Source organism: Nycticebus coucang, chromosome 4, assembly GCF_027406575.1.
Source record: "Nycticebus coucang isolate mNycCou1 chromosome 4, mNycCou1.pri, whole genome shotgun sequence".
Classification (NCBI taxonomy): domain Eukaryota; kingdom Metazoa; phylum Chordata; class Mammalia; order Primates; family Lorisidae; genus Nycticebus; species Nycticebus coucang.
The window spans coordinates 72,104,254-72,335,166 of NC_069783.1; the positions used below are offsets into that span (position 1 = coordinate 72,104,254).

Consider the following 230,913-nt stretch of genomic DNA (forward strand, 5'->3'; position numbering starts at 1 on the left):
ACTTCCAAAGGGGTTGCATCAACTTAAATTCCCACCAGCGTTGCTCTATATTCTCTCCAACTATATATTGCCAGTCATTTTAATTTTACTCTTGCTGGTAGATGTGAAGCAATATCTCATTGTTTTATTTTGCGTGAGGTTGGGAACAACTCTTTTGTGAACTTCACATTCAGGTCAAGCTCATTCAAGTCTCTTGATAATTTTTCCATTAAGTTGTTATCTTTTTTTTTTTTTTTTTTGTAGAGACAGAGTCTCACTTTATGGCCCTCAGCAGAGTGCTGTGGCCTCACGCAGCTCACAGCAACCTCCAACTCCTGGGCTTAAGCGATTCTCCTGCCTCAGCCTCCTGAGCAGCTGGGACCACAGGCGCCCGCCACAACGCCCGGCTATTTTTTGGTTGCAGTCTGGCCGGGGCGGGTTTGAACCCGCCACCCTCGGCATATGGGGCCGGCGCCTTACCGACTGAGCCACAGGCGCCGCCCAAGTTGTTATCTTTTTAATTCTAAGAGTTCTTTTTTTTTTTTTTTAATTTCAGCTTAATATGAGGGTACAAATTATTAGGTTACACTGTTTGCGTTTGTTAGCTACAGTCCAAGATGTAGGTGTGCCCCTCACCCAGGAAGTGTACCACACCCCCTACGTTGTGCCTGTTAGTTGACAGCACACCTGTCCTTCTAGGAGTTCTTTCCATAAACTGAATACAAGTCCTTCATCAGTTTTGTCCATTACGAATACTTTGCCAGGATGTGACTTATACTATTGCACTCTTTATGGTAACCTTAATAAAATCGAATTTATTAATCTTTTCCTTTTTTTTGAGACAGAGTCTCACTCTGTTGCCCAGGCTCAAGTGCTATGGCATCATCCTAGCTCACAGCAACCTCAGACTACTGGGTTCAAATGATCCTCCTGCCTCAGACTCCTGAGTAGCTGGGACTACAGGTGCATCCACAGCCTCTGGCTAATTTTTTTTCTATTTTTAGTAGAGATGGGGTAGCGCTTTTGCTCAAGCTGGTCTCAAACTCTTTTTTGTTGTTGTTGTTGTTGCAGTTTGGCCTGTGCCGGGTTCAAACCTGCCACCCTCGGTATATGGGGCCAGTACCCTACTCACTAAGCCACAGGCACTGCCCTGGTCTCAAACTCTTGAGCTCAATGGATACTCCTGCCTCAGCCTCCCAGAGTGCTAGGATTACAAGCATGATCCATGGCACCTGGCCATCTTTTCTTTTTTAACTGGGTACTTTTTGTGTCCTGTTTAAGAAAATTTTGCCTACCTCAGGATTATGAAGATGTTCTCTCATGTTTTCTTCTAAATCTATTGTTTCACTTTTCTCAGTTAGATCTACAATCCACCTAGAATTGACTCTTATGTGTGAGATGGAGTCAGGTTTCACTTTTTATTTTTATTTTTTATTTTATTTATTATTATTTTTTAGAGACAGAGTCTCACTTTATTGCCCTAAATAGAGTGCTGTAGCGTCACAGCTTACAGCAACCTCCGACTCCTGGGCTCAGGCGACTCTCCTGCCTCAGGCTCCCGAGCAGCTGGGACTACAGGCACCTGCCACAATGCCTGGCCATTTTTTGTTGCAGTTTGGCTGGGGCTGGGTTTGAACCCACCACCCTTAGTACATGGGGCCGGTGCCCTATCCTCTGAGCCACAGGTGCTGCCCAGGTTTTACTTTTTAGATAAGTGTATTTAATTGGTGCAATACCATTGACTAAACAGAATGTCTGTTTTCTACTGCTCAGCAATGACGTTGGTCACTGAGTGTCCATATATGCGTGGGGCTATTTCTGGACTCTCCATTCTTCTCTGCTAGCTGATTTGTCTATCCCTTCACCAGACTACACTGACTCAGTTTTATAATGAATGTCAATGTCCGATTGTGAAGGTCCTCCCCCCTTGTTTTTCTTCTTCTTTCTTTTTTCTTCTTAGCACTGATAAGACTAAGGAGGAAGAGGAATTTAGGATATTATTATATATTATAATACTGTTAGTGAGAATGTAAATTGGTACATACACTATGAAAAACAGTTTGTCAGTACATGCTGAAGATTCATATATGCTATGACCCAGAAATTCTATTCCTACGTATATACAGAAATATTCTTGTACACCAACAGGCATGTACGAGAATATTCTTGGCAACATTATTTTTAAGAACAAAAATATGACAATAACCCAATTGCCCATCAACAATAAAATAGTTTAATGCATTGTGATATATTCATGTACACAGGCACTCAAATAAAGGGACCCAGTGTGAAAGGCTGTGTCCCTGCACAACTAAAATGCCTGCCGGGTGGCTCCTCCTGCTTTAGTTCTCACCGGGCTTCAATAACATATTTCCTTCTCTCCCTTTTTAAACTTAGGAGTGGTAACAACTTATCACTGTTCAAGTCTGTGAATACAGCAATCCTGCCCACACTTCTGTGTACAGCTCCTTCATTAAATCTCTTCATTGAAACAAATGGTAAATTCTCCTTCATGCCATGACCCTGAACGACACACGTGCACACACAAACCCTCCATGTGGATGTATATGGGTGATTATATGCAATTGTCAAAAAGTTGTATACAATTAAAGTATTCCAATACAATTCTATTTCTTTTTAGTTATTTTATTTTATTTTTTGTTTTGAGACAGAGTCTCACTATGTCACCCTCAGTAGAGTGCAGAGGCATCACAGCTCACACCAACCTTAAACTCTTTGGCCTTAAGCAATTCTTGTGCCTCAGCCTCCCAAATAGCTGGGACTACAGCTGCCCACCACAATGCCCGTTTATTTTTTTGCTGTTGTCATTGCAGTTGTCATTGTTGTTTAGCAGGCCCAGGCTGGGTTTGAACCTGCCTACCCTGGCGTACGTGGCCAGTGCCCTAGCCATTGAGCTATGGGCGCCGAGCCTCTATTGCTTTTTACTTAGATTACCAGGTTCTGAAACACAGAACGCCTTCAAAAATCAACCTGTCCATTTTCAAGTTTGGATAGATAAATTGTTTTCACCATGTAACCGGTGGGCCACTATGGGCCACTTATTCCAGGGCACACAGATGGACTGGCAGCTTTGTAACAAGTAGAACCGAGGACCCTGATACTGAACATAGTGAACTTCCATTCCTCTTACACACTGGCTCTCAAACTTGGCTACACTTTAGAAGCACTTTAGAAGGGAAATTTAATGAATACTGATATCTGGGTCCTACCTCCAGAGAACTTGATTTCATATTAAAATATTTTCAAACATTTTTATTATAAAATAAAGCACCATTGCAAAACATCATACCAATCAAATGCATAGCTTAATGAATTATTTCAAAGTAAGCACCACCCAGATCAAAAACATAGAAATTTGCCAGCTACAGTGAATAATAGATACAGGCACTATGGAAGTTCCTGCCTTATAACCCATCCCAGTCACAGTCTCCCCTCCACTCCTGTGTAACCACCATCTTAAGTTTTATAGTTATCACTTCCTTACATTTTTCTTATTATAGTTTTACCATCTAAATGTGTATCCATAGACAATATAGTTTGATCTTTCCTATTAAACAGTATATACTTCTAAGCATCTTTAATCTGTAGGTTCTGAATCTGTCTTTTCTTTTGCTTATAAGCTTTGTCATCCAGCCAGTCTCCTACAGGCTGGATTTTGTGACTTGAATACTCTTGGTGCAGTTCAGTGTGTTTTTTCTGTTCCTGGCAAGTAGACAGTGGATCTGGGGGTTATATTCGTCCTGTTGCCTCATTTCTGAGTTTTACTAACTATGAATTATGTTGTTTTTTCTTAATGTCTTTTATCTCATATTGAAATAGTATACTACAAATTGTATCTCTTTTGTGGGCACATCTTTTTGGCACACTTTTGTTGTCCTCCTCATTCTTTTTCCTTATGATAATTCGTCCTGTGATTTGATCTTCATACTACCATGTTTCTTATTTTTGTGTGAAATTAGTTTTCCTATACTTTAAGGAAATAAGATGGAGTTCAGGAAAGCTTTTCCAATTTCACAGAGCTCCCTCTTCTGTTGCTTTTGTATAGTGTTCTAAATACGGTGGTTTGCTTTCTGGGATTTTTTGGTGCTGTTCTCTTCATTTAGGTCTAGCCTTTCTATTTCCATCTAACATTTGGGTCATACTTATACTAGGAAAAACTATTTACTGGTTATCCGAAATTCACATTTAACGGGGCATAACGTATTTTTATTTGCTAAATCTGGCAACTCCAGTTGTAAATTTTTTTTATGTCCTTTGGTTTTGCTATTTAGTTGTTCTGCTGTTTTTATGTGAAGATTATTTTGAAAATAAAAACTATGCTATTTCTGCCATTGACACTTTCCTAGAATTCATCACATAATTTTCAAATATGATCCTCTTTCTTTTCTTTTCCCTCCTTGGTACAATTCTCCCTTCCTTCATCCAGTTCCCTATAGCTCCTTTGACAACCCATGTTCTTAAGCTGGAGGCTTCGAACCTGCCACCCTCTGTATGTGGGGCCGGTGCCCTACTCACTGAGCCACAGGTGCCACCAGTGGAGACTATTTTTCTATAGTTTTTCTTATATTTATATAATTGCATACACATATATGGTTTTCCATTCCTTTAAACAAAAACAAGACAACATCATATATACTTTTCATTTTGCTTTTGTTTTATTGTTGAAATAGGGTCTTATTCTGTCACTAGGGCTAGAGTGCAGTGGTATCTTCATAGCTCACTAACCTCAAAGTCCTAGTCTCAAGCAATCCTCCTGCCTCAGCCTCATTAGTAGCTGGGATACACACGTATGCACCATCATGCCTGGCTAATTTTTTTTCCCATTTTTAATAGAGATGATGGTCTTGTTGTTGCTCAGGCTGGTCTCGAACTCCTGGCCTCAAGTAATCCTCCCACCTCTGCCTGCCAAAGAGCTAGGATTACAGGCATGAGCTACTGTGCCTGGCCCTCCCTTCTTACTTTTCTCAAACAACATCCTGAAGAAATCCCTCCAAGTCACTTCATAGAATTCTATTTCCTTCTCTTTGGTAATATCATTCAAAGATATGCATGGTCTACAGTTTATTAGATCTTGGTGTTGACCTTTGCTTTGTTTACAGATTTTTTTTCTAGTACAAAAGCATCTGTAATGATCATTCCTACCTAGATCCTTATATATGAGTGCTTTTGTTTCCATGAGATAGATTCCTAGGAGTATATATACTGGGAAAAAGGTGTTTCTGATTGTTGTGGGAACGAAGATTGGGTCATTTAACACCTGCCACCTCTCCCTTCTAGTGTGCTTTCCCGTATAAGAGAGAGTAGAAAGCCAAATAAGGAACAGACCGAGCAAAGCAAATGCACCTGTGCCGAAGTGCGATGCTAGACATGAACTATGTGAGAAGTGGCTGTATATATCATGTAGACAAAGCATTTGACTCCTTTGGGGGAAGCTGTGCTGCAGTTTCTTCCTACTGTCTCATCCCTAACCTTATCCACACCTATAAAAAGTAGTGGAGGCAATGGAGTTTCCATTGGGTAGAAATTAGGTCAAAATTCTTAACATTCTAGAATATAACGGATCTCTTCTTCAAAATATGCTAGAGTCGGCTCGGTACCTGTGGCTCAAGCGGCTAAGGCGCCAGCCACATACACCTGAGCTGGCACAAATCCAGCCTGGCCCGCCAAACAACACTGACAGCTACAACCAAAAAAAATAGCTGGGCGCTGTGGTGGGCGCCTGTAATCCCAGCTACTTGGGAGGAAGAGGCAGGAGAATCGCTTGAGCCCAGGAGTTGGAGGTTGCTGTGAGCTGTGATGCCTTGGCGCTCTACCCAGGGTGACAGCTTGAGGCTCTGTCTCAAAAAACAATAAATAAATAAATAAATAGATAAATAAAATATGCTAGCGTAGATTCTGTTGGCTAAAACTAATACGCTTGACCAACACCAACTGTGATTGCAGGCAATATTACCTCAGTGAAATGGGGAGGTGGGGTTGGTTATCCACCCTGGTTGCGGTTGAAAGCTGTGATAAACTGAGAACAATAACATTAACTAGTATCTCTGTTACCTGGAGTGAAGCACATGTTGAAGATCACGCCTTGGTGATCAAAGTGGCGTGATCTTGTACTGTTGTACTGTTGTACTCCTCATGCACAGGACTAACAGGTCAAAAAGAGGATTACTATTTGGCTGGGGTAATAGGTACTCATCATCAAATGGATATAGGAATACTGCTACAAAACCGAGTAAGGGAAGAATATATCTGGAATACAGGTGATTCTTTGGGTCGCTTTTTAAAGAATGGCATATTTTATACGGTAATACAATTTAATGGAAGACTATAGCAACCCTATGGTTTGGGTCACCCGTTGGTGAAAAGGTCCAACTGGGTGAGATGGAGGCAGGAGAGAAGGAACAGGACATAGACAGAACAGCATTGCCGTAATGTACTGTAAGTTGTGTGCCCCATTACAGAGAGTAGGACTCTGAGGTCCGTCTTAATTGTTACTCACATTGTGCATATGCATAGATAGCTACTTATATGTAATTAAATATCTATTTTAAGTTATACATTTTCTTTCTTTTTTTTTTTTGTTTTTGAGACAGAGTCTCACCATGTTGCCCTCGGTAGAGTGCCGTGACATCACAGCTCACAGCAACCTCCAACTCAGGCTTAAGCGATTCCCTTGCCTCAGCCTCCCAAGTAGCTAGGCCTACAGGTGCCCACCACAATGCCCAGCTATTTTTTTGCTGTAGTTGTCATTGTTGTTTAGCAGGCCCGGGCCAGGTTCAAACCCGCCAGCCCCAGTGTATGTGGTTGGTGCCCGAATCACTGAGCTATGGGCTTAAGCTTATGTTATACGTTATCATTTTCCTCATACCTTTCTTCTACTATTTTATATAAGGCAGATATTTTGGTTATCTGATACTGTGTAACAAAAACCACCTCAAAATTTAAAGTCTTAAAACAATTTATTAGCTTTCAGTTGACTGGGTAGTATGTAAGCTAGTGTACATCTTTCCAATAAAATTTTCTTTTTAATTAAGTTAATCAGAGGAGTCATTGCTTATGACCAAAGAACACTAATTGGAACAAAAATTGGTATCTAGAAGCATGCTCCAAGCAAAAGACCCTCAAAGAAATACGGAGTATTTGGAATTGATCATCAGGCCAAGATAAAACAAGGGGCAGTGAGACTCCAATTTATTATTGGAAGAGAGGAAATTGATAGCTTATGGAACCCAGAGAAATAGCAAAGTTCTAGAGAACAGAGGAGCGGGTGTCTAGAATACACTCCAGAGCATGCTTAAATGGGCACCTTAACAAAGTAATCCTGGTGGCAGAGATGGATACTATATACAAACTCAAAAATATCGACTTCCTTTCACTAAATGTGATCTGCCTACCAACCCTGTTATGTACTCAGTTGCTGACAACAGCAGCCAGCTGTGAATCAGTGCTATGGTGGCAACTATCAAGGGGATTAGTGAGTTGAGAATATTGGATCCCCTTACATCATGAGTGAGACAATAATTTGTAGTCACAAGAATAGGAACTTATTTGCACATTCCATGTGGAATCACTAGTTTAACATATACTAAATTTATAATATCTATCTGCATACACACAAATATATCAACATATACATATATAAAATAAGATCTCTCCCTATATATGCCATATTTTAACTTTTATATTTTTCTGATTATAGAAGCATTAGTAAAATGAAATATTAATAGATCAACTTAGCCATCAGTAGAAATGACTCATCCTAAGGGAGAGTTGCCACCAGGAGTCAACTGCAGGTTATAATCAGCTTCCCCTCCTCTGCCCACTGAAGCACCTGGAGATGCTGCCCACCTAATGTCCCCAGGAGCCCCCTGGAAGAGGAAATTAAAAGTTTTCCAATAGGCAGATATCTATATCAGCTCCAGTGAAACCAAATTTATTCCAGTGTTCTATTCAGAATTACTTGATCAGCCAATTCAACTCAATCTCTCCATTTTGTTCAACAATGTTAACTAAGCACCTCCTTATAGGCCACAGACTATTTGGGGGACTAGACATGCAGTAATATGCAAAAGAGATAAAATCTCTTCTTTTTTGGAGCTTGCATTCTTGTGGTGGGGAGGGAGACAGACAATAAGCAAATAAATAAATGTGTGGGTGTATTATGTTATTAAAGAAGGCCTCTCTGATAAAGGGATGTGCAAGGGCCCTGAGGTGTATGTGTGCTTTACGTGTGGAAGAAGGGTGAGGAGGCCAGCATGGCTAGAGTGGGGTAAGTCAGGGGCATGTGCAGGAGTTTAGATCTGGAGGCATCCAAGTGGAAACTAGATCTTGCAAACATTTGTAGCCCATAGTTATAATTTTGGATTTTATTCCAATTGTGGTTGAAAGGATTTTGCAGGATCTTGAATAAAGTCATGAAATGCTCCAATTAGTGACTTAACTTGATCATTCTTGTCCCTCTATAGAGAATGGCCTATGATGAAAATCAGTTCCATGCATCCATGCTTTCTCATCCTCAGCTCACAATCCAAAAATTCGAGTTCCTTCCATGTCCTGTTGTTACAAGGCTTTCATCTCCCTATTTCTGCAAGTCTTCCTCTTTGGCTGATCTTCCATTGCTGACCTTCCTCCTCCAAACCTGTCCTGCAATTGCAAATGAACTTCCCTGACTACATAGCCTCTCACTTCATCCCATCCTTAAATAAGACCTCTGCCATTCCTGAGGGCATGGTTGTCCTCTGCAGAGGAAGTTGACAGGTTCCCATGTTTTACTTAAAGCAAGACCAGGACTTAGGCCTGATTAACAACTGACAGCTTCCTAATTTTTGTACTTGTTTCCAACTTAGGACCAATGGGAGAAAGCCAAATGTGCCTCCCTAACCAATCTCATAGGATGCCTCATTTCTAGATAGCCTCCCTTAGCTTCCCCATGCCAGGCGTTTCCAATCAAGGCACATCTGAATCTTTTCCTTTTTTCTACTATAAAGCTTTCCCACTCTTCTGCTTGCTTTTGAGACTCTACCAAACACAAGTGATGGTGGCTGATTCCCTTGCTATAGAAAGTTTGTTGGTTTGTTTATTCATTTATTTAGAGACAGTCTCACTCTGTCATCCTGGGTAGAGTGCTGTGGCTTCATCATAGCTCATAGCAAACTCAAAGTCAAGGGCTCAAGCGATGCTCTTGCCTCAGGCTCCCAAGTAGCTAGCTGGGACTACAGGCACCCACTATAACACCTGGTTAGTTTCTTCTGTTTTTAATAAAGAAGGGGTTTTGTTCTTGCTCAGGCTGGGCTTGAACTCCTGAGTTCAAGTGCTCCACAGTGGTAGGATTACAGGTGTGATCCTCTGTGCCTGGCCTCTTTTCACATTTTAAAATAAAAACCTTCAAGGCACAGGTTTGAAGAGAATCTTTGTTTTTTTTTTGTAGAGACAGAGTCTCACTTTATGGCCCTCGGTAGAGTGCCGTGGCCTCACACAGCTCACAGCAACCTCCAACTCCTGGGCTTAAGCGATTCTCTTGCCTCAGCCTCCCGAGTAGCTGGGACTACAGGCGCCCACCACAACACCCGGCTATTTTCTGGTTGCAGTTTGGCCGGGGCCGGGTTTGAACCCACCACCCTCGGCATATGGGGCCGGCGCCCTACCGACTGAGCCACAGGCGCCACCCTCTTTTTTTTTTTTTTGAGACAGAGTCTCACTTTGTCACCCTCAGTAGAGTGCTATGGCATCATAACTCACAGCAACCTCAAACTCTTGGGCTCAAGTGATTCTTTCACCTCAGCCGCTCAAGTAGCTGGGGGGACTACTGGTGTCCACCACAACACCTCAGCTCACAAGCTCACACCTCATCCTCAGCTCCCAATCCAAAAATTCAAGTTCCTTCCATTTCTATTTTTAGAGACGAGGTCTTGCTCTGGCTCAGGCTGGTCTCAAACCTATGAGCTCAGGCAATTCACCCACCTTAGCCTCCCAGAGTGCTAGGATTATAGGCATGAGCCACAGCACTGAGCCTGAAAGAGAATCTTTTGATGGAAGAGTACCAGCTAACCCTGTAAGTCCCAGTGGGCCCCCTGAGTTTCATATTTCACAGGCAGTAGGCTCAGTTTGATGACGTCTGTCACTGCCACACTGGTATACATGCTTAGAATGTTCTAGTTCAAAGGTCTTCAGGGACTCTTTCCCTGGGTTGCCCTTAGATTGGGTGGTTTGTTTAAACAGACACTTATTTATCACAGCTCTGGAGGCTGGGAAGTCCAAAGTCAAGGAGTTACTAGACTCAGTGTCTGATGAGAGCCCTCTTCTAGCACGTAGACATCCGCCTTCTGCCGTATCTTCACATGATTGAAAGAGAGCATTCTTGGGTGGTACCTGTGACTCAGTGAGTAGGGCACCAGCCCCATATACTGAGGGCGGCAGGTTCAAACCTGGCCCCTGCCAAACTGCAACAAAAAATAGCCGGGCGTTGTGGCGGGTACCTGCAGTCCCAGCTACTCGGGAGGCTGAGGCAAGAGATTTGCCTAAGCCCAAGAGCTGGAGGTTGCTGTGAGCTGTGATGCCACAGCACTCTACTGAGGGCAACAAAGTGAAACTTTGTCTCTAAAAAGAAAGAAAGAAAGCAAGCGAGCGAGCATTCTTTACTCCTCCTCCTCCTTTTTTCTTCTTTATTCTTCTCCTTCTTCTTTTTTTGGAGATGGGATCTTGGTGTGTTGCCTGGGCCAAGTACAGTGGTGTCATCATAGCTCACTGTAACCTTAAACTCCTGGGGTCAAGTGACCTTCCTGTCTCAGCCTCTTAAGTAGCTAGGACTATAGGTGCATGCCACCATGCCTGGCCAAATTTTCTAATTTTGTAGAGGTGGAGTCTCATTATGTTGCTCAGCCTGGTCATGAATCTTTCTCTTCCTCATCCTTGGCATTCTACTCTCATGATCTCACCTAAATCTAATTATCTTTCTAAGGCCCTACCTCTTAATGCCATCACACTGATGGTTAGGGCTTCAACATATGAATTTTGGAGGGGACACATTCAGTTCTTAACATTGTATATGGTCTGTCATATACAATGTTCTCAAGCAACCTGGCCAGCTGTCATGTGATGGATGCTGGGCACTGCTGCCACTCCAGCAGTGGACAGCCTCTTCGGCGGGTATACTGGCCTCAGCTGCACATGGCTGCAGTTTTTCATGGGCTGTTTCCTCTCTGGAGCACTAATTTCTGCATTGGTCTCTACAGTTGTTTCTTCCCTTGCCTGAAAGGCCCTGTGCTCTGATGTGGATATCCAGGCTGCCTTAGGCATCTGTGGGAACCTCCACCATAGTCTTGGAGCTCTCAAAGTGCCCTCGTTTTCCAGACATCTATGGTAAAATGGGGAAAAAACATGCCTCTTTTTCTCTTTTGTGAGAGGAAAACCAAAATAGCGTTTATATATTTATTCACTGGACAAATATTGAGGGCAACTATATAGTAGGCATAATCTCAGGTGTTAGAGCTAAAGTTGTGAAGAAGAGAGACTGCCTGCTTTCATGGAAGCTTACATTCTAATGTCTGGAGACAGAATATAGACAAATAACCATATTTATTGTCAGCTAGGCATATAAGCAAAAATAAAGCAGAGTAATAGGCTGGAGAATGATGGAGGATGTGGGGTAGGCATGCTATCTTATATCTCATCCTGGGTGATCAGAGAAGACCTCTGACATTTGATCAGAAACCTTCATGAAGCAGGAGGGAGCCACGGGGATAGCTGGGAAAATAGCAAATGCAGATTCTGTAGTAGTGTGCATGTGCTCCAGTGTTCCATGGCCTTAATGAACCACCAGCTCCTTCACTTTCTCCTGAAGTCTGCTCTTTGCCTTACGTTTAACCTCCAAACCCCCAATTAAGACTTTTCTCTCTGTAACAGATCTTTTTCTTTCATCACCTCTGTTTTCCTAGAAACAAAGAAGGAGAAGAAAGAGAAGGAAAATGATGATGATGAGGAGGACAAAGTGAAAAAGGAGACAGCAACAACAATGGATATAGGAGGAAGAAGTGAGGGCATAATGCCCTTGCTCTTTCTTCCACCCCTGCCCCTCAATGAAGAAAGGGCTGCACATGAATGGGACAGGTCCAGTCTGAGAAGTTCCTTGGGCCTTGGGGCATGTTAGACATGTGGCAAAGGGAATCTGCTCCATTTTGGGTTGCTGACTTCAACTTTTTATGCACTCATTTGGCTATAGTCCTCCAATGGGGATTGATAGCCAGGAACCTGAACCATGAATCCCAGGTGTAGGACCCTTTGTTCAAAGTGTATGAGTAAGTCCTGTCTTCCTATAGATCTCCACCTACATTTTTCCATCCTCTGGTGCCCTGCCTTAACATATGGCTATTACAGATAATATTAACTTTTCCTGCTCAAATCCCTGATTTATGCTTAACATATTTAATTAAACCATTTGTCATAATCTTAGGAGGTATAGCAAGGTAAACTTATTATCTCTGCATATATCTACATATTTTTCTGTACACAATATTTGCATAGCACTCTTGAGCCACAGCTGGAAATCATTATAGTGTGTTAGGAATATAAAAGTGTATGTGTGTTGGGGTGGGTTCTGATGTCTCTAAAATATCACTCTACCAAACCTTTTCCCCCCTTAACACTCCAACATGTGTTTAAGGTGGTGTATTAGTCAGGGCTCTCCACAGGGACAACAATCAATAGGATATATCTATGTGTGTGTGTGACAGAGAAATTGTTAGGGAGAACTGACTCACAGTTTATAAAGGAGAAGTCCCACCACAGGCCATCTGTAAGCTAGGGGATGAGCTGGCAGCATGGCTCAGTCTAAGTTCAAAAGCCTTGAAACCAAGGAAGCCAACAAGTCCCAGAGCCCAAGGAAGTGGGGATGCTGCCTGCTGGCACCAACCTGACTTTGGCCAGGCAAGTTCTTGGAGGTACTGTGCTTCAGAGCAGAAACCAGAATTCTGGTAACAGGGAATGCATCCTATTAATAGTAATTTTAAGACTGGCACATAACTTCCATAGCTACTTGCTTTAATTTAATGTGTCAGTGTTCTCTAGTCAAAAATCATCAGGAACACAAAGTTGGGTTATCACTCATTGTGACAACGGAGAATACATACCATGTGGGATCATGGGGTATCTCTGTAATCGGAAGTTATCAGGAGTTATAGGAGTTGGGCTTGTGTTAAGTGATTTGGAGAAAATGTTAAAAGAACCAGGGACTTGCTCTAAATTGGATGCTGTCAAGATCAGGAGGTAATTCTATGATTGGGCATCTTAATAAATCTTATAGAAGAAAAGAGAAATATGGTGACCCTGGAGCTTTAATTGGTCAAAGAAGCAGCAATCAAATTAGAAGACCTGATTTTTTTTTTTTTTTTTGTAGAGACAGTCTCACTTTATGGCCTTCAGTAGCGTGCCGTGGCCTCACACAGCTCACAGCAACCTCCAACTCCTGGGCTTAAGCGATTCTCTTGCCGCAGCCTCCCGAGTAGCTGAGACTACAGGCGCCCGCCACAACGCCCCGGCTATTTTTTGGTTGCAGTTTGGCTGGGGCTGGGTTTGAACCCACCACCCTCGGTATATGGGGCCGGCACCTTACCGACTGAGCCACAGGCGCCGCCCAGAAGACCTGAATGTTTTATATGTCTGTTGTTTGAATAGTAATGTTTTTGTTTGTGTTAGACAAAGTTAGGAAGTGGTCTTTTTTTTTGTCTTGCTTCGTCACAGTCACAGAAAGACTTTGTGTGAGCCCGGGTGCCGTGGCTCACGCCTGTAATTCCAGCACTTTGGAAGGCTGAGGCAAGTGGATTTTCTGAACTCACAGGTTGGAGACCAGCCTGAGCCAAAGTGAGACCTGGCCTCTAAAAATAGTCAGGTGTTGTGGTGGGTCCCTGTAGTCCCATCTACTTCGGAGGCTAAGATAAGAGAATCACTTGAGCCCAAGAATTAGAGGTTGCTGTGAGCTGTGACGCCATAACACTCTACCAAGGGTGACAAAGTGAGACTCAAAAAAAAGGAAGACTTTGTGTGATATGGTGAGATTGCTTATGCTCAAGAGGAGACTATCATAGCATAGTCAGGCTGTTGCCACTCAACCAGGTTTATCTGCCCACTGCCCAAAAGAAAGCCAATACCCAGAGACAGCAGGGTTTATAGCAGAGAAAGAGTTTATTCGGCATAGTTCTAAGTGTGGAGATAGGACGAATTTCTAAAATTGGGGAGACAGGGTTTTTAAGGATAGTTTGACAGGCAGAAGATTAGGTAATTAGGTTTGCTAATTGGCAAAATTACAGGTGTCTGGAGATCATCTTCTCGTTTTGCTTCAGCTCCAGGGGTCATGATTCCAGTCAAGTTGGTTTCTTTTTTTTTTTTTTTGTAGAGACAGAGTGTCACTTTATGCCCTTCGGGTAGAGTGCCATGGCATCACACAGCTCACAGCAACCTCCAACTCCTAGGCCTAAGCGATTCTCTTGCCTCAGCCTCCCGAGTAGCTGGGACGACAGGAGCCCGCCACCATGCCCAGCTATTTTTGGTTGCAGTTCAGCCGGGGCCGGGTTTGAACCCGCCACCCTCGGTATGTGGGGCCGGCGCCCTACGACTGAGCCACAGGCGCCGCCCCTCAAGTTGGTTTCTTAGTAAAGGTGGCTCAGTCAATCCACTGGAATGCAGAACCTGGAAAATATGTCAAAAACTACCCTTAGGTTCTGAATAGGTGATGTTATATCTATGGAGAAAAGTTAAGAATCCTTACAACTACCAGTTGTGCCCTCTGGAGTAACAACTGAACTGTAGAGAAACTAAGAAGGGGATTTTTATTGCAAATGTAGAGACACTACAGGGCACAACGACTATTACCAAGCAAACTGAGGGGACAGAGGCTGATTATTATTATTTTAGCTAGGCCTGTTCCTTCACTGAATTTTGGGGCCCTTACTCTAGTTCTTGCCTTACACTCCTTCACCAATTTGCAGGGGCAGTTGCAAGACCAGCTCCTAACAACACTGAGGCTTAGATTTTAGTGTCATATTAAATTCCAGATGCCCTAGATTTATTTTCTCAATCCCCACTTTGGTCAAAGGCAGACAGAGTCAGGACATTAACCTATGATATTCAAATTTTCACAAATGCTACGTTTATGATGATCTAGAGAATGTACTCTGTAGTTGGATTAGGGTTAATTTCTCCTTCCCTCCTTCTCCTGTTAAAGGATGAGTTGTTGAATCACATGATATGATAATGGCTGTGCAGAAACGTTTAAGACTCTGGACAGGATGCATTGACCAAGTGCAAAAAAAAGCAATTACCAGAAATAAAATGACTATTTCCCTTTGTAGTAAGTCTTGAACTAGGGGCCCAGATAATAAAATCCTGGCAATGAAACATGGCCTGAAACCATTGGGGTCTGTTTTATAGAGCCAGGTGGCTTTTCTTTTTCATTTTTAACCTAGTCATGTTCTACTAGTTTCGTAGATTGCAAGTGCAACACTGAGTATTGTTAAACATAAATTCCTCCTTGGCTGGGTAAGAGGTAATAAAGGGTTATATGCTTGTCCATGAAAACTCTGGCTAATGAATTTAAATTTAACTGGTTTGTTGAGCTTCTATAGCAGAAGTTGTGCCATTTATGAGATCTGCTAGAGTAAGAGACATGTTTTGGATCTCCTTTTTGAGTTGTATTATTTTTGTCATGGAAATTTCATTCACAGCATATACATGAAGAGTGAGTTCTCCAACAGCCTAGCATTGAGGTGGACGCCTGTAGGGCCATATAGTGAGACTCTGTCTCAAAAAAAAAAAAAAAAAAAAAAGAGTGAGTTCTCCCAGGTGGCCTGTGACTGTGCTTGCCTCGTTTTGTTGGTTTCTAGAGATTCCTCCTAGAGAAACACAATCCACTAAGGGGGGGAGGGGAATATGAAACACTGGAGGTTCTCTAATAATTAGCTTCAACACACAAGGTAAGTTAGTGTGTAGTATGGGTGTGGAAACCTGATGTTCATTTAAAGAAGTAATTAGTACTTCAATGGGGTACAGACTATGTTGGGAGTAAAGAATCGTTTGGCACACCGGGAATGAACCTAATTTCTTTCTCTTAGGATACATAGATTTCTTGAATAGAGTTAACAGATTTCTGTAAAGCAGGTTGAAATGTTTCTTTTATTTATTTGTTTTTGAGACAGAGTCTCACTATGTTGCCCTTGGTAGAGTGCTGTGGTGTCACAACTGACAGCAACCTCCAACTCTTGGGCTTAAGTGATTCTCTTGTCTCAGCCTCCCAAGTAGCTGGGACTACAGGTGCCCGTCACAACACCTGATTATTATTTTTTTGTAATTGTCATTGTTGTTTGGCAGGCCCGGGCTGGGTTCGACCCTGCCAACTCCAGTGTACGTGGCTGGCGTCCTAGCTGCTGAGCTACAGGCACCGAGCCACGAATGTTTATTTATTTGAAACAGAGTCTCACTTTGTCACCCTCAGTAGAGTGCTGTGGCATCAAACTCTTGGGCTCAAGTGATTCTCTTGCCTCAGCCGCCTAAGCAGCTGGGACTATTAGTGCCTGCCACAACACCTATCTATCTTTTGTTTTTAGGAATGGGGGTCTCTAAAAAAACTTGGCACAGGTTGGTCTTTTTTTTTTTTTTTTTTTGAGACAGAGCCTCAAACTGTCACCCTGGGTAGAGTGCCATGGCATCACAGCTTACAGCAACCTCCAACTCCTGGGCTCAAGCAATTCTTCTGCCTCTGCCTCCCAACTAGCTAGGACCACAGGCGCCTGCCACAAGCCCAGCTATTTTTTGGTTGCAGCTGTCATTGTTGTTTGGTGGGCTGGAATCACTGTACCGGCCCTCGGGTAGAGTGCCGTGGTATCACACGGCTCACAGCAACCTCTAACTCTTGGGCTTACGCGATTCTCTTGCCTCAGCCTCCCAAGCAGCTGGGACTACAGGCGCCTGCCACAACGCCCAGCTATTTTTTTTGTTGCAGTTTGGCTGGGGCTGGGTTTGAACCCGCCACCCTCGGTATATGGGGCCGATGCCGTACTCACTGAGCCACAGGTGCCGCCCTCTTTTTTTTTTTTGAGACAGAGTCTAACTTTGTTGCTGCCCTGGCTCAAGTGATTCTCTTGCCTCAGCCTCCTGAGTAGCTGGGACTACAGTTGCCCATCACAACACTTGGCTATTTTTGGAGGCAGGGTCTCACTCTAGCTCAGGCTGGTCTCCAACTCATGAGCTCAGGCGATCTGCCCACCTTGGTCTCCCAGAGTACTATGATTACAGGTGTAAGTCACTGTGTCCAGTCAATGGAATGTTTCTTAAGAGACCCAACTGACTACTGTAGCAAGAATACTCCAGCATTACTTTTCATTCCTGAAGGACAAGATTTTTCTAATAGGGTTGTAATGACTTCAGGAAAACACTTTGTTGAAGTGTGGGTCAAGGTCCAATTCTTTTTTTTTTTTTTTTGGCCGGGGCTGGGTTTGAACCCGCCACCTCCGGCATATGGGACCGGCGCCCTACCCGCTGAGCCACAGGTGCCGCCCCCAAGGTCCAATTCTTATAAGACTGAAATTTGGGATTCATTATGTCAGGAAAGCTTAAGTACCAGAAATGATCTACAGAGGGAAATCAGTTTTATGAAGTCTATAAAAGTGCAATTAATTTTTGTTAACAATCAGTTAAATTAAGAGCAATATCTATGGCTTAGGAAAAACACCCCACAGAGTGTTGTTTCTCTTTAGTAGCAGAAGAGCATTAAGAAATCAAAAGTAAAAAGATGAAGAGAAGGGAGATAATATTTAGAAAACAATTTTTTAGTTAGCAGAGGGCATTGAAATACAATAACAAGATTTGTAGTAGTGCAAAAGATGCTGAAGAATCACAAAATTAACCTTGTTCTCATCTTGAGTATAAATTGCCTACTTCTGTAGACAGCAATCTTCCAATAGATTGCATGTCCAGTAGCCAGGAGAAAATGATGCATGTCTTTTCAGTTGGTAACATGAATCCAAGGATCAATGTCTTAGAATTTTAATGCTGATCCACTTGTTAATAGTGCCTGGTAAGTTCTTTTCTATTGAGGTGCAAGGGAAATTTCTGTCTGATGCTTTTTCAGAAGACCAATTCTCCTGATTTCAGATCATACAGAGGATGGATGCTTAGGTAGGTGTCTTGGAAATGCAGACCACCTAACCAACATTTAACCCTAAAACACTTGGGAGAATGCACTCTTTTCTTTCCTTTCTTTTTTTTAGAGACAGGATCTCACTTTGTTGCCCCCAATAGAGTGCTGTGGCACCATAGCTCACAGCAACCTCCAGCTCCTGGGCCTAGCCGATTTTCCAGCTTTAGTATCCTGAGCAGCTGGGGCCAAAGGTGCCCGCCACAACGCCTGGCCATTTTTTTTGTTATTGTTGCAGTTTGGCCGGGGCCAGGCTTGAACTTGCCACCCTCGGTATATGGGGCTGCACCCTATTCACTGAGCTACAGGTGCCACCCCGGAGAACTCACTCTTTTTTTTTTTTTTTTTTTTGTAGAGACAGAGTTTCACTTTATTGCCCTCGGTAGAGTGCCGTGGCATCACACAGCTCACAGCAACCTCCAACTCCTGGGCTTAGGCGATTCTCCTGCCTCAGCCTCCCGAGTAGCTGGGACTACAGGCACCTGCCACAATGCCTGGCTATTTTTTTGTTGCAGTTTGACCGGGGCTGGGTTTGAACCCGCCACCCTCGGTACATGGGGCCGGTGCCCTGTTCACTGAGCCACAGGCGCCGCCTGAGAACTCACTCTTCATGTACATTCTGTGGATGAAACTTCCACAATAAATACAACTTGAAAGGAGGTCTCTGGACTTTAGCAGACCTCACAAATGGCACAAGTTTTACTATAGAAGCTCAACAAACCAGTTAAATTTGAATTCATGAGCCAGAGTTTTCATGGACAATCATATAGCTCTTTACTTCCTGTTGTTGTTAAAGCAGGAATTACTCTACGAGTCCCCTGAGGCCATGAGTGATAACAGCTTATATTTAGGTATTATCTATTATTGGAAATAATTCCCCATAGTTGAATTAACAAAAAAAAGGAAATAATTTCCCAAACTGAGGCAGCCCATTATTAACTCAGAACATAACTTGTGGTTCTTAGAATGGATTGATGTTATTGCCATCAAGGCAGATGAAAGTACTTTGGGCTTTGGAAGTAGGAGGGTTTCTGAAAGCTTTGATAACTATTTTTGGAATTCTCTTTATTTTTTCTGAAATGTGTAGATAATTATTTAATAATAATATTAATGAAATGTGTGTTCCTGTTACTGAAGATATACATTGGGATTTCCTATTCAGAAATATAAAAATCAAGAATTTTTTCCTTACTATTACAGTCAAAGCTGTCCAGCAAGGAGAAGCCTCAACCTGCCCTAAGAATAAACAATAACCTTAACCATAGTCCATTTAGAGATGTTCAACAGAGCTCCAAGACTTTGGGCTCCTGTCCACATTCTACCTTTATAGTTTTGCCAGGATTTGGTCATTGCCATACAGGATATACATCCTTGGCAATACCCCTAAAATTGTCCTACCCATGTTGGTTCAATATAATTGTTTGTGTATCTCTGGTATTGTGGGTAATGCCATGAAGAATTTTTGCTAGACTCCTTTCATTATGGCTATTTCCTTAGGTAACAGAAAGCATGTCAAAATTCTTTCATTTGCCATTCATTTTATAGGGGTTCCTGAAGTGTTCAGGAAATCTTTAAAGTATTTCAAAACCATTAATCCGAAATCGTATGTACTATCAATATAAATACTTTTTTCTTCTGGACCAATTACAGAAGACTTGGATGGCATATTGAGTCATCCACTTACTCTGTAAGAGTGTTTGGAAAATTATTTTTTTCGAGCTTCAGATTCGTCAAACATGAAACAGTACTGTGAGTATTTAATGAATTATTGTACAATAATCAACGAATAATACCTGTCACAAGTCCTTCACACTGGCTATTTCCTGTAATTATCACGTTCACTCTAAGCAATAGGCTATCCTCATTTTATGGATAATCGGTGATGCCAGGATTCAAACTCAGATCCTTCTGATGCTAGTGCCCAGTCTCAAACCCTCTCCTACCCCCTGACACTTTTCTAGGGTTAGATTCAAGCACCCACCATTAGTCTGTCACGTAGTAGACACTCCACCTTTAAAACTTTATAATTTCCAAGTTTGATTATCACAGGTTTGTCCTAGAGTTTGATCTTCCCTTGGTGAAGGCACAAAACTCCAGCTGAGGGCTAGATGCCCCTCCCACCGGGCCCTCTGCGTCCCAAGAGGCACCTAGGCCGAGTTTATTGTGAGCTTACAGTAGTGTGAGCAAGGCCCCAAGGCGTGACGCGGGCCAGGCTGTGGCGTCGCTAGTCTCCAAATCTCACTTGCGGGTTTCCCGCCCGCCCCCGCGGGGCGTCCATAGCAACGCGCGCGCTCACTCCTAGCCCCGCCCCTCCGGGCGGCTCGGCGCCTGCGCTCAGCCGCAACCGCCAGTCAGCTCCGGTCCTTTCCCCGCCCGCCCCCCTCCCCTCCCCCTCCTCCCCTGCCGCCCAGCGCAAGACACCAACATGGAGCCTGAGGATCTACCGTGGCCGGGCGAGCTGGAGGAGGAGGAGGAGGAGGCGGCGGAGGCGGTGGCGGCGGCGTCGGCGTCTGCGAAGCTGGACGAAATCGTGGTGGAGGAGGTGGAGGAGGCAGAGGAGAGGGCGGGAAGGCAGTTGGACTCAGACATTAACTATGGGTACCAGCTTCTGGAGAGTTCGGACGAGGACGAGGACGAGGAGGCCAAAGCCTGGCTGCAGGCGCATCCCGGCGGGACTTTGCCTACGCCGGCGCCCCTCACGAGGCACCGCAGCTCGGAGGGCGAGCGGTCCTGCCGGGAGGTGAGCCGGGCCGGAGAGGTGAGGGGTCTCGGGGGGCAAGGCCAGCTGGTGAGCCCTGAGCCCTGAGCTCTCTGCTGGGCTCTCCGCCTGCCAAATAAAGAGCGCGCCTTTAAAGGCGAGCAGGGGGCCTGACTCCCGACTCCCGCCCAGGTGCAAACAGATTACTCCATGTCACCTGTTCTTTCTGGCCGAGACTTCTCTTTTCCTTTCCTTCGGTAGGTCCTCGGTCTTTTGAATTACAGCAGATGTTAAGAGGTGCCAGTGGTTCCTTGCGTGTGTAGTTAAATGCTCGCGGGAGGCGGAGGGCTGTATTTGTGCCTTGAGGAGGGAAAAGGGCGGTGTAGGTTTGGGGAGAGTAGTTGCCTCGGGAGTATCTTGTTCAGGAGACATTTAACAGATTAACTTGACTGAAGTGTAGGACTCTCCTCCAGGGAGTAAGGTGGATTATGTACGCTGCGCGATCAGTTAGTCTTGAGAAGCATCTGGCAGATTGCGCTTCTCTGGACCTTTGTTTGTAGCAATTAAAGGGGTCCCTAGCCGATAGGAGGGCCTTGGAATGTAAGGGGCTTCTGATGCAGCTCCAAACAGTTTGAAAACTAGAAAGCATAAGGTAATACACAGTGGAGAAAGAGCCAGTTTCGTGGTCGACCTGCTAAGATCAAATGACTCTGTTTAATTTTATACTAAAAAAATTCTGCTTTTCCATGAGCAAGACCTGTGCTATTCAGTACGCTAGCCACTGAATATGTGTGGCTCTATCTTAATTAGTTACAAATAAAATAAAAAATTCACTGCTTTTGTTCTTCTATAATCACTTTTCAAGTGCTCAGTAGCCACACTTAGCTAGTGGCCACGATATTGGACAGTGTAGATACAGAACAGGTCTATCATCACGGACAGTGATGCTGTAGACTGTTGATCACTGAAGAGGAGTAGTTGTTGTTTTGCCTGGTTAATATTCCAGTGGGTATTTAATTCATTGAGCATATTTATTAAGCATTCACCATTTGCTACACATTATGCAGGGTGCTAAGGAAATGTTGGTAAAGTCAAACATTTTTGGTCTCTGCCTTCCTAGGATTCATGGTCTAGACAGGGAGGTAGTCAAAATTCAGATGATCACAAAAGTAAATGCAAAACTGTTAAGTGCTACCAGCTATGAAAGTGAAGTAAGGTGATCTGGGGAAGTCAGGGAAGCTGGGGAAAGCTTTCTTGAGATTATGATAGAGCCAATATTTGAAAACAGATTAAGGTTAATCAGGCAAAAAGCCTTCTAGTTGAGGAGAAAGCACAGAAGGGTACTGTTGATTAGAGAAAATATGGCATTTTTAAAGGTCCAAAGGCAAGTGTGTTTAGAGCACAGTCTACATTGCTTTGTGTGCTATGCAAGGAGTTAACGCTTTTATCTCTGGAGATTGGGCAAGACAGTGAAAATGTTTTAAACAAGGGATGTCTGATAAGATTTGTGTTTCAGAAAGATCATTTTCTAGCAGGGAAGAGAAGAGCTGTGACAGCAGTGTGGGATGGGGGACAGCAGTCATGGGTCAGGGATACTAGTCAGTAGGCCAGTGCCTACTGATTAGTCATGGGTCAGAGATACTAATCAGCATTGCTGGCAAAAGATGATAATGTTTCAGAATAGGGATATGTTGGTGGATACAGGGAAAAGTAGATAAAGAGATATTTAAGAGAAAAGAGATATTTAAGAGGCAAAATAATCATTTAATAATGGTTTGACTGTGGAAGTTGAGGTGTTCAATGATTAGAGGAGAGGTCTGGGCTGGAGATCTCAAGTTGTAAGTCATCTGTATAGAGATGATAATTAAAACTACACTTGTGGACTAGGGCTTCTTTTATTTTGTTCTGTGACTTGTTTGAATAACTATTAAGGTTTAAATTTATATGTTTAAACCTGGAGGAGGAATTTTTGAACTGATCTTCTTTAACACTTGCCACAACAAAGGTGAGGAAATGATCCTATTTAACAGTGACTTATCTATGTGCAATAGAAAGTCTTGCTTTTTCAGCTCAGCTTATTTTCCCCTCCAGAATTTTTTTTTTTTTTTTTTTTGTAGAGGCAGAGTCTCACTGTACCGCCCTTGGTAGAGTGCTGTGGCGTCACACAGCTCACAGCAACCTCCAGTTCCTGGGCCCAGGCAATTCTCTTGTCTCAGCCTCCCAAGTAGCTGGGACTATAGGTGCCTGTCACAACACCCGGCTATCCCCTCCAGAATTTTTTTGAGAGAAATCAGAAAATATATGAAGGTGTAGATGGTATTATGTATTAAAGATAGTTTTAAGGTGATTAATAAGAATTAGGATAATTTTTCCTTTAGTTCACTGACACATTAGAACTTACTGGCATAGGTCAAAAGTGCTTAAAGGAGAAAATGTTTAATATGTTTCTTACTAGAAATGTATGAACCATGAAATTCTTAGAAGATGTGTCTGTTGTGTAGCATTTAATGTAGTGTATTCAGAGGAGGTCATCAAATGATAGGAAACATAAATTTCATCCAGTTTACTCTCCAGTTAAATTACAGAGTTGAAGTATTCAATTTATTCTCTCATTTCTCATTAAATAATAAGGATATTCTAGCGTGCTGTATGAGGCAGTGATTAAGTTTGTAGTCCTGTTATTAGGACTGGGGTAAAGTATGGACCTGTTTAAATTTGAAGCAAAATGACTAGCCTTATAACCAAGTCTTTTTTTTTTTTTTTTTTTTTAATAGAGTCTCACTTTGTCGCCCTTGGTAGAGTGCTATGGCATCACAGCTCACAGCAACCTCCAGCTCTTGTGCTTAGGCGATTCTCTTGCCTCAGCTTCCTGAGTAGCTGGGACTATAGGTGCCTGCCAGAACACCAGCTTTTTTTTTTGTTGTTGTTGTTGTTGTTGCAGTTTGGCCGGGGACGGGTTCGAACCTGCCACCCTTGGTACATGGGTCCGGCACCCCACTTACTGAGCGATAGGTGCTCCCCCATAACCAAGTTTTTTTTTTTTTTTTTTTGTAGAGACAGAGTCTCACTCTATGGCCTTCGGTAGAGCGCCGTGGCCTCAACACAGCTCACAGCAACCTCCAACTCCTGGGCTTAAGCGATTCTCTTGCCTCAGCCTCCCGAGCAGCTGGGACTACAGGTGCCTGCCACAACGCCTGGCTATTTTTTGGTTGCAGTTTGGCCAGGGCCGGGTTTGAACCCGTCACCCTCCGTATATGGGGCCAGCGCCTTACCAACTGAGCCACAGGCGCCGCCCATAACCAAGTTTTTAAAAGAGTTCTGAGAAGTGGGTGATACAGAGCCTTTGTTGTTTATGCTGGTTCTACAGATCATTTGAACTCCTCTACTTATAATTCCTCAATGTAAATTTCTTTTTCTTTTCTTTTTTTTTTCACTTTGTTGCCTTTGGTAGAATGCCATGGCATCATATCTCACAGCAACCTCAAACTCCTGGGCTCAAGCAGTTCTCTTGCCTCAGTCTCCTGAGTAGCTGGGACTATAGGCGCCTGCCACAATGCCCTACTATTTTTAGAGACGAGGTCTTCCTCTGGCTCAGGCTGGTCTTGAACCCATGAACTCAGGTAAACCACCCACCTTGGCCTAAGTGCTAGGATTACAGGCGTGAGCCACTGTGCCTAGCCTCCTCAATGTAAATTTCTGAGCTATGCTGGGGTAGATGATTCAGTTCTGTGGTTTGGTATCACTAGAAAATATTGGTCTTTTTTTTTTTTTTTAAGACACGGTCTCACTCTGTGCCCTGGGCTAGAATGTGCCATGGTGTCAGCCTCATTACAGCAACCTCAAACTCCTGGGCTCAAGCTATCCTCATGGCTCAGCCTCCCAAGTAGCTGGGACTATAGTCACTTGCCACAATGCCAGGCTAATTTTTACTATTTTTAGTAGAAATTAGGTCTCACTCTTACTCAGGTTGGTCTTCAACTTCTGAGCTCAAGGAATCTTCCTGCTTTGGCCTCCCAGACCCATTGAGGTTGTGAAGACCACCTACTTTTATGTTTTTTCTGACAGTTGTATAGCTTTTACCCTTACATTTAGGTCTTGATCCACTTTGAGTTAATTTTTATATATGGTATGAAGAAAGGGTTCAAGCTTCATTCTTTTGTATGTGATTACCCAGCACCATTTGTTAAAGAGGCTTTTTTCTCCCCTATTGATTATCAAAAATCAGTTGACCATAGCTAACTGTATAGGGGTTTATTTCTGGATTCTCAATTCTGTTCCATTGATCTGTATGCCTGGCCTTATGCTACATTACACTTTTTTGATTACTGTTGCTTTGTTATAAGTTTTGAAATGGAGTTCTTCTACTTTGTTTTTCTTTTTTAAGACTTTTTGGCTATTCTGGAGCCCTGGCAATTTTATATGAGTTTTAGGATCAGCTTGTTAGTTTCTACATAGAAACCAGCCATTATTATTATTATTATTCTTAGTAGTAGTATTTTTGAGACAGAGTCTCAAGCCATTGCCCTGAGTAGAGTGCCATGGTGTAATAGCTTACAGCAACCTCCAACTTGGGTTCAAGCGATCCTCTTGCCTCAGTTTTTCTATTTTTAGTAGAGAGGGGATCTTGCTTTTGCTCAGGCTGGTCTTGAACTCATGAGGTCAAGCAATCTACCTGCCTTGGCCTCCCAGAGTGCTAGGCTTACAGGCATGAGCCACTGTGCCTGGCCATCTAGCCAGTATTTTGTAAGAAATTTTGATAAATCCATAGATCAATTTGGAAATATTGTCATTTTATATTAAATCATCTGATCCACAAACAAAGCATATCTTTCATTTATAGTCAAGTGTCACTGACAGGGATATCTTCTGAGAAATATGTTCTGAGAAATGTGTAGTAGGCATTCATTGTGTGAACATCACAGAGTGTACTTATGGGAGTCTAGATGAAATGGCCTACCAAACACTTAGGCTATATAGTCTAGGCCAGGTGTCCTCAAACTTTTTAAACAGGGGGCCAATTCACTGTCCCTCAGACCGTTGGAGGGCCGGACTATAGTTTAAAAAAAAAAAACTATGAACAAATTCCTATGCACACTGCACATATCTTATTTTGAAGTAAAAAACAAAATGGGAACAAATACAATTCACACCGCTTCATGTGGCCTGCGGGCCGCAGTTTGGGGACGCCTGGCTCTAGACTATATCATGTTACGATACTGAATACTGTAGGCAGGTGTAACACGATGGTTAGAAGTCAGGAGGATTGCTTGAACCCAGGAATTTGGGGTTGCAGTGAGCTGTTATGGCACCATTGTATTCCAGCTTAGGGTGAAAGACTGAGATCCTTTTTCAAAAAATAAAAAAATGTGTTGTTCGGGCTCCACGTATTTTGGGATTTTGCATGTATTTTGATATCTTGTTTATTTTTTCCTTTAAAAGTATACAAGTAACATGATGTCATGATAAATATGTATATACTTAGTGAAATGGTCTCTACAGTCAAGCACATTAACCTATCCATTGTCTCACCAAGTTATTCCCTTTTAGTGGTGAGAACATCTAAAATCTATTTTTTTTTTTTTCAAACGTTCTTTTTTTTTTTTTTTTGTGGTTTTTGGCTGGGCCTGGGTTTGAACCCACGACCTCCGGCATATGGGACCGGCGCCCTACTCCTTGAGCTACAGGCGCCGCCCAACATCTAAAATCATTTTAGCAAAAATCCCGATTGCAGTATATTATTAACTGTAGTCCTCATGTTATACATTAAATATGTAGACTCGTTCAGCCTTAATATCTGCTACCTTGTATCGTTTGACCTCATTTCCCATTTCCTCCTCCACCTTCTGCCCCTGATATCTACTTTTTTATTCTCTTTGTGTATTTGATAGTTAAAAAGGCGGCGCCTGTGGCTCAGTCGGTAAGGCGCCGGCCCCATATACCGAGGGTGGCGGGTTCAAACCCGGCCCCGGCCAAACTGCAACCAAAAAATAGCCGGGCGTTGTGGCGAGCGCCTGTAGTCCCAGCTACTCGGGAGGCTGAGGCAAGAGAATTGCTTAAGCCCAGGATTTGGAGCTCAGCTGTGAGCTGTGTGATGCCATGGCACTCTACCGAGGGCGATAAAGTGAGACTCTGTCTCTACAAAAAAAAAAAAAAAAAAAAAGATTCCACATAAAAGTGAGATCATGCAGGGTATTTCTCTCTGTGCCTAGCTTATTTTGCTTAGCCCTACATCTTCTAGGTTATCCATATTGTGACAAATGGCAGATCACCTTCTTTATAAGATTGAACAATATTTGTGTGTGTGTTTATATCTCGTTTCTTTATCTATTTGTCTATCAATGGATACTTTAGTTGTTTCCATATCTTGTCTATTATGAATAATGCTTCAGGGAACATGGGAGTTTGGATACCTTTACAGGGTGGTAATTTCATTTTCTTCAGGTATTTATTAAAAAAAATGAGATTGCTGGATTATATGGTGGTTCTATTTTTAATTTCTTTAGAAAACTCTATTCTGTTTTCCATAATTGCTATACCAGTCTACATTTCTACAAACAGTATACAAGAGTTCCCTTTTCTCCACATCCTCTCTAGCACTGATAATAACCATCCTAGCATGTATGAAATGAGATCTCATTGTGGTTTTGATTTGTATTTCCCTGATGATTAGTGATGTTGAGCAACTTTCATATATTGGTTGGCCATTTTTCTTTTTTTTCTTCTTTGGAGAAATATCTATTCAGGTCCCTTGCCATTTTATTTATTTATTTATTTATTTATTTACAGAGTCTCACTTTGTCACCGTTGGTAGAATGCCATGGCCTCATAGCTCACAGCAACCTCACTCACATAAGCAACCTTTTGGGCTTATGTGATCCTCTTGCTTCAGTCTCCCAAGCAGCTGGGACTGTGGGCACCATCCACAACTCCCGGCTATTTTTAGAGACAGGGTCTTGTTCTTGCTTAGGCTGGTCTGGAACTCCTGAGCTCAAGCAATTCACCTGCCTTGGCCTCTCAGAGTGTTAGGATTATAGGCATGAGCCATTGCTCCCAGCATTTGCCCATTTTTTAAAATTAGCATATTCATTTTTCTGCTGTTGAGTTGTATGTTTTTTTTTAAACATATTTTTGATATTAACTCCTTATCAGGTATATGATTCACAAATATTTTCCCCCTGTGCATAGGCTGCATTTTCATTTTGTTGATGTTTTCTTTGTTGTACAAAAACTCTTTGCAGACATAACCCAGGGTACAGACAAGCCAGCTTAATGGCATTCCATACTTAGGAATGTGAATAGGCTCCCAAGGTGCCCCATAAGGATAATTTACAATTAAATAATTAAATTAATAATTTGGGGCTGGGTGCAGTGGTTCACACGTGTAATCCTATAAATAGAAAAACTAGCTGGGCATTGTGGGGGCCACCTGTAGTCCCAGCTACTTGGGAGGCTGGGTGAGGCTGAGGAGGAGGATCGCCAGAGCCTAAGAGTTTGAGGTTGCTGTGAGCTGTGACCTGGGGGCCCTCTACCCAGAGACCGTGGCTTTGTTTGCCTTTGTGTAGGCAATGCTGGACTCATAGAATGATTTGGAAGTGTTAAGGCAGATTAGTGTTAGTTCTTTTTTAAATGTTTGGTAGAATTCTTCAGTCTTCTGGTTCTGGACTTTTTCTTTGTTTTCTTTTTTTTTTTGTCTGTGTGTGTTTTTTTTTTTTTTTAAGAGACCTAGTCTCACTTTGTCTCCCTCAGTAGAGTGCTGTGGCCCATCACAGTTCACAGCAACCTCCAGCTCTTGGGCTTAGGCGATTCTCTTGCCTCAGCCTCCTGAGTAACTGGGACTACAGGTGCCCACCACAATGCTGACTGGTTTTTGTTGTAGTTGTCGTTGTTCAGCAGGCCCGGGCTGGGTTTGAACCTGCAGTCCCAATGTATGTGGCTGGCACCATAGCCACTGTGCTATGGGCCCTGAGCCAGCTTCTTAAATATTTAACCCATTGATTTTCAAGTTTTATTCCGTTTCTAATAAATTCAAGGAAAATGTGTTTCTTTCTAAGTGCCATTTTAGTTGTATCCTGTGAATTTTCTTATGTATTACTCAAAATTTTGTTCTAAATATTTTATTTCCTATTTTTTATTTTCTATTGTGATTTTTTTTTTCTTAGACAGAATCTCACTATTTTGCCCTTGGTAGAGTGCTGTGGCATCACAGCTCACAGCAACCTCAAACTCTTGGACTTAAACAATTTACTTGCCTTAGCCTCCCAGGTAGCTGGGACAACAGGCGCCCGCCACAACGCCCTGCTATTTTTTTTTTTTTTTTGTAGCGACAAGAGTCTCACTTTATCGAGACTCACACAGGTCACAACAACCTCCAACTCTTGGGCTTAGGTGATTCTCTTGACTTGGCCTTCCGAGTAGCTGGGACTACAGGCGCCTGCCACAACTCCCAGTATTTTTTTGTTGCAATTGTTGTTGTTTAGCAGACCTGGGCTGGGCTCAAACCCGCCAGCTGGCCGGTGTCCTACTCACTGAGCTATGGATGCTGAGCCTCCATTGTGATTTTTTTAAGCACCTAGTTTACATAAGAGGTATAGCGTTCCTTGTAACAGTTTTTATTTATTTTAAAATTCTCACTACATTTTATTTTTCAATTTCCATTGCTATTTTAGTTTAGAGATACAGAGGTAGAAAATAGAGTTTAATTTGTTTTTTCTTTCTATAGTTGTTTTCTAACTTAAAACAACTAAAGGTTGCTTTGCATTTATTTAGTAATAAAAAAGTACATGTCAAAAAAAAGAAAAGCAATACAAAATATAAAATAAAATGAAAGAAATATATCTACAATTTTAAGTGTAAATATAGTAACAGTTGTCAAATCAAATTTTCAAAGCTATATGCAATTTGTAAGCTACATGTTATTTATAACAAATATACCTAAGTCATAAAGACAAGAGAATGTTTAAAAATAAAAATACAGAAAATAACATGCCAGAAAATAATAACATTCAGGGTGTCCTGGAAGTTACCCCTTAAGTTACCGGTATTTGGGGAAAATGGGAAACTGTAGCTAAATGCTTACAAAATATTCATTATGAAATTTTACAAAATAGTTATAAAATATTCTCTATGTGTTGGCTACCTCTTTGAAAATTTTGAAATAGAAGAATTAGCCAGGCATTGTGGCGGCTGCCTGTAGTACCAGCTGCTCAGGAGCCTGAGGCAGGAGGTTTATTTGAGCCCAGGAGTTTAAAGTTGCTATGAACTAGGCTGATGCGATGGTACTCTAGTCTAGAGAACAGAGTAAGACTGTGTCTTGGAAAAAAAAAGTACTGAGAAGAAAAAAAAGTATTGGGTATCAAAGATGATAACATAATGACAAAATTGTTAATTCATTTAGAAGATATAATAATTCTTAATTTGTATACATCTAACAGAATGTTTTAAGGCTGTCTTAAAACTATAGGAAGAAGTGGTGGGATATTTTAATGTATCTTTGTTAACAATTAATAGGTCAAAGGAACAAAAAAATAACCAAGGAAAATGAAAACAACTTGATCTGATAACCTTATTTAGAACTTAGTATCCAATAATTAGAGGTAAAATTCCTCCCAAATACACAGGGACATTTATGAAAACAAAACTTGTGCTGACCTGTGATGTAAATTTTAACTAATTTTTTATGCAAAGCAGTCTTAAGTTGGTTGTTTTAAGTTAGGAAACTATAACCATAAAAAGAAAAAAACAAATTATTGTGTATTGTGAGAGCTATATATCCTGTTTCATTCTTTTTTTTTTTTTAGGGACAGAGTCTCACTTTATCGGCCTCAGTAGAGTGCTGTGGCGTCACACAGCTCACAGCAACCTCCAGCTTCTGGGCTTAGGTGATTCTCTTCCCTTGGCCTCCTGAGTAGCTGGGACTACAGGCGCCCGCCACAACACTGGGCTATTTTTTGTTGCAGTTTGGCCGGGGTTGGGTTTGAACCTACTACCCTCGGTATATGGGGCCAGCGCCCTGCTCACTGAGCCACAGGCGCCGCCCTCCAGTTTCATTCTTTTGCATGAGGCTATCCAATTTTCCCAGCACAATTTATTGAATAGTGTGTCCTTTCTTCAGAGTCTCTTTTTGTCTGCTTTGTCAAAGATTAGTTGGTTGTAGATAATGTGGTTTTTTATTTCTGGGCGCTCTATTCTGTTCCATGGACCTATGCAGACACAGAAATTGATACAGCTGATCTCTTGCCTTTCAAGTGTTAAAAAAAAAAGATGATGCAACTGGTAAGGATTATTCTTGGGTTCTCTTTTCTTCTGGCTGGGGTAGATCCATTGGCTGGGGTAGATCCATTGGCTGGGGTAGATGCATTAGCAGTTTTAGGTTATTACTTCCTTACTATTCATGCTGTAGTTTGCTTGAAAACTTCTAAAATGCCTATGTTGTAGCCCTTCCATGTACTCCGATGTCTCTTCAGGTTTCTTTCATAGATTTCTTGTATTTAACCCATTGTGTGCTATTATTAGGCAGTAACTTATAGTAACTTACAACTCACTTATTTTGCTTTTAATTGTGTTCTGTTTAGTATTTCACCTTTATAATGACTTTTACATTTGGAATTTTTAATTTTTTGTTAACATTTCTCTTTTTTAATAGTCAGGGTTGTTCTGTGTTGCTCACGTTGGATGGAGTGCAGTGGCACAATTATAGGTCCTTGCAGCTGCGAATTCCTGGGCTCAAACGATCCTCCTGCCTCAGCCTGTTGAATATCTGGGATTATAGGCATGTGTCACCACACCTGGCTAATTAAAAAAATTTTACTTTTCTATTTTAGAGATGAGGTTTTAGTATATTCCCTAGGTTGATCTCAAACTCCTGGCCTCAAGTGATCCTTCTGGTTTATCCCCCACAGTGTTGGGATTGCTGGACTCAGTGGCTCATGTGGTGGTGGCACATGGCCTCAAGAGGCCGTGAGAAAATGTGCCCTGTTTTTTTCATTTTTAAGTGAGGATAATAGCTTGATGGTGGTTGTGAAGTGGAACTGTTGTATGTGGTATATGTGAAAGTGCTTTATAAACTGAGAAATATGATATAAATATTGGATTATTTTTATTGTATAATTGTGGTGATTGTATTATATCTCTACTTAGGTAAGTTTTTGATTTTCAGTTTGTTCCATTAAATCGTCTTGTATGGGAACAGTCATTTAATCAAAGCAATAGTAGAACACGAATATGTGATACAAATGTGGTCTCTTTGGAAACAACAGCTCAGTGCAGTTCTGGGGATGATCAGGTATGTTTTTTGTAACTGGCAATTTTTTTTCATCATCCTAATTCCTGTGAAAGGAAATATTTTGTTTTGATAAGCAGCACAAGAAATTCCGATTTAGCTATGAAGAATAGGAGGAAGTAAATAAATCTTTTTTTTTTTTTTTTTTTAAGGCAAGCAAGCATGAAATAAAGTTTATTGAGGAAGAGACAGATAGGCTTATAGAGTAAGAAAGCTAACAGCAGGATACATTTGCCATAGGCAGTGAATGGGCTTGGATTGCTAGGACAAGTAGGCAAAAATGCCTTCTGTTTTTTGTTTTTAAGGCAAAGTCTCATTCTGTCCCTTAGGCTGGAGTAAAATGGCACAATCCTAACTCCCTGTAACGTCAAACTCATGGGCTCAAGCAGTCCTCTTGGCTCAGCCTCCTTCCTGAGTTGCTAGCACTACAAGCAGGCACCACCACACCCCGTTTAATTTTTTAAATTTTTTGTAGAGATGGGATCTCACTGTATTTGTTGCCCAGGCTAGTCTCTTGAACTCCTGAACTCGTGACTTTAAGCAGTCATCTTGCCTAGGCCTTCCAAATTGCTGGGATTACAGGTATGAGCCCCTGTGCATGGCTTAATATTCTGTTTTTCTAATAGATCTTTTTTTTTCATAACTCTTTATATTCTTGAAGTATTCTGAAGAACTTTTGTTTATATGGATTATCTATATAGATACTTAGTATACAAGAAATTAAACATTTAAAATTTATTTTAAAATAATAAACCTATTTCATGTTACCGTAAGTAGTAGTATTTTAAAGTGAAAAGTGACTATTTACAAACCCCAGAATAATTTAGTTAGAAGAGTAGCACTGTTATACATTTTTGCAGATCTCTTCAATGTCTGGCTTAATAGAAGACAGTTGGTACATTAGTAAGGATTCTTTAGAGAAACAGACGAAGAGGATGGAGATATATATATACATGTATATTTATCTAAATATAGATAGATGTATGAGGGTTGTCTGGAATGTATCCGGCCATGTAATATGAAATATTATTTTAACAATGGCTGGATAATTTCTGGATAGACCTCGTATATCTTGGTTGCTGTTTATACTAAGGAATTGGTTTATGTGATTATGGAAGTTGAGAAGTCCCAAGTTCTGCAAATTGGAGACTCAGGAGAGACTATGTACAGTTCAAATTTGAGCCCATAGGTCTGAAAACCAGGACAGTGAGTGGGTCTCACTCTGAAAGTAGAAGACAGTCCAGCTGGCAGACCATCAGGCAGAGAGAGCAAATTTTCTCTTGCTCAGCCTTTTGTTCTATGTAGACCTTCAATGAGGTGGATCAGGCCTGCCTAGTCTGGGGAGAGCAATCTGTTTTACTTAGTTTCCAAATTCAAATGTTAATCTCATCCTCATGAACATACTCAAAATAATGTTTAATTAAATATCTGGACACTGTGTGATCCAGTCAGTTTGATACATAAAATTTACCATCATTGATGGATTTTCGTATCTGCTTCTGCATTCAATCTTTTTAGATGTATTGTTTTGGCTGAAGTATATGAAAACATTCTAGCCTCACATAGGTAGTTAGAAAAAGGAGGCTGTCATAGATTCCTTGAAAGGATGTCAGTGACCCTCAGGGGTCCTTGGGCCACACTTTGAGAACTGTGACCTAGAACATGGGCCATTAACTTTGAAGAAATGCAGAAATCATGAGGAGGTAGGAAAAAGTCTCATACGTGGTTATTGGAAGACAAATACAGTCTTATGTTTATAATGGTTAAATATTTTTAAGGTTAATTATCTAATAACTTGGGTATCATATTTCTTTTGGCACATTCGGTTTTCCTCAAATTGTAGGCTACCCATTATGGCAAAATATGAAGGCAGGGAGATTCGCATCACTAAGTAAAAGGAATTACAGAAACATTGAACAGAAAAAGCACAGTATTCTGGGGCCATTAAATGAAGGAGGATTGTTCTGGGGTGGAATTGTGTTCCTCAAATGATATGCTGACATCCTAATCCCCAGTACCTCAGAATGTGACCTTATTTGGAAATAGAGTGATTGCAGGTATAATTATTTCAGTTAAAATGAAGTCATATTGGAGTTGTGTAGGCCCTTAATCTAATATGACTGGTGTCCTTACATATATAAGAGAGGGGAATGCCATGTGAAGAAGAAAGCACAAAAGGAGGGGATGGCCATGTGAGGACAGAGGCAGAGATTGGAATTACGCTGCCACAAGACAAGGAATACCTGGGACTTCCAGAAGATTGAAGTAGTAAGAAAGGATCCTCCCTTAGAGGCTTCAGAGGGAGTATGACACTGCCAATACCTTGATTTCAAACTTCTAGACTCTAGAACCATGAGAGAATAAATATCTCTTGTTTTAAGTGGTCGAGTTCATATCACTTTGTTATGGCAGCCCTGGGAAGCTAATGCAGGGTTATATTTCTAAATAATTTAATACTCTCTGAGAGCTTATTTATGCTAGAGCATAATCCAAAAATTGGTATCTTCCGTCCCTGTCTTATAGAATAGGAAACATAATGGATCCTAAAGCACTTCATTTCTGCCTTTATACCTGGGTTCCCAGAATAGCTGGAACATTATGCAGTGCTCTAATTCTCTTCCCTCTTTTCTCTGGATTATTCTGCTCATTATTTATCTGTGTTGCTGTCATCTGAGTTATACCTTTCTTTCTTTCTTTATTTTTTTTTGGCCAGGGCTGGGTTTGAACCCGCCACCTCCGGCATATGGGACCGGCGCCCTACCCCTTGAGCCACAGGCGCCGCCCATACCTTTCTTTATTAATTGAAAACTGTAGCTCTGCTTCCTCTCCCTTTATTAGTTTCTTTCATTTCAACTTAACTCATCCAGTGCCTGAAGTTCTCAGGTCTTTGATCTAACCTCCAGCAATCTTTCTCTCCCTGTCTCTTTCCAACTGTCTCCTGCCCCTTCATGGTCAGAGTTTTCTTTTTGTAGAGACAGAGTCTCACTTTATCACCCTGGGTAGAGTGCTGTGGCATCACACAGCTCACAGCAACCTCCAACTCCTGGGCTTAGGCAATTCTCTTGCCTCAGCCTCCCGCGTAGCTGGGACCATAGGCGCCCTGCCACAATGCCCGGTTATTTTTTGTTGCAGTGTGGCTGGGGCCGGGTTTGAACCCGCCACCCTCAGTGTATGGGGCTGGCGCCCTACCCACTGAGCCACAGGCGCTGCCCCGTGGTCAGAGTTTATGTAGACTTTGTCACTGCCAGCAACTTGAGTACAGATATCTCGTCCTCTCTCTCTTTACAATTACTGCCCCATTTAATATTCTTTGCTCTGATACAGTGAAATTTAAGAGTTCTCTACATTTTTTGCTTCCTTTTTGTGATATCCTACCCTATTTTTTAAAAGTCAGGTTTATCTAGATATAAATTAAAAATTAACTCTTTTAGCTGTATAGTTTGTTAAATATTTTTCACAAATATATAGTCATGCAACCACCACTACTTTTGAGATATATACATTTCCATCATCCCCCAAAAGTTCGCACGTGTTCTTTTAGTCTGTTCCTTCACCCTTAGTCCTTAGAGACTGCCGATTCAATTTCTGTCTCTGTAGTTTCACCTTTTCAGAAACATATAGGAAACTTGCTTTTGAGATTCATTCATGTTACTGTATATATCAATAGTTTGTTCTGGCTCGGTGTTGTTACGGTGTTGGCCACATGCACCTAGGCTGGTGGGTTCGAGCCCAGCCCGGGCCAGCTAAGCAATAATAACTGTGACAGAAAAATAGCTAGGCATTGTGGTGGGCGCCTGTAGTCCCAGCTGCTTGGGAGGCTGAGGTAAGAGAATCGCTTAAGCCAAGGAGTTTGAGGTTGCTGTGAGCTTTGACACCATGGCACTCTACCGAGGGCGACAAAGTGAGACTGTCTCAAAAGAGTTTGTTCTACTTAATTTTTATGGAAGTCTTATGCCTACTCAAAAACCCACACATAAATGGAATAGTAGTATTAGTAGTAGTATAGTAGTATTCCATTTATGTGTGGGTTTTTGAGTAGGCATAAGACTTCAATTCTCTTAAGTAAATACCTAGGAATGGATTTGTTGACCGGTATGGTAATTGTATGTTTAACATTATAGGAAAGTGTCAGCACCCATAGCTCATTGGGTAGGGTGCCGGCCACGTACACTGAGGCTGGTGGTTTTGAACCTGGCCTGGGCCAGGTGAAAAAGCAACAGTGATAACCGCAACATCAAAAAAAAATAAAACCAAACCAAACATTATAGGAAAGTGTCAAACTGTTTTCCAAATTGGCATACCATTTTGTGTTCCCAGTAGTGTATGAGCATTGTAGTTGTTTTGCATTCTTAACAGCCCCTAGAATGTCTGTTTTTTTTTTTTTTTTTTAAATATTAGCCACTCCAGAAAGGTATATTGTGGTGAGTCATTGTGATTTGAATATGCATATCCCTGATTACTAATATTGTTTTTTTTTTTTTTTTTTTTGAGACAGAGTCTTACTTTGTCACCTTTGGTACAGTGCCCTTGTGTCACAACTCACAGTAACCTCAAACTCCTCAGGCTCAAGTGATTCTTTTGTCTCAGCCTCCCTAGTAGCTGGGACTACAGGCTCTCGCCACAATGCCTGGCTATTTTTTTAGAGACAGGGTCTCAGACTTGCTCAGACTGGTCTTGAACTCCTGTGCTTAAGCAATCCACCCATCTTGGCCTCTCAGAGTGCTAAGATTACAGGGTGGGCTACCAGGCAACAGACACAGTGCCTAGCCTGTTGAGCATCTTTTTGTGCTTATTTGCCCTCCATGTTTCTTCATCAGTGAAAGATCTGTTTAAATGTCCTCCTTTTTTTTTTTTTTTTTTCCTGAGACAGAGTCTTACTGTGTCGCCCTGGGTAGAGTGCGTGGCCTCATAGCTCACAGCAACCTCGAACTCTTGGGCTTAAGTGATTTTTCTTGCCTCAGCCTCTCAGGTAGCTGGGACTACAGGCGCCCGCCACAACGCCCAGCTATTTTTTGTTGGAGTTGTCATTGTTGTTTAGCTGGCCAGTGCTGGGTTCGAACCCACCAGCCTTGATGTATGTGGCTGGCTCTGTAACCACTGTGCTACAGGTGCTGAGCCTAAATGTCCTCCATTTTTTAATGGTTGTTTTATTTTATTTGTTGAGCTTTGAGAGTTTTTTATAGATGTAGATGCAAGCCCTGTATCAATGTTTTTTGGAAATATTTCTTCCAGTCTATGTCTTGCCTATTCTCTTATCTTTGAAAACAGAAGTTTTAATTTTAACGAAATTGGTTTATTGATTTTGTTTTTCCTTTTGTAGTTTTTACTTCTTGTGTCCTATCTGGGAAATCTTGGCCTAATACTAACAGATTTTTCTAAACCAGCGTTTCTCAACCTTCGCACTATTGACATTTTAGGCTGAATAATTCTTTATTGTAGGGGCTATCCTGTGTGTTGGAAGATTTTCAGCAGCATCCCTTGTTTCTTCCTACTAGGTAAAGCAATATACTCCTCCAAGTTGTAGCTATCTAAAATGTTTCCTACTGTTGCTAAATGTCCCATGGTTGAGAGGAAAGGGGTACTAAAGTCTCCCCCAGTTGAGAACAACTGTTTTAAAAGTTTTATATAGTTTTAGGTTTTACATTTATGTTTGTGATCCATTTCAATTGATTTCTGTATATGGTGTGACTACCTATTGTTATACCAGCACCATTTGCTATTTTTTTTTTTTAGTGGATTTCTTGACATCTTCATCAAAAATCAATTACCCTTATACTCAGCCATTGCTAATACTATTTTTCATATTACATGGCTGGATACTTTCCCTCATATACCTAGTCTCATGACAGTATTATGCCCTTAATTACTGTCTTTAAATCAGGTTATGTGATTTCTCTTGCTTTGTTCCTTTTTTTTTGAGATAGAACCTCAAGCTGTTGCCCTGGGTAGAGTGCTGTGACATCACAGCTCACAGCCACTTCCAACTCCTGGACTCAAGCGATTCTCTTGCCTCTGCCTCCCAAGTAGCTGGGACCACAGGCGCCCGCCACAATGCTCAGCTATTTTTTGGTTGTAGCCGTCATTGTTGTTTGATGGGCCTGGGCTGGATTCGAACCCGCCAGCTCAGTTGTACGTTGCTGGTGCCTTAGCCACTTGAGCCACAGGTGCCGAGCCTGTTCCTCTTTTTAAAAACAGTTTGTTTATTCTAGATTCTTTGAATTTCTATATATGTTTTAGTTCATCAATTTCCATTTTAAAAGGCTGTTGGGATTTTGATAAAGATTACATAAATTGGCTCTGTGCCCATAGCACAGTGGTTATGGCGCCAGCCACATACACTGAGGGTGGCAGGTTTCAACCTTCCACCTAAACAACTAAACAACTGCAACAAAAAAATAGCCGGCTGTTGTGGCGGGTGCCTGTAGTCCAAGCTACTAGGGAGGCTGAGGCAAGAGAATCGCGTAAGCCTAAGAGTTTGAGGTTGCTACCTGTGACACACACAATGGCACTCTACTCAGAGCGACATAGTGAGACTCTGTAACAACAACAAGAAGATTATATAAAGTGAATCTATAAGTCAATTTGGAGAGAATTGGCATTTTAATAATATTGAATTTTCTAATCCGTAAACATGGCAGTTCTCAGTTTATTTACATCTTTAATTTCTTCATCAGTGTTTTGTTGTCTTCAGTGTACCAGTCTTACTCATCTTGTGTTACGCTTCTTGGCATTTTAATTTCCTGTTGTTCACTACAAGTATACAGAAATATAGTTGACTTTATATTGACATTGTATCCTTTGACCTTGCTAATCTCACTGGTTTTAGTAGCTTTTTTGTACATTCTTTAGGACTTTTGACAATCATATCAACTGAATTCCTTTTTAATATATTTGCCTCACGGGCGGCGCCTGTGGCTCAGTCGGTAAGGCGCTGGCCCCATATACCAAGGGTGGCGGGTTCAAACCCGGCCCCGGCCGAACTGCAACCAAAAAATAGCCGGGCGTTGTGGCGGGCGCCTGTAGTCCCAGCTACTCGGGAGGCTGAGGCAAGAGAATCGCTTAAGCCCAGGAGTTGGAGGTTGCTGTGAGCTGTGTGAGGCCACGGCACTCTACCGAGGGCCATAAAGTGAGACTCTGTCTCTACCAAAAAAAAAAAAAAATAAAATAATATATTTGCCTCACATTTCCTTTTTTTGCCTTATATCATTGGCTAGGGTATGCCTATTCTTCTAGTTGGTCTACTTTGTGTTCTGAGCACAACCCTATGAATGCAAGTATTACCAACAATATTTGTATTGCTAAATATAGCATAGAACATAAATACTTTTCAGTCCTTATCTTAGGTACAGAAAATGTATTTGACACTGCTAAGTATTGCATAACCTCTTAACATCATTTCCTTTCTTGGCTTCTCCTGGTTTTCTTTCTCTTCCTCTGACTATCTTTTGCTCCTCTTAGTATCCTTTGCTGCTTTATTTTCATCTGTTAAATCTCAAAATAAAAATTTATAAGCTGTGGACCTGAGTATGATTCAAATGTATTTGCAAAAAATAATTTTTTTGGCACAATGTTTTAAGAAATTTTGAAATAGAGTACTTTAAAGTGAGCATGCAGTACATACTGAGACAGAAGTCTAATTACTCTTTAATTCCAGGACAGGTCCTCTCTCTCCCTTTGTTTGTTGCCTTTTTTTTTGTTTGATGTTTTTTTTAGAGACAGAGTCTTGCTTTGTTACTGAGGCTAGAGTATAGTGGCATTATCATAGCTTACTGCAGCTTCATACTCCTGGGCTCACGTGATATTCCTACCTCAACCTCCTGAGTAGCTGAGACTATGGGCAGGCACCACCACACCTGGCTAATTTTTCATTTTTTACAGATATGGTGTCTCACTCTATTGCCCAGGCTGATCTTGAATTCTTGGGCTCAAGTGATTCTCTTGCCATGGCCTCTCAAAGTGCTGGGATTATAGGTGTAAGCCAGTGTGCCTGGTCCAGATTCCCTCATTTGTCTTACCTCCCTAGGTCCCTATACACATTGGTGTTTTTGACTACTGCTTGAAATGTTGGAATTTTTTGATTCTTATCCAGATCCAAGGCTTTAATTATATTTGTATACTGGTAACTTACAAATTTATATCTCCAGCCTTTACTTCTTCCTCAAAATTTGTTTATATTTATTTGAATGTTTGTTATCCCTACTTACATCTGTCAAAAATACTTAGAGATTTCTTTGTCTTTTTATATAGATATAAAAGGTATACCACAAAGACTCTTTGTATGATAGAAACATAGGCACAAAATGCATAATGCAGAAAGAAAAGGAATGTTGAACAGAGATATTTTAAAATTCATTTTTTGATGGGAAATTTTAAGAAATACGTTTGCATGGGGAAAGGAATGATTTAGTAATGAGAGAAAAATGGGTGAAGGAAAGTGGGAGAATTACCTATGATTCTTCCACCTGAAGTGGAAAAAATGGAATGAAGTGCGAAGGCCTTTGAGAGGAAGAGAGAGTTTTTTTTTAAGAGCCAGGGTCTTGCTCTTTGCTCTGTTACTCAGGTTGGAGTATAGTGGCGCAGTCATAGCTTATTTAAGCCTCAAATTCCTGGCCTCAAGTGATCCTACTGCCTTGGCCTTCCAAAGTGCTAGGATTATAGGTGTGAGCCACCACATCTGGTCTGAGAGACCTTTTCTTATAGTTGTAAGATAGAAATCCTGCAATAGGGTTGTAGATCTCCAGATGGTGGTAGGAAGACAATGGCGTTCTTTTCAGTGCCATATACTTAAGTGAAGTAGATGAGATCATCAGTTGAATATGAAGGAGAGTTCTATAGTTATGAGGAGAGAAGGTATAAAGTAGTCATTTTAAACAGTCAGCTCACCAGGAAAATGTAGTAGAATTTCCAGACATTACTGATGTGACTTTGAGTTTTAATGTCATCAGTTGAAAGGAAAACCAGTTAGTTGGGGTTTATGGATTCTCTAGCAACGTACTGCTTAAATTCAAGCAAGGAGAAGGTTCAGCCAGCTTTAACTTTTACTTGACAAATAGGATAGTGGGAGAAAAAGGCAAGAAAGTTAAGGATGTTTGCCAGGCAGTGATTTATAAGGATGACTGTGAATGCTCAGAGGGATGAACAGGGAAATACAGAGAACAAAGGAATGACAAAAGGTGTAAATGTGATAGGATAGTTGTCTTTATGATATTAAAGAATTATTGCAGTTGGCTGGGCACAGTGGCACACACCTGTAATCTTAGCACTTTGAGAGGTGAGGTGGGTAGGTTGCTTGAGTTCAGGAGTTTGAGACAGCCTGAGCAAGAGTGACACCCTGTCTTTACTAAAAATAGAAAAAGTACCCCGTTTCCCTGAAAATAAGACATCCTCCAAAAATAAGACCTACTTACAGGAAAGATAAGATGTCCCCTGAAAATAAGACCTACAGCATCTTTGGGAGCACACCTTAAAATAAGACACTGTCTTATTTTCGAGGAAACAGGGTAGCTGAGTGTTGTGGCAGGCTGAGGCAAGAGGATTACTGAGCCCAGGAGTTTGAGATTGCTGTGAGCTGTGATGCCATGGTACTCTACCAAGGGCAAGAAAATGAGGTCTGTCTCAAAAAAAAAAAAAGAAAGAAAAAAGAAAAAGAAATGCTCATACAGTAAGTAAAAAAAAAAAATCCAGGGCCAAGAGGATCACTTGAGTTCTAAAGTTCAAGACCAGCCTGAACAAAAGTGAGACCCCATCTTGGGTGTTAAAAAAAAAAAAAAATAAAAACAGGGTGTTAAAAAAAAAAAATAAAACAGCCAGGTGTTGTGGCAAGCACCTATAGTCCCAGCTACTCAACAGGCAAGAGGATTGGTTGAACCCAAGAGTTTAGGTTGCTGTGAACTATGAACACCACAACACTCAACTGGGGGCAACAAAGTGAGACTCTGTTTTTGTAGCAAAACAAATAAACAAAAAATCCAACTATCTACTATTAGTTATATAAACATAAGCAAAGAATAATGCTTAGAAAAAATATTCTAATATGTTAACACTACTCATCTGTGGTTTGTGAGATTATGGATGAGCAGACTTCTAAAATATCTGTCCCTTCTTACTGGATAAATTAGTCAAAAGTATAATATCATGTTACTACTGGAAAGAGGCTTTTACCTTTCTAATATTTGAAAATAAAAAGCATGAGAATGATTAATTTTAAACTTTTTTTTGTGGAACACTCCATTTTATATATAGGGCTAGTAAGTCAATGAAAAGTTTTAAAGCAGAATTCCAATTATTCTGTTACTCTGACTCAGCGATCCACAGGAACTGTATTAAGGGGCTGCAGCATTAGGAAGGTTGAGAACCACTGCTCTAACTACACCAAAATCTCTAGTCCCATACTCATAGCTCAGCCTCTTTGACATGCTTTGAGCCTGGGACCCACAGCTGACTCCTCTGTCCTGATTACAGATATATTCATTAATCCCCTGCCTATTCTCTGACCTTCACAGACAACTTACTGTCTAGCTCAGCGGTTCTCAACCTCTGGGTCGCAACCCACAGGAACTATATCGAAGGGCCGCCACATTAGGAAGGTTGAGAACCACTGCTCTAGCTTCTCAACTGCAATCCTTTTTTTTTTTTTTTTTGAGACAGTTTCACTTTATTGCCCTTGATAGAGTGCTGTGATGTCACAGCTCATAGCAACCTCCAACTCCTGGGCTTAGGTGATTCTCTTGCCGCAGCCTCCCAAGTAGCTGGGACTACAGGTGCCTGCCACACACCTGGCTATTTTTTGTTGCAGTTTGGCTGGGGCCGGGTTTGAACCCACGACCCTTGGTATATGGGGCTGGCGCTACCCACCGAGCACAGGCGCTGCCCCAAGTTTTTTTTTTTTTTTTTTTTATTGAGAGTCTCACTCTGTCGCCCTTGGTGGAGTGCCACTGGCACCGTAGCTCACAGTAACCTCAAACTCCTAGGTTCAAGTGATTCTCTTTCTTTAGCCTCCGAAGTAGCTGGGACTGTAGGTACCCGCTATAACGCCTGGCTATTTCTTTTCTTTTCTTTCTTTCTTTCTTTTTAGAGGTAGCATCTCACTCTATCTTAGGCTGGTCTCGAACTTGTGAGCTCAGGTGATCTACCTGCCTCGGCTTCCCAGAGTGCTGGGACTATAGGCATGGGCCACTGCGCCCGGCCTTTATGAGCATTTCATTAATGAATTTTAAATACTGAAAATGCCGCTTCAGAGACAAAAGTCATATTGGAAAATATCTGTGAAAATCTCTCTAAATTGTAATACATCTTTTTTTATGGATTCTGGGTCATCTAGGAATTGAAAGGTATCTTTCTTAACATTTGAGTTGATCAAGAAAAAAGAGTACAATAGACTATTTATAAAATAATAAATCAAATCAATACAGTGTAAGGCTGCTGTGAGCATGTCATTTTCTTCTGTTTTTATTTAAATAACGTAAAATTGAATGAAATATTCAACCAAAGATTTCAGATAAAGATTAAAATACTGCAAGTAGAGGATACCTGGTAAAACGGGAAAGAGAAATAAGTTTGAAAATATAATAACATTGTTAAATTCAAAAAATAGGGAAAAAGTAGATAAATTCCTAGTAAATACAGTCCAGATAAAAAAACCCCACAATGAAATGAACTTTATATAAAAGTCTCAAAGGTTATAGAGGTAGACTGGGATGACTAAGGAGAAAATTGAAGTTATGGTAGCATGTATACCAGCTACCAAAAAGGATTTTGGCCCGAGTAGAGCCATTGATGAAATACTTTAATAAAGTTTTAAGGAAAATTGAATTTCCTTGTATAAAATGAATATAAAACGAAGTTATGAAAAGTAGTTATAAAACAAAGCTAGGCATTCTAAAATGCTGGGGATTTAATTACGAGTATGTATGAAAATGTTAAAGTGTTAGCTAATATGATTTGTAAGTTTGGTCTACCACTACCTAGTAAGAAATATTAAGATGTCTTTTTTTTTTAATTAATTTATTTTTATTGTTGGGGATTCATTGCGGGTACAATAAGCCAGGTTACACTGATTGCATTTGTTAGGTAAAGAACCTCTTGCAATCATGTCTTGCTCCCAGAAGGTGTGGCACACACCAAGGCCCCACAAGATGTCTTAATATAAAAAAAAAAATAATTGACTTGGAAGGCTGAGGTAGGAGGCTTGAACCTAGAAATTCAAATCTAGCCTGGATAGCCTAATGAGACTTTATCTCTTTAAAAAAAAAAAAAAAATCATTGCTGTCCTTTATTAGATTTAATTGGATGAAATGCTATAATGTAGTTTGATCTTTTTTAGTGTTTATTCCTAATCAAATTATTTAGAAATAAATGAATATAAAAGGATACTTTCATAGCATGATAGGAATAATATACTTAATTATTAACTAATATCAAATTTAAAAGGAAAATGTCTTTAAAAGCGGCTAATATTAGTATTTCATTGAACTTTAATTCAGCATTGCTATTTAGTATAGTCTGTGGATTGGTGCCAGTCTGGGAATTACTTGTTGTTACTGGTCTGTCAAGAGGCTAAGTACAGAAATTAAGACGAAGTGTTTAGAAACTCTTACAGCAGTTTGACAGTAATGTTTTTTTTTGGGGGGCGGAGGGGGAACAGTCTCACTCTTTTGCCATAGGATAGAGTGCCATGGCATCAGCTAGCTTACAGCCGTCTCAGACTCCTGGAATCAAGTGATCCCCCTGCCTCAGCCTCCCTCCTGTGAGTGTCTGGGACAATAGGCACCCATCACAATGCCCGGCTAATTTTTTCTATTTTTAGTAGAAATGAGGTCTTGCTCTTGCTCAGGCTACTCTTAAACTCTTGAGCTCATGGGATCCTCCTTCCTCAGCCTCCCAAAGTGCTAAGATTATAGGTGTGAGCCACTGTGCCAGGCAATTTTATCTCTTATTTTAGAACTACAAATCAATCATTTGGGCTTATAAAACTTTTAAATTTCATTTTTCTAGTTATTTTTAATTAGTTTTAAAAATAAGGCTAGGGCCAGGTGCGGTGGCTCATGCCTGTATGTAATCCTAGCACTCTGGGAGGCCAAGGTGAGTGGATTGCTTAAGCTCACGAGTTTGAGACCAGCCGAAGCAAAAGTGAGACCCTGTCTCTACTAAAAATAGAAAAACTGAGGCAAGAGGATTGCAAAGCTGAAGAGTTGGAGATTGCTGTGAGCTGTGATGCTACGGCACTCTAACCTAGGGTGACAGTTTGAGACTTTGTCTTTAAAAAAAAAAAAATCAAAAAAACACTGAGTGTGTTGGTTCACTTGTAATCATGGCGCTTTGGGAGGCTAAGGAGGGAGGATGCTTGGGACCAGGAGTTCTAGACCAGCCTGGGCAACCTAGTAAGACCTTGTCTCTACAAAAAATTAAAAAATTAGCCAGGCCCAATAGTGCAGACCTATAGTTCCTGTTGCTTGGGAGGCTGGGGTGAGATCATTTGAGCTCAGGTGTTTGAGGTTACTGCCTAGGTAACAGTGAGATACTATCTCTTAAAAAAATTAGCTTATTAATTTTATTAGCATCTTTAATAGAGTATCAGTCTGTGATGAATTGGAAGTAGGAAAAGCTGGTCCTTTCCCATAGATAGTTTGAGAAACATTGCTCCAAATCATGCCACTAATGTAAGAACAAATATTTGGAAAGAGACAAATTCATCACTATACATGGATGATAAGATAATGTTATATAATGAGAAGAGGCAGGGGTCTTTTTGAAAGTAGTGTATAAACTAGTTTATATAGCTATAAACTATAGCTAATAAAAATTCAGTAAAGTGGTCACATGTAGACAGGAGTGTAGCTTTAGAAATTTGTTTTTCAGTTTTATATGATCATATTGTAAAATTTTATCATATAGAACTAAACTATTGTTTTAATGATAAGAATAAACTCTTAAGAAATATAGCAGAAATGACATGATTCTTTAAAACTTTCAGGGATAAGTAGTAATGGGAAGAGGCCTGAAATATAGTTAATATTGTGAGAAATATAGAAAGAACAACTTTATTTATTTATTTTTTGGCCAGGGCTGGGTTTGAACCCACCACCTCCGGCATATGGGACCGGCGCCCTACTCCTTGAGCCACAAGCGCCACCCAGAAAGAACAACTTTATATTTCCAAACTTTAATAATAATGCCTTTAAAGGCTGGGCACAGTGACTCACGCCTATAATCCTAGCACTCTGGGAGGTCCAGGTTGGTGGATTGCTTGAGCTTATGAGTTTGAGAACAGCCGGAACAAGAGTGAGACCCTGTCTCTACTAAAAAATTAGAAAAACTGAGGCAAGAGGATTGCTTGAGCCCAAGAGTTTGAAGTTACTGTGAGCTATGACATCATAGCACTCTACCCAGTGTGACAGCTTGAGACTCTGTCTCAAAAAAAAAAAAAAAAGTCATTAAATAGGAAGGTATTAATAAAGGCTGTGTGAGTGAACGTTTTAATCGAAATGTTAATATGTATTTAACTCAGTTAATGACTGAGCATGTTTTCCTTTAAAATTATTGTTTTAGAGAACAGACTCTTGGCATTTTCTTCCTCAAGAAATGGATTCTTCTCAAACCTTGGCTACATCTCAGACCAAGTTTAGCCTGACAACGGAAGGGACTGAAGTGACAGACTTCCCCTCTGTGGAGGAGGGTGTATTGACCCAATCAGATAACCAAGTAAGGGATCCCAACAGAGATCTCTTATGTTCTCCATTGTTAGGTAATGCCTCTTTATTTTTAATTAGTAGAATAACCTCATATTTGTAAAAAAGGTTTTGGGGTTTGCAAGTCCTGTAACTAAATACTTTTTGAGTCGAGGAGCTCTATAGAATTGTACTCAAGGGATTAGCTCACTTCTGGTTTTCTGCACTGGCTAGCTGGTCTAATTATATTAAATGTGTAGTTGCCCCTCATTTTATCATGTTCTATTGTTCACTCTAGTGGATTGGCCTTCTCAGTCCTGAATTTTCAGAGTTGTTGAGATATATATGTGTATTATCCCCTCTCAGCAGGGGACATTCCTAGATCCCTAAAAAACAAACAAAAAATTAATATTCACATATACTTCATTTGGTTCTTAGAATTAATTAAAGCATATGTTCGTTAGCTGGGCGTAGTGGCGGGTGCCTGTAGTCCCAGCTAGTCAGGAGGCTGAGGCAAGAGAATCGCCTAAGCCCAAGAGCTGGAGGTTGCTGTGAGTTGTGACGCTGCAGCACTCTACCATGGGCGATAAAGTGAGACTGTCTCTTTAAAAAAAAAAAAAAAAAGCATATGTTCGTATTTCCAGCTTTTACATCAAAAAATTGAGGTAAAGAGGATGAGTGAGGGCAATCTTAACGGCTTTCCCCCTTTTAATGTAGAACTGATTTGTTAGTTCCTCACAAAAGATAAACTTTTAGTATTTTTCTAATCATCAAGGGATTCAATCATGAAGATGGTTTTATACTTTTGTAGATAAGCAAATTAATTCACAAGTTCTTTTCAAATATAAACTAATGATATCCAAATCAAGATATTAGTGCCAATGTATTCTATGATGTGGATCTTTAAAGCCAATTTTCATATGGGTTCATATTTTAAAAGATGTTAACAATATTAAAGTACCGTTATGGGAGAAGATGACTATGATAGTAGATGGAAGAGAAAAACCTTGCCATGAGCAGATACTTGAAGAGCTGTCACACAAAAGAGGAAGCAACTTTTGTCTTGATTCATTTAGGTAACAAATACCTAAGTATCTACTGTGTGTTTGATGCTAGGGATAATAGATGAAAGCTACCTCCTCTTCTGGGAACATAGTCTACCATGGGATGAGTACTATAATGGTCTAGACAGAGTCTGCACACTATGAAGGACAGGCTAAAGCTTAGTTTTTGTATTTTTAAAGGATTATAAAAACCTAAAAGAAATATATGTGACAGCATACATGACCAACATACCATCTGGCCCTTTATAAAAATGTTTGCTAACTCCTGATTTAGAGGGTAAAATGAATCTATAACTTAAAGAGAGGCTGTTTTTCAACTTGATATAAGAAATGAATTTCTAATAGAGTCATTTAATAGTGGAAAAGCCTATATAACAACAACAGTTGAACTTTATGTCACTGCAAAATAGTAAGCAAAATTCTGTAGTAGAAAGATTTCGGCACTGGGTAGGAGGCTGTGCTATGTGACCTGTAAAATGTTTTCTCATGTAAAATTTTATCACTCTAGCTTCTCATTTACTGTAGATAAAGTAGAACATTTAAAATTATTGGAACAGATCCAATAATTTAGAGAAAATGCCATCACCACTGTTTTATTGTGCATAAATACCATCATTGTGGTATTTAGGCTCTCATGAATGGCAAATGTCATTAATGACTGGTGTCAGAATGGTTAGATGCCTCAGAAAAGAGGGATCTAAGCCAAAAACAGCTATCCAAATGTGAGGAAACACGAAGCAATAGAAAGTTGTCTTGGAAAAAGACATTGCCAGTAAGAAATACAGCCTTCCCACTGTGTAAATGCTTTACAATGTTGGCTTGCTCCTTTAGCAGATACATCTCTCATTTACCTGGTCTAATTTTCTAGCCGCACTCCGAAATAGTCTTAAATATTTATGGAGATGCTGAAATGCTGCTTACTTATTTCTTGCTACTTTTTAGTTATACCTAAATAGTTATTTCAGATAGTAAAGATTTCTACAGGTTCTGGCACTTAGTAATCTTTTTTTTTTTTTTTAAATCAACGACTCTAAGGTTTTTTGAAATACTCAGTGTATGGTTAGTTGGTAATAGTAAGTTTGCTATACTTGGCTGTGGGTTCTCCTTGTAGTATCAGCCCTAGTGTATTTCGGGGACTGTTAAAAATGCTTCATGATTCTCAGAGAGGCAAAGGACTGTTATGAAGGTTTAATACTTAAGCCAAGGCCAAAAGGAACCATACCAGTTGTTCCTTGGTGGTAATGGTTATCTATTATTTCTTTTTTTTTTTGTAGAGACAGAGTCTCACTTTATGGCCCTCGGTAGAGTGCCGTGGCCTCACACAGCTCACAGCAACCTCCAACTCCTGGGCTTAAGCGATTCTCTTGCCTCAGCCTCCCAAGTAGCTGGGACTACAGGCGCCCGCCACAACGCCCGGCTATTTTTTGGTTGCAGTTTGGCCGGGGCCGGGTTTGAACCCGCCACCCTTGGTATATGGGGCCGGCACCTTACCGACTGAGCCACAGGCGCCGCCCCTATCTATTATTTCTTATTTTTAATTCATTCAGTAAATAAATCTATTTGAATACTTACTAAATATAGCAGATTCTTTGCTAGGAACTGACGAGTATAATTGTTAATAAAGCAGACACAGAATTTACAATTTAGATGTGAATTAGAAACACCAAAGATTAAAGTAAGAGAGTGATGAATTCTGATAGGCAAGGTGTGCAGCATATGTGAGACAGCAAAAACGCATCATTGTGTTAAGTGAAAGGCAGAGACACCATAGTGAGCTTGGTCAACTCTTGGTTCATAGTAATTTCAGGGAGAACGTTGTTGAGAGAGGGGAGTCTTCACTTTGTACACAATATGATAGGTGTTTTGAAATCAAGAAAGTATACTGTAGCAATCACAGTCATATTGAAAAAGCAGTTTATTTTTATAAAGCATCTATCAAGTTAAATTAATTTTAAATATAATCCTGTTGTTTTCATTGTAAAGTTTTATTTCTATTATTTTTTGTTTTATAGTTTCATAAGTGCTATAAGGACTTTATGCTTAGATTGTACATACTTAAGAATATTACATTTTTTTCCTTTTTTTGTTTTTTCGTCTTTTTTTTTTCATTTTTTGATTGTTAACCAAAGTGGATAAGGATGTCATAAGAATGATTTAAGTCAACATTCAGAGGTCACAAGTGTTTTTTTTTTTAATTTATAGAAGCAGTTCTCAAACTTTTTGGGAAACAGGATTCCTTTATACATTTAAAAATTACCGACAGCTTCAAAGAACTTTTACGTTGGTTATTTCCTGTATTAGAAATTAAAACTATTGGGTGACTCAAAGGGGTAGGGTGCCGGCCCCATATGCCCGAGGTGGCGGGTTCAAATCCAGCCCCGGCCAAAAACTACAAAGAAATTAAAACTGAGAAATTTAAAAAAATTATTAATCCATTAAAAATAACAGTGCACCCATTGCATGTTAACATAAATTACATATTTTATAGAAAAATAACTTTTCTAAAACAACAATATTTAGAAGGGTGACCTTGTTTAATTTTAAAACAAAAATATCTACCAACTCTATAATGTCTGACTTAATAAAAGATGGCAAAATTCTCAGATCTGCTTCTGCATTCAGTCTGTTGGCTGCATCAGACATTCTATAGCTTCTGAAAAATGCTCCTGTCTCCTTTTGAGAGGATACAGTTTTAGGGTCCTGGAGCCCCTGGACAATACTTTGATATGATATAAGGGGGATAGTCTGTACTAGGTAAGAGGGTACAAGGTATAAGCATTTGCTAAAAAGTTAGAACTCTTGGGTGCACATCTCCCCCTGGGATTTAAGCTATTTGAATGTGGACAGATTTAATGCTTACATTTTATAGTCATTTTTCCTTACCTATAAGCATAATAGTGCCTGTCTTTCAAGGTTGTTATGAGAATTTGAATGAAATATTAAGTGCCTGTACCCCAGACTCTAGTAATTGGTAGCTGCTGTTGCTGCTATTATATTATTATTCTAATGTTTCTACACACTTCCAGATGGCAACATGTTTAGGTACTTTATTACTTGACCAGCCTGAGCAAGAGTGAGACCCCATCTCTTAAAAACTAGCCATGGCAGATGCCTGTAGTCTCAGCTACTTGGGAGGCTGCAGCAAGAGAATCACTTAAGCCTAAGAGTTTGAGGTTGCTGTGAGCTGTGACGCCATGGTACTCTACTGAGAGCGACAAAATGAGACTCTGTCTCAAAAAAAATTACTTGAGTAAGTTAAATAATTGATTTTCAGTGTTACTTAGCATTTCTCAGCATTTTTACATTTGAAACTTTACAGTCATACAAGATAGCTTTGCTTCTCCTGATTTGCCTTTGCTGACATGTTCGACACAAGACCAAGACTTTGGGCCTGACTCCTTATTTCACCAAAGTGAATTAGGCTTTGCACCTCTGAGGTAGGATGATTTATTTGTATTTAATCTTCTGCTCTTTTCTTTTCTTGTTCTAAGTTGTTAGTAATAATAGTTACTTCAGGCTAAGGTGGGACTTTGGGGTGGGGGTTAGATATTTTTGGCACATACTCTCTGGGTAATAAGGCCATAAATTAAGACTTGATGCCTTTTTGCTATGTATTACTTTATAATTACTTTCATGAAAAGTGATTTGTACACATTAGGTCATCAACCAATGGTTGAATTACTGTTGTATTTTGAGAGTAAAATCTGTTTTTGAGTGGTTTTCAAGAGCCTAATGAATGACTAGCAAAATAATTAGTGCAGGTTAAATGAACATTTAGTCATGGTAGGTGATAAACTAAATATTTAAAATAATAATGTTTAAAAGATTATTTGAATTTTTTACTTAAAGAATTTTTTTTTTTTGATATTATGAAAATCAGATTCTTTGCATTTACTTTTTAGTAACAAAAAATTTGCTTTAATCAGTCATTGGTCACCTTAAAGGAATTTGAAATTTGGAGAACTTTGTTTTTCAACACACTTTACAGATAAACTTGTTTTCATTGAGATATCAGTTTTATGTTTTTGTGTTAGTACTTAAAAATTAAATGTTTTAATGTATTATATATTTTTAACTGTATATTTTTAGGGGAATTCCTGATAGATCTGAAGACTCTGAATGGCTTTCTCGACCATCGGAAGTTAGTGAAGCTTTATTCCAGGCTGCCTCAGACGTAGCTTCAGACTTATCTAATAGTTGCTTTAGTGTATCTCAGCACACACTTATAGGTAGCACAGCTGCTGGGTCTCAGCGCTCTTTTTTGCCTCCTGAACAAGGGAGTAATGAAGAGGCTGTTTCATCATGTAGTGTTGATGAACTGAAAACCCCCAAAGACTCTGATAGTTATTGTGTTCCTTATTCATGCATGTCATGGAAGACACGAAAAGATACACAGCAGCCAGAAATCAGTTTATCTGAAAAAGATGATGTTTCGGTTTCAATTTCATCTGATATACCTGATGAAAACATAGATAGCAAAAGAAGTGATGATTTTGATGCTTCTTGTTCATATGCACAGTACTGGAAACAGGAGGCAGAAACCTATTTAGCCAGCAAGGAACATGATTCTTTTTCGGATTTATGTGACACAACTGATAAAAATAAAATTCCCAAGGAAAGTAATGATTTTTGTGTCCCCCTTTCCTGTGTGCCATGGACCAAAGAGGGAACTCCACAACATCCAGAAACATGTGCAATCAGTAAGGACTGTGTTTGTTTTCCACAAGAAGTTACTCCTCATCAAAATAATACAAAGTCAAAATCATACTCTTTCTTGCGATGTTTGTTAGAAAGAAGAGGAAAAGGGGTTCCCTTGACACATGACAGTCATTATTCTCAGACAGTCTGTTCAAAGGTTCTTGTTGAGAATGAGGTTAAACAAAAGATGGATTGTTTGGAGGGTTATGGAAGAAATGAAGAAGGTCTGCGGGAGGAATTATCTCAATGTTTTGAACAAACAGAGACTAAAGATAATATATCTTCAGAGGTTCCTCCCATAACACAAATACAGTATGTTGGGAAGGTTGTAGTTCCTGATAATTCTACAAAAGTTTCAGAAGCACATATACTCTCCAGGGGACAGGATACCTTTAAGATGGAGCCTTCTGCTGGTCCTCTTCAGATTATTAAATCCTATTTGGATGGAACATCAGAACAACTGTATTTTCAAGAGGAAGGAAAACAAAAGGAAACTTCTGTTTTTGGTGAGAAAAATGTTGATGCTACTGAAAATATAGCCTTTGAGGCAGTTATTGCCTCTATTGAGCCATCCAAGAAAGAGAGTACAGTAAATGAAATCCAAACTGACATCAATAAATCTTTAACAGATAACAGCAAAGAGAGAGAACAAAAAAATTCAGATCTTTCCCCATTAAATTATAATGATGAAAACTCTTTCTTTGATAAGCTTAAGCATCCACACTATGAATCTACTCCTGGGGTATTTGAGCCAGCAACTTCAAAACAATTTTTGCATAAAAAAGATGATGATAGCTCCCAATACCGGCATCTAAATTTAAAATCACCCCCTAATGCTCCTCAGGAAATGTTCATTAAGCCACTTTTTGTTATTCCAGAGCTTAAGTCATCTGCTTCTTTAAATGAAAAATCTTACAAACAGGCTGTTGGTCTTGACAAAACGCAGTCAGCTTTATTTCAGTGTGATATAAACAGTGAACCATTTCTTCCCACTGGGGAGTTAAAGTCTGTTCCTGCTCTTGCCCTTGCAGAGAAGGTAGGATCTTCAAACATTATTTACCATATGAAAGTATCAACTTCAGATTCTTTGGTTTTACAAGATTTAAAGCAGCCAACCTTTGAAGAAGTTGCAGATTCCTCAAACTATGATTTGGGTAAGGATATTAACTCTAGTAATGCCATTCAAGGTCCACCTACAGTTGTAGGGAGCAGCTTTTCAGCAAACTTGGTGGCATGTGATGCAGAGTAACAGGGGGCTTTACCTCTGACCAATGATGCATCATTAATTGCAGTGGGCCAAGAGTCATTGCTGAAAGCTGATATAGGACAAGGTAAAATTCCTTGGCTTTTGGGAGCTGAGCCCAGTTTTAATATACATTCAGTTATCCAAAATGACTCCTGTTTTATAGGGGGCCTGCAGGAGAAGGCTGAGTCTGATATCATTGCTCTGGATACTGCTGGAGAATCCCTTTATGAAAATGATGTTGTGCTCAGAGAAAGAGCTGCTGAACTACAAAGAAGGGTGAGATACACTAAAATGATGGTTGTAGAAAACATGGTCTTTTCTAGTATTGTTTTGGGAAATGGTATTGCTTGTTTTTATTTTTTACTATTTCTCACACACATGACCATTGTGATTTGTTGAGTACATTGAGCCAGCTGCTTTAGAAAATTTGCTTGGTAATCTAGAACAGTGGTTCTCAACCTTCCTAGTGCCACGGCCCTTTAATACAGTTCCTGTGGGTCATGACCCACAGGTTGAGAACCGCTGCTCTAGAAGATAGGTGACAGCTCTCTGTACTGGCAACCTACTTTACAAATATCATCGAAAAGGCTGTTAAGTTTTTCTATTCGACATTTCTTAAGGATGGAGAAAGGAATATTTTAGCGAAAAATGGTGATGAAAGTAAAGGGCCCATTCATATCCTCTGATACCAACTTATGACTTGGTCTTCTTCAGATATTTGGGAACATGCTCTATTGATTTGTTAAAGATTGTCATAAGAGAAATGTACGTGTTTTGTAGAGTGTTTGACTTAGTTCTGTGGTATCTTAGAAAAGGTCATCCTTTGGAGTTCTTAGGCCATTAATCTTGAGGCAGCCTAACTCTTCCCAATTGTGCCAGCAAGAGTCTTTAGGACTTAGTGTTAAGATTAAACTCACTTCTGGGGACATTCAAATGAGTGTGCTTTTCCCTCACTCTGGTCTGCAACGTACAAACCTTGGAATAGGTCCTGAAATATTCAAGTATTTCTGTTTAGAAGATCTTGAAAGATTCGATTACAGATGTTGCCAGGAAGAATATAAAATGTATAGTGTCCAAACTACCTAGGGTCTTTAAAGGGAACTAACTACCTCTTTTCCAAATGAGCAACAGACAGCTTTACATATTCTCCCCCTCTCTGTAGTTACATCTTTATTGTGTGTTTGTGTACTAGAAAATGCTAGGTAACTCTGGGATGTTACAAAAATTCTGTGTCGGCCTTTCTTTTTGTACAACGCTTTATTTGCTTGGATTCTTAGGTTCCTTGGCTTTAATGCTCCTCTGGACCCATTGTACATCATCTTTGTTTGAAACTACCAGTTCCAAGGTGGACCCCACTTCCTTATAAGATATATCCTTATATCCTGTTAGTCATTAAATGCAGTTAGATAATACAAGTGATTTACTTAATGTTAACTTCTCTTTTCCTGTCTGTGTATAAGATTATGTCATTGGAAAGCTACTAGCTGGGTTACAACCATATTTAGATCTTTAGGTTCAGACAGTTAATAAGAGAAAATGAAATTTTTCTGTTATTTATAATTTGTTGAACTTGTAAAATACATTTATTAAATGTAGAGAACCATTAGGTTAATTGTTTTTACAGTATTCTAACAATGGGGAAGAAAATGAAAGTTAACACTCTTATGCTCAAATACTGTGCTATGAGGTGCACATACACAGAGGATGCCGAAATGTATATATTTATGTATATACATACATACATATACATATACACACACACATATACATACATACACACACACAAATTTTAGGAAAGGGAAAAACTATTAAAGTATTAAAATTGTAATATTCAAGTCATATTTGACTTCTGCAATTATAAGAGATACAAGATGTAATGTACAAGATAACAAACATTATGGGTACATGTTGAGTACCAGTAATTGTCAGACCTCATATTTTGGCAAAAGTTAAAGTTTTGAAGGAAATTGCTTAAAGTCAGTTTCAGGAAGAATGAAAAACTAAATTGTCAATTTTTAAAGAGTTCTAATGGTACTTTTGTGATTTACATCAACTTTTCATGTAGATAAAATATATTTTTGCAAATGAAGATGATATATATTCAGTTAATATGCTGAGATTAACTTTGACATCCCAAATTTTGTCTGTCTTTAAATGTAGCCTAAGTATATTCTTTCAATCTAGGGAAGATGCTATCCCTGTATTGTACGTCAATCTTAGCTATGTTCTGTGGTCTAGGAATTAATGTAGATATTAGAGAAACGAGTCATAAGCCATCATAATTTTTCTGCATGGTTTAGTTTGATGTTAGGGGGCTTGCCTACTCCTTGGTTTCTTCCTCACTCTTCTTACCTATGTCACAGAAGAGTCACTCTTACTTGACTCACTTTTATGTCTGTCTACCTATTATTTTTCAAAAGGATTATTTGGTTATCTACTTATGTTTGTTGCAGCTTAGTGCTGTGAAAAGATCATATAGATTTGGAGTTAAAATCCAATTTAGTTATTCTTGTTAGTCTTGTGCCTTGAACAGATGACTTTGGATAATCACTTTCCTCAGCTACAGAAAAAATAGGAATAGGAGTGGTAATATTCAACCTCATACATTAGTATATTAAATGGGGTAAAGCCCAGCACTTATGTAGTGCCAAGCTATTGATTCCCTTCACTTTACTGAAATCAGGTTATTAGACCCTTACCAGTGGTTTCTTTTCTATCATTATTTTGTTTTGTTTTTTTTTCCTCCTGTTCTCAGTAGCAGCATATAATAAGAATCAATTCTAGTACCCTTATTTTCACCACTTAGTTCTAAAATTTATTTAAGATATAAATCTTAGATTCCCTACTGTCCCCTTCAGAGACCTAGTTCCTATCAAGGCTTAAATGTTAATGTTAATCTGTGTGGATGATTATCACGTCTGTTTTTAGATCTTAATGTTTGTCCTGAGTTAGGCCCATATAGTGTCTTGTATGAAGGTTTCTTATGAATATTGTCACCTCAAATTCAACTTGACTCTATCAAAATAATTCCTTTTTTCTTAAGGTAAGACTGACTTGTGGATTTCCTACATTCTTAGGAGAAGTGTTAGCATTTTTCTAGTTTCTTAGTCATCTTTAATTCTTTCTTCATTATTGATTAAAACTTGGGAGATAAACTTATCTTGATTTTTTTTTTTTTCTGGTTCTTTCCATTTTCAATAAATAATGAAGGTCTGCTGAGTTCTTAAATACTTCTCATCTTTTTCATTCTACATTATTTTTTGTATTACCTACTCTAATAGTTCTATATTTTGATGCTTTGATATAATGAAACTTTATTAAAGTCAAGGTTGTAATAGAAGCATTTTTCTTTCTGCATTTAGAACCTGTGGGGAAAAACTGCTGTTAAACACACATACTTTCTCTCATAAGTATCTATCCTCATATTATATATTGGATATATATATATTATATATTTTTATATATATAAAATATATATTATGTATTTTTCGTAGCATGAAAAAATGTGATGGACCACATATATATATGTAAGTGTATATATATACTATATATAATGTTATATTTAATAATATATATTTATATTTAATTTATATTAATAATTTAATATATATTTATATTTAATTTATATTAATAATTTAATAATATATATTTATATTTAATTTATATTAATAATTTAATAATATATATTAAATATATAATAATATATAATATTTATATATACACACAAATGCATGTACATACATACATACATACATACATATATGATGGACCACATATATAAGGTATATATGTCTTAACAAGCTATGAAAAAATGTGTCTAGAAATTGCCAAATGTCCCCTGAGAGGTGCAAAATCTTTCCTAATCGAAAACCACTGAACTAGAGAAACCTGTATGGGTAATAGACATAGAACAACCATTTCTACACCCTGCCAGCTTCCTAAGAATGTTTATAACTAAACAATGAAAAAGCTGATAAGAGAGGATAGAAAATTTCATACTGTGCATTTTTAGATGCCTTCCTGAGAGGGTATGACTGGAATAATTTTTTTGGGGAAAGTAAGGTACCTAAATGTGGTATTTTTTTATGGGAGTGTATCATGAATTTGATAGAAAGTTGTACATGTTTATGTATTAATGTCACCAGTAATAGTTTTAATTTATTTTCTAGTAAAGGCTTATTAGTATCTGATGAAACATTAGGAACTTCTTTTTTAAGCAGTTAATGTTTACCTTGCTGTCAATTTATAGTCTCTACTCCCTTGGTTCCAAGAAGTTTGAGGACTTATGTTTTCTGGTAACTGATGACAGTTACAGTTCTTTTTCTTCTTATTTTTACCTCCCCACAGCACTCTGCTCAACTTAAAAAAAAATCGTGAGCTTGTCAAGACTAATATGCCATAGCTTGAAGCTTATAACGATTATGATTATAAAAAAGCGATCTTCCAAGTAACGGAACACCAGGCATTCTGTTATATTCCAAAAAGGCAGATTTCCAATCCCACAGTAGGATTTATGGAGTCTTCTCAGAATTGGCCAAACAAAATATGACCTGTATTTGAATTCAGGAGTGCTGAGAATATGATCTTAAGTAACGAGTATTCATTTTGATAAAAATTAGGCTTTTTTTGTTAGTAGGCAAATCCTGTAATTAATATAATCTTATTTTCTTCACTTCTCTTTTCATAGGCAACTCATTCTAATCTCGGTGATCAGCCTTTTTCATCTTTAATGCCTTCATGTCTTCCTCATGAGTCAACCGAAGAGTCAGGATATCAGTCTCCAACTCTCAGAATGTTGAGGGTATCTCCTGACACTCTGCTGAAGACTCTACAACATTTAACTGGTATGTAGAAAAAGGAGGTATTAAGTGTCTACTTTATGGCTTGCCGCGGACCGCCCTGCCGGTGGGTTTCAGTTCGAGGGAAAGCAGGGAGAAGGAACGAGGAAAGTTGAAAGGTCGACGCAGGAATGACAGTCTGGCATACAGCACTTAGTGAAGCATGCAGCTGCAAAATTTATTGAGTTTAGAGGTTGGTATTTATACATTTTCTTTCCAAGGTTTAAACAATGTAATCTTTACTTTCCTTATGCTTGTTAATTATCTTTGTGTCCACATATGCGGTTTATTATGCATTACATGTTTTCAAGGTTTCTGCTTTGGGGGATGGTTTATCAGTAACACCTGGTTACTCTTTTCATCTTAGGAATGTCAAGGCTTATAACTCCTCTCAGTTCTGCAACTCTTTTTAGTTTCTTATAATCTTGTTTAAAATAATTGGACATATTCTTTTATGTATAATGCTTGACTACTTCTATATATATATTTTTATTCTTATTAGTAACTATACTTTAATTCATAATTAATTGTTTGTTAAACACTAAACTACTCTATTGATTTGTATTACTTATGAAAATTAGTGAAGTAAGATGTTTTTCTAAGTAAAGTTTTACTGCAGGTGGTGATAGTGCATGTTGTGATGGAACATCTTGTTTGCTGTGCCTGCATTGTCTCATTTCACTGACATTTATGGTGGGAAAGTTCTGTTGTGCAGGCTTTCTTGGAGCCATTGAGTCTGGCACAGTCATACTTTTTGTGCTATATCTGGATCAGTAAACCATTGTGTTCATTCTTTAAAACCTTATTGATCACTTTATCAGGACAAACAGACATTCAACATAACAAGTAAGTATTCTTTCACAAAAAGCCATACCCTTTGAGTTTTTGCGACAAAAACAGCATGCTAGGCAACATTTCTGTTGCTGTGCACACTGGGGGTGCTGGGGGCTTCGCTCCGGGGAGCACAGACCTCCTTTCCGTCGTTTTACAACGCGGACAGCGCCACCTCGCTGCGGCATGGTGCCGAGGGTGCGGCAATGGCTACCTTATGAAAAATAGCTTGGTATGTCTATCAATTTTTAAAATTTTTGAACTCTTATAATAAAGTTAATACTTTGAATTAGATATGTTTATAAATCATATCTTAGTCTTTTTGGACTACTGTTACACAAATATTTTAATAATGTAAGTGTGACTTAAAAACAACAGAAATTTATTTCTCATAGTTCTTTTGGAAGTTGGGGATTCCAAGACCAAGGTGCTGTCAGATTCAGTGTCTCATGAGGCCTCTTCTTTATAGATTATACCTTCTCATTGTATCCTCACATGGTAGAAGGGGCAAGAGATCTCTCTGGGGTCTTTTTTATCATGATCTAATTACTTCCCAAAATTCCTGGTACCATTACCTTGGGGGTTAAGATTTAAACATAAGGCTCAGCACCTGTAGCTCAGTGGCTAGGGTGCCAGCCACATAGACCAGAGCTGGCAGGTTCGAATCCAGCCTGGGCCTGCCAAGCAACAATGACAACTACAACCAAAAAATAGCTGGGCATTGTGGTGGGCACCTGTAGTCCCAGCCACTTGGGAAGGCTGAGGCAAGATAATCACTTAAGCCCGAGAGTATAAGGTTACTGTCAGCTGTGATGCCACGGCACTCTACCAAGTGATACTCTGATACATAGTGATACTCTGTCTTTAAAAAAAAAAAAAAATGATTTAAACATAAAATTTTTGGAGGGACACAAATATTCAGATCATAGCAAATACCCTGACTTTTCATTAGATGAATCATTTGATTTTTCACGGCATTCCACAAGACAACACATAGAACTGAATTGTATGGAGGAGTCTGATACTAGAGGCAGTTTGTTTCTTTATTCTTCTGAGTGACTTGAAGGGACAAAGAAATTTATTGAGCTCAAGAGGATAAGAGTGGATGTAAATAAATTTGTAGAGAGGAAATTGAGAGAAATAGATTTTGAGGTATAAAGCAAGATTATCTGCTGAGGCAGGTAGGTAGTCTTAGAAGTAGTTTGAGGAGAATGACTTGATGAAGATTTACAATTTTGTCGAAGTGAATATGGGATGGAGCTGACCAAGGACAAGTGAAATGATGGGCAGGTAATTCTGAGAAGTCAGCTTTAGGTTGGAGATAATAATTTTATAACTTTGTCAGCCTACGTAGAATCTCTGATTTTTCCCCCCTACTAAAACTTAAGAAAGGAGAAGATGAATTATAGTATTGATCCTTGGTTGAGGGGTTCATTATGTGGATGTGGTAGAAGGATAGCTGTGGAAGGGAATCAGTGAGAGAAGGGTTGATAATCTATTGGTTTCAGCTCACGTGGGGAAGAAGCCAAAAGAGTTGTTAGTCTGGGAGAAAATGGAAAGACCAGAGATTTATTTAAGAAGTTGATTAGATGAGGTGGGAATAAATTATTGAGAGAGCTAGAAGAACGGGCAATTTTGGTCAGATTTAGTTGATTGAAATAAGGATCGGTTTGAAGGGTGATTAAGTTCCTTAAGTACCTTGGGATTGGACAGTAGAAGTTGAATGAAGATCTCTGGAATAAAGATTTTATTTTATTATTTATTTATTTACTTATTATTATTTTTGAGTCTCACTTTATTGCCCTCATTAGGGTGCTGTGGTGTCATATCTCACAAGCAACCTCAAATTCTTGGGCTCAAGCAATTCTCTTGTCTCACCCTCCCAAGTAGCTGGGACTACAGGCGCCCTCCACAATGCCGGCTATTTTTTTTTTTTTTTAAGAGACGGGGTCTCACACTTGCTCAGGCTGGTCTTGAATCCGTGAGCTCAGGCAATCCACCTGCCTTGGCCTCCCAGAGTGCAAGGATTATAGGCGTGAGCCACCATGTGTGGCCTAGGAGTAAAGATTTTAAAGCTCGTTTATTATGTTGGTTAACTGTGCAAATCTTTTGTGATTAATATAGGATTTGGGGTTTAGGGAGAACCTATAAACTAGACTATAAAATATTCAAAAAAATGAATGAGCGTTACCGGGAGTTTTAAGAAGAAAGTGGTACATGTAAGTTGTTACACGAGGTTGTATGTCCTGAGCTTCAAAAGAGAGGTCTTGCTTGTTTGTATTTTTTTGTTTCGTTTGAGGAAGATGGAAAGTAGTGGTAAGGCAATTGTTGTGAGAAGTAAATTTCAAGTTCCATCTCTCTCTCTTTCTGGGAGCCACGGTATATGGAAGATGGCTACATAGGCAGTAATTAGTCTTAGCAAGGGGAAAACCAAAAGTTTTTTAAGGTAAAAAAGATGGACATTATTTTATGAATAATTTCAGAAAAGTTGTTTATTAATTAGCAATATGGTTTCAAAGAACACAGGAAAGGGTAGGAGGGGAAGATAGTGGGCAGAATCAAGTGGAGAAAACACAGACAGAAACAGAATGTGAGGAGATAGGAGATTGGTAATATTTGCCTTTTGTCTAGATCAGGGATTTTACTGATGAGCATAATTGAAAAAACCAGCCTTAATGTCCTAATTTTATCAGAAGTAATTTTGATGTCAAAATTACTAAGTGTTGGGCGGCGCCTGTGGCTCAGTCGGTAGGGTGCCAACCCCATATGCCGAGGGTGGCGGGTTCAGACCCGGCCCCAGCCCCAGCCAAGCTGCAACCAGAAAATGGCCGGGTGTTGTGGCGGGTGCCTGTAGTCCCAGCTGCTTGGGAGGCTGAGGCAAGAGAATAGCTTAAGCCCAGGAGTTGGAGGTTGCTGTGAGCTGTGTGAGGCCACGGCACTCTACTGAGGGCCATAGGGTGAGACTCTGTCTCTACAAAAAAAAAAAAAAATTACTAAGTGTCCCAGCTCATACCTGGCTGATTTCAGAAATGAGATAAAGGTCATCAGAGGGTTTGAGAAGGATATTATATGAGGGTTGTATATATAGAGAGAACCAATAGGACTGACACACACACACATAATAGACAGACAGATGAGAAGTGATTAAATAGTGGAATTGCCTCACATGATTGTAGAGGCTGAGAAGTCCCATGATAGGTTGTCTGCAAGCTGGAGAACTAAGGAGGCTAATACAGCCTGGCTCAGTCTTAAGTCCAAAGGTCTCAGAACTAGGAAAGCCAATGTTGTAACTTTAGGCTGAGGCCCAAGATCTGAGAACCTGGTGAGCTGCATGTGTAAGTCCTAGAGTCCAAAGGCCAGGGAACCTGAAGTTCTGATGTCCAAGGGCAGGAGAAGAAAGGTGTCTCACCACCACAAGAGTAAAAGAGCAAGAATTTGCTTTTCCTCTTACCTTTTTGTTCTATCTAGGTCCTCAACTGATTGGATGGTGCCCACCCACATTGAGTGAGGGTAGATTTTCCTTCTCAGTCCACTGGTTCAAATGTGGTTCAAATCATCCTCACAGACTTACCCAGAAATAATGTTTTTCTTGGGTAGCCTTTAAGTCAAGTTGATAACCTAAAATTAGCCATCACAGACAACATGTCTAAAAATATCTTTTTGTGGCTCTTTTTTATGGATTATAGCATGGCTTAGTAAAGGATTCAGATTGCAATCCACTCATTCCCCCTAAATTACATCCTTTGAAATTGTCTTGCAGTTCTTGGATATTCTGTTCTATTGTTTTATTTTCTTCAATTTTTGCTTTCCTCTTAACATTTCAGTTTGGGATGTTTATATTGACCTATCTGAAAGCCCACTGCTTCTTTCCTTGATCATGTCCAATCTACTGATTAGGCCATCACAGGTGTCTTTTATTCTGGTATTTGTTTTTCTTTTCTTTTCTTTTTTTTTTTCGAGATAGTCTTAATTCTGTCACCCTTGGTAGAGTTCTGTGGTGTCACAGCTCACAGTAACCTCAAACTCTTGGGTTCAAGCTATTCTCTCGCCTCATCCTCCCTAGTAGCTGGGACTACAAGTGCCTGCCACAATGCTTAGCTATTTTTGTTGTTGTTGTTGTTGTTTAGTAGGCCCAGTGCATGTGGCTGGCACCCTAACTGCTGAGCTACAGGTGCTGAGCCTGGTATTTGTTTTTGTCTTTTTTGATTCTTTATTAGAGTTTCCATCCTTCTGATTACATTACTTATCTGTCTTGGTTCCACTTTTATTATTGGGGCCCTTAGCTTATTAATCGTAGTTATTTTCAATCCTTGATCTGATAGTTCCAAAGTCTCTGCCATATGTGAGTCAGACAGATAGATGCTGGATTTATGTTTTCAGACCATTTTTTACTTTTTACCATGCTTTATAATTTTCTGTCAAATACTGGACAGATATATTTAGTAAAAGACTTGAGAGAAATAGGCCTTTAGTGTGAGGTTTTAAATTTATCTGGCTAGGAGTTATACTGAGCCTATTATTTTCTATAACTATGGTATCAAACACTAAAATTTCCTCTGGTGTCCTTATTTTTATCTCTTGCTTTCTTTTTTTTTGGGACAGAGTCTTACTTTGTTGCCCTCAGTAGAGTGCTATGGCGTCATAGCTCGCAGCAACCTCCAACTCCTGGGCTTAGGCAATTCTCTTGCCTCAGCTTCCCGAGTAGCTGGGAGCACAGGCACCCACCACAGTGCCCCGCTATTTTTTATTGCAGTTTGGCTGAGGCTGGGTTTGAACCCACCATCCCCGTATATGGTGCTGACGTCCGACCCACAGGCGCCACCCTTTATCTTTTGTCTTTAGGTTTCCCTTGAGTCTCCTTCTTAAATAGGGCCTGAAGCATACATTCTTTCTTTTTTTTTTTTTGGCCGGCGCTGGGTTTGAACCCACCACCTCCGGCATATGGGACCGGCGCCGTACTCCTTGAACCACAGGTGCTGCCCGAGCATACATTTTTTCATTTGCAATCCTCTGTTATATAAGATCCCCTGATGTGTAAAGTGTAGAGGGGGGAGGGTTACATTGTAATAATCCTATGATTATTTTCAGTCTTTTAGTGAGTCTGTGTCCCTGCACCATTATCTTTTCAAGTGCTTCTCAGCATTTTCCTCCTCCCTAGGTAAGACGGAAAGGCTTAGAGGAGGCTGAAGTTGGGTATTTTCTTTCTCTTAGGTTGTTTAGGTTCTGGTGAAAACCAAGTCAGGTAGGCTCTGGTGAAATAGTTTCCCTTAGGGTTGTCTGTTGTTACAGAGAACACAGGACCCTGGGCTTATTTCAAATAGGTTATCTTTCCCTTCCCCTGCTGGACATATGAAGAGATTTTTCTCTGATCTTCATCCCAAAAGCCTTACAGGGCTTCTGGAAGTAAAACTATTCAAGGAGTAGGGTCTCCCCTAAAGCTGGGTCTAACAAGTTTTTAATCTCTAAAATAAGTCCATGCTGAGCCTCGAGTACTTTATCAATTACAGTTTAATTTTTCCTGCCAGATCCTGGCTCCAGTAGCTTCTGCCACAGATAAGCTTCATCTCTCTTTTCAGTTTCAGGGCAGCAGTTATCCTGTGAACTCAATTCTCTGATGGATCTAAGAAGAGTTATTGAGTTTTTTCTTTTCTTTTTTTTTTTTTTAGACAGAGTCTCACTGTGTCGCCCTTGTAGACTGCTGTGGTGTCACAGCTCACAGCAACCTCTAATTCTTGGGCTTAAGCGACTCTCTTGCCTAAGCCTCCCTAGTAGGTGGGACTATAGGCGCCTGTCACAACACCTGGCTATTTTTTTGTTGTAGTTGTCCTTGTTGTTTAGGAGGCCCCTGCTGGGTTCGAACCCACCAGCCTTGGTGCATGTGGCCAGCACCCTAACCACTGAGCTACAGGTGCCAAGATGAGTTATTAATTTTTAGTTTGTTAAGTTGTTTTCTTGTTGTGAGGATCAGAGTGATTATCTTTCAAAAAATTTTTTTGAGAGCATTTTTTGTAAAACCATAAATAAATAAAAAATCTTTGTGCTATTTTTGAATATGAATTCCATCGTGGAACCAGTGCAGTATAGACAGCTCAAAATATCAACAAAGTGTTTGGGAAGGATGTGGCTAGTGAATACACAGTACATCAATGGTTTGAGAAGTTCTTTCTGTTCTGGTGATTTTCATCTGAAAATGAGCCACATGGGCATCTGAGACCAAGGTGGATCATGATGAGCTGAAAGCTATAGTGGAAGCAAGTCTGCCTCAACCTATGTGTGAATTGTCAGCAAGGTTTGACATTAGGATTCCAACAATATTGGAACATTTGAAAGAAATTGGCAAGGTAAAGATAGAAGCTGGATGCATAGGTTCTGCATGAATTTAAATGTGTCGGGAGAGAAATTCTCTCAAAGCTTGCCTTTTTTTGTTATTGTGACATGAAGGCAAATGATGAAGGCATCATTTCTATACCATATTGTTATGTGTAATGAAAGAAGATTATTTTTGATGATTGCAAGCAGTTAGCACTATGGTAGGATAAAGATGAAGTATCACAGCATAGTCCAAAAGTAAATATTCATCCAAAGAAGCTAATTGTGTTTGGTGGTCCAGTGCTGGTATTAGCCTCCCAGTGATTTTCAACTGTGTGCTGTGAAAAATTTTAAAGATCATTAGATTATTTTTGAAAGAAATTCCAAGCACAGCAAGCATATTCTTTTTTTGTTTTTGCGGTTTTTGGCTGGGGCTGGGTTTGAACCCACCACCTCTGGCATATGGGGCCCGCGCCCTACTCCTTTGAGCCACAGCCGCTGCCCTACTCTTTTTTTTTTTTTTTATCAACATAATTTAAAAGTGTCGTGGATGTTTAACTATAGGTTCAAGTGTGCTGTGAGATAAAAAAGGCTGAAAAACACTGCTCTCCAGGTTCATGAAATCTGGTCAGTTGATTGATAGAATAGTGAATGTCTTGCAACTAATTGGATGACTTGATGAGGATGCTGGTCAATAGAGACAGTCCAATCCTCTGCAAGATAACACTGTCACACAAACAATGCTGCTCAAACTCTGGAAGCTGGAATTGGAAGCTCTCTTTCATCCACTGTATTCACCAGACCTTGCACCAACTAACTACCAAGTCTTCCAGGCTTTTCCACTCTTGTAAGGAAAAATATTCAGTGCTCAACAAGCTATGAAAAATGTCTTTTAAGATTTCATTACCACTTGCTTACCAGGCTTCTTCATTGCTGGCATACACAAGCTACCATTAAGATGGGAAAAGTCTGTGAATAGTTTAGGTACATATTTTGATCAATTGTACTGCTTTTTGTTTGAGATATAATAAACTAAACTTCTGATTTGAAATTGGACTTTTTGGATTTAATGACCTAATAATTTTATTTATTTATTTTTAGAGATCAAGTCTTGCTCTTGCTCAGGCCCGTCTGGTCTTGAACATGTGAGCTCAGGCAATCCACCTACCTAACCTTAAGGAGTGCTAGGATTAGAGGCATGAGCCAACGTACTTGGCCCCTAATAATTGTTCTTGAATAGAATTTACTGTGAAACTACTTGGGCTCTTTGTAGAAAGTTTTAAAATTAGTAATTCCTCTTTCCTTGCTATAGTCTATTTAGATTTTATGTTTTTCATGAATCAATTTTTTTGGTTTTTGGCCGGGGCTGGGTTTGAACCCACCACCTCTGGCATATGGGACCGGCGCCCTACTCCTTGAGCCACAGGCGCCACCCTCATGAATCAATTTTTATAATTCGCGTCTTACATGGAATTTGTTTGCTCAGCTAAGATGGTGAACTAATTTGTTGCTTTTTTTTTTTTTTGAGACACAGTCTAAAGCTATCACCCTGGGTAGAGTGCTATGGTGTCACAGCTCACAGCAACCTCAAACTCTTGGGCTTAAGCGATTCTCTTGCCTCAGCCTCCCCAGTAGCTGGGACTACAGGTACCGACCACAACGCCTAGCTATTTTTTGGTTATTGCCATTGTTGTTTTAGCTGGCCCAGGCCAGGTTTGAACCTGCCAGCCTTGGTGTATGTGGCCGGTGCCCTACCCACTGAGATATGGGTGCTGCTACATTTCCATACAATTCCTTTTATTTTATTAAGGTTAGTTACAATGCCTTCTCCTTCATTCCTGATTTTAGTAATTTAAGTATTCTCTATTTCTTGAGGAGCCTAGACTGACCATTCCCCTTAATTTTGCTGATTTTTTTTCAAAAAGTAAAGTTTGGTTTGTTTACTGTTTTTTTCTACTTTATAATTTCCTGTTTCATTTATTTTATTCTTTATTATTTACTTCCTTCCACTTGCCTTGGGTTTAGTTTGTACTTTTGTTGGGTTTCTTTCTTTGAGACAGTCTTATTATGTTGCCCTCTGTAGAGTGCTGCAGCATCTTAGCTCACAGCAACCTCAAAGTCTTGGGGTTAAGTGATTCTCTTGCCTCAGACTCCCAAGTAGCTGGGACTACAGGAGCCTGCCCCAAAGCATGGCTATTTTTTGTTGCACTTGTCATTGTTGGTTAGCTGGCCCGGGCCAGGTGTGAAACAGCCAACTTTGGTATATGTGGCTGGCACAGTAACCACTGTGCTATGGGCGCTGAGCCTTAATTCTGTTTCTATTTTTTTTGTTGTTAAATCATAACTGTGTACATTAGTGCAATCAAGGGTTACAATGTGCTGGTTTCATATACAGTCTGAAATATTCTCATCAAACTGTTCAACGTAGCCTTCATAGCATTTTCTTAGTTATTGTATGTAGACATTTGTATTTTGCCTTTAGTAAGTTTCGCCTGTACCCATTCTAAGATGCACTGTAGGTGTGGCCCCACCCATTACCCACCCTTCACCTTAACCTCCCCCCTCCCTTTCCCTTCCTTGGCCCTTTCCTCATAGTCTTGTGGTATAGTTGGATTATAGCCTTCATGTGAAAGCTATAATTTAGCTTCATAGTAGGGCTGAGTACATTGGATACTTTTTCTTCCGTTCCTGAGATACTTTGCTAAGAAGAATATATTAAAGCTCCATGCATGTAAACATGAAAGAGGTAAAGTCTCCATCTTTCTTTAAGGCTGCGTAATATTCCATGGTATACATGTACCACAATTTGCTAGTCCATTCGTGGGTCGATGGGCACTTGGGCTTCTTCCATGACTTAGTAATTATGAATTGGGCTGCAATAAACATTCTGGTATAGATGTCTTTGTTATATTGTGATTTTTGGTTTTCTGGGTATAAACCTAGTAAAGGAATTATAGGATCGAATGGCAGGTCTATTTTTGGGTCTCTAAGTATTCTCCAAACATCCTTCCAGAAGGAAGGTATTAGTGTGCATTCCCACCAGGAGTGTAGAAGTGTGCCCTTTTCTACACTGCACATCCACGCCAGCATCTCTGGTTTTGGGATTTTGTTATGTGGGCTACTCTTACTGGGGTTAGGTGATATCTCAAAGTAATTTTGATTTGCATTTCTCTGATGATTAAGGATAATGAGCTTTTTTCCATGTGTTTATAGATCATGCATCTGTCTTCTTTAGAGAAGTTTCTCTTCAAGTCGCTTGCCCACCCTGAGATGGGATCACGTGTTCTTTTCTTGCTAATACGTTTGAGCAAGAATCTCTGTGGATTCTTGTTATCAGACCTTTATCGGAGGTATAACCTGCAAATATTTTCTCCCATTCTGAGGGCTGTCTGCTTGCTTTACTTAGTGTGTTCTTGCCTGTGCAGAAGTGTTTTAGTTTGATCAAGTCCCAGTACAGTATTTTTGATACTGCTTCAATTGCCTTGGGAGTCCTCCTCATAAAATGTTCACCCAGGCTGATTCCTTGAAAAGTTTCCCCTGCAGTTTCTTCAAGTATTTTTATAGTTTCATGTCTTAAGTTCAAATCTTTTATCCATTGAGAGTCTATCTTAGTTAATGGTGAAAGGTATGGGTCCAATTTCAATCTTCTACAGGTTGCCAGCCAGTTCACCCAGCACCATTTGCTAAATAGGGAATCTTTTCCCCACTGAATGTTTGTAATTGGCTTGTCAAAGATCAAATAACGGTAAGTAGCTGGGTTCATCTCTTGGTTCTCTATTCTGTTCCACACATCTACTTCTCTGTTTTTGTGCCAGTACCATGCTGTTTTGATCACTATCGATTTATAGTACAGTCTCAGGTCTGGTAACATGATTCCTCTTGCTGTGTTTTTATTGCTGAGTAATGTTTTGGCGATTCGAGGATTTTTCTGATTCCATATAAAACAAAGTATTATTTTTTCAAGATCTTTAAAATATGACAATGGAGCTTTAATAGGAATTGCATTAAAATTATATATTGCTTTGGGTAGTATAGACATTTTAACAATGTTTATTCTTCCCAGCCATGAGCATGGTATGTTTTTCCATTTGTTAACATCTTCAGCTATTTCTTTTCTTAAAGTTTCGTAGTTCTCTTTGTAGAGATCTTTCACGTCCTTTGTTAGGTATACTCCCAAATATTTTATCTTTTTTGGCACTACTATGAAAGGAATAGAATCCTTGACTCTTTTTTTCGGCTTGGCTATTGTTGGTATATATAAAGGCTACAGACTTATGGGTGTTGATTTTGTAGCCTGAGACATTGCTGTATTCCTTGATCACTTCTAAAAGTTTTTGTAGTAGAATCCCTAGTGTTTTCCAGATAAACGATCATATCATCTGTGAAGAGTGAACGTTTGATCTCTTCTGACCCTATGTGGATACCCTTGATCGCCTTTTCTTCCCTATTTGCAATAGCTAAAACTTCCATTACAATGTTAAAGAGTAATGGAAACAATGGGCAACCTTGCCTGGTTCCTGATCTAAGTGGAAATGATTTCAATTTAACTTTATTCAATGCGATATTGACTGTGGGTTTGCTGTAGATGGCGTCTATCAGTTTAAGAAATGTCCCTTCTATACCAATTTTCTTAAGTGTTCTGATCATGAAGTGATGCTGGATATTATCAAAAGCTTTTTCTGCATCAATGGAAAGAATCATATGGTCCTTATTTTTTAGTTTGTTTATGTGCTGCATTACGTTTATAGATTTACATATATTGAACCAGACTTGAGACCCTGGGATAAATACCACTTGGTTGTGGTGTATAATTTTTTGATGTGTTGTTGGATTCTGTTTGTTAGGATCTTATTGAGCATTTTTGCATCAATATTTATTAGTGATATTGGTCTATAATTTTCTTTTCTTGTTGGGTCTTTCCCTGGTTTGGGGATCAAGGTGATGTTTGCTTCCGTGGAATGTGTTGGGTAATATTCCTTCTTTTTCTATATTTTGGAAGAGGTTTAGTAATATAGGTACTAGTTCTTCTTTAAAGGTTTGGTAGAATTCTGACATAAAGCCATCTGGTCCTGGGCTTTTCTTTTTAGGGAGATTTTGTATAGTTGATGCTATTTTAGAACTTGATATAGGCCTGTTCAACATTTCCACTTCATTCTGGCTAAGTCTTGGTAGGTGGTGTACTTCCAGGTATTGGTCGATTTCTTTCAGGTTTTCATATTTTTGAGAGTAGCGTTTCTTATAGTATTCGTTAAGGATTTTTTGAATTTCTGAGGGGTCTGTTGTTATTTCATCGTACTATTTCTGATTGATGAAATTAGAGATTTTACTCTTTTTTTTCCTGGTTAGGTTGGCCAAAGGATTATCTATTTTATTGATCTTTTCAAAAACCGACTTTTGGATTTATTGATCTGTTGTATAATTCTTTTGTTTTCAATTTCATTTAATTTTGCTCTGATTTTGGTTATTTCTTTTCTTCTGCTGGGTTTGGGGTTGGAGTGTTCTTCCTTCTCCAGTTGCTTGAGATATCTTCCCATGAAGTTATTAACTTCTTCTCTTTCCGTTTTCTTGAGGAAGGCTTGCAGTGCTATACATTTCCCTCTTAGGACCTCCTTTGCAGTGTCCTAGAGGTTCTGGTAATTCGTGTCTTGATTGTTGTTTTGTTCCAAAAATTTGGTGATTTCCTTTTTTTTTTTGTAGAGACAGAGTCTCACTTTATGGCCCTCGGTAGAGTGCCATGGCATCACACAGCTCACAGCAACCTCCAACTCCTGGGCTTAAGCGATTCTCTTGCCTCAGCCTCCCGAGTAGCTGGGACTACAGGCGCCCGCCACAACGCCCAGCTATTTTTTGGTTGCAGTTCAGCCGGGGCTGGGTTTGAACCCACCACCCTCGGTATATGGGGCCGGCGCCTTACCAACTGAGCCAAAGGCGCTGTCCCTGATGATTTCCTTTTTAATCTCAACTATAACCCATCTATCGTTCAGCATAAGGTTGTTTAGCTTCCATGTTTTTGTATGGGTATGCAGGTTCCTGTTGTTATTGAGTTCAACTTTTATTCCATGATGGTCTGAGTAGATGCAAGGAATAATTTCTATTTTTTTAAATTTGCTGAGGTTAGATTTGTGGCCTAGGATGTGGTCGATTTTGGAGTATGTTCCATGGGCTGATGAGAAGAATGCGTATTCAGTTTTGTTGAAGTGTTCTGCAGATGTCTGTTAAGTCCAGATGTTGAATGGTTAAGTTTAAATCTAAGATTTCTTTGGTTAGCTTCTTTTTGGAGGATCTATCCAGCACTGCTAAAGGGGTGTTAAAATCTCCAATTACTATGGAAGTGGAGGAAATCAAGTTGCTCATATCTGTTAGAGTTTCTCTTATAAATTGAGGTATGTTCTGGTTGGGCGCATAAATATTAATAATTGAAATCTCATCATATTGAGTATTACCTGTAACAAATATGAAGTGTCCTTCCTTCTTATCCTTCCTTATTTCAGTTGGTTTAAAGCCTATTGCGTCTGCGAATAGGATTGCAACGCCTGCTTTTTTCTGCTTTCCATTTGTCTGGAGTATAGATGACTATCCCTTCACCTTGAGTCTATATTTTTCTTTTAATGTAAGATGCGATTCTTGTATGCAGCAGATATCTGGCTGGAGTTCTTGTATCCCGTCAGCCAACCTGTGCCTCTTTAGAGGACATTTTAAACCATTCACATTAATTAAGAATATTGATAAGCCTTTTGAGAGTCCGGTGGACTCTCAAAATTTTCTGTGTGGGTTTACTTTTGTGGTGGGGGATTACACTAGTCTTTATGGAGGATAGGTCTGAGAATATCCTGGAGAGCTAGTTTAGTTATGGCAAATTTCTTCAACATGTGAATGTCATTGAAGTATTTAATTTCTCCGTCATAAATGAAACTCAGTTTAGCTGGTACAGGATCCTGTGTTGAAAGTTATTTTGTTTTAGGAGATTAAAAGTCAATGGCCATCCTCTTCTAGCTTGAAAGGTTTAAGCAGAGAGATCTGCGGTTATTCTAATAATCTTGCCCTTGTAGGTGATGGTTTTCTTTCGTCTGGCTGCTTTCAGAATTTTCTCCTTCATTATTAACTTCATATTAACTGAAAGTGATTATGATGTGTCTGGGCGATGTCTTATTTCGGTTGAGTCATGCTGGAGTTCTGAAACTGTCTGCTATCTGAATTTCAGAATCTCTTGGCATGTCTGGAAAATTCTTCATAATCTCATGTAGAAGAGACTCTGTGCCTTGTGAAACCACTTCGTTGCTTTCGGGGATCCCTATAAGACGAATATTGGTTTTCTTCGAATTATCCCCAAGCTCTTTGAGAGAGTGATCAGTTTTTGCCCTCCATTTCTCTTCCTCTTTTAGAGTTTGGGAGCATTCGAAAGCTTTGTCTTCAAAGACAAATCCTTTCTTGTGGTTGGTCCATTCTGTTACTGAGGGATTCTACTGTGTTTCTCAGATCTTTGAGGGCTACAACTTCTTGTCTCAATGTGTCCAAGTCTTTGGTCATTTGATCTTTGAATTTGTTGAATTCTTTTTATTTTTGTAGAGACAGAGTCTCACTGTACCGCCCTTGGGTAGAGTGCCGTGGCATCACACAGCTCACAGCAACCTCTAACTCTTGGGCTTACGCGATTCTCTTGCCTCAGCCTCTCGAGCAGCTGGGACTACAGGCGCCCGCCACAACGCCCGGCTAGAATTTGTTGAATTCTTGAGATATATTTTGAGCTACTGTTTGGAATTCTCATTTGATCTTATTTGCTATCCAGATTCTGAATTCGATTTCTGACATCTCAGCTATTGGTTTGTGCATGGGATCTTGTGCTGTGTCTGCCCCATTGATCCTTTGGGGAGTTGATCTACTCTGATTATTCATATTGCCAGAGTTTTTCTGTTGATTTCTCCTCATGATTGTTTTTCACTGTTGCCTCTGGCTATCGTCAGAGTTGGTGACGTGTCTGTCTAAGATTAGACCCCAGCGGGAACACTCTATTGTTGCTGGATCTTTGTAGGGAGTGACCCTGTGTAGTTCCTGTGGGGCTGCCCCAGCCATGGAGTTCTGGTTGTGGAAGCAGCTCCTGAGTGTGACACACCCAGATTCAGCAACACTGCAGGGGGTGGTACGCATGGTTCTGGGAGTGCCTGCTGCCCAGTGACCTTGGTACAGAGAGCCCAAGGCTCCAGCAGTCTCTGGCCAGGAGAAGGGCTCTGCACAGAGGCAGGGAGTACTACAGAGGGCTCGCGGGTACCAGAGTCCCTGGCCAGACGAGTGGGCTGGTGTGGAGGCAGGGAGCATACTGGAGGGAGGACGCAGGGTTGCGCTGGCTCCCACAGTTCCTGGTCAGGCCATACGGAGGTCCCGGTGTGCACCAGTCGCGGGTCAGGGATCGCGGTGCATCTGTTATGGAGTTCCGGGCGGCACCAAACCCTGTAGTTTGAGGTTGCTATGAGTTGTGACGCCATGGCACTCTACCCAGTGCAACTCTGTGAGGCTCCAGTGTGCCAAAAGCTGTCTCACTCTGCCCCTGAGGGTTAAGGCTATAAGGCAGCTCAGTCCCTGCCTTTAGGCTGCTCAGTCACTAGGTTACTAGCTCCCCCCATCCTTACTCTGTGACCCTGAGGGTGGAGCTTGCGAGGCAGTTCTCTCACAATGGCTCCCTGTGGCCCACAGCCAAACAGTATTAGCTCCGTGTGGCTCAGCAGCTCTATCTGGGGCCCTAGACTATGCCCGAAGTTCTGTGCACTCCTGCTGAAGCTCTCCCCAAGGCAGTTCAACTGAGTGTCAAGTCCAAAAACACCGAAACAGTTCACAGGTAAGGCCTTTCTGGTTTGCAGTCTCACTGCTGCTTGTACTTATGGCTGCCGGCGGGATTAGGTCAATCGAGCACACGCAACCACTTTCCAGTTTTCCACTGTTTTTGTCCTCCTCTTGGGGTCCAGAAGTCCCTTGCTGACTCCCTGTATCCTCAGAGGGATGATTATAGGCAGATCCCCCCAGCCAGAGATGCCTGGAGTCTTATCTTCCCAGACTCACCTTTCCCATTTGCAGGGAAGCTGTAATTGAAGTCTTCAACTATTATTGTTTGTCTGTTTCTCTCTTCTTTTCTCGCAGATTTGCTTCATGTATTTTGAGACTATGTTAGGTCCATATGTGCTTATAGTTGTTATGTATTCCTGACGAGTTGATGTTTTGATTGTTATAAAATGGTCCCTCTTTTATTTCTAGTAACATATTTTGTTTTAAAGTCCACCTTATGTTAGTATAGACACTCCAGTTCTTAAGGTTGCTGCTTGTGTGGTTCATCTTTTTAAATTCTTTTACATTTAACCTTTTTGTATTTTTTTAAACTAAATGATGTGTGTCCTATAAACAGCATGTAGTTGGATCTTGAATTTTTAATTTTTAAATCCCATCTTAAAATCTTTGCATTTCGATGTGATTATTTAATATGCTGACATTAAATATCATTATTGATATGATTGGATTCAGATTTTCTGGTTTCTGTTTGGTTTTTTTTGACTTTCTAAAATAAAGTTTTTCTGTTTGGTTTTTAATGTATCTTGTGTCTTGTGTCTTTTTTTGTTTTTCTTCTCCTTTATAGCTTTTTATTTATTACATTAAGTGAATATTTTTCTAGTATAATACTTTCACTCTTATTTCTTTAATGATATTCTAGTTTTTTTTTTTGATACAGAGTCTCAAGCTGTCGCCCTGAATAGGGTGCCTGTGGTGTCACAGCTCACAGCAACTTCAAACTTTTGGGCTTTAGCGATTCTCTTGCTTCAGCCTCCCAAGTAGCTGGGAGTACAGGTCCGCCATAACACCCGGCCATTTTTTGGTTGTAGTTATCATTGTTGTTTGGCAGGCCCGGTCTGGATTTGAACCCTCCAGCTCTGGTGTATGTGGCTGGTGTCCTAGTTGCTGAGTTGCAGGCGCTGAGCCATATTGTAGCTTTTTTTAAAGTTGCTGTCTTAATGGTCACTGTAGGACTTAACAATATTTATCCTTTTTTTTTTTTTGAGACAGAGTCTCACTATGTCGCCCTGGGTAGAGTGCTGTGGTGTCACAACTCACAACAACTTCAAACTCTTGGGCTAAAGTGATTCTTTTTCCTCAGCCTCCCAAATAGCTGGGACTACAAGTGCCTGCCAAAATGCCCAGCTATTTTTTGTTGCAATTGTCATTGTTGTTTAGCTGACCCTGGCCTGGTTAGAACCCGTTACCCTTGGTGTATGTGGCTGGCACCGTATCCACTGTGCTATAGGCATCAAGCCTATAAAATTAAATTTATCTTAATTTATCAAATGTTAAGCCTCTGAAGGTGGGGGACACCTGTGTCACAAAACTTTTCAACCTTCTATAAAATCTATAGCCCTTATCCTGGACTAATAATGGCTGACATTTATTGCTTGTTTGCTTTACTAAGCTTTTAAAATTTTTTTTAATTTTTAATTTCAGCTTGCTTGTTCATTCTTCTTTGTTTTAAGTACTCTTTGTTTTTTTTCTTGTTCATTTCCTTTCTTTTTTTAAATGTTCTTCCTCTGGCGATGCTCTGTCCCCTTGTCTCTCCAGTGGCTGGGATTACAGACGCCCACCACAATGTCTGGCTGTTTTTAATGTTAGTAGAGACTGGGTCTTACTCTGTTTCACTGCTGTTCATACTGGTCTCGAACCTCTGAGCTCAGGTAATCCACCCGCCTCGGCCTCCCACAGTGCTGGGACTACAGGCGTGAGCCACCACACCCGGCCTACTAAGCTTTTTATATCTTCTTCTTATAACCTATCATGACTATATAAAATATGTCACATAATACAGGTTGAGCATCCTTATTTATAAAATCTGAAACTCTTAGAATCTAAAACTTTTTGACTGCTGACATAATGCTCAAAGGAAATGCTTATTATAGCATTTTGGATTTCAGATTTTTGGATTGGGGTGCTCAATCTGTATTATTGTATTATGGTATTATTATTATATTATATTTATACAAAATTTGTGGTGATGGGTACTTGTATTATAGTATTTGATATTTGAACAAAATGAAACTTAGAGGAATTAAGTGACTTGCATAAGGCCTGATACCAAATAAAATGATAAAATGATGGAGTCTATGTCATGATTCAGGTAGTCTTCCTTTAGGGCTGTATATTTTTTTCTACTTCATCACTATCTTTATTGTATTTCAAGTGATTATACCTGTGTGAGCCTAGTTCTGTGCTCTTTATTCTGTTCCGTTGATCTACACATCTACCCTTGCACCAATATAGGCACTCCCTGGGTTATGAACAAAATAGGTTCTATATGTTTGTTCTTATGTTGAATTTGTATTTAAATTGAAACAGGTGCACTTACCTATTGCATATAGTAGACCCTGTTTGTAAGTGTGAGTCATTTGTCAGTCGGATGTTTGTAACTCTGGGACGGCCTACAACACTATTAACAGTTACAGATTTTAAGAGGTCTTTTTAAAAAGTATGTTTTTAATTGACAAATAAAAATTGTTTATGTTTATGATGTACAACATGTCTTAATATATGCATACATTTTAGACTAATTGAATGGCGGTAATTTATAAATCCATAGTTATCAGTTTTTGTGGTGAGAACATTTAAAATCAGAGCTCTATTCTTAATCACCAATTATACCACCTTTTATCTTCCCTAAATCTAACTCATATTTTCTTTGAACATTGATGATAATGTCCTTGTTTGTCTATCAAATCTGACTTTTCTAGCTGATTAGAAAACCTAAATTCTGTTTATTCAGCCTCAGTTTTCTCTCCTATGCATTTGGTCATAGCAGGCAAGTCATATTTTGTTGTTTTTGTTTATTTCTCTACCTCTAGAGCAGTGTTTTTCAACGTTTTTTTTATCTCATAGCACACTTGAACCTATAAACTTCCGTGGCACACTTAAATTATGTTGATTAAAATAAAGAAAAATGAATGTACTTATTGTACTTTGAACTTCTTTTGAAAATAATTTAATAAATGGTCTTTAAAAATTTTCACAGCTGGGTGGTGCCTGTGGCTCAGAGGTCTAGGGTGCTGGCCCCATATCCTGGAGGTGGTGGGCTCATGCCTGGCCCTGGCCCAAAAAAACTGCAAAAAAAAATTTTTTTTTTGTTTTTCACAGCAGGCTCCGTGCCTGTAGCACAGTGGATGTGGCCCTAGCCACATACACTGAAGTTGGTGTGTTCAAACCTGGCCCAGGCCAGCTGACTAATACTGACAACTGCAACAAAATATAGCTGGGCGCTGTGGCGGGCGTCTATAATCCCAGCTACTTGGGAGGCTGAAGCAAGAGAATTACTTGAGCCCAAGAGTTTGAGGTTGCTGTGAGCTGTGACACCACGGTACTCTACCCAGGGCGACATAGTGAGACTCTGTCTCAAGAAAAAAAAAAAAAAAAGAAAGAAAAAATTTTTTTTTCACAGCACATCTAAGATCCTGTCATGGCATATCAATGTGCCATAGTACGCTGGTTGAAAATCACTGTGTTAAACCCTGAGATATCATCTAACCCCAGTGAGAATGGCCCACATCACAAAATCTCAAAACTGCAGATGCTGGCGTGGATGTGGAGAGAAGGGAACACTTTTACACTGCTGGTGGGACTGCAAACTAGTACAACCTTTCTGGAAGGAAGTATGGAGAAACCTCAAAGCACTCAACCTAGACCTCCCATTCGATCCTGCAATCCCATTACTGGGCATCTACCCAGAAGGAAAAAAATCCTTTTATCATAAGGACACTTGTACTAGACTGTTTATTGCAGCTCAATTTACCATTGCCAAAATGTGGAAACAGCCTAAATGCCCACCAACCCAGGAATGGATTAACAAGCTGTGGTATATGTATACCATGGAATACTATTCAGCCATTAAAAAAAATGGAGACTTTACATCCTTCGTATTAACCTGGATGGAAGTGGAAGACATTATTCTTAGTAAAGCATCACAAAAATGGAGAAGCATGAATCCTATGTACTCAATCTTGATATGAGGACAATTAATGACAATTAAGGTTATGGGGGGGGAAGCAGAAAGAGGGATGGCGGGAGGAGGGTGGGGCCTTAGTGTGTGTCACATTTTATGGGGGCAAGACATGATTGCAAGAGGGACTTTACCTAACAATTGCAATCAGTGTAACTGGCTTATTGTACCCTCAATGAATCCCCAACAATAAAAAAAAAAAAAAAAAAAAAAAAAAAAAAAAGAAAATCACTGTGTTAGAGAGCCATATTTATTTTTTCTCTGATATACTTCCCTCCACCCCCCCCACGGAATGCAATTTTTTTCATTTTATCTCTATATTCTATTTAAAATTTAAGGCCTAGCTCTAGCTTATGTCCCATTTTCTCTAAGAGGATTTTGAGTCTTCATTTAATTTGAGTCTTAGTCTGCTGCTCAGGCTAGAGTGCCATGGTATTAGCCTATCTTAACAGCAACCTCAAACTCTTGGTTCAAGCAATCCTCCTGCCTCAGTCTCCTAAGGAGCTGGGAGTACAGTTGCCTGCCACAATGCCCAGTTAATTTTCATTTTTATTTATTTATATTTTCATTTTCATTTATTTATTTTTGAGACAGAGTATCACTCTGTTGCCCCAGGCTAGAGTACCATGGTGTCATAGCTCACAGCAACCTCAACCTCCTGGGCTCAAGTGATCCTCTTTTCTTAGCCCCTGAGTAGCTGGCACAGGTGCCCACCACACCACCTGGCTAATTTTTCTATTTTTAGTAGTGACAGATTTTATTCTTGTTCAGGCTGATCTTGAACTTCTGAACTCAAGCAACCCACCCACCTTGGCCTCCTAGAGTGCTAGGATTATTGGTATGAGCCACAGTACCTGGCCATATAATTTTTCTATTTTTAGTAGAGACAGGGTCTCCCTCTTGCTTAGGCTGGTCTTGAACTCCTGAGCTCAAAGGGCCCTCTTGCCTCAGCCTCACAGAGGCTCAGGTTACATGTGTGACCCTATCCTTCCCTTTTTTTGAATTTTAAATGCCTCTGTAACCTTACCATGAACAAAGACCAATAATTTATCCAAATTCTTAGGGCACTAAACATAATAGGAAACAATGCTTTGTGCTGGAAAGGGTTTTTAACTTCTTCTGAAGTAATGTTTACACCCAGGGCTTCAGTTACTCACAATGGCTACTGACTTCTAAATGTAGGATTTTATCTAGATGTATGTATGTTATATCTTTTGGATATGCGTTTTAATAGCAGAACATTAAAAATGAAGCTAATCATCATTTCTTCAGACATACTCTTCATTCTATCTTTCCTGTCAGTGAATGAGTGTCTTTTTATTAGCCAAGTGAGAAACTTGTATTGTTCTGCACCCTTATCCCTGTCTAGTCACTCACACTTTGATTCTTATCACAAGACTCTCATTTTCTCTTTTTTGGATTACTGCATTAACAATGCAAAATAGTCACCTTTTCTGCCTGTTTATCTATATCTGGATTAAGCCAGAGTAGACTATTTATAAGACAGACTTGATAATGTCACTTCATAGTTTGAAACCCTTGCTTTTCATTATTACCCTTCAGGGGAAGTACTACATTCCTGAGTATGTCATAGAAGGTTCCTGTTTACCTCTTCAGCCACATACTTGCTTCTTAATTGTATTGATCTATTGTCATTCCTTCATCATGCTAGACCCTCTTATCTCCTTGATCTCACAGATGCTATTTTCCCTGCTTGGCACTCTTCCTTTCCCCATCCTTTATGCCCAGCTTCACCTAAATCTCTGCTTTTCATCTTCTAATTTTCATCTTAGATGTTTTTCAGGAAATCGTTTCTGTTTCTCACCACTCACCCTGACTCCTTAAGAAAGTGAGATTCTCTTTATATGTGTTCCCATAGTATCCTGTAAAGAGCTCCCCAATCACTGCACTCACATAGAGAATAATAATTGCTTATTTTTGTCTCCTACAAAGCTCTTTGAGGATAGAGCTAGTGCTTTGCTAATATTTTATTTCTATCTTGGCATGAAAGATGCTCAATAAATACTGTTGAATGACTTAATGAGTTGTTGAACATAAAATGAACTAACATGTCAGGGTAAACTGAATGCAAGAGGGGTAAAATAAGGAAAGGTAAGCTTTGTATTTGGGGGGGTATTTGGTTCACACGAAATGGATCAGATGAAAGTGAAAATCAGATCTGGTTGATTTGCTATATCTCAGTTGTTATAAAGGCCCATGGCTTAATGTCTTGTCCCTATTTTATTGATCTTTGATTAACATGGAGACATCTCTGACTTGAATGGCCTCCGTGCCTTGCTTTATATTGTTTGGTAGGTATTTGGGGTTTATGATCTCTGTCTCTGAATTAATTTAACTATCCATTAGTATTCCTGCCATCATTTTGAAGTAAGCCCAGTTTTTGGTTTTGCTTTATGACCTTAGGTTATTTGTTTGTGTCTTCTTGCTTGAAGATGCAAGTTTTTCAGGTCAGGGAGGGAACATGAGTATGGCTCACGGTAAGTTAGGACTTTGGTTCAGGGCAGGACTTAGGGAGTGTTCTCTTAAAGATAAGGGTCCTGGAAGCAAGATCTGAAATTACATCTTCTTCTTGTCCTGGGGAAACTTCTGTGAGTAAGGGTGTACTTCCCGCTTGCCAGGTACTATATATATGTATGTTATCTCATTTCATCTTCTCTGCAATCCTATAAGGGTGGTAAGATGAAAAACTAACTTCCTCAGGGTTATTCTATTAGGAATGATGTATTTTGGATTTGGTATCTAAGTGCAGAATTCATTAACTTTCTGCAACAACTGAAATTGTTTAGTCTTTTTAAACTCCCTGCCCATTTGGGAGTGTGGAAAAATCAACAACCCACTTACCTTACCAACTCCTACTTTCACATTGAAAAAGAACATTGTGATTGCAATAAAAAATTACAGAGGGATAACATATGCAGGCTGTAGTATGAGCTTTTATCTGATTTTATGTTATAAAACAGGCCGTGTTAGCTTTTAAAACTTAAGAAATTTTATTACATTTGACTTGATATTGTGTTGCAAGTTATTTAAGTAGCATACATTTATTAATAGGACAACATTAATGAAGTATCACTAAGTAGGCATTTATCTACTTTGCCAATAAAGGTATGAAGAATGCCTACTTGAACCATAATATGTATCTGTTATAGTCTAGTTATGAGAGAATTTAGGTTTAAAATAATAACTAATGTTGATGTATGTATTTGTTAATTTATTAAAGGATTAACCACCTACAACAAAATGATAGTTATAGTAATTCATAATTAGAAAGCAGAAATAACAGCAAGGAAGACAAAAAACAGTTAAAAATATCCCCAATATCCTTTTTAAAACTGTCAGAATTTCAGTCTACTTGCTGTGTACCCACAATACATACTTTTAATACAGTCAGACTTCTTAGTAGTTACTGAATTAGAGGCTGTGAAATCCAGAAATATACTAATTTATTTGTGTGTGCTAATATAAATAACCCATAATAATTCACTTGGAATGATTACTAGTAAGAAGCTCTTAGCTGTATGTAAAGTGAAAGAATGGAATTGTACCTTCTTTTCCTGTGAGAAATAAAGGGCTTGCTTGTTATTCTTATTTTTATATCCTATTATAGAGAACTTCAGAGTATACTTTGGGTAGTTAAAACATGCTGTCTTTGTCTCCTACAAAGCCCTCTGTGTTAATATTAAGCTCCTATGGAGAAGACTTCTTGAGTGAGTCCTAAATAGGTTATTAGTTTTAATCTCCTCTCTATAAGGCATACATTTGCCACTGGTATAAAATTTTAGTGTTCTGTAGTCTTTTTCTGGTAGTTCTCTTCCTTGCCATGGTCAAAACTTACCTCTTCAATATATCCTGATTCTGAAAATGGATTGCCAAAGAGTTGATTGGTATGCGGTAATAGCGTGGCGTTCAGGCTTAGTGTGTTTATTCCTCTTTCCCAAGCCTGGAGAGTAAAGAGCACTCAAACACTATCCCATCCATCCTCAGGAATTCTCTACTTATAGAAACATATTTTAAAAATCATAATTAATAGATTTGTGACTACTTTTTCATCCCATAGTTTGAACTATAGGCCCTTAAGTTTAGTGGAAACGATAGGAATTTCTTCTTTAACAGCACTTAACGTATAGGTTCTAGTTTTCTTTACTAATCTTTTCCTTCCCTCCAAGATCTTCTTACCTAAGGTCTTATTAACTTATCTAAACTGATTCTGTGCCTGTAGCTTAAGCTGTTAGGGCACCAGCTACATAGACAGGAACTGGCAGGTTTGAATCCAGCCCTGGCCTGCCAAACAACAAAGACAACTACAACCAAAAAATAGCCGGTGTTGTGGTGGGTGCCTATAGTTCCAGCTGCTTGGGAGGCTGAGGCAAGAGAATCTCTTAAGCCCAAGAGTTTGAGTTGCTGTGAGCTATGACACCACGGTACTCTACCCAGGGTGGCAGCTTGAGGCTCTGTCTCAAAAAAAAAAAAAAAATTAGGAAAACCTCTATCTTTCAAGGATCTGGGCTGTGCATCTTAAATCTTTGGCCATGTATTTCATTTGTCTCCTTATGGTGTAACTAATAATTTATAATGGTCAAAGAGATGTCAAAACTTTGAAAAATTATGAAATCGTTTGGAAGGAAAATACTTTGTTTTGTTAATCTGTTTTGGTTTATTAACTTCTTTTTTTTTTCAAATCCATACAGTATTTATTTAAATACTCAAGAAGACACTTGGAAGGATATACAAGGAAGTAAGCTGAGGTCTCAGAAAGAACAGAGTCAATAGGAGGGAAGAAGCCCCTCCTCAGGTTCTTGGATCTGGCTTTGGTACTCACTGTTCTGAAGACAAATTTCCCTACTAGCTCCCCTACACTGTCCTAAATGCCAAACCTCAGCTTCCTTGATATTTCTGCCCATTGCTGACCATGTACTTCTTCAGAATGAGGCAGCTCCACTGTAGTCCAATTGGAAATCTGGAATTTTGCTGCTCTGTGTGCTGGGGAGGTTTATTAACTTCTTGAACTTGTTTTGTTTCCTCAGAAATTTTTATGACCCATATTCCTTCTCAAGTTGCAATGCATGTTACATTTTTTCCTTTCTACTTTAGTTTTCTTGAAGAGTTAACTTGCTACATCTACTTACTTACCTTAAAGTTCTCTTCTACACTTTTGTTCTATATTCAGCTACTTTTTTGAAGCTCACCAGTGGTCTTAGTGATAGTGGAAAAAATTCAGAATTTGCAGCGAAAATTAACGATTTGAGGCGGGGCGCAGTGGCTGACACCTACAATCTTATCACTCTGGGAGCTGTGGTGGGGATGGAGCTGTGATGGGGATGGATTGCTCAGGAGCTCGAGACTAGCCTAAGCAAGAGCAGGATCCCCATCTCTGTTAAAAATAGGAAAATTAACTGGGGTCTTGGCACACACCTGCAGTTCCAGCTACTCAGGAGACTGAGACAGGAGGATCACTTGAGCCCAAGAGTTTGAGGTTGCAGTGAGTTGTGATGATGCCATTGCATTCTGCTGAGAGCAACTGAGCGAGATTATTCTCCAAAAAGAAAAATAAAGACTTAAAAAATACCTTTTGTTGTTGTTATTTATACACTCTACAACTTTAGAAACATTATATCTCTTTGTTAGTTAACATGTGGTCTAAGGACCAATATTATTTAGCATTATCCAGGAGCTTGTTAGAAATGCAAAATTTCAGGTCCCTCCCTAGACCTAGAATCAGAATCTGCAAGTTAAAAAGATCCCCAAACTGAGAAGCTCTGTTACATAGTTATTTTTGAAACTCAGTTTCCCTGTATAGATAATACTTGCTGTGTGTATCAACCATCATAACACTATCTGATGTACCATATATTTTATCATTTTACTTAATTGTCTGCCTCTTCCTACTAGAATGTAATCTCTGTGAAGTAGGGATTGTTGTCTGTTCATCATTCTGTCTCCTTTATCTAGAACAGTGTCTGACTCATAGTAAACGTTCATAGTTTTTCAATGAAGAAATGAATGAATGCAGAACTCGTCAAATCCAGTCATTTCTATTGCAGTCATTTACTTTACACTGCTATTTAAAACTACTTGCATGTAGAATTATTAGTGCAAACAGAACATTTCTCTTATTGCAGAAAGTTATGTTGTTTAGATTTTTACATTTATTTCTCATTCAACTCAAATCCTATTTCTGTAGGACAATTCTTTTTTTTTTTTTTTTTTTGGCCGGGGCTGGGTTTGAACCCACCACCTCTGGCATATGGGACCGGCGCCCTACTCCTTGAGCCACAGGCGCCGCCCTGTAGGACAATTCTTAACAAAAGAGTCAACAATTCCCCATGCCATATTGTGTAAGTTCAAACTCTTTAGTATAACCTCTACAGTCTTTTACGGTTTATATACTTAAAAGAAAAACTATGTATATAAATGTAATGTAGGGCACATTTGTTGGGAGAGTCTGCAAAACCTGCTGCAAGCATAACATCTGTCTAGGCCAGTGGTTCTCAACCCACAGGAACTGTATTAAAGGGCCACAGCATTAGGAAGGCTGAGAATCATGGTCTAGGCCATCTTGTATTGTAGTGCCCCTTGTGGGACTTGGCTGAAAGAGGAACCTATGAAAATAAGCTATGAGTCTTTGCTATGTCACGGTTAACAAGCCTTTTGTCTCTGACTGAGGAGTTTATATCTTCTGCCAGTATACATGACACAATAACAGCTTGTAAGCAGGGCGAAATCAAATCCCAGACCTAACAGCATTATTCCATTTCATTGACAATTCTTTAAAAATCCAAATTTTAAGATTATATAATATAAGCATTCCTTTAAATGCATATGCTATTATTTTTAGCCACTGCTCTATCATTGAATATTTAAAATATTTTCACTTTAGTTTTCTTTGTAATCAATACCTTTGTATACAAATATTTGTCTCTTGATAGTTGTTTCCTGAGAATTCATTTCTTGAATCTTAAAGGTCAAAGATAGAGAATCTTATTTTATTTTTTCAGTGCATGGAAAGGAATTTTTAAAATTGAAAACAATATATAATATTAATAAACCTCTTTTTGTTTAGGAGATTCTTCTAAAGGAGGCATAGCTGATACTACTCAATCCAATTTGAAATCAGGCATCACTACCACTACTGGAGATTCAGACTCTGGATCACATTTATCCTTGTCCCCTGAGGACCTGTCTCAGTTGGCAGTAAGTTCTGAAGAGAATGCTATTGGTCAACACACTGATACTTGCAACCAAAAGACATTAGCAGATTGTCGTCTAACAGAAGAGACTCTGAAAATCTCAGGTACTCCTGAACCAACTTACTCCAAGACTAGGACACCACCAGTTCCCTCTAGTTCCTACTTACATAGTGGGAAGCCCAGTATTTTCTACCAGCCGAGCTTGTCACATAATCATCAAACTGAAGAGGCTGTGAAAGTTACAGGTGTTCCTGGACCAGCTGGGACACCATCTATAACCTCTACTTCTTACTCACTTAGAGCAAAGCCTGGTACTTTCCAGCAACAGGTTTTGACAGGTAGTCAGATACCTGAGGACGTTCAGAAAGTTTCACCTGTGTTCGGATCAGCTGACCAGAAGACTGATATACCAACTATAACCTCTACTGCCTACTCAAGAGAGAAGCCCAGTATTTTCTACCAACAAGACTTACCATATAGTAATTTAATTGAAGATCCCCTGAGGGTTTCAGCTTCTCCTGAATTCACTGACCAGAAGACTGGGATAACTACAGTGTTTTCTAGTTCCTATTCACATGGAGAGAAGCCTTTTAGTTTTTATCAACAGGCCTTGCCAGAAAGTCATCTAACTGATCAGGCTCTGAAAGTTTCAGCTATTTCTGGACCAGCTAACCAGAAGACTGGGATAGCACCAGTACCTTCTACTTTCTACTCACAAAAAGAGAGGCCCAGTACTTTTTACCAACCAGAGTTGCCAGACATTCATGAAACTGAAGAGGTTCTGAAAGTTTCAGATTTTTCTGAACCATATGACTATGAGACTGTAATACCAGAAGTATACTCTAGTTCTTATACACAGAGGGAAAAGCCTGGTCTCTTGTACCAGCCGGTGTTAGCAGGCAGTCTTCTCTCTGAAGAAGGTCTGAAAACTTCAGGTATCCCTAGACCAGCTGAGCAGAAAACTGGCACACCAGTAGTACCCTCTAGTTCCTACTCACAGAGAGAAAAGCCCATTGTTTTCTATCAACAAGCCTTGCCAGACAGTCATCTAACTGAAGAGGCTCGGAAAGGTTCAGCTGTTGCTAGACTAGCTGACCAGAAGACTGGGATATCAACTGTAACCTCTGCTCCCTACTTACAGGCAGAGAATCTCAATGTTTTCTACCCACAGAGCTTACCAGATAGTCGTCTAACTGAAGAGGCTAGGAAAGGTTCAGCTGTTGCTAGACTAGCTGACCAGAAGACTGGGATATCAACTGTTACCTTTGCTCCCTACTCACAGGCAGAGAATCTCAGTGTTTTCTACCCACAGAGCTTACCAGACAGTCGTCTAACTGAAGAGGCTCGGAAAGTTTCAGCTGTTGCTAGACTAGCTGACCAGAAGTCTGGGATATCAACCTCTGCTCCCTACTCACAGGCAGAGAAGCCCATTGCTTTCTACCAACAGAACTTGCCAGACAGTCATCTAACTGCAGAGGCTCTGAAAGGTTTAGCTGTTCCAAGACTAGCTGACCAGAAGACTGGGATATCAACTGTAACTTCTCTTCCCTACTCACAGGCAGAGAATCTTAATGTTTTCTATCCGCAGAGCTTACCAGATAGTCGTCTAACTGAAGAGGCTCGGAAAGGTTCAGCTGTTGCTAGACTAGCTGACCAGAAGACTGGGATATCAATTGTAACCTCTGCTCCCTACTCACAGGCAGAGAAGCCCATTGTTTTCTACCAGCAGAACTTACCAGACAGTCATCTAACTGAAGAGGCTCGGAAAGGTTCCGCTGTTGCTAGACTAGCCGACCAGAAGACTGGGATATCAACTGTAACCTCTGCTCCCTGCTCACAGGGAGAGAAGCTCAATGTTTTCTATCAGCAGAGCTTACCAGATAGTTGTCTAACTGAAGAGGCTCCGAAAGGTTCAGCTGTTGCTAGACTAGCTGACCAGAAGTCTGGGATATCAACTGTAACCTCTGCTCCCTACTCACAGGCAGAGAAACCCATTATTTTCTATCAACAGAGCTTACCAGATAGTCATCTAACTGAAGAGGCTCGGAAAGGTTCAGCTGTTGCTAGACTAGCTGACCAGAAGACTGGGATATCAACTGTGACCTTTGCTCCCTACTCACAGGCAGAGAAACCCATTATTTTCTACCAACAGAACTTACCAGATAGTCGTCTAACTGAAGAGGCTCGGAAAGGTTCAGCTGTTGCTAGACTAGCTGACCAGAAGACTGGGATATCAACTGTAACTTCTATTCCCTACTCACAGGCAGAGAACCCCATTGTTTTCTACCAACAGAGGTTACCAGATAGTCATCTAACTGAAGAGGCTCGGAAAGGTTCAGCTGTTGCTAGACTGGCTGACCAGAAGACTGGGATATCAACTGTAACTTCTATTCCCTACTCACAGGCAGAGAACCCCATTGTTTTCTACCAACAGAGCTTACCAGATAGTCATCTAACTGAAGAGGCTCGGAAAGGTTCAGCTGTTGCTAGACTAGCTGACCAGAAGACTGGGATATCAACTGTGACCTCTGCTCCCTACTCACAGGCAGAGGAGCCCATTGTTTTCTACCAACAGAGCTTACCAGATAGTCATCTAACTGAAGAGGCTCGGAAAGGTTCAGCTGTTGCTAGACTAGCTGACCAGAAGACTGGGATATCAACTGTGACCTCTGCTCCCTACTCACAGGCAGAGGAGCCCATTGTTTTCTACCAACAGGGCATACCAGATAGACGGCTAACTGAAGAGGCTCTGAACGGTTCATCTGTTGCTAGACTAGCTGACCAGAAGACTGGGTTATCAACTGCTCCCTACTCACAGGCAGAGAAGCCCATTATTTTCTACCAACAGAGCTTACCAGGTAGTCATCTAACTGAAGAGGCTCGGAAAGGTTCAGCTGTTGCTAAACTAGCTGACCAGACGACTGGGATATCAACTGTACCCTCTACTTCCTACTCACAGGGAGAGAAGAAGCTCAGTGTTTTCTATCAACAGAACTTACCAGACAATCATCTAACTGAAGAGGGTCCAAAAGATTCAGCTGTTGCTAGACTAGCCGAGCAGAAGACTGGGATATCAACTGTAACCTCTGCTCCCTACTCACAGGGAGAGAAGAAGCTCAGTGTTTTCTACCAACAGAACTTACCAGACAGTCGTCTAAGTGAAGAAGCTCGGAAAGGTTCCGCTGTTGCTAGACTAGCTGACCAGAAGACTGGGATATCAACTGTAACCTCTGCTCCCTACTCACAGGGAGAGAAGAAGCTCAGTGTTTTCTACCAACAGAACTTACCAGACAGTCGTCTAACTGAAGAGGCTCGGAAAGGTTCCGCTGTTGCTAGACTAGCTGACCAGAAGACTGGGATATCAACCGTAACCTCTGCTCCCTACTCACAGGGAGAGAAGAAGCTCAGTGTTTTCTCCCAGCACAGCTTACCAGATAGTCGTCTAACTGAAGAGGGTCTGAAAGGTTCTCTTTTTCCTGGACCAGAACAGAAGACTGAGTTAACCTCAGAACTGTCTAGTTTCTACTCACCTAGAGAGAAGTCCATTATTGTCTCCCAGCAGACCCTGCCAGATAGTCATTTACCTGAAGAAGCTCTTAAAGTTTCAGTTGTTTCTGGGCCAGCTGACCAGAAGGCTGGGAAACGAACAGTGTCCTTTAGTTCCAACTTACCCAGAGAGAAATCTGATATTTTCAGCCCACAGGAGTTGCCAGACAGTCATCCACCTAAAGAAGCTCTGAAAGTTTCTGTTGTTCCTGGACTAGCTGACCCAAAGACTGGGACGCCAACAGTAACTTCAGGTTCCTACTCATATAGAGAGAAGCCTAATATTTTCTATCAGCAGGAGTTGCCAGATAGTCATTCAACTAAAAAGGCTCTGAAAGTTTCAGCTGTCCCTGACCAGAACACTGGAATACAAACCATAAATACAGTTACTTCTTACTCACAGAGAGAGACGCCCAGTATCTTCTACCAGCAGGCCTTGCCGGACAGTCATTTAACTGAAGAGGCTCTGAAAATTTCAGGTGCTCCTGGACCAGCCGGCCAGACAACTGGCACACCAACTGGAACCTCTACTTCCTTCTTGCAATATAGAGAGAACCCGGGTGTTTTCTATCAGCAGGATTTATTAGGTAGTCATCTACTTGAAGAGGCTCACAAAGTTTCACCTTCTCTTGGTTCAGCTGACCAGAAAACTGACACACCAACTACAACCTCTAGTTACTCACAAAGAGAGAAGCCCATTATTTTGTATCAACAGACCTTGCCAGATAGTCATCTAACTCAAGAAGCTCAGAAAGTTGCACTTGTTTCTGGACCTGTAGACCAGAAGAGTGGCATATTAACTGCACCCTCTACTTCTTACTCACAAAGAGAAAAGCCAGTTATTTTGTATCAACAGACCTTGCCAGATAGTCATCTAACTCAAGAAGCTCAGAAAGTTGCACTTGTTTCTGGACCTGTAGACCAGAAGAGTGGCATATTAACTGCACCCTCTACTTCTTACTCACAAAGAGAAAAGCCAGTTATTTTGTATCAACAGACCTTGCCAGATAGTCATCTAACTCAAGAAGCTCAGAAAGTTGCACTTGTTTCTGGACCTGTAGACCAGAAGAGTGGCATATTAAATACACCCTCTACTTATTACTCACCCATTATTTTGTATCAACAGACCTTGCCAGATAGTCATCCAACTCAGGAAGCTCAGAAAGTTGCACTTGTTTCTGGACCTGCAGATCAGAAGAGTGGCATATTAACTGTCCCTTCTTCTTACTTACATAGAGAGAAGCCTGGTATTTTCCACCAAGAGCCCTTGACAGGTAGTTGCCTAACTGAGGAAGCTCAGAAAGTTTCAGCTGCTCCTGAGCCAGCTGACCAGAAGACTGGTACACCTACAGTATCCTCTTCGTCCTACTCACTTGGAGAGAAGCCTATTATTTTTTTCCAGCGAGTCCTGTCAGATAGTCATCTAAGTGAGGAAGATTTGGAAGTTTCAGTTGTTTCTGGACCAGCTGACCAGAAGACTAGAATACCAACAGTATCTTCAGTTTCCTACCCACTTGGAGGAAAACCCATTATTTTCTACCCACAGGCCCTGTCAGATGGTAAGCTAACTAAAGAAGCTCTGAAAGTTTTAGGTGTTGCTGGACCAGTTGACCAGAAGACTAGGACATCTACAGTAACCTATTCTTCTCACCCACAGCGAGAGAAGTCGATTATTCCTTACCAACAGGAGTTGCTAGATGGTAATCTCACCAAAAAGGCTCTGAAAGGTTCAAATTTTCCTGAACTAACTGACCAGAAGACTGGAATACCAACAGTAATCTCTTCTTCCTACTCACTTAGAGAGAAGCCTAGTATTTCTTACGAGGACTTGCCTGAATTTGATGATGAAAGTTTAATACTTTTAGGCATTGCTTCAGCAGCTGACCAGAAAAATCTTATACAAATAGCATCTTCTAGTTCCCATTCACATGGTGAGAAGCCCATTATTTCTTACCAGGAGGAGTTGCCAAATTATACAGAGGAAGCTTTGAAAATTTTAGTAGTTCCTGGGACAGCTGACCAGAAGACTGGCATACAAATAGTGCCCTCTACTTCCTGTTCACAGAGAGAGCAGCCCATCATACCTTATGAAAGTGAGTTGTCAGATCTTACTGAAGGACCTTTGAAAGCAGTTGGAGCTTCTGGACCTGCTGACCAGAAGACTAGAGTACGAATAACATCCTCTAGTTCCCACTCAAATGGAGAAAAGCCCAGTATTTTTCATCAGCAGGAGTTGCCAGATAATACTGAAGAAGCTATAGATGTTTTTGTTCTTCCTGGATCAGGTAGCCAGAAGACTGGGGCACCAACAGTACCCTTTAGTTCCTACTCACACAGAGCGAAGCCCAGTGTTTATTCTCAACAAGAATTTCCAGATAGTCTTCCTACTGATAAGGCTCTGAAAGTTTCACCTGTTTTTGTACCAGGAGAGCAGAAGACTGCGATATCAACAGGAATTTCTAATTCCTATTCACATAAAGAGACAATCAAGATTACATCTGTGGATGTACTGGATGACCATAAAACTGAGTTGTCAACAGGTACCACTAGTTCCTACTCAGATGGAGAGAAACTCAGTATTTCAACTTTGATTGGATCAGATGACCAGAAGACTCCATCACTGGCAGTTTTTTCTAGTTCCTATTCTCCAAGAGTAAAGCCTGGTATTTTATTACAACAGCAGTTGCCTGATAGAGATCAAAGTGAGGATATTCTAAAGATTTCAGCTGTCCCAGCACCAACTGATATAAATACTGAGAAAGCAGTAACTCTCTCTAGTTCTTATTTTCACAGAGAGAAATCTAATATTTTCTATCCACAGGAATTTCCAGGCAGACATTTAACAGAAAATGCACTGAAGGTTTCAACAGTTCCTGGACCAGTGGACCAGAGAACAGTATTATCAGTAGCTCCTCCTAGTTCCTTTTCACACAGTGAGAAATCAGATATTTTTTATCAGAAGGATTTGCCAGATAGACATGTAACTAAAGATGCTGTGAAGTTCTCAAGTGGTCCTGGGCAAACTGATCAAATTACTGAGTTACAAACTGTTCCCTATGGTACTTACTCATATGGTGAGAAGCACAAACTTGTTTCAAAACATGTCCAAAGGCCAATAAATAAATCGAATTCTTCTGACTCTAGTGTCAGCTCAAACAATATTCTTTTGTATTCTCAGGCTGACGATAAAGTTATAATAAGTAAATCAGAAACTTCGGGTCTTACAGATGTTGGCTCTGAGGAAATCCGGGATACAGAAAGTAGTTCTAGAACTCTTAAAGAAATTCAGACGCTTTTAATGGAGGCAGAGAATATAGCACTAAAACGATGCAATTTTCCTGCTCCCCTTGTCCCTTTCAGAGATGTTGGTGATATTTCATTTATACAATCTAAGAAGGTGGTTTGCTTCAAAGAACCCTCCACAACTGATGTATCTAGTTGTGATTTGGTTCAGAGACAGCTATTCACAGAGGAAAGCCCAAACAACAGGTGTATGCAGAAGGATATTGGCACACAGACAAGTTTGAAAAGCCAGAGAGGCATTGAAAATTGGGAGTTTATTAGTTCAACTACAGTTAGAAGTCCTCTACAGGAAGCAGAACGCAAAGCCAGTGTGGCATTAGAAGAAACCTTTAGGCAATATGAAGCAGCCAAATGTGTAATGAGGACTGAACCTGAAGGGTGTAGTGGAACTATTGGGAATAAAATTATCATCCCTATGATGACTATCATAAGTGATTCAAGTAGTGATGTAAGTGATGGAAATGGTTCCTGCTCATGGGACAGTAATTTACCTGAGTCTTTGGAATCAGTTTCCGATGTTCTTCTAAATTTTTTTCCTTATGTTTCACCCAAGACAAGCATAACAGATAGCAGAGAGGAAGAGGGTATGTCAGAGAGTGAGGATGGTGCTGGTAGCAGTGTAGATTCGCTGGCTGCACATGTGAAAAACCTTCTAAAATGTGAATCCTCATTGAATCATGCTAAACAAATACTCAGAAATGCAGAGGAAGAAGAATGTCGGGTACGAGCGCGAGGTAAGAACTGATGATTTGTCATAAAGGCAGGTTCAGGTTTATCTTTCAGCATTGTAGCTTAGTAATTTGTTTAAAGCTAGATAATTGGAGTTCTAAATTTTTTTTAAATAAAACTGTTAGAAGGATTATATTTTCTACTAACAATCCAGAAAAAGCCCATGTAATCAATAATACAGCTAAGTTTCAATATTAATTGTACTAGTCTGAAGTTAGGGCCTTAGGGAAGAAGATTCTGATGTCTGACAGAGAGTAAGGAGGAGGCTTGGGCTTCTAAGCTCCTAAAGCTATTATGTTTCTCTGATCCTCCCATTATAGCATCCTTATTTTGAGGGCAGAAAAAGCCTTAGTTGCTCTGCTCTAAATGCTTCTATGTCCTAAAACTACATATATTTTCTCTTCCCCATTTCTAATAAAATTCTTGGAGCTGATCTCAGACTTTAGGAAAAAAAATCTTATCAAAGTATTTCACACTAAAACTTGGGTTAGAGGTTTAAAGAATATTTAGTATTCCTATTAATCTCTAATAGTAGCATTCCATTAAAAACAAAAGCAATAATCTTTAAGGATTTATGTGGAGAATATATTTTGAGGGGCAACTTGCAAGTAGTTCAAGCCTACCTGAAGTCTTCTCTTGAGGTTAACTTCCTACACTGTTGTACATTTTGATTCTACAAAAAAATTTGAAGTTTTATTTATTATTTTAAAATATGAACTCTCAAGACATTGTCAATAACTGTAGCCAGGGGCTAAAAGGGGAGGCAAAGGTACTCACTTGACTAAAAGGAAGATTAAGATAAAAATGATTGAGTATCACCTTTAAAGTGGTGTTTTTGTAGAAACATCTACAGTATAGTTTTTAAAAATCAGACTTGTCATGAAATGATTTCTGTCAAGAATTTCTGTTGGATTGTCATGTAATTGAGAACACTTGCCTTAGCATGTGGTAGCCATTAAATTGCATATATTAATGATCTTCTGTGTTCTTACAGTTGTTGATACATTGTCACTTTTGCATTGTATTGTCTCAAGTGTTCCTGTGCTTTCTCTCTAGCCTGGAATTTGAAGTTTAATTTAGCACAGGATTATGGATACTCCATTTCAGAATTAAATGAAGATGACAGGAGGAAAGTAGAAGAGATCAAGGCAGAGTTGTTTGGTCATGGGAGAACAACTGACTTGTCCAAGGTATAAAATAAATCTAGAAATGAAAAGAGAAAATGTGAAAGAATGGGTGGTGGAATTTAGGTCTCTTACTTGGGTCTGATAATCTTTGGCTAAAGTTTCAGAAGTCTTAATTTTTCAAAAGTTAAGTTATAAGGATTAGATTCTGTAAGTTTTGATTAATTTCAAATTTATTGAGAAAAGTTTATCTTCTTAGAAAAATAAGAATTGATTTGCTTATTTTATCAACATAATGTTAAAACAGACAGACTAAATGTTACCATTTCTCTTGAGGATGCTGTCTTGAAATACAGATAAATTCCAGCTATTTTCAAATGTGTATTTTTTCTGCTTAAGAATACAGAGCTATAATAGCTTTACAAGAATAAAGGCAAGCAAAAATGATTTCTGTATATTAGCTATCCAGCTTGAGAAATAGAGCATTATAAATATTGTTGAAATCGTGTGTCCCTTCCCTTTAGTTTGTGTGCCTTTCTTTTTTACTTCTTATATTAACATGTATTGATTTCCCTGCCCTTCAGTGTGGTCTTGAACTCTCATGGATGGAATCAATATGGTATATATTCTTTTGAGAATTAATTTTTTTCACGTGGTCTTAGGTTTTTGAGATTCTTATATCTAGATCTGTATAGTTTCAGTTTATTCATTATTACAGTATAGTATTCCAGTGTCTGAATATATCACAGTTTATCCTTTCTCCTTTGGATAAGGCATTTGGTCTACTATTATGAATAGTAATAGGGTATGATAATAAATATGTTACAGCGTTTGGATATGGATTATATGAGATAATTCCTATAAATGCTTAGTACAATTAGTACAATTAACTAGGTATCACATTGCTCAATTAGTGCAAATGTCTGTTATTTTATAGTGCATGTGATACCTAGTTAATGTTCAATAACTGGTTGCTATAATTGATCCTATAAGAGTTGATCCTATAATTACTATAATTGATGATCCTATAAGAGTTGACAGAGCTATCATGTGTGGATTTTATGGCCTGATTCATACAGATTTTTCTTAGAAAACTACTCTTTAGTGATATAGCTTAGTTATTTAGCTTATCTCAATTTTGGAAAAGATTTCAGCCTCCTTTTCCTCTCTCCTTTCCTCTCTGGTTGGTAATTTAAGCTCAGCTTTACCTCAGCTCTAGTAAATGGTTAGTGTGCTGCCTGTCCCAAATGTGGGAGATCTCAAAGGATCATTCCTCCTATAGCCACTCTGAGTCAGCATGTCTCTTTTGGCTGAGTTATAGAGCAAAGTTTTCAGAACTGAGGATGGTAGATGCCTCTAGCATTTGTCTCTACCTGTCCTCAGGGATATTTTTCTCTCCAGGCAGTCATGATACTTTCCATGGCATAAGCCAAGGTCACGTCTCCTGCTAGGGAACCCAAGAAGGTTGGGAAGCTGGTTGACCACTTCAGTTTCACTTTATCTCTGCAGAAATGACAAGTTAAGGGGAGATTTTCCATGCACTTGGTGTCTAGAAGAATGGGGGGAAGGGGCATCATGAATGTTGAAGTCTCCTACCACCTGCTTGGAGTTTTTCCATTTCTCTGTGACTCTGGGAGCTATTGCATCCACATATTTGAGCTCTCGGTTGTTGCTGGTGTGGATCTTGGTATTGATTTATTTTATTTTATTTTTTTGTTGGTGGGTTAGGGGGAGAAGTCAGCTTGCTTTTGTACTGCCATTTTGGAGCTAGAAGTCCCTCATATTAGCTCTATCTCGGTTAAATTTACTGTACCTACCATAAGATTTGCTCATTTAAAGTGTTTTTAATTTCAATGGTTTTTAATTTGCAGAATTGTACAATAATCTTATTTTAGAACTTTTTGTCATTCTCCCTTTTCCCCCATTTCCTAACTCTATGCAACCACTAATCCACTTTTTTCCCCTATGAATTGGCCTATTCTGGACATTTTATATAAAAGTAAACATAGCGTATTTTGGTTTTTCTTTTTTTTTGTAACTGCCTTTTTTCCTTATAGTAGTGTTTTCAAGGGCTGTCATCTTATGTTGCAGCATGAATCAGTACTTCCTCATTCCTTTTCATTGCCAAATGATATTCCATTGTATGGCTATACCATATTTTGTTTATCCACTCATTAGTTGATAAAACATTTGTGTTTTCCACTTTCTGGCTATTGTGAATAGTGTTGCTAGGAACATAAATATATGTGTTTTGAGTGGACATATTTCATTTCTCTTGGGTATATGCCTAGGAGTGGAATTGCTGGGATATGTGGGAACTCTACGTTTAATATGTTGAGGGACTGCTAAACTAGTTTTGGATGTAGCTGCATTATTTTACATTCTCATGAGCAGTGTGTCATATAAGGGTTCCAATTTCTTCAAATCCTTTCCAATATTTGTTATTTTCTGTATTTTTTTGATTATAGCCATTCTGGTGAGTGTGAAGTAGTATTCATTGTGTTTTTTGTTTATTTTCTTCTGCTGACAAATGGCATTGAACATCTTTTGATGTACTTATTGGTCATTTATCTTCTTTAGAGAAATGTCTGTTAAAATTCTTGGCCCATTTACAAATTTTTATTTTTATTGTAGGCATTCTTTTTACGTTGTGGATATTAGACCTTTAGCAGGTATATGGCTTAATATTTTTTCTGATTCTGTGGGTTGTCTTTTAACTTTCTTCATCATGACATTTGAAACACAAAAGTTTGTAATTTTGAAGAAGTTTATCTTACCAGACTTTTCTTTTATTGCTTATGCTTTTGCTTTCATGTCTAAGAAATCATTGCATAACCCAGGGTCACAAAGATTTAGCATTTTTATCAAATAGATTTAGTTTTAGTGTAGGTTTCTGATTCCTTTGTGGTAATCACGATTTTTATTTTATTTTTTAAAATTGTAGTAAAATGTACATAACTTAAAATTTAACATTTTAATCATTTTAAGTGTACAATTTAGTAGTGTTGTGTACATTCAGACTGTTTTTCATCCAGTCTCCAGAACTCTTTTTCATCTTGCAAAGCTGAAACTGTATATCCATCAAACAACAACACCCCATTCTCCCTTTCCCCTCAGCCCCTAGCAAATACCATTCTACTTCTGTTGCTATGAATTGAATATTCTAGGTACCTCATACTAGTGGAATCATATAGTATCTGTCTTTTCTTTACTGGCTTTTTTATAATTATGAAATTTCATTCATTTCAACTGAATGAAATAAATGAACAACTTTATTTCGTTCAGTTATTATATCTATGAAATCCACGTTCTAGCACATGTCAGAATTTCTTTTTAAGACTGTATTGTTCCATTGTATGTGTATGCCACATTTTATTTATCCATTCTTCTGTTGATGTGTACTTGACTTGGCGTGTGCCATTTGACTGCTGTGAATAATGCTGCTATGGGCATGGTTGTTATATTTATCTCTTTAAGATCCTGCTTTTACTTCTTTTGGGGATAGACTCAATCTGTTGCTAGATCATATGGTCGTTCTCTTTTAGGTTTTTGAGAAAGCTCCGTACTGTTTTCCACTGAGGCTGTTATGTTTAACTTTCCACCAACAGTATAACAGGGGTCTAATTTCTCCTTATCTCACTAACACTATTTTCTGATTTTTAAAAATATATGTAATGGCCTTCCTAATAGGTCTGAGATTCTATCTCATTGGAATGTTGATTTGCATTTTCTTGATGAGCTTCTTTTCATAGTTTGTTAGCCATTGTATATCTTTTTTAGAGAAATGCCTAGTCAAGTTTTTTGCCTGTCTTTAAATCAGGTTGTTTCTTTTATTTTTCTTGTAGTGTTGTAGGGATTCTTTATATATTATGGATATTAACCCCATATCAGATACAGTAAGTCCTCATTTAATGTCAATAGGTCCTGGGAAATTAAAAAACCAGTTTTATTATGGTTTAATTGATATAAACAAACATTAAGTTCTATGCATATACAGTACTTTGTTTCACCTAAAGTCACAGTTTCTAAGGTACGTGATTTGAAAATAATTTCTCCAATTCCACAGGTTGCGTTTTTATTCTGTTGATTATGTCCTTTGATGCACCAAAGTTTTTAATTTTTATTTAGTTCAATTTATCTTTACTTTTGTTGCCTGTCTCCTTTGAGTCCATTTTTATGTATGGCATGCAAATTCATTCTTTGCCTGTAAACATTCTGCTGTCTCAGCACTGTTGAAAAGACTGTTCTTTCTCTTTTGTATTTTCTTGGCCTCTTTGTCAAAGATCAATTTACTATAAATGTTATTGTTACTTTTGGACTGTCAGTTCTGTTCCATTGATCTGCAAGTTTGTCCTTGTGCTAGTGCCACCGTTTTGATTACTGTATCTTAGAAGTAATTTTTGAAATTGAAAGGTCTAAGACCTCTAACTTTATCATTTTCAAGATTATTTTGACTCTTCTGGGTCTCTTGAATTTCAATTTCTTTATGAATTTTAGAATCTGCTTATCAATTTTGTAAAAGAAAAAGCTTATTTTCAAGATTATTTTGACTATTCTGGGTCCCTTGAATTTCAATTTCTTTATGAATTTTAGAATCTGCTTATCAATTTTGTAAAAGAAAAAGCTAGCTGAGATTTTAACAGGAGTTAAATTGAATTTGTAGATTAATATAGAAAGTATTAATCTTTTTTTTTTCTTTTTTTGAGACAGTCTCAAGATTTAGCCCTGGGTAGGTGCTGTGATGTCACAGCTCATGGCAACCTCAAATTCTTGGGCGTAAGTGATTCTCTTGGCTCAGCCTTCCAAGTATCTGGGACTACAGGCACCCACCACAACGCCCAGCTATTTTTTTTGTTGTTGTTGTTACAGTTGTCATGGTTGATTTTTTTAGCTGGTCCTGGCCAGGTTCAAACCTGGCAACCTCCGTGTATGTGGCCAGCGCTCTACTCACTGAACTACGGGTGCCGCTGGAAGTTTTAATCATTTAATCCATAAACATGGGCCAGTTTTACAAAACACTGTGTGCTAGACATATATTTATTTTCTTAAATATATTCTGAAGTATTTTATTCTTTTTCATGCTATTAATTTAATAAATGGAATTGATTAATTTCATTTTTGGATTGTTAATTGCCAGTGTACTGAAATATAATTGGTTTTTTATATATTGGGCCAGCATCCTGTAACTTTGCTGAACTTATTAGTCTTAGTTGGTTTTGTGTGGTTTCCTTCGAAGTTTCTGTAAAAAGTTCATGCCATAAGACAGGTAAAGTGGCTCAGACCTGTAATCCTAGCACTCTGGGAGGCTGAGGTGGGTTGATTCTTTGAGCTCAGGAGTTCGAGACCAGCCTGAGCAAGAACAAGACCCGATCTCTAAAAACTAGCCAGGTGTTGTGGTGGGTGCCTCTAGTTTCAGCTACTTGAGAAGCTGAGGCAAGAGAATCACTTGAGCCCGAGTATGAGGTTACTGTGAGCAATGACTCCATGGCACTCTACCCAGGGCAAGAAAGTGAGACTATCTCAAAAAAAAAAAAAAAAAGTTCATGTCATTCACAAATAGAGATAGTTTTACTTCTTCCTTTCCAATCTATACTTAAAAAAATTTCTTAATTGCCTTGGCTAAACCCTTCAGTATGATGTTGAATAGAAGAGTTATGAAGGGATGTACCTGTCTTGTTCTTGATCCTAGAGGGAAAGCATCTAGTCATTTGCTTTGTGTGTCTTTCATAGATGCTTTTCATCTGGTTAAGGAAGTCCCTTCCCTTCCTAGTTTGCAGAGAAATTTTTTTTTTCTTTTTTTTGTAGAGACAGAGTCTCACTTTATGGTCTTCAGTAGAGTGCCGTGGCCTCACACAGCTCACAGCAACCTCCAATTCCTGGGCTTAAGTGATTCTCTTGCCTCAGCCTCCCGAGCAGCTGGGACCACAGGCGCCCACCACAACACCCGGCTATTTTTTGGTTGCAGTTTGGCCGGGGCCGGGTTTGAACCCGCCACCCTTGGTATATGGGGCCGGCGCCTTACCGACTGAGCCACAGGCGCCGCCTGCAGAGAAATTTTTATCACAAAAAAGATGTTGCATTTTGTTAGCCAAATGGCTTTTAAGAGCCTGTTATGTATCTAGTGATTGTGAAAATAGTAAAATTTACTTGGCATATATTAAATGCTATGAGAAGTTTTTGATGGAAGATTTTTGTGAAAGATGTTTATAATTATTATGAAAACTTGAAAGATGTGATGGGGAGGAGGAAGAGCATGAAGTATTCCAAAAAATGTAAGACACGGATTGTTGGAAAGGAGGAGGAGAAATAAATTTTGGGATGAACATAAGTCTAATCATGCCCAGTTTTTTTGCAGTTTTTGGCTGGAGCTGGGTTTGAACCCAACACCTCTGGCATATAGGGCCGGCGCCCTACTCCATTGAGCCACAGGCGCCGCCCTAATCATGGCCAGTTTTGAGAGGCTAGAATAAGTTTATTTTTCTCCAGTTAGGGTATTTGTTTCCTCCTGCCTCAACCTCCTAAAGTCCTGGGACTATAGGCATGAGCCACTGTGCCCCAGCCCATGTTTAGTGTTTTGAAAGACAGCCACACCATTTTCCAGGGTGGTAGTACCATTTTTCATTCCCACCAGCAATGTATGAAACAATCCATTTGCTCCATATTTGATATGGTCACTATTTTTTTGTTTTACGCATTCTAATAGGGAAGTAGTGGTATCTTATTTTGGTTTTAATTTGCATTTCCTTAATGATCTTTGATGTTGAAATACCTTTATTTCTTATCTTTGAATCCCATTTAGTGAAATGTCTATGTCTTCTGCCAATTTTCTAATTTTATTTTAGTTTTGAGTACTTTATATGTGTATATGTTAGATACATGTATATGTTCTTTATTGGATATGAGATTTGCATATTTTATCTTTCAACCTGTAGCTGGGAGAGAGAGGGGCACCTCATTTTGCTGGATAGGTGTGAAAGTCTTCACTCTACCAGAGGGTCATTGTCAGCCAGCAGGGTTGGAAGTAAATCCTGGGCTCCTATTTGGCCTTTTCCATAGCACCCTGGCCTGCCCGTTGGGATGCATCATTATAATTTGCACCAAGAGTAGTCTCTGTGTATGGCCTTTGCCTAGTGTAGGTGTGGTGGTGGTGGGGCTATAGTTTTTCCTGTGGTGGTTGGCTGGAGCAGATAATATATTATCTAAAAGTTTTCTGCCTTTCTAGGATGCACCCTTAACTGCATTTTTAGCAAGTGATAGCAAATTTTTATTAGGGCTTTTGTCTATACTTATTGTTCATGGCTTGTTGGCTTCTTTAGCTTCAAGTCTGTATATGTGAGACAAAAAGAAAACCCAAAGAACTTACCACTTTATTATTCCTCAGGTTCCTAGATCCATAGCTATCTGCCTTCTTCTCTACATCTTTCAGAATCTTCTTACATTTGTTTTATATATAATGTCCAGGTAGTTTAATTCTACTTAGCAGGAGAAATAGGGAAAAGTAAATTTATCTACTCTATCATGTAGGAAAATGTAGCATGATTTAAAATATTTTCATATGAAATCAGATATTGCTGTATCATTAAGTAGAATGATAAATTGCAGTGACTTTTTAGGTGCAATGCAAAAATCTTAAGGAACTTTTATATTTATGGTAGCTTTTGATACTCATCCTATAACCCGGGAAAAGATACTAGTTTTTTCCTCTGGTTTTAGGGGTTTTATTAGGATGTAAGTCAAGCCTCTGAAATAGAGAGCCAGAAATACAGTATCTTAAATAAGGTAGAATTTTATTTTTCTTTCATGTCATGGTCTGGAGTAGTAGAGTGAGCTCTGTTTCTTGAGGTCATCAAGTACCCACAGTAGCTAGGCGACTGAGCCATCCTTTTACTTGGCTTCTGAGCTTGTTCCAGGCATCACCATTTCAGCAGGCAAGTATAATGCTAATGGTAGTGGTAATGAAGGTCAGGAACTTGAGTTTAAGGATAGGAAGCAGAAGTCATACTTAACAATGGTTTTGCTCATGCAAGTATTCCATTGGCCTAAACCTAGTTGTATGATCATAACTAGCTATGAAAGAAACAGGAAATATCTCTGTTGGTGGCTATGTGGCCAGCAAGGGTTTGGGTGAGTGAAGAAGGGTGAGAATGTATTCTGATGGATAACAATATTCTTTGTTCTGTTTCTTTTAATGGAAAATGTTTAGAACTCCCTGATTGGTTTTAATTATCATGAGCCATTTTTATTCTATAGTTAACTTCTTCTTGCTGTGTTCTTTGAACTTTTTTTTTATTATAAAAGAATGATATGACCTTCATGCTTAATCTTAACCTTGATATAAAACTGATTTTTATATAATATTTATGCTATTTCAAGTAAGAACCTGTTTATGTCTTCTAGGGTTTACAGAGTCCACGGGGAATAGAAAGCAACCCGGAAGCTGTATGTAGTCACATTATTATTGAGAGCCATGAAAAAGGATGTTTCAGGACTTTAACTGCTGAACAACCACAATTGGATGGCCGCACTTGTGTTTTCAGATCTGCTGAGCCCTCAGAGATGATTAGAGGACGGCGGAGCCCATCATCATGGAAAGATAGGCACATCAACCTTTCCACATCCCTAGACCGGAACAATCCCCATTTCAAAGTGTGGAATTCCTTGCAGTTACAAAGTCATTCCCCACTGCAAGACTTTTTATCTGATGACTTCAAAATTAGCAAGGGTCTTCAAATGCCTTTCCATGAAAAGATGAATCCTTGGTTGCCAGAGTTAGTAGAACCTGCTTTTGTGCCACCTAAAGAAGTGGATTTTCATTCTTCATCACAAATGCCACCCCTAGAACCCACGAAACAGTTTACTACCTCCATCACTTTTTCATCTCACCGACATTCTAAATGCATTTCAGATTCCTCTATGTTAAAGGTTGGTGTTACGGAAGGTAGCCAGTGTACTGGAGCATCTGTGGGAGTATTTAAGTCTCATTTTACTGAAGAGCAAAATCCTCCTAGAGATCTAAGTCAGAAAGCCTCTTCCCCTTCATCATTTAAAATGCATAGTCATTCACCAGATAAATATGTGACTATTTTAGCAGAAGGTAATAGGAAAAGCCAAAAATTATCTGTTGATTTTGAGCATTCTCATCAAGAAGAAAAACTCTTAGAAAGATCAGATTTTAAAGGCAGTCATTCTGAACCCAGTACCAGTGCAAATTGTAGCAATTTTAAGGAAATTCAATTTTCTAATAACCATACCCTCATTAGCATGAGCAGACCAAGTTCCACCCTAGGAGTAAAAGAGAAGAATGTAACTATAAATCCAGATCTTTCTTCTTGCATTTTTCTTGAACAGCAGGAACTCTTTGAACAAAGCAAAGCCTCATATGCAGATCACCATGTGAGAAAACACCATTCTTCCCCTCCTCAACATCAGGATTATATAGCTCCGATCTTTTCTTCTTGTGTTTTTCTTGAACAACGAGAACTTTATGAACAAAGTACAGCCCCACATGTAGATGATCACATGAGAGAAAAATACTCTCCCCTCCCTCAAGGTCAGGATTATGTAGCTTCAGACCTTCCTTCTCACATTTTTCTTGAACAACATCAAGACAAAGCCCCAGGTATAGATGACCACATGAGAAAACACAATTTACCCCTTCCTCAAAGTCAGGATTGTATAGTAGAAAAGAATAAGCCTAAATCACATATTTCTAGTATGGTAAACGTTGAAACTAAGTTCAATAATGTTTCCCAGTCGGCCCCGAATCACGGTACATTAACAACATCTGCATCTACTCCACCTTCAAGTAGAAAAGCACTTTCTTGTGTTCGTATAACTCTTTGTCCCAAGACACCTTCCAAGTTGGATAGTGGAACCTTAGGTAAAAGATTTCATTCATTGGATGCTGCTTCTAAAACGAGGATGGATAGTGAGTTTAACTTTGACCTACAAACGGTATCTTCAAGATCACTGGAACCAACCTCCAGATTATTGACCAGTAAACCTATAGAACAGGATCAAGAATCTTTAGGTTTTCTAGGACCTAAATCTCCACTGGACTTCCATGTCGTACAGTCTTCTCTTCCAGATAGTAATAATGTTACTCAGGACTTGAAAATCATACCTTCTCAGAATAGACAGATAGTAACCTCAAAGCAAATACAAGTGAACATTTCAGATTTGGAAGGATTTTCCAATCCAGAGGGGACTCCGATATCTGCAGATCGGTGAGTCTCATTGTGGTAACAAGAAAGCTGATGGAATTTGTGATAAAGGATTTAAAATGCTTTAAGCGGATGAAGTACTTGGGGGAAAGGTAATGTGATTTCTCTGAGGGGAGATTTTATCTGACTAATCTGCTAGAAGTCTTTAAAGAAGTAAATATGTAAGAGAGACTTTGTGAAAGTAATGTATTTAAACTTTCAAAGAGCTATCAGCAAGGCTTAACATTAAGTATTTAAAAACTTGAATTCCTCTGAGAAGAGTCTTTGATTATCCAATGGTATAATCACTGATTCCTTATTTATAGTGTTGGACGTAGGCTGAAGATCTCCTTTGGGAGCTTGTGCACATGCATGTTCTCTCTATTTGGCTGTTTCTGTCTCTCCCAATCCCTCTCTTTCTACCCTTCTCTCGATCCCTGGTTCTATTTCATGATTTCACCCAAATATTTAGTACTTAAAAAGGAAAAAAAAAGAGTTTTACAGTGGAGAATCCTGGCAGATAGCACTTTAACTAAGTGATTAACATCATCAGTAAAGCATATCAGCACAATGTGCTCCCTGATGTGATGCCCCATCTTACAATATATTGTAGGAAAGGAAACTGAATTCAAGGATAAATGCATTAGATTTATGTTATTTGGCTTAATTTTAGTATGTTGTCCTTAATTGTTTTACCTTACTAAGTCTCTTACAACATGATAAAACAAAATTACTTATGTGTTTAATGTTTCTTCCTTATTGTCAAGAAGGCATCACATCACAGTGGAATCACTAGGCTTAGAAAAAAAGAAGGGAAAAAGTATTTATTCAGCATCCAGATGTGGTAGTAGTCATGGCAGTAAGGGACTCATGTGCTATCTTAGTCCTCATAACTTCATAAGTCCCATTAAGTAGGTGGTGGTATCCCTCTTTACACACTGAGAAACTGAGACACCAATGTTGTTACTTATGCCAAATGATGCTGTTTGTAAGCAGAAGATGGATATTCAAATGCAGGCTGTTTGATCAAAGCAAGAGCTTGTTCCCCTACACAGTATGGTCTCTCACAGTCTTGAACCCTACTTTCAACTTTTCTTCCAGTCATGTTCTTATATAACATATTTGACATTCATGTGGGAGATGATGGAAGGAAAAAGTTGAAAAGCTGAAAGGTCACTTACAGCTCTAAAAGTTAGTGACTGCGAATTGGATCGGGGCGAAAAAACCAAGGTCAATTTCTGGTTTTAGTATTATAAATAATGGGGTATTATAGAGGTCAGTACTGATACATTTTTTTTTTTCAAAAATGTTGAAAAGAAATTAAAAGATTGATGAACTTATATACATTATTTAAACTTTTCAGCCGAATTTCTTGAAAATTAGATAAAGCTATGAATCAGAAGAAAATAATGAATTATTATACAAATGAGCTAATAATCCCATTTATTCAGAATGTACTAAATGCCAGGCATTTTAATAGATCCTTACATCATTTTATACTTAATACAATCATCAGAGGTAAATATTATTACCTCAGTTTCTAGCTATTAAAAGCCTGACACTTAGAGAAATTATGTGTTTTGCCCAAAATTACATGACTGTTTGGAACTGGAATTGACATTTCAATTTAGGTTTGTCTGACTCTGGAGTCCATAAATAATTCAAAACACACACACACACACACACACGTGTGTATGTATATGCATGTATAAAACATGTATGTGTGCATAAAATATTTTTAAACATTTTTATTTTGAAATAATCTTAGATTTGCAGAGGAGTGGTAGAAAGAGTACAAAGAGTTTCTGTATTAGTTATCCATTGCTTGCACTACTCTGAAATGTAGCAACTTAAAACAATAAACAATATCTGAAGTTTATGTCTGTCAGAAATATAGGGTACTCCTGGCTTAGGTTCTATGACAAGATTGTAAACAAAGCATTGGCTGCAACTTGCACTCATCTGTAGGCTAATTTCAGAGGGTCTGTTTCCAAGCTTGCTCACATGGCTATGGCCAGAGACATGAGTTACGACATATAAGCATATCTCAGAGTGAGCAAGTGAGAGAGCAAGAAAGGATGCTCAAAACAAAAGCTGCAGTCTTTTTGTAACTTAACGTTAAAAGTGACATCTCATCACCTCTCCCACATTCTATTTATTAGAAATGAACCATTCCATCCTGACACTCAGGGATTGGGAGTTACACAGGGTTTTAAAAATCTATCATTGCCATGTATCATTTACTGAAGCTTCTTTTTATGTTTACATCTTACTGTAGCATCGTAACTGTAAAGCATTTATCAAAAATTATCCTTGGTATAAACTAGCAAAAGTAAAGTTTAGACTGCTTAGGTTTCACCAGAGTTTTCCTTTGTTGTTTCAGATCTAACTTAGGATCTCATCTTGCATTTTAATTGTTATGTCTTTTTAATCTCCTCCAATGTGTGTGACAGTTTCTCAGTCTTTCTTTGTCTTTCGTGACATGATACTTTGAAAAGTGCTGATCAGTTACTTTGAAGAAAGCCCTTCAGGCTTGGCATCCATAGCGTAATGGTTGGGGAACCAGCCACATACCCCTGGCTGGCGGGTTCAAACCTAGCTGGGACCTGCTAAACAACGACAGCAGCAACAACAACAAAAAATAGCCAGGCATTGTGGTAGGCACCTGTAGTCCCAGCTACTTGGGAGGCTGAGACAAGAGAATCTCTTAAGCCCAAGAGTTGGAGGTTGTTGTGAATTGTGATGGTACGGCACTCTACCCAGGGTGACATAGTGAGACTCTGTCTCAAAAAAAAAGGGAGCCCTTCAATTTGGCTTTGTCTGATGTTGTCTCAAGATTAGATTGAAGCTGTGCATTCTCAATACATCACAACAGGGAGCACATTATGTTGATATGCATTATTGATGATGTCAACCCTGATCATTTAGCTAAGGTGATGTCTGCTGGGATTCTCCATGTAAAGTTACACTTTTTCCTTTGTAGATACTAAATATTTGAGGGAGATTCTGTTAGTTTATGTGTAAATATTGTTTCTGTTTGACCTTTGACTGCTAATTTTAGCATTTGTCAATGTCTATGGTAACTATTACTATCATGTTGTAATGGTGTTTGTCTTTCTTCTACATTCATTAGTTGGAATTCTTCTATAAAGAAGAGCTATTGTTCCTTCTTCATTTATTTCTTCCGTTATTTATTTACATTAGTTGAACTTATGAGTGTTTTTTTTTTTAATTTTAATATATTAAGGGTACAAATGTTTTTGTTACATGGATAGCTTTTATAATGTTTAAGTCATGGCTATCAGTGTGCCTGTTGTCCAAGTAACATTCTTCGTGTGTGTTGGGTAGGTTTTTATACCTTCCTTTTCCCCCTCTTTTCCTTGCAGTGACTTTTACTTCTCTCTGTGCCCACATATGCCCATTAATTTAATTAATTTTAAATTGTAGAGTACATGTGGTGTTTGCTTTTCCATTTTTGAGATACTTCACTTAGGATAGTGGTCTCTAGTTCTGTCTAAATTGCTGCAAAAGATATTAATTCATTTATTTTTATGGTTCAGTAGTCCTCTATGGTATATACATACACCACATTTGGTTAATCTCCTAAATTTTTTTTTTTTTATTAAATCATAGCTGTGTACATTGTTATAATCATGGGGCATCATTCACTAGCTTCACAGACCGTTTACCAAGTTTCACATATACCCTTGTAAGATGCACCGCTGGTGTAATCCCACCAATCCCCTTCCCTCTACCCACCTCCCCCGACACCTCCTTTTCCCCCTTCCCCCTATTCTTAGGTTGTAACTGGGTTATAGCTTTCATGTGAAAACCCTAAATTAGTTTCATAGTAGGGCTGAGTACATTGGGTACTTTTTCTTCCATTCTTGAGATACTTTACTAAGAAGAATATGTTCCAGCTCCATCCATGTAAACATGAAAGAGATAAAGTCTCCATCTTTCTTTAAGGCTGCATAATATTCCATGGTGTACATATACCACAATTTATTAATCCATTCGTGGATTGATGGGCACTTGGGCTTCTTCCATGACTTAGCAATTATGAATAGGGCTGCAATAAACATTCTGGTACAAATATCTTTATTATGATGTGATTTTTGGTCTTCTGGGTATATGCCCAGTAGAGGGATTACAGGATTGAATGGCAGATCTATTTTTAGATCTCTAAGTGTTCTCCATATCTCTTTCCAAAAAGAATGTATTAATTTGCATTAACTGCATTCCCACCAGCAGTGCAAAAGTGTTCCCTTTTCTCCACATCCGTGCCAACATTTCTGGTCTTGGGATTTTGTGATATAGGCTAGTCTCACTGGAGTTAGATAGTATCTCAAAGTAGTTTTGATTTGCATTTCTCTGATGATTAAAGATGATGAGCATTTTTTCATATGTCTGAAGGCTGCGCGCCTGTCTTCTTCAGAGAAGTTTCTCTTCAAATCCCTTGCCCAGCCTGCGATGGGATTCCTTGTTCTATTCTTGCTAATGTGTTTGAGTTCTCTGTGGATTCTGGTTATTAAACCTTTGTCGGAGACATAACCTGCAAATATCTTCTCCCATTCTGAGGGCTGTTTGCTTGCTTTACTTACTGTGTTCTTGGCTGTGCAGAAGCTTTTTAGTTTGATCAAGTTCCAGTAGTGTATTTTTGAAGCTGCTTCAATTGCACGGGGGATCCTCCTCATAAAATACTCGCCCAGACCGATTTCTTCAAGGGTTTTCCCTGCACTCTCCTCTAGTATTTTTATAGTTTCATGTCTTAAGTTTAAATCTTTGATCCAGTGAGAGTGTATCTTAGTTAATGGTGAAAGGTGTGGGTCCAGTTTCAGTCTTCTACAGGTTGCCAGCCAGTTCACCCAGCACCATTTGTTAAATAGGGAATCTTTTCCCCAGTGAATGTTTTTAATTGGCTTGTCAAAGATTAAATAACGGTAAGTAGCTGGATTCATCTCTTGGTTCTGTATTCTGTTCCAGACATCTACTTGTCTGTTTTTGTGCCAATACCATGCTGTTTTGATCACTGTCGATTTGTAGTATAGTCTGAGGTCTGGTAGTGTAATTCCTCCTGCTTTGTTTTTATTGCTGAGTAATGTCTTGGCTATTCGAGGTTTTTTCTGATTCCATATAAAACGAAGTATTATTTTTTCAAGATCTTTAAAGTATGACAGTGGAGCTTTAATAGGGATTGCACTGAAATTATATATTGCTTCGGGTAGTATGGACGTTTTAACAGTGTTGATTCTTCCCAGCCATGAGCATGGTATGTTTTTCCATTTGTTGATATTTTCAGCTATTTCTTTTCTTAGAGTTTAATAGTTCTCTTTATAGAGATCTTTCACGTCCTTTGTTAGATAAATTCCCAAATATTTCATCTTCTTTGGCACAACTGTGAATGGGACAGAGTCCTTAACTGTTTTTTCAACTTGACTATTGTTGATATATATAAAGGCTACCGATTTATGAATGTTGATTTTGTAACCTGAGACGCTGCTGTATTCCTTGATCACTTCTGAGTTTTGTAGTAGAGTCCCTAGTGTTTTCTAGATACACTATCATATCATCTGCGAAGAGCGAAAGTTTGATCTCTTCTGACCCTATATGGATACCCTCGATCGCCTTTTCTTTCCTAATTGCGATGGCTAAAACTTGCATTACAATGTTAAAGAGCAGTGAGACAATGGGCAGCCTTGTCTGGTTCCTGATCTGAGTGGAAATGATTCCAATTTAACTCCATTCAATATGATATTGGCTGTGGGTTTGCTGTAGATGGTCTCTATCAGTTTAAGAAATGTCCCTTCTATACCGATTTTCTTAAGTGTTCTGATCATGAAGCGATGCTGGATATTATCAAAAGCTTTTTCTGCATCGATTGAGAGAATCATATGGTCTTTGTTTTTTAATTTGTTTATGTGCTGGATTACATTTATAGATTTACGTATATTGAACCTGCCTTGAGACCCTGGGATAAAACCGACTTGGTCATGATGTAAAATTTGTTTGATGTGTTGCTGGATTCTGTTTGTTAGGATCTTGTTGAATATTTTTGCATCTATATTCATTAGTGATATCGGTCTATAATTTTCTTTTCTTGTTGGGTCTTTTCCTGGTTTGGGGATCAGGGTGATGTTTGCTTCATAGAACGTGTTAGGTAGTCTTCCTTCTTTTTCTACCTTTTGGAACAGGTTGAGTAATATAGGTACTAATTCCTCTTCAAAAGTTTGGTAGAATTCTGACGTAAAACCATCTGGTCCCGGGCTTTTCTTTTTAGAGAGGTTTTGTATGATTGATGCTATTTCTGAACTTGATATGGTCCTGTTCAGTATTTCCACTTGATTCTGGCTAAGTCTTGGAAGGTGACGTGCTTCCAAGTATTGGTCAATTTCCTTCAGATTTTCATATTTCTGAGAATACAGTTTCTTGTAATATTCATTAAGGATTTTTTTGATTTCTGAGGAGTCTGTTTTTATTTCGTCTTTGTCGTTTCTGATTGATGATAATCTAAATTGATGAGTACTTAGGTCAATTCTGCATCTTTGCAGTTATGAATTGTGTGCAATAAACATTCCAGTGTAGGTGTCTTTTTGATAAAAATGACTTCTTTTCCTTTGGATACATACCCAGTAGTGGAATTGCTGGGTTGAATGGTAAGTCTATTTTCTGTTTGACACAGAGGTCATACAGATTTGCAGTTCTATCAACAGTGTGTAGTGTTCTTTCTTTCTGCATCTGTAGATAGCCATCATTACTGGTTTTTGACTTTTTAATAGTTACTTTGACAGAGGTAAGGTGATATCTCATTGTGATTTTAATGTGCATTTCCCTGATGATTATTGATGTTGAACATTTCTTCATATGTTTCTTGGTCATTTTTCTATCTTTTGAAAAGCTTCTGTTCATGTATTTTGCCCACTTTTTATATAGGGTTGCTCTTTTCTTACTGATTTCAGTTCCTTATAGATTTTGGATATTGGCCCTTTATCAGATGTATAATTGGAGAATATTTTCTTCCATGCTATCAGTTGTCCGTGTACTCTGTTGATTATTTTCTTTGCTGTGCAGAAGCTTTTAAATTTAATCAAGTCCATTTATTTGTTTTTGTTGTTGTGATTGCCTTTGGGGTGTTGGTCATAAATTCTTTGCCTAGGCAAATGTCTGCAAGAATTTTTCCTACATTTTCTTCTAAAATTTGATTTTTTAAGTGGGATGTTCCATTCACTGGAACATTTAGAGACCATTGTGGGGTTATTAATTGATTTAATATTAGTATTGCTGTGTCTCAGGGAATAAATAGAGAGGCCTGAAAAGAGGAACATAGAAGGGGGTGCTGCGGGTCAGAACACACACATTTACCAATTTCATTGTCTTAGAAGGGTGTAGTTTACGATGCCTGGAAGCAAATACAATAGTAACATCAAGATGACTGATTACAGATCACCTTTACAGATATAATGATGATGAGAAAGTTTGAAACATTGCAGGAATTACCAAAATGTGACACAGGTGTGAAATAGGCATAAGCACAGATTGTTGGAAAAATTGGTGCCAGTAAATAAATTTGCCTACAGAGTTGCCACAAATCTTTGTAATTTGTAAAAAGAAGTTATTTGTGAAACTCAGTAAAGCTAGGCACGATGGAAAGGGATGTACCTGTGTATCTTTTGTTGCATTTGGTGAGTTTGCATTGTATTTGAATTTATTTCTTCAAATATCTTTTCTGCACCACATCCTCACTCCTTTCCTTGTTTCTGAGGACTGTTGATTTTTTCCTCTGTTGCAGATTGAAATATTTCTATTAATCTTAGAGTTAATGAAGCCTTTGCTCTGTCATTTCCATTCTTCTGTTGAACTCCTGTGGTCAGGATTTTATTTCAGTTATTTTACTTTTTAGTTATAAAATTTCTAAGTTACTCTTTACATTTACATATTTCTTTGCTGAAATTATGCCTTTCCATTTGTTTCAAGGGTGTTCACTTACTGCTTGGAGCATTATGATAGTGAATTTAGAGGGGTTTTGTTAGAGAATACATCCCAGCATTAGTATCTTTTGATTGTCTTTTCTATTGTGATTTTAGATTTTTCTCGTTCTTCATATTCTGAATAATTGTGGATTATACACATATTATATAGCAATATATACACATATATATGAAATGACAAGTCTTTTAAAAGTTCTTGTCAAAACAAATGACATATCTTTTTGTTTTAGCAATAATTGACCCAGTGGGGTTCAGGTTCAAAATTCCGGCCAGACTTCTGTGGATCTTGGTTCTCATGTTGGCTCAGTTTTTGAAGCTTTTCTGTGTTATTTAGATCTGTCCTATGTGTATATATCCAGTGGCCAGTCTCAGACTTGCATGATGATCTGTCCTGTAGTGCAGTTCTGTCCTATAGTGCTTCTGGGTCAAATCCAGAGCAGATCTTAGGGTATAAACAATGTTAAGAAATTATGTTTCTCTCTTAAGATTTTTCTCTAGAGGGCCCCTTTTCTGGTCTTTAAGACAGAAAGCAGGGGTTTTATTTTTACCCTTCTCTTCTGTGTACTTCCTGTGACTACTTTGTGTTAGGGTCAGTGGCACAGGATAGAGGGAGAAAAGATCAACAGGGTTTTGCCCCACAGTCTTGAGACCACACCTTTTTTGGTAGAAGAAGCAGGTTTACCTCTTTTGGTAGAAGAAGAAGGTTTCCCTCCTTCAGAACTTTAGCCTCCTGCCAGCTCCTATGACTGTTGTACTAGTGCTACCATGGGATTGCTGGAACATTGTGGCTCAGTAAAACAGAGAAACGAAAAAAAGGGGTTTCCATACTGTTTAGAGGTAGAAGGAGACCACTCCTCAAGCCTAGAATTAGAGAGCTTCTCCTGGAGGTCTTTCTGTCTGTGCTAATACCCACTTTCATGTTTCAGGCTGTATTGACTTCAGGACAGGGTGCCAGGGGAAACAAAAATGATGGTAAAATATCATCATTTTAATGATTTTCCCGAAGCTACTGTCTCCTATTATTTTTCAGAATCTTCTGATAGCTGCATTTAGTAGGAGAGACAGGATAAAATATGACATCCGGGGTGTGGTACCTATTGCTCAGTGGGCAGGGTACCAGCCCCATTTACTGAGGATGGCGGGTTCAAACCTGGCACCAGCCAAACCGCAACAATAAAATAGCCAGGCGTTGTGGCGAGTGCCTATAGTCGCAGCTACTCGGGAGCCTGCAGCAAGGAGCTTAAGCCCAGGAGTTGGAGGTTGCTGTGAGCTGTGTGACGCCATGGCACTCTACCATGGGTGATAAAGTGAAACTCTGTCTCTACCAAAAAAAAAAAAAATATATATATATATGTATATATATGACATATATATATGACATCCTGAAATGGGTCAATTTTCATTCCCCTCAATAGCATGTAAGTTTTGTTTAATCTGCATCCTTGTTAACAGTTGGTATTTCCAGTTTTTAAAATTTTAGTTATTCTAACTGTGTGTATGAAACAGTATGGTATTGCAGCTTTAATTTGTGTTTCTCTGATGACTATTTGTGCTTCTTGGCCATTTGTACGTTTTTATTTATGAAGTATCTGTTATTTGCTTTTATTCATTGAATTGTCTCATCACTAGTAAGAATATTTTATTTATTGAAGATAAAAGTTGTCTATTATGAATATTTTTTTAAATAATTTTTTTTGAGACGGAGTTACAAGTTGTTGCCCTCGGTAGAGTGCTAGGGTGTCACAGCTCACAGCAACCTCAAACTCTTGGGCTTAAGTGATTCAGCCTCCCCAGTAGATGGAACTATAGGCACCTGCCACAGAGCCCGGCTATTTGTTGTTGTTGTTGCTGTAGTTATCATTGTTGTTCAGCAGGCCCAGGCTGGGTTTGAACCCACCAGCTCTGGTGCATGTGGCCGGCGCCCTAACCACTGAGCCATGGGCGCCAAACTTATTACATATATTTTCTTAAAATCTGTGGTTTGATTTTCATTTACTTAAAGGTGCTGTTGGAAGAACCAAAAGATTTATTAATTCTGATGAAATCTAGTTTGATAATTTTTTTAATGGTTAGTACTTTTCTGTTTCCTAAGAAAATATTACCTGAGTTTATTCCTGTGTTTTCATCTAGAAATGTTATCATTTTGTCTTTGTGTTTCAGTCTGGGATTTTTTTCAGAATTTTTGTGTATGCTGTTAGTTACACAGTTGAGGATCATTTTCTTTCATGTGAATAGTTTAGCACCATTTTTGAAAAATGATTGTTTCCTTATTGAATTTAGTTGGCACCTTTGTCATAATCAGCTGATTTTCTGTGTAGATTTGTTTTTAGAATTTCTACTCTCTGTTCCTTTTATATTTGTAATGGTACCACAGTGGCTTGGTTACTATAGCTTCATAGTAATTCTTGACATCCGGTTATGTTCCCCAGCTTTGGTTTCTTTTTTCTCCCCAGAATTATTTTTGCTGTTGTTTTTTTTTTTTTTTGCAGTTTTTGGCCGGGGCTGGGTTTGAACCCACCACCTTGGCATATGGGGCCGGCGCCTTACTCCTTTGAGCCCCAGGTGCTGCCCTAATTTTGCTGTTTTAAGTCCTTTCCATTTTTATATAAATTTTAGAATTAGTATCAATTTGTCCAAAAAAGCCTACTGGGATTTTGTTTGGGATTCCATTGAATCCATAGATCATTTTGGTAATGACTAATATTTGAATAACATTGAGCTTTTCCATGCATGAACGTGGTTATTTATTTATTTATTTTTTAATAGAGACAGTCTCACTTTATCGCTGTAGTGTGATGTGAAATCACAGCTCACAGCAACCTCCAACTCCTGGGCTTAGGCGATTCTCTTGCCTCAGCCTCATACAATGGTGAATAAAACTAGTAAGAGTTGGTATCTTATTTTGTTTCTAATCTCACAGGGAACATTCTCAACATTTTACTATTAAATACAGTGCTTGCTCTAGTGTTTTTTTGTAGTTTACCTTTGATGTAAGTTTCTTTCATGCATAATTAATTTAGATAATTAGTTAACTATCAAATGCTAGTTAATGATTAATTATCAAATGCTTTTCTGTCTATATTGATATTGTCATGAGTTTATTTCTCAAATTCGATTTGAATCACGTTTTTAAATGTTAACTTACCTTTCATTCCTAGGGTAAACAACTTGGTAGGAACTTTCTCTCCCTAGCAACCATACAGTGTGTACATACAGATGGTGCATTTGATTTTCTAGTATTTTGTTTAGGAATATTACATTTGTGTTCATAAGGGAGATTGGTCTCTTTTTTCTTTTCTCATAATTGTCTTTTTAATTAGTGAATGGTAGACATAAGGTAGAGACTCAAAAGTTCTTTTTTGTGACATATTCTAGATAGTACTCTCATATAATACATTATTCTCTTTTCAAAATAAAATTTTTTTCTTTTTGAATAATTTTGGGTTTATAGAAAAGGTAAAACAGAGTAGAAATCCTTATACCCCTTTCTTAATTTCTCCTTTTCTCTTACATTTCTATAGTATATTTGTCAAAGTGAAGACACCAGTATTCGTAGGTTACTATTATATTCATTGACCTCTAGACTTTACTTGGATTTCAATACTTTTTCCACCAATGGCCTTTTACTGTTCCAAGACCCTTACATTTAGTTAATCATTGCTGTGATCTGAATGTTTGTATCCCCTCCCTCCCAAATTTGTATGTTGAACCTAATCCCTAATGTGATGGTATTTGGAGATGGGGCCATTGGGAGGTGTTTAGGTCATAAGTGCATAGCCCTCTTGAATGAGACTAGGACCCTTATGATTAGACCCAGAGAGCTCTTGTCCCTTTCATCTTGAGGACATTTCAAGAAGGTGCCATTTATAGGTTATAAGGTAGGGTCTCAGCAGACCCCAGATCTGCCAGAGTCATAATCTTAAACTGAATCTTAAATCTTAAATCTCTGCCAGGGGTGTCCAGCATGTAGGCTGAATGCAGATTATTTGAGGACTGTTTTGTTGATCTGTGGCGTCAGACATTGCAAAAAGTATGCATGGATCTTTTCTTTTGCTCATCAACTTTCCTTAGTGTTTGTATATTTAATGTGTGGCCCAAGACAACTAGTATTCTTCCAATGTGAAGCTAAAAAGGAAAAAGACAACCCCGCAACTATGAGAAGTAAATTTCTGTTGTTTATCAGCCACCAAGTCTATGGCATTTTGTCATAGCAGCCCTTAGGACTAATACAAAAATTGGTACCAAGTAGTGGATGTGGTGCTGTAACAAATAAGTAAAAAAGGCAAAGTGTCTTTAGAACTTAGAAATGGTTAGAGGCCAGAAGAATTTTGAGGTGCATGTTAGAAAAAGCCTACATTGCTATGAACAAACTGTTAAGGATGAATCTGGTGATGGCTCAGGAGAAAAGGAAAACTATAGAGAAACTTTACTCTTCCTAGAGATTACATGAGTGATTGTGAATATAATGTTGGTAGAAGTATGGATGGGAAAGGCCATTTTGGTGAGGACTCAGAAAGGAAGAACATGTTATTGGAAGTGGAGGAAGGCATTCCTTGTAATAAAGTGTTAACAAACTTGGCTGAATTGTGTTCATGTCTTGGTACTCTGTAGAAGGTAGAACTTGAAAGTGATGAGATAGTTTATTTAGCTGAATAAATTTCCAAGCGAAGTGTTGAGGGGTATGACTTGGCTTCTCTTAAATACTGATAGTAAAATATGGGAAGAGAGAAATTATTTGAAGATGGAATTTCATTCAAAAAAGGAAGTAGAACTTAAAGGCTTGGAAAATTCTCAGCCTGTCCATATCATAAAAATTGAGAACATATGTTTAGGAGAGAACACTAATTATGTGGCTAAGCAACCATTTGATGAGGAGAGTTTGGAGTTCATGGGGCTGCCACTTCTATCATAGGACCAGAATGCAGGGACCTGGGGGACAGAATGATTTCAAAGAAAGGGCCACAGGCACCAATGGACCTCTGCCTAGTGCTGCCTCTATGCTGTGCTCCTTGCACTCTGTCACCACACTCCTTGGCTCCCCTATGTGTGGCTCTGGTGGCTCCCAGTATTATGTGTGCTGTACCCAGGAAAGCTATGTGAGGGCCTAGATGCCCCAGACAGCTGCAGAGCCCAGGCAAGGCCATGCAAAAGAATCATCCTTCAAGAGCAATGGCTAGCAGAACCATAGGAACAGGGTTATCCTAAGACACCAGACCATTAGAGCCACCTGGGTGTTATTCAGCCCAGGAGAGCTGCAGGTGTATGACTCAATCACAGAGACCTTCAGTAGGGGCAGGGCCACCCAAAGCCGTGGTGGCCACCACCCAAGTGTGTCCAGAAGATAGAACCCCCACCGTAGTGGGCCTAGATAACAGAACCTTGAGTCAGGGAAGATTATTCTTGACTTTAAGGTTTTAGACTTGCTCAGGATATATTACCCATTTCTGCCTTCCTATTTCTCTCTTTTAGAATGGAAATGTCTATTGTATGTCTGTCCCTCCATTGTATTTTTGGAAGGACAACTTTTTTGATGTCTTAGACTTACAGCTTGAGAGAAATTTGCCTCAGGATGAATCAGACCTTGTATTTAGATGAGACTTTGAACTTAGACTTTAAAGTTGATGCTGGGCTATTTTGATGGGATGAATGTATTTTGTCTGTGAAAAGGACATGAATTTTGAGGGGTCAGGGGTAGAGTGGTATGATTTGAGTAATTGTCGTGCTAAAATTCATATGCTGAATTTAATTTTCAGTGTGATAGTATTTGAAGGTAGTACCTTTGGAAGGTGGTGATAGGTCATGAGGGCTCTGAGATTAGTGCCATTGTAAAAGAGGTACCAGAGAGTGGCTAGTCTCTTCTGGTATGTGAGGACCACAATAAGAAGGCATCATCTACCTTCACCAGACACTAAATCTGCCGTTGCCTTGGTCTTAGACTTCCCAGATTCCAGAACTGTGACAAATAAACTTTGTTGTTTATTAGCCACTCAGTCTATGGTATTTCATTATAGCATCTCAAATAGACTGAGGCAGTTGTCATGTCTTCTTAGCCTCTTGTGGTTTGTGACAGGTCATCATTCCTTGTTTTTCGTAAATATGGTGGTTTTAATGAGTATTGATAAGGTATGTTGTAGAAAGTCCCTCGGTTTGGGTTTGACTGGAGTTTGGGTTTTGGGAACAAATACCGTAGAGATGAAATGCTTCTCTCATATAGCAGGGAATATGAGATACCCATATGTCATTACTGACGATGTTGTATAAGGCACTGTTTGTCAGGTGTCTCTACTGTGAAGTTACTGTTCCTTCCTTTTTAAACTCTGTTATTTAACAGATAGTCACTCAGTCTAGCCCATAGTCAAAGGGAGAGGGGGAGATAAAGTTTTACCTCTTTTGGTGGGATGTGTCTACATATGTTATTTGGAATTCTTCATAAGCAAAATTTGTCTCTTCTCCCAGTAAAGAGTTTGTTCCAATCTCTTTAATATGAATCCTCTATAATCTTGATGTGTAACTACAACCTTGAAAACTTCTGGTTCCCCCATTGAGATGTAAACTCATTGAGAGAAGACTCTTATATGAATTTAGCAGAGTTCCCTAATTTATAGTGGAGATCCAGAAATTTCAAAAAAGGTGAATGTATTTTCAATTCAACTGAAAATTACTGTTTCTCAGCTAAATTATATGATAGCATTCTAAATTAAAATTTAAAGTAGGTCTTAAAATTAAAAAAGGAAACACATACATGATCACATTATAATAAATTAAGGGTTCAAATACCATGACAACATTTGAATTGATATGTCTATAAAATATTCTTATAGCTACTTAAATATTCCTTGAAACCAATTTTGGAAAGAGATTTCAGGTTTTGGTAAGTCAAGGATATGACTTGCTGTGTTTGTTCTTTTTTGTTCAGATCATCAGAGAAATCAAAGAAGATTAAGACCTCATTTTCTGCCTTCCCTGGAAAATTGTCATCTGATGCAGTCACTCAGATAACAACAGAAAGTCCAGAGAAGACCATGTTTTCGTCTGAGATTTTTATTAATGCTGAAGACAGTGGACGTGAAATTCCAGAGCCCAGGTCCCAGAAGCGAAACAAAGCTTCTGTCAAGTTTGCCCCACTGTCTTTGGTTCAACAGACTACTTTTTCTCGTGGCACAGATGGTAAGAGAATGTGATTGCATTTTAGGTCCCTATACTGACTCTTAAGTGTAATTACCTTAGAAATTAGTGATTGTGCCTTTCTAGTCAGAAAATTTTAATTTAGGAATTAGGATCCACATGATTATATCATTTATTTATATAGCTATCAAGAGAAAATGATTTATTATATTTTATCTTAATTTCTAGTGGTGGTAACAGGTAGAACTCATGCTGCTTGTGACTTATTTTTGTCTCATATTTGCAATAAGAATCCAACTAGTTCATAACAGCTTAAAAATCATTGAGATTTGCTTTTAGGTGGGCAGATAAATTATTGGCATTTTGAATTAGAGTACTGTTATGTGTACTACACATATGATCTCTAAAGCTTCCCCCCTTTTCTTATTTTTACATGATAGAGTGATACAGATATTCTTAAGTTGTCTGAGACTTAATTAACCCATATATATAGGATTTAGGTCATTTTTTGATAATTTCTATCATAAGGCCTAGTAAAGCAGTCCCCTTGGTGTTAAGTCGTACTCCTGATGACTTCCTTTTTTAAAGATAGGTCAGGTTATTCACAGATTTAGTCCACACTCTGCTACTTCATGTTTTGCTTTAGTGATATAAAAAATGTAAAATGGCTCCTGTCCCTGGTAGAAGTATTCCTTTCTCATTTCTAAGATCTTCTGTCTAGTAAAACTCATAGTCACAGAGATTGAAAGCAAACAATTCTACTTTTGTTCCTGAATGCATGTATTCTTTTTGATACTTGATATAGGCAAGTATTATATATGTTTCAGAACTTATTTTGTCCTTGTTAGATAGCATTCTAACCCCAGAAAGTGGTGTCCTCCAGCTTGTTCCAAAATAGTTATCAGTAAATAGCTCACTCACTTATTTTTTAGGTTTTAGCATGGTCGTTGGTGATAAGGCATGTGATAAAAAAACAGTAAATAGCTTTAGGCATCAGCCTTTGTCTTATTCCCTTCACTGTGAAGTGAGTTCCTTGTTGGAAGCAGGGATCTAACTATGGAATTCATTGCCAAAATGAGTAATCAGAATGATGGAGCTTTCTAGGATGTTGACAGAGTTCTAAATAAAGATTATTATTATGTCCAATGAAAGAGACCTCATTCTACTCCAGGATTATCAGAATCTATCTAGTAGATTTGATTTTTATAACATGGACTAGTAATCTATCTAGAAGTTATGACAGAATGTTAGAGAAAACTATGGTCTACAAAAGTAAGGATAAATTGAAACAGCTGGAGGCATTTAGCCAGAAGAAATGGTAGTTATCTGCAAAATATTATTTACATGAGCAATACAACCACATAACATATTAAGAAATAACCTAAACAATAATTTTAAATGACCTATATGCAAAAAAACTAATCCTGTGTGTAGAGATAGAAAAGAACAGTTGACAGAAAAGAATAGTTAAGAGAAGGACATATTTCTGGATAGGAAGGCTAAATATTGTAAAGATGTCATTTATTCCCAACTAAACATATACTGTAACATAATTCTGCCCATAATTTTAATGGAATTGTTATTTTGAACTTCCTAAATTGATCTTAAAGTTCATCAGGAAGAGCAACAAAGAAAAACAACATTGTAGGGAGAGAAAAGAGTAATTCTTTTTTTTCACAATGGAGAAAAATAGGGATTACCTGATATGTTATTAAGATAAATTTGTTACTTATTCAGGAAGGGCTTTGGAAGAACTTAGTACTTATTTCTAAACCTATTAAAATTACTCTTTGATGCACTTTATGTTTTTTAATTCATCAAATTGTCATAGTAACCCTAAGAGGTAGGTATTTATCAAGCCCATTTTGTAGGTGAAGAAACAGGCCAAAAAAAAAAAAAGTCATGATTACCTAGGCAGTAAGTGGCAGCTCCATTGGATTTAAAATTAACTGATTGATTGCTCACTGAGTGTTTCTTAGGGTACAGAATAAGCTATTTTATCACAGAAACTCTAAACTATAGGTAGATGGGCTAGACTAGGTAGCTGTGCTCTGTGTCTGGTTTTCTGGCATCCTACAGTGTGACTTCAGCCTCTGGATCCTGAGTAACTGCTGTAGTCATCATGGCATGTAGTACTAGGAGGTGGGGGCTTTCATGGAAAGCCTAGGAGTTGCACGCATTCTCATGTTTGGCCTAGAGGCCAAACTTATTCATATGTCCTTACGTGGCTGTAAGAGAGATTGGAAAATACAACGTGTATAAGAAAGGGCAAGGGTAGGTACGAGGGGACATTTCTACCATACATTGAAAGAGAAACAAGTATGTAGGAAAAAGGTAGAAAACTACCTCTGCAATAGTCATATAAGGACACATTTAAACAAGATTCTGTTTGCCCCTATTAGCAAAGAATAATTTCTTACTGTGTATGTGTTGTTGGAGAAAGAGTAAATTGGCACAGACATATTAGAAAAAAATCCAGTAGTTGGTATTTTTTAACTTCATAAATGGTATAAATTCTCACTCCCAAATTAGAAAATTTACCTGAGATGGGTAGTGGCAGGAGAATCTTTATTAACAGAATTCTTTGCAATTTAATTGAAATCATCCTAAATTTACAACTTTATGATAAAAATGTGAAGAATAAGAAAACAATTATTTTTATTATAAATTTAAAATAGAAAAGCTTAGTTTAGAATTAGATATGCTATGTTCATGTAAATTTGTAGACAAATAAGAAACAGGCAAAAGCTGGGTAGGATAGGATATACATTAAAATGTTAATAATAGTTATCTTTGGTAGGACCTTCTGTTTTTTACTATTATATATTTACTTAATATTGAGAATTTATGCTCTTGCAATGGAAATGTTGTTTTTGAAGCTATGTTATTTAAAGAGAATTAAGACTTATTTTTTATGACTGGGAGGAGAATAAGACCAGTAGTAGAGGTTAACAATGATGAGGTTTGGGTTTAATATATAAGAAAATGTTTTTTTTTAGTTAGAGGCATCTGTATATGGAATAGATTGCTAAAAATACATCTTCTCAGTGAAACCTACTTCAGGCATCCTATTTAAACTATATTTTCCCTGCACTTAAACCCTAATTTCCATTATATTTCTAACCTTCCTTAGCATTTCTTATTTTTTCTCAGGTCACTTATAATTTTTTGAAATACTAGCTAATTTACTCATTTAACATGTAAATTATTTACCGCATATTTCCCTCCTCCAGAATTACTCTTTTTCAAGGCAGAGATACATTTCTACTTAGTTCACTTATATATTCCGGGAATCTTGAACACTGTCTGGCACATAGGAGTCACTCAATATTAGCTCAGTAAATAATACAGGTTTTTTTATTCATCATTCTGATTTTTACCTTCTTAGGTCAGCCTTCATTATTGCCATATAAGCCTTCTGGTAGTACAAAGATGTACTATGTTCCACAATTAGGACAGATTCCTGCATCTCTGGATTCCAAATCAGACACCACTGTGGAAAGCTCACATTCAGGTATTATGCAGAAACGCTTTTTTAAAAATATTTTTGAAATATTATTTGTGTGTTGTCTTATTGATTCTGTATGACAAATGAAAGTTCAGCGTTCTTTAATTTTTCAGTGAAATATGGAGCATTTTATGCCTTGATTTCTGGTTCACGTAGGTGAGTTCTTTGATCATATACATATCATATAAACATTTAATAAATATCTGATGATGAAAATTACATGAACAATTTTGCATCAGTGGAAAAGATTTCCAAGCTTTCTTGGTTCATAGTAGCCTCAGTGTTTCAGTGATTATTCTATTGTATTATGTTTATTATATATTATATATAACATAATTATTTTTTCCAACAGCAAACTAAGGTATAAGGACATTAGTACTTACTGTTTTGATCTAACAACTTAATAAAACTTATTTCTTTTTGGTTTTGGTTTTTGCAAACATTATTTTATTTTGTTTATAAGTAACCACAATTATTTATTAATAAGGTATGTGCAACTATTGGGCAATGTACAACTTCCCAGACCTTGAGCCGAGATTGGACACAGCCACTCTTAATTCCCTGCTTTTTATAATAGCAATTGCCCCCAAAATCTAGCTTTACGTAGACTTATTAGCATTGAAAGAACATAGTACAATCTGATGTCAACATTTTGAACTTCTTTGAGCTAGTAGTTTATGTTCTTGACACTTAGAAATACCTTGTGCTTGAATAGTCAGATGTCACTGTTTTTGCCCTAAAATTTTAAAATATCCTGTAGCATCTCTGTTGTTCACTACAGTGGATCTGCAAAGTTAGGAAATGAATAGTGCTCCATGGAAGAGCTAAATAAATATGTATTTCTTGTGATATGGTGTGGGGTTTTGATTGAGGGGATAGTATTTTGAATGATCCACAGGAGATGACTTGGTTCACTTTAGACAAATTATTTTCTTCATAATTGTTCATAAGCATCTTCACATGTATAGGAATTTCAAAAAAAAGTCAAGTTATCCCTGGTATTAAGCTGATTTTCTGGTCACTTTTATATGAAAACTAATTTCTAATGGTGACTGCGTTAAAGCATCTGATACAAGCATAGTGCTATATGACTATGATAGCACTGGGAAAAAAAAAAAAGAACCACAAAAATGCTTACCTAATGTTTGGATTAGTTGTTAAATCTATAAGCAGAAATAAAATTCCCGTTCCCTACAAGGCTATACTTTTACAAACAAACTTAATGGCTACAGAAAGAAAACAAGTGAGATTCTAGGTAGGACAACTTTTTTTTTAAGGTGTTAGAAATTTTATTTTATTTTATTTTATTTTTTTATTGTTGGGGATTCATTGAGGGTACAATAAGCCAGGTTACACTGATTGCAGTTGTTAGGTAAGGTCCCTCTTGCAATCATGTCTTGCCCCCATAAAGTGTGACACACATCAAGGCCCTACCCACCTCCCTCCATCCCTCTTTCTGCTTTCCCTCCCCCGCCCATAACCTTAATTGTCATTAATTGTCCTCATATCAAAATTAAATACATAGGATTCATGCTTCTCCATTCTTGTGATGCTTTACTAAGAATAATGTCTTCCACTTCCATCCAGGTTAATACGAAGGATATAAAGTCTCCATTTTTTTAAATAGCTAAATAGTATTCCATGGTATACATATACCACAGCTTGTTAATCCATTCCTGGGTTGGTGGGCATTTAGGCTGTTTTCACATTTTGGTGATTGTAAATTGAGCTGCAATAAACAGTCTAGTACAAGTGTCCTTATGATAAAAGAATTTTTTACCTTCTGGGTAGATGCCCAGTAATGGGATTGCCAGATCAAATAGGAGGTCTAGCTTGAGTGCTTTGAGGTTTCTCCATACTTCCTTCCAGAAAGGTTGTACTAGTTTGCAGTCCCACCAGCAGTGTAAAAGTGTTCCCTTCTCTCCACATCCACACCAGCATCTGCAGTTTTGAGATTTAGTGATGTGGGCCATTCTCACTGGGAATAGATGATATCTCAGGGTTGTTTTGATTTGCATTTCTCTAATATATAGAGATGATGAACATTTTTTCATATGTTTGTTAGCCATTCGTCTGTCATCTTTAGAGAAGGTTCTATTCATGTCTCTTGCTCATTGATATATGGGATTGTTGGCTTTTTTCATGTGGATTAATTTGCGTTCTCTATAGATCCTAGTTATCAAGCTTTTGTCTGATTGAAAATATGCAAATATCCTTTCCCATTGTGTAGGTTGTCTCTTTGCTTTGGTTATTGTCTCCTTAGCTGTACAGAAGCTTTTCAGTTTAATTAAGTCCCATTTGTTTATTTTTGTTGTTGCAATTGCCATGGCAATCTTCTTCATAAAGTCTTTCCCCAGGCCAATATCTTCTAGTGTTTTTCCTATGCTTTCTTTGAGGATTTTTATTGTTTCATGCCTTAAATTTAAGTCCTTTATCCATCTTGAATCAATTTTTGTGAGTGGGGAAAGGTGTGGGTCCAGTTCCAGTCTTTTACATGTAGACATCCAGTTCTCCCAACACCATTTATTGAATAGGGAGTCTTTCCCCCAAGGTATGTTCTTGTTTGGTTTATCAAAGATTAGGTGGTTGTAAGATGTTAGTTTCATTTCTTGGTTTTCAATTCGATTCCAAGTGTCTATGTCTCTATTTTTGTGCCAGTACCATGCTGTCTTGAGCACTATGGCTTTGTAGTACAGACTAAAATCTGGTATGCTGATGCCCCCAGCTTTATTTTTATTACTAAGAACTGCCTTAGCTATACGGGGTTTTTTCCGGTTCCATTCAAAACACAGAATCATATTCTCCAAATCTTGAAAGTATGATGTTGGTATTTTGATAGGAATGGCATTGAATAGGTAGATTGCTTTGGGAAGTATAGACATTGTAATAATGTTGATTCTTCCCATCCATGAGCATGGTATGTTCTTCCATTTGTTAATATCCTCTATTTCCTTTCTGAGGATTTCATACTTTTCTTTATAGAGGTCCTTCACAACTCCTTCGTTAGGTATATTCCTAGGTATTTCATTTTCTTTGAAACTATGGTGAAGGGAGTTGTGTCCTTAATTAGCTTCTCATCTTGACTGTTATTGGTGTACACAAAGGCTACTGACTTGTGGACATTGATTTTATATCCTGAAACATGACTGTATTTTTTGATGACTTCTAGGAGTCTTATGGTTGAGTCTTTGGGGTTCTCTAAGTATAAGATCATGTCGTCAGCAAAGAGGGAGAGTTTGACCTCCTCTGCTCCCATTTGGATTCCCTTTATTTCCTTGTCTTGCCTAATTGTATTGGCTAGAACTTCCAGCACTATGTTGAATAGTAAAGGTGACAGAGGACAACCTTGTCTGGTTCCAGTTCCAAGAAGAAAAGCTTTCAGTTTTACTCCATTCAGTAAAATATTAGCTGTGGGTTTGTCATAGATAGCTTCAATCAGTTTTAGAAATGTGCCACCTATGCTGGTAGGACAACTTTTGATCCTACTTACTTGTAGTTCAGAAGATAGAAATATGTAGACAGAAATATGGACAGGTGTCTAAGTACTTTTTGAGGTTTCCAGTGTCCTACCATCCATTATATCCCTAACTCTGACATCTTGTTGGAAACATTAACTTCGAGAACGATTGCATAGTGGTGGCTGATGAGAAAATTAGTCGGGTGGTGCAATGTATCTGGAGAAATATTGGCCTTGTTGGTAAAGTACTGAATGGATGAGTAAGACAAAAAGAGATCTATTAGCTGTATACACTTCAAGTTATAGTTTTTCTATTCTCCATCGGTGCTGACTATGAGGAAGTTGGAAATAGAAAACAGTCCTTTCTCTGACCAGCAGACTAAGTGAAAGCCTAAGGATTGTTCTAATTCTTTTGTTTATCAACATATTGCATGTCAGTATATTGTACATCCACAGATAGGAAAGGATCTATTTTGAGTTTGGGGCCAAGAACAAGTCATACTCCATTGTTAGGAAATATTTGGGCAAAGAGATTGTTCCTTATTTGAGACTGAGTAAATAATGGAATTCATAAGATCCTTAAACAGACAACTAACAACAACAAAAAACATGGCAAAGGAAATAACCTCCAAAAGAAAGAGATGTTACATATTTACTAATTAGGCCCATTAACATTCTTATAAGAATTCCTTTATAATGGACAATTAGCAAACCCTGGGATGGGAATAGAATCTGATTTCCAGAGTTGTCACATTATTTAAATGCCCAGTTTTCAACAACAAAAAAATTTAATTAAAATTTTTTCCTATTGTATGGGAAAAAGGCATTATGTTACATTCACGGGGAAAAATTAAGAGACTGTAAGCAAAGAAAGACAAAAGAAATGACATATTCAGAATGTTGGGAAAAGAAAATAAACTATCAACCAAGAATTATGTATCTGAGAGTAAGGAGCAAGATGGCTAGTGACATCAGTCACCACATTGTCCCAAAAAGAAGATAAAAGTTGAAGGTGGGAAGCATAGCCCAGGTAGAATACTGAGGTTTTGCAAACCAGTATGAAGAGTAAATGAACCAGAGGGGGAATGGCAGGGAACTGAAAAACTGAATTACACAAGAGACGTAAATTGCACAAAAGGTAAAGAGATGGGATCTGGAGATCTGGTGCAGCTGATGACTGCAGCCAGCACCTAACCCTGTGAACAGCTTTATTTATATAGTACCTAAACAAGGCTACTTACATTAACAGTGTTGCAAATCAGCAAAGAAAGAGAGTGGGAGTATTTTTATCTTGGCAGGTTGAGGGTAAGTAATAGTACATGGGGAAAAATTAACTTTAGGGAGAAAGGCTATATGCTTTTAGGCAAAAGATAAGGAAGTATACAGAGCTATCTGACTTCTGGCAGAGGGAGCAAGGAGAAAGAACTATTGTTGTTTTAGGAAGGGAGGAGAAGCACATGGGGGCTGTTCCTTGCGCTCACGGGGCTGTTTCTTGCGCTCACCGCTCAGGCTACAGGGTTCTTGCCACCTCTCAATCAACACTCCACACTAGGGAAAGGTGCCAGAATTTACCCTTATTGGAGATCCCATGGGAAGTAGTTACAAAATAAGAAAGAACAAGGTTTTGACAGAAAACAACCCCTGAAGGATTCAGAGTCCAGTAGAAAGAGTAGGTGAAATGTTTACTGCTCCTCCCCTCACACCTGTGGCAGTTTACCAGCTCCTAATCTGTCAGAGAACTCTTGTACCCTTAGGAATACAGGCACTAGTGTCATTAATGAAGTGAGATTACAGCACTGGGTTGTGGGTCCCAAAACAGTCAAGCTCAGATGGTTGCTTGTGCACATGCTGAGTGTCTCTGTCCTGCCTGGAAAGTCACAGCTCCTCAGTCTACTTGTCACTGGATCCCATATGAATATTTCCCAGCATCTGCTTGTACAGAAATAGGGAGACACAGGAGAGCAGCAGTATTCTCAGAGTTCTGACCCTTTGGATGGCTGCCCCAAGAGGACTGGGAAGTACTGTGAATGCCTTTTAGGACAGAGGAAGATAGAATGCACACTCTCATTTACCTGAGAGCCCCTGGCTTGTGATTTGGAGACACTGGAGACACAGGTACAGGGTGGAGTCTGTAGGGTAAGACATGTGCTCACTCCAAAGCAGAAGCAGCACTGGAGCCTGGGAAGGGATGTGGAGATGAGGATCTTCTCTCCTTCAGCCACACAATGCTGAGACATAATTGCCTCTGCTCCCAAGCTTTGATGTGGATGTGCTGCAGGATGGCCATTTCTAGACTTGCAAACGCGGTACACCCCCAGTAGTACTCTCCTCACCATGCCCAGGTTATCCATGAGGTGTGGCTTATTTCCCTCCCTTCATAGGCAGTGTTTTTGCACCTATTCCAACTGGGGAATCTCAGACCCTGGGTCTTTTCATCCCTGGATCCACAATCAGTATTCCCAGCACCCACCCACAGTGAAGCAAGAACCAGTGGGTCCTAGGAAACTGGAGCATGGACATTCTTCTTCCAGCTGAGAGGAGAGTGTAGCATGCCAGAGGGCCCCTTAGGACAAAGGGGACCAGGGTGCCAGCTCCCTGCCAACTAGAATCACACTTCCTCCCCCGCCCCCCAAGTGCTCTTTCTACTTGGGACCAGTGAGGGTTCCGCAGGGCATGATTAAACCAGAGCACTTAGGAGCAGCTGTTCTGCCTCTTACAGAGTACCTATCACACCCAGGCTTCCCATGGAGTTTGGGGCTCACTCCTTTAAAAAGCCTCAGCAAGCACTTCATGTGTCCCAGGGTTAAATACTACTGCCTCCCCTTAGGCAGGGCAGCTAGCAGTCTTCTCCCCACAGCCTGGGAGGAGCCTACCCTCCCTGGAGGCAAGTTTCAGCACAACCACAACTCCCCTACTGGAGCATTTCAGCCACAGCCATTCTGGTAGCCCTGAACACAACAGGTTGAACTGCCTCCATCACCTGTGTTGCAGCAGAACCAGGGTGGGAGCTAAGAATCTGGGCACTTTTGTAACCCCTGAAGGACAGAAACTGTTGTCACTACTGAGAGAAGGAGGTGTGAAAGGTTGTACGCACCACAAGCTGCCTGCCTCTGCTGATCTTGTCAAGAAGGATCTGTCTCCTCCTGTCACAGGCTCACTGTACATCTGTTTTTTTCCTATGTGAGCATTATTCCGGACCAAAAGATCATCCTACCACTCCCTGTCACAGACAGTACCCGAACTCAGGCTTGAGGGCGAGTTTGCCAGCCCAGTCTTGGTCTGGTCACCTCAGGACTCAAGCACATCATCCAGAGGCCTGGGAACTGGAGATTATCTAATCCAGACCACCTCTGTTGGCATGTGAACACTCTTCCAGGAGTCAGAAGCCCAACTGACCCCAATTGCCAGCAACCCCATAGTGGGTACTTAAGTCTATGAGCTGAAAGACAGTATCTCTCTTCCTCTGTATGCTGAGCATCAGTGTTCCCAGCATACGAAAACAGAAGAACCACAAAACTGTTTTCAGTTGAGGGAAGAGGTTCTAGATAAGAAGGAACCAGTAGAAGAACTCTGGAAATAGAAAAAAATAAGCTGTTTTGGTACCTCCAAAGAATCACATTAGCTCTCCAGCAATGGACTCCAACCAAAAGGAAATTTTTGAAATGTCAGATATGGGATTCAAAGTATGATTGCAAGTAAGCTCAATGGGATCCTTGAGAGAGTAGAAAACCAACACAAAGAAACCAGAAAAATAATTCACGATATGAATGAAAAATTTGCTATAGAGATAAAAAGTTTACAGCAAACATAACAGAACTTCTGAAAATGGAAGTCATTTAGGGGATTTTAAAATACAGTGGAAAAGTTTTAACAACAGACTAGACCAAGCAGAAGAAAGAATTTCACAGCCTGAAGACGAGGATTTTTAATTTACCCATTTTAAATTTTTAATTTAATTTAATTTAATTTATTTTTAATTTACCCAATTTAATTTACCCAAAACTAAAAAAGTGTTGAAAGAAATGAATAATGTGTCAGAGACATAGGGATTATGTAAAGAGTCCAAACATAAGAATCACAGGTGTTCCTGAAGGATAAGAAAAAGCAAAAAGCACCAAAAACCTATTTCAGACAGTAATAGAAGAAGACTTCCCTGGTCTTGCCAGGGATTTAGGACATCCAGATACAAGGATGAACTTCTGGAAGATTTGTTGCAAAAAGGACATTACCAAGGTACCTATAGTCAGACTGGCCAAAGTCAACTTGAAGGAGAAAATCCTATGAGCTATGAAAAGAAGGCATCAAATAACTTACAAAGGAAAACATGTCAGATTAACAGACTCTCATGACTTGATCAGAGAAATGTAGGGTAAAGAAGTTTTTATAAGACTAATGTGGTAACAAAAGCACAGGCAACAAAAAGAATCCATAATGCAAATTAGACTTCATCCAAATTCAAAACGTTTGTACCTTAAATATCAACAGAATGAAAAGGTAACTCACAGAATGGGAGAAAATATTTATAAATCATAAATCTGATAAGGATTAAGAGCTAGAATATGTAAATAACTCTTAATATGCAACAACAACAAAAAAATCTGATTTATAAATGAACACAGAATCTAAGTAGACATTTCTCCAAGGAAGATAGGCAACGTGAAAAGATATTCTACATCAGCAGTCATGAAAGAAATAAATACAAACCAAAACTATAACAAGATATCTCTTCTTACCCATTCACACTTGTATTTAAGAAAAAAATAAAACAAAATACCAAGTGTTGATGAAGATATAGAGAAATCAAAACCCTTGTCTATTTCAGGTGGAATGTATAATGTTGTAGCCACTGTGAAATGACATGGCTTTTTCTTTAAAAATTAAACAGAATTGTGACATGAGTCAGCAATTCCATTTCTAAAGATATACTCAAGGGAAGTGAAAACAAGATTTTGAAAGGCTATGAGTATACTATGTTTATAATAGCTTTGTTCACAATAGCCAAAAGATGGAAACAACCTAAATGTCTATTTAATAGCTTATCTGTGAATGGATAAACAAAATGTAATATATACATATAATGGTATATTATTAAGCTTTAAAGAGTTATGAAATCCTGATACATGCTAAAACATGATGAAATCTGAAGATATTAGGCCAAGTGAAATAAGCCAGTCAGAAAAGGACAAATATTTCACAAGTCTACTTTTATAAGAGTAGTGAAATTCATATGGACAGAAAGTAGAACAGTCTTCATTAGAGGCTGGGAGGAGGAGGAATGGGAACAAATTGTTTAATAAGTGCTGAGTTTAAGTTCAGAAAGATGAATAAATTCTGGAGTTAGATAGTGGTGATGGTTGCATAACAATGTAAATATATTTGATGCTACTGAACTGTATACCTAAAGACGGTTAACATGGTAACTATTAGATGCATTTTACCACAATTAAATAAATACTTATACCCAAAGAAAAGCGAACAGTATTAAAACTAGGTATTTATCTTCCAAATCATTTGAGTATACCAAATTAGCAAAATAATATAGAATAAGAATAGGAAAGTTAAGTCAGATGAAATGCCTTTAGCAATGATAATAATTTTAGCATACATGGACATTGTCTCATACATGCATTTAACTTAGGTAAGTTCAAATACATGTATTTAACAAAAGAGAAGGAATTTTAAAAGTACATATGTAGGCCAGTAAGGTAGCTCTACCTATAATCTCAGCACTTTTGTAGGCTGAAGAAGAAGGATTGCTTAAGGCCAGGAGTTCAAGACTAGCCTGGGCAACAGAGTGAGACCCTGTCTTTACCAAAAACAAATGAGAAAAAAATAACCCAAGCAAGGTCCACACACCTGTTGTCCCAGCTATTCTGTAGGGTGAGGCAAGAAGATTGCTTGAGCCTAGGAGTTCAAGGTTCCAAAGAACTATGATCCAGCCATTATACTTCATCCTAGGCAACAGAACATGACCCTGTCTGTTAAAAAAAGTGCATGTGTTTTGTGCACTCTACTCTGTAAGCATGTGACCACGTGGGAGTATGAAATGGAAGGTGGGTGGGAAAACCCATTCTCAGAACTTTTTTTTAACTTTATTCAAATTAATATGAGGTACGATATTTAGGTTCCATTGTTCTCACTTCCAGAGTAAAGTTTCATTTGTAGAAGAGCCCCTCACCCAGGGGGCATGTTATACACCCTCACAATGTGCACATTAGGTGAGATCCCGCCTCATGCCCTCCCTCCTTCTGCCGTCCATCCTCCTGCCCCCCTTCCCTCTATCCCTGAACTGGACTATATTAGTGTTTTATTGTTCTTAGGAAACATGTAGTTGTTTATATATTGATTTCATATTAGTGTGGAGTACATTGGATATTTATTTTTTTCACCTTCATCTAGGTAAATGTAAAAGATATAAAGTCTCTACTTTTTTAATGGCTGAATAATATTCCATGGTATACATATACCACAATTTGTTGATCCATTAGCTGGTTGATGGGCACTTAGATTGCTTCCATGATTGGCAATTATGAATTGAGCCTGCAGTAAACATTCTAGTGCAAATGTCTTTGTACATTGCACTAAAATGTACATTTGTGGTAAAATGATTTTTGTTCTTCTGGGTAGATACCTAGTAATGGGATTGCAGGGTCAAATGGAAGGTCCACTTTTAGATCTTTGAGGATTCTCCATACTTTCTCTCAGAGCTCTCTCTTTTTTTTATTTTCAATACTTTAATCTTTAACTCATAAAAACATTACAGGTTTTGCCAGGCAAATTACAGATCTGTATACTAATCAAAACCAGAAAGCTGAGCAATCTTAGTGTCATGACTTCACAGGCACTGCCCATGTTTTCTTAACATAAACACCAACATCTAGCCCCATATGGGATTGGGCATAAGGTCATGTCTGTCATGTGTGATGGGGTGACATAAGAGTCTGAATTTGTAACCAATTCCCATATGAATCAATATCTTCACTAGACTTTTGTGTTTAAAGGGTAATTTAGAAAACGGTACATGTACCCGGTTTTTCCAGTCATGTGCCAAAGATGCCAAAGATTAAAAAACACTCTCTGCTCTCCATTTATCAATCCTTTGCTAATTAAAGGATGCAATAAGTACTATCGATGCCCAACAGTGAAATACAGGGTATCCATAAAGTTCACATGCAATTTAAAATAGTTGTAACTTTGTAAATATATGTGATGGAATCCAGAAAAAGGTTAAGAAATAACATTTATTGTTCTTGTTAATTTTCAACATGTCCACTATCATTACCAATACAAAGGGTGATATGATTCTGTAGTTCTTGGAAAACATTTTCAAGCTGATTTTCAGTAATCAGTGATCACATCAGTTAGCCTAGCTTTCAAGTCTTCTAAAGATTGAGGTTTGTTTGAGTAAACATTAGCTGTCACATGTCCCCATAAAAAGAAATCCAATGGAGTTAAATCTGGTGAATGTGGAGGCCAGGAAAATGGTCCACCTTTTCCAATCCATCTGTTAGGGAATTTCTCATGTAGCAACTGTCTAACATGCAAAGCAAAGCAACAAGGAGCATTATCTTGTTGAACCACTGTATTCTCTATCAGTCCAAATTCTTCAAACTGAGAAATAAATTAATTTTGCAGCATTTGTAAATAGGTATTGCCATTGATAACACCCCCTTCAAAAAAAGAAAGGCCCTATGATTTGATTTTTTTTTTTTTGCCAAAAACACAACACACATTAACTTTGGGAGAATCTCTTTCATGTTCAGAAGACTCGTGGATTTTCAGTTCCCCAAATATGACAATTATGCCTGTTGACCTTGCCATTAATGTGGAATGTTGCTTCATTGGAGAGCATTAAATTACCCCAAAATGCATCATCACTGCTAAGTTTTTCATTGAACTGGTAACAGAAAGTTAGTCGTGCATGGTAATCCTCTTCTAACCTTTGATGCACTTGATTTTTGTGTGCTTTCATGTGCAGTCTTGTTTGTAGAATCTTCTGCACAGTAGACTTTGGAAGCCTCAGCTCTAGGGATACCTGTCTTAATGACTTTCTTGGACTTGCCTCAAAGATTTTTTCTATAGATGCTACAGTTTCTTCACTAGCACGTGGCCTACCGGACCGTGGCTTATCATTGACAGAACCTGTTTCTTTAAATTTTTTTCATCCACTTGCATATGGAATTCCTGTGTGGTGCTTTCTTTCTTGTAATGGGGTCTAAACCTTTGGACAGCAGCAATAGATTTTAGTTCAGCCAACCAAAGAACACAATTTTCTTCCCCTCTAGTGAAACCATAGATCAACAGTGATTAAAGCCAAACTATTTCAAATTGCACATAAACTTTATGGACCCCCTGTACAGTTCTTTGCCCAGGAGTTACTGGAATCATTAGGAAATTCTGCAAAACAAGATATTAATCCCAAGAATTACTGTAATCATTAGCGACTTCTCAGGAGTTACTGGAATCATTGGCGAATTCAGATCACAAAAGAGACAACTGCGAATCACTCTCTAAAAGGCAGAGTTCTTTATAATAGTCTTCATTTGTCTTTTATAGTGTGAGCGTCTTATTTTGTTTGCCTGAGTATGATTCTAGAGTTTTAAGAAATGTCTTCTTGGTACAAAGTGGTATCTTAGCACAGGCTGGGTACTTTATCAGGTACTCAGATTTAGGTACAGTGATATTTTGCAAGGCTGCAGGAAAAAGTAGATTCTGGTGGCTTTATTGAGCAGACAGGCTCATCACTTTCAACATGTGCCTTCCTAAGGTACCCTCAGGGGTGATTTTGATCCTGTGCTTCAAGGGTTTTATCTTATGTGCTGACTTTAAACCCTAAATTCCAATTAAAATATACATTATCTCTACACGAGTGAAGAAAAATAATGGAACTATATATGGTGTGATCCCAATATATGTTCCATTAGAAGATATATAACCAAAGTTTGGGTTTCATTTTGTTGTTTCTTTCATACTTGATTTGATTGTGTGGCACTTAGTATGAGTGACTCCATTTTTGTTTGGTTTACTGGGGCCTAGCGTAGGAACTCAGTCCAATATAATGGCTTCTCATAAATTTTAATAGAGTAGAGAAGAGCAACGGATCAATATGGTTAAAAATAGGTAGGTTCAAGATCACACAGGGTCTTGTAAACCATATTAAAGTATTTGGATTTTATTCTAATTGTGGTTTGATTTACATTTGTAATGTTTTTCTGGCTGCTGTGTGGAGAAATGGATTGTATATGAGAAGGCCGAGAGTCAAGACAGAGTGTCAAAGTGGAAGTGAAGTTTATAGTAGCCCTCTTTACAATTACAAAGGTGTGGAAACAACACAAATGCCCTTTGACACATGAATAGATTAATAAACTGTGGAATATGTATGCCATGGAATACTATTCAGCTGTAAAAAAAAAAAGACAGGGATTTTGCATCCTTTGTTAAAACTTGGATGAATTTGGAGAATGCTCTTCTGAGTTAAGTGTCACAAGAATGGAAAGATAGGCATCAAATGTACTCAGTACTCATGTGAAACTTGTACGTTATTAATAACAACACATTCCCATGAAAGAAAAACTCAATTGAATCCAAGGAGAGTGAAGGGAGAGGGTGTTGGTGGGTTCCTTCCCAGTGGAAACAATGTGTGGCACACTCCTTGTGTGAGGGACATAGCTACAACTTAGACTTTGCCTTACAAATGTAAGCAACATGGCCTAATTGTATGTACTCTAATCAGAAATTTTAAAGAAGAGGAAGTGAAGACACCGGTTAGTTAGAAGACCATTGCCAGGGATGGTAGCACCTGGGATTAGAATGATGTCAGTAGAGATGGGGAGGAGTGGACAGTCAACTTATTTTTAGGAAATAGTTTCTCCTAGACTTGGTGATAACGCATAAAAAGGAAGGGAGGAGAAGGTTTAAAAAAAAAAAAAAGAAAAGGTTCTAGCTTTCTATATTGAGCAGCTGACCATTTACTGAGATGAACATTGAAGAAAGGAGCAGATTTGGGAAAAATGGTCAAAATATCTGCTTTGGGCATGTGGAAAATGAGATTCCTGTTATACATTTATTTAGAGATGTTAGGTCTGCAGTTGAATGTAGGCAGAGTGGATTTATAAATGTTGAGATTGTACATGAAGAGTACCACATGATTAAGGTAGCACTTAATAGTGCTTTACATCATAAACATGGATCTTTTATGAAAACACACAGATGGTCATGAACATTTCAGATCTTTAGTTTTAGTTAGAGTTCTGGAGCAATAATGTTAATTCTTGTGCTGTTCCAAGCATAAATCTACATTTGCACAGGTATAGGATAATAAGCACACATACATTCACCTCCACTGAGGTTGATTCTCTCGTTCATCTATACTCCTCTCAAAGACTTGCCTCCCAGTTTCTGAACCTGATGTGGTTACTTCTCCTGGGGAAGGAGAGTGATGGTGCAGATTATTTATGCCATTGCTACAGTGTACTCTATGGATCCTGGGAGGATTTGTTAGGAGAATGACCATCACTTACATTTGTTTATGCTGTACCACAATATATAGTAACTTAAAATTTATTATTTGAGGCTCGGTGTCCATAGCTCAGTGAGTAAGTGTACCAGCTACGTACACTGAGGCTGGCAAGTTTGAGCCCAGTCAGGCCTGCTAAACAACAACGACAACTCCAACCAAAAAATAGCTGGGCGTTATGGTGGGTGCCTGTAGTCCAAGCTACTCAGGAGGCTAAGGCAAGAGAATTGCTTAAGCCCAAGAGTTTGAGGTTGCTGTGAGCTGTGATGCCACAGCACTCTACCGAGGGTGATATAATGAGGCTCTGTCTCAAAAAAAAAATTATTGCTTGAGGAAGGGACATCTTTTTCTAAACTGCTGTAACAGCTGCCTGTTTACTTAAATGCTAGAATCTGAAGCTCAGAAGTGGTCCATTATTTGTTCTCATCAGCACATAGATATTGGCTCATACTTTAGTAGTCAATGAGGAGAAAAGAGCCCAGTCTGATCCCTTGAGGAGCTCCAGCATTGAGAGATTTGTTAGAAGTAGGATGAGAAGGATTTTCCAGTGAGGCAGAATAAGAAAAAGTTATGTCATGGAAGATGAGAAGAGCCCAATATAATCTGTAGCTTTTACCTAGAAGGCTTTTTATTATCCTTGCCATGTGTCTTAAAGACCCTTTCATTGCTTATTTATATTTATTTGCATTGTCCTGATGAGTCCAGCACGTAAGAGATAAATGAAATACAGGATCTTGGATTAGAAAGAAAAAGCATTTTGTAGAAGATAATTCTACGATTACTACAAACCCTTTTATGTCCAGAAATGTTCTTTTGCCTGTTAGCTGTGGCCTTGATTATAGATTAGTTTCTCTTATCAAGGAATGTAGGAATATTGAAATATATTTTAAAAGAAAATTAAATACTTTCAAACCTTTCTTTATCACGTATCATTTTCCTCTCTGTTTATCTTTTATCAGTTTAATCTTCCTAAACATAGCTGAAGATGATTGTATTATTCTCATATTTAAAAATCTTCAACTGTGTTGCATTTTATGTGAAATAGAATTTATACTGTGCACTTGGGATTCCACATACTGCTAAATTTTTACCCAAGAAATTATTTATCCCATCACTCTCCTTAAAATATTCTGCCATCCAGTCTGACCACAAAAGTGTTCACGATTCTTATACACGTGTATACTTATTGTCTTTTTCAGAATGTAACCTCTGTCTAAAAGTTTTTCTTTTTTCCTCTCCATATCAAAAAGCCTACTTCTCTCCCCCCGCCAGGTTCAGTCTATTTTCTCTTTCCTCCAAAATCCCTCCTGAGTTGGAAATATTCTTCCTCTTGAACTGACATTCCATTTTATATGTCTTAAGTAATTTGCTTCTCTGCCTCCCATTGCTGAAATTTATTCTTGTCTTACAGCTTCAGTTTGACTAACATCTCCTAATTGCCTTATAACATTCCCATTTAGTGCCTTGTTTATAGAAGTGGTCTAAGAGGCAATTATTATAAAAGTCTTTCTCAACTTTATGCCTAGATTTATGTTAACAGTATTACTTTCCCCATTTTTCTGTAGGATCCAACGATGCCATTGCTCCAGACTTCCCGGCTCAGGTGCTAGGCACGAGAGATGATGACCTCTCAAGCACTGTTAACATTAAACATAAAGAAGGGATCTATAGTAAAAGGGTAGTGCCTAAGGCATCATTGCCAATGGAGAAAAAACCCTTGCAGAAAGATAATGCAGGTAACTGGATTCTGTGTATTTTGTGGCCCTTTCCTCCCTTTTCTTTCTAAATGAGAATATTGTCTATATCCATTTTTCTGCTTTGTTATGCACCTTTTCTTCTTGCTATTATATTGGGCATATATAAGAAGGTAAATATTTATAAAATCTTTTATTATACTTCAGGGATTTTTGAAAACTGTAAGCTTTATTTTCACCATCAGGAGTAAAATATGATGTAACTTTTGAAATGAAATACTATCTAATCAAATATTTTAGAGACTAAAATTCATGGAAAATCTGGATTAAATTGCTTCATGAATTTATCTGTCAGATATTGCAAACTAAAATCTCATAGGCTGGATTCTACAGGGAAATATGTGGCTCACAAGATGTTTAAATTATGTTTTTTTTGCTGCCATTTATTTATTTATTTATTTTTGAGACAGAATCTCACTTTGTCACCCTCAGTAGAATGCTATGGTGCCATAGCTCACACCAACCTCAGGCTCCTGGGCTCAAGTGATTCTCTTGCTTCAGTCTCTCAAGTAGCTGGGATTACAGGTGCCTCCCACAATGCCTGAGGCGAGGTCTCGCTCTAGCTCAGGCTGGTCTTGGACTTGTGAGCTCAGGTGATCAGCCTCCCTTGTCCTCCCAGAGTGCTAGAATTATAGTCATGAACCACCATGCCTGGCCCATGCTGCCAACATTTAAAAATAAAATTTTAAACTTCTCTTGAAAAATCATAATACCTGGTTCTTTCATGGCAGTAATCAGCTACAGCTGAGCCATGGCTGTCTCCTACAAATAGACTATCCATTCTCCTGTTTGCTTTAGTCCCCACAACTCTCAGAACTAGTCTGCTTCATTCATCCATCTTAGCTGTCTGATCACTGTGAGTATTTGAACTTCAACCTTATCCCCAGATATCTATGTATAAGCCTCACTGTTTTATAAAAGCTTTTAATCTTTAGGGATTACATGCTTATATTGTTCTGCATCGGTAACATTGTACTTCTCTAGTTAATACATGATAATATTTATGAAATGAAAACTCTGATAGTCACTAAAAATTCTGAAAGTATAATTGCCTGTTTGTTACATTTATACTTTTTTATTCCTGTGTGTAACTATTAGTTAAATAGGTGCTACTGATCCCAGGGCAGTTTTTAAACATAAGGTAGTTCTGTATTCTAGTTAAGAAACTGGGGGTCAGGGTGCTAACAGAAAGGCCACTGCTGATTTTTGTTATAAGTTTCATGAAACTATTAGACTTTGAGAACTCCGTACATTGTTACTTTGATTAAATTATAATTTATGTTGTCCTTTGCCCCCCAAAAGTAAGTATTTGGAAAAAGATATATTTGGTAAATACTAAAGAAAAGCTAAGGAGAAATGTTAATATTGACCAAATAGCAATTCAGTACAAAAATCATTAAGGTAGATAAAATAGTTTATCTCTCAATGATAAAGTATCAAATGCACCAGGAAGATAAAATCATAAGCTTATATGTATATGTTGAAACTTATATTCAGGAAAAATGACAGGAATATATAGGTAGATTCAAAAGTACATATTAGAAATTTGAAAAATCAGGAAATAAAGATAATAGATTTGAACAATGGAATTTAAAAGTTTGACTTCTAATAAAGAATTGTGCTTTGGGTTTTTTTTTTTTTTTTTTGATATTTTAGAATGGGTAACATTCCAGAATGGTTACAATACAATGGCTAAGTTATTCCTAAACTCAGTTACAGCCTTGAACTCCTGGGCTTTAGCAATCTTCCCATCTCAGCATACTGAGTATTTGGGGCTACAGGCACGTGCCACCTGACTCAGTAAATTTTTCTTATTTTTTTGTAGAGCTATACTGCCCAGACTGATCTCAAACTCCCAGCCTCAAGCGATCCTCCTAGTTTGGCCTTCCAAAGTGCTGAGATTACATGAGTGAGCCACCTCACCCAGTCCAAATTTTGTATTTTTAAAAGAACATGTGGAACATTTTTTAAAAATTAGTGAAATTGTTGATTTCAGAGAATTGATGTTTACACAGAGCAGCTTCTCGGACCACAGTGTAACTAAATTAGAACATAACAAGAAATACATGGAATATCAAAAGAAACAAAAACCTGTCTGTAACTGGTTAAATCTTATTTCCCCAAATTCTTGACCGCTTGGAATTTGATAATGTGATCTTCTTTGGGAATAGGGTCTTTGCAGATGTAATTAGTTAAGGATCTCAAGATCATAAACCCTAAATCCAGTGGCTGGTATCCTTATCAAAAGAGGAGAGAAAACCATTGAGGACAGAGTCAGAAACTGGAGCAATGGTGCCTTAGCCAGGAAATGCCAGAGGCCACTAGAAATTGAAAATGATTAGGAAGGAATTCTCCCCTTTCTTGTGTGTGGCCCAGAGGATACCTTGATTTCAGACTAATAGCCTCCGGAAATACAGGAGATTAGCTTTTTTTTTTTTTTTTTTAAGCTGAGCTCGTTTCTAGTAGTTTAATAGGTAGTTCTCAGAAACCAATATACCATTCAACTACTTAAAAATTCAAAAATGTAATTCTAAGTAAATCAAGTTAATGAGAAAATCATAATGAAAATTACAGTATATTTAGAACTGAATAATAACAAAATTCTGATATCCAAAATTTATGAAAGTTAGCTCTTGGGGATTGAAGGTCAGGGTCCAGGTTCCCTGAACCCAATGGAGCTGGTTTGATTACTCTGCTGAGCAACTGAGGAACAAGATAATTGAAAGCAAAAGTGAGTGGAAAGTGATAATAAAACTGGAGTGGCATAGGCAGTGTGGATAGAAAACAAAAGTAACGTACACAAGTTTAAGGGTAACATTTTTTTTTGAGACAGAGTCTCATTATGTCGCCCTTGGTAGGTAGAGTGCTGTGGAGTCACAGCTCACAGCTACCTCCAACTCTTGGGCTCAATCTGTTCTCTTGCCTCAGCCTCACAAGTAACTGGGACTATAGGCGCCCACCACAGCACCTGGCTATTTTTTTTTATTGTAGTTGTTGTTGTTTAACAGGCCTGGGAGGTCTTGAGTCCTCTAGCCCCTGTGTATGTGTCTGGTTCTGTAACCACTGAGCTATGGGCGCCGAGCCAGGTAATAGAGATTTTATTTAGGACAAATAAAGAGAAAGTTTAGAGCACTTCCAAAGAAAATTTGAAGTGGGTCCCTTTCATGGAAGAGAAAAGGTGAGAGAGAGGAGATGTAAAGGTCAGCAGGAATATAAATACTTTTTCCATTTGAAATTGGCCACAAGTCTTTCATTGGCCTCTGTGCACCTCCAGGCAGTATTGCCCTTTTCTATTGGTCATTGATTATTTCTTTCTATTGGTCATTGGTTACCTAGGTTACTTTCATAGCCACATTTTTATGGACCCTACAGACTTTCTAATTCAACAGGCTAGATTTTCCTTTCATCCCCCTTGAAACACCTTTCTTAGTGTCCCTTCTCATTAGCTATAGTGATATTTAGAGGTGAACATACACAGTTAAATATCAAGAAAAATTTAATCAAAATCACGGCAGGTTTTTCTTTTTTTTTTTTAATTGTTGGGGATTCATTGAGGGTACAAGAAACTAGATTACACTGATCTCATTTGTTAGGTAAAGTCCCTCTTACAATTGTGCCTTTCCTGGCAGGTTTTTAATCCCAGAAGTTTGCAAGCTTATTCTAAAATTGATAAGGAAATACAGAATGCCAAGAATAGCCAAGGCAGTCTTGAAAAAGAACAAATTTAGAGGCTTTAAGCTATTAAATATCAAAACGTATGAACTATAGTAATTAAGACAATGTAATATTTTCATACGGATAAACAAACTGACCATGGAACAAAATGCCACACATGTATAGAAACCTGATTTATGGTAAAGATATACCCCTCAATACCATAGGGAAAGGATGTTTGGGTTTTTTCCCCCAGTAAAATGGTGTAACACAAGTTGAATATTCATATTGGGGAGGGGAAAGAACGTTGCCCCCCCCATTTTATATATATCAATATTGTTAGGGTAGAAAACTAAGTATATACTCACAGAATGATTTTTCTAGACAAAGATAAGGATAGAAAATAGATTTATTTTATCTTCTTAGAAAGAGAAGGGAGTCAGAGAGTGAAAGATGGCTTGGTGCCATAGCACACCAGACACATACACCGAGGCTGGCCAGGTTTGAACCCAGCCGGGGCCAGCTAAACAACGACAGCTGCAACAAAAAATAGCCAGCTGTTGTGCCAGGTGCCTGTAGTCTCAGCTATTTGGGAGGTTGAGGCAAGAGAATCACTTAAGCCCAGGAGTTTGAGGTTGCTATGAACTGTGTCACCACAACACTCTACTGTGGGTGACATAGTGAGACTCTGTCTCAGAAAACAAACAAAAAAACAAAACAAACAAACAAAAAAGAGTGAAAGAGAAGGGGGAAGGAGAGAGAGAAAAGAAAACAGGGAGATGGCCTGGCATCCCAAAGAAAGGAGGAATGCCCCCAGTGACATCAAGAGACTACTAAATTTAAGGAGAGCAAAGGAAAAAAAGTAATTGTACCAAATTCACAGGGTACTGTGAATGCTGTATCCAATTTTCTTCTAGCAGGATCATGGGCAACTGTCTTTTCTGTTGGAGATTGACTTTTCTTTTCTTTTTTTTATTAAATCATAGCTGTGTACATTAATGCAATCATGGGGCACCATGCACTGGTTTTATACACAATTTGAAATATTTTCATCAAATTGGTTAGCATAGCCTTCCTGGCATTTTCTTACTGTGTTAAGATATTTTTTTATTTTTTTATTTTTTATTTTTATTTTTTGGAGAGACAGAGTCTCACTGTACCGCCCTCGGGTAAAGTGCTGTGGCATCACACGGCTCACAGCAACCTCTAACTCTCAGGCTACGCGATTCTCTTGCCTCAGCCTCCCGAGCAGCTTGGACTACAGGCGCACGCCACAACGCCCAGCTATTTTTTTGTTGCAGTTTGGCCGGGGCTGGGTTTGAACCCGCCACCCTCGGCATATGGGGCTGGCGCCCTACTCACTGAGCCACAGGCGCCGCCCTGTGTTAAGATATTTATATTCTATATTTAGTTAGTTTCACATGTACCCTTGTAAGATGCACCATAGGTGGGGTCCCACCAATTATCCTCCCTCTACCTGTCCTCCCCCCTCCCCTGTAGATGGACTTTTCACAGGTGTTTCTGATCCTGTTGTTGATTTTGTCCTGAGATATAGTTTTGAGATTGTGATTTTGGGCAGAATCTGAGACCAGCCACTCACACTTTATTGTTGTTCAGAGACAACTCAAGAATGTTTGAGAATATAAAACAAATTCTAAAAGACAAGGACCTAGTCCTTTCTGTACTTTTCAGTGGTTTGTGAAAATGAGATCCATGGGGTACCTGCTAGCAAGAGCAGAGATCAGAGAGAGAAAGCTTGAGTTTTAGCTCTTATTGGAAAACCATGAGTTAATAATTTTTCTGTTATTTTGCTATCAAGGCCTACCATCCTTTCTTTTTTTTTTTTTTTGTGGCTTTTGGCCGGGGCTAGGTTTGAACCTGCCACCTCCGGCATATGGGACCAGCGCCCTACTCGTTGAGCCACAGGCGCCACCCTATCCTTTCAAATATAATAATTGATTATAAATAAAAATGAATTACAAATGGATTATGGATCTAAATGTAACAGTTACAGATAGATAGATCTTGGAGGAGTATGTCTTCTTAATCTTGGGATAGGAAAAGATTCATTAAACTGGATACCTTATCCCAAATAACCAGCACTTATGAAGGAAAATATTGACAAATATGGCATACATTAAGGAATTGTATAAATTACAAATATCAAACAAGAGAGTAAAAGGCAAGCTAGAGTAGGGAAGATATTTGTCCAATCTGCACATATGACAGATATCCAGAGTGTAAAAAGAATTCCTACAAACTTATAGGGAAAAGATATTCAACCCAATTTAAAAAATGGAGTAAATACTTGGATAGGTACTTTACAAAAGAGAATATACAATAGCCAATAAACATATGTAAAATATTCCACTTCATTAATCAGCAAGGAAATGGTAAAAACAGCAATAAGATAGTTCTACTTAAAAGAAGGGCTGAAATGAAGAAGACAAAAGTGTGTTTTGTAAGAATGGAGAACCAACAGAACTCATTCACTGCTGGTGAGAGTGTAAATTGGTATAAATGACTTTTGAAAGCAGCTTGGCATTATCTACTAAATTACACAAATGTATAACCTATACTACCTGGTAGTTCTGCAGCTAACTATACTGAACAGAAAGGAATGTACATAAATACCAAAGACACATACACAAACATTCTTCACAGCAGTATTTCTAATAGCTCCAAACTGGAAGCTACCCAGATGCCTAGTATTTGTCCGGTACAGTGTTTTTCAACCTTTTTTTAATCTCATGGCACACTTGAACCTATAGTTAAACTTCCACGGCACACTTAAATTATGTTGATAAAAAAAAGATTTACATAAGGAATATACTTAGAATGCTTTGGACTTCATTTGAAAATAATTTAATCTTTAAAAATTTTCATGGCGCATTGGTTGAAAGTCACTAAGTTAGTGGAATGGATAAATTATGGTATATTAACACTATTGAATACTAATTAGCAAATGAGAATGAGTGAAGGATAAATATATGAAGTCTTAGAAAAAGTGCTACATACTCAATAGCTGAATATCACTCCAGTCACTTTCAAAGTACTCTCCTTGAGAAGCTATGCCCTGATGCCAGAGCCTAGTTCACCCTTCAAAGCAATTTTGGAACATTTTTCTGGAAGACCATCAGAGCTTTTATTGTACAGCACACAAAAACACTCAACAACAATAATTAACACTGCTCATCGAGACACTGCCACACGTTTCGAATGAAAATATCTGTGTGACACTGATATACAAAGGTTATGAAACTTTACTGAGTTGTTTGTACAGTGCTGCCAGTGTAAGCGCACAGTAGCAAGTTCTTGAACTTCATTGTTAGACCTTGTATGATGGCATTTCAGATGGTCATTCCAGAAAAAGAGTTCTAAAATTACTCTAGGGTGGCTGAAGCACTGGCTTCAGTGCATAGCTTCCCAAAGGGAATATTTGAAGGTGACTATAGCGATATTCAGCAATGAGATTTATACCACTTTTGCTAAGATGAATTCGCAAACTTAATTGTTAGACCTCGTATATAACAAGACTTAATGAGTCTTGCAAACAATGTGAGAGAAAATAAAACACAAAAAAGTATATGCTGTATTATTCCACTCATAGAAAGTTCAAAAAATGTTTAAAACTAATTTGTTATAGTTAAAGTCAGGTGTTACCCTCAGCATGGAGAGATAGGAAGGAAAAATGGGGTGAGCATGTAGACTTCTAGCCAGATTTTATTTGTTGGCTTAGGTAAGGTTATATACATTTGCTTTTTGATAATTCATTGAGCTCTATATTTGTGCATTTTTCTGCAGATTTTCTACATGTAAAAAAGATCTTTTAAAAACATTAAAGATGAAGTTATTAGACATGTCTAAAAAGACTGTTTTAGAGAAAAATTATAAAACTTCATAGAAATATGTCTAGGAATATCTAAGTAATTGGAGATTTATATAGTTGTAATAATAAATTTAAGATATTAGCTCCCTCCAAATTTAAGTTAAGTGCATTGCTACTCAAAATTTCTGTAGGATTTCCTATGGAATTTGACGGGCTGATACTAAAATTATTATGGAAAATCAGAAAGTATATTTGAAGAATAAGGTAAGGGAACTTGCTATAACAGACAGCAAGACTTACTACATATGTAGCTTACTTATTATTTGATTATAGAGCTAGAAAAAAATGAAACAGAATGGTTACCCAGAAACATTCCCATGAATGTGGAGACTTAATATATACACAGATGGTTTAACAATCGATGGAGAAAGGATGAAGGTGAACTATTTAGTAGGGTCTGGGCCACTGATTAAGTATGTAGGAAAAATAAAATCAGATAAATCACTGCTGTATATAAATGAGAATGTATAGTATCCTAGGCATATCCAATGTAGAAAGGAGAACTTTAAACTTTGACAGTTTATCTGGTCTATCCTATGACCATGAGATAATTAAGGATTTCTTAAGACACACAAAGCTCAGATCCTGAAGGAAAAATGTAATCAAAGTGACATTATTAAAATGAAAATTTTGTTTATAAAAGGCATTTGTAAACAAAAGACAAGACACAGACCAAGACAAGCTATCTGTAGCTCATACGACCTACAAAGAAATTTTACAAGAACGTTCATTGCTGTGCTTTTCAACATAAAACATTAAGAAATAGCTTTAAATTGATCAACAGGTAAATTGATCTATTAATATGGTAACATATTACATAACACCAAGAATCTATTAATTAGAGTCACATATATTAATGTGACTAAATCTCAAAATCATATAGTGAAAAAGTCGTGTTGCTTAAAGGTATTTACAGTATTGTCTCTTTTAGGTAACATTTAGAGACATGCATAACAATACTATATATTGTTGATTATTATATAAAATGTAAAGAGTTAAAAAAATCCTTGTAATTGATAAATTCTAAATTCAATATAAAGGTTATTGGGACCTTATACAAGAAATCATTGTATCTACAATGTTTTATTTCTTAAATTTTGTGGAAGATACTTTGTTGTTCATTAAGCTGTATATACTTTGGGTATTCTCGAAATATTTTATTAACATTAAAAAAATTTAATCTGAAAATTTCAAAAGACATTGAGAGATTAGGAGGATTGGAGTAATAGAAATAAGAAAAATATATGAATTAAAAAAAAATAAAAATATATGAATTTAAAAGAAAAGAGGTGACATGATAAATAACACCAAGACTGGTTCTGCGTTGTGTTCTGGTAATCTCTATTTCTGATTTCTTTCTGAAGAATATTCCTACTCACAGATAGGAAATGAAAAATGCTCAAGAAAAACAGGAAGAAAATATTAGACAAGCTTAAAAGGCTATATCTATGTGAGATTTTTTTTAAAACTATGTAAAAATGATATATGTAAAATATAAATGATACATGTATAAATGTTTGTCTTGGATTATATGAAATACCGAAATTGGCTCCATAAGTGATAAAAACTTTGAATAGGCCGGAGAACTTAAAAGCATTGTTCAAATCTACTTTTTTTTTTCCTTCTTTTGAGACAGGTTTCACTATGTCACCCTTGGTAGAGTGCCGTGGCTTCGCAGCAAACAGCAACCTCTAACTGTTGGGCTTAAGTAATTCTCTTGCCTCAGCCTCCCAAGTAGCTGGGACTACAGGCGCCCTCACAACACCCGGCTATTTTTTGTTGTTGTTGCAGTTGTCATTGTTGTTTTAGCTGGCCCGGGCTGGGTTCGAACCCGCCAGCCTGGGTATATGTGGCCGGAGCCCTACCCACTGTTCACATCTACTTTTTAAATTGGAAAAACATACCTGAATAAATTATACCTGATGTATAATTTTTTTTTTAAGATGGGTCTTATTCCATCACCCAGGCTAAAATACTCATAACATGATCATAGCCACTTGCAGCCTCAAATGCCTAAGCTCCTCAGCTTTGAATAGGCATGTGCCCACTGTGCCCAGCTAAAATTATTTTTTTTGGTAGAGACGGGGTCTCTGTTGCTCAGGGTGGTCTCAAATTCCTGGCTGCAGCAATCCTGCTTACTCTCCCATAGTGCTGAGATTACAGGCATGAGGCACTATGCCAGGCCTATACTTTTTTTTGACTGTTAACATCAAGCCATGAAAGAACAGATTTTATATAAAGTATTACCTTATTAAAATTGTGGTTGTACACTGAAGAATATAGAAAACTTTCTAATTTATGTCACAGTTTTTATACAGCAGAGTCCAAAAGGTGCTTTTTTCCTAATATAAAGGGATTTGAAGTTTTATGTGTGGATGTTTTTTTGAAGGAGTTACTCTTCTATTATGTTTTTCTTCCTTCTCTGTGAGATCAAATGATGTTATTATTCCAGATGCCCAAGTTCAAGTGTCCATCACTGGTGATGAGAACCTCTCAGATAAAAAACAGAAAGAAGAAATCTATAGTACAAGAGCAGTGACTAAAGCTGCCCAGCTTGAAGAAAAAGAATCCTTGCAGAAGGACACTGCAGGTAGCTAGATTGGATTGTCTGCATATTATGTTCTTCTCTTTTTCTAAAATGATATTATTCCTTTAAGAATATATTTATACAGGAATGTAAATTCTCTATTCTCCTCTTGCTGTCTTCAACCTTCGTCTCTATCTTGCTCATATTTTAAATATTTAAGCTACATTTTTTATATACTCTGGCAGATAAAATTGGCATATTTAAAGCTCTCTGAGATACTTGTGGGGAACTTTTGGATAGTAAACAAATTACCTCTGTTGATAAAATATTTCAGGACCACAAGATACTAATTCTATACTACCATTTTTGTACATAAACCTTTATTTGTGAGGAATGCAGTTTTTTTACTTCTTCAGTACCTATCAGCTAATTTTACTTCATTTGGATTATTCTGATTAAACCTGGCTATAATAATGTGGCCAGTTAGGATTAGTTTTGGCTCTGAGGGATGAAAACAAAAAATAACAGTGGCTTAAAGAAGACAGAAAATTATTTTTCTTTCTCATAAAAATTCAGAGGTAGGATTCCAGGATTGACATCATGCTCCAGAGCGTTCAAGAAACAAAGCTCTTGCATTCTCAAACTGTCACCATCACACCATATTCCAGAAAGCAGAACAAAAGGGAAAGAAAAAGCATATCCTTTCCTTTACGGATACTCCTCAGAAGTTACATGTGCCATTTTCCTTACATCCTGTTGGTCAGACTTAGATACATGGCCACATCAAGATAAATGGCCAGGGAGGCTGGGAAATAGTCTTTATTCAGGTATCCAATGTGCCCAGCTAACGTTAGGGTTCTGTTTTCGAGGAAAAGGAAAATGGATATTAGAGGACAGATGGCAGTTTCTGCATAATTGTAAACTAAGAAACATATTTTAGAGCATAATTAGCCACTTCTTTATGTATTGCTTTTCTAAAAAAGATTATATTTTGGGCAACACTTCAAAATTATACTCCCCTTTTACTGTTGCTAAATGAATGTTCCAGAAACAGTTTTGATCACTTTAGTTTCCTAATCAAAAACTTTACTTTTTTTTGCCGTTAAGAATAAAATCTGAACTCTTTTAGCATAGTCTCCCATAACAGTAGAATCAACTATTCTTACTTCTTTAGAATGCTAGTTCTACTTCTTTTCCTCATTAAGTTCTGTAATCAAATAAATTGTATACTTGCTGTATTTTGTAATTGCTCAGTTGGTTTCCTGACTCCATTCCTTTGTTGTATAGTTACTTTTGTCTAAAATGCCTTTCTCTTTTCATCTCAGTGCGTGTTCCATCTTAGCTGTCTTCTTTTTTTTTTTTTTGAGACAGAGCCTCAAGCTGTCACCCTGGGCAGAGTGCCATGGCATCATAACTCACAACAACCTCCAACTCCTGGGCTCAAGCGATTCTCCTGCCTCTGCCTCCCAAGTAGCTGGGACTACAGGCACTTGCCACAACACCCGGCTAATTTTTTTTTTGGTTGCAGCTGTCATTGTTGTTCGGCGGGCCTGGGCTGGATTTGAACCTGCCAGCTCAGGTGTATGTGGCTGGTGCCTTAGCCGCTTGAGCCACAGGCGCCGAGCCCATCTTAGCTGTCTTCTAATGGCCAACTCAGTTGTCCAGAGTTCTGCAATACCCCTCACTAGAATTAGTTTTTCTTTCTTCAGATCCTTATAACTCTTTATCTGGCTCTCTTTTGTGGTATAATTCTTTAATTTGGTATGACATCGATTTATGTACATGACTTTAACCCCAATCTAGATTGTTTTCTAAAACATTTTTTTAGAAAAATGTTTTGTTTTCTAAAAACAAAAAATTGTTTTGTTTTCTAAAAACATTTCTGAGTGATCTTTTATATTTTTTCTTCCACACCAGTAACAAAGCCTTTCACATAATAGATGCTTGAGACACATTTTTAAGTATTTTTTGTTGGCCAGGTACATTGCCTCACTCGTATAATCCTAGCACTTTAAGAGGCCATGCCTGTAGTCCCAGCGACTTGGGAGGCTAAGACAGGAGGATCACTTAAGCCTAACAATTCAAGGTTACAGTGAGCTATGATCATATCCACTTCACCTGGGCAACAGTGAAACCTATCTCTTTTTTTTTTTGCAGTTTTTTGGCTGGGGCTGGGTTTGAACCCGCCACCTCCGGCATATGGGGCCGGCACCCTTCCTTTGAGCCAGAGGTGCCACCTCAGACCTATCTCTTAAAAAAATAAAATGAGGGCGGCGCCTGTGGCTCAGTCGGTAAGGCGCCAGCCCCATATACCGGGGGTGGCGGGTTCAAACCCGGCCCCGGCCAAACTGCAACCAAAAAATAGCCGGGCGTTGTGGCAGGCTCCTGTAGTCCCAGCTGCTTGGGAGGCTGAGGCAAGAGAATCGCTTAACCTCACAGTTGGAGGTTGCTGTGAGCTGTGTGAGGCCATGGCACTCTACTGAGGGCCATGAAGTGAGACTCTTACAAAAAAAAAAGTAAAATAAAATGAAATTGTTCATTTCCTATTGATGTACTAATTTCCTTGTTTTAGAATCTAGTCACATTCCTGCTGCAGAGCCCTCAACTCAAGTACAAGACACAAAAATTGAAAACCTGCCAGACACCAAAGGCACTAAACAGAAAGAAGAGACCCGTAGTAAGATGATGGTTCCTGTGGAAGCCTGGACAGAGAATAAGGAGTCTGTACAGATAGATTTTGAAGGTAATGGGATTGAGGTGCGTGTGTGTGTGTGTGTGTGTGTGTACCTCGTGTTTCCGTGTATACATTAATGTCAGTGTGTGTTTTCATTTCATTCTGATGAAGATACTACCTGTGATTTAAATAGTGATTCATTTTTTTCTTTTTTTTACTTATGTAAAGCATTTCATTGCTACTTTAACTATGTGTTCATTTGTATTGAATGTAAAGTAATTGTTACTCCTGGATAAAGATAGTAGCAACTTACAAACAGGATTATAAATAAATACATAAGGCTGAATACTATTAAAAGTGAAACATCATGTCTCAATACTAAAACCTAAAGGTATTCCAGAAGATTATGACAAAAGACAGATCATAAATATAAACTTCTAAAAAATTGCTGTAAAATATAACCAAAATGAAATCTATTTATGTTTTTTCATGGTCACCTTTTTTCTGGCATAAAAGAAAAGCATATAGAACACAAACCATTACAGCCTAGCTGTCAAGCTTTATCTCTTACATAGGGTAAAATAGAACAGTACATAGATAAGGAGAGGAAAGAATCAAGGAGCAAATATATGTAATCTATATTTTGAAAATAGTCTAGATTCAACTGCTAGAGTGTATGAAATAAATGATATTTGAAAAGGGTACCAAAAATATACAATGGGGAAACGATTGTCTCTTCTGCAAAGGATGTTGAGAAAACTGGATATCTGTAAGCAAAAGATTAAAGTTGGTCTTTCTTTACATTATATATAAAAACCAAATCAGGATGGGGTAGAGACATAAGACCTAAAACCATAGACTCTTACAATAAAACATAGGGGACAAGCTTTAGGGCATTGAACTCGGCAATGATTTCTTGAATATGACACCAAAAGCAAAAGTAAATAAGTGAGACTGTATCAACCTTGAAAACTTGTACATGCCGGAGGAAACAATACATAATGAGCATGAATAGGCAACCTACAAAATGGGAGAAATGTTTATAAATCACATATCTGATAAGGGGTTAATATCCAGAATATATAAAGAACTTCCACTCAATAAGAAGAAAACAAACAACCTAATTTTAAAGTGGGTAAAGGACTTGAATAGATAGTTCTTCAAAGAAGATATACTAATGGGTGATAAGTGTATGGAAAGATGCTCAACATCTCTGATCGTAAGAAAAATGTAAATAAAAACCACAGTGAGGGGCGGCGCCTGTGGCTCAGTGAGCAGAGCGCCGGCCCCATATACCCAGGGTGGCGGGTTCAAACCCAGCCCCAGCCAAACTGCAACAAAAAAATAGCTGGGCATTGTGGCGGGCGTCTGTAGCCCCAGCTACTCGGGAGGCTGAGGCAGGAGAATCGCCTAAGCCCAGGAGTTGGAGGTTGCTGTGAGCTGTGTGATGCCACGGCACTCTACTGAGGGCAATAAAGTGAAACTCTGTCTCTACAAAAAACAAAACAAACAAAAAAAACCCACAGTGAGATAACTACAACTGTTAGGAAGGCCACTATCAAAAGAGCAGAAGATAAAAAGTGTCGGTACATATGCAGAGACATCAAAACCTAGTGCACTCTGGGTTGGAATGTAAATTGGTACGGGCATTATGGAAAACAGTATGAAGGTTCCTCAAAAAAGTGAAAGGAATTACCCATAAGATACAACAGTCACACATCTGGACATACAACCTACAGAATTCCTCTTAATATGGTGGCTCATGCCTGTAATTCTAGCAATTTGGGAGGTAAACATGGGAAAATCACTAGAGGCCAGGAGTTTAAGATCATCTTTAACAACACAGCAATACCCTCTCTCTATAAAAGTTAGAAAAATTAGCCAGGCATGTGCTTATAGTTTCATCCTGGGAGTTTGAGGTTGCAGTGAACTACGATGATGCCACTTCACTCTAGCCCAGGCAACAGAACCAAGATGTTGTCTCAAAAAAAAAAAAAAAATTCAAGGCAGATCTTTTTTTATTTTATTAAATCATAGCTGTGTACATTAATGTGATCATGGGGCACCATATACTAGTTTCATAGACCGTTTGACACATTTTCATCACACCGGTTAACATAGCCTTCCTGGCATTTTCTTAGTTACTGTGCTTACACATTTACATTCCACATTTACTAAGTTTCACATGTACCCTTGTAAGATGCACCGCAGGTGTAATCCCACCAATCTCCCTCCCTCTGCCCACCTCCCCCCTCCCTCCCCTCCTTTTTCCCTTTCCCCCTATTCTTAGGTTGTAACTGGGTTATAGTTTTCATGTGAAAGCCATAAATTAGTTTCATAGTAGGGCTGAGTACATTGGATACTTTTTCTTCCATTCTTGAGATACTTTACTAAGAAGAATATGTTCCAGCTCCAACCATGTAAACATGAAAGAGGTAAAGTCTCCATCTTTCTTTAAGGCTGCATAATATTCCATGGTGTACATATACCACAATTTATTAATCCATTCATGGATTAATGGGCACTTGGGCTTTTCCCATAATTTAGCAATTATGAATAGGGCTGCAGTAAACATTCTGGTACAAATATCTTTGTTATTATGTGATTTTTGGTCTTCTGGGTATATGCCTAGTAGAGGAATTATAGGATTGAATGGCAGATGTATTTTTAGACAAGGCAAATCTTAAAAAAAATCTGTACACCTATGTTTATCACATCATTATTCACAGTAGGTGAGGCAGTAGCAACCTAAATATCCATCAGCAGATCAATGTATTTAGATAGTATTAGTATTAATATTTGTTGATTAGAAATACAATAAAATGTGTTACATACATAAGAAAAATATTATGCAGTCTTACAAAAGAAAGAAATCCTGTTACATGCACAAGATGAATGAACCTTGAGGACAGTATACTAAGCAAAATAAGCCATTCACAAAGGTCAGTTACTATATGATTCTATGCATGTGAAGTATCTAAAGTAGTTGAATTCATGGAAATAGAAAGTGAGGCTCTTGCTAAGTGCTACAGGAATGAGTGTTTTGTGGGTATAGTTTCAGTGTTACAAATTGAAAAAGTTAGAGATATATTGCAGAACAATGTGATATATTGTACACTTAAAATGATTAAGATAGTAAATTTAATGTCACATGATTTTTTCCTTAAAAATACTATATAAGATGAAGCAATTTTGCAGTGGGTAGTATGGGAGAAATAGCTTCCAAAAGAAAGATGGAAATAACGATTTATATAGACAAAAGAAAACTTTTCCTAAATGTTTTACATGCTGAATAAATTCAGAAGAAATGTATAAGATAAAAGTTGATACAATAATGAAATGAAAAGGAGATTTAGGAGATAGGAGAACAAATTGAAGTGAAAAAAATTACATCAGTTAGGAAAAAGAATGGAATTTGAGGACTGATAATGAAAATCCAACACAATAATGTCTATTATTTCTAACAAAGATAACAGAAAAGTAATAAACAGATAAGGAAGAATTGAACCTGCAATTTAAAAAGAAATTTTAAGTTTCCAACTAAGTCCTAGAAAAAATTTGTATGTAATGATCAATATTGAGACATGTTGGTGGTAGAATTGAACTTCAGAGAAAAAGAATGAATTTTTCCGTGCAGAAAATGCAAGAAGAAAAGCAAAAAGACCATTATGAACAGGAGGGGGAGATGAAAGAGAGTTTAAGGTAGTATAAATGAACTAATTGCATCTTTAAAATTGATAAACCAAGAAATACAAAAAAAAAAAAAAAGATACATGATACAGCAACAACAAAAATCAATAAATGGGACTTGATTAAATTAAAAAACTTTTGCACAGCAAGGGAAATAACCTACTGAATAGGAAACATTCACAAACTATACATCTGATAAAGGGCTGATAATCAAAATCAATAAAGCACTTAAATCAGCCAGAAAAAAACAACTTGGTTAAAAAATGAGCAAAAGACACTAACAGAAGTTTTTCAAAAGAAGATTGACAAATGTCCAACAAACATGAAAAAATGCTCAATGTCACTAATCATGGGGGACATGCAAATTAAAACCACAAAAAAACATCATGTTACCCCTGTCAGAATGGCTGTTACTAAAAAGTCAAATAGCAAAAGAGAAAGAAATACATACTTTGTTGTGACTGTAAATGAGTATAACTTCTGTTGAAAACAGTGTGGGGATTTCCCAGAGAGCTAAAAGTATAGCTAGTTTGATCTAATACAGCCACTACTAGGTATGTACACAAAATAAAAGAAGTCATTTTATTTATTTATTTATTTATTTTTTATTAAATCATAGCTGTGTACATTAATGTGATCATGGGGCACCATACAATGGTTTTATAGACCATTTGACACATTTTCATCACACTGGTTAACATAGCCTTCCTGGCATTTTCTTAGTTATTGTGTTAAGACATTTATAGTCTACATTTACTAACTTTCATATGTACCCTTGTAAGACGCACCACAGGTGTAATCCCACCAATCACCCTCCCCCCTCCCCTTTCTGTCCTCCCTCTCTCCCCTCCCCTTTCCCCATATTCATAGGTTGTAACTGGGTTATAGTTTTCATGCGAAAGCCATAAATTAGTTTCATAGTAGGGCTGATTGGATACTTTTTCTTCCATTTTTGAGATACTTTACTAAGAAGAATATGTTCCAGCTCCAACCATGTAAACATGAAAGAGGTAAAGTCTCCATCTTTCTTTAAGGCTGCATAATATTCCATGGTGTACATATACTACAATTTATTAATCCACTCGTGGAATGATGGGCACTTGGGCTTTTTCCATGACTTAGCAATTATGAACTGGGCTGCAGTAAACATTCTGGTACAAATATCTTTGTTATAATGTGATTTTTGTTCTTCTGGGTATATATCCAGTAGAGGAATTATAGGATTGAATGGGAGATATATTTTGAGATCTCTAAGTGTTCCCCAAACATCTTTCCAAAAGGAATGTATTAATTTGCATTCACACCGGCAGTGTAGAAATGTTCCCTTTTCTCCACATCCACGCCAACATCTCTGGTCTTGGGATTTTGTGATATGGGCTAATCTTACTGGAGTTAGATGATATCTCAAAGTAGTTTTGATTTGCATTTCTCTGATGATTAAGGATGATGAGCATTTTTTCATATGTCTGTAGGCCGTACGCCTGTCTTCTTCAGAGAAGTTTCTCTTCAAGTCCCTTGCCCAGCCTGCGATGGGATCACTTGTTCCTTTCTTGCTTATATGTTTGAGTTCTCTGTGGATTCTGGTTATTAAACCTTTGTTGGAGACATAACCTGTAAATATCTTCTCCCATTCTGAGGGCTGTCTGCTTGCTTTACTTACTGTGTTCTTGGCTGTTCAGAAGCTTTTTAGTTTGATCAGGTCCCAGTAGTATATTTTTGAAGCTACTTCAATTGCCTGGGGGTAGGGGGGGTCATCCTTGTAAACTACTCGCCCAGACTGATTTCTTCAAGGGTTTTCCCTGCACTCTCTTCTAGTATTTTTATAGTTTGATGTCTTAAGTTTAAATCTTTAATCCATTGTGAGTCAGTCTTAGTTAATGGTGAAAGGTGTGGGTCCAGTTTCAGTCTTCTACAGGTCGCCAGCCAGTTCACCCAGCACCATTTGTTAAATAGGGAATCTTTTCCCCACTGAATGTTTTTAATTGGCTTGTCAAAAATCAAATAACGGTAATTAGCTGGATTCATCTCTTGGTTCTCTATTCTGTTCCGTACATCTACCTCTGTGTTTTTGTGCCAGTACCATGCTGTTTTGATCACTATTGATTTATAGTACAGTCTGAGGTCAGGTAGCGTGATTCTTCCTGCTTTGTTTTTATTTCTGAGTAATGTCTTGGCTATTTGAGGTTTTTTTGGATTTCATATAAAACGAAGTATTATTTTCTCAAGATCTTTAAAGTATGACAGTGGAGCTTTAATAGGGATTGCATTAAAATTGTATATTGCTTTGGGTAGTATGGACATTTTAACAATGTTGATTCTTCCCAGCCATGAGCATGGTATGTTTTTCCATTTGTTAACATCTTCAGCTATTTCGTTTCTTAGAGTTTCATAGTTCTCTTTATAGAGATCTTTCACGTCCTTTGTTAGATAAACTCCCAAGTATTTCATCTTCTTTAGCACTGCTGTGAATGGAATAGAGTCCTTAACTTTTTCAGCTTGACTATTGTTGGTATATATAAAGGCTACTGAGATATGAATGTTGATTTTGTAACCTGAGATGCTGCTGTATTCCTTGATCCTTTCTAAGAGTTTTGTAGTAGAATCCCTGGTGTTTTCCAGATATACAATCATATCATCTGCAAAGAGCGTAAGTTTGATCTCTTCTGATCCTATATAGATACCCTTGATCACCTTTTCTTCCCTAACTGCGATGGCTAAAACTTCTATTACAATTTTAAAGAGCAGTGGAGACAATGGGCAGCCCTGTCTGGTTCCTGGTCTGAGTGGAAATGATTTCAATTTAACTCCATTCAATACGATATTGGCTGTGGGTTTACTGTAGATGGCCCCTATCAGTTTAAGAAATGTCCCTTCTATAGCAATTTTCTTAAGTGTTCTGATCATGAAGGGATGCTGGATATTATAAGCTTTTTCTGCATCAATTGAGAGAATCATATGGTCTTTGTTTTTAAATTTTTTTATGTCCTGAATTATATGTGTAGATTTACGTATATTGAACCATCCTTGAGACCCTGGGATAAAACTGACTTGGTCATGATGTATAATTTGTTGATGTATTGCTGGATTCTGTTTGTTAGGATCTTCTTGAATATTTCTGCATCTATATTTCTTAGTGATATTGGTCTATAATTTTCTTTCCTTGTTGGGTCTTTTCCTGGTCTGGGGATCAGGGTGATGTTTGCTTCATAGAACGTGTTGGGTAGTCTTCCTTCTTTTTCTATATTTTGGGATATCTTGAGTAATATAGGTAGTAGTTCCTCTTTAAAGGATTGGTAGAATTCTGACATGAAGCCATCTGGTCCTGAGCTTTTCTTTTTAGGGAGATTTCATATTGTTGATGCTATTTCAGAACTTGATATGGGCCTGTTCAACATTTCCACTTTATTCTGGCTAAGTCATAGAAGGTGATGTGCTTCCAAGTATTGGTCAATTTCCTTCAGATTTTAATATTTCTGAGAATAAAATTTCTTATAATATTCATTAAGGATTTTTTGAATTTCTGAGGAGTTTGTTGTTAGTTCGTCTTTGTCTGATTGATGAAATTGGAGATTTTACTCTTTTTTTCCTGGCTAGATTAGCTAAAGGTTTATCTATTTTATTGACTTTTTCAAAAAACCAACTTTTTGATTTATTGATCTGTTGTACAATTCTTTTGTTTTCAGTTTCATATAATTCTGCTCTGATTTTGATTATTTCTTTTCTTCTACTTGGTTTGGGGTTGGAATGTTCTTCCTTTTCCAGTTGCCTGAGATGTCCCATTAAGTTGTTAACTTCCTCTCTTTCTGTTCTCTTGAGGATGGCTTGCAGTGGTTTAAATTTTCTATTAGGACTGCCTTTGCAGTATCCCAGAGGTTCTGATAATTCGTGTTTTCATTGTCGTTTTGTTCCAAAAATTTGGCAATTTTCTTCTTAATCTCATCTCTGACCCAGCTATCATTCAGCATAAGGTTATTTAACTTCCATGTTTTTGTATGAGTATGCAGATTCCTGTTGTTACTGAGTTCACCTTTCATTCCATGGTGGTCCAATAAGATACAAGGAATAATTTCTATTCCTTTAAATTTACTGAGGTTAGACTTGTGATCTAAGATTTGATCGATTTTGGAGTATGTTCCGTGGGCTTATGAGAAGTGTGTGTATTCAGTGTTGTTGGGATGAAATGTTCTGTAGATGTCTGCTAAATCCAAATATTGAATGGTTAGGGTTAAATCTAAAATTTCCTTGCTCAGCTTCTTCTTGGAGGATCTATCCAAAACTGCCAAAGGAGTATTGTAATCTCCGACAATTATGGAGCTGGAGGAAATTAAGTTGTTCATGTCTGTTAGAGTTTCTCGTATAAATTGAGGCGCATTCTGCTTGCTGCATCAATATTAATAACTGAAATCTCATTATATTGAGTATTACCCTTAACAAATATGAAGTGATGATTCTTATTTTTTCTTACTTTTGCTGGTTTAAAGCCTATTGGGTCTGTAAATAGAATCGCAACACCTGCTTTTTTCTGATTACCATTTGCCTGAATTATGGACAACCATCCTTTCACCCTGAGTCTATATTTGTCTTTTAAGGTAAGAAGTGATTCTTGTATGCAGCAAATATCTGGCCTGAGTTTTTGTATCCAGTGAGCCAACCTCTGCCTCTGTAGAGGACGCTTTACGCCGTTCATATTAATGGAGAATATTGATAAGGCTGGTAAAATTTGGGGTATGAAGTTTTTTGAAAGTTCAGTGGACATTTTTAAGTCTTTCACCAGTGTGGAAGTTAGAGTTTGATCAAAAGTTTCTGAGTGTGTTTACTTTTGTGGTAGAGGATTGGGGTGGCCATTATGGAGGATAGGTCTGAGAATATCCTGAAGAGCTGGTTTGGTTATGGCAAATTTCTTCAACATGTGAATGTCATTAAAGTATTTAATTTCTTCATCATAAATGAAACTCAGTTTAGCTGGATACAGGATCTGGGGTTGAAAGTTATTTTGTTTTAGAAGATTAAAAATCAATGACCACCCTCTTCTGGCTTGACAAGTTTCAGCATAGAGATCTGCAGTCATTCTAATATTCTTTGTAGGTAATGGATTTCTTATGTCTGGCTGCTTTTAGAATTTTCTCTTCATATTACCTTTTGTGAAGTTAATTATGATATGCCTGGGGGATGTCTTATTTTGGTTGAGTCGTGCTGCGGTTCTGAAAGTGTCTGCTATCTGAATTTCAGAATCTCTTGGCATGTCTGGAAAGTTGTGTTTCATAATTTCATGGATTAGGGCCTCTGTGCCTTGCAAAGCCACTTCATCACTTTCATGGATTCCAATGAGGCGGATATTAGCCTTCTTCCAATTATCCCAGAGCTCTCTGAAAGAATGATCCGTTTCTGCTCTCCATTTCTCTTCTTCTTTGAGAGCTTTGGAGCCTTCAAAAGCTGTGTCTTCAATATCAGAATTCCTTTCTTCTGCTTGTTCCACTCCTTTACTGAGGGATTCTTTTCTTCTATATTTTTCAGATCTTTGAGGGCTGCAAATTCTTGCTTCAGTGCTTCAAAATCTTTGGTGGTTTTGTCTTTAAATTTGTTATATTCTTGAGACAACTTTTGAATTTCTCCTTGAATTTCTTCTTTTTTTTTTTTTTTTTTTGTAGAGACAGAGTCTCACTGTACCGCCCTCGGGTAGAGCGCCATGGCGTCACACGGCTCACAGCAACCCCCAACTCTTGGGCTTACTCTATTCTCTTGCCTCAGCCTCCCGAGCAACTGGGACTACTGGCGCCCGCCACAACGCCCGGCTATTTTTTTTGTTGTTGTTGCAGTTTGGCCAGGGCTGGGTTTGAACCCCCCACCCTCGGCATATGGGGCCGGCATCCTACTCACTGAGCCACAGGCGCTGCCTTCTCCTCGAATTTCTAATTCTGAGTTTTGAATCGCTCTTTGAGTTTCTAATTCCAAATTTTCCTCCATTCTGTTAATCTTGTTTGCGATCCAAATTGTCAGTTCAATTTCTGACATCTCGGCCAGCTGTTTATGAATGGGATCTTCAGTTACATCTGCCATATCTTTCTTTGGGGGGGGTGATCTATTCTGGTTATTGATGTTATCAGAGTTTTTCCACTGAATCCCCCCCATGATTATTTTACAACATTTGGCTTTTCTCCTGGAGCTTGTTGAGGACCCATATAGTGCTATGGCCTGAGAAACTGGGGACCTGTTTGGTGTGGTGGGGCTAAGTGGCTCTGTCTTGGTTTCAGCTGGTCTCTGTCTGGCCCTAGTGAAACAGTTAGTCTGGGTTGAAGTCTCAACTGTGGAGAAATACCAACAATTAAATCACCCTACCCCCTACAGGTAACAATTGGTAAAGGAAAATCAAACCTTCCTACAACTACACACCCAGGGCACCACTTGGATAGTCCTCAGGTGATTGGCTCAGTTCAAAAGGTCCAAATCAATTGTCTTAGTCAGCCTCTTTCTCAGGCCGGAGAGTTTAAAAGGTCTCTGGCAACTAGATCGCAGTGGTCTGCTGACAACTCAAATATGACTTGCTGCGGGGCTCTGTGAAGTGAGTAGGACCCACCCAGCAAATAGATTAGTCTGGGAAGGTTGATGCCTCCTTCCCCACCTTGCACCTCTGTCACTGATAACCCTGCAAGTCTGTAACCCAGCTGCCTCTAATGAGCAGGTAGTCCAGGGGTTTACACCTGCCCGAATCACAAGGAAATCTATGTCTGCTCAGCCAGGCCGCTGTTCTCTGCCTCTATCTGTCAGGGAGAGGTGAGGCCTGACAACCTCGGGCACTTGATGCAGGTTAGGGGGGTGTTCACTCAGTTCCAGCCCTGATCCTGATTGATCTTACTGGCAGAACAGAACAACTTTGCGAGAATTTGTTTCTGTCCCTGCTAAATTCCCCTGCAGAAGAGACACTGTTTTGAGTTCCGAGAACCTCACCTCAGGCCCTGTCTTTGCCACTGTAGGTTTGTATTCGCAACACAGTTCGCTGTCAGTTCTAGCCTCCTCCTCCTCTTTGTTTAAGCTGACCGTCCCCTGGGGGCCAGGTGCTTCTTAGTTTTAGTAAAGCGGTCTTATGGGTGAGCCGTTCTCTGGGAATCTCCCAGCTCTGTGTGTGCGTTTTCTAGTCCCCGCACTCCACCCAGGCCGGTACTGCCTCAAGCAAACTGTTTACTCACAGGGCCTGCGTTTCCATCCCAGATCTGTTCTGCAGTGGGTCACACCTGAGAAGATGCCTGGCCTCCTCTGTTTTCCCAGAGATACAGGGGGTGTGACTTTGGAATATCCGGAGGTGAGCCCTATTGTTGCCATAAATGGCTGCTGCTCTGTGCCTCAGGGTACCACCACTCTAGCATGGTTCCCTCTCAGCCCACTGTCCTCTCCTCACTCCTGTGCCGCAGAATCAGCACTGACCAGCTGCAGTCCAGGCCCTGTCCACACCCCTCAAGAAATCACCCAAGAATCTGGACTCCTGGGGGACAGGCCTCTAGACCTCAGAGTGAGATTGGAGGGAAGTTCTGGGAGCTCAGAATTGCAGGTAGAGAGTATATACAGTTTTTATACAGTTTTATCCCTGGCAGGAGAACACCATGGCACCCTAGTAGGAGAGGTAGGTCTAGTTTTTAGAGGGTCTCTCCCATGGAGTGTTGAACTGTGCTTGTTTGTTTGTGGGGCACTCCGGGCCGTTCTTATGGGGCAGGGGACTCCCGTCCCCTTGGTTATGGATTTTGTACCTTTTGTTTGTATGCTTGGGGTCACCACTCACCTCAGCGGGGTTGATGTGCGTTCTTGAACTGTCTCTCTTGGTGCAGCGCTAGTCCACCCTTTTACTTGCCAAATTTCTGTCCTTTAACTCTTCTTCTGGACGGGAGCCTCTGGAATGGTGGCTTTAGTCAGCCATCTTGTCTCCCTAAAAGAAGTCATTTTATCAAAAAGACACCTGCACTGGAATGTTTATTACAGCACAATTCCCAGTTGCAATGATGTGGAATCAACATAATTGCCTGTCCGTTTATGAGTGGATTAACAAGTTTTGGTATATATGTATTATGGAGTACTTAATCAGCAGTAAAAGTAAATGAGTTAATGTCTTCTGCAGCAATTTGGATGAAACTGGAGGACATTATTTTAAGTAAAGTTTCCCAGGAATGGAAAACAAACACCACATGTACTCTAATAATTTGGATCTAATTTATGGGCACACATGGACAGAGAAAGAAGTAACAGTTATTGGAAATTAAAGAGGCAAGGGATGGCTGGGCAAGGTGGTTCATACCTGTAATCCTAGCACTCTGGGAGGGTTAGTCTGGTGGATTGTTTGAGCTCAGGCGTTCAGGACCAGCCTGAGAAAGAGTGAGACCCCATCTCTACTAAAAATAGGGAAACTAGGCAGGCATTATTTCAGGTGCCTGTAGTCCCAGCTGTTTGGGAGGCTGAGGCAAGTGGATTGCTTGAGCCCCAAGAGTTTGAGTTTGCTTTGAGCCATGACACCCCACAGCACTCTACCCAGGGTGACAGTGATATTCCGTCTCAAAAAATAAAAAAGGAGATGGGACAAAGCGAGGGATAAAAATTTACCTACACAGCACAATGGACTATTCACGTGATAAACACACTAATAGTCTTACTTAAGCATTATAAAAACTGTCCATGTAACAAAACATTTGTACCCCTTAATATTTTGAAATTAAAAAAATACATAATTATAGTGTTTAACGTATAAATGTTTTTAAAAGAGTTAAAATCAAACTATAAAACATCCAGAATCTTTAGAAAAATGGTAGGGGTAGGCATGGGGGTAAAGGGAAGAAAATACAATATTGTAAATTTGTAACGAAAGAAAAAGTATAAAATTTTTTAAAATGGAGAAAATAGGGAACTATATATGAATAAACCAAATTCACCTATATTAAAAAAACTTTTCAGATTGAATTAAAAAACAAACTCGCTTCCATGCTATATAGCAGAGACATCAAAAGTAAAATGATTTAGAAAGGAAATTTTACTTTCAAAATTTGAATAAAATTTTTCTTCAAAAAGAAATGTGAGGCCATTAATATAGATGAGGTTAAATTTACCAACAGTTTTATAGGAATTAAAGAGCAATATTTTTATACCGATTTGCATTCCACAATGCAGATATTTTGCATAAATCTTTAAACATCAAATAATTTAGCATAAAAGTTCATAAAATGGGGCAGTGCCTGTGGCTCAAAGGAATAGGGCACCGGTCCCATATGTCAGAGGTGGCAGGTTCAAACCCAGCCCTGGCAAAAAAAAAATGTAAAAAAAAAAAAAAAATTCATAAAATGAGATTCAGAGGTTTCATCAGTAATGAAGTTTAGAGTGCCTTATAATAGATTGAAGATACTAAGTTATGTGAAAACAACTCTTAGACTGTATCATTAGGTAAAGGGGTAGAGAGGAGGGTCGAATTTGCTTCTGTTGGAGAAAGAATAAAATAGACCATAATTACCAAAAATCCTAAGAAACTTTCAAAGAAAAATGAGCAAATACAGAGTAATAGTAGGGAGCTTGAACAGACATAGTTAGCTCATGACAGATCATAAAGTTGAAATTTAGTTTTAAAAAGTGAAATTTAAAAAACATCTGAATAACATAAGTAATTAGCTTGGTCTAATTTTTTTTTTTATATATATGCTGTGTGTGTATATATAGTCTGTATGATTTTAAAAACTTTAAGAAAAATCTTTTTTCAAATGACCATAGAACATTTTTATACCATTTTATTGAGATGCAATCCATTCATTTAAAGTGTTGCAATCCAGTGGTTTCTACTATACTCACAGATAAGTGCAATCAACCATCAGCACAATCAATATTAGGATATTTTTGTCACTACAAAAAGATACCTATACCCGTTAGCTGTTGTCATCTTATCTCTTCATCACTACCTCCCCTGAGAGCTAGGCAAATATCAATCTACTTTCCATCTCTATAGATATCTCTATTCTGGACTTTAATATAAATGGAACCATTTCCACGTATGTGGTCTTTTGTGTCTGCTTTCTTTTAACTCAGCAAGATTTTCAAAATTTATCCAGATTATAACATGTATCATTACTCATTTTTTAAATGGCTGAATAATAGTCTGTTGTATGTATATACTGCTTTTTGTTTATCCATTTGCCTATTGATGATTTAGGTTGTTTCCACTATTTTCCTATTGTGAATAATGCTTCTATAAATTGACATGTACAAGTTTTTATATGGATATATTTCTCATGGGAGTGGCATTGTTGAGTTATGTGGTAGTGTTTAATCATTTGAGTAACTGTAAGACTGTTTGACAAAGTGCTGCCTCCTTTTACATCCAAGCAACCAAATATGAGGTTCCAGCTTTTCCACAACTTTGTGAGCACTTGTTACTATATGTCTTTTTTATTACAGCTATCCTATAATGATAGCATAGCTGTAATAAAATGGATGAAGTAGTATCTCATTTTGCTTTTGATTTGCATTTCCTTCATGACAAACGATGTTGAGCATCTTTTCATGAGCTTATTGTCCAGGTATATATCTTCTTTCCAGAACTATGTATTCAGATTCTGGCTTTGTTTGTAATTAAGTTATTTGTCTTTTTGTTATTAGTTGGTAAGAGTTCTTTATGTATTCTAGATACATGTCCCTTATCAGATACATGATTTACAGATGTTATCCCATTCTGTGGGTTCTTTTCACTTTCTTGATGATGTCCTTTGAAAGGACCAAAGTTTTTAATTTTGATGAAGTCTAATTTACGTTTTGTGTTTCATTGATCATGCTTCTAGTGTTATATCTAAGAATCATTTGTCAAATTTGTGGTCAGAAAGATTTACCTCTATGTTTTCTTTTATGAGTTTTATAGTTTTAGCTTTTACATGTAGTTTGATTTTTGCATTTGGTGTGAAGTAAGGATCCAAATTTATCTTTTCCATGTGGATATCCAGCTGCCACAGTGTCATTCTTTCACTAGTGAATGGTGTTGGTACTCTTTTACCAAAAATCAGTTCACCATAAATGTATGAGGTTTGTTTCTGGATTCCTAATAATATTCTGTTGATCTTTATGTTTATTGTTGTGTCAGTACCATATTTTCTTGATTACTATTGCTTTGTAGTAAGTTTTGGAATTGGGAAGTGTCCTCTAACTTTGCTTCATTTTTCATAATCATGATGGCTATTCCTATTCTGGGTGTCTTACATTTCCTTATAAATTTTAGAATCATCTTGGCAACTTCTTTTTTTTTTTTTTTTTTTGAGACAGAGATCTCACTTTGTCACTCTTGGTAGAGTGCTGTGGCATCGCAGCTCCCAGCAAACTCCAACTCTTGGGCTTAAGCGATTCTCTTGCCTCAGCCTCCCAAGTAGCTGGGACTACAGGTGCCTGCCACAATGCCCACCTTTTTTGTTGTTGTTGTTGTTGTTGTTGTTGTTGTTGTTGCAGTTGTCATTGTTGTTTTAGCTGGCCAGGGCCAGGTTCGACCCCGCCACCCTCGATATATGGGGCTGGCGCCCTACCCACTGAGCCACAGGTGCCGCCCACCTCTTTCATTTTTGATACAAATCTCATTCTATTCTTGGTCAGTCTAGCAATCTAGGAGCAGTAAGAGATTAATAATTAATAATAAAATGAAACAATTATAACAGTGTGTTATAAAAATTATCTGAATGTGGCCTCTCAAAATATCTTATTTTACTGTACTTACCCTTTTTCTTGTGATGATACGAGGTAATAATAATGCCTGGGTAATGAGATGAAGTGAAGTGAATGACGTAGGTATTGTGATTTAGGGTCAGGCAACTATAGATGTGACATATTTCTGTATCTGTGTAACTGTCCCTTACTTGTAGTGAATGGTGTGGTGTCACTTGTTTTGGGGTCTCTTGGTGATGTCTTCCTCACAGGCTCAGTGCTTTCTGACATAGCCCATTGCTGTCAGACATGTTTCTGTGCATTTTTTCACTCACAGATTTAGTGTCTTTTGCATCTGTGACCTTAAATTTCACAGTTTGGGGGAAAATATCAAAACCACCATGAATTTCTTTTTCCTCCACAGTTTCATGGATATGGAATTTGTTTTTACCATAAACCTTAGCAACCTCACTATGCATTTTTTTTTCTTTCATTGCATCATAAATTTCATCTTTTCATTTAAAGGCAGCACTTTACAGCTTCTCTTTAGCATGTCTGAATTACCAACCTCACCACTCCTGTGTTTTGAAGCTATTGCCAAATAAAATCAGTGTTACTTGAACAAACACAAGCACTGAGATATTAAGGCAGTCAGTCTGATAACCAAGATGGCTATGAAATGACTAATGAATAGATAGCATAGACAGTGTGGGTACACTGGACAAAGGGAGGATTCACATCACAGGATGGGACAGAGTAGAATGGTGGGAGATTTCATCATGTTACTTTAAACAGTGTACAATTTTGAACTTAGGAATTATTTATTTCTGGGATTTTCCATTAAATACTTTTGGACCACAGTTGACCATGAGTAAATAAAACCATGGAAAGTGAAACCACAGATTAAAGGGCCTAGTTTACTTACACCTAATGTGTGGGTTTTCCTCTCAAATTAAGCAATTCTGACACTTAATCTAGAGTTAACATAGACTCCCACATGACTCTCCCTACTTCAGACACCAGTTGCAAGTCTTGGCCTCCTATATTTCTGACCGACTAGCTCTAAATCGCGGATTAGGGAATTTTACTACTCCTTCCTCAGGTTTGATAATTTGCTGAAATGGCTCACAAAACTCAGGGAAAAATTACATTTCTTCGTTGAGTATAAAGGATATTCCAATTATAAGTATGAACAGACATACATAGACAAGGTATGGAGAAGGGGTACAGAATTTCCATGTCCTCTCTGGGTCTGACCTCCCAGTAACTCCTGTGTTCATTGACTTGGAAGCTCTTTGAATCCCTTTGGTTAGGGTTTTTATGGAGGCCTCTTTATATAGACATGAATGATTAAATCACTGGTCATTGGTAATTAGCCCAACCTGCAGTACCTATCCCTTCCACAGAGAAGAGAGGAATGGAAATTCGAACCTTCTGTTCACATGGTTGGCTCCTTTAGCAACCAGCCCCCCTCCTTAGGAGCTTTACAAAATTTACCTCATTAATATAAATTCAGATGTGGTTGAAAGTGACTTGTTATAAACAATGGACTCTCATTTCACCGTTATTACTCCTGACCCATTTCAGGAGCCAGGAACAGAAAACCCTAAATATTATAATAAAAGATGTTCCTGGCGGCGCCTGTGGCTCAGCGGGTAGGGCGCCGGTCCCACATGCCGGAGGTGGCGGGTTCGGACCCAGCCCTGGCCAAATTAAAAAAAAAAAAAAAAGATGTTCCTGTTACTCTTATTACTTAGGAAATTACAAGGGCTTTAGGAACTCTGGCCAAGGGCTTAGGACAAGACCAAAAATATATATATTAATCACAACATCACACTTCACAAGTACTAAAATGAATTATACAGTGATAATAGTGTAAAGGATGCTAATAGGACAAGAGGCTAATGCATCAATGAAAATATGTAAATATACTGAACATTTACTCCGTGATAAAGTACCATTTCAGATCAGTTTGGAAAAAAATAAGATTATTTGACAAATAATGCCCAGATGCTTTTTTTTTTTTTTTTTTTTGAGATAGAGTCTCACTATGTTCCCCTGGGTAGAGTGCCGTGGTGTCACAGCTCACACCAACCTCCAACTCTTGGGCTTAAGTGATTCTCTTGCCTCAGCCTCCCAAGTAACTGGGACTACAGGCACCTGCCACAATGCCTAGCTATATTTGGTTGTGGTTGTCATTGTTGTTTGGCAGGCCCGGGCTGGGGTCGAACCCGCCAGTTCCAGGCACCCAGACTGCCAAGGTGCTTTTTTAGCCATTTGAAATCTGGAGAGAATTTATGTTGCAGCTCTTCCTTACTCCTGTCACCAAAATTGACATATTTCAAAGATCTACATATAAAGATCATTAGAGTCCTGATGAAAGCATATATTATTACAACTTTTCTAATAAAGTAGAATGGGGGAAGGCTTTCAAGATCGGACAATCTGGGAGTCATAAATGTATAAAAAAGATTTGATAACTGTATCTACATATTAAAGTTTCTTCATGGTGGAAAATATTGCAAAGTCAATTTATAAAAATTTGTAAATGGAAAGTGGGAAAACAGTTTTAAGAAATTGAGAAACTTCAGAAAAGGGGCTAATTTTTCTTACTGTGCAAGAGCTTTTTACAAATCAAAGACAATAGAACAACAACAGACATAAACTGAAAGTTCATAGTAAAAGAAATATAAACAGCTATTAAAACGTATGAAGCAATACTTAACGTTCTTAGTAATTAAATATGTTAAAACCATGGATTTTATCTTGCCTGTCAGAATAGCACAGATGAAAAATCTTTTTTCTTTTTTTTTTAAATTCAGATTGCTATATGGGTACAAATGTTTATATTACATTGTTTTTGGTTCTGAGGTAAAGTTCAAATTGTAGTTGAGCCCTTCACCCAGTGGGTGTACTGTATACCCTTACTTTGTGCATATTAGGTGAGAACTTGGCAGTAACCCTCCAACCTCCCTTTCTACTTTCCTTCCTCCCCTGCCCTCTTTCCCCCCATAAAAGACTTGGATCATGGGCGGCGCCTGTGGCTCAGTCGGTAAGGCGCCAGCCCCATATACCGAGGGTGGCGGGTTCAAACCCGGCCCCAGCTAAACTGCAACCAAAAAAAAAAAAAAAAAATAGCTGGGCGTTGTGGCGGGCGCCTGTAGTCCCAGCTACACGGGAGGCTGAGGCAAGAGAATCGCTTAAGCCCAGGAGTTGGAGGTTGCTGTGAGCTGTGTGAGGCCACGGCACTCTACCGAGGGCCATAAAGTGAGGCTCTGTCTCTACAAAAAAAAAAAAAAAAAAAGACTTGGATCATTAGTGTAGTTGAGTACATGGGGAAACATTCACATCCTCCCAAAGGCTCTTGTTAGAAGTACAGGTTAGTTGCACCGCTTTTGAAGGTATGGGACAATTTGGCAATATCTAACTCATACTGAAATGAATTTTCTCTTTTGCATAGCATTTCCACTTAAGTAGTTACAGATATACAGATAAACTATACCCAGAAAAATAAAATACCGCTCACACACACACACACACACACATGGATGTTCGCTGTAGCATACTGTGGAAGAATAAACAATTGGAAACAACCTAATTACCTAGTTAAATTATGATATATCAAATTAGTTTGTATATAATGTTTTATATATGCATAATATCTTTCTTTCTTTTTTTTTTTTTTAAGAGACAGAGTCTCACTATGGTAGAGTGCTGTGGCATAACAGCTCACAGCAACCTCCAGCTCTTGGGCTTAGGCAAATTTCTTGCCTCAGCCTTCCATGTAGCTGGGACTACAGGCTCCCGCCACAACGCCGGGCTATTTTTTGTTGCAGTTTGGCCAGGGCCGGGTTCGAACCCGCCACCTCAGTATATGGGGCCAGTGCCCTACTCACTGAGCCATAGGCACCGCCCTGCATAATATCTTTCTTTGAACAAATATTTTGTTACTACTAGGAAGGAATTTAAATGGACATAAGAAAACTTGTTTTCTAGTGGTTATCACTAGAAGGTGGGACTAGGAAGTTCAGTGACAGCAGGGGGACCTTTTATTTTTCACCTTAAATTCTTCTGTGCTGTTTGGATATTTTGTAAGTTTAATTAAAAAAAAAACAGTAAATAATATTTTCGATGTATTTTGGAGGAATTTTGCAAATGTGTATAAAATTAATTTCATTATCAGAAGTAAATAACCACCTCAACTAGTTTGACCTTTGCTTTTAACAAAGTGCCATGAGCTGGTGTTCTGTTGTTCTGTAGAGCTCTTTAAACTTAAGAAATACAATTTGCTTATTTCCTACTATTCCTTATATATTTTACTTCATTGCAAAGTCAGGGGCACTGTGTTGATGAAAGATTTCGATAATTTAAAACAAACATTTTAGAGTCATGTTATCTAGTTTCTTATTGTTTTACTTCTTGAGTGTGTTCTTTGTGAAATAAGCTATAATTATGGTAGTCCCCTGTTTAAAATGGTATACTGACTCTTCATTTCTTTTAAGAATAAAATCTAAAATTCTTAACTTAGTTTTCCAGGCTCGGTAGAACTTGATCTGAAATAAGCTTTCCTCCTTTATATTTTCTTCTACCTTATAAGTTATATAAGCAGCACACACTGAAAAATTATACTTTTATTTGTTCAGTGCTTTCCCATTCATAGGCCTTTGCTCATGCTATGTGATGAAGTAGGAAGAGGCCTGCTTGTTCTCCCCAGTTATAGGGTTGAAGTATACCATTTTAAACAGGGGAGTACCATTGCCAAGGCGAGTGGTATACAAAGAGAAAGGAAAGTTATACACTACTTTTATGCCTTGTTAAGGAATTTGGGTTTTGTTATAAGTGTGATAAAAAGCCATTGAAAATTGCTAAGTAGATGACAGGTCCTGTTTACATTTTTAAAAAATTACTTTGACTACTATTTGAAGAATAATTGAGAAAAGGATAAGAAAGGACAGGAGTCTATTATAGACATGCAGTACTGTGAGAGGAAATAGAATTGGGCGGATTTGTGATTATTTTGTGAGGGATTAATGGCAGGAACAGGAAGAGAAGGAAGTTGGAAATACAAAACAACTCCCAGATTTTGGTTTGGACAATAGGGCAATGTGCCTTTTACAGAGATGTAGAAGACTGGGAGAGGTATAGTTCTATAGGAGGCTAGAACAGAGTTCATTTAGGGACATTTAAAATGTAGATGGCTGTGGCATATAGTTGAGTATATGAATCTGGAGCTCAACAGAAAAATCATAGTTTGAAATGTAAGTTTAAGAGTAGTTAACAGCTGGGTAAGGCGCCAGCCCCCTATACTGAGAGTGGTTGGGTTCAAACCCAGCAACAAAAAAATAGCCGAATGTTGTGGCTGGCGCCTATAGTCCCAGCTACTTGGGAGTATGAGGCAAGAGAATTGCCTAAGCCCAAGGATTTGGAGGTTACTGTGAGCTGTTGCTGCCATGGCACTATACTGAAGGTTAATAAGTGAGACTCTGTCTCAAAAAAAAAAAAAAAAAAAAAGAGTAGTTGACAGTATGGAGATGGTACTAAGAGCGACAGGAAGAGGTAAGATCACCTAGAAAGAGAATGTAGAATGAGAAAATGTGATATTGACCGTATATGGAGATCCTTGATCATATTAGTAAAAGCAGTTTTAGTCCAGAAGTATGACTATACTCTGAAATAATTTGAAGAGTGAGTTAGGGTAGGAGAAGAGGAAAAAATATGTATTTTCTACTTTACAAGCTTTGCTATGACGAGAAACAAAGAAATGGGCTACTGTAGTGGTTCTCAATCTGTGGGTCAAAACCCACAGGAACTGTATTAAAGGGCCACAGCATTAGGAACGTTGAGAACTACTGGGCTAGTGCCTGGAGGAAGATGTGAGGGTATTCTAAAGATATGATATACTAAATAATGCTTTCAAGTTGTTGGAAATTCTCTCTTAGAAGGGGAGAGCCTGAAGATATAAGACAGTTATGATAGGAAAAAGAATCAAAGTCTTGAAAGATGAGTTGGCCTCCAGAGCACCAGTAGAGGGGCTTGCGTTTAAAAGAAGGAAGGGTGGTTCTGCTCTGTATCCAAAAAGGTTGTAGGAGCAGGTAGATTGACATAGGTAGCAGTTGCCTCAGGACAACCACACATGATGCTCCCTCTGGCCAGGATGTTCTTCACCTAGTAGGTTTTGTTGGTTTGTTTAGCTCTCATTTGTACTTCATATTTCAGCCCCTTTAGAGAAACCTTCTTGAACTACCATTTAACTTGTTCTTCTATCACCTTAGTTTTCTCCTTCATAGAAAATGGTGTAATTACCATTTGTAATTATATATTTGTTTAATGCAAGAGCTGTAATCTCAAGATCTTATAGAAACTAAGTGAAATCTCCCAATTTTTAAATGTTGCTAGATAATTATAAATTTCTAGTCTTCTAGTCTTTTATACTTTAAGTATAAAAGCTGATTCCATGTATTTTTTCTTATACTCTGGGAAAATCCATAGGGATTCCTAGAGTATTTAATGAAAATTGGTTGCTAGTGATCTATAGTATAGATAAAAAAGGTCCCATAGCTAGTTACATGAGTACGTCTTTGCTTCTGCCCATGATGTGGAACTCCAAAAAAACAATTGCTCCCATATTAGAGTGTAAATTTAGGGTTTAGGATTGGGTCTTAGCCCATTCCCGCTGCTGTGACAAAATACCATAGACTGGGTAATTTATAAATAATAGAAATTTATTTCTCACAGTTCTGGAGGCTGGGAAGTCCAAGATCGAAGTGCCAACAGATTCAGTGTCTGGTGAGAGCGCAGTCTCTACTACTAAGATGATGCTTTGTTGCTGTGTCCTCACATGGTGAAAGGTGGAAAAAAGCCAAACAGCCTCCTTTAAGCCCTTGAACAGGGGTACTGATCCCATTCACAAAGGGAAAGGCCCCACCTCTTAATACCATGTCTTGAAGATTAAGTTTCACCCTAAATTTTAGAGGGGCACAAACATTAAAATCATAGAAAATTGTCGATATTATTATATCTAAATTTTTTGATATAAAGTAATGGTTGTCAAAAAATGGAGCTGGAAAGTGGTAAATTTTATGTTAATATGTATTTTACCACAATAAAATATGTATGTATTTATTTGGAAATAAAATTAAGATAGTTGATAGAAAAGGAATTTTAAAAGGCTTGAAAACATGTAAAAAGCTTTTTTTAAAACTTCATCTATTTCGGGCGGTACCTGTGGCTCAAAGGAGTAGGGTGCCAGCCCCCTATGCTGGAGGTGGCGGGTTCGAACCCAGCCCTGGCCAAAAACTGCAAAAAAAAAAAAAATAAATAAATAAAACAACTTCATCTATTTAATTACTGATGTTGAAAATGAGGTCTCAGGATTCTTAGATGAAGATGGGGTTACCAATACCTATCTTTCAATTTTATTATCAGGATTATATATGTATTTTTAAAAGCAAAAAAGTATTGTAATATCCCCACACATAGCAGATGATAAAAACAGATAGCAGCTGCTTTTAGTACTGGAGAACTAAAGTACCTTCCTTGAGGTCATATAGCAGGTCAGTGGCAGAGTCCAGCCCAGAATCCACATCTTTTGACCTAGAATCTGTTAAACTTTTAGTGTACTAGTCTGGCTGCTAAGCCTAAGTCATGACTCCTTTGTACAGGCAGTGAATTTTGTGACACTTTATATTAAACTTTTCATTCCTAAAGAATGTCTTTGTTCTATACCTAAAGAATTAAGTATGAATAGTATTTCCAAGGGAATGCAAATATTTTTAATTTCTTTCAAACTCTTCTTTTCCTTTTCAGAGTCCGAATGTCATTCAGAATTTGAAAATACTACCCATTCTATCTTCAAGTCAGCTAAGTTTTACATTCATCATCCAGTGCACCTACCCAGTGATCAAGATATTTGTCATGAATCTTTGGGAAAGAGTGTTTTCATGGGGCAGTCTTTGAAAGATTTCTTTCAGCAGTCTCCAGACAAACATAAAGAACACCCCTATTTTCTTCCCCCTTATCAAACTGTGGACAAGACTAAGACAGATTATACCAGAATAAAGAGCCTAAGCATCAATGTGAACTTGGGAAACAAAGAAGTCATACATACTACTACAAGTCAGGCTAAAGATCATCCACAATATAGCAGACAAATTAGTGATTCAAAAAGAGATCCTAAGGTCACCCCACAGCTGACAACTCTGCCTGGTAAGAGTTTAAATGAACTCTGGAACAAGTATCTGGAGCGACAGAAGCAACAGAAACCACCTGAGTTGAGTGACAAGAAAGAGTTATCCTTGGTGGAGCGACTTGATCGGTTGGCTAGACTTCTTCAGAATCCCATCACACATTCTCTCCAGGCCTCAGAAAGTACACATGATGATAGCAGAGGGGAACGAGGTGTTAAGGAGTGGAGTGGTAAACAACAGCAGAGAAACAAGCTTCAGAAAAAGAAGCGGTATAAAAGCCTAGAGAAAAGTCATAAAATCACAGGAGATCTTAAAAAAAGTAAGGTGCTTTCTACTCATCAAGCTGGAAAATCCAACCAGATTAAAATTGAACAGGTTAAATTTGATAAGTACATTCTGAGAAAACAGCCAGGTTTCAATTATATAAGCAACACTTCATCAGATTCTAGAGCTTCCGAAGAGAGTGAGGTACTCACAGATACTCCTACCAATGTTCTTTCCAGCACCACTTCTGCGGAATCAGACATATTAACCCAAACAGATAGAGAGATAGCTTTGCATGAAAGGAGTAGCTCTATTTCAACCATTGACACTGCCCGACTGATCCATGCTTTTGGCCAAGAAAGAGTATGTTTGTCACCCAGGCAAGTTAAATTATATAGCAGTGTCACCAATCAACAGAGAAGATTCCTTGAGAAGCGGTGCAAGCACAGCAGGAAAGCATTGAATACAGGTCATCCCCTAATGACTTCTGAGCACTCCAGAAGGAAACGCATCCAGGTACATGGCTACAAATTGCATCTGGCAATGTGACTGCCTTTTTCATGGACTTTTAATTAACCTTTGCGCACAGGTGAAAAAAAAAAGTCTTTTGCCCTTTCCTCACTATAACATTCCTTACCAACTGGAAAAGAGTGAGAAAGTGTAGTACAGTGCTATTGTGAGTTGTCATTCTTTTCTTCAACACTTATTTACAAATCACCCTTTGAACAAAGAGCTTTGCTACTAGATGCTTCAGAATCTGCAAAGTATAACCTTGATGTGGGGGACCTTCAAGTTTAGAATGACCTCTATTCTGAACAATATTGCCTGGTTTTTGTTTGTTTTTTATTCATTCTTCCCTGTCTTTGAGAAAATATATATGAAGTGCTTTTAAACACACACACACTTACAATTAATACTAAATGATTTTTTTAAAATGAATTGGGATGATAGAAAAATCAAAGCTGGGGTGAGATACATGATTTTTTAAAAAATAAATGAAGAATTATAAGTGATGGAAAGACAAGTTGAAGCCAGAAGGGAGATAAATACACTTGTGGCTGTGGTTGCTAGAAATGAGCTATGAATTTGGCTTTGTTTTCTAGTACTTAGTGTTACTAGAATTTTGTGATAAATTACATTTTATATTTAAAAGCAAACCAAAATTTCCAAAATATTACAGATATTTCTGGTGCAAAGACCTAAGAGAAATTTCTCTCATCTCTGTTTATAAAGAAGGCACCACAATGTAACAGAATCTTGTACAAATGTCCTTAAGGTAGTTCTATAACATAAGGCCAAGAAAAACTTTTAAGTTTTTCTTGTGGAAACCTAAAGGACTTCCTACTAAAATTATGTCGTAGAAGGGAATTATGGAATTCCTTAGGGGATTAGTGAGACAGATCTTAACAGGCCATAAACGCAAATTATTGATTTAACCCATAAATAAAATTTAGAATATGTACAGAAGTGCTCTTCAAAGAGGAATGCTTGCAAAATGGTTCATTGGAGTATGGAAAGAAAAATACTAGAATTCATACTCATTTTTCAACCTTTTAAAGTTTATTTTTTGTATATTTTATAATAAATGAGTACAATAGTAACATAATTTATAAATAAATATCTATTTTGCCAATTTGTGCTCAAAAATATTTTTTCAATAGGATTACATGATCAGAAAAATTGGACACCACTAGAAAAGGAGATACAAGGTGTTCAGACAGCTTATTAATTTTATTTCTCATAATTAAACTTTTGGTAGATATTAAATGACAGTGATTACATTTGGAAATAATACAATTTTTTTTTTGAAGTAAGTCAAGAATTTGGAATGACACAGCATAAAACCCTTGTTCCACAGGGGAGATGGGAAAAGGATATAGGTAGAAGGTTTGTGTGTGTGTGTGGGGGGGTTAAAATAAATGTAACATAAAGTTTTCCGTTTTGACCATTTAGAATTTAATAGCATTGAGTACATTCAGTTTTTACAACCATCACCACTGTCTAGTTCCAGAAATTTGTCATCATTTTAGTGGAAACCCCATACCCATTAAGTAGTGACTGTCTATTCCCCCTTCCCACCAGCCCCTGGCAACCAATAATCTACTCTCTGAGTCTGTGGGTTTTTCTTTTGTAGTTATTGCATATAAATCTGGCTGTTTGCTGTTTTTTGTTATTGAAGTATAAGAGTTTTCTGTATATTCTGGATGTTAACCCTTTACTAGATATATGATGTGCAAATACTTTCTCCATTCTGTAGGTTGCTTCTTTCACAATAATTCCATAGACTCTGTTCTTTGATATACACAAGTTTTTGATTTTGGTTTAGCTGTTTTTCTGTTCCCCATGTTTTTGGTGTCATACCTGAGAAACGATTACCAAATCTAATGTCATGAAGGTTTTCTCCTTTGTTTTCTTCTAAGAGTTTTGTAATTATAACTTTTACAGTTATTTATTTATTTATTTATTTATTTTTGCGACAGAGTCTTACCATGTTACCCATGGTAGAGCGCTGTGGTGTCACAGCTCACAGCCACCTCAAACTCTTGGGCTTAAGTGATGTTCTTGCTTCAGCCTCCCAAGTCGCTGGGACTACAGGCACCTGCCACAACACCTGGCTATTTTTTTGTTACAGTTGTCATTGTTGTTTAGCAAGCCTGGGCTGTGCTTGAACCTGCCAGCTTTGGTGTATGTGGCCAGCGCCCCTACTCACTAGCTATGGGTGCCGAGCCAACTTTTACATTAGATCTGTGATCATTTTACATTAATTTTTGTATAGGGTATAAGAGTCTACCTTCATGCTTTTGTATGTGGATATTCAGTTTTCACAATAACTTTTATTGAAAAGATGATCTTTTCCCCATTTAATGTTCTTGGCACTCTCATCAAAAATCATTTGGCCGTATATTTAAGGATTTACATTTGGGCTCTCTTTTCTTTATGTTCCGTTGGTCTTTATGTCTATATTTATACTATTACCATACCATTTTGATTCAGCATACTATTGTAATAAATTTTGAGAGCATGCAGTGTAAGAACTGCAATTTTATTTTTTCAAAATAGTTCGGGCTATTTGGGATCCCTTGAGATTTTATGAAGTTTAGTAAATATTTTATTCTTTTGATGTTATTATATGTAAAATTATTTTCTTAATTCCCCCCCCCCCGGGAATGTGGAGGTACATAAATAATTTTTGCATGTTGATCCTGTATCCCTCAACTTTGCTAAATTCATTAACATTAACAGTTTTTCTTGTGGAAACCTAAAGGGCTTCCTACTAAAATTATGTCATATAAGTTCATGTCTTCTGCATATACAGATGATCCTACTTTCTACTCTCTAATTTGGATGCTTTTTATTTATTTTTCTTTCCTAATGGCTGTAGTAAGAACTTCCAGTATAATGTTCAATAGAAGTGGCAAAAAATGGTCATTCTTGTTTATAACCTTAGGAGGAAAGCTTTCAATCTTTCAATTCACCATTGAGAATGATGTTAACTGGGGAGTTTTCATGTTTGACCTTACTACATTGAGGAAGCTCCCTACTTTTCCTATGTTGATGAGTGTTTTTCTCATAAAAGAGTTTTGGTTTTTGCAAATGCTTTGATATCTATTGAGACAATCATCTGTTTTTTCCCCCCCTTTTATTCCATTAGGATAATATGCCTTTATTGGTAATCATATGTTGAACCATCCTTGTATTCCTGGAATAAATCACACTTGATCATTATATATAATTCTATTAATAAGCTGGTGAATCTAGTTTATTAGAATTTTGAAGAGGACTTTTTCATCTGTATTCACAAGGGATACTGGTTAGTTGTTTTCTTCTAATGTTGATATCAGTGTTTGCTTTTGATCTCGGGGTAATATGGGCTTCATAGAATGAGTTAGGAAGTTTTCTCTTCTCTTTTGTGTTTTGACAATCAAGAATTTGGGAAGGAAGTTTGGATTGGTGTTAATGGTTGTTAGTTCCTTAAATGTTTGACAGAATTCACCAGTGAAGCCATCTGGTCATGTGTTTTTCTTTGGGGGATTTTTTAAATTTATTTATTTATTTATTTTGCTGATTCAATCTCATTATAAGTATTTCTAATAGAAACAGATTTTCTATTTCTTCTTGAGTCTGTTTTGTGTTTCTAGGAATTCATCCATCTTTTTTGTTTTTCTAGTCTCTGTTTCATTTATCTCCACTGAATCTTCCTTACTTTTTCTGCTTACTTTGGGTTTAGTTTGCTGTTTTTCTAACTTTGTATGTGTTTAAAGTTAGGTTATTGATTGGAGATTATTATTTTTGAAGGTAGGCATTAATAGCTATAAATTTTTCTCTAAGCACTGCTTATGGAGATATAATTTTTATTCTAAGCTCTGCCTTTACTGCATAACCTAAATTTTGGTATGTTTGGTTTTTCTGTTCATTCAAAGTATTTGGTAATTTCCCTTGTGATTCCTTTTTTAACTGTTGGATGTTTAAGATGGGAGGCCGAGGCAGGTGGATTGCTTGAGCCCAGGAATTCAAGACCAGCCTAAGTAAGAGTGAGACCCTGTCTCTACTCAAAATAGAAAAGTTAGCCTGACATTGTGGGGGCCTCCTGTAGTCCCGGCTACCCAGGAGACTGAGGCAAGGGGATTGCTTGAGTCTAGTAGTTTAAATGTAAATGATTATACTTTCCAGTTAAAAGGCAGAGATGTGAGCTGTGATGCCACTTTACTCTAGCTTGGGGTAATAGAGTGAGACTCTGTCGCAAAAAAAGAAGATTCATAGTTTAATTTTCACCTATTTGTGAATTCCAGAAATTTACTTCTGGTATGGATTTTTGGTTTTATTCCATTGTGATCAGAGAATGTACTTTTTATTATTTCAGTCCTTTTAAATGTATTGTTCCTTCTTTTATGGGCTCTCATACATTCTCTTCTGGAGTATTTTTATGTGCCTGAAGAAGAATATATATTTCAGCTGTTGCTGGTTGGAGTGTTCTGTATATGTGGTAGATCTCGTTGGTTTATAGTGTTAATCAAGTTCTTTGTTTCCTTGTTGGCCTTTTGTGTAGTTTTTCTATCTGTATTGAAAGTGAAATATTGACATCTCCGACCATTACTGTGGAACTGTCTGTTTCTTCTTTCAAATCTGTCATTTCTTGTTCATATATTTCAGGACTTTACTGTCAGGTATGTTAAGTTTGTAATTAATATATTGTCTTTATGGATTGGCCCTTTTATTAGTATTAAATCCCCTTTGTCTCTTACAACACTTTGTAACTTTGTTTTATCTGTTGTTAGGATAGGTACCCTAGTTCTCTTCTGGTTATGGTCTGCATGGAATATCTTCTTTTATCCTTTTGTTTCAAGCCCTTTGTGTCTTAGGATCTAAAGTGAGTTTCTTTTAGATATAATATAGATAGTTGTTTTTTGTAAACCAGTTTACCATCTCTGCCTTTTAACCGGAGAGTATAACCATTTACATTTAAAGTAATTATTCATAATGACTTGATTTTCTCATGTTGCTGTTTTTCTTTATGTCGTATCTTTTTTGTTTCTCAATTCTATTACCTTCTTTTGTATATTTTTGATTTTATTTTTGTAATGTACCATTTTGATTCTCTACTCATTTCCTTTTCTTTACATTTTTTAGTTATTTTCTTACTGTTTGCCTTGGAGATTACAATTTACATCTTCAAATAGCATTGCTATTATTTCATATAGCATACTAATATGAAATAATGCCAACCTAGCTTTGGTAGTATAAAAAAACTACTGCTATCCATCTCCATAGCTCTCCCAGCTTCAGTAGTACACAAAACCTTCACAGATATACATCTCCATCCCTCCCTTTGTATGACTATAGTCATAGATTACATCTTCACTTTGTACCCACTAACATAGATTTATAATTATTATTTTATACATTTGTCTTTTAAATCTCACCAGAAATACACTAAGACCAGCTTTATATTTACCCATGTAATTGCCTTTATCAGTATTCTCTATTTCTTCATATAGCTTCAAGTTGTCTAATATCCTTTCATTTTAGCTTGGAGGACTCCCTGTACCATTTCTTATAGTCAGGTCAACTGGTAAAAAACTTCCTTCTGCTTTTGTTTATCTGGGAATATCTTACTTTCTACCTTATTCTTTTTTTGTTTTTCTCTTTCATTCTTAAAAGGAGTTTGTAGTTACTGCTTATTGTAAGTTACTGTTTAGTTTAATAACCTTTCTAAACTATTATTGTATAAATCGTATTCTTTGTTAGTATCTGATGTTTCTCTTCTTTCAGTTGGGTAAGAAGCTACTTGTTTGAAAATTTTTTTTAATGCCTAGAGCCAAAATGAAATGCAAAGAAAAGAGTAAGTTTCCCAGGTCTTTACAGATTGTCTTAATTAGGACACTCCTTCAATTCCTTAGCCAGGCCATTTACAACTCTGCCTTAGCCTTGCTTCTTGCTTGCACTGAGCCTGATGATCAGCTACTGGTAAAAGCTGTGAATCTTCTGTGAACATACATCTTGTTGTCTTGTCTGTATTTTCTAGTTTCTGCATGTGCAGAAAATTTTCAAAATTCCACATGCCCCAAAGATTGTATTTTTCTCTCCTGCTTTTGGTGGGTCTGTCGTTTGCCTCAACTGTTACTTTCTGCCACAGGTAGTAGTACCTTGTTTATTTGGTTTTTGTTGTTTATAAGGAACATTAACTTTCTATAAAACTACCTCTGCTCTGTGAGGTAAGACAAGGCCCTTGTGTCGGTCCTTAGGAAATTCTCAGTTTAAAACTAACAATTCTTTAGAAATGAGTTACTGTATGCTCTTTTTGGAGCAGGAACCTACATCAGGAACACTGGTTGCCATCTTCAGGACCATGATGCTGAGAAAGGGGGTGATAGAAGTCTAAGTTAAAGTGCTACAAAGTTCTGTTTTGTGTAGATGATGTTTCTTCTGGTTGGTTGCTATAAACCTTTGACTATCTTCCATAGTTCTGATAAGCTTGATTTTGACAGTTTTTTGCCAGGATTTTTGGTATTTCTAGGGAAGGTACCGGCCCCCTTGGAGATCTCTATCTCACTGTTTTTGCTGATGTCACTCCCAGGATACATCCTCCACCATCATCTGTTCCTCTTTGCCACATCTGTAGCATAATGCACTTTTAAAACTCTTCCATCTTTTTACTGTTGGAGTTCACGGAGAAATAGCCTACAAGAAGGTAAGGAAGGCTCCCTCAATTTCCGTAGCTCCCAAGGACTTATATTCTCACTAGTACACACTGAGCCTCAACCACTTAATCAAGGCCAGCCTTCTTGATGGTGTCCAGTTGTATCCCTTCTGGTTGTTTAGTACTCGTGTCTCTCATGTCTCCCAGCAAGCACTAACCTCCCTTTAAGATTCTGGGGCCAAGTTACCCTCTGATCTTAACTCTCTTGATGGCTTTAAGAAAAGTCATGAACTTGCAGTTTGTACACTTCTGTTGTTGTAGAAAGGGTGGGAGCAATACCTTATCCAACTCTAAATCCCCTAGTGGAGACCAGGTATGTATATTCAGCAGATGTTGTCGTATAATATTTTTATTTGTAATACTTTCTAGATGTTCTATAATTGTAGCTCTGGATTTCCTATTTCATCCAAAAGAAGTTTAGGGGAGGTTTTTTTTTTTGTATTTTCATAAGGTTAGATTATTTTCAATACTTTTAAAAGTTATAAGTGACTAGAGATAATGTTCTATTTATGTTTTAAGGATACATAGACATTTTCTTTGTGGCTTGCTATATGAATAAGTATTCCTTGGGTATTAAAAAGGAGGTAGAGTTTCCAAACCGAGTATGATATTTCAGTTACAATCACATGCTATATAATGACATTTCAGTCAATGATGGATCATATTTACATCAGTGGTCCCATAAGATTATAATGCCACATTTTTACTCTACCTTTTTTTATGTTTCGATGCACAAATAACTTAGTATTCTGTTACAGTTGCCTGTAGTACGTTGTACAATAATGTGCTATACAGGTCTATAGCCTGGAAGCAATAGGCCGTACCATGATAGCCTACATATATAATAGGCTATACCATCCATGTTTGTGCAAGTATACTCTATGATATTTGCACAGTGAAATTGCTTAACAATGCATTTCTCAGAACATAACTACATCTATGGCGTGGTGGCTCACACCTGTAATCCCAGTACTCTGGGAGGTGGACGTGGGAGATCACTTGAGGCCAGGAATTGGAGACCAGCCTGGGCAGAATAGTGAGACTATCTCTCAAAAAAAATTAATTATATTCTTTCTGAATATTGATTTCCTTGGTCTGTTGAGGACTTCAAAGAGTGTATTTGAAGGGTATTTATCTTTTTGTAATTGAAGATTTATATCTGTTTTTATTTTATGTCAAGCACATAAATATTAATAATACTTTTTATTCATTGAATTGAACCATAAATCAGATAAAGCATTGCATTTTCTGTTTTAATATGTTTTGCCTTTGATTCTACATTAGTTCAGTTTTTGAAAATTTGCATTTCTGTAGTTACTTTCTTTGCCCATCCTTTTAACTTTTCTGAGTTACTCTGCTTAAGTGTAAACAGCATCTAGTTTGAATTAAGCTTTTTTCCTCCACCCAATTTGAAAATTTTTCTTTTGAAACAGATTTATTTCACTGAAGTTTACTGTTGTGACAAACATATTTGGTTTAAATTTTATTATTTGTTTCCAGTTCTGGTACATTTATTAAGTAAATGTTTGTTAAACTAAATTCCATTTCAAACTTGGGAGAGGGGTGAATTTTTTTCATTGTAGTATAAAAATATATTGTCATCTGAACCATTCTTAAGTGTATAGATCAGTAATGTTAAATATTTTCTCATGTTGGGAAAGAGATCACCAGAACTTTTTCCTATTGCAAATCCGAAACTCCATATCCACTGAATAGCAACTCCCTTTTCCCCTTCCTCTGAGCTCCTGATAACCACTATTCTACTTTATATCTATGAATTTGACTAAGTACCTCACTAGTGGAATCATAAAATATTTATCTTTTTGTGACTATTTCACTTAGCATAAAATCCTCAAGATCCATTCATGTTGTATCATATGACCAGATTTCCTTCTTTTTTAAGTCTGAATAATATTCCATTGTATGTGTTTACCATGTTTTGTTTATACATACATTTGTCCATTGGTGGACATTAGGGTTGTTTCTACCTTCTAGCTATTGTGAAAGTGCAACTATGCATGTGTGTATGTATTTTTTCAAGACCGTATTTTCATTTCTTCTGGATATATACCCAAAAGAGAGATTGCTATATCATAAGGTAGTTCTATTTTTAACTTTTTATGGAACTTCAATACTCTTTTCCATACTGGTTGTGCCATTATACAAAGTCACCAACAGTGCACAAGTTTTCCAGTTTTTCCACATCCTTGCCAACATTTACTTTCTGTCTTTTTTTTAGTAATAGCCATACTCATGGATATGAAGTGATAGCTTATTGCGGTTTTCATTTGCATTTCTATGATGATAGTGATATTGAACATCTTTTCGTATGTCTTTTTGCTATTTGGAAAAAATGTCTGCTAAGTTCTCTCCTCACTTTGTGAGGTAAATCCTGGACTTAGTTCATTTTTTGAGCGATGAAAAAAGTGTTATGATAGAAAGAAATATATTAAATCACTTTTTAAATTTCAGAATCTTATGGTGGTATAAATGTTGTACTTAAATGAATTGCTTTCATATAGTTTGAATCAGAGTTATGAGTATGCATATCATCTGAATAGTGTGCGTTACGTCTATTAGATGTGGATTTACCCATTCCCTCCCAGCTTTTGATTCCCATTGGGTGAGTGAGTGTTAACCAATTTGTTCCAAGTTAGTAGTGAGTGGATGAGGAGGTTGTTTTTTTATCTTGCGATACTTCACTTAGAAGAATGGTCTCCAGTTCCATCCAGATTGTTAGAGAAGATATTAGTTCACCAATTTTTTTTATGGCTCAGTACTATTCTTTGACATACCACATTTTATTAATCTACTCATTGATGAGTACTGATGAGCACTTTGGTTGATTCCACATCTTTGCAATTATGAATTACGATGCAGTAGACATTTAAGCGCACGTGTCTTTTTGATAAAATAACTTTTTTTCTTTTGGATAAATACCCAGTAGTGGGATTGCTAGATCAAATGGTAGGTCTACTTTTAGTTCTTTGAGTAATTTCCTTACTACTTTCCATATAAGTAGTCTGTTTTCTTTTGAAAAACTTCTATTCATGACTTTTGCCTACATTTTCATGGAGTGGCTTGATTTTTTCTTGCTGATTTGCTGAGTTCTTTATATATTCTGGTTATTGGCCCTTAATTGTATGTATAACATGAAAATATTCTCTCCCATTCCGTAGCTTGTCTGTTTGCTCTGTTGATGGTTTCCTTGAATGGGCAGGAGCTTTTTAATTTAGTCAAGTCCCAGTTTTTCATTTTGTTGTTGCTATGAGTGCCTTTGAGGTCTTCATAAATTCTTTGCCTATGTCAATATCTATAAGAGTTTTTCCAACATTTTCTTTGTTTTTTTAACTTTTTTTTAAAATTTATTTATTTTTTTATTGTTGGGGATTCATTGAGGGTACAATAAGCCAGGTTACACTGATTGCAATTGTTAGGTAAAGTCCCTCTTGCAATCATGTCTTGCCCCCAGAAGGTGTGGCACACACCAAGGCCCCACCCCTCTCCCTCCTTCCTTCTCTCTGCTTTTCCTCCCCCCCCATAACCTTAATTGTCATTAATTGTCCTCATATCAAAATTGAGTACATAGGATTCGTGCTTCTCCATTCTTGTGATGCTTTACTAAGAATAATGTCTTCCACTTCCATCCAGGTTAATACGAAGGATGTAAAGTCTCCATTTTTTTTTAATAGCTGAATAGTATTCCATGGTATACATATACCACAGCTTGTTAATCCATTCCTGGGTTGGTGGGCATTTAGGCTGTTTCCACATTTTGGTGATTGTAAATTGAGCTGCAGTGAACAGTCTAGTACGAGTGTCCTTATGATAAAAGGATTTTTTTTTGCTTCTGGGTAGATGCCCAGTAATGGGATTGCTGGATCAAATGGGAGGTCTAGCTTGAGTACTTTGAAGTTTCTCCATACTTCCTTCCAGAAAGGTTGTACTAGTTTGCAGTCCCACCAGCATTGTAAAAGCGTTCCCTTCTCTCCACATCCACGCCAGCATCTGCAGTTTTGAGATTTTGTGATGTGGGCCATTCTCACTGGGGTTAGATGGTATCTCAGGGTGGTTTTGTTTTGCATTTCTCTAATATATAGGGATGATGAACATTTTTTCATATGTTAGCCATTCGTCTGTCTTTTTCCAACATTTTCTTCAAGGGTTCTTATATTTTCATGCCTTAGGTTTAAATCTGTTATCGATTGTGAATTAATTTTTTTGAGTAGTGAGAGCAGCAGACCCTGTTTCACCATTTATTGAACAAAGATTCTTTGTCTAGGTGTTCTTACCCACTTCGTCAAAGATCAGATGGCAGCAAGAACATGGTTTTATGTCTGGTATTTCTGTTCTGGTCCATTGGTTGGTGCTCTGTTCTTGTGCTAGTACCATGCCATTTGGGTTACTACAGCTTGAAATTTGGTAAAGTGATACCTCCCAATATGTTCTTTTTGCTTAAGGTTGCTTTGGCTGTTCAGGCAGGCTCTTTTCTGGTTCTATACTAAGTATAAAATTATTTTTTTATGGATCTTTGAAAAAGTGATGTTGTATTTTTTTTGTTTGTTTGTTTGAGACAGCTTCAAGCTGTTGCCCTGGGTAGAGTCATGGCATCACAGCTCACAGCAACCTCCAACTCCTGGGCTCAAGCAATTCTCCTGCCTCCGGCCTCCCAAGTAGCTGGGACTATAGGCGCCCACCACAACGCCCGGCTATTTTTTGTTGCAACCATCATTGTTGTTTGGCAGGCCCAGGCTGGATTCAAACCCGCCAGCTCAGGCTTATGCGGCTGGCGCCTTAGCCACTTGATCCACAGGTGCTGAGCCGTATTTTTAAAGGGTATTGCATTGAATCTGTAGATCATTTTGGGCCATGTAAACATTCAGATTCATAATTCTCCTTGTAGTGGTCTTTCACCTCCTTGGTTAAATATATTTGTAGGTATTTTTTGTTGTTATTGCTGCTATTGTGAAAAGTATTGAATCTTTGACTTTATTTTCCTCTTGACTATTATTGGTTTATAGGAATGCTACTGATTTGTGTACCTTGATTTTGTAACCTGAGATTTTTATGGTTTTATCAATGCCAGGACTCTTGGCAGAATCTTAGGAGTTTTCTAGATACAAGGTAATATCATCAGCAAAGAGTGATAGCTTGACCTCGTCTGTCCCCATTTGGGTACCCTTGATTTCCTTCTCTTGTCTGGCTAGGACTTTCAACACTGTATTAAATAGAAGAGGTGACAGTGGGCAGCCTTGTCTAGTTCCAAATATAAGCAGGAATGCTTTAATTTTTTTCCCCATTCGGTATAATGTTGTCTGTGGGTTTGTCACATATGGCTCTTATAATTTTGAGGTGTGTTTCATCTGTGTTTATTTTGTTAAGAGTTAACATAAAAGGGTGCTGAATTTTGTCAAATCCTTTCTTTACATCTATTGGGATTTTCATGTGGTCTTTGTTTTTGCTCCTGTTTATGTTGTGAATCACTTTGTAGATTTGCATATGTTGAACTATTCTTGCATCCTTGGGAGGAAGCCCACTTAGTCACAGTGGATTGTCTTTTTCATGTGCTGCTGAATTTGGTTTGCTAGAATTTTATTGAGTATTTTTACATCTATAGTCATCAAGGATATTGGTCTGTAGTTTTCTGTTTTTGTTGTGTCCTTTTCTGGCTTTGGTATTAAGGTGGTACTGGCTTCATAGAATGAGTTGGGGAGGATTCCTTCTTTTTTCAATGTTACAAAATAATTTCTGTAGTGAAATTTAGCTATGAAACCAATGGGTTCAAGAGTTCTTTTTGTTGGAAAATTTTTTTATTGCTGCTTCAGTTTCGTTACTGGATACTGGTTTATTCAGGAGTTTATTATATGTTTCTTCCTGATAGAGCCTTACAGAGATTGTATTTTTCCATTTTTTCAATGTTTTCCAGTTTATATGCATAGAGATTTTTATAGTATTGAGAGTTGATATTTTGTTTGTTTTTTTTTGTTTGTTTGTTTGTTTTTGTAGAGACAGAGTCTCACTTTATGGCCCTCGGTAGAGTGCCGTGGCCTCACACAGCTCACAGCAACCTCCAACTCCTGGGCTTAAGCGATTCTCTTGCCTCAGCCTCCCGAGTAGCTGGGACTACAGGCACCTGCCACAATGCCCGGCTATTTTTGGTTGCAGTTTGGCCGGGGCCGGGTTTAAACCCACCACCCTCGGTATATGGGGCCCACGCCTTACCGACTGAGCCACAGGCGCCGCCCCGAGAGTTGATATTTTATATTTCTGTGATATCAGTTGTAATATCTCTTTTATTATTTCTGATTATGGTTATTAGGGTCCTTTGTTTTCTGTTTCTTTTTAATCTAGTAAGAGGTTTGTCAATTTTGTTTATCTTTTCAAAGAACCAAGATTTTATTTTTCTTCTATATAATCTAGTGGGGTTCGCCTTGTAAATCTGGGTGCAGTTTTTTAGGCACATAAATATTTAGGATTGTTATGTCTTCTTGTTGAATTGTTCTCTTTACCATTATATAATGACCATCTTTATTTTTCTTTACTTTTGTTGCTTTGAAGTCTATGTCATCTTATATAAAAATAGCTACGCCAGCTTTCTCTTGGTTTGCATTTGCATGGAATATTGTTTTCCATCTCTTCACCTTGAGTCTGAATGAGTCTTCATGGGCTAGATATATTTCCAGGAGACAGCAGATAGTTGGCTTGTATTGTTTTATCTTTCAGCCAGCATGTATCAACAGAGGGGAGTTCAAGCCATTCATATTTATTGAAAGAATTGACAAGTGGGGTGAATTTCTGTTTATCCCATTGAGTAGAACTTTATTGCTTCATTTTACCTCTTGAGCCAAACTGGTAACTGGGCTCTGAACTTTAGCAGTTACAAGATTTTACACTTGTGGGTAACTATTGTGGTGATCAGTGTATAACAACAATCTAAGTACTTCCTGAAGGGCAGGTCTGGTCTTGACAAATTCCCTCCTTCTGTTTGCTCGTCTGAGAATGTCTTTATTTCTCTCTCATATAAAGAATTTCATTTTGCGAGATACAAAATTCTAGGCTGGCCATTATGCTATTTGAGAAGGCTGAGAATGGGGCCCTGGTTCCTTCTGACTTATAACACCTCATTTGAGAAGTCTGAGGCTAGTCTGTTGGATTTTCCTTTATAAGTTACTTGACCTAACTTCCTTTTTCATGTTACTTTTGGCCAGTCTGATGACTATGTGTCATGGTGATTGTCTCTTGGCAGTGGATCTCTCTGGAGTCCATTGAGCTTTCTAGTACCTGTGTGTCTAGATTTCTAGCAAGATGTGGAAAATTTTCCTCAATATTCTTTCAGATATGTTTTCCAACTCTTTATGTATTTTCTTCATCCTAAGGGATGCCTATGATTTTTATGTTAGGTTATGTTTCTTATAGGTTTTATTTATTCTTATTTCTCCATTCTTCTTCTTTGACTGACTTGTTTAAAGATGTTGTCTTTTAAATTCTGAGATTCTTTTTTTTTTTTTATTAAATCATAACTGTATACATTGATATGATCATGGGGCATCATACACTCGCTTCATAAACCATTTGACACATTTTTATCACAGTGGTTAACATAGCCTTTCCGGCGTTATCTCAGCTGAGATTCTTTTTCTACCTGGTCCAACCTATTCTTAAGGCTTTCTTTTGGTTTTAGAATTTTCCTTGGATAAAATTTTCATTTCTAGTAGGTCTGCTTGATTTTTTAAAATAATTTAATTTCCTTATTTAATATTTTGTTCATGTCTTGCCTGCCTTGTTTTTGTGTTAGGTTTCTGTTTTCACTTGTATTTCATTGAGCTTCCTTACAATCCATATTCTAAATTCTTCATCAGTCATTTCAATATTTTCATTGTGTTTGGTTTCCATATTTTGAGGATGGGGGTACATGACATTTCAATCTTGATTTTAAATGTCTCTAGCGTTGTTTGACTGTTTCCTTCTCATCTGGCCTCTAAATTGAGACTTGGGGGTGCTAGGCCTGGCTTATGGGCCTGTCTCTAGGTCTCCAATGATTGATCCTTGACCATTCCGGGGAGAGGAGTGCTGCTCCCAAGTTGCCTATAGAGTATTCTAGCAGGTTTAATGAACCTCTCACATTACTTCTGACTTGATTCCTTTTTTTTCTTTCTTTTTTAGAGACAGTCTCAAGCTGTCACCCTGAGTAGAGTGTCATGGTGTCATAGCTCACAGCAACTTTCAACTCTTGGGCTCAAGTGATCCTCCTGCCTCAGTTTTTCTGTTTATTTATTTATTTTAATTAAATCATAGCTGTGTACAGTAATGCTATCATGGGGCACCATACACTGGTTTTATAGACCGTTTGACACATTTTCATCACACTGGTTAACATAGCTTTCCTGGCATTTTCTTAGTTATTGTGTTAAGACATTTATATTCTACATTTACTAAGTTTCACATGTACCCGTGTAACATGCACCGCAGGTGTAATCCCACCAATCACTCTCCCTACACCCACCTTTTTGCCTCCCTCCCCTCCCTCTCCTACCTCTCCCCCTTTCCCATATTCTTAGGTTATAAGTGGGTTATAGCTTTCATATGCAAGCCATAAACTAGTTTCATAGTAGGGCTGAGTACATTGGATACTTTTTCTTCCATTCTTGGGATACTTTACTAAGAAGAATATATTCCAGCTTCATCCATGTAAACATGAAAAAGGTAAAATCTCCAGCTTTCTTTAAGGCTGCATAATATTCCATGGTGTACATATACCACAATTTATTAATGCATTGATGGATCCATGGGCACTTGGGCTTTTTCCATGACTTAGCAATTAAGAATTGGGCTGCAACTCGGGAGGCTGAGGCAAGAGAATCACTTAAGCCCAGGAGTTAGAGGTTGCTGTGAGCTGTGTGATGCCACGGCACTCTACAGAGGGGTATAAAGTGAGACTCTGTCTCTACAAAAAAAAAAAAAAAAAGAATTGGGCTGCAATAAACATTCTGGTACAAATAACTTTGTTATAATGTGATTTTTGGTCTTCTGGGTATATACCTAGTAGAGGAATTATAGGATTGAATGCCATGTTTTTGTATGAGTATGCAGATTCCTGTTGTTACTGAGTTCAACTTTTATTCCATGGTGGTCTGAGAAGGAATAATTTCTATTCCTTTAAATTTACCGAGGTTAGATTTGTGACCTAAGATGTGATCGATTTTGGAGTATGTTCCATGGGCTGATGAGAAGTATGTGTATTCAGTTTTGTTGGGATGAAATGTTCTGCAGATGTCTGCTAAATCCAAATGTTGGATCATTAGGTTTAAATCTAAAATTTCTTTGCTCAGCTTCTTCTTGGAGGATCTATTCAACACTGCCAAAGGAGTGTTAAAATCTCTGACTATAATGGAGCTTGTGGAGATCAAGTTGCTCATGTCTGGTAGAGTTTCTCTTATAAATTGAGGCACATTCTGGTTGGGTGCATCAATATTAATAACTGAAATCTCATCATATTGAGGATTACCCTTAACAAATATGAAGTGACCATTCTTATTTTTCCTTAGTTTTGTTGTTTTAAAGCCTATTGTGTCTGCAAATAGAATTGCGACACCTGCTTTTTCCTGATTATTGTTTGTCTGAAATATGGACAACCATCCTTTCACCCTGAGTCTATATTTATCTTTTAAGGTAAGATGTAATTCTTGTATGCAGCAAATATCTGGCCTGAGTTTTTGTATCCAGTCAGCCAACTTGTGCCTCTTTAGAGGACAGTTTAAGCCATTCACATTAATGGACATTACTGATAAGTCTGGTAAAATTTTGGGTATCGAGTTTTTTGAAAGTCTAGTGGACATTTTTAATCCTTTCACATTGTGGAAGTTGGAGTTTGATCAAAAGTTTCTGAGTGAGTTTACCTTTGTGGTAGAGGATTGGGGTGGCCATTATGGAGGATAGGTCTGAGAATATCCTGAAGAGCCGGTTTCGTTATGGCAAATTCAACATGTGAATGTCATTGAAATATTTAATTTCTCCATCATAAATGAAACTCAGTTTAGCTGGATACAGGATCTGGGGTTGAAAGTTATTTTGTTTTAGAAGATTAAAAGTCGATGACCACCCTCTTCTGGCTTGAAAAGTTTCAGCATAGAGATCTGCAGTCGTTCTAATATTCTTTGTAGGTAATGGATTTCTTACGTCTGGCTGCTTTCAGAATTTTCTCCTTCATGTTACCTTTGGTGAAGTTAATTATGATATGTCTGGGGGATGTCTATTCGGGTTGAGTCGTGCTGGGGTTCTGAAAGTGTCTGCTATCTGAGTTTCAGAATCTCTTGGCATGTCTGGAAAATTGTCTTTCATAATTTCATGGAGAAGGGCCTCTGTGCCTTGCAAAGCCACTTCATCACTTTCAGGGATTCCAGTGAGGCGGATATTAGCCTTCTTTGAATTATCCCAGAGCTCTCTGAGAGAATGATCTGTTTTTGCTCTCCATTTCTCTTCTTCTTTGAGAGTTTAGGAGCATTCGAAAGCTGTGTCTTCAATGTCAGAATTCCTTTTTTCTGGTTGTCCACTCCTTTACTGAGGGATTCTACTGTATTTTTCAGATCTTTGAGGGCTGCAAATTCTTGCTTCAGTGCTTCAATATCTTTGGTGGTTTTGTCTTTAAATTTGTTAAATTCTTGAGACAACTTTTCAATTGCTCCTCGAATTCCTAATTCCAAATTTTCCTCCATTCTGAATTCGATTTCTGACATCTCAGCCAGCTGTTTATGAATAGGATCTTCAGTTACATCTGCCATGTCTTTCTTTGGGGGTGTTGATGTATTCTGGTTATTCATGTTACCAGAGTTTTTCTTCTGATTCCACCCCATGATTATTTTACACCATTTGACTTTTCTCTTAGAGCTTTGTCGAGGACCCATACAGCACTATGGCCTGAGAAACTGGGGACCTGTTTGGTGTGGTTGGGCTAAGTGGCTCTGTCTTGTTTTCAACTGGTCTCTGTCTAACCCTAGTGAAACAGTTAGTCTGGTTGAAGTCTCAGCTGTGGAGAAATACCAGCAATTAAATCACCCCGCACCCCCACAGGTAACAATTGGAAAAGGAAAATCAAACCTTCCTACAGGCACACACCCAGGGCACCACTTGGATAATCCTCGGGCGATTGGCTCAGTTCAAAAGGTCCAAATCAATTGTCTCAGTCAGCACCTGTCTGAGGTCGGAGAGTTTAAAAGGTCTCTGGCAACTAGATCACAGGGATCTGCTGACAACTCAAATATAACTTGCTCCGGTGCTCTGTGAAGTCTGGAGGACCCACCCAGCAAATAGATTAGTCTGGGAAGGTTGATGCCTCCTTCCCCACCTTGCACCTCTGTCGCAGCCAGTCACTGATAATCCTGCAGGGCTGTGACCCAGTTGCCTGCAATGAGCAGATACTCCAGGGTTTTGCATCCGCCTGAATCACAAGGAAATCTGTGTCTACTTGGTGAAGCCGCTGTTTTCTGCCTCTGTCTGGCAGGGGGAGGTGAGGCCTGACAACCTTGGGCGCTCAGTTCCAGCCCCACTCCTGATTGATGTTACCGACAGAACAGAACAACTTTGCAGGAATTTGTTTCTGTCCCTTCTAAATTCCCCTGCAGAAGAGAAGCTGTTTTGAGTTCCCAAAACGTGTGCCTCAGGCCCTGTCTGTGCTGCTGTACGGTCTCAGCTGTTTGTATTCGCAGCACGGTTATCTGTCAGTTCCAGCCTCTGCCTGCCTGCCTTTGTTTAAGCTGCTGGTCCCCTGGGGACTGAGTGCTTCTTAGTTTCAGTAAAGCTGTCTTCTGGGTCAGCCCTGCTCTGGTAATCTCCCGGCTGTGTGTGTGCGTTTTCTAGTCCGTGCACTCCATCCAGGACTTCCATCCTTGAAGCAGGCCAGTACTGCTTCAAGCAAACCGTTTATTCATGGGGCCTGCGTTTCCATCCCAGATCTGTTCCGCAGTGTGTCCCACCTGAGAAGATGCCCAGCCTCCTCTAGTTTCCCAGAGATACAGGGGGCGTGACTTGGGAATATCCAGAGGTGAGCCCTATTGTTGCCATAAACGGCTGCTGCTCTGCACCTCGGGGCACCGCTGCTCCAGCTTGGTTCCCTTTCAGCCCACTGTCCTCTCCTCACTCCCGTGCTGCAGAATCAGCATTGACCAGCTGCAGTCCAGGCCCTGTCCACACTCTTCAAGAAATCATCCAAGAATCTGGACTCCTGGGGGACAGGCCTCCAGACTTCAGTGTGAGAGTGGAGGGGAGTGCTGGGAGCTCAGAATTGCAGGTAGAGAGTATATTCAGTGTTTATACAATTTTATGCCTGTCAGGAGAACACCATGGCACCCTAGTAGGGGAGGTAGGTCCAGTTTTTAGAGGGTCTCTCCCGTGGAGTATAGGGGGAGGACCTTTGAACTCTGCTCTTTTGTTTGTGGGACATTCCGAGCTGTTCTCATTGGGCAGGGGACTCCTTTCCGCTTGGCGATGGATTTTGTACCTTTTGTTTGTATCCTTGGGGTTGCAGCTCTAATCCATCCATGGTTACTTGCTAAATTTCTGTCCTTTAACTCTCCTGGATGGAAGCCTCTGTAGAAAGCTGGCTTCAGTCAGCCATCTTGTCTCCAGTTTTTCTGTTTTTTAATAGAGACGAGGTCTGTCTTTTGCTCAAGGTGGTCTCTAACTTGTGAGCTCAAGTAATCCACCTGCCTTGGCGTCCCAGAGTGCTAGGATTACAGGCGTGAGCCACAGCATATTCTTTACCTCTTCCTCCTTGGAAGAGTTAGGTTCCCCAGCTTAATCTTCAAGGTGATGGCAGGTACTTGTGAGTGGGAATGAGCCACTCCCTGTTGGCTTGAGTTGGAAGGCTCTATGCTTAGCCTTAAGCATAACATCCTTATGGGTGTGTTCCCCCTGTCATTGATAGAAGTTTGTGTGGGAGAGCTGGCTGTGGATTTAGACTTTTGTGCCCTTCGTAAGCTCTGATCCCTTAGGTAGTGCATTGGAATGCCCTAATCATTAGGAGAGACCCTGTTAGCTCCCAGGATGTTGCTTGATCTCTCTTCCCTCAGAGGTGAGGGGAGGAGCCTGGCAGATGGTGACTTGATTGTGGGAGTCAGAGAAGGGCTTTGCAGAGCCTGGGTGGGCTCAGAGGTTGCTTTTCTGGCCATTAGGGGGAGACACTGGCATGAAGTTCAGGGCAGTCTCTCCAAGCTGGGAAAACTGTTTCTGAGGGAGGGAACTAAGTGCCTGTGTGCTGGGGCCTTGGAGCCAGACTCTTTTCAGCCCTTTCCAGTAGCACAGTTTTCTGCAGGGTTGGGTGATTACCCTCCTTATTCAGCCCTGGAACCCCACAGCACATTCCTAAGCAGAGTAGTCACATGAGTTCGTCACTGCCCAAGACTGGCCCAAGACCAGTGCATCCCAGTTTCACCACAAGATAGGTTTCTGTTCTCAGGTGTGTCTGCAAGAGGGACACTCCCTCTGGGAAGAAGGTGCTGCTTACGAGTTTCTTGGCTTAAGCTGTACTCCCTATGGTAATGAGCGGGGATGGGTGGCTGCTGCTCCTATTGAGGTGGTGGGCCCAAGGCATTTGGTTGCCATGGGAACCAGGGGCTGGCGTGATTCCCTGATATCACTCTTAACACTTTCCTCCCACCTGGAACCATGCTTCAGTTCATCTTCATCACAGACTGAGGAAGACTCCCATGTCACAAGAGGTGCTGTTGGTGCTACTCCTGCCTTACATCTTTCTCTTTATTACCAAGTGTTTTTGTCAAAAAAGAAAAAAAAGAGAGAGAGAAAAGAAACCTCTTCCTTTTATTGAGTGTAAAGGTAGAAATAGAGCAAAACGTAAAGCGTTCAGACAACATAGAAAATATAAAGAACCAGAAATTCACCCCTAATTCTCACCATCCTGAAATAATCATGATTAACATTTTCATATATAACCTTCTAGGGTTTATATTTTACTTACCTTGTTTTATTTTTTATAAATGGCATTACATCATGTGACTTGAAGCCCTTATTTTGTATTTTTGTGTATTTATAAACTCTTTAATATACCAGAAATATCTTTCTGTGTAAAATACAGATTTATATAGTCATTTTTAATTGCTTTGTGGGTTCCATTATGTAAATATACTGTTTATCTGATTATTTTCCTAATGATAGACATTTAATTTGTTATAAATTTTTCTTTTCATTGTCTGTACTTTGATCAGTAGTCTTATTACAACTTTATGAATTTTTCTATATCCTTGAGAAATTCTAAGCATAGAATTTCTAAGTTAGCAGGTATGCATATTAAAAATTTTTAATCCAGGATAACGCCTGTGGCTCAGCCCCATATACTGAGGGTGTCGAGTTCAAATCTGGCCTCGGCCAAACTGCAACAAGAAAGAAAAATTTATTTTAAATCCATGCAGCCAAATTGTCTTCCTGAAAGGCCAAATCAATTACAGTAGAACCTCTGTAAGTTGACCACCCAAGGGACCATAGCAAACTGCCAACATATAGAAGTAGTCAGCATAAGGAACTAGGCCTACTGTACTGGTGCATGTCTGGTCTATGAAAATTAGGTCAATTTACGAAGGTAGTCAGTGTTGGGAGGTGATTAACTATGAAGTTTCTACTATATTTTCTCACTTTTTTCAATAGTTGGCGATAACATTCTTGTTCATGTTTGTCAGTCTAATAGGCCAGGAATATGATGCCTGTACTGATTTATCTTTCTTTAATGACATCCACCAGTATATTGATTTATTGGGTTTTAGTAGAGATATGGTTTCACTCTGTTGCCCCAGGCAGAGTGCAGTGGCATCATCAGAACTCACTGCACCTTCAAACTCCTGGTGCTCAAGTGATCCTCCTGTCTTAGCTTCCTGGGTAGCTGGGACTATAGGCGCACCACCATGCCTGGATAATTTTTCTATTTTTTAAAGAAATGGGGTCTTGCTGAATTGCTCTACATGTTCTGTAACTCTTAGCTTCAGGGCATTCTCCTGCCTTGGCCTCCCATAGTGTCGGGATTACAGGTATGAGCCACTGTGCATAGCTTGTTTATTTTCTTTTGTGTGTTTTTGACCATTAATTGTTTTTCTTTTCTGAATTGTCTTTAACCCACCTTTCCTTAGATATGTTAGTACCTTTTTCCTGAACTTGTTTACCCAAGACATTTTTACTTCACTATACATTAGAGTCATTAAGACATGATATAAGGGAATTAGCACAGCCACATGCTTCTCCCTCCTGCTCATGATGACTGCCTCTTTTGACTTGCTCTCTGTGCTTTTCTCTGCTCTGTACTGTCTTCCCATTCAGTCGCTGCAGTCATGCCCTCTTCTCCCCTCACTCGCTGCCGTCCATGCCCTCTCCTCACCCACCGCCGTCTCTGTCTCCCCTCAGTCGCTGCCGTCCATGCCTTCTTGTCACCCACCGCTGTCTCTGTCTCCCCTCACTCACTGCCGTCCATGCCCTCTCCTCACCCACCGCTGTCTCTGTCTCCCCTCCCTCGCTGCCGTCCATGCCCTCTTCTCACCTCACCCACCACTGTCTCTGTCTCCCCTCACTCGCTGCCGTCCATGCCCTCTTCTCACCTCACCCACTGCTGTCTCTGTCTCCCCTCACTCGCTGCCGTCCATGCCCTCTTCTCACCTCACCCACCGCTGTCTCTGTCTCCCCTCACTCGCTGCCGTCCATGCCCTCTTCTCACCTCACCCACCGCTGTCTCTGTCTCCCCTCACTCGCTGCCGTCCATGCCCTCTTCTCACCTCACCCACCGCTGTCTCTGTCTCCCCTCACTCGCTGCCGTCCATGCCCTCTTCTCACCTCACCCACCGCTGTCTCTGTCTCCCCTCACTCGCTGCCGTCCATGCCCTCTTCTCACCTCACCCACCGCTGTCTCTGTCTCCCCTCACTCGCTGCCGTCCATGCCCTCTTCTCACCTCACCCACCGCTGTCTCTGTCTCCCCTCACTCGCTGCCGTCCATGCCCTCTTCTCACCTCACCCACCGCTGTCTCTATCTCCCCTCACTCGCTGCCGTCCATGCCCTCTTCTCACCTCACCCACCGCTGTCTCTGTCTCCCCTCACTCGCTGCCGTCCATGCCCTCTTCTCACCTCACCCACCGCTGTTTCTATCTCCCCTCACTCGCTGCCGTCTATGCCCTCTTCTCACTGCTGTGTTTTTTGCTCGCTGATTCTGTTCTTTCTCTCTGCCTTTGCCTACCTACACTTGTACACTTGTGCTCTGCACACCTCCACCCTCATTCTGGCTCTTGTTCCCACTAGCTGTGCTGTGTGTCTCTATTCTTTTTCTGATTACTCCTTCCTTCCCTGCTTTCCTTCAAGTTCTTGCTGTATTTGCCTCTGTGACATTTTTTCTGTTGTTTTCTCTCTTTTTCTTTACTTTCTCCATTATCTCTTTTCCTTGGTGTCTGTGTTCTGGTGAGGGAGAGGGGACAGATAGTTCACTACTTTTAGTTCAAAAAGAGAAACAAAAATGTTGAATTTATCAGCTATTTTTATAAAACAGATCAAGTTCATATCTGTCTTTATAAATAAGCCCAGATATGAAGAGAAATTATAGTCAAAAGCAATATCTTGAAACCCAAAGGTTAATTTTTTTTATGTAGTAAGAGAGAAAAATCAAGGTATAATGCTGTGCATACATATTATAATCCCAAATATATACACATATAATACATATACATCTGTATACATATGATTGGAACACAGTGTGTGTGTGTGTGTGTGTGTGTGTATATATACATGTGACTGGAAAAAATAAGATACTAACAGATTGTCCTAAAATTGTGGATTATGAAATTTTCTTTTTTTCTTTGAAACAGAGACTCACTCTGTCCTAGGTTAGAGGGATGTGGTGTCAGCCTACTTCACAGAAGCCTCAAATTCCTGGGTTCACGTAATCACGTGATCCTCTTGCCTCAGTCTCCCAAGTAACTGGAACTACAGGCACCCACCACAATGCCCCGCTAATTTTTCAGTTTTTAGTAGAGATGTATTCTCACTACTGCTCAGGCTGATCTCAAACTCCTGAGTCTAAGAGATCCTGATACCTCACTTTCCCAGAGTGCTAGGATTACAAGAATAAGCCGCTAGGCCTAACTGACAGATTTTTGTTTTATAATTTTCTGTTTTAGTTTTTTTCATAAGAAGCATATATGTTCTGATAAGAAACCATGAAAGTTGCTTTTGTTTGACATTAATAAAAGTGGGGCAAGCCAGACTGATCGAATAATCACAAAATGTATGAGTTGGGAAGGTGAATTCTCAAGCTTCTCACTGATTTATATTTTCTGCCTAAATGACCATTTTAAATCTCCAATCTGGTCATAAAGCTTCCTGGAAGTATAGTGAAAGAGTAGGATTAGGAAAGTATATTCAGTTTCTGTGCCAAGATAAAGTGGGATTTTCTTTTCAGTTCTGGTGCCTGGGTGCTGAGGGTTCAGTTTAATGTACTCCTCAGTTCACCACCTCACTGTTTAAAAGTTCATCCCCTGTCCCATCATTTCTGTCTTCACATAGGCAACTGGTCTTTTGTAGATTTTTTTTGGTTTATGAGTTCTTAGAAAATATATATTATGCAAATGTGTATGAATTTTCAACTTATATAGAGGTATACCATTATTTCTCTCATGTTCACTAGGCTTTGTATTTTCAAATACCTTCAAATACCTGTACATTGGTGTAAGTACAGGTTTCTAATCTTTGTGTAATATTCTATAGAGAGTGTATCTACTAGTTTACCCATGCACTTCCCTGTGATGGACACCCATCCAGGGACAGGTTGCTGTCAACGCCTCAGCACCACAAAACAGCCAATACATACCTTTGTCCATGTCCCCTTGGGGACTTGTGTGAGAATATCTTTAGCATATATATGCAGAGGTGGAATCCTTGGATCATAGGCTATATGTATATATAGCTATATATATACTTAATTTCCTACATTAGTACCAAAATTAACTTTGCAGTCTGTATTCCTACCTGCAATGCATGAAAGTTTATTTTCACACTCCTCAGCCAAGAGTTTTTTCTCCTTTTTCCCAAGAGTTAAGAAAACAATTTACTATGGGAAGATAGGTTTTTTTTTCTTTTTAATTAGATGCTACTTGTCTTGACCATCCACTGTGTCCTCACACTGTAATTTCCAAGAGTCTTTTAGAGATCTTGCTGTGCTTTCAGCCAAATGCATTTATTCATTCATTCGTCCAAATATAATTATAAAATATGACAGAAATACAGTAAGAGTGGGGTACTTTAACAAGCTTTTCTCAGATTTTGACATATAGATGAGAAAAGACAGGTAAGATTTTAATAACAATATTGACAAACTTGATCTAAATACTTATATAAAATATCATTCCCACAGACAGCATCTACATTTATTCTAAATACCCATAGAGTATTTATAAAAATTAATTGTACATTAGGCAGAAATGTTGATAAATCCCCAAAGTAGACATTTTATATGTAAGCCTATATCTCTAACCATAGTACAGTAAAAGTGGAACCTAACAATTTTTAAAATTAAATACATGAAAATTTAAAAGCACCATTATAAATAACTTCTGGGTTATAAAATAAACATGGAAATTATAGACATTTTCATTTAAAGACAGTAAAAGTGCCTATCAGACTTACGGCATATGGCTAAATTTATATCTACAGGAAGACTTTAAGTGATACTTTAGTTGAACAAGAACAACTACGAAGTAGTTGAATTAAGCATTCTACTTTAGCAGAAGTAAAACAAGGTTGGGCATGTGGCTCATGCCTGTAATCCCAGCACTTTGGGAGGTCAAGGAAGGAAGATCACTTAAGGCCAGGAGTTGAAGACCAATTTGGGCAATAATTAGTCCCCCATCTGTACAGAAAAACTTAAAAATTTATTCTCAACACAGCGTTCCTGGCAAAAATAATAAAAGACTTTAAAAAAATCGACTGGGGGTGGTGGTACATATCGATAGTCCCAGGTACTAGGGAGGCTGAAGCAAGAGGGTTGCTTGAAGTAGGAACTTTGAGGTTGCGGTGAGCTACCTCCAGCCCAGGCAACAGAGGACCCTATCTCACAACAACAAACAACAACAAGAAAAGTGAAGAAAACTAGAAGTAATCACTAAAATGGAAAATATATAAATCACATCTGTATCTAAAATTTATCAATATAACCAAGATCTAATTCTTTTTAAAAGAATAATAGACCACAATTTCTGGTTATTCTGACGAAGGAGAAAAGGATATCAACATTAGTAACATGGAAGGTTTTGACCATCGACAGATGTTTTTTAAAAATGATTTCTGTGTGTAACTTCAGATTGATATATTTTAAAATCTGGATTAAATGAATGATTTTCTAGGAAAATGTAAATTTAAAAAATTGGAGGTGTTGGCCACATACACCAAAACTGGTGGGTTTGAGCCCCTCCTGGCTCTGCTAAACAACAATGACAATTGCAACCAGAATAGCCAGGCATTGTGGTGGGCACCGGTAGTCCCAGCTACTTGGGAGGTTGAAGCAAGAGAATCACTTAAGCCCAAGAGTTTGAAGTTGCTGTGAGCTGTGATGCCACAGCACTCTACTGAGGGCAACATAGTAAGATTCTGTCTCAAAAAAAAAAAAAAAAAATGGAAAACTGTTGATAGTCTACAGCTCTTCCTCTCCCTTCCCCCATGTGCCCTCTAGAAATTTTGTATAAATGTGTGTTCCTACCAACAATATATGAGAGTGTGTTTCTTCATTCTCTTGCCTACTCCAGGTAGTACAAGTATTTTTAACTTTTGCTAATGCTTTAAAATGCATTTTTATTAGGTTCCAGATTTGCCATTTGTATTTCTTATTTGAGAGTTACCTTTTTATATCCTTTACCTTTTCTTTTTTGAAGGTTTTTTCCTATTGATTTTTTTTTTTGCAGTTTGTTTTGGCCAGGTTGGGGGGTGGTGTTTAAACTGCCACCTCTGGCACATGGGGCTGGCGCCCTACCCCTTTGAGCCACAGGAGCCACCCATTCCTATTGATTCTTAAGCATTAATTATATTGTTAATAATATAATAGTATTGTTATATAATCAACTTATTTATTCCATGTTAAGAAACATCTTTTAACCTCAAGATTATTTTTAAAAATTCTGTTTTTCTTTAAGTATTTTTTTGGGGAAGGAAGGCAATAAATTTTAACTTTTAATCTATATGAAATTTATTTTATATACCTAGTTATACTTTTTATTTCCACATAGGTAGTTGCCAGTAAAGATCTTTAAATGAGAAAGTAGTATTCATGAATTAATTTATTACAAATATCTAATATTCTTTTGTTAATCGGGACATCAGCGAGTTGGACTTGGTAATTAATTAGCATAGTTCTTTTGAAATTTTAATTTGGAAAAACTGGAAACAATGTGTGGATACTTTATCAAAATGGAAAATTTCATAGAAGAAAATAATTCTGATTGAAATATGAACGAGTTTTATTAAACTTGAAGTTGGATCTGAACATCTAAGTGAAAATGTCTAACAAGTTGTGTATATATGACCTCATGAGTGAAATAGATTTTAGAGGCTCAGCGCCCATAGCACAGTGGTTATGGTGATGGCCACGTGCACCAAGGCTTGTGAGTTCAAACTCAGCCTGGGCCAGCTAAAGATCAGTGACAACTGCAACAAAAAGCAGCCAGGCTTTGTGGCGTATGCTTGTAGTCCTAGCTACTTGGGAGGCTGAGGCAAGAGAATCACTTAAGCCCAAGAGTTTGAGGTGCTGTGAGCTGTGATGCGATAGCATTCTACTGAGGGTGACATAATAAAACTCTGTCTCAAAAAGAAAAAAAAATATTTTAGAGTCATCATGTAATAATCCTCACAGATAATGTGTATTAAAGACAAAAGTAAAAACACTTAGGAGAATGCAAAGAAGAAAAAAATACATGGGACTCCTTCCAGACCATTAATTTTTCAAACCTGATAGAAAAACCTGAGTTCCTGTTTCTGCACATTTTTTTGTTGTTGTTTGTTTTGGCTTTTGTTTTACTAACCACTGTACAAACAAGGATTCTGCAAGCTTTTATTTCTAGGAACTAAATTTATGTTAAAGTGTTATATATTTTTTTTTTGACAGATAACTATGTTATTGTGTCACCCCTTACTGGTTAGTTTACTGGTAACTTATTGAAGCTACAGTTCAGTGGATCTGCACATTTCTAAAAACTTTTGACAAGACTCTTTTGGTGTGATAGACTTTATTTTTCATTTTGACTCTGTCTTATCAGTATCTCTGGTCCTAAACTCGAGTGGTTATAAATGAATTAGCATAAACCCATTCCTCTAAACTTTAGAGTCTAAAGCAGCTGTTCTCAATCTTCCCACATTCAGAAAAGCTGTGTAGGGTCATATAAAAACATAGACTTTTTCCTGTTTCCCAAGCTCATTTCCCACCTAGAAAGTAATTTTTTAACTGAAAACCTTTTATTTCTGGGTCTGTCTGATACCTTTAATCAATAAATAAGGGGAATACATAATTTTTTAATTGCACAGTTTATGAGTACCTGCTCTTATTTATTTATTTATTTATTTATTTTTTAGAGACAGAGTCTCACTTTTGTCACCCTCAGTAGAGTGCTATGGCGTCACAGCTCACAGCAACCTCCAGCTTTGGGGCTTAGGCGATTCTCTTGCCTCAGCCTCCTGAATAGCTGGGACTATAGGCGCCCACCACAATGCCTGGCTGTTTTTTTGTTGTAGTTTGGCTGGGGCTGGGTTCAAACCCACCACCGTCAGTATATGGGGCCAGCACCCTACTCGCTGAGCCACAGGCGCTGCCCTATAAATTTTAATTATATTAAAAAGTACTATAAGAAACCTGAAACATCTCTAAGATGGTGGCATTTATTTCCTTTCCCCAGTGTAAAATAAGGCATCAGAGGTGCCTTTTTTCCTTAATGATTTAAAACAAGCTAGCTGGGTGCAGTGGCTCACAACTGTAATCCCAGCACTGTGGAAGACTGAAGGGGGGTGGATTGCTTGCACTCATGAGTTCAAAACCAGGCTGAGCAACAGCAAGACCTCATCTCTACTAAAAATAGAAAAATTAGCTGGGCATAGTTGAGCTTGCCCATAGTTCCAGCGACTCAGGAGGCTGTGGCAAGAAGACTGCTTGACCTCAAGAGTTTATGAGCTATGAGAACACCATGGGACTGTAGCCTGAGCAACAGAGTGAGACTCTGACTCAAAAACAGAAAAAGAAGCAGCCAGAATATAACTGCTTCTGGGAACATAGTCTTTTCCCAGACTATGCAACAGAAAGCTTGAACCATGATAGCTGATGATGTTTATTAATTCGTAGTCACTAAATCTTCACATGTAAGCTCCACTGCAGAGAACTGAGTGAGCTAATCCACATTCACACCTGAAGGGATGATACTATCCTTAGAGGAGATGTCCAGGTTTCTCCCGTGGACTAAGGACAGTGGACTGTTGTGGTTCACCAACAGCATCTGTAAATGAATTAAGAAAAAAAGTTTTATCCTATGATGGGCCCTCAACACAAATTGTTGGACACAAGTGCAGGCCCATACATTGTGACTAATGTTATTAATCTGTGGGTGAAAGTCAACATTACATGCCATGATTTTGTGATCAGGACAGTTTGCACTTGGCTCTAGCGCTAAGTGTTTCTAGTGCTGTATCAATACAGCATCCAGGTACCTAATTATTGTTCGGATTCTCTGTTCTTTATTATGTGAAAGTAACATTGTTTAACATTCTGTTGTTTTTGTATCACTGATACAATAACATAGGAGATGCAGAACCACAGGGCATAATAAGCTTTTTTCTCCAAATAAGACTTCATATTCTACACTCATTTCAGAGTGGATGTGTGAATATACACGTTTATAGCTTTCTTGAGATATTTCACATGCTGTAAGATTCACCTATGTAAAGTGGTCAGTTTAACAGGTTTTAGTATAATAGAATTGTGTGATTATCACCTTAATCTAATTTTAGGACATTTCCAACACCCTTTTTAAAAACTGTATACTTTAACAGTTCACAGTCAGTCCTCATTTCCGCCTCCTCCTACCTCTGTCCCAGGCACCCACTAATTAATTCCTTTCTCTACTCTGGACGGTTCATATAAATGTAATCAAACAATGTGTAGTCTTTTGTGACTGACTTCTTTCACTTAATGTCTTCAAGGTTCATTCACATCACAGTGTGTGCTTATTCCCTTTAATGGCCAAATAATATTCTAGTGTAGGACTATACCACATTTTATCCATTCATCAGTTCATGGGCAGTTGGGTTTCTATTTGGGGGCTATTATGAGGAAAACCATTCTGAACATTCATAAATATGTTTATGTGTGTGAATATATTTTCATTTGTCTTGGATATATACCTAGGAGTGGAATCGCTGAATCATAAAACTCTGTTTAACTGAGGATTTGCCCAACTGTTTTCCAAAGTACTTGCACTATTCTCCATTTCCACCAGCAATGTGTGAGGGTTCCGATTTCTCCACATTCTAATAAACACTTGTTTCTGTCTTTTTGATTTTCACCATCCTATGGCTGAATAAATATATTTTATTGAGAGGGAAATTATTTTTAAATGATTACTTTTTTATAGGCAGGAATTACTAAAGAATTTGAACTAAAAAAAGAAATGCACACACAAAGTATTTTCATTTAATCCAATGTAATTGTATTTTTTTCACACCCTATGGTACATACCATGACCGGTTGTATACTTTGGAACTGCAGAAAGTTCATGGAATCTCAGCCTCAGAAGGCGCTCTGGGTGTTCAATCCTGTTCATTCCAACCATGTGGATATTTTTCTATCTGTACCAAAGGGACCTCTGCCTCAGCAGCTCTACCTCTTATTACTTACAGGTGGCTCATTCCACCTGTCTAAGTCTCCAGTTATGAAAGGTCCAAAATCTTGCACTGGAAACCTTGACTCTCTGTTCCTGGAACTCTGAAAAACACAGGAAAGAAATCTCATCTTCTCCCTTTCAGGTCCCCATCTCATTCCCTGAAGTGTTTTCTTTCCTTTTTAGTCTTTGTACCCTCCCACCCAGGTCATGGTTTCCATTCTCCTTGTGAAATTGGTAGCTTTCCTGGGTCCAAGTTTGTTGATAACCTATAATTTAACATGTCCCTTTGAGCTAAGAATGTGATTCAGGTGGGGAGAGCACATTGGGAAAACTAACTTAACCACCTTCCTTTCAGTGACTAAAGCATTCCTGTCTTAACTACTGTTGAACTCATATCTTTGTTGCCACACCTTTCTCCGTGTGTGTGTGTGCACTTATTCTTATTTCTTAAACTGATAATACGACCACATGGTACAACATTCAAAGAGTGTAAAAGAGTATTTGGTGAAAAGTGCCCTTTCTGCTGTTCCACAGACATCCAGCTGCCCTTCCCAGAGGCATTGTTACCAGTTGCTTCCATATCTACAGAGATTTTTTTTTTTTAAAGAACAGCTTTATTGACTATGATTTGTGTACCAAAAAACTTCATGTATTCCAAGTATACAGTTATTTTTTAGTAAATTTATAGAGTTGTGCAGTCATCACCACAGTCCACTTTTAGAACATTTTTGTCTCCACAAAAAGGTCCCTTGTACCTGTTTGAGTCAATCCACATCCCAGCCCCAGGCAACCACTTATCTGTCTTTTCTTTACATTTCATGTAAATGCATTGTTACAACATGGTCTTTTGCAACCCCGTTCTTTTGCTTGACATAATGATTTCAAGCTTCATCCATCTTGTACTAAGTATCAGTAGTTTCTTTTTGTTGCTGAATAGTATTCCACTGAGTGGATATACCACATTTTATCAGTTTATAGACATTTTGATTATTTCCTTTTTTGGATAATATTAATGCTACTATTAACATTTGTACAAGTTTTTGTGTGGGAATACATTTTCATTTGGTGGGAGTGGGGAGAGTATTAACCTAGGAATGGAATTGCTGGATCATATGGTAAGTTTATGTTTAACTTTTTAAGATACTGCCAAAACATTTTCTCAAGTGGCTGCATCATTACATTCCTAACTGGTTTCAGTTTCTCCATCTCCTTGTCAATACTGGCTGTTTTCCATCCTTTGGTTTATAACCGTCCTTGTGTTTATGAAGTAGTGTCTCATTGTGTTATTTATAAATTTATTTATTTATTTTTTGACAGTCTAACTTTGTCACTTTTGGTAGAGTGCTGTGGCTTCATAGCTCACAGCAATCTCATTGTGATTTTTAATTTGAATTTCCCAATGACTGGTGATGATGATGAACATTTTTTCATGTATTTATTGTTCACTCTTCTATATGTCTATCCACATCCTTTACCCATTTTCAAATTAGGCTATTTGTCTTCTTACTGAGTTTTAAGAATTCTTTATGTATTCTAGTTAAAAGTCCTTTATCAGATGTGTGATTTACAAATAATTTCTCCCAGTCTGTGGCATGACTTTTTCATTTAAAACTGTCTTCTGAAGTGCAAATGGTTTTAATATAGTAATCATGAAGCCCATTTTAAAATGTTTTTCTTTCATGGATCATACTTTGGTGTTATATTTAAGAACTCTTTGCCTCACCAAAGTCACAAAGATTTTCTACTATGTTTTCTTTAAAAAATTTTACAGTTTTAGGCCTTATACTAGGTGTAAGGTTCATTTTGAGTCTATTTTTGCATATGATTTGGTATCTGGATTCATCTTTTTGCACATGGATATCCAATTGTCCCAGCATCATTTGTTTAAAAGACTGTCCTTTCTTCCATTGAATTACCTTGGCACCTTTGTTGAAAATTGATTGATCATAAATGTAAGAGTTTGTTTCTGGACTCCATAATTTCTGTTACATTGATTGATATGCCTGTGTCTATTCTTATGCCAATACCACAATCTCTTGATTACTGTAGCTTTATAAATTTTGGTATTGGGAATTGTAAGTCCTCCATCTTTGTTCTTTTTTTTTCTTCTTTCCAATAATTTTTGGCTCTTGTAGGTCTTTTCATTTTCATATAAATTTGAGGCCAGCTCATAGATTTCTTTAAAAAGCTTGCTGAGATTTTGATAGAGATTGTGTAGCTTTTGATAGAAATTTTGATAGAGATTCTGTAGATTAATTTGGGGAGAATTGCCATCCGAACAACTTTGCTCTTCCAGCCCACATATGTGAAGTATCTCACCATTTATTTAGATCTTTAATTTCTTTCAGCAATGTCTTTTTAGTTTTTAGTGTGCAACTCTGACACTTCTAATGTAAATTTTATTCCTAAATATGTTTTTCTTTTTGAAGCTACTATGAATAGAATTGTTTTCTTAATTTAATTTTCAGGTTGCTCATTGTTAAATACAATTTTTTTTTATGTTATTGATCCTATATTCCACAACCTGGCTAAATTTGTCTATTAGTTCTAATACTTCTTTGTGGATTCCTTAGTACATGTATTTTCTACAGACAAGATTTTGTCATTTGTAAATATAACCAGTTTTACTTCTTCTCTTCCAATCTGGATTCTTTTCTTTCAGAGCTATTTTATAAATAAAAAAGCAAACACCTACATATGTTTTCTACTCTTTTTCACAAAAAATAGTGGCATACTTTGCTTTTTATACTTTAATGTTTTTGTTGAAAGTTCATCTACTTCGGTACCTCAAGTGCTTTCTCCCTCTTTTGTGCACCTGCAGAGAGGGTACCATGTATCATCCATTGGAGTGTCTTTTGGAGTTTTTTTTAACCATCATAGTAGTTTCATAGTTTTATATTAGTTTTTTATGATTTAGCATCTAAATCACTGGTTCTTTTTCTAATGCTTCTGTAATTTCAGAAATGCAGATTTTGAAAATCTAGGTGGAAAAACTGGCACATAGAAGTGGCTTTCTCAAAGAGAGATAGCTAGTAAAAAACTCCAAATACGGAGCTTTTACTGCTACATCAAAGTTGCTCCCATTCCTCCTATCTATTGTGCAGGACTTTACAATTTCCACGCTGAACATCTTCATGTTTGATTGAGCCCATCGTTCTTGTTATCATTTGGGATCCTGATAGCCATTCAGATACTCCACGATGTGCATTATATGGAAATTCTCCTGCTTTCCATGTCTCTAAGAAAATGATATATAGTATGTCAAGAAATAGCCAGAGCCAGACCCAGTGACTGGCACACAGTAGGTGCTTAGTAAATAGCTGATGTCAGAGGCAAGAAGTACTACTCAGTAAAGGCCCCTGTCTGTGTTAAAATAATATTTGGGTAAGGTTGGTTCAACAGTTATGGTTCTACCAACGTGTATTATTATCCAAACCATATAATGTCACATTGCCCTCAAAGATGCCATGAAATGCCTTGTTATTTTGTTCTAATGTAAGTGTACTCTCCTATACATTCTTTTGGTCCGCCAATCAAGCAACCATATCTACTAGGAAAGACAAGGGTAACCTGGCAGGGCCTTTTTTGCCTGTTTCCTTGAGCCCTGGCTGAAATTTGCTAATCTTTCCATTGATCTCCAATTCCTTGCAAATTATCAGATCAGTGATCCATCCTAAATTGGTCAACCCACCAGTTTGCAATGCTTAACTTTCTGAAAATCAACACATTTCCTGTCATCAAATGTCTAGGATTCTGTTGGAAGTTTCCTGAGGCCCTGGGATATAATTTATTTTGTTTAAGGAAGCACTTTCAGTTACCTCTCCTTACTTGGGCTTTAATTCACCTTGATCAAACTTGATTAAGTAGAAAATTGCCTGGCATTTATTTAAAATATAGATACCCAGACCCCTCCCCTAGAGATTCCAATCCATTATTCCATATTAGCCCTTTCCCAGGTTATCTGTATGATGAACAAGTTTAAGGAATACTTGTTTTATATAATAGTATTTCATACTACAAAATTACATCAAAATTATATGCAGAAGATTTATTAGACTGTTTGGTTAGCATCCTCTTCAGAGTTGTTCCAAGCCAGAGAATATGCCCAGCCTCTCTTTGTCTTATACTTTTGCAGTAGCTCAGGACCTATTCAACGGCAACAGTATTCTCCTCAGTGATACATGGCAGCATGATCACATCGTTTTAGACTTCTTCAACTGCATTTTAGCAATTTGAATTAGATAAGAAAGGGCTCCTGGGGACCTGTAGGCTTACTTCTGTGGGTTAGCTTTGCCAATGATTGCAGCTAACCATAACAAGATCTCTTTTATTTTTCCAGGTGCCAAACCATATGATTTCTTCTGACTCTGTTTCGTCTTCCCCCAGTACCTTCTTGAGCTCGAACTCTACTCTTTGCAATAAGCAAAATGTACATATGTTAAACAAGGGTGTACAAGCAGGTAAATTTTTTGAAGTTAAACTTTTCCATTGAAATAAAAGCGGCTCTTAAACATGTAAGATACTTAACTTCACTCATAATAAAGGTAATTAAGATTAAAACTGTATCCAACTATTTTTCACCTGTCAGATTGGCAAAACTCAAGTTTGATAGCAAGTTGGTGGGCAAGAGTGTGGGGAAATGGGTGCCCTCAATATATTTAGGAGTCGAAGTTGGTACGCTGTGAAAGGCAGTTTGATAGTTCCTATCAAAGTTACTCTGGCCCAGCATTTTTTTGCATGTGCATTTTGTCCTATAGATATATTGTGTATGTGTGGAATTTAGCCTGTAGATATATTTGCATATGTGCAAAATGGCAAAAGTACCAAACTAACCATTGAAGTATTGTTTGTTATTGCAGAAAATTAAAGTCAACTTAGATATCCATCAATAGCTGAATGGTCGATTCAATTATTTTACATCATACAGTGAAATCCTAAATAAAATGAGGAAGCTCTCTGTACTTATAGGGAAAGAGCTCTAAGATACATAATGCATAAAAAAATCAAGGTGCAGAGCAGTGTATGGCATACTGCTGGTTTATTTTTTTAAAAAGTAAAAGAGAGAAATGTTTGAATATGCAAACAAAAAACAAAACAACCTTCTTGGGGGTAGGCCATTCTCTCGTTCCTTTTCTCTGCGCCCTCCCTCCCATCTTCCCTTCTTTCACTCCCTGCTGTCTGCTCTCATCTCTTCCCCACACTCTCTAACCTTTCTGTAACATAAAATAAACTTATACTTTTATATTCAAAAAAATCCAAAAACTTTATACCTTTTGATTTTATAAAACAAAAATAAATTGTTCTTTTGATTTTTTTTTTTTCTCTCCTTCAAGTCATATCTTTACTTCTGTCAATCTCTTCCATACCTGGGTGACTGCCAATAGGACAGTAAGTGTTTATTTTCTTTCTCACCTGGGATCAGAACCAAAATCTTTATCCTTTGAACCCATATTAGTTCTTATTTCCCTCTAATACTTAAGGTAGCTTAGATACTAAAACTCTCTTTTCTTTCTCCTTATCCTTTCCTCCCTCTTTCTTCTCTTCCTTTCTCTTCTTCCATCCTTCACCCTAAATAAAGGCAGTATGTTTCTGAAGCACTAAGAAGGGGTCACTTGCTGACTCGAACAGACCCCTTAACTTAGCCTCAAGTCTGTTCCCAGAGATATCGATGATCTTTCCTTTCAGGTAACTTGGAGATTGTGAATGGTGCCACAAACCACACTCGAGATGTTGGGATGACTTTCCCAACTCCAAGTTCTAGCGAGGCTAGATTAGAAGAGGACAGTGATATGACTTCTTGGCTAGAAGAAAAAAATGAAGAGAAAGTTCTCTTTACCAGTTATTCTGAGGACGAAAACTTAAAGAAGAACAAGCAGACTTTCTGTGAAGGTCGGTTTCTAATTATAGATTTTGTAGCAGAAAAAAGTGAATTTCAGTTCCCTTGCAAGGCTTAAGATTCTTCGTTTCCAAATGACTATGTTGAGTCCACCTGGCTTCCGCCATCACCTTGGCAAGGTTATAGAGTATCTAGTACTACATTTACAGAATCGTATCTGTAGTTATACCTGACTCAGGGGCACCGTGGTGACCTCTGGCAACTGAGTCCCCTGAAAGTCTATATTATGTGCATGTCTTTGATGGGAACTGGGTGGATTATAAAAAAAGAAAAATATTTTTTCCTTCTTAAAAATATTTCCTACAGGGGTTTCATGGTTTGTTCCTGTGGAAAATGTGAAGTCTGAATCTAAGAAGGAAAATCTGCCCAAGATTTATGGCCCTGGTATCTCCTGGTTTGAACCAGTAACCAAAACCAAACCCTGGAGGGAGCCACTGCGGGAACAGAACTGGCAGGGACAACGCATGGATGGTGGGGGCTCACTGGCAGACCCAGGCAGAGGAGATGGCAGAGATGCACTGAAGTCACTTGTGAGAGCAACCCTGCAGGTGCAGTGACATTGAATTACTTTAGCCCTCTGTTTAGGGAGAAGAAAGTCAAGACACAAAGAAGTTGCATCTGTGACTTGGCATGCTGAGGTTTATTCCTGTAACTTCCACAGTTCATCTGTTTTCATTGCGTAAGGACTTGGTTTCCCATTATTAATCAAAAATTGCCTTTCTCTTAACTGTTCTGAACAGTGCGTGACTCTCAAAATCTGAGGACAAGGCAATAGAAGGGGGTCTGTTTTAGCACTGTTCATCGGTCTCGTAGATATCTGCATGTATAGTGCTCAGATGCCTGAGGTTTGTGTCAGCCTCATATGTATTCCTCTATTTATGTAACTGCTATTCCTGCTTAAGATAGGATTTAAAAGGCACCTAGTCTCTTCTTATATGTCTCTTGGAGGATAAAGGAAATGTTATTTCAAGAAGTATTTGAAAGGAAATTTAAAATAGTACAATGGGCAGAGCTCTATCCCATTGATGTTTGGGAGAATTGTGATTGCCACAGTCTTAGTTCATAACTTCAAAGATATTTTTCTGATTCCTTTGATTTCCCTGTTGGAGCTTCCCCCACCAGAGAGGTCTCAGAGTATTCTTCAACTCTGGATATTTTCTAAGCATTAGCAACAGGCTCTCCAAACTCATCGAGCAGGGATTGTTTTTCTAGGCACTTGACATGTAGACTATAGCATTAATGTGAAGTCTGGGTTGGGTATTTTTCTCCTCAGGAATCACTTCAGCTTCACAGACCTGACTTCATCTCACGCTCTGGAGAGCGGATAAAGCGCCTGAAGTTAATAGTCCAGGAGAGGAAGCTGCAGAACGTATTCCAGAGTGAGCGGGAGGCGCTGTTCAATACTGAATGGCAGGGCCGCCGGAATCCCACCCATCTGCTACCCAAGAGAAGTACACCTACTTGTTCACTTTCCTATCATTGTAACATAGAAGGCATGGTATGCCACTTTGCTGTGGATCACTGCTAAATGCTAGGCCAGTTACCTGGACAGAAAGTGGCTTTTTGCTTGCTAAGACGCAAGTCCTCCTTCCCTAGCAGAATCTGTCTAACTTTTCTCTCAGCACTATTATGATACAAGTTCATTCTAGCCCTGTCACTGTATTTTAAAGAGAAGAGTGTGCAGGATCCAGGCACAGTGGCTTACACCTATAACTCCAGCATTTTGAGAGACTGAGGCAGGAAGATTTCTTGAGGCCAGGAGTTCAAGACCAGCCTGGGAAACATACCAAAATTCTATCTCTGGGGTGGCGCCTGTAGCTCAGTCGGTAAGGCGCCGGCCCCATATACCGAGGGTGGCGGGTTCTAACCCGGCTCCGGCTGAACTGCAACCAAAACATAGCTGGGCGTTGTGGCGGGCGCCTGTAGTCCCAGCTACTCGGGAGGCTGAGGCAAGAGAATCGCTTAAGCCCAGGAGTTGGAGGTTGCTGTGAGCTGTGTGATGCCATGGCACTCTACCGAGGGCCATAAAGTGAGACTCTGTCTCTACAAAAAAAAAAAAATTCTATCTCTACAAAAAAAAATTAAAAATCAGGCAAAGTGCCGTGGTTCACACCTGTAACCCTAGCATTTGGGAGGTGAAGCAGGAAGATTTCTTGAGACCAAGAGTTTAAGACCAGTCTGAGCAAAAGCAAGACTGTTTCTATGAAAAACAGAAAAATTACCTGGGTGTGATGGAGCTTGCCTGTAATCCCAGCCACTTGAGAGGCTGAGGCAGGAGAATCACTTGAGCACAGCAGTTTGAGATTGCTGTGAACTATGATGATGCCACTGCACTCTAGCCCAGGCAATAGCACAAGACCCTATCTAAAAATAAATTAGCCAGTTGTGGAGTATGTATCTGTAGTCCTAGCTACTGGGGAGGCAGAGGTGGAGGGATCTCTTGAGCCTAGGAGTTCAGGGTCACAGTGAGCTATAATCACACCACTGTACTCCAGCCTGGGCAATGGAATGAGACTCTGTTCCTAAAAATAAACAAGGGTGTACAATGAGAAGGGCTTTTTTGTGTGTGTGTGAAACAGTCTCATTTTGTTACCCATGGCAGAGTGCCATGGCATCATAGCTCACAGCAACCTCAAAGTTTTGGGCTCAAGTGATTCTTATGCCTCAATGCCTCAACCTCCCCAGTAGCTGGGACTACAAGTGCCAGCCACAACACCCGGCTATTTTTAGAGACGAGATCTTGCTCTGGCTCAGGCTGGTCTTAAACCTGTGAGGCCCAGCAAGCCACACGCCTCAGCCTCCCAGAGTGCTAGGATTACAAGAGTGAGCCACCACGCCTGGCCTGAGAAGGGCTTTTTTATAAACCAGCTCTGTGTCCATAAGCAAGTTAATTCCAAAAGTACAATTTTTTTCATTAAAGGTGGGGCCAATTCCAGGCTTGCCCACTTCACAGAATAGTAATAATAATAATAAAAGCACTTATGGGGCTGGACACTGTGGCTCACGCCTGTAATCCTAGCACTCTGGGAGGCTGAGGTGGGTGGATTGCCTGAGCTCACGGGTTCGAGACCAGCCTGAGCCAGAGCGAGACATCGTCTCTAAAACAGTCTTGCAATTAGCTGGGTGTTGTGGTGGGCACCCATAGTCCCAGCTACTTGGGAGGCTGAGGCAAGAGAATCACTTAAGCCCAAGAGTTTAAGGTTGTTGTGAGCTGTGATACCACGGCATTCTACTGAGGGCAACATAGTGAGACTCTGTCTCAAAAAAAAAAGTGATGCATCTTACAAGGGTACACGTGAAACTTAGTAAATGTGGAATATTAATGTCTTAACACAATAACTAAGAAAATGCCAGGAAGGCTATGTTAACCAGTGTGATGAAAATGTGTCAAACGGTCTATAAAACCAGTGTATGGTGCCCCATGATTGCATTAATGTAGACAGCTATGATTTAATAAAAAAAAAAAGAAAAAGAAAAAAAATAGGCATTGTGGCACGTGCCTGTAGTCCCAGCTACTTAGGAGGCTGAGGCCAGAGATTTGCTTGAGCCCAACAGTTTGAGCTTACTGTGAGCTGTGATGCCATGGCACTCTACCAAGGGCAACAAAGTAAGACATCTCAAAAAAAATAAAAATAAAAGCAGTTATGTAGCCTTTGCTTCTTGCCTAGACAATATTGTCATTTAATGTATATAACATCTTAGGTATTCCTATTTTATAGTGAAAAACTGAAGCAAATAGAGATTAAGTACCTTGGCTAAGATTACACACCTAATAAGTGAAACAGCTAGCTAAGATTTGAGCACACCTAGGCTGGTTCCAGAGTCTTTGTTCTTAACAATTATGCTAAATATAAGACCTCAATAAATAATGTATGAAAGCTGTGAAAATTATAAATTACTACTTAATGATTTCATCATAACCTTACCCATAAACTTGTCAGTTTTTCAATTCAAACTGTCTATGCTACAGAGAGTGATGTCTGGAGAGGTCTTAGGTTGCTGTCTTAGGCACCCTAATCTAACCCTAGTCTTGACCTTGATCATTGCTCACCATCCAGTACTGCCAGCTCAGGATAGGGGGACAAAGTCTTTGCAGTTCCCTCTCACAACCCTCGGGTACCACACCCTTCTTTATTAAGTTACTATTCACCGAAAACCTCTTCTTCTCTTCCTTAGTCTTCCTGGCTACCCAGAAGTACAGGCCTATAGGAAAGAAGGAAATGATTCAGAGATCTAAACGGTAAGGCCAAAAGAAAAAGAGTAATTATGAAAGTATAAATTAAGAGCTCCTCGGTAAGGAGTTCTGGCTTGCCCCACAGAATACAGGCATCATGCTCAACTTTAAACCTTATGAGAAAGTTATGAAAGTAGTCTCTCATTTATGACACTAAAAATGGTGGAAAACCCCAAAACATTATGGTATAAATGACTCATGTACTAAAGATAAAAAAGAATCCTTAACAATTTGCATGCCTTAGTCAGGCTCTTCTTTATCAGAAAACTAAATGTAAATAAGGAATATTTTCAAATAAAATTAAATATTTATTTGGGGCCATACCCGTTATCTTAGCAATCCCATTTCTAGGAATTTATCCCATGGAGTGAGAAATAATGGAATGTTCTCTAAGATACATGAAGTTAAACTTGAAAAATGAAGTATGTGTATATTTCATTTGTTGTCTTCATAAAGAAGTCCAGGGTGGCCATAAAGTTCATGTGCTATTTAAAATAGTGTGCAATTTAAAATTGCCCAAGAATGTTATGGGCACCTTGTATTTGTGCTTATATCGATATGTATACTTTTATATACATAGAATAATTCTGGAAGACGACAGCACCTGCGGCTCAGTGGGTAAGGTGCCGGCCCCATATACCGAGGGTGGCGGGTTCAAACCCGGCCCCGGCCGAACTGCAACAACAAAATAGCTGGGCGTTGTGGCGGGAGCCTGTAGTCCCAGCTACTCGGGAGGCTGAGGCAAAAGAATCGCTTAAGCCCAAGAATTGGAGGTTGCTGTGAGCTATGTGATGCCATGGCACTCTACCTAGGGCCATAAAGTGAAACTCTGTCTCTACAAAAAAAAAAAAAAAAAAAGAATAATTCTGGAAGACAAAAAACTGATAATAGTGGTTCCCTTTGGGAAAACCAAACTGAGTGGCTGGGTACAGAGATAAGAGATTTTTTAACCTTTTAATACCTTTTGAATTTTGTGCCATTGTAAGCATTAGCTACTCATTCATTCATTAATTCAAGATATGCATATATTCCAGCCTGAGCCACAGTGGGACCTCATCTCTAAAAATAGCCGGCCGTTGTGGCAAGTGCTTATCCCAGCTACTCAGGAGGCTAAGGCAAGAGGATCACTTGAGCCCAAAAGTTTGAGGTTGCTGTGAGCTGTAACGCTATAGCTCTATTGAGGGTGACAAAGTGAGACTCTGTTGAAAAAAAACAAAACAAAACAGATATACATATATTGATAATGAGAATGCCATAGAATATCTAAGTTGAGGGTTACTTTGTTAGGCGTTCTTTGGAGGCTTGCTTTATTTAATAAGAGCAGTTGTATAGTTGGCATAATGCTTCTGAAGTAAGGAAGATAAAAACAATTTATCTTGGGTAATTTAGGCATTCCTCTTGAAATCTTGTTTTTACTCTCAATTTGGTAAACCCTCATAGATAATTCAAAAGGCTGCTTTAATCCAGTGGTTCTCAAAGAGTGGTCTATGGACACCCTGGAAGTTGCTGAGACCCTTCCAGGGGATTTGCAAGGGCAAAACTAATTTTAAAATAATACTAGGACATTATGTGCCTTTTCCACTGTGTTGAGATTTACACTGATGATGCAAAAGCAGCAGGGAGAGGAGTAAAACCACCAGTGCCTGAGCACTACCCACAACAGTGACTCCAAACAGTATGAGCCTAACAGGCATTGTACCCTTCACAGCTACCCGCTAGGAGTAGCTTAGCAATAGTGGCAGCACTGTGGGAGCAGCGTAGACAGACCTGCACGTAGCACTTCAGCTGCATGCCAAAATGTGATGGCTATTGCGTGGAAAAGCACTTAATGGCATGGTCTGCACAGTGAGCTGAACTAGCTTCCTTTTTCATGGAATACCATTTTACTTTAAAGAATAACTGACTGATAAGCCAATTATTCCAACTTGGGCATGTAACAGGCATTTTTTTTCCTTTTTTTTTTTTTAATTGTTTGGGGCTCATTGAGGATACAAAGAATTAGATTACACTGATTGCATTTGTTAGGTAAGTCTCTCTTACAATTATGTCCCACCCCCAAGATGTGTGCCATACACTGTCACACAACCCCCATTCTTCTTCCTTCTCCCCTCTTTGTCCTTCCCCTGCCCCCTAACCTTGAATTGATTTGAGTTTTTCTTTTACGTGGGTAAGTATTAGATCATCTGCTGGCTTCATATTAGAATTGAGTACGTTGGATTCTTGTTTCTCCGTTCTTATGATACTTTACTAAGACAAATGTGTTCCAACTCAATACAGGTTAATACAAAAGATATAAATGGCAGGCATTTTCATAAAAATGGAGAAGTGAGTCTGTCACTTTAGGAAAAGCAGTTGATGGTATTTGTTGCTAAAGAGAAAAATGTGAGCTTTCAAGCAAACAGTAGAATTCTAGAAAACTTATATTCACCACCATGGGTTTTACAACTTCCCAGCACTTGGGCTTTTCTGACAAGATCAGCAGTGACATTAACAAATGTGATGATTTTAGTGTGATACAAGTAAATTTGTTAACATTCGGAATATCTGCTTAACTTTCTAGAAAAGGATTTTTCAAATGATTGTTGAATGATATCACAAAGTCAGGCATGGATAAAAGATCCACACAAAGACAAGATAGACTGTTAGATTTTTATGTAATAGTATAAAAAGTTCACTGAAGCTGGGCCTGGTGGTGTGCATCTGCAGTCCTTGCTACTTGGAGGCTGAGGTGGGAGGATCAACTTGAGCCCAGGAGTTCAGTGCCGTAATGAGCTACAGTCACACCTGTGAAAGGAAACTGCCACTTGTCAAGTTTTGTTGTAGTGTCAAAGAAGATCAACAGTCATCTGAGAACAGTATAAAAGTACTCCTTCCAGCCACATATATGTGTCAGCCAGATTTTTTTTTTTTTAAAGACAGTCTCACTGTGTCGCCCTGGGTAGTGTCATAGCTCACAGCAACCTCAAACTTTTGGGCAGTTTTCCTTTCTTTTAGTAGAGATGGGATCTTGCTCTTGCTTATGCTGGTCTTGAACCCCTGAGCTCAGGCAATCCACCTGCCTTGGCCTCCCAGAGTACTAGCATTACAAGCATGAGCCACTGCACCTGGCCAGATTTTTTAATGTATGCTTTAATCAGAGCAATATCTGACAACAAACTTACTACAAAAGCAGGTATAAGAGGCTACCTGTCTATTATTAAATCAGACTCAGAGACTTTGCAAAAAAACATGCAACAGTGCCACTCTTCTAAGATTTTTTTGTTTTGGAAAACATCTTTATTTTTCACTTAAAAAATAGGTTACTCATGCTGCAAAATCTCCTTTTTTTTTTTGGCTGAATAAAAATTTTGCAGCGTTTGTACTAACCTGGATGTAGGTGAAACACATTATTCTTAGTGAAGCATCACAGGAATGGAGAAGTATGAATCCTATGTATTCAATTTTGATATAAAGACAATTAATGTCAATTAATGACATGGTGGGGCATGGGGGAAGGGGAGATCAGACAGAGGAGGGAAGGGGTGAGGGAAAGGAACAGGAAAAAAAAAAAACAAGAAAAGAAAAGAAAATAGTGACTAATTCTCACATAAGTTGGATTTAATTTTGACCAAAGTACATTACTTAAACATTAATTTTTAATTCAACTTGTGAATATGTTGTTTAGGATATTGCATCCTCATTTATAAGTGACATATATTTGTAATTTCCTCTTTATAATAATATATTTTCTCCAATTTTAATATCAGGTGTATCCAGACCAAGTAGAATGATTTTGAAGTATGTCTTCGTTTTCTTTTTTTTTTTTTTTTGTAGAGACAGAGTCTCACTGTAACGCCCTCAGGTAGAGTGCCGTGGCGTCACACGGCTCACAGCAACCTCTTAACTCTTGGGCTTACGCGATTCTCTTGCCTCAGCCTCCCGAGCAGCTGGGACTACAGGTGCCCGCCACAACGCCCAGCTATTTTTTGGTTGCAGTTTGGCTGGGGCTGGGCTTGAACCCGCCACCCTCGGCATATGGGGCTGGCGCCCTACTCACTGAGCCACAGGTGCCGCCCATGTCTTCGTTTTCTATTGTTTATAAGATTTGGCATGATCTGTTTTTCGAAATTATCTTTTACTTTTATTTATAAATATTAGTTGTTTATTTTTTGAGACTTAAAAAAAATAATAAGAAGTTAACTGATGACTCCATACTGAATCTCAGAGTCAAAGCATTCTATAATAGAAATACTCTTATTTGACAACGTGAATGTTACTTTCTTTGCATCATTATTTTTATTGCTTAAGATTTCAATGTAGCAATTGTCTGATTCCTTTTCTGACTGTATTTATGTTCGTTCGTTCTTTACAAGGTTTTTGTTTCTAGTCCTTAAACATTGCTATTGTTATTAAATTTTAAACCTTTTTAAATTTTTGTGAAGGCAAAAAAAATGGAAACCTAATAAATACATGTATATGTAAAAATTAAAAAAAGGTTATTCATGTTAGAATATAATAGACTTATTATTGTTATTTTTAAGTGAATTTTTTTTTTTTTGTTGTAGTTTTTGGCCGGGGCTGGGTTTGAACCCGTCACTTCCTGCATATGGGGCTGGCGCCCTACTCATTTGAGCCACAGGCAACACCCGTTTTTGTTTTGTTTTGTTTTGTTTTTTAAGTGAATTTTAAAATAGTACTTTTTTTTTTTTTTTTGAGACAAAGCCTCACTTTGTTGCCCTTGGTAGAGTGCTGTGGCATCGCAGCAACTTTGAACTCTTGGGCTCAATAGATTCTCTTGCCTCAGTTTAGTAGAGACGGGTTCTCACTCTTGCTCAGGCTGGTCTCAAACTTGTGAGCTCAAGCAATCCACCTGCCTTTGCCTCTCAGAGTGCTAGTATTACAGGTGTGAGCCACTGCACCCAGCCTAAAATAGTACTTCTTTAATTTTGTAGTTTTAATTTTTAATATGGTATCAATGACTAAAATCCACATTGGGTTCCTTAATTTTTAGGAGTGTGAAGGTTTCCAAAAATTTTAAGTACCACTGCTTCATTCTAACTCTGTGGTGAAATTTAGTTAGGAGAAATTATATAGTGTTCATTGTGTGACACCTAGTTACAGTTCCAGCCTCACTCAGCAACAGGAGTCCTTGCTGTAAAGGACTGTGAAGCTTGCCTACAGGAAGACAGGCAGGACATCTTTTATAAGCTATCAATGCTGTCATTCATAAATATAGAAATGGGTTATTATCCTCTTCTGGAGAGATGAGTTTTAAACTGACATATTTTCATGAGAGTGCTTCTATTCAATACTATTTCTTGTGTGGTCCCTTTTCAAGGAAGTGATCCACTTACATTTGAGAATACCATCTACTCACCCTACTCACTGAGTCAAATGGGATCTTAAATACCATCTACTCACCCTTAATTTTTAGGTAACTACAACCCAGAAAAGAGAAGACATCCATCAAGTGTGGGTCCAGGCTGGGATTAGAGCCTGGTATTTGGGTTTCCCTTTTAATACTCCTTTACCTGGGTCTTATTGAGGATTTGTGTCTCTGGAGCTTCTATTATTTCTCTTCTTAACACCCATCTATACCAAAGATGTGTAAAGGTTCTGGTGAGAAGAAAATATTGGAAGAGAGCTCTTCTGTCTGGAAGCATTTGTTCCTATGTGTTCTTCAAGAGAGCCTATGGTCTGTGGTCTATTTCCCACAGAGCTTCTGCATGATTTTCAGTGATTTTTTTTTTCCTAGATTATAGAAAAATTTAGAAAATACAGAGAAAAGTAAGAAAGAAGAAAATGAATATCACTTACAGTCCTTTTATCTAAACCTTAACTAACACTGGTCCTATTTCTGGTGGAAGGTGTGGGAATCTAGCAGACCTGTATAAAACATGCTGGTTATTTTTTGTTTGTTTGTTTGTTTGCTTTTTGCCAAATAATTGATCATAACTGCACATACAGGTTGGTGTCTTATTTTATTTACTCAACATTATATTGTGAAATTTTTCCCATGACATTAAAATTTTTGAAACATCTTTTCTTAAGCTTTGTAATAATTCTATTATATTTCTTAATCTGTTTAACTTTTCTTTCATTGAAATTTAGGTTGTTTCCAGTTAAAGTATATTTAAGTGTATTTATCAAATGCACATTTGATTGTATGCTTCTCAGCTTAAAATCAGGGACTACCCAATACCATCTACTCACCCTTAATTTTTAAGTAACTACAACCCAGAAAAGAGAAGACATCCATCAAGTGTGGGTCCAGGCTGGGATTAGAGCCTGGTATTTGGGTTTCCCTTCTAATACTCCTTTACCTGGGTCTTATTGAGGATTTGTGTCTCTGGAGCTTCTATTACTTCTCTTCTTAACAAAGATGTGTACCAAAAATGTATAAAGGTTCTGGTGAAAAGAAAATATATGAAGAGAGAGCTCTTCTGTCTGGAAGCATTTGTTTCCACGTGTCCAATGATAGGACAGACTGCAAGGTTTTCTCATGGCTGTAAGACTCTCCACAGCCCATCTCATCCTCACTCCACCTCCTTCCGTCCTGTTCCCCAACACACCTCTCTATGAAGCTTTGACTCCATTTTTACCAACACTCATTTTCCTTTTCCACCTCCTATTCCCTTTGTGCTCCTAACTAATCTTAATACCCAGCTTATACCTCCTCTCTCAAGCCTGATCTCCATCCATTAGAATGTTTTTTCTTCTTCTGTAACTCTATAGCATTTTATGTATTTAACCATTTTAGTAATTTTCTTTCCCATAATTTTTCTTGTGTTTAAAAATACAGTTTTGTATTTTATTATTTTATATTGAAATAATACATTTTTGCATATAGGATACAAAGCAGAAGTTGGCCTCTGCACCCATTATCTCACTCCTTTCCTAGAAGTAACCACTATTACCAGGATTTTATGTTTTTATTCATCTGTCTTGCCTTTCGGATTATGAGCCCAGGCCAGGGTGTTTTCTATATTCAAGTGTCTAAGGGTCTGTCTAGAGGGACAAATGCCTGGAGAACAGGAGAGCTTGGGCGGGGATGGGGAAAGGAGGTCATGTGCCACTGCACACTGATAACCGCCCCTCACTCTGTCTTCCCACTGTGCCATTTCTAAGGATTTATGAGCAGCTTCCAGAAGTACAGAAAAAGAGAGAAGAAGAGAAGAGGAGATCAGAATATAAGTCATACCGACTACGAGCCCAGCTGTATAAAAAGGTCAGTCAGTTGTCTGTCTAGAGCAAGGTGGATCAGTTTTATTAGGAGAGAGAAAGAAATGAAGAGAAACATGCAACTATGTTTGAGTGTTCTCTCAGAATTAACTATGTTGAGGGTGAACTTAAACTTAAATGTACTATACTAGTGCTGAAATTTGAAAGATACAGCACCTGTGTTTAGATTTCAAATCAAGTATAGACCCTCAGCCTTAATTGTGGAAGGCATTTTCCAGGAATACATTTGGAATGAAACCAAATTTCAGTTACTGTATCTTGGTGGAAATGTCAAAAAATCAAAATTGTCAGGTTTACATTCCATAGTCTCAGATGATGTTTTTTTTTTTAATGCCTTTCATGATTAAGTCAGATACCTCTAGAACTGTTCAGATAAACTGGAAAATGTCTAAATGTGGCATATTGAGTTGTCAGCTTGTGGGGTCAGAGTCCTCCAGACTGCCACCACTTCCTGCCTGCAGCCCCAGTGAAGTCGGTGGTGCCACAGGTCTCAGAGCCTCATGTAACAGGAGTCTTGCTGCCAGTTCATTCCCTGAGAAATGAGAATGGCTACTGTGCCTGAAGGGTCACATCCTTTCCAGTTCTTGCTCCCTCACTACACCTCAGAGGACCCTGAAATTCAGAAATCAAAAGACCAGTTCGTGCCAGACTGATGTGGGATGGAGAAGCTTTCTGAAGCATGCCAAGAGCCTAGGCCAGCTGCCTCAGGTGGGGCCGGGGGAGCCCAGCACTGCCCAGCTTCTCTGGTGTGTCACTGCTGCAAGGCCAAGGGCCTCTCGCTGTGCTTATGTGTCTGTGAACTGATGGATTGATTAGTATGTCAGGATTATAAAGTATCTGCATCTGCATAGAAATAATAGATATTTATGGCGGCGCCTGTGGCTCAAGGAGTAGGGCGCTGGTCCCATATGCCAGAGGTGGCAGGTTCAAACCTAGCCCTGGCCAAAAAACCAAAAAACAAAAAAGAAAAAGAAATAATAGATATTTATTACAGATCATCTTTCTTAAACCTTCCAGGGTATAATTTTTGTATAACTACCATAGTTTCTGTAGCTGAGTAAAACGAACAAGGTAGAAGCAGACTCCTCCTGGCTTGGTGGGAGGAGTGGCGTTGGTCTCTGATGACAAGAGTACCTAATTTCTTTCCTGTCTTTCTTTTCTTCCACAGAAAGTGACCAATCAACTCTTGGGAAGAAAAGTTCCCTGGGACTGACATAAGATTATTTTCCTCAGAGCCTTGGAATTATATTTTGTAAACCTGGAGAAGTACAATTCTTAATTTTATGAGTCTGGTTTAATAAAGCTTACTCTTTGCCCATGTGTAATTTAGACATAGTAACTTCTAAAAAGTCTAGAGCAGGGGAGATGATTAAAATTGCTAATGGTTTAGGAGGAGTACTTTTTCCACAGTAACCTTTCCCATAGTTAAAATGATATTTTCTCTTCCATCCAAGAATGAGTTCCTTTTTTGTATGTGTTTTTTATACATTTAGAAAATAAATAACTTTTGATTGTCTCATAGTAAGCATTTCTTTCCCATTTGAAGAGGTGCGGGGAGCTAAGTATTGTTTCCTCTGAGGTGTCTAAACCCATCAATTGAGGGAAATGGGCTTTTAGAATGAAATATGGCCTTTCTCTTTAGAAACACAGCATGCCATGCTGAGAGCTGTGTGGTGGGCTTTGTGGAGAGGGTGTCTGTTAGGGTCCCTTGGGTCCAGGGCCTCCTTTTAGCCTCATTCCTGCTGCCCCAGGGACTGATGTTATACACTGGGAAGAAAGGCCAGCTTGGTGGGTCATCATCCACCTACCCTCTAGTTTTTAGGATCTAGATGCCCTAGAGTCTTCATCATCATACATGAAATCAATATCTGTAACTTTGACAACAACTTCTGATAAAGATGAGTTAATAAGTGTGATAATGCATGAAAAGCATTTAATTAGAGCCTGGACCTAAACGTAACAAGGTTTTTTCCCCCCTGTGGCCTGGATGGCAGCAAAGCCCATTCTGTCTGGAAGGATGAATGCCTGGAGAGCAGGAGAGCTTAAGAGGGGTGAGAAATGCTAAGCAGCCTCACTGTAAGCTCCCGCAGCAGTAGGGACCAGCTGCCTCCCCAGAAGGCTTCCTGAGAGGCTGGATCAAAGAGCAGGCCCTTCCCTAAGCACAGTTGAGACCTTTCAGATTGTGCAACCCAAGCTGCCTCCTGAACCCAGAAGCAAGTGCTAAGAGGATGCCTAGAAGAGCCCACAGCGCATGATGTCGACTCCAAGGTCAGGTAAGATATTTAACCACTGCAGGACAGTTTATCTATACAATAAGAGGGTTACTGAGATTAACCTCTTTAGCTCTAAAATGCTGTGAATATTTGTGCATATCATGGGAGGTTTTTATTCAGAATGGAAACAGGAAAACTAGTTATCTCAAAACTTGGATCTATAAGGAATCCAGGGCAAGATGGAATCTAGAGATGATGAGTATGATTCTCTTTAGGCCCAGGACTGTGTCATCCAGACACCTCTCCAGAGCATTTAGGTTCAGGGCCTGGGAAGCCCCAGTGACAGCCAGCAGCCGTCTCCTCCCAGCCCCAGCCTGACCACACCTTAGGAATGCAGTACAGGTGCACTAGGGGACCTGTTAGCACCTCCACTGGGTTTATGTAACAGGAAACCTACAGGCTTGCTTTCACATTATAACAGTGTTCCCCCAGGACATTAGCCATGGGCATGGCCAGGGACAGAATCAAAGCACAGAAGGGTGTAGGAAGGGGTGGGTTGTTGAATTTCACAGCTGCAGTTTTCCTGCCCCTCCTGTGTGAAGAGACCTTTTGCTGAGTGTGGCCTGGAGAATCTAGGCATCAGGCTCATGGGCAATCCTAATGCACAGAATCCCAAAACTGTTCTGCTCCAGAGCTCAAGATGGTGCCCCTCCTCTGCATTTGGGGCTGAACACCTGGTAGAAGCCACAGAGTCACCACCTCATGCCATCAGGCTGCATCCTCCTGTGGCCATTAGGCTATTCTGTTCACACCTCTGCCAGCCACCCTCCTATACCACCACACAGGACCTTGCTCTGAAAGTGCTTTCTCCTCATCTCTGGCAAGACTTTGAGCCTCATGTTTTGTTTTTTTGTTCATGCACAGGTGCAAGAAGCCCAGTCTGCGGCTACCCCATTGCACCATTGCCCCTGGTTCTGAACTGTGGTGGGATTCACTCTTAAGCCACTGCCCTCTTCTCTTCTGGTGACTAGCTGCTCTTCTTCCCTGAGGGCAGCTTCAGTTTCTCCTCATCGCCAGCAAAGTCTACCAGCATCCACCACCACACGCAGTTAGGGGTGAGGAAGGGAATGGAGAAGACAATGTTTTAACTATAAATCACAATCTATTTTTTGTGTCCCAAGTGGTGGTTCTGGCCAGTCTAAAAAAGTGAGGCCAAGCTGAACCGTTGAGTGGTCTTTGCCTGTTTGGGAGCTGGGTGACTTTAACCTGTCATGTTAGGCCGTGTTCACTGGATCTGAATTGAAGCCTTGTTTATAGCCCTTTCCCAATTTCTCACTAAATAGTGTGAACAGGGATGGGGGTTGGACACAGGGAATAAGGGAATAGCATTAAAATTAAAACTAACATTGTCGTCGTCCAGCAGGGGTCCTCAAACATTTTAAACAGGGGGCCAGTTCACTGTCCCTCAGACCGTTGGAGGGCTGGATTATAGTTTAAAAAAAAAAAACTATGAACAAATTCCTATGCACACTGCACATATCTTATTTTGAAGTAAAAAAACAAAACGGGAACAAATACAATCACACTGCCTCATGTGGCCCACGAGCCGTAGTTTGGGGACCCCTAGGGGGGCACTTGACTCACCTTCACAGTTCTGTCTACTTGCCACTCTCCCAGATGAGGATCCTGATCTGAGGAAATCACCACCACTATTGTACTAGGGTGAATCAACCATCTTGTTCCTTTTGTTTCTCCAGGACTTAGTACCATGTGTAGCACACAGTTGGCTTAATAAGAATGTTGACTGGCACACACAGAGTGATCAGTCCAGATTAGAGGCCAGAAACTCTGGAAAAGACCAGGGATATTTCATTGAGAGAGTACCTGAGACATCTGAATGAAGGTTGTAAGATATTTAGACATCTGGTAAGAGTTTGGGGTTGAATAAGTGATACGAGAGTCACTATGAAAGTTTTGAGACAGGCTGTGTTATATGGTCTGTTATTTCTCTTTCAAGAAGCATAGCCAACAACATCCTTTCTGATTCACTTGTGCAAGTTTCACCTTGGTTGGCTTATCAATGTTGCTTCATTTGTGTGTGTCCACACGGATTTTACATTTCTTGATTTTCGTGTATCTCAAAACTTTTGTCGTGACCCACATCTGTAGAAAACTGAACAGAGAAAAGGTAATTATCAATTCCAAGAAAAAGGATACAAATCAAACACTTACAGGAAAAGATAAATCATCGTAGTTTTACTGTGAAGTTTTGCTTAAAATAAACACTGAACAGAATATTGATGTACCCGAAACTGGGAAATTGGGAAGGGGGAGGGTGCATATGCATGGTGTAGACTTGCCCTCAGCCTCTGCTACAGCTCGGGGACAGACCAGCTGGAACTGAAGAGTGGAGCAGGTTCCACACAGCCCATAAAGAGGCACGGGTGAGCCAGTGCAGGAAAGTGTACAGGCTGCTCTTGTCATAAGAAATCCGCGCAATGCTGGCTCTTTAAAATAGGTATACATACATAATTTTAATAGAAATAAAAACTAAAAAGACTTTAATGTCAAAGGCAAAAACATTAACATTTCTAGAAGAAAATACTAAGTAGAGTAGATCCAAGAACTTAAGGAAAAATGTCTTAAGAAACAAAATGTTAATCATAAAGAAGATTGATAGATTTGTTGGATAAATTGTAAAATTTTTGTTTAGCAAAAGACACCATGAACACAGTGAAAAAACAAAGGAGAAGATAATTGCAGGACATGTAACCAACAAAGGATTTGTGTCCGGAATATATAAAGAACTCCTGTGAGTGAAGTTTTTAAAAAGAATCCATAGAAAAAAGGGGCTAAATAAACGCATGAGCAGAAATTTCACAGAACAGCAAATGCAAACAGCCCATAAACACAAAAACTCCCCTGACTTTAATTAGAGAAATGCACATTATGAGTAGAATAAAAATACCTTTTATTATTCATTATTATTCATTTATTTATTATTATTCATGTGAAATGCTTATGTTGAACTGATTAACATATTCATCACCTCACTTATTTGTTGTGGTAAGACAATTACACTCTTTTCTTAAAAGTTTTGAAATGTACCATTGCATTATGCACATTATGTCCCCCCAAACACCCTCCCACCTCCCGACCTCCCCTCTTACCCCCCTCACTCTCCTCTTCCCTTCTACTTTCTGGACTATAGTTATGTTTTACCATTCATATGAATATGTAGGTAATTATATATTGATTTCATTGTAATATTGAGTACATTGGATACTTTCCCCCCCACTCTTGAGAAACTTTACTAAGAGTATGTTCCAGCTCCATCAGATAAACCATCAATGATGTGAAGTCTCCATCTTTTTTATGGCTGGATAGTATTCCATGGTGTACATATACCACAATTTGTTAATCCATTCATGGTTGATGGGCACTTGGGCTATTCCCATGTCTTGGCAATTATAAATTGGGCTACAATAAATATTCAGGTACAAATGTCTTTGTTGTAAAATGATTTTTGACAATCTGGGTATATACCTAGCAGAAGAATTGTAGGATTGAACGGTAGGTCTACTTTTATTTCCTCTCCAAACTTCTTTCCCAAAAGGTTGTATTAGCTTGCATTTCCACCAGCAGTGTAGAAGTGTTCCCTTCTCTCCTCATCCATGCCAACATCTATAGTTTTGGGATTTTGGGATGTGGGCCTATCTTACTGGAGTTAGATGATATCTCAAAGTGGTTTTGATTTGCATTTCTCTGATTGAAGATGATGAGCATTTTTTCACGTGTTTGTAGGCCATGCACCTGTCTTTTTCAGATAAGTTTCTGTTAACTTGACCACATAGAAATGGGATTATTTGTTCTTGATTGTTTTTCCTCCCTCTTCAATGTAAACAGTTAGAATTGAGATATTATTTGTTGAGATACCAAATTTTTTCAGAGCCTCAGAAATCCTCAAGGAAAAAGATTGAAAAAAAAAAGAAGAAGAAGAAGAAGACAATTAACGAATGTGCCTGGTGTCTGAAACAGCCCCTGATCTACCCTCTTCTTTGGTCAGGTTCTTTTTATATGTTAATGGTTTTCTCTGCCTGGTTTTCCCTTCAATAATCCCTTTCCATCTTCTATCTGTACTGCCTCTAAAGTACTCCATAGTTAAAGCTGCACCTTGTTCCAATGGAATCAAGACCATACTTTTTGGCATTGCACAAAAACACCCCTCCCTCTGGCCTTAAGTGACCCTCCATCCAGACACTCCTGCCTTCTGGCCAGTCTGAACTGCTTGGGATCCTGCCTGGGATTCATGGCAGTCTGCCTGTGCTCATGCTTGTTCTCTGCCCTGATGGTCTATATCCCAGAGTGCTAGGATCACAGGTGTATGCCAAAGTGCCCAGCCTCAAACTGTTTTATTTCATCACAGGTCTTATGGACTATATTTTCAAAATTATTATCTCAAAGG

At 38.6% G+C, this 230,913-nt stretch overlaps 1 protein-coding gene across 1 annotated transcript; it reads left to right on the forward strand.

The window, feature by feature from the left end:
* Positions 1–20,603: 20,603 nt before the first annotated feature.
* ALMS1 (ALMS1 centrosome and basal body associated protein) lies at positions 20,604–225,549 on the forward strand. Its single transcript, XM_053588296.1, has 24 exons — positions 20,604–20,936; positions 46,702–46,897; positions 51,204–51,321; positions 51,974–53,088; positions 53,614–53,736; positions 53,992–54,104; positions 58,516–58,672; positions 85,900–90,934; positions 91,490–93,609; positions 94,661–94,794; positions 103,126–104,954; positions 119,835–120,085; positions 123,432–123,557; positions 139,090–139,260; positions 149,274–149,411; positions 151,921–152,091; positions 175,159–176,318; positions 211,224–211,344; positions 212,570–212,773; positions 213,087–213,328; positions 214,054–214,231; positions 216,957–217,020; positions 224,122–224,221; positions 225,404–225,549. The coding sequence occupies exons 1-24, from the start codon at positions 20,604–20,606 to the stop codon at positions 225,446–225,448; spliced, it is 14,244 nt and encodes a 4,747-aa protein (XP_053444271.1). The 3' UTR covers positions 225,449–225,549.
* Positions 225,550–230,913: the final 5,364 nt, after the last annotated feature.

Coding starts and splice junctions, on each gene's coding strand:
- ALMS1 (XM_053588296.1), top strand. CDS start 20,604: ATGGAGCCTGAGGATCTACCGTGGCCGGGCGAGCTGGAGGAGGAGGAG. Junction 46,898..51,203: donor CTTATGTTCTCCATTGTTAG/GTAATGCCTCTT, acceptor GAAACTTTACAG/TCATACAAGATAGCTTTGCT. Junction 93,610..94,660: donor ATGTCGGGTACGAGCGCGAG/GTAAGAACTGAT, acceptor CTTTCTCTCTAG/CCTGGAATTTGAAGTTTAAT.